The sequence below is a fragment of the Zeugodacus cucurbitae genome, chromosome 6 (assembly GCF_028554725.1).
Source record: "Zeugodacus cucurbitae isolate PBARC_wt_2022May chromosome 6, idZeuCucr1.2, whole genome shotgun sequence".
Taxonomy (NCBI): Eukaryota; Metazoa; Arthropoda; class Insecta; order Diptera; family Tephritidae; genus Zeugodacus; species Zeugodacus cucurbitae.
In genome coordinates, this window is record NC_071671.1 from 65,783,696 (window position 1) to 66,049,722 (window position 266,027).

General features: G+C 33.9%; 6 protein-coding genes and 1 non-coding gene across 15 annotated transcripts; 3 read left to right on the forward strand and 4 right to left on the reverse strand.

Annotated features, from left to right (window-relative positions):
* The first annotated feature begins 768 nt into the window (after positions 1 to 768).
* On the forward strand, positions 769 to 63,552 carry LOC105211671 (protein dead ringer). 2 transcript variants are annotated; one of them, XM_011183230.3, is made up of 11 exons: positions 769 to 2,098; positions 25,188 to 25,492; positions 25,599 to 25,749; positions 26,144 to 26,582; positions 26,702 to 26,802; positions 42,422 to 42,494; positions 52,486 to 52,669; positions 60,831 to 60,978; positions 61,065 to 61,639; positions 61,786 to 62,537; positions 62,664 to 63,552. In XM_011183230.3, the coding sequence occupies exons 1-11, from the start codon at positions 2,021 to 2,023 to the stop codon at positions 63,059 to 63,061; spliced, it is 3,204 nt and encodes a 1,067-aa protein (XP_011181532.2). In that variant the 5' UTR covers positions 769 to 2,020; the 3' UTR covers positions 63,062 to 63,552. The 2 variants fall into 2 exon arrangements, with proteins under 2 accessions (XP_011181532.2, XP_011181533.2); XM_011183231.3 differs by having other exon boundaries at positions 61,789 to 62,537.
* A 20,930-nt stretch (positions 63,553 to 84,482) lies between these two features.
* Positions 84,483 to 241,328, forward strand: Pde8b_0 (high affinity cAMP-specific and IBMX-insensitive 3',5'-cyclic phosphodiesterase 8). 6 transcript variants are annotated; one of them, XM_054235057.1, is made up of 21 exons: positions 84,483 to 84,846; positions 90,303 to 90,597; positions 138,900 to 138,949; positions 168,251 to 169,373; positions 174,872 to 174,956; positions 202,668 to 202,765; positions 228,538 to 228,594; positions 228,719 to 228,918; positions 230,119 to 230,178; positions 233,547 to 233,601; positions 233,987 to 234,085; positions 234,212 to 234,322; positions 234,537 to 234,706; positions 234,796 to 235,006; positions 237,278 to 237,445; positions 237,519 to 237,611; positions 237,674 to 237,922; positions 237,998 to 238,217; positions 238,286 to 238,446; positions 238,509 to 238,776; positions 239,252 to 241,328. In XM_054235057.1, the coding sequence occupies exons 4-21, from the start codon at positions 169,038 to 169,040 to the stop codon at positions 239,392 to 239,394; spliced, it is 2,784 nt and encodes a 927-aa protein (XP_054091032.1). In that variant the 5' UTR covers positions 84,483 to 84,846; positions 90,303 to 90,597; positions 138,900 to 138,949; positions 168,251 to 169,037; the 3' UTR covers positions 239,395 to 241,328. The 6 variants fall into 6 exon arrangements, with proteins under 6 accessions (XP_054091032.1, XP_011181544.2, XP_054091033.1 ...); XM_054235058.1 differs by lacking the exon at positions 84,483 to 84,846 and adding an exon at positions 121,245 to 121,269 and having other exon boundaries at positions 90,384 to 90,597; XM_011183242.3 differs by lacking the exon at positions 90,303 to 90,597.
* On the reverse strand, positions 112,188 to 112,260 carry Trnar-ucg (transfer RNA arginine (anticodon UCG)). Its single transcript has one exon. It is a non-coding gene; the product is annotated as a tRNA-Arg (tRNA).
* A 6,979-nt stretch (positions 241,329 to 248,307) lies between the features above and the next one.
* On the forward strand, positions 248,308 to 250,381 carry Sult1d1_0 (sulfotransferase 1 family member D1). Of its 2 annotated transcripts, none has more exons than XM_011183237.3 (5): positions 248,308 to 248,469; positions 249,102 to 249,436; positions 249,494 to 249,626; positions 249,683 to 250,080; positions 250,144 to 250,381. In XM_011183237.3, the coding sequence occupies exons 2-5, from the start codon at positions 249,102 to 249,104 to the stop codon at positions 250,286 to 250,288; spliced, it is 1,011 nt and encodes a 336-aa protein (XP_011181539.2). In that variant the 5' UTR covers positions 248,308 to 248,469; the 3' UTR covers positions 250,289 to 250,381. The 2 variants fall into 2 exon arrangements, with proteins under 2 accessions (XP_011181539.2, XP_011181540.2); XM_011183238.3 differs by having other exon boundaries at positions 250,147 to 250,381.
* Positions 250,382 to 251,215: 834 nt separating this feature from the next.
* On the reverse strand, positions 251,216 to 253,444 carry LOC105211718 (luciferin sulfotransferase). Its single transcript, XM_029039845.2, has 5 exons — positions 253,042 to 253,444; positions 252,083 to 252,215; positions 251,684 to 252,011; positions 251,555 to 251,630; positions 251,216 to 251,482 (listed from the first exon to the last, which is right to left on the reverse strand). The coding sequence occupies exons 1-5, from the start codon at positions 253,305 to 253,307 to the stop codon at positions 251,332 to 251,334; spliced, it is 954 nt and encodes a 317-aa protein (XP_028895678.2). The 5' UTR covers positions 253,308 to 253,444; the 3' UTR covers positions 251,216 to 251,331.
* Positions 253,445 to 254,748: 1,304 nt separating this feature from the next.
* On the reverse strand, positions 254,749 to 258,120 carry LOC114803932 (amine sulfotransferase-like). The gene is made up of 5 exons (XM_054233313.1): positions 257,727 to 258,120; positions 255,638 to 255,770; positions 255,235 to 255,562; positions 255,096 to 255,171; positions 254,749 to 255,033 (listed from the first exon to the last, which is right to left on the reverse strand). Exons 1-5 carry the CDS (start codon positions 257,990 to 257,992, stop codon positions 254,883 to 254,885), a joined length of 954 nt encoding a protein of 317 aa, XP_054089288.1. The 5' UTR covers positions 257,993 to 258,120; the 3' UTR covers positions 254,749 to 254,882.
* A 1,308-nt stretch (positions 258,121 to 259,428) lies between these two features.
* On the reverse strand, positions 259,429 to 260,723 carry LOC105211673 (protein lethal(2)essential for life). Of its 2 annotated transcripts, none has more exons than XM_011183236.3 (4): positions 260,575 to 260,723; positions 260,231 to 260,331; positions 259,871 to 260,163; positions 259,429 to 259,797 (listed from the first exon to the last, which is right to left on the reverse strand). In XM_011183236.3, the coding sequence occupies exons 2-4, from the start codon at positions 260,329 to 260,331 to the stop codon at positions 259,622 to 259,624; spliced, it is 570 nt and encodes a 189-aa protein (XP_011181538.1). In that variant the 5' UTR covers positions 260,575 to 260,723; the 3' UTR covers positions 259,429 to 259,621. The 2 variants fall into 2 exon arrangements, with proteins under 2 accessions (XP_011181538.1, XP_011181537.1); XM_011183235.3 differs by having other exon boundaries at positions 260,231 to 260,420; positions 260,575 to 260,714.
* Between the last annotated feature and the right edge of the window lie 5,304 nt (positions 260,724 to 266,027).

Below are 266,027 nucleotides of genomic sequence, written 5' to 3' on the forward strand. Positions count from 1 at the left end.
TTATTATTGTTGCTGCAGCTGCTGCGCCGCATATCACACAAATAAAATGAGCAGCGCAGAAATCTAATAAGACATAGAGACAGCGTATGATTGGAAAATGTGAAACGATAATGAAACACTGCGGAGAGCGCCAGAAATGTTGCTGAGCGCCAAGAATGTGTGGAAAGCGCATAGGAACAAAACATGTTTCATGGCTGGACTGATTGGCATTTGGTACACACAGCGCTGGCGTGGCAAATCCATAGGTGAAAATATACAATAAATAAAATGATATGCTGCCTTTGCTTGGTGTTTTTACTATTTGCATGATTAGGCGAGCGCATTGCTCGCTCTCTCTCTCTCTCTCTCGCTCTCTCATGCTATTTCTAAGCGCTTCTCCTTCATGCACATGTGTTTATCACACATTATTTAGCTGGCGGCAATCAACATTTCGATCAATTATTGCAGCCAACCGCGGCCCCCCAGCAATACAGCCGCGTGGCTACGCGCTCTCTAATTCCTTTTTTTTTACTGGGTGGCGTTCGCGCTTATTGCTATCATTTTACCGTCTACAGGGTGTTTACATATATATGTACATATCTCTGCTAGGTTTTGTTGATTTTCGCATTTATTTGACGCGTGTATCCACATTCGGCGCTCTCAATTCCAATTTGAATCGAGTTTTTGGCGCGCTGCTGCCAACGCGTGGTTGTCGACGTCGCCGACGTCATGGATGCTCTGCTCTTGCTGCGCGCCACTTCTGCTTTGCTCCGCTTAGCTGGTTGTTTTGTTGGTCACACTCATTCGTGTCTGGATCGTTGTCGCTCAAACAACACAGTGTGTAGTTTATTTTTTTGCTGCAGCGGGTTATTTGCCAATTGCTGATTACAATTGGAATTCGATTGCGCGGAGGCGTTAAAGTAGCAGGCGATTCAGTGAAAGATTGCGCGAAGAAGTAGGAAAAAAAAAGTTTATATAAAAGTACTAATTACCAGAAATTATTAAATTTACAACAACAATGTTATGTAAACATAACGGTAAAAAGTAAAGGATTATGAAAAGAGAAAATATTAAAGATGACAATGACAACAAACTGTGTGTGAAAACATTTTAAAGAAAAAAAAATAATATAAAAAACAAATAACGGTGCAGTGATTGTTCGTGTGAATTTACGTAGGTGACAAAATAAACAAAATCGAAAAAATAAATGTTTTTATATTGAAATTGTATAAGAAAACTGCAAGTGGATTTCATTAAACGTATTTACGGGGAAAAAAGTGTTGTTCTACGCAAAAAAAAATATTATTGCGAAAAATATAGTTGACTTTCACAACAAACATCAATTGCGTATTTTCAAATCAAGTTCAGAGTACAATTTACAACTACAACAGCAACAAGATTAAAACTCTGTGCTACGCCGCTTACGTAGTAGGTGTTGCAGTTTTATAAGCGTCGGCGATCGTGACGCCCGCGTTGTCAGTCAGCGCAGCTTCATTGTTTTGATTAACGCTGCAAAGCATTTTTAACGGTACACCAGCTGTACACTGGTCATCGTATTGAGTATTGTTATTGTAAATCGACGATCAACAGGCGCTGGACATTGAAACAGGAACACTGCACGGCAATCAAAGATATCTATTATTTTCGTTGTGTGTTTGTTGTTATTGTGTAACGGACGCAAGTGTAAAGATTTTTAAGATTTTACTTATGCAATTTGACAAGACAAATTTATAAATTTTAAGATTTTATAAAAAGCACAAGCCAGTGACAATTGGACCACATTTTTGACAATCACAACAACAGAAGATTTGTAAGCAATTTCGAGTGAGTGCAAAATATTGAACAGCTGCTCAAATTAAGCGTTTTCTCTATTATTCACCTAAAGTTATCCTCGCCAAACTGTGCTCTTGTGTGAGTGAATGTGTGTAAATAAAATAATTGTAATAAAATAAGCGTAATATTATTTTTTGTGACAAATTTGTGTAAAAAGTGTAGCGCGTGGCACAATAAGAAGTGTGGCAAAAAAGTGTTTCTCTTATAAATGCAATTATATAATATGGATTGTACTGGCCGTCGTTCAAATCAAAGTGAACGTGATCCAGATTTAGGCGAAGATTTGGTAAGTGTTGCAAAAAAACTGTGAAAATCTTTACTGTAGTGGCGTCTTCTAATTTTAAAATATGCATACTTTATAGAAAAATAATGGTCGAAGTTAGTCTTAATGTTTGTTGATCTTTTAGCCTTTCTACTTGTCCCAAGTTTCCATAATATCTACTCTGTTTTTCGAAAAAAGGAAAATAGTTCACACTGGAACCAGAATTAAGAAGCGGTGCGTAACCTTTAGGTCTACAACTTTGCTTCCGTAAAAGTTGAAAATTTAACTTTTTTTGTATGAAAAAGCAACATTTCCCGCAAATGTCGAGAATTCGGCTCAAAAAGTGACATTTCAGTTCAAAATAAGTTTGGGATGCAAACAGATCTTTACAAATATTTCGTTGGGTTAATGTTGACACAAATGTCCAAGATCGATATAAAAAAATCGATATAATCGACCAGTTCCTGACCCTAGAGACACCTATTAGAAAACGACGGAAGCAGAGTTGTAGACGTAATACATTTTCAAGTTATCTTTAATTGTTTTCTTCAATTCGTACAAATATCAGTCGAAACGAGGAACAATAGATCGGCAAAGTTGTACTCAAAAAATATTTGCAATATTCTGGTTGTGTTCAAAAAATAACCGGAATTTTCGTTTTTTTTTTATTAATTCGTCTATACTAATATTGTCGCCTTAAAAATATATATTTCCTCAAACTCGATTTTTGAGATAGGCTCTTGACTCTTGTTGGAATTTGACTCTTTCAGCTGTTTCTAGTATGCTCATATAACGACGGGCCTTTAATGTCTCTTTACTTTTGGAAATAGGAAAAGTTACACGGAGTCATGTGTGGCGAATATGGAGATTTGGAAATCCTAACAGTATTGTTTTTGGCCAAGATTTCAAGAATAATCTATAGCATATCAAATTACAAGAAAAAATGTGATAATTGGACTTTTGGACAGTTGGAAGTTTTAAAATAATAGTTGAAAAAATGTTAATAATATGAAATTCATGAAATAATCCATAATTGAAATAGTATTTCTTCAAAACTTACTTACTTTGCAGGTGTTTTGAGTTATTTACAACCTGAAAGTAAAAATAAGTGATTTTTTATATAAATCTTTTTAATTATTTTTATATTAAAATTTTTTTGATATATTATTTTAAGGGAATAATTTATTAAATGCTGTATGTAAATTCTTAGTTCAAAAATAGCTAATATTTTATTCAAAATATGCGACATTAAAAATATATTGTTTTTAACTATTTGTACACATATTTGAATTGCTCTGTCTGAACGCAGTCTAATTCTTATTTTATATAAAAAACACACCCATTCTCACATCTCTCGCAAATACTAATGTTCTTCAAATACTAAATATAAAGGGTGATCCACTAGTGGCACATATGCTTCAAGTCCATGTCGTCCAACCGCCTACCATATGTGTATATATTTTTCGCCAGCTCTTTGGTACACCCTGTATAACGTATTTATTTATTTTATTTTGTTTATATAAAAGCAAAGCTTTATGACCACATTGAATATAACAATTTAATGTTCAAATTAATGAAAAAACGCTTTATAGTCAGCGTGCAATGATTATAATAATCAGCTCACGGGTAATAGATTTGTGTTCGATCATTAATTTGATTAAATGTTAATGCATAAATCAAAATACTTAAGTCATAAAAAATCTATATAAAATTAATGAAATGTGTAAATGTGCTTGAGTGCTGGTTGTTTAACCACTTTTGATTAATTTGAAATGTTTTCGGTAAGATCCTAGTTGTGATTTATGTCATCTATTAATGTATTTCAGAATATATTGGCAAAATAAAAAATATATGGAAAATTAACTGGAATTAACTAAAAGTGATTAATTTGAAAAGAATTTGTTTTATGAACTTTTCGACATTTCTGATTTGAACTGTTCGTTCTCTCAAGATTTTCGCCTCAGCTCAACTGATTATCGAGACGTGATAACATCACGTGTGCGGTGTTGTATTAAATGAGAACAATATGGTAGTTAGAGGCTCTCCCGTTTGTTCTCTATGTCTACAGGTCGTCGGATCAAAAGCCTCTTGACAGCGTTGTATTATATAACCATAAATATGTTTTACAGATGGGCTTTCTGTTTGATTAACGGGTCTGCATCCATTACAGAACATATTGTATTGTAAAATCTCACCAGCTTAGGTTGTATAGAAAACTCTATAAGGAAGAAAGATTATCCAAAATACCTTATATTTTTGGAACAACTAAAAAGAAGTTAAGCATATGCTATTGGAGAAAAGAATTGTCGATTTCGGAGTTTGTCGGGTTTAAGAATCCAATTTATGTCGGCCCAAAGGATGACACCATAACCATGGGTTGGTCTGGCCCGAGAATACAAAGCTTCGCCAGTTGCCTCTATTCTTTGCGAAGTCAAGCTAGTTGTACATCTCAAGTGCAGACAGGTCCCGATGCACTTGATCCTTCCATTGAAGGCGTGGACGCCATTGGTTCAGTTATCCACACATCTTCCTTACGCAGGACATGACATAACGAGTGCATTCGTTGGATTTTTATGCGCTTAACTATATCCATGCCGTTGTAGATGTCATATAGTTCATGGTTCCATCTTCTTCAGTACTCCTCGCTCACGCGGACGGCTCCAAAGATCTTGTGGAGAACAGTCTTCTTCAAGTACCTTCTCATCTCGGGTTGTTATCGTCCATGTTTCGTATATATTTATAGAGTGTAATTTCTTTTCGTCTAGAGAGAGATCTGCTTCTCAATTGCCTACCGCTCTCAAAGGACTAATAAGTTCTAATGATAAATATTCGATGATGTCACTTAAATATACTCTATCTTAAGACAGCTGAGATTCAGTCAATAACAATTCAACTGAAATAAACCTGACTCACTAACTTTTATCGAGAAGCGTACTATAATCAGCAGAAAAGTGAAGTAATAATATCAATAAACTATATATTTATGTGCATAACTGGCATTTTTTGGCGTTGGTGTGAATTATGATGATAAATAAATTCAATTAACTTTACTCATTAATTCCGATTTGCTTGCCTGCCTGCTTTGCTGCCTGTTGTTGTTGTTGCATCAAGTGTTGGGCTATAAAATCGAGAAAACACGTCAATGGATTTTGAATGTACTTAGGTACATATGTGCATATGAATGTAAATAATCAAATGTACTCGTTTATTTGTGTGTGTGTGTGCACTATCAAATGTGTATGTAAATTTGTACACATATTTATATTCAATTAAAAAGCTTGCCAGATGACTAAGTGTGTTCTCTTCGAAGTCATAAAAAAGTCCACAGCAGGTAAATGTGAGAAATCAAAAACTCGTCATATTATTAAGTCAATATCGAAAAATGAAACACACACACACACTAGGCGGGAATGAGTATATTTGTTAGCATGTAAATAAACCGTTTGTGGAATACAATGCCTTCAGTGTGATGCCGACAACAATGAATGATATTTTTTCAGTTGTGATATCAACAACAACAACGTACAGCGTTGATGAGCTGCTTTTTTCGCTCTTTTCTTGGGAGCAAATAAAAGAGTTATAAATACGAAGATGAGAGGGGGTAGCGTTGGAGTCTGTGCCGCAGCTAAGTTCACACAGCGTTGCATGCTGTGGGATCTGATCAGGCTGCCTGGTGGTGTCAATTTGACTAAGCGTTGCTGTCACACGGCAGAGTCTCCAAGTTTCTTGTGTGTTTGGCTGTATGTCCGCACCTTGTTTGCTCTACGTCGTTTTGTCTGTCCAATTTCCAAGATTTCTTTTAATTTAAAATCACACTTGTTTTTTGATCGCATATGTGAATTAATTGTTTAAATATTTACATTATTTGTTAGTGAGCTAAATGAATATTAAATGGCATACCTTTATACCAACCTATTCGTTCGTCACTGTACGCTGAGTGGGTTAACAGCTTTCTTGGTAATATGCTGAAGATATGATTGTTCTTGCTGTGAGAATGTTGTTGTTGTAGTATTTGAGTTGTTTGATAGGCTTCATATTGTTTTTAACTTCGACCAACAACAATAACAACAACAATGAAGTCTTCTGAGCCATCTCTAAGCATTAAAGAAGCTCCGATCAGCAAGCTAGAGAGCTATTGATGTACTATTATTTCTTTTAACAGCGCTAATAAAGCACTTGTTAAGCAGGTGACAACAGCAGTTTACTTAAAAATAAAGTTAGGTGTTTTTTTTTATTGAGAAATTACGGTTTTCAATCTTGGTTGTTGTTGTTATAGTATTATTATCATAGGATACATCTGTATCTATGGAGATACACTTGAAGCTTGACTGTACGACTGAAGTAAAACGCACTTGTTTTCTGATTTATTTACATTAGTTTTATGACAACAACAACACGTAAAATATTTTACGAAAAACCACCAAATAGACAATTGTATTGTTGTTGTAAAATTTTTGTGTAAATATTCGTTATTTTGTAGCTATTTTTTTTTTGTAGATATGTTTCCAAGTATGAATTTCCCACGCCATTTTATTTTAAGCGTTACTTAATAATCAAATAGAGAGTTTTAGCTTTTCTATTCCGAAAAAATATTTTTTTTTTATTTTTTAGATGTAACTGTTAAAAAGTCTTCTATGGAAATTCATTATACGTAAATTTCCTATACTGTTTATTCAATACTGTATTTAATGGTTGTTGAGCAGCTTCAAGTAGTGTTAATTTGATATCTTTGATAAAGCAGTTAAGCTTGGGAACACCGCATTTTTATTTGCTCATTGAGAGAGTGTGAAAATCATATAAAGAAAGTGTTAGAGTGCATTTAACAACTTGTTTAGATTTCCCAGTGGTTTGTGCTGTTTTTTTATATACTCAGATATTGATATATGCATGAATGCAAAGCTCGAAATATAGAGAAATTAGTTGATGGGAAAGAAGAAATAAGTAAGTAAAACGGTGGGAATGAATGGTGAATATTAAGTAGTATGAAAAAACATCCAAATCGGTCTTCAGTTTTTTATATTGAAGATGATCCGAGAGATGTTCAACTAATCTTACTAAAAGTTGAACAAACGAGCTGGATGTGCTGGGGGGGTCTCAAAAAATCAACCTCAACCTTGTTTTTATACTCTCGCAACAAAATTTGCTAAGAGAGTATTATAATTTTGTTCACATAACGGTTGTTTGTAAGTCATAAAACTAAACGAGTTAGATATAGGGTTATGTTACATTTGTACAACTTATCAAAATGATCAGGGTGACGAGACGAGTCAAAATCGGAATGTCTGTCTGTCCGTCCGTCTGTCCGTGCTACGGGTAACTTGAGTAAAAATTGAGATATCTTAACGAAACTTTGAACACGTATTCTTTGGCACCCTGAGGAGGTTGCTTTCGAAAATGGGCAAAATCGGAATTGCCACGCCCACAAAATGGCGAAAACCAAAAACCTATAAAGTGTCATAACTAAGCCTTAAATAAAGTTATAAAAGTAAAATTTGGAATAAAGGATCGCACTATGAAGGGGCATATGTGGATGTAATTTAAGTGGGCGTGGCCCGCCCCCAAATCGGTTATTTGTATATATCTCGCAAACCAATAATGCTATATAAACCAAACTTTCTGCAGTCGGTTCTCCTACGTACCCCACCACACATCATGAAAATAGTTGAAATCGGATAATAACCACGCCCACCTCTCATACAAAGGTTAGGTTGAAAATAACTAAAAGTGAGTTAACTCACCAACGAAAAACGTCAGAAACACTAAATTTCACATAAATAATAGCAGAAGGAAGCTGCACTGAGATTTTTTTACAAAATGGAAAATGGGCGTGGCAACGCCCACTTATGGGTCAAAAACCATATCTCAGGAACTACTCGACCGATTCGAATGAAATTCGGTATGTATTATTTTCTTGACACCCTGATGACACGTGTGGAAAATAGTCGAAATCGGTTCACAACCACAACTACTTTCCATATAACTCATTTTTTAATTCCATCTTATTCCCTCACTTTATAATATATACATAAGGAACCAATGAAGATAGCGAAATAAAACTTTACACAAATACTGTATATGATCTGTGGCATCATTTGTAAAAAAATTGTCGAAATCGGACTATAACTTTTCAATGCCCCGGATATCGAATATGAAGAACTCATTGCCTCAAGGTAACTTTTCACCGAAAATTTCGGTAAATCTCTTAGGTATCTCAATTTAATTCAGAGGAAATATTTTTCTTCTAATAGTGTGCCTCTGTACCAGAAAAGCTTAAAATCGGGTCATAAATTCCCTTAATTTTCAAAAATACTTAATAGCTTATAAATCGGTTAATATGCGAAATATATTTATGCCGAATATATGGGTCAAATTGTGTGTTTTCTTAATAAAGATATAGCAATAAATTGCGAGAGTATAAAATATTCGGGTGCACCCGATCTTAGCCTTTCCTTACTTGTTTAGAGCTAAAATTGTTTTGAGTATCAGGGTGGAAGTAGACGGAGTTGTCAGGAACAAGTAGTTTCACTTCTACTGGTGCCAGAACACAAAGTCATTGAGGGCAACGAAATTGTAGACGGGATTGCCAAAAGGGTTGTACAACTATCAATTGGAAACGTCCAGATCAACATTGACAAATCCATGTACTATCTATACGATGATATCGACAGGAGCATAGCAAGGAAAATAACGCTTTGGAAAAATATACCAGGGTACAAAATCGCTAAAGCCATATGTAATGCGGAAGACCAGAAATACACAAAATTCCTACTGTCGCTACTGACTCTCTCTTAGGTCCACAAAAACCGTTAGCCTTCGTTACAAACAAGTTAGTTGAATGAAGTATTAGATGATACTTATTCTCTCTTTAGGGATTTTAATTATTACAAAATGTGGAGAGTCGTAAACACTTTGAAAAGCCTCGGGACTGTATATGGCTTTCTTGGTAAGGCGGAAATAAATTTAAAGCTTTTAATAAATTTAATTTAAATTACTTTTGTTAGCACGGCCCTCTATAATCTCAAGTATAAAATAATAACTTATAAATCCATAATTAAGTAGGAAGATTTAAGATTTTGATATTTAAAGCACAAAGTTTCTAAAATTAGTACCAAAACTACATAGACCACCCAATAGAGGCATAAACTCATAACATAAGATTAACTTAACGATAATGAGAAGCCTGCAGTGGAAAACTTAAAATGACTTAATCATCGTCGGAATTCTTAATTAAGTACGTTGCTTACACGCACTGCAGGGCTTCTAAAATTATCCCCTCAAGTTCAGATTTAATTCGCCGCTTGATTGATACTATCAATTAAATCTATAGTTATCACATCTCTCACTTAAATATGAGTGCGTTTACCCGCTTATGATTTGCGAAAAATTTCGCTTCAAATTCTCACATACATAATCTAATAAATCCACTGGCCATCCCTCATTAACCACGAAGACCACCAATGTAATTAAAATTTAGCTAGCTAGTGGTTAATAAGAGGGAACCAGTGTAATTTAATTGAATTGGCTGTAAATTGAATGACTTTTCAATTATTGAGAAATCACAGCAAATCAGATTTTGGGGAAATTAAATCATTTTTAATATTAACATATAATGTGGGCACTCGGCGATCGTTTGATTCTAATGTCTTCCTCTACAGCACATATTTGGCGTTAATGAAGTGCCACTAGAAATTGATGATGCCACACAGCTATAATTTAGATTTAATCACATGGGGCAAAGCAAGCGTTGAACGGCGATCGGCGGTTGACGATCAATGCGCGATCATGGCGATCATTGAGTATCGGGAATGCGCATTTAAATGGCTGCTAATTTAATTAAGCGAATGATATGTGGCAAAGTAGGGATACAGACAGGGGCCACACACAAGTGTATTGTATTTAATGCGATGAGAAGTGCCAGCGCAGAGCGGAAGGGGCGCTTAGTAGCGGCATTTGGCAGTTAGCGCAGCGTTTGGCGTTAATGAATGATGTGTTTGTGAACGGTGATAAGTGGTTGCTGCCCTGTGGCAGCATATTAAAATTTATTAATTTAAAAAATATACAGATTTGAATGCATGATTTCGATAATGTGTCGAGAATTCCGGTTGCTTCTAACCATTTTATAAGTATGTTTGTGTATAATTATTGCATTTTTTTTCTCGATGCCTTGTTCATTGACTCTGCCTGTAAACGGTTTATAACGCGTTGATCGCTTAGTTATTTGCAGATTATTCGTTTAGTTGGCCGTTAGACCGTTTATTTCGCTCATTTATCATTCATTTGCTTACATATTTACATTTATTTGAATTTTTGGATATTTTTAGTGCGTTCAACGCTTCATAATAACCCTGTTTATACTTAATTTAATTAGCCACATTTTATATTTATTGTTATTAACTTTTGCTGTTGACCCTTTAGGCTTACAAGTCGTTGGCTAATACATTATTCCTCTATCTAAATTTCTTCAATGGACATACATACATTGTCAATATATCTACGTACGTATCCATGTCTGTGTCCGTTTTTCACTTCCCATTCATGCCGTCCACATTTTCTATGTTCAGCTCAAATTCACCATATTCTTATTTTCGTCATCCGCTTGCTGTTGCCCTCTTCTCGTCACTTCTATTGCCAATTTCGTTAAACGGAAATAGCAACACGTGCTGCGTGTCTGGCGGCACATTTGTGCCACACAACCAACCAACCAATGATCAAATTCTTCGTTCGTCCACTTTTTGCCGTTATTTGACTATTGTACGACTTCGATCGTCAGTATATGTCTGTATGTGTGTTTATGTTGCACTGTGTTGAAGTTTAAGTGTTGCCACATTAAATAAGACAAAGTTGTTGAGATTTTATCGAAAGAAATTTTGACTTTTGAAAATTCATTGATGTTTTGTTGTTTGTATTTTGCGGAGGCGTACTAGAGTATATGTAAGTGTGAAAATAGCAGAAAATAATTAATCTCAAAAGGAACTGCTTCCGAAGGGAAACATATAGGTAATCTTAAAACAATGGCGATGGAGCACTATGATAATTTGGAGAATATTATTAAAACTGTAAGTATGCCCCTACAAGTTTAAGATTGTTTTCACAAAACGCTTGATCACTGTTCGTCAATGACTCATCAGGCGACCGTTATCTACGACATGAAGTATACTTAAAAGATTTTCAGATTATTTCTGGGACCGGTTAGCAATAATCAAAATTTTCTAATTTTGGGAGACCTGAATGAAAAATCTGAATATTTAATACCTATGGATATCTAATATTTTGATCACTTTATATTGAAAGAACTTTGTTCCAAAATTACATCAAATATAGAACATATATTTTGTTTTACTTGAGAAAACCGATCCATATAAATATGTCTACCGGGTATAAACGCTCACAATTTCAACAGCTCTAGCTTTTCTGATTGATGTTTCAAGTAATTATCTATGAATACGTTGTCTATATACTTCAAAAGATCATAATTCTAACAAGATTCTTCACAAAATATGTTTGGAAAATGTCCCATTGTAGTCCATAATGTAAAGACTTTTTTTGGAAACGAACTCTATGGATAATATATCAGACTTGATTTTTAAAACGATTGGCAAAACATATCAATTTCGATAACATTCTACCAATTTGCTACCTTTACGACAAAATCGTATAGACTTACTAGCTATATAAAAGGCAAACTTTTTTCAAAATATGTATTTCAAATTATGACCTATCTAATGTAGCTATTGCCTGCTATGGTGACCCTTTCAATATGCCGCCTCAATAAAAAACCGCCATCGAAGTTACCGTTATGAATGCACATGGTAGTATAACGAAAATGGCGGCAACAGTGATGATAAAAGCCATTACACATTTGTATGTTCATATGTATCTAATTGCATACATACAAACTAATTCACTCATATGTGTATGTATCTACCAACTCGTAAGTTTGGATTAAAAGTAGAGCGCCGCTGTGTGGCGAGTGTCAACACCATCGCCTAGAGCGTTACGCATCGGAGGGGGGCCATATGGATTAGGCTGACCGGTTTCCGCGTTTAAGCGCGTCGAAGTTGCGAGCGGCCTAAGCGGTTTGGTAACTAATTTTTATAAACTCGCGGGCATTTGTGTATTCAAATGAAGGTAAATATGCATATTTATGTATGTGGATGTACAGATACATAGCTATGAGTGTAAAAAATATGTAAATTTTATATTGACTGCACATATTTGCACTATGTATTTTTGTATGCGTATATGATAGCTAGATACATACATACATATGTGTCTTCTTGTGTTTGCTTCGAGTGCCAGCGCACGCCATTGCGGTTTTTGGACGGCTCTTTTTTTGTTTTTTATTTATTTTTTGCCATTCGCAATTGTTTTTTTTATTTTTTCCACTTCATTGCCTTGGGGTTAAACTAATCGCAGGCGCTTATACGCGGAGTTTCGGCGCGCTGTCTTGCATTATGCACATTTGCAGAGCAGCCATTGTTTGATTTTAAAGTATGAGCGTACTTCATGTATTTTGAATATGTGTGTTGTATGCCAATTTATAAATATTTTGTATCATTTTGGATGTATATTTCATAGTTTCGTTTATTCAGAGTATTACTTTGCAGGCAATAAATAGTTATACTCAAAAGAGTATATGAGTATATATAAAGTGAATTTTAAAATTTGAATTTGTAGATTTTTGGTTTGTTTGTGCGTTTGTGTTCCCATTTATTTGCAACATAATTTGTATGTATGTTTGTATGTCTGCGGATGCATATGTATTTCATTAGTGGTTTGCAGGAAGTTTCGCGCACTCACGCTGTCACTTAAAGCAACACTGCGGGGTGCATCCGGAAAACAGCATTCGCATCATCCGCTTCAACCATTTTAATTTATTTATATAAATACGAGCATATGTATATTCGTACTTTTGTTGAAATAATTATCTATATGCAAATCTCAGTACAGTCAGCATTTCCCATTGGATTTTGTAGCACGGAAAGAAATGAATCACTATTTTAGAGCATAGTGATCGTCGAGGAGGCAAAAATTTCGGAGTGGTGGACCATTGGCCCTTCTTTTTGCCACTAGAACCACTATTTATTTTCAGCTATAATGAACGCTAAAGAGAGATGCTAGGAAATTTTATAGGCCGGAATTCGGAATGCCACTCAGTAATTAATGAATATCGTGGAACATAGGGCCTCATTGAAGTATCCAATGTACTCATACCTAAAATGTTAACTGTATTAAAATTGCACCTTCAAAGTCTAAGACAACTGCCGTCTAGAGATCTGAGAAAAACTAGGTAAAGCTGTGTAGTGCCTTTAAGGCGGAGTAGAGTTTAATAATAAAGTATATTTGAAAAAAAATTAAATTTTCATGAAACCTTGAAATCGCTGTACATATAATAAAGACTTGTTATTGTATACACAACTGATAGAAATTGCATTCCCTAGTTCCTTGTATTAAAAACATCTTTACATCTTTAGGTTTTGGGTATTACCCATATTTTATAAACCCAAATAAAGATATAAGTAAATATATACCAACAAATACACATACATATGTATATATGTACATATATATTTAAATATATGTGCAATAATGTGTACACATTTTATTTATTTTTTTTTGTGTTCTCAAATCACCAAAAAATTTCCATACACCACTAACATCCAAAATCTCATAAAATACTTGAGCATATTATTATTGTATTTTTGTGAAAATTTACGACTAATCCAATGCACATTAAACCAACAACAATAAAAACAAAAATATATAACCATAAAATAAGTTGAAGAACTCAATCTGTTTTCGATATGCTTCAAAACAATGCCGCCAAACAAAGGACAATGTGTCAGGCCCAGTTTGCGATATCTGCTGCTTGTTAAACTACGCACACAGACACATACATACACTAACAAACATATGTTTAAGCGTGTAAGCAGTTGATCCTTGCGGCTAAAAGTGGAAAAACACACACAAATTTAATACACTAGTCCAGCTATTATTTTTGTTGTTGTAATTCTTGGAAAATCAAATGATCCTTCACAGTGTAATAATATGCATATAACTAACACAGATTTACAAACATACATACATTGGCTTTATATATGTATGAGTGTGTTTGGTGTTGTTGTCACCGGCGACGAATGCGCATAATCTCTTATCCTTCAAGCATAATGCGATGATCCTGATCCTGTTGGCACGTTGCGCCTGCGTGCACAATCAAACTATATTCATTGACATGTATAATGAAGAGAAATCAGCATTTGATTGTCATTTGTCTGGCTGGCAGGCTGGCGCACAGGCGGGTCGCTGCAAAATGGCGACAAAGCCATGGATGTGTGTATGTGTGTTTTATGAATAAATAAGCATATAAAGTAACATCGTTGCGATGTGGTTGATTCTGCGACTGCCGTTTTGCAAACAGCAACTCTAGAAGACAAAGCGGAAGACATAAGGAAAAATCTGGACACTGAAAGGACATCAACTTTTAGTACCTAAATTGAAAATAAGAATATATATACATATATGAACACTATCTAAATAAGTCGCCTATCTTGTATTAGCGCGCCAACTAGCTGCGTCTGCGCATTGCCCTTGCTGTAACCTACCTTGGTGCGGTCCTTTCATTACACACAAATAAATATTTTGCTGCTATTTTCGGTAGTAAGCGATTTTCCTCGCTTATATTACAGACAATGTCTCAATAGTTTTATATGGAATTTCCTTTTTCTGCATTTATTATCGCCTAAAATGTCGTTGCTCGTACTTTCCTGTGAGTACCGTATTTAATTGCTGTTCTTAGTAAGCAGTGCTATGACAATTATGCATCTACAAATGTTCAGAATTGATTTTCAAAATTTTATGAGCACTTTCTCGATTTTCAATATCGTATTTTGTTCGAAAATTTGTAGTTTTTCGTGGAAAAAGTAATTTATGCTGTGATTAGAGACATATTTATTTAAGTAGTTCGACGAGTAATAAAAGTCACAAATTTTTATTGGTTACATAAGTGAGTATATGTACATACATATATAATATAAGTAAATATTTATCTTTCATAGACATGTTTTAATATATGTATAGGGAAAGGAATATATAGGGCGAGGAACAGGCAGAAAAGCACCCCAAAGTTATTAAAAATGAAGGAACAAAATATATGAGTTGGTATATAATACTTTATAAATTCTTTGGTAGTATAGTTTAAATTGCAGTAACTGTGCAAAGTTTCGCTCCGATATCTTGCTGGTGCTTAATTTTTATACTCTCGCAACAAAGTTAATAAAGAGAGTATTATAGTTGTTTGTGTCACCAAAAACGGAAAGAGTTAGATATGGGATTATATATATATAAATGACCAGGAGGACGAGTGAAGCTGAAATCCAGATGTCTGTCCGTCCGTCTATCTGTGCAAGCGATAGCTTGAGTAAAAATTGAGATATCTTAATGAACACATGTTCCTTGGGACCGTGAGAGGGTTGCTTTCGAAAATTGGCAAAATCGGACCACTGCTGCGCCCACAAAATGGCGAAAACCAAAAACACATAAAGTGTCATAACTAAGCCATAAATAAAGTAATAAAAGTAAAATTTGGAATAAAGGATCGCACTAGGAAGGGGCATATTTATGTGTAATTTTTTTGGTGAAGTGGGCGTGGGGCCCTAAATCGGTTATTTGTATATATCTCGCAAACCAATGAAGCTATATAAACCAAACTTTCTGCAGTCGATTCTCTTACGTACCCCATCACACATCATGAAAATAGTTGAAATCGGATAATATCCACGCCCACCTCCCATACAAAGGTTAGGTTGAAAATTGCTAAAAGTACGTTAACTCACTAACGAAAAACGTCAGACACACTAAATTTTACAGAAGAAATAGCAGAAGGGAGCTGCACACAGATTTTTTTTACAAAATGGGAAATGGGCGTGGCATCGTCCACTTATGGGTCAAAAACCATATCTCAGGAACTACTCGACAGATTTCAATGAAATTCGGTATATAATATTTTCTTGACACCCTGATAACACGGACAAAAAATGGGCAATCGGTTCACAATCACGCCTACTTCCCATATAAATCAATTTAGAATTCCATCTTATTCCTTCACTTTATAATATATACATAAGGAACTAATGAAGATAGCGGAAAACTTATTTGTGTAAAGTATCATCTCATATCATCTCTGGCTTCATTTGTGAAAAATTTGTCGAAAAAGGACTATAACTTTTCAAGGCCCCAGATATCGAACACGTTGAACTCAGCGCCAAAGGGTAAATTTTAACCGAAAGTATGGGTAAATCTCTTGATAATTTTATGTAATTCAGAGAAATTATTTTCTTCTAATAGAGTTCTAGTCCAAAACATCTCCTAGCTCCCATATACCTATAATTAGATTTTTAAAAACTACGGTGGGCTTTATTCCGCATATGTATATGTATTGATTAATATTTAAGCAAAATTAAGTGAGCGTATAGTCTTGGATATTGTGCATCTTGCTGGTGAAAATGAATGAAATCGGTTCTGGAATTACCTATGACCATTTTCGTTATTCTATTAAACTTTATGCCGAATTTATGGGTAAATTTGTGTGTTATCTTAATAAAATTTCTTCAATAAGTTGCGAGAGTTGTACCCGAACTTAACCCTTTTTTACTTGTTTTAGGTATATATTTTAAAGTGAACGAATGAGATGTAATTCACAATTGTGTTATATGGGAAGTAATCGTAGTCGTATAGCATCATTGAGATGCCAAGTATATGGTTCGAACCGAATTTGGTTGAAATTGGTCTAGTAGTTTCTGAGATATGATTTTTTACCAGAAAGTGGGCGACGCCTTGCCTATTTTCCATTTCTTGTAGCGATCTGAGTGCAGCTGCTGCGCAAGTTGGTGCTAGAGTGTAATAAACTTGTATTTATTATGAATAATATTAAAAGGTAAAGAAGGTTATAAAACCTTGTTTCTGTAGAAAACATCTTAATCTTAATATTTTTAATTTGCTAAAAAATTAAGATTCTAAGTTGTAAGTGATATTAAACGTGAGAAATAAAAGTTTTCTGTAGTTAAACAATAGTTATATTATCACAATGAAAGCCAAAAAAAGTCTACAATGTAGTTCAAAGAAAATTCTCAAACAATTAGCAAACAAAATCGCATATAAATTTCAACCGCGTAATGGATTTTCTAATTAAAATAAAATTAAATTAAATGAAGAAAAATGCTACGACATTTCGCGGTACTATTAAATGCTTACGCAACACAATCTTTGTAATTAGTACAAAATAGTAAATTATTTTATTTATGCCGGCGTGCATTTTGGTGATAAAATGTCAACGCGATAAAGTGCAAGCATACACACATGCATAGAAATGCATGAATTTTTATACCGTAATATTACATGTGGGCGATTAGAAGAGACCCAGTAGGAAATTTTTGCTGAAATTACATACTGGTAGGCAATATTGACTTGCATGCAATTGGTGTGCCAACAGGTGCGCTCATTTACATACATACATTCATAGCATATATTTATGTAGATGTATGCACTCACTTGTGTCATGTGCTACGAATATGTCGATAAAATTGAAATAGTAAATTTTCATTAATATTAAAAGTCATTAAAGCGCGTTGCCTGCCTGCCTGCCTGCCTTATCGCCTACATACTCATGAGCGGCGCAACGCCGCCGGCCAACGAATAGCCCCAAAACGAAATGCATTGCACCAATACAAGCGAACGCTAAGTTGTGTGAGCGCCAATCGCTATTGAGGTAGCAATAAATTTGTGTGTGTGTGTTTATCGCATTGCTTTTGGCACAAATGATAATAAAAGTTTCATGTAAATTAAAATTTTCACGTTGCGAGCGACACAAATACACGCACACACACAGAGTGGCGTTCGTACGCGCCAGTGATTGCGAAGCAAATTATTTTTAAGTTTATTTGTTGAAAAAAAAAAATTGTTTCTTAATAAATTAAAATAAAAGGAAGAAATGAATTCATGTCGTCGCAGTGCAATTACTTAGTTGTATACAAACGTACATATGTATGTATATGTATCTATATGTAAGTGTGTGCATTAACATTTGTATGGCTTGTAGCTACAATGCTTTACATTATTGCAATATATACATATGTACATATGTACGAGTATGTAAGTTAGAATTGTTTCACGATGTTAATAATTGAATTGCGATAAAATCAATTATTTATTTCTATGTAGATATGCATAATTATATATGTTTGCACTTTCAATTAAGTGTGTAGGTAAATAAATCAATATAATTTTCCGGCTCCAGTCACACAATCGCATGATTCCGTAGAAAATACTATAAAGGAATTTATTCCATTATAATTATAGTGTGATGAAAAAATAGCGTGATAAATTCCTATTTCTGATTTGTTTGATTTTTAATGTTATTTTTGTGACCATAAAAAATTATTGATTGCAATTACGCACAGTAATTTCTAATAGCTAATAGCTCGGCTATAACCGCGTAAGCGGTTTCTACGCCAGTTAAGAAGTTAAGAATTTCTAATAGCATGTTCGTTCATATCATTTTTAACTCGAAAACAATATTATTAATGCGATATAAACTTCTATGGGAAATATAAATTATAAATTGTTCTCAATATAATATCATCATTATTAATTTTTCTAAGTTTTCAATCTTACATTTTTGGCAATAACATAGAATTTATGCATATATTATAAAGTGAAGGATTCAGATGGAATTCAATATTGAGTAAAAGGGAAAATGGCATGGTTGTAACCCATTTTTTTACTCAACACGTGTCATCAGGGTATCAAGAAAATATTATATACCGAATTTCATTGAATAGTGAGTTAACACACGTTTAGTAATTTTCAACCTAATCTTTGTATGGGAGGTGGGCGTGGTTATTATTCGATTTCTTTCATTTTTGGACTGTATTAAGAAGTGGCTAAGAGAAACGACTGCAGAAAGTTTATATGTTTATATTTTTTGTTGTGCGAGATATATACAAAAAACCTATTTAAGGGCGGGGCAACGCCCACCTCCACAAAAAATACATCTAAATTTGGCCTTTCTAGAACGATCCGGTGTACCAAATTTTACTTTTATAACTTTATTTATGGCTTAGTTATGACACTTTATGTGTTTTCAGTTTTCGCCATTTTGTTGGCCAGGCAGTGGTCCGATTTTGCCCATTTTCGAAAGCCTCTCACAGTCCCAAGAAGCATGTGTGCCAAGTTTCGTCAAGATATCTCAATTTTTACTCAAGTTACAGCGTCCACAGATGGACAGACGGACGGGCGGACAGACATCTGGATTTCAAATCTACTCGTTACCCTGATAACTTTGGTATATATGACTCTATATCTAATCTTTTAGATTTAGGTATTACAAAAAACCGTTATGTGAACAAAACTATTATACTCTCTTAGCAACCTTGTTGCGAGAAAAACAATTAACAAAACATAGAACAAAATTGCCAAAAATAGGACGAGCATTTCAGAATTGGTGATACATTTAAACCTAATGAAACTCATTATCTCACCGCCTTAATATGACATCTCAACATCCTAATTGTCTCTCATGTATTCAAGCTATATAAAGACCTCAAACATAACGAGTGACGAATCGAAGATATAAACCTCAGGTTTCACATAAATATTATGCAACGTGTATGAGATGACTATTAGGTTGATCTAAATATGAACCTATGTAGACATATCCCATTTGCTATATCAATGATTTGGACCGAACCAAATGATCTTGTAAGTAATCAAGTGACAAAAGCTAGTTTAACTTAGTCCCAACACTACACAGTATCCAAACTTCGGTCTTCGGTCAAAACAGATCCATACTACATAGTGCTGAACTGCCTCTGACAAAGCCTCCAAATCAGAATCCTGATTACTGATGGATTTGGAGGATTGATCCGGAACTTTGGAAAAATGGAGATGATTTTTTTTTTTTCAATCATATATTATTGTTTAGTGGTCTTGGTACATTCAGCATGAGTTATATGAGTTTTCATGTGACAAAAAAGTTAACATTTTGTTAACCAGTGTTATTTCATCATTTGATTTTTAAAATTAAAATTAATATTTATTTTAAAAATTGGAAAAAGAAAAAAATACGAAATAATCGTCTTTCTTGTTTGAAATAGTTAAAATATTTTATTGTTATCATATGCAACTCCATTTCAGACTCCACCTGCATTGTTGTTACCAACAACACGACAGTTGTTAAACACCTAATCAGTTAAGCACCGCCCGATTCTGTGCTCGTTTTTAATTTTTTCATAGCAATTCTGCAGCTCAAATGATATATCATATTTTGTTGTTGTTGCAGACTTCATACTTTATTATTTGTTGTTGTTGCTTTTTGAAGGGCAATTCGCCATTGTCGTCACAACACGTCAAGGTGGTTTCGCTCTTGCGTTGTGGCGCGCAGAATTTCTGATAATAATATTACACTAGCACTAGAACTAAGGGCTAACAGCCAGCCACCAACAGTAAGCGAGTGCCAAAAGCCACTAAGCTAGTCGAAATGCAACACACAGCGATCGATGAACAATCAGTCAACCAGTCAACCGGTCAGCTAGACTGCCATTCAGCCGTCACCAAAAGAACGCTGTTGCACTTGTTATTCACGATCGGCGCAACGACTGAACGGTAGTTAACGCTTGGCTGCAGCAGCTACTTTGTCTGCTTTAGTTCGCAATATGTGCGCGAAACTTCAAAGCATTCGTCAACATATTCGAAAAATATTCAAAAGCTGCAGAGTTGCATTGGCAGCGGAGAGCCGGTAAAGCACAGTACGGCACGGCGGAAGGTGTCGATATCGATCGGTTGGTTAGTCAGATGCTCAGTCGTTCGCTTGCTCGCTATTATTGGCATTTAGCACATGTTGAGCCAAAATCAACGCAGCTGCTGCACGATACTGTTGGTATTGTTGTTGTTATTTTCATATTGCTAGCCATGCAGCAAAAGGCGGTGGTTGATCTGCCCAACAGGCTCTAAATGCCAAATGCCATTAATGCGCTAACCGGCATTGTTGTTGCTGTTGTTGGCTTGTTCGCCGAATACTTCTCTTATGCATTTTTCAGTATTTAAATTGAAAATTCCCAATTTGCAATAGTCACAGTTGCGCTTAATTTGCACCTCTCTGCACTTCAAGCATAAATGGGCGAAAATAAAAACATTACAAAACAACAACAACGATGCAAACGACTGCAGCAAGCGCAGCAACATAAAGCGCAATGCCAACAACAACAATGTGAGTAATATAAGCACGGCAACCATGTCGACTGGTCAACTTGTCGACCAACAAGGTATGCACAACACATAGACAGATAGCGCAGGCGCAACAACTTGCAACAAAACCAAGTAAGCCATAGAAAATGGTTAAACAAAGAGTTTCCAAATCGACTTTTCTTAGACGGTAATACGAGATTATTATATACCGAATTTGATTGATATCGGTTAAATAACTTGTGAGTTTCAAAATATCATCTATAGCTGGCAATTACTTCGTCTATAATTTGTAATGTATCCATTTGGAGGTTATCTTTTAACCCGATAGTCGAAGATTATGAAATCAATTCATTTTGACATCCTATTCATGTTGATGCATCACTTACTCTTCAGCAACATGTTGCCAGAGTTCAAATTCATTAAATTATTTTATTAAACAACGGTGAAATTAATATAGCGAAAGCTTTTCACTTTTGGTTTATTGGGTTATAAATTAGGTATCATTGTGCGCGCTCTGATCATTCCAACTTCACACATTTCCATATGGTTCCACTAATATGTCTGTATAGATTTATATATCTAACTATGAATCCATATACGTATGTATACTAGTCTCTGTAGCTCAAAGGATGTGTGGAGCTGCTAAGTGGTTGCGATGTGATCAACAAATTTGAACTATCAACACATTGCAACATTCATACATCCAAAGCAATATTCACACATGTATAGCAACATTTGTAATAAGCAGCGATAGTAGCTGTAGTAGCAAAGGAGCATCTCAGAGCGCAGCGATCGATATTTCGTACATCCAAATCCAAAGCGCATCGTTTATCTTTGCAACGCTTTATATACAACATACATGATATATGTATGTAAAGAACTTGGCTCATCAACCAGCTAACATTGATTAGCAGTAAGTTTATAGCAGCCGCTGCAGACGCAGACGTTGCCGAGGTGAGCATGGAAGGTAGCGGCAATAAGCTAATAAGTTGATTGTTCGCTTTGCTGTCGGCTTGGAGCCGGTTGTTGTGGTTGTTGTCGCTAGTTCATTTGCTGCTCGGAAATTTTCATGCTGTTGCTTGAGCGAAGAGCTGGTGTTGCAAATTATTATTTTTTTTTTGCATAGTACTTGTCTCGCTGCATGGAAATTGAAATAGCGATAATGATTTATATTTCAAATCAATTGATTTAATGGTTTTAAGCAGAAAAAATGCAAATTTTGTAGTCGAGAATATGTGTGATATGAAATGTGTTATTGTTTTTGATAGGAATTCATCATACACACCTTGTTTTTTAGTTGATTGTTAATTAGATTGAATTTTTTGTGCTGCTAACAAATTAATTCTTGACATACTTGCAATTTTTTATTACAATGTTAGTGGTGATTAAAAATTAATTTTATTTTGGAATTTTGGCAAAAAAAAAAAAAAGAATGGTGAATAATTGCATTTAGTGCAAAATCTTGACTACAAATAAACTTAAAAGGAATTTTAATTATTAATTAATTACGTTGTTAATATTTTTCTGCTCTTGTACTTTGTTTGGTACACAGAAATCCACAAACAAATCAATTTTAATGCTTAGAAAAATAAGTTTGCTCAATAGAAGCAACTTTAATAATACAAATAAAATGGAAAAGAAGCTTTGGTCTGATTATGTAGTTTAAAAACAGAGTACTGAAAACACATAATCTTTTAAAATAATATCAAGGAATAAAAGGCACTTCACAAGAAAAAGTAATGCAATGTCTTCTTCCCTGCTCATATACGCTATCAGCCATTTGGATAGATATCCGACAAAACATAATCCCACTTCGGAGAACTAACCTACAAAGATTGTTTTAACGACTCTAGAGACGCGCTGCAGATTGAGATATCATAAACAATAAAGACTTTTTTTAATAGAAAAACGAATTTCGGGCCCTCATATGTACGTTTCTCCTTAACCTATTTCCCAATTTCTATCCATTATTCTCCAAATAAGTCTTATAATTGTTGGATCGGATGTTTTCATCCGTTTCATTCGATATATTTCAAACGAATCCTCAGTTTTGATATGAGAAATCCAAGTGAGTTTTGTTTATTGTGAAGATATTTCAAGAAATATTTCTGCAATTTCAAGTTTCCAGGTTATCAATGCTAGGGTTAGTATTTTCAATTAATATTGACTACGATCTTAGATCATCCAACCCCTCCTATCATCATAATGATTGACTCTAAAGCAAATAAAAGATAAAGGTTGACCTGGCGGTATTATTATATTAAATTATTGGCTTAATTATGAAGGCATTTAGATTTTCAGAGAAAAAAATTGCAACAAATTCTGTCACTTTTATAAATATTGATGCCCCTTGTTAATTAGAAAGAGTTTAATGATTATTTAACCCCCAAATATTCAATAAAGTCATTAAGATATAGAAGTATGTACTAAAATAATTCGTAATTCAAAATTCCATGCATGCATATGATGATTGACGAGAGAAGAGAAACAGTGCGCGTGACATTATACAACATAAGTCCAACTAGTTAGTATCGAGCGGGACACATTTAGCATGTTGTAAGCAAGCATTATTTAGACAGCGTCTGTGCTGAGTTCAATGTACGCTAAATGAATTTGGCACAAGTTCTTGAAATATGAAGCAACTAATAATAAGCAACAGACAGACTTCGCAAAAGAGTCGACGGCGAGTAGAAGGCAAACTCATTAAGCGCCGTTGCTTGTGACGCGGTTCCCCTATTTCAATGGGTAAATATCATAACTAAATATTGCAATGGAAATAAATTCTTCAAGTATTAAGTTGTGATACCGAAACCGATTACTGATCCCGAAACACCGATTTCAAATTTTAAAACAAATTTTATAATTATTTATTTATATTTTGATATGTATACAAAAAATTTAGTTCAAAATTTTCGGGATCCCGAAATTGTTAATACTCAATCCCGAAATTTCGGGATCCCGAAAGTTCAATCACAAATAAAGCACACTCGTTAAATTGTCTCTTACAAACACAAATGCAAAGAGTGCTAGAATGTCACTCATAACTCATTAATGCTTTACCAATCCAACACAACAACGACAGCAACAATAGCAAAACAACGTGCTGCAGACCATTGACCGTTCGCACTCGTTGACGACGCTTGTTGATGATGATGCGGCTGCGCGACAATCTAAAATTGTTGGCAATTTATGCAAAAATCACGTTTGAATTCGATTATGTGAGGCAAATGCCATGTTATTTCATGTAAAAAGAATGCAACAAATTGTGGCAAACAAAATAATTTGCGTTAAAGTGTAATAAGAAATATGCATTTCGCTATAGTGACGCTTGAGCTCCGCACAGAGTTTATAACGCATGTTGCTTGTCGCCTCATAGCTGTGGCCCGTTGTTGTTGCATGTAGAATCAATGCTAAATGGTGTACATAACAACAACACTGCACTCGACTTGTCGCAGTGGGTTGCAAATGTTGATCGATCGTTTGTTGGAATCTATGCGACCTCAGTGCGCCTGGTGCGCTATGCGGACACAAAATCGCGCTCCTTCCCCCTCTCTTCCTGTTTATCCACAGTCTTCAGTTTTCCTCTAGCACTCACTTGGGTAGTGTCGTTCGATTTGTTTGCCATTCTAAGTGCTTCATTTGTTTTGTTGCAAGAAGTGTTCTCTTGCGCGTGTTTCATGTAAGCGCTTCTCGGTCTGAGCGTGTCTATGACTGTGTGTGTGTGTGTGTACTGGGACTTAATGTGTTTTCATGTTGCACCAAATGATTGCAATCAATTTAATAATCACTTTATGCCATTTGTTCTTAACTGCCTCTTCCTTTTCTTCTCAATATTTATTTTATTTAATTTTCCACATTTCTCTTCTCTTTGCAGTCTCGTGACATCGCATCGGACGATGATATACGCGATTGTGATTCGATCGATGGTGATCATCATGTAATTCGTGCAAAAGGCTTAAATGTCGCAACATTGAAACGCCAACACAGCAACAGCAATAACAGCAGCAACAACAAAAATAGAAATATACATAGCAATCATAAAAATAACAACAACAACAACAGCTCTAGTGCATTTGTTGGTGATATGAGTTTTGTTGGCAACGCCAGCAGTGTTAGAGTCGGTGTTGGCAGTGGCATGGGTGTGCGTAGTCCCGATCATCACGCTGATCTACAAATGAGGTAAATTAATTAAGTGCGAATTCTAGCAGTTTTTATCCCTTTGTCTTTACTTAGTTTTGAATATAACATGATTTTCGTTTCTCCCGCTTTGTTGTTGTATTTGCAGTCATCATCACCAATTTCCGACAAATCATCCGCTAAATGCGCTCGGTAATTTCATGGGCATTGGCGGTCTACATGGCATTCCAAATCTACAACACAACGATGTGCTGGAGAAGTTAAAGATGCAAGTTCGTGATATGAAAGTGGGTCTAATGGTGAGTGTGGTCTGAACATATATTGATAAATTTAATAGGTCAAATGTCGTAGATGAACCTGTGTCTTTGTGATCCAAGACATTTGCTAAAGAAGAACTGTTTCCGATACAAAAAGATCTTGTTAGGGTACCTTTCGCTTGGAATACTTGATATAAGAAGGAGGTTTTAAAGCCTTGTGAATTACTTTTTACCGTTTTAAAGACACGAATAAATTTTTCCGCTATATATAGAGTCTAGACCCCCGAAGAACATGTAGTTCTTTCTAGAGATACCATTTTAATCAAAATTAGGAATTCTTCTGACCGCTTTTTCCAAATATCCAATTTGCTTAAAACCCCCACACAAATATTATTACATATTATATTATATTGACTCTCTTCCTTCCATTTCGCAGGAACAAGATTACGCAGCTGCTGCGCATGCGGCTGCCTTTGGGCAAAATCTATTACCCACCAGCTTGAATCCCGCATTCTCAATGCCGCCCACGTCGATGGCTCAGTTCGAGCATCGCGCACAGAGCCTCGCTGCACAAGCGGGCGGTGGCGGCGGCGGCAATGGTGGTGGTGGTGGTGGTGGCGGTGTTATTGGTATCAATGCTGGCGTTGCCAATGGTAATTCACAAAATTCACAACACACCGGTGGCAATAATAATGTGGGCGTGAGCGGCGCGTCATGTTTGACGAATGGTGGCACCGGTTTGCTTGGCGGTGGCGCTAACGGCAGTGGCGGCGGCGGGCCGAGTATGGGCGGTAGTGGTGGTGGTGTTGGCGGTGGTAGCAGTGGTAACGGAGGTTTCTCATTCACCTCACCAACGGCGCCGAGCTCCAAGGATGGTAAGTAGGGGTTTTAAAGATTTTTTTTGTTAAATTTTGTGTAAAAAATAAAGAAATTCCAAGATTTTTATTATTCCCCATTTTTTAAATGTTATTTTTATTTTTTCAATTGATTCTAGTCAACCCTGCATCGAATTCTTCCACATCCAGCGAAGCTTCCAATTCTTCGCAGCAAAATAATGCCTGGAGCTTCGAAGAGCAATACAAGCAAGTTCGACAGGTGAGTTTTTTTTTTTAATAAATAAGAGCATAGCATAAAAATTAAGTATAATCGAAGTAATCTAAAAGTTCCAAGAATAAAGCCACGAACTCTATACTCTGATAGAAAGGTTGAGATTTTTGCAAAATAAGAGATTCAAAAAGTTAAATTCGGTCTGTTTTGCTGTATCAGTTGGATAAAACAATCCGAAAGTAATTTTAGGAATGTTGCTGAGGTGACATAAGTCGATCTATTTCAGTTACAGCGGTCCGACTGTCCTTATAATGAATCTCTCTTCTTTCTATCTCGAAAATTAGGATTGTATTATAGATTATAGGATAGGATAACCTCTATACCGCTATATATATTTTTAATAAATTTTTTGTCAAATATTATTTTATTTCTTATTGGTGGAGAGGGTTCTCTGTAGGAAATATCCTAAAACTAAATTCCAATTAAGAAACCTCCGTTTTTGCCTTTTATTTTCCCAATCTTCAATCACATAATAGACGATATGATGGTAGGTTACTTCGCCTGTCGTTCGTATTTAAGGTTAAAAATCTGAATATATCTTAAATTTTCTTTCATATTCACCAATTCAAAATTATTCCAAGAATTATAAGGTAAAATGCAAATTATTTGCACCTTCTAAAGCAGCTGCTGTCCACTTGCCGTGAACCGTGCAAAATTGCACAGTAGCTTACAACCTTCGGCACAATAAGAACAGATTATGTGAAAGGATAATGGCAAAGGTGAAACCGTTGCTAACTACAACTACTATGTATACTAGATACTAGCGCTTGCACTAATACCACCGACCACAGCGATATAGACGAAAAAGACTAACCGAACTATGTGTAACCGATAATCCACTTAATCCACCTACAAGAACATGAACCACACACACACACAAACACATAAATATAAAGGTATAGTTGAACAATGCCGATAGAGTACAAAAGTGCAACCAAATAAAATACTAACTAATAACTTAAGACCAAATAGCGGCTAACTAAAATGAAATGAATTTGAGGAAAACATAGAGAGAGAGGCTGTCAATATATACAGACATGTGCAAATATATGTTTGTATGTATCTAATAGTGTCCAAAAACTGGTTAGTTGCTCGTATCTCGTAATTCATCGCACTTTAGTATCTTGTATTAGGCTTACGAAGTACGAAAATGCACGAAATGAATGTTGGCGCGGGAGATTTCATATGTGTAGGCTTCTCAGACATACATACATATGTATATAGATACTAGAGGTTGCTCTGTGTAACGAATTTGTGTTTATGGCAAATAAAATATACCATTCGGGCGCAACGGTAATCGCACGAACTAACAAACAAATGAACTAAAAGACAATGCCGTGAGCTACAAATTAACCTCTAACGGCAACAACACATGATTAGTAGTTGGGTTAGTGGAGTTTAAGAAATGCAGTGAGTTAAGATTTCGGGATCCCGAGAGTGATTCATTTGGTTAGTGCAGATGAAGAAAACGAATGAATTCAGATTTCAGGATCTCGAGAATTATTAGTTTGGTTCGTGGAGATTATATATATATATTTGGCGTAGGAACCGCTTTAAGCGATTATAGCCGAATCCACCAGAGCGCGCCACTCATTCCTCCTTTTTGCTTTTTGGCGCCAATTGGAAACACCAAGTGAAGCCAGGTCACTTTGCACTTGGTCTTTCCACCGGAGTGGAGGTCGTCCTCTTCCGCGGCTTCCTCCAGCGGGTACTGCATCGAATACTTTCAGAGCTGGAGTGTTTTCTTCCATCCGTACAACATGACCTAGCCAGCGTAGCCGCTGTCTTTTTATTCGCTGAACTATGTCAATGTCGTCGTATAAATCGTACAGCTCATCGTTCCATCGCCTGCGGTATTCGCCGTTGCCAATGTTTAGAGGACCAAAAATCTTGCGCAAAACCTTTCTCTCGAAAACCCCAAGAGTCGTCTCATCGGATGTTGTCATCGTCCACGCTTCAGCGCCATACATCAGGACGGGAATAATGAGCGACTTATAGAGTTTGATTTTGGTTCGTCGAGAGAGGACTTTACTTTTCAATTGCCTACTCAGTCCAAAGTAGCACCTGTTGGCAAGAGTGATTCTGCGTTGGATTTCAAGGCTGACATTGTTGGTGTTGTTAATGCTGGTTCCCAGATAAACGAAATTATCTACAACTTCAAAGTTATGACTGTCAACAGTGACGTGGGAGCCAAGACGCGAATGCGCCGACTGTTTGTTTGATGACAGGAGATATTTCGTCTTGTCCTCATTCACCACCAGACCCATACGCTTCGCTTCTTTATCTAGTCTGGAAAACGCAGAACAAACGGCGCGGTTGTTGCTTCCGATGATATCAATATCATCGGCATACGCCAGGAGCTGTACACTCTTGTAGAAGATTGTACCCTCTCTATTTAGTTCTGCAGCTCGTATTATTTTTTCCAGCAATAGATTGAAGAAGTCGCACGATAGTGAGTCACCCTGTCTGAAGCCTCGTTTGGTATCGAACGGCTCGGAGAGGTCCTTCCCGATCCTGACGGAGCTTTTGGTGTTGCTCAACGTCAGCTTACATAGCCGTATTAGTTTTGCAGGGATACCAAATTCAGACATCGCGGCATAAAGGCAGCTCCTTTTCGTGCTATCGAAGGCAGCTTTAAAATCGATAAAAAGATGGTGAGTATCGATTCTTCTCTCTCGGGTCTTTTCCAAGATTTGGCGCATGGTGAATATCTGGTCCATTGTGGATTTTCCAGGTCTAAAGCCACACTGATAAGGTCCAATCAGTTCGTTGACGGTGGGCTTTAGTCTTTCACACAATACGCTCGACAAAACCTTATATGCGATATTGAGGAGACTTATACCACGGTAGTTGGCGCAGATTGTGGGGTCTCCCTTCTTATGGATTGGGCAGAGCACACTAAGATTCCAATCGTCAGGCATGCTTTCTTCCGACCATATTCTACAAAGAAGCTGATGCATGCACCTTATCAGTTCTTCGCCGCCGTATTTGAATAGCTCGGCCGGTAATCCATCGGCCCCCGCCGCTTTGTTGTTCTTCAAGCGGGTAATTGCTATTCGAATTTCTTCATGGTCGGGTATTGGAACATCTATTCCATCGTCATCGATTGGGGAATCGGGTTCGCCATCTCCTGGTGTTGTACTTTCACTGCCATTGAGCAGGTCGGAGAAGTGTTCCCTCCATAATCCCAGTGTGCTCTGGACATCCGCTACCAGATTACCTTCTCGGTCCCTACATGATAATGCTCCGGTCTTGAAACCTTCTGTTAATCGCCTCATCTTTTCATAAAATTTTCGAGCATTACCCATGTCGGCCAGCTTTTCAAGCTTTTCATACTCACGCATTTCGGCCTCTTTCTTTTTACGTCTGCAAATGCGTCTCGCTTCCCTCTTCAGTTCTCGATATCTATCCCACCCCGAACGTGTTGTGGTCGATCGCAACGTTGCGAGGTAGGCAGTCTGTTTTCTCTCCACTGCGGAACGACAATTCTCATCGTACCAACTGGTTTTTTGGCGTTGCCGTAGACCAATTGTTTCGGCTGCAGCGGTATGCAATGAGTTTGAGATGCCGTTCCACAGCTCCCTTATATCGAGATGCTGATGAGTGCTCTCAGAGAGCAGGAGTGCAAGTCGAGTAGAAAATCGTTCGGCTGTCGGTTGTGATTGCAGCTTTTCGACGGCGAACCTTCCTTGTGTTTGTTGACGGGCGTTCTTTGCTGCACAGAGGCGAGTGCGTATCTTTGCTGCTACTAGATAATGGTCCGAGTCAATGTTTGGTCCTCGGAGCGTACGCACGTCTAAAACACTGGAGACATGTCTTCCGTCTATCACAACGTGATCGATTTGGTTGCGCGTGTTTCGATCAGGGGACAGCCACGTTGCTTGATGAATTTTTTTATGCTGGAATCTGGTACTACAGACAACCATATTTCGGGCCCCAGCGAAGTCGATCAGCCTCAGGCCGTTTGGCGATGTTTCGTCATGGAGGCTGAATTTTCCGACTGTTGTGCCAAAGACACCTTCTTTACCCACCCTGGCGTTAAAATCGCCAAGCACGATTTTGACATCGTGGCGGGGGCAGCGCTCATAGGTGCGTTCTAGGCGCTCATAGAAAGCGTCTTTGGTCACATCGTCCTTCTCTTCCGTTGGGGCGTGGGCGCAAATCAGCGATATGTTGAAGAACCTCGCTTTTATGCGGATTGTGGCTAGACGTTCATCCACCGGGGTGAATGCCAGGACTCGGCGACGGAGTCTCTCTCCCACCACAAATCCAACACCAAATTTGCGCTCCTTTATATGGCCGCTGTAGTAGATGTCACAAGGACCCACCTTCTTCCGTCCTTGTCCCGTCCATCGCACTTCTTGGACGGCGGTGATGTCAGCCTTTAGTTGTATGAGGACATCAACCAGCTGGGCAGAGGCACCTTCCCAATTAAGAGTCCGGACATTCCAGGTGCATGCCCTCAAATCATGATCCTTAGTACGTTTGCAGGGGTCGTCATCAAAAGGGGGGTTTCTCATCCGAGGCTCGGTGTTTGTTTTCATTGGGGAGATTTTTTTATGTGGTGGGTCCCAAGCCCTACGCACAACCGCACAAGCGGGCTTCGCCTTCTCACTTTAGCTCGCCTCCAAACGGATGTCTGTTAGCTACCCAGGGGATACTTGGTCTAAAACCGGAAGTCGTGAGCTGCTTGAGTCATATGCAAAAGAATCGTTCCTGGCCACTCCCAAGTGAATGGCAATCAGAAACTTTCCTCACTTGCGTGAACTTCTACATATGACCCCATCCCCCAATCGTGGAGATTAGGAAAGATTGTATTCAGATTTCTGGATCCTGAGAATGATTAGTTAGATTTGTGGAGATGAAAAAATGGAATGAATTTCGGGACCCCGAGTATGATTAGTTTGGGTAGTGGAGATTAAGAACTTGCATGAATTTCGGTTTCGGAATCCCGAATATTGGAAATTTTATATCTCAGAAACAAGCTAAATTGTTATCCGACACCTAAAAAGTGTAAACAATTTTAATTTAACGGATTAATGTGAAAATGCAGTACCGAATTTCGGGATCCCGAAAAAAAATTTAGCTTCTTCACTAACATAAATTACTCGTTATGCATCCTTATAAAATCAAGTGTATTAAAAATAGATTTTTTTTTGTAATTCGGGATTCCGAATCAACCAAAAAGTTACATACTAAGATTAAAGCAAGACTTGCTGTTTAATCCAAAAATGTCACTCCCAAAATATGCTTTAAAATATATTTCAAACAAAATAAAAATTTCGGGATTCCGAATACACATTTTCGAAATCCCGAAAAACGGGTTTTATTTATTTTTCCAACTTTACCAGTTTTGCGTATTAAAACATACATTTCGTCATGTGATGTACACATAGATAGCAACTACAGATCCCACTTCTCGTCCCCGCACTATTATCTGACCGCGTATTTATAGGATTTTAATGTTAAAAATCTGTTCAAGTTCTCACACACGGCAATGAGTTGGCGAGTGGTAGTGGAATGGTGTTCAATTAAAAATCAACCGAACGCTTAAAGCAAACCGCATTATCCCCCTCCTCTTTAGTCAGTAAAATTACACTGAAGCCTCAATTGCAAGTCTGTCTAAATGAGTATGTGTGGGTGTAGGTGGTTGGTTGGATGAGCACACGCTACATTGATTACTTAATTAAGCACGGGTGCGAACATTAAACGCATTGGTGATTAATAGCAACTCATCAATTGGCAATTTAATTGAACTTGTGTGGGCTAATGCAGTTTATCAGAGTGTTTGGGTTGTGTGGGTGTGGATGTGGGTTGGTTTAAATTCAAGATTTTGCCGCGAAACGTAGAAATACAGACAGCTTGTAGATTTCATTTAACTTTCTTTCTTCAACGCTCTTCTTCACTCAACTGCTGCAAAACCTGATTGATTTCCCATCATTAATGTGTTGCTGAAAAATGTGCGCTCAATTTATTGCCAACTAAATTAGCTTCGTATCTCCTTCGTCGACACTCTTTTTCGTTAATTAATGTGCGTTTAACATGATTTTCCTTTAGATACTTATGTATATGATCCTTTTGTAGCATCATTTCTCAGCAAATGTCCACTTGAGATGCTGCCCTTTTATTTGGCGTGCAACATATGTTGACACCACCCGGCGTGCATATCCGGTCCCAGTGCAGCATCCCTTTAATGTCGCGCTAGTTAAGTGTACTTACAAGCGAGAATACATACATACACACATATGTAAATATCAACAGGCAGCTGTTTGGGCGCGTAAATAATATGTATGTGCATACTGGACATTGAAGTAGTGCTTAAAAATAAGTGCCTTCAGTTGAACCGGTTAGCAGTTTTTCTATGATTTCTTTAAGATTTCAAGCTATAAAAATTGGGAAGAAATTAGCGTGTGCATTGAGTTGGAATCAGATTTTTATGAAATGCTGTGAGAAAAAACATCTTGTAATATGATGGATTTTATAGAAACTTGTTTTTAATTACGGGTATTATATGATCTTCAAAATTTTTTAACCGCAAATTAGGGTTTTATTAAAAGTTTATTCTTCTTTTCATATTTTACGTAGACCTTACATTATAATTTTTCATATATAACGGTTCAATATTATCGGAAATTTCATAATTTTTCGTTATTTTTGAGTTTATAAAGGAATTTCATAAAATTTATCACAAGTAGTCGCAAGCAATGATACATTTTGAATGATATTGTCATAATGACCTCTATGCGACATGCCTTAACTGTCTTTATTCGGCACTAAAATTCGTATTTAGTATCTTTATACTTATACTATTTTATATCATAGCCTGTGAGACTCTAAAACTAATTTGTGATTTTTTAAGAATCACCCTAATACACATATATTTTCGAAATTATGGAACAGCGCTGATTATATCTTTCGCTTAATTTTTTATAATTTAAAATATGCAGTATATGCATAAGTATCAGACTGCATTAACACATTGCGTCCCAATTTGAACAAAAATTTCCAAAAATATGAATTTCAAGTAGACGAAACTAATTAATTAGTTTCCGAATGTGCACTTCGTGTAGCTATACTATAAAAATATTGAAATATTGCCTATCTGGAGTAATTTGTTTTTGTGAGATTTTGTTTTTTATTAAGTGTTGCAACTTATGTGACACATATGGCAACACTTCACTTTACACGAAATCAAAAAATTGCTAGACTTTCTAACGCCTTAGGTGGTCAGTTGAAGAGAAAGGAGAACACATAGTAATTAAAGTACACTGATGTAGCACATGTGAGCATAATTCGAATAAAAAGTTGTTTTCATTCTTTCAAAATTATTTTTTTTAGTGTTAGAAAATCATATTAAAAATAAATAAGAATTAAAATTTTATTAAAAAAAAAATTTATTTATTTAAATAATTATTATTTTATTAATTAAATTTTGTTTTTTTAAATTTACATTTTTGTTTTAATTAAATTTAAGATTTTCATTTTATATTTTTTGGAATTTAATTTAATTAATTTTTTTTTGTATTAAAATATTAATTTTTATATTTTTTGTAAATTAAATTTTCTAACTGAAGTGCCATTTAAACGCTTTTTACTCATGCTTAAAACTCGTATAAACATAATTATGCGCTGTGGCATGCACTTTTACACACATAAATATGCAATAAAACGTCTGGATGTCAAGACTATTATTAAATATTTTGAAGATGAAATTATTGCAAAAATTTCGCAGAATTTTCGCGTTTGCAATGCAAGTATAATTGAGTTAATTGCCAGCAACTACAAATTTTCGCAAACATTCATATTTTATGTGTTCCGCACGGCAACGCGCAGTCTGCTTGCAACAGTCACAATATACATATGTACATATATACATATGTATCTATGTATGTATGTAAGTATATGTGCATTGCAAACAAATGACTTATCAATCAAACTATTTTTAAGCAAATTATTGTTGGCATTTCCTGCCTTTACCCCAAAAATGTGTCGCTGGTGGCACATGCAACAGCGAAATATGCACCAATGCAATTGCATGCATGTAGATATGTATGTCGGTATGTAAGTGCTCGCTTATAAATATCTATAACGAAATTGCCGCTGTCTGCCACATTGTCTGTTGTCTGCTTTGTTGTATGTGGGCTCTACCGCTGCGCTGCCTCGGCTGTGGTTGCGGCTGCTCACTGTTGCCGAACGCCACGCCGCACATTCACTTCATGTTGCCCGCCATATTTGCCACCATTTTTTCGTATCTCAACAATCCGTATTTTTTTCACCATTTTTTGCAAAAACAATTTTTGCTGCCGCTTCTTCAGCAATCGCGCCTTGGCGAGTTTTCCGCTTCAGCAAGCGCGGTATGAGTGCCTTATTGCTGCTGGTATGTATGTGTGTGTTTGTATGCGCGCGAAAATGTGCTGATGAAGTAGTAACTTATTTTTGGTTGCCGCCTTTTTGAAGCGCGCACATATTTACCGCCAATAAGGGAGGGTATTTTAGTTTTTTATTTCTCATGTTTTATTATTTGTGAGCGATAAGATAAAGGCATGCCGTTGAGGTAGGAGAAATATGTGTGTACTTAGAAATGGAGTGCAAAAATAACAATTTTTAAATAGAATAATTCGAATATAGGTGGTATGATTTTTTTATACAGACAACGTAAACTTAGGTTATGTTTTACGTAGTTTCGAAATATAAATTGTTTCTACGTACTACTGGCAACCTTGAATGTTAGTTATTTATATAACCTTCACTCAATATTAAATACATCGTTGCATATTATAATAAACCGCTATTATAATATACCGCTTAAATCATCTTAACCTTAAAATGTCCTTCGAAAGCGACAAAGATTCATATGACTATTAAGAGTCTGTCCTATTTATTAAGAAATCTTAGACGATGTTTAGAAAAATAATGTTTCAGAAATACGCTGAGTAACGTCAATGATGGCATCTGTTTGTTGCATTGACCTTTAACTCGCTCAAAATAGGGTCCAGTAAGACAACTATCCTAGCAGAATTAACCTGAACGGTCTGTGCCTACTTTAGAACACTATCGGTTGTAAAACATATTCTGTCTATTCTCCTTTTTTTCATTTCGAAACATTTTTCTTCAAGCAGAAAATAATCTGTAAGCTCATGGTCTGCCCCATTGTCTGCTCAATCTGTCAACCCCATTTTCATCAACTTTTGTGCGAATGTTGTTAAGATGTCTTTCTATAGATTATTTAGGGAAGAACAATGTCTACAATTTGTTATAAAGTTCTTTTGAGGATTTTTTTTAGGATAGGATTCTATAAGTTATATACCGGATCCGGACAGCAAGGTCATCCTCCTTACATATCTTGAAATAATGTTTCGAAAATACGCTGAGTAACGCCAATGATGGCATCAGTTTGTAGCATTGACCCTTAACTCGCTCAAAAGGGGGTCTAGTAAGACAACTATCCAAGCAGAATTAACCTGAACGGTCTGTGCCTACTTCAGAACACTATTGGTTGTAACAAATATTCTGACTATTCTCCTTTTTTTAATTTCGAAAATTTTTTCTTCAAGCAGTAAATAATCTGTTAGCTTTTCAATCCCATTTTTATCTACTTTTGTGCGAATGTTGCTAAGAGTTCTTTCTATCGATTATCTTGGGAAGAACAATGTATACAATTTGTTATAAAGTTCTTTTGAGGATTTTTTTTAGGATAGGATTCTATAAGATATATAGGTCATCCTCCTTACATAGCTTGAAGCCGCAAAGATAGTTTTTCTACGACCATAGCAATGCTTTAGCAAATGTCTTATGAAACGCAATGTCAAAACATCAAAAATTAAAATCGTTTGTCAAAATAATATAGATCCGGCAAACAAAATGGCTTACACAATTTTCTTGTAAACTGATCTGATATAATCAAAAACGATAGAAATTTATTTTATTATGTCAAATGTTATGGTTTCTAGTTCTTTGACGATAATGTTAAAAACCCAGTGGAACATTTTAGATTCAAGAGTAGAATAAATAGATATCAAATAACCAATATCAGAGGTCGATAAATACATAACGTTCTCAATTAAATATTTTCCGAAAATTCGATATAATTCTCCATAACCCAAAAGCTCAATATGTGATTCATAGAAAACGACTACCCGGTTTGAAATTTATTTAGAATAACTCACCTAAACCTATGATATGGTAAAAATTAATGATCTTTATCTTAACTGAAATATACACTATATATTCCATTCTTATACACAGAGTATATTTCAGTTCTCATCGATTTAACCTTAATACTTCAATATAAATTTCAATTAAATTTCTTTTAGTCGAAATAACTATATATACATACATATATATCGGTTTCATGCCAGTCGATCCCTATAACTAAGCCTGTCTAAATTTCTTTTGTGTTTATTCACTGACTAAAATAACAACAAAAAGGTTTCATTTTATTTTATAAAATATTCGTGGAATGAAAACAAAAGAGAAAATCAATTTAGAACCCATATTTATATATAAATATATATTACAGTGTGAGTGTGTGAGTGAATACGTCTGTGTTTAACTGTCCTTTTAGCTACGATTTAGTACAAGCATATTTAAATTGCTCGCCAGGCATACATGTATAGATGTCTACAATAACAACAACAACAAAATCAAGTGATTATTTTTACAGACAACAATATCGGCGTCGAAGTTATGAATCTATAGGTTGCCAAAACAATACTAAAGAGAAAATGAAAAACCAGAAGGACCTACAAAGATATAGAAAAAATTGTGAGAATGTTGGGAAAAAAAACTGTGAAATCAGAGATTAGTGGTGACGAGTAGCAATGCAGAACGTACTTAGTTAGTTAGCAGTAAAGATATAGATGTGTGCATAATATGAAACAACAACTACAAGTACTAACTTGTAGTGCAATGCATTTTTGAAGCCTTGAAGGTAGTCGTTACTACTGACATACATATAAATATGTCGGACTTTTATATATACTATATGCATTTTTATGTGCGCATTGTTATTGTAATTGCAATGAAATTGATATTTTTGGCAGACAATTGTTTGCTTGGGCCAAGAAGTAGCCTTGCATTGCACACTGCATATACTTGTAGCCTTAGAGGATCTTTGTGCCTTGGGTCAGCTATAAATTAATCTCAAGTTGAGTTGTGTACTAAGCTGTGCGCGCCGACCCTTGTTGTTGTTGTGCTAAAACCCAAATATATGTATTTATAAGATATGTATGTGGATTAGTATGTGTATGTGTGTCAAAAAGTGCATAGAAATTAAAATTTTTGTGTTACTGCATTTTATGTGCACACGCATGTATATGTGTGTGTGCGCAACTGTGTAGGAGTAATTGTGTTTCCGCCTTGAGAATGTTGTTGTAGATTTGTATGATTGCCACTTCCAGGAATTAAAACATTAAACTTAGAATAAATATAGAATAAATCTGTATGTGCAAATGCTTTTATGTATGTATGTAAATATGTATGAATTTAGAGTTTGTCAGTCGATCGATCGTTTATTTAGCACTATTTCACTCGCACACAGGCTATAACTTTGTCTGGTAGGTAGTTGAGGTATCAAATCTTAAGTTTGTTTGTATAATTTAATAAAATATGAAAGTCGGGAATAACAGAAATGCAATGAAGAATTTGAGCATACTATTGTTTTCCTTCTTCTCACAAAGAGAGAGCACTAAAATTAATACCAATTCATGAGTACAGTACATAGACTAAAATCAATTAAATCAAGATGAAATAATTTGTCCACAGCGGGTTTTATTGCATTATAAAAACATATTTATATGCATACATACATATACATATATATGTACATATGTAGTATGAATATATTCCTATATGCCCATTTCATGCATGTCCCATCATCTAAGCGCATTTTGATTGGTCTATCGCTCGTTTTTATTACCCCTAATTCTCACGAATTGGCTCGCAACTGTATATAAAATGACGAAACACACACACATACTCATGTATGCATTGCACTCGTTCGCATAATTAAAATCGAATCGAATTCGAATTGAAGAGCAGCAGCAGCGGTCGCAGCTCTCACTGTGCGTCTGCGCCGCCTCTCCCGCGGTCATCACGCAGCCACATGCACACACACACGCATTTGCTGGGCGATGCAAACAGGTTTCCGCTGCTTGATTTCTTTATTATGACGTCGCAGTCGTCGCTCGCGTCAGCAGCAGCAGCAGCGACGTAGTGGCCGCCTTCGCCGTGGGCTGCTGCTGGCCTTCCTTCATTTTTATTGCCTCCGCAGTCCGCATTATCAGGTCATTTTCCAGAAGTGTCGCTCTTTACCGTTTCTAAATGCGCTCAGCGTGCATTCGTGTGTGTGTGTGCAACCATTCATCAGCATAATTTTCGGCATTTGATGTCCCTCACTTCGATGAATGGTCTGGTCTGTCTGCTCGCTCGTTCGATCGGCTTGTCTGCCTGCCTTCTTGGCAGCGCCTTTTCGTGTGTGCATACATGCGTTGGTATGTGTGTGTGTGGATTTATTGCTTTCATTGTGTTTGTTGTCTGTCTGCCTGCCTGCCGTCGCCGGTGCGTGCGTGTGTTCGATTGTTATTTTATAATGTGCATCTTGCAGTGCATTCAGTTGATTGACGACCTTTGATATCGTAGCATCGTCAACGCGATCACTCGGGTGATTTCAAATGTGTGCATATCAAAATATCATCTCATCAATTTGTCGCTTTAATTCGATTTGACAATTTTTCCACGGTAGCCACGAACAGTCTTAAAGTGTTAATCAAGGCGAACACATCTCGTGATTTGTGGCTTCTGCGGTGTGGTGCATTTTGTGTATGTGTTTTTAATGTGTTGTTGATTATTAAATGATATTTCTGAATAATATTTATAGAAAATTAAGAACAACATTTTTGATAATCAAGTGCAGTGAATAAACAGTTTTCAAAACATTTAAGTAAAGTGTTAATAAAAAAAAATAAAAATTAAATAAATAAATTTAATTTACCTATTGAATAATAAAATTAATAATTAAATTAACAATTATATTTGACTTAGTGAAAAGTGAGAAACTATAAACACGAAGAAGTTTCAAAGTTAATAAAGAAAAAATAAAATTTATATTTATAAAGCGCATTTAACATTTTATCAAGTGTCAAGTGTGTAACGGCAAAAGCACGTGCGTCTTTGTGTGTATATTTGGCAGTGCAGAGCCAAGTCTCAAGGAAGTTTATTAAATTAATATAAAATTTCAAGCAAAATTGATACAACAATGCTGATTTCAGAGGATCAAATTCAAGAGGTAATATTTGACAATATTTTTAAATATTTCAATAAATGAATTTTTGCTCAAATCTAATTTATATTTCGCAACAACAATATAACGGTTTTTTTCTCAAATTGCTTGTAAACAACTCTCATTTGAGTAAAAGCGAAAAAAATCATGTTGAAGTCTAACTGTTTTCTAATGTTAGACCAACAAAGCTTGCATTCAGATCAAAGCACAGTAGATAGTCGATGGCTTAACCCCTTTATGAAATTTTTAGACTTTTTAATAGACACTTTCGAAAAACTAGTAAATTTCATTGATTTCAAAGGTCAACAAAAGTTATTTAAGTGGAATATAATAAATAATAGTAATACTAGTTTTTTCAAAATTACAATTATGCTTCATATGTATAAAATACGGAAAATTCCATCAGATAAAAAATAATAGATTATTGTAACATATTCCATAAATTTCTGCTAATTTCTTGACTTACCTTACCATCCTGGAATACCAAGCATTCTTAATTTGCCTTAGTACCTGCGTATGAGAAGATAAAAATATGCAAAATAATTATAAAGTCGTCAACATTTTTTTGCTTGTTATAAATACAGAATTGTATATTTACTAAAAATTAATTTAATTAATTACTAATTTACCGAAATTTAGTATAATTAAGATAATTATATCGATAATTTGCAGTTCCTTTTAAACAAGTTGCTTGATAGATAATTCACTTTTTTACTAAAAACTTCAAATAGCAAGTTTTTAGTATTTCTTATATCAGCGATCACAATTATAGGATCATAGCCTGTATAATTTAATAAAATATGAAAGTCGGGAATAACAGAAATGCAATGAAGAATTTGAGCATACTATTGTTTTCCTTCTTCTCACAAAGAGAGAGAACTAAAATTAATACCAATTCATGAGTACAGTACATAGACTAAAATCAATTAAATCAAGATGAAATACCGTCGGCAATTTTAATATTTCACTTTAGTTTCAAATTATAACGCTGGGAAAATTGTATACCGCCGGTATTATGGCATTAAAAAAATATTTTTATGACGTACAAATGAGATTACAACTAATTTCTTAGTTTCATAATTTTTTTTTTCAAAAAACAAGAATTAAATATTTCATTAATTTTTTAAGTATAAAAAATTATTAGTTTTTTTTTTAATTTGATAAATAAATTTTTCTCTTTAATTTCATTTGTTCATCTTCTCCACTTCTTACAAGGTACTTCTCTATCTCCTCCATTCAATGAAGTACTCATTATTTATAGAGCCTCCTTTGCCCCACAAAATGTCAAGCCAATAATGATTACAAGATTATTACTACTTGAATGCTGACAGTAGCTATTACATGTCTATACAACACTGATTTGTCAGTCGTTGCAACCCTCCAATAAAATAAAATGCAACATACTTATGCTAGAGTACAGCAAGCAACAAACTGTTTGTTCACACCATTTTTTTCTGCCACTTCAAATTGTATCATAAAATTTGGCAATCATTGAATGGAATACAAAGAGAAATACACACATAGTATATGAAAAGGTGTTAGGTGATCCTTGACAACCCCAAAGGACATTGAACACGCAAAAAAAAAACACAAAAACAATCAATGAATGAATGAACTCACACATAGGTGAGGGGCGCTTGCGTGTTGCGGTGGAAATTTTCAAAAAAAATTGTACAATCAGTTAACATGGCTTGCGCTACTGCAGGGATGCTAAGGATATATACGGGAGAGAAGCACAATTTCATTTGAGATAAGAAAGGTCACGTGTGTTTTCATGTACCTTTGATTGCATTGTTGTTGTCACATTTTTTCCACTCATTGCACTTTGAATGCTGTCATATACATTTTGGGGTTCACTGATTGGTTGGGCGGTTGTGTGCAACACCTCAGGTGTGGTAGCAACTCAGAAGAGCCCAAGACAATTTTTTTAGTTTTTTGAATGAAAATTCGGTGTTTTGCTGTTAGCACATGCCAAAAAAGGCGTGAATTGTAATGTTGTTGTTGTTTTATATGATTACTTGCAACTTGTGGCAAATCGAATAGGGGTAGCATACAACATACAGTGCTCAGGGGGTACACATATCTCTAAATCTAACGAGCATCAAATTGGTGGTTACTGTGCGCCTCTGCGTTGTTCTGTGGTGCCAAAATTGTGTTCATTGTGCTAATTTTGACCTTTGAGGTCAAGCTCGTGTTTTCGGTTGTGTCTTCATTTGCTAATCGCTGTGGTTTTGTATATATTTTTTACAGCCTTTTTATTATCTTCCCTGAACAATACAAGTCATTTATAATTCATTTTCTTCCTCTTTTTTTTTTTCTATTTTACAGCTTTACGAGATCAACGATGATCCGAAAAGAAAAGAATTTCTGGATGACTTATTTTCATTTATGCAAAAGAGAGGTGAGTACTGATTGCACATATTTTTTGCTGATAATAATCTGGTTTACGTTATTACAATGAAAGTTATGTTAATTAGGTGCTATTGATTTATTTATTTTTGAGGGGACAATGACAGAAAAATATTTTTTAATATTTACATAATACTTTTTTAAATTGACAATCTGATACATTTTATATTTTTCTAATTTATACAAGCTGGTAAAATGTTAATTTTCAAAGAAAAATTAAAAATATTTTTATTTAAATTTCAATATAGCAAACATAATTATTTCATATCCCGTCTGTTATATCATTCATATAATTACATAAAATGTATGCATAAGTAGAAAGGCGCCCACTCTCTGCCAGTGATTGACATATTTCAATTAAAAATCACACACAACAGAGTTGATATTTTTCTATTAATTATTTCTATTTTCCGAAAATATCAAATTGATTTTGTTTCAAGCGATACACACTACATAAAATTCTCGTGTATGTGTACTTATAGCGCATACAGTACACCAGCCATGTAAGGTTGTTGCTGCCTATAAGAACGAGTATATATGTATGTATGTGTGCATTGCGCTTGTTTGTTATTTTAGTGAAATTTTCCTGTGAATTCTCGCGTTCATAATCAATCAACGCAAATTGTAAGGCTATGCGCCATCAACAAACACGCTGATCTTGCTGCTAGTTATGGCATTCCGACCGACTGTCTGGCACTCATTTAGGCGCTTCACGCTCCCCACACACCCGCCTTTCCACTACTTTGCACCCTCCCGCATTTTTAAAGGATTTCTTGTTGTTGTTTTCCACTGCTTAGTGTAGGATGTTGCGTGCGTTCGGTTTCGAATGGCAATCGGCGGCGCAGCAAATTTTCCACGTCACTGCTTTCAACTGTGACTTACTGTGAAAGTATGTCAGATCGACTGATCGCTCCCTAGCGTTCTCTCGAGCGCCAACTATCATCTATTGGCGCGAAAAGTAGTCTTTTCGATTTTCTATTTACCGCTTTGACGGATGGCGGCGCGATCCGCGTACACTTAGTCACTAACTTGGCGTTTCGCTCGTTGCTCTTCTTTGCAGTCGTCACAATAACGTCAAGTTGCCGTCAGTGAACTTTGTGACAGATTAAAATCCATTAAGTTGTCATGTCAAAATGGGGGAAAAAAGTGAAATGAAAAATTTTATTTCGAAGGCATATGTAGACTATGTTTAGGGCAGTAGAGTTAGGGGAAAGGCGAAAGGATGTGATTGAGAAGTCTACAGGGGTGTAGAAAAATCTATTTTTAGTTGAATTTATTTTATAATTTTTATTACGTCATTACGTTATGTAATGTTATATGCTATGCTACGTTATTTTATACTACGATTTATCATATTTAATTTATATTATTAAAAAAAATTAATTTAATTTATTTTAAGTTTTAAATTTTTTCCCCTTAAAAATCACCTTATTATATTACCTAATTAACCTATTCATTAACAACTTTACTGCATTTTGTCACATAAATAAAATTAATTCAATTAAAAAATATCTATGCAACACACACACTCAAATATATGTACACTTATGTAAGTACCTTGCCAACACATGTCACAGCGGCAAGCAACAACCTCACCTCACTCAACTAATTTAATAATGTCTTACAGTCTCGACAGTTCCTCCTTCAATATATAAATTTTGCTGGCATATTTTATCGTTTTTCTCCCCAACATATAAGCGCATATAACACCATGCAAACACCATACAACTGTGTACATTTATAAACATACAAATAATATTAAAATATTATTTTTCACCAGCTACGACGCGACATTCATAGTTTCTTTTGGGTAAAAAGAAAAAGATATCGCACGTCGTATATGAGAAAGCCCACAAGTGCGTCCACTGCACACGGCCAGTGAGCAGGTTTAAGTTTCCGTCATTTAGTCAATGCACTCATGCCAGCAGCAGGGGTGTTAGAAAAAAAAACAATTGGGGGTGCAGTAGTGTGAAAAATTTTAGCATAGTTATATATTTTATTGTTTTTATGAAAAAAATATTTTAATAAAAGAAAATTAATTTAACTTTTTATAAATTTAATTAATTAATTTTTTATTAATTTTTTATTTTTTGTATTTATTTTTATTTTCTTTTATTTTTATTTATTTTGTTTTTTTATTTTTTTTATTTATTATTTTTATTTTATTTATTTTTTTATATATTTTTTATTTTTTTGTTGTAATTTTTAAATTTTTAAATGTTAATATTTTTAATTGTAATTTTTTAATTTTTGTATAATTTTTATTATAATTTTTTTTTTAAAGATTTTTTAAAATAATTTCTGTTATTTTATTTTTTATTCTAATTATTTGTTTCTTTTTTATTAATCTATTTTCTCTTTAAATTTAATCTTTTTTTTTTTTAATTTTTTGTCTTTTGTTATTAATTTTATTGCCGCTTTTATATTTTACAACACTGTACATAAATTATTTGCAAATATAAGCCTACCTTCTACTCATTCAATTGTAAAACGACAAGAAAACATTTAACTTGACACTGCTGTTGGTTGTTGTAGGCAACAGTGAAACAAGAAAAAATAAATTTAAATTGTCTTTATACATATGTATGTATGTATCTATTTCTATATTTAAATGAGTGTGAGTTCATTTAATATTTTAGCATTTCCCTATTTTTGTCTGCACTTTGCTTTTGTCTATGTCTATGCACTTTTTTGCAACGAAATTTTCACGTGCTGGCTCGGAAACATACATACATATGTACATACACACAAACTTATAAAATAACAATTTTGAAGAATGCATTTAATTTGTTTGTGTTTACATTGCAAAAGACAACGACAACGTCGTCAACAAGCACTGCAGTCAGAGAGCAACAACAATAATAATTATAACAACAATACAACTACACTTACTTGAGTAGTGTCTTATAATAAATAATACAACAACAACCATTTTCGCAAACTTACACATACTAACAGTTGTAAATTCGAAAAAGACATGTAAAAGCAGAACAAGACACGAAAAGGGAGACAAAATAAATTATGAACAAACAACAACAAACAAATCGAAGCACAGCAATATTATATTGCTAATGAATTTAGCTGCTTCTATACATAAGTACATATGCACTTACATACATATAATATATAACTGCATATTGACCACTAACTCTTCCCTGTGTGCCCTCCAAAGGCGGCGGCCAACGGTCAGGCCAACGTTGGTACGCGCGCGCCTGGGCATTCATTTCATTAATATCGTAAAAATGGCATTTGGTTACGTTTTACGCTTACGTATTAGTCACACGCACATGCATAGGCACAACAGCAACAACAACAAGCCGCAGAGAAGTACAGGTGTGCTCGCGGCCATCAGCTGCCCAGCGCGTGGTTGTCAGGCTGAGTTAGCTCCACTGTGGGTTGGGAAGTAAAAGTAGAAGGGCAAGTAGCAGCGCTAGACCAAGTTGCCAATAACAATAACAACAACAACAATCAGCGAATAACAACAAGTGCAAATTTGGTCGCCCATCTGCGATGGCAGTGTGCGCCATCTGCTGCTGGCCAAAGGATTACCAGCAAGGCGGTGGCGCATCGTCGCCATGCGTTTCTACAGCAAGTGAGTATGTGTGTGTATTGTTGTTGTTGTGGGGAACAAGGTGGAGCACACGCTGCTGCACGGCGCTGCGCTACTCAACGCCATTCAACGGTGTTTAGCGTTTTAATGTTTGCCATTTAATGTTTCGGCTGTCGTCGCGATTTGTTGGCGATTTTTTGTTGTTGTCGATTTTTGTGTTTTTTTTTTTTTTTTTTGGTTTGACTTCGCTTGAGTTGAGTTGGTTGGCCGGCGACCGGGTGGGTTGGTTTGTTGGTTGATTGGCAACTTGCACAACATCAACAACAACAACATAAGCATAAATGATATGTGTATGATGTGTGTGTGTATGTGTGTCGGCAGCTCACTCACCTGATAAGGAGGCGCAACACTTATGCTTGTGTATGGCTGCGTTGTTGTTGTTATGTGGCACGGCATGTCTGTCAGTCGGGAAATTAAATGCGGAATTTTATGTGTTTGCACACCGTCACAGTCGATAAAAAATCGCATTCGACATTACGTCGACGAACGGACGGACGCACAGTGTCGGACGAGCGATGGTCGTCTGGTGGCTGTTAGCTGAGTGGTTACTTGACTACCTCGCAAGAACGGCTGCGCCGATGGATTGGGTGACTTTTCATCACATTTTTACATACAAAAGTACATATGAGACATTACTCATAAATATATATGTTTGCGTGCAAGTGTATGAGTGTGTCGAGCGTGTCCAAGCGCATGTAAATATGCTCATCGGCATCGGCATTAATCGAAAACGTTAATGTTTTTCGTACGGATATTAAACGGTTTTAAACACAAGAATAACAACAACAAAAACAACAGCGAATACAACAAACATTAATAAGAGTATCAGAATTACATATACATATTGGCCAAAGCTACCTTTGTATGTGTGTGTGTCGCCGTTTTGTAAGCGCACAAAGTGAGAACAAAAGCGATAAAGTTTATTATTAAAACTTAATTACATATTTCACTGTGTTGTTACACATTCTGACGGCACTTGACTCTTTTTTGCAATTATTTTATGAATGTTGCTACACATGTAGCTATTAACAGGACAGGAATTCATGTGGTTAAATCACGAAATTAATTTTGTAAGGATTTCGCTGTGGGGCGAAAATATGGCACAAACAACGAATAAAGCACATAAAAATATTAAAAAAATATATATTAAATAATAATTTAAATAAAAATAAAATAAATTAAAATAAAATAAAAATAATTTAATATAAAATAAAGTAAAATAAAATAAAATAAAATAAAGTAAAATAAAATAAAATAAAATAAAATAAAATAAAATAAAATAAAATAAAATAAAATAAAATAAAATAAAATAAAATAAAATAAAATAAAAAATAAAATTAAATAAAATAAAATAAAATAAAATTAAATAAAGTAAAATAAAATGAAATAAAGTAAAATAAAATAAAATAAAATAAAATAAAATAAAATAAAATAAAATAAAATAAAATAAAATAAAATAAAATAAAGTAAAATAAAATAAAATAAAATAAATTAAAATAAATTAAATTAAATTAAAATAAAATAAAAAATAAAATAAAAAATAAAATAAAATAAAATAAAATAAAATAAAATAAAATAAAATAAAGTAAAATAAAATAAAATAAAATAAAATAAAATAAAATAAAATAAAATAAATTAAAATAAATTAAATTAAATTAAAATAAAATAAAATAAAAAATAAAATAAAAAATAAAATAAAACAACATAAAATAAAAGAAAATAAAATAAAATGAAATAACATAATATAACATAACATAACATAACATAACATAACATAAAATAAAATAAAATAAAATAAAATAAAATAAAATAAAATAAAAAATAAAACAAAATAAAATAAAATAAAATAAAATAGAATGAAATAAAATAAAATAAAATAAAATAAACTAAAATAAAATGAAATAACATAGCATAACATAACATAACATGAAATAAAATAAAAGAAAATAAAATAAAATAAAATAAAATAAAATAAAATAAAATAAAATAAAGTAAAATAAAATAAAATAAAGTAAAATAAAATAAAATAAAGTAAAATAAAATAAAATAAAATAAAAAAAAGTAAAATAAAATAAAATAAAATAAAATAAAATAAAATAAAATAAAATAAAAAATAAAACAAAATAAAATAAAATAAAATAGAATAAAATAAAATAAAATAAAATAAAATAAAATGAAATAACATAGCATAACATAACATAACATGAAATAAAATAAAAGAAAATAAAATAAAATAAAATAAAATAAAGTAAAATAAAATAAAATAAAGTAAAATAAAATAAAATAAAATAAAATAAAATAAAATAAAATAAAATAAAATAAAATAAAATAAAATGAAATAAAATAAATTAAAAAATAAAATAAAATAAACTAAAATAAAATAAAATAAAAAATAAAATAAATAAAATTTTACAAAAGCTTACTTTTTGAGTCTCTCCGCTCTCCTTTCACTAGCTCTATTTTTAATTTTTTTTTTTTTACTTTTTTTAAAATCACATATGCCTCACAATTACTTAGCACAATTTAGCTATCAACTCAATTTCGTTCAACAATTCAATTTCGAGCATCGTTTATACCGAAAATAAACACAGAAAGTAAACGAATGAATTAATTAATTTCTAATTAACATAATTTCGATGATCAATTTGCTAGCAAACAAAGTAAAATAGGGCAATGAAGATGCTTGCCACAACAACATTACACAGCATAAAATGCCATTATAAAGTGATTTTCAATTACTATTATTTTTTGCTCAAGTGTGAATGAATGAGCCTACTTACTGCCACAGACCGACAGACAAAATAATTTAATTGGGAGCAACAACAATAACGCAGTAGGTACCTGAGAGGAGTAGCAAGAATGATTGCAGTATATTTCTTCGTATGATGAACTGGCTAACTTGACTGCATATGTATGTGTGATTGAAAGTTTTGCGGTGGCGACACTTGGCGTCTGTTGATTGTGTTGTTATTAGTGATAATGAGGCTGATGATGGGCAACAATGCATTTGTATATGCCTCCAAATACTGTTAGTCATCATTACCACTTGCGCTTGCGCTACTTACATGCCTCCTTCGCTGCAGTTGTTGTTTTCCTTGTTATTTTGATATGTTGTTGGCACTTTTGTTGTCATTTGATTGCCTGTCGTGTCGCTTTGCCACTCAGTCAGCGCATTTGTCTGTCACTTACTTTTTCCCCATGCTTATTATAATTGTTGTTGCTGTTATTTTTGTGTCGCCTACCGTCTGTGCGCCACTGTCATATTGCTGCACCACTCGCCACACACTGTACTCCATCGTGATTATTTATGTACTCGCTGCTCTTAAATTTTGTTTGTATGTAGGTGTTTTTGTGTTTGACAGTAATTTTTAATGCATTTTCAAATAATTTTATAGCTACATTACATTTATGTTATTTTTGTATATATGTATTTAACCTCCCCACTTTGCCGCATACAAATGCACAATGCCATATAATGATTGAAATGAGGCGTCGGCAATCATTAGCGCGGACCCAGGCGCCAATTGTATTGCTCTGCATTTCTTCTTCTATTTTATTTTAAATTTTTTGACAAATGATGTGTAACAGAAAAAAGTTTATAATTTTTTGTTTTTTTTTTTCAATTTCAATTTTATTTTATTTTTTAATTTTAATTTGTTTTATTTTATTTTTTTTATATATTTTTTAATTTAATTTTTTTTATATTTTTTTAAATTTTTTTTTGTAATTTTTTTTTCGAAAATCACATTCATTAAAATTTTCATTTGGCGCACTTTCTGTTCACCTCTTCAACATGCAATTAATTTTTTCAATAGTCAGCATACCTTTTTTTTGATAAATTCTGCTGTTGGCATCTTTGTAAGCATCATTAAATCGCACTCGCTCATTTGTTTGGCTCGCGTGCTGAGGTAAATGATTTGCAGCAACGTTCACTTGATCGCTGCGATCACTTAGCCTGTGCCTTGTTCTCCTTTAAATTGAGTTGAAGCTATGTATATGCATATATGCAGTTATAATGTTTGTTATTGCAATCATTTGGTAATTCCTCAGTTTTTATTGCAACGATCACTCAGATCACTGCGATCGTTTAACCGCCACGCAACTTCAACCTTGCCTCTACAACTGCAAATCATTTGGTAATTTCTCACTTTTTATTTCTCAACATTACTTTTTTCTTCAATTTTTATTTGATTTCGAATACTACACAAAAGATCTGCACTGATCAATATCCACTGATCGATCCACCGTTCGCTGTTCGTCATAGCCTGCAGGCGCATTTTTTTCGCTCGTGTTTACGCATTAACGCAATATGTATAACAACAACATGGCACAACAACGTTTTCATTCAATCAACATGTCGATCATTTGTAGTTTGATTGATTCCTTTGCGGGCGTAAATCGTAAAAAGTCGATCATCGATCGTTCGTGTATACGAAAATTGTACAAATTACTTTTTTATTAAACTGAATTTTTATGATCATTAACTGTACGCTTTCAATTTCATTTCATTTCATTTGTTGGTGGTGTTTATTTGTTTGCTGTACTGTAATTACATAAATATATGCAGGAGAGTGTAGGTGTTCGAGTGATCTCTAGCAGCGCATGATCGATTGGTAAAACATATGAAGTGTAGAACAATTAGGAAGATGAAGAACAATAATGAAGTGCAATAACAGTTTTAGTCACTTTAGTATCCTCTCTTGTTTTTCTAATTTACATTAAAAACTTATTTAAATACGAAGTGTTCCTAATTATTATTATACAATAAGTTGGCAACACTTCAGCGCATTACGCATCATTGCAACGCCAAACGCTCGCTCTCAACTACACTCGATCGCTGCTAGGGTATCTTCTTCTTCTTCAACTACTATTACTCAGCCCAATAATGATCGTTAATAAAACTATTGCAGCAGCCGCAAATCACTGATTGTGTGTATTGAATTGATTATTTGTGTGAGTCCTCTCTCTCTCTCCAGTTGTCTATCTGTCTGTCAGTCGTCTGTGATTGCCTGTGTTTATAGCCACTTTGTTTTTGCTTTACAGATAAATCTATTTTATTGGTTTTGTTGTTGTTCTGCTTAGTCGAGCATTTAACACTTTCGTTTCCAGCAATTACGCGGCGATAAGTGCCGCTGTGCCTCATCAGCCTGAGCATCAGCATCATCATCATTATCAAGCTTGATCGCTAGCCGATCGATCGTTTTGATTTGTATGTTCATAGATTCAATAGTTTTGCGTTAAAGTGTATTTGTAAGTGTAGTTAAGTTGTTGTAGTTGACGACTATGACGATGGATCGTTTAACGTCAGTCAGCCAGTTTGCGCGATTCACTGCCTGTTGTCCGTCCGTCCGTTCATTTGCTTAAACTTGATCATTTGGTGTTAATTCGATTTTGTTTTATTTTTATTTTTTTCTAGTTTTATGAGATGAGTTGAGTGTGTGTGTGATTCGGAGCATTGCCGTAGCTACTTATTGCTGTTGTTGTTTTTCTTATGATCATTCGTTGATAATTGAACTGTAATTAAATTGATTGCCAGCAATTAAAATTTCGTTTTTCATTCGTCTATTTGAAATTTTTCATTGATTTTTATTATTGTTGTTGTAGGCATGTATTTTCACGTTTTTATATCTGTTTTCATTTCATTAATTGTTTGTGATTCACTGTGTTATTGCTGTTGTTGTTACATTTGTTTGTACTTGCCATTAGCTACGCTACTTATTGTCTATATACAACATACTATTTACGATTACTGTATCCATGTACATCTATGTATATCTGTTTGCTATAAAATTTTTATTGCATTTGTTGCTTTTATTGCAACAACAAAGTCTGCATACTGGCATATTTTTATTTTCTATTATCACTTCTCCCTTATTTCTACCGTAAATACATATATTTGATTTGTAGTCTGTGTTTATATTTGTTTTTAGAAAATTATATCTTAATCACTTAGCAGTGAAATAACAGTAAATATTGTAAGCAAATATTTATTTAAGCACATTTAATATTCGCAATCATAAATATTAATAATAATAATTGAGAAAGTTCAAATTTGCACGACAACATTTTTTTGTTCGTCAATTTAGGGTTGGCTTGGAATTCTCAACGAGTTTATGAAATTATGGAAAATCATTATTAATTCATTTTGATGTTAACTTAATGGGAAAGTGGCCGCAAATATAGTTTTCCAAATAAAATTTGTATTTTTTAAGTTACTTTTATTTGTATGAAAATATTTTCTAAAATAATATAATATCAATGTATCCTTAATAGTAAATTTCTATTGAGGATTTTTTTTAATTTTTAGGCATATTTTTAAATGATAATGAAATTTTATTTATCTAAACCCTTCTCTTCCTCTTCTCATTTCCAGGCACACCCATCAATCGCTTACCGATAATGGCGAAATCGGTTTTGGATTTATACGAGCTATATAATTTGGTTATAGCACGTGGCGGTCTTGTTGATGTTATCAATAAGAAATTATGGCAGGAAATCATTAAGGGTCTACATTTACCCTCAAGCATAACAAGTGCGGCATTCACATTGAGAACACAGTAAGTAGATAATGTTTGGTTTTAATGTTTTAAATGAAATTTATTAAAAAAGAAAAAAACAAATTTTGAATTCGAAGTAATTGAGAACGAGAGTTTTAAGAGCTTGTGATTGATCTGATACCTTGTTGGGGTTTTGGCTTGGGATAATCAGTGATATGTTGTCAACTAATTGATCGAAGCATACTTTTAGGATTAGTCTTAAGAGAGTTTCTCATTCATTATAGGCCGTTACATTGGATATCTTAGAATCGTAACCATAAACGAAAAATATGCCGGATATCTGATCAACATAACCTTAAAAAATGCTCGAATATTCAATTTTTTTGGAAAATAAAAACGAAAAATCGTGTTATCTGGGTCTAAAATGAACGAGATCGAATTCCTCTTGTAAAAGCTTAAGAAGGAAAATATCTAAAAGAGACTAATTTTTGGAAAATTTAATATTTATAAATTGGCAAAGAGAGTAGAATGGTTAGAAAATGTTAAAAAGCTTAGAAAAGACATTTCCAAGTGTCAATACTGCCTTCAGATTTACGACTGATAAATTATCACACTGTGATGAAATATATCCGTGTAAAAAAAGTTAGACACTTAAAAAAAAGTGAACAAAAAATTTATTTAAAAAAAATATGGTTTTTTTTTAATTATATTTTAAATTAATTAATTTTTTTTTCAATTCTTTTTTTTCTTAATTTTTTTTATAATATTTAAAAAAATTTTAATGCCACCAGATTAATGATTAAGAGCTCTAGTTTCAGCTTACAGAGTACAGCTAAGAAACCGTTTCCAGACAAAATAATATTTTTCCGAATATATCTTGAACTTTTTGCGCACTTCCCAGCTAAATTTATTTGAAATGGCTACAAAAATATTCAAAGCAGTAACAAAGCTAACTCTTTCACGGTTTTTTTTTGTTTTCCACAAAAGTGCAATAAACTGGCATAAAAGATTTGCAACGCGTGTGTCTGAATTTAAGCACAAATAAATGTGTGTAAAAAAGTAACAGACGAGTTAAAAACTAACAAACACAAATATTTCTGTCTGTATACTTGAATGTGCATAATGGCCACATTGCCACCAAAGAGCACAGCGTCTTGTTGGCCCGTGTTGTTGCATTAATGTCGAGTTGATGACATATTTTATGTGGCAAACGTTTTGGTTGCGCCCTTTTCCACAACAACAGCAACAACAAACAACAATCAGAAAAACTATTATGCAGTTGCATGCCACAAATGCTTGCAACCGCAAATATACCTACATGTGTATATGGAAAACTAAAGCTTTGCTGCAGCGAGCGATTCTTTTTATTGCATTTTATTTTATTTTAAAATTTTTATTTCACATTTTTTTTTATTGCCACAAAAGACATTTGTGGCTTCTTGCTAACTGGCTAAATAACCAACTAACTAACTAACTGACTGTCTAGCCGTAAGCGGACGTGCAGCAGAGTCAAGTGCTGAACGTCAGTCGTCAGTCGTCTGCAGCGGCATTAACAAATTATAGAATAAGTTATGTCTCGCTTAAAATGACTTACCCCATTGTGGCATGCAACAAAGTGGCTGCGAGTAGCTTATAATTAAAATTTTTGAAATTTAAGCTTTGCTTTAGCAGTAAACACACACACACAAACACTCACATGTGTGGTTGTATTTCTATGCGTGGAAGTCAAGTTGTTCAGTGTATAACGGTTACTTTCAGTCTGGCTGCTTTTTTCACGCAAATAATTCACAGCAAATGTGTCTGGTAGATGTCGGTTTGCTAGAGAAATGCATTTTTAGTGCGATAAAAAAAATTATTTACACCTGATTTGTGCTTTCATACATTTGTCTATGCAATGTATACAAATATACAAACATACAAATCCCAGCTTTATATAAGCCCTCCTTACTACCCCCCAAGCCCTTTTAACTCACTATGTGCCACTACATGCAACAAGCAACTGTTGTTGTTGTTGTTGTACAACCGTCAGATAATGGCTGGCAACTTTTTTTTTTAGTACTCATGCCATAATTTACAATTGCTAATAACAGATCATAAAAATGTTGGCTTTATTTGTTGCCATTCGCATTAATGTCTTTGCGCTGTGTTGCAAGCGAAATAATAATATGTACAATAACATAAGCAACAATTGCATTTCGTCTACGAATGCCAGCGTAAACAGTAAGTGCAAAGAGTATACACACACACATCTTAATACATGAAGACTACGTGAAAGCTTTTGCACAGCCATAAAGCACCCGAGAGTAGTAGCGCATAAAAAGCACACGAAAATGCGCTCGAATATCACTTGTCACACATACACATACAAATAAAATGTGCAAATATATTTGTTGTTGTTGTTTTTGTTTTGTACTATTTTGCTTTTACTACTTTTCGCTACCTTTTCTCCATTTTCTTTTTTTTTCTGTTTTTTTTGCGTCTCTTTTCATATTTAATTTTATTGTTATTTAAGTTTGTTTTTTTTTTTGCCTCCCTGGCAACGCCTCACATAAAATATATATTATATTTGTAATACGTTTACTCATTTATGGCTGCTGCTCTGCGGTTTTTTGGTGTGACTGCCTTTCGTCTTAACGACCACGAGGCTTTAATTAAATTTCAATTTTTACTTAAATTATTGCGTCGCATAAAAAAGGCGTTCATTTAGAGATGCTAATATGTGGGCATGCCATACAAGTATTTAAATGTGTATGGAGCTGTCCATCAAACAGTCGATGGGAAAAAATTGCATACCGAAGATTAAAACAAAAATACATAGAAGTCAGTTTGGACTAAGATAGAGCACTGGAATTGTTTTAAGACCTACCATTTTGATTTATCATTAGTTCTCATGTCCTTCATATATTTTTAGTAATCTTGAGTGAATTTAGAAACTTCTTATATTTTTTCTTTTCAATAATTTTTTTAATTTTTAAAAAACTATTATGACCCTATAAATACATATTTGTAAGTAAAATGATCCACTTCGTGTGCCGCTCATCACAGCAAACGTGCGTGAGAATTAGCACGCCCACTCCATTAATTCACAAACGCCTTGATACTCACAAGCCTTCAAATTGTTATATATTCCGCCAATTTCGAATTTCAATTAGACAAACCATAATAAATAGTATTATTTCACTAATTGAAAAAACTGTAGCGGCAACAAAAACGATTGATTGTAGAAATATGAGCGGGCGGCGGCAAGAAACAAGAAAATCGCGAAATAATGAAAAATTCAATTAACTAAGAGATTTATCGCCTTCAAGCAAAGCAAAAATAAAATAAAAGAAAAAATGGCGGAATTGTTTATGTGTGTTAGTGACTTTGAAGATGACCCAGAATTAGTATTAGTTTATTTATGGAAATAAAATTAATTATGAGGTTTTGCGGAATCGCATGAGTATTGTAATGAAAATGGCATAAGTAGAAAAAAAAATAAAAAAGTTGTTTGATATAAAAACTATTTTCGTTTAATTAAAATTTTTTAAAATAAAAAATTTTAAAAATAAAAAATTAAAAATTTTAAAAATAAAAAATTACAAATTTTTAAAATAAATAAAAAAAATAAAATAAAAAAAATTGTTATGTTTTTTTATTAAAAAATTAAATTTAAAAAATTTTGTTTCATTCAACTTTTAAAATTTTAAGAATTTTTTTAATAAAAAGGTTTAAATTTAAAATTCTTTTTATAAAATTAAAGTTCTTTTTATGAAAAAAATTAAAACTGTTTTAAGAAAAAAATTATATTTAAAAATTTTATTTCATTTAACTTTTTTAAATTTAAAAAATATTTTTTCGAAATTATTATTATTATTTTATTAATTTTTTTAAATGTTTTTATTTATATTTTTTAAATATTTGTTTATTTATTTTTTTTAAATATTTGTTTATTTATTTTTTTTTAAATATTTGTTTATTTATTTTTTTTTAATTCATTTGATTAATTTTTACGCAATTCATGCATTCCAAGTATTTTTTTTCTTCCAAAAAATATTTGCATGCCACACAAAAAGCGACATGGATTAAAAGCGCCACATACCTTATTTCACTAATTTTTGCCATAGAAAAAAAAACGAGTACAATACAAACTCATAATTATAGCATTTAAACGAAATTATTGTGTATTTTTTATAAATTACAGCGCAATTTATGGCACGCATCAAAATTCCCTTTCTCAATAATGGCTGCATAAAAACTGTCATTATTTTTTTTTTTTTTAAGTGGCTGCAGATAAATATTGGCGCAAGCTTCATATTGCATATTTTATCACATTGTTCGTGTGGCCAAACATTTTTTTCTGAATTAAAATTTGTATTTTTTTTATTTTAGTTGGTTAGCTTGTTACGTGATAACTTTCCTTTTAAGCCACATTTTTTGTTGTTATTTTTTTTTGTATTTTTATCGTGCTTTTTTCGTTGTAATTTTATTTATTTTTCACTTTTTTGTGTTTTCTTTCACATTACTTTTTCATTCAATTGATTTATTCAACCAATCATTCCCCTATACTTGTCCATCGGCCTTTATGTTAAACTTTCTTTCAAAATACAGTTCGTTCTATTTCTCTCTCTATTTCTTTTTCTTTCTCCTTTTCTTGTGTTTTTAGTTATTATTTTTAGATTCATGTTTTTAAAATCTTCTTGTTGTTATTACATTAGATTCCCCAAAATTTTTGTTAGAATTCTTACAAGTCCCTCCAAATTTTATTTATGAGCAGAAAAGTTTCCTTCCAAAAGTTCTTTCAATTCCCAATCCCAGATTTTTTATTTTTTTATTCGTATTGAATCGTAGAAAATGAGTTTATCCTGTACGCAGTTCTTAGAAAACCAACTTTTCTGGTCTCTATGGATTTTATAGCGAACACCTTGACTATTTGCTAGCTCAAAAGTCGATGTTATATAAGCATGTTTGATACCATCTCCTCCTATTTGCTCCGCATCGGCCCGAAAGCCAATCTCTCACATGCTGCACTACACACTGAAGTCAAGAGTTCCGGCCGGTGAATGCATTATTTTGCATTTAATTAATAAACACTACAGAAATCAGTCAACAATAAACAATTAAGATGGTTTCTCAAACACGCACGGTTACACACACACACTCACATATACTCTCATTTATATGCAAATGTAACGGACATTGCGTGCCAATGTTACAAGGAAAGATGCGAGTTCTCTGTTTGTTGTAGCAACAAGATGCTGGGAAACTAAAACAAACATGCAAGAGTAAGAGATGTTATACAAAGGCAAAGGAAGGACAAATAAAAGAAATAGAATATTAAGAGCAAAAAGGGTAAAGAGTTAAGGAGGAGGAAAGTCAGATTGAGCGCGTTTAAGCCAACAATTAGCCATGACTCTAGCGTGTTGAGGGCTTTTGGGCTTGTATGATCAATGATCTGTGCGTCGTTGATAGCCAGTAAATAACAGACGACTGCAAAGATCCTTGCGTTGCCGATGATCAACAGCTGTGTGTTGTTGTTTTGTTGTGCACTTTGAGCAGATGGTTGTTTCACTTGAATTGCCGTGTAAATATGAAATCGAAATGCAAAGGAAGCAACAGGCTGCAGTTGAGTTAGCTCCTAGACCTTTATATGCATGTATGTATGTATGTTTGTGTTGCCAAGTGCAAAAAGGGTTCAAGTGAGTGCTCGACTATTTAGTTAGTCTCTACATTTATATGTACTCAGCTGTTGGCTGATATAAAGTAGACAGGAAGATTTCTTATATAAACACCGGAGGCTAGCTGGAGGACGATGGTGCTAGCAACCGTCATAACACTCATTAGTATTTTATGGTACTTCAGCTACATACATTACTAACGCCATTATGATGGTAATCATTACTATTTTAAATGCTAATTATTTTATTATTTTTGTTGTTGTTATTTATTCGCTATTCGCTGTTGAAATTTTAATTTGACTGGCAACTGCTAAAAACAACAAAAGTTCCGCAATAAACAACAAAAGCAACTTAACAACAACAACAACATACATTTATTAGCACCATTGATCAGCCTGCATAGCTGCGTTTTATTTGCATTAAAATGCATCCGTGTGAGTGAGGGATAGATATGTATGTGTGTGAGAGAGCTGATATGCGCATGTATTGCAGTGAACGTGCACATGTTGCTAGTGTCTGGACAGACATTTGATGTGTGTAAACACCTGAATCGGTAATGGTGCAATTACCACCAGTCGATGTCGGCAAATGGAAACACTTACATACATATGTACATATGCAAATAAGCACATACAACCGTATTTACTTTTATTCGAGATATGCCGCTTGAGGTGCCGACAAGCTGAAGATGCCGTCTAGACATGGGCGTCACATATTATTAAGAGTCTACAAAAGAAAGACAGACTCTCTCAGACCCTAAAAATTCAGCAGACTCATGGATTTATTTGGACTCAATTAAAGAAAACCACATTTAATAATAAGAAGAAGTCTTAAATTGCCAAAGAAAAGCTTTATTAAAACTCTCTGAAATCTTTTTAGTACTTAGTTATTGATTTGGGAACCTAACCTCAAAATGTTTGGAACTTAAAACCTGTTTTTAGAATATGTATTAAATATGGCCATGAAAGCTTTAAAGCTCAACTTTAGATTAACTTTTGAATGTATGTTCCTTCTACTTCTTCGTCTCAAAACTTACTTTTTCCCTTGTATGCAGATCCGAAAAATCTATCAGCTTCAAAAATCAACTAAAACATTATCCTTCCTCGAACCAAACTTCGCTGTCACTGTCCTTAAAACAAACACCTGTCAACAGTACCCCTTTCGTCGCCGCTGTTTCTTGCGCATGCGTTGCAGTTATTTATTTCATTTGCATATTGCCCATTTACTACAACATAACACACCGTAGCGCCGCGTTTGCCGTTTGCGTCGTCTCCGGCCTTCTCCAAACATGGCGCGGCAAGCACCATGCCACACGGTTTCTCAACGCTTTGTTTTTCGCTTATGCGCTCATATTTGTGTTGGCTTCCATTAGCGTTCTTTTAATTTAATTAACACAATCAAAGGCTGCACAACTCTGCCTGCAACTGCAACCAACAACAACGCCGAAACCGCCACTCTAAAGTGGCTGCTGCAATTCAAAACGTCAACGACCAACGATCTTCGGATGATGATCAACGTTCACAGCATCCACAAATGATCATTGTAATACCTGACTCAGTCAATTAATGGCGTTGGTACTACACGTACGCTATTATTTAAATATTTAATAAACATTTCTTTTATACAACTACAAGGCTCATACTTTGGCTACGATAGTGTCTCTCTTGTCGTCTCTGCTCTTGCCGGCCGATCGTCATGTTTACTCATTTGGAGATTTCGCATTTGCATTTTGTCACGTCACTCAAGTTTGTGTCTTATTATTTCTAACTCTTCCACTTTGTCTTCTTCTCTTTCCCACACTTCGCTTGCCGCTGCCTATTCTACTTGTATGTGAATCGTCGCGCAGTTGCTGGCTAAGTGCAACAATTGAGTTGTTTTGTTGATTTAGGTCCAACGAAACGCAGAGATGATTATCATTCGCCTCTTAGAGTGATCATTTTGTTGAGGTTTCGAGCCTGAAGTCTGATGACATGGTTCATGCATCAAATATTCGTATATTTTTTATTTATTCATCTCAATTAATACGCCGGTGAAGCGTTTTTTTTTTGTAAAGGTGGCGGCATAAATGAAAGTAATGCAAATTTTTGATTAAGACTCACAATAAAAGGTAGAATACTTGATAAAGGTTTTTATTTTCATTTCATTGACAATTTAGCTGAGTCATTTCGTAGGTGTGGGTTGTCTTTCTAGAAAAGAGACGATTGCAGTATTATATAAAAACTGTACAAAGGAACATAAAAGATGAAAATGTCTTTAACAGTATTTAAATAATATGAATTCATCTTTAAAATGCATATAGAATCATTTATAATTCTCCTATGTAAGATTGAAACTCGATAAAAGAAGCTTAGAATTCAAATGAACGAGAATAGAAAATGAAGTGATCTCAATGATCATTTATAGATCGTTTTTCGACATCATCCTTTAATAAATATTTAATATGTTATGTATTTTCGAATTTGAAGAATACAAAACTTTCAAGCTCAGCTTTGAAAGCTTTTTATACAGCTATTTTTAACACTCAACTAAATTCCATATTTTCCTCTCTCTCTCTTCACTTACAGATACATGAAATACCTTTATCCATACGAATGCGATAAGAAGAATCTGAGCACACCGGCTGAGCTGCAGGCGGCCATTGACGGCAATCGGCGTGAGGGTCGTCGCTCCAGTTACGGGCAATACGAGGCTATGCATACTCAAATGCAAATGGTGAGTAAAGCAAACACAATTTCCATCTACTTTGCAACAAAACTAAACGATCTCCTTTCTTTGTTTCTTCCCTTCCTTCACTGCAGCCGCAAATTGGACGTCCAACATTGCCGGGAAGCATACAGCAAATGTCACCGTTGGCGCTTGTCACACACGCCGCCAATAATCAGCAAGCGCAAGCCGCGGCTGCAGCTGCCGCCGCACACCACAGACTGATGGCGCCCTCCTTCGGTCAAATGCCAAATCTGATGACGCACGAATTTGAGCAGCGCATGATGGAATATATCAAATTGATACAGGTGAAGAAGGAGCAGCAGAACAACGCCGCTGCGGCGGCGGTGGCGGCAGCTGCAGCTGCTAGTGGCAATGTGGGCGGTGTTGTGGGTGCCGATGCAGCGGCTTTGGCGCGTGTCAGTGCAGCTGGCAGCGGTAATGCGGCGCACATGAAACAACAGCAGCATCAACATTCAGCAAGTCCGGAACCTGTCAATCATGAGGCTATGAACGCATTGGATATTTCGCGCGTCGCATTTTGGCAAATGTATCACAACAACACCAGCCCGCCAACATCGATAAACACCTCACCACAGGGAAATGTGGCCGGAGCGGCGAATATCGGTGGAGTAAATGCAATGGGCGTGCCAAGTCTAAACGAACAAAAGTGAGTATCTGAAGTATTTTAGTTGAACAGTTGTGCATTTAATCGCCAGCGCGCCATCTGTTGACTCAACTGTATATCTTTCTCTTAAGTTATTGCGTTTTGCAACCATACTAAACACTATTTTCGCTTTCTTCGCATTTTTCTAGCAGTGAAGCACTCAACCTTTCCGACTCACCGCCAAATATCAACAACATCAAACGCGAGCGTGAACGCGAACAATCGCCGGAGCCATGCGATCGCGACGATTTCCATAACCAATCACCGCCAGCGAAACGTGGTGCACTCAACTTCCCAACTGGTTTTTATCTACCACCCGGCATGGCTGCAGCAGCAGCAGCCGCGGCTGCCGCCAATTTCCATCAACAGAACCACAGCAACAATCATCTGCCACAAGACTCCGATGGTGAGGATGGCGATGATGACGCTGATACGCACAACACCACCAACAACTCAATGGCACAAGACGAAGAGTCCGAACGCCCAGCATTGAATGGTCATCATCTTCAACAACATCATCTCCATCAGCTGCATCACTTGCCACACAATCTACAAATGCCCCACCATCAACATCTCGTCAACAATACGAGCGGCAATCATGACAAGTCTGATGACTCGGCCATCGAAAATTCTCCCTCGACCAGCGCGGTTTCGGCTGGTGGCGGTGGCGTCGACAGCGCCAATGACAATGGTGCTTGTGGTGGCAGTGCGAGCGGTCACATTTCACCGGTGTCTACAAAGAAGATTCACCTGTCGAAGCAACAAAATAATGGTGGCGCATCAGCGATGGATTGCAGCAGTGGTGGTGCTGGACGCGCTCAATCCAATAGCCCCAGTTTAGGTGGCGTGGAAGACGCATTAAATCTGCTTTCGGGCATGCAATTCCGTGTGGCGCGTAATGGTGAGTACAAAATTTAAAATTATAAAAGCTCTCAAGAACGTACATATGTATCTTTAAAGCTTTCGAATTTCTCCGTTATTTTTGAAAACATCGTTAGTAAAACTCCTTTTTCTCTATTCTACACAGGCACCAACGCTAATGGCGAACAACAATTGACTGTAAACCTCGAATTGAATGGCGTTAAGTACTCGGGTGTACTAATCGCCAATACCGCTAACAATACCAACTCCAGAGCTCCTTCAGTAGCGGATCTTCAGCAAAATAAAAGCGAACTCATGGAGAACAACGAATTAACAGATGCGACAGCAGATGAGGCAAAAGATATGAGCGCGGGTGGTACCAGTGGTGCCGACGCTGACATCGAAGATGAGGACATGGCTGATATGGCCAGCACAACCAGCACTGACGAAGCTTCGCCAACAAAATTGAACAAAAATGTTGGCAACGCTTTAACAGCAATCAATAATAACGGTGCGCTAAATGACAGTAACGTTATAAGTGATACCGTTATGTCGGCGTCTTAAAAGAAGCTACATAGTAGTGTAGGGAAGGCGCAAGTGCTAGGGAGAGAATTAAATAGTAACAGAAACAGAAACTGAATAGGGGAACAGAAACAGAAACATACCTAAATGGTACTGTGTATGTGTGTTTGTAGCGCTGCAGCGCACACAACGGAGCAGCTGCTAAGCAAAATGAATTCCAAAATATCCACAATATGCCCTGCGCTTGCCACATAGAGTTGGTGGGGCGGCTAAGCGTGGGAACAACAAAACTATAAAAAATAAACTAGACGCTTAAGTTGTATATTTACGCTAAAATTTAGAAAACGATAAAGACGCATATAATTATTGTATATATAGCAACATGCGCAAGTGAGTGATAAGTTCATTATAAGAAAACAAATACCTAAATATTTTTTGGTTCTGTTGGTGAAAGTGCTGTTGCACCCAAGACTAGAAATCCAAAAAAAGTTGGCATGGAAACGTGAAACCGTAACTGACCCAAAACAAGATATTCGAAGAGCTGACGCTCAAGTGAAAGCGCTAGAAAGCTTTCATTATGCCTAAAGCTTATCGAAGCGCTTCGGTGAAAGCTACTAAACGCAGATCCATTTCAAATCAGCAAATGTATATAGTGACGTCTATAAATGGTTGCAAATCAGACTAGAACATAAAAATAAACACAACTTCTTTATATTAGAATTGTATATATGCATATAGTAGAGAACCGTTAAAAAAGCTTAAATAGTATTTCATTCATACCAAGCGAAGAAATGACGCGCCTATGCGCTTACACTATAAAAAATAATACCAAAGGATATATTTTTTTAATTTATGTATTGTAATATATATTGAAAAGTACTACTGAAGTCTTATAGAGCGCGCGTTGAATTGCTGCAGAAATTAAGCAAAATTAACTAATAGTTTAAGCTTAAATATAATTATTTAATTATAAAACAGAATTTAACTACTCGAAGAAAATCTAGTGTTAATTCAATATTAAAGCATGCTTAAAGTTAAAAAAAAAAATTAATAATTATTATAATTATAATTACAAAAAAAAAATAATTTAGTTTTAAATAATTTTTTGTTATTTTTGTATAACTTTGAAAACGCTTATTTTTATAATTTGATTTTTTCCAATTATTTGTTTTTATTTATATAAAAAAATACTTATAAATGTAATTAAATTCAACTACTACATTTAAATGAACCAACTACCTATTACTATATATATATAAATTTAGTTTAATAATTCACAAGTGCAAGTGCATGAATATTTAATATGTAATCAATAACTATTTCTAAGTTTAAAAGTAAGCTTAAGCCTAGCGATGGTAGTAAATAATAAGAAAAAAAGTAAAAAAAAAATCGTGTAACCGTAAAACATTGTCAGTTATAGTAGTTACACACACATATATACATAATTACACTAAAAGCGACAAAAATACAAAAAAAGTGTTGAATTTCATGACAAGAAAAGGAAAAAAAATAAAAAAAAAAAATTATAAAATTTAATATTTACATTTAATTTATTTTAAATAAGAACATGTTCATTCCCGCTGTGCTAAAAGATGAATTAATATTTATAGATAATTAGAATATACGCATACATTAATAGTTTTAATTATCTATATTATTTAAAAATAAAAAAAAAATATATTCATGCAAAACTCTTGAGTTATTTATTAATTTCACTTTTTTATTATCATTCATAAAGCTTGTACTACTTTTAAACCAATCTATTTGCCTTCATAACGTGAACTGTGCTTTAATAGCTTTCAATCACTCAATCTTCACTTGAGAAGCTTTCAGAGCTCGCGAAAAGTCTTAAAGCTCTTGAAAATCACAAGTGTATCTATTTTCCACAGTTTTTAACTTTTTCAGCGTAAAGCTGATGCTTTTCAAGCAAATATTTCCAGATCCATGTTTTATGTCGAGATATTATCCCATACATTTACAATGACCGTTATTCACTCTCGCCGATTTAAAGGAGATCGTGATCTAAAATATATTTAAATTTTTGGTAGTTTTCCTGTTTCATACAGAATTTACAAAAAAAAAAAATGTTTTTAGGAAGTTTTTTTTTTATTTTTTTTATATTATGAATATACGCTTTATTCTTATTTTTATCATTAATCATTTGTATATATTTAGATATTATAAAGCGATATAGAGCTTTCACCATTTTGATAAACCATAAACTAGCACAGTGGATTATTCTTTTAGTATTTTAATGATCGTTCGAGTTAATTATCAATTATTTTGAGCGTCTACCGAAGAATATGTCACTATACGAAACAATAAACCTATAAAATCCACAAGAAAGACATACTAGAACCAATTGCATGTTTGTAATTGTAAATATATTTTGAAAGCAGGCTAAAATATAATGTTATCATTAGGAAATAATATTAAAAGCAAATAAATAAATGTAAATTTATGCAAATGTAAATAGTAATAAATGATAAATATTTATTTATTTTATGTGCTTTATTTATGTTTTATACTTTAATTGCATTTTTAAAACATTTTTAGAATAATTTTCTCACTATAAATCGTATCTATAGTTCAGATTTTATTGATTGATTGATTAAAAACATTCACGTTTTTGTAAATATTAAATTGCATACCATAATACAAACGCTTTAGGAATAAGTTGTTTAATTGAATTGTTAACTATTAGAATATGCTATTACTAACTAAGGATATCAAAGAGAAATGTGTTTAGATTAATATGTTCGTATTAGCTATAAATTCAATTTCTCTACATATTTCGTAAGTAGTTCATAGACATTAATTAAATAAGATAATAAAAAATAGATGCTGTATTGAATAAACATGAAAAAATGGCAACTCTGTATTATTTATTTCATATTTTTTTAGGTGAAGTATTTAATTAATAGAGAAAATTGCCATCGATGCAAAATTATTACTCCTTAGACATTTTTATGAAGTTTGAGAGAAATAGTTATCTGTTTATTGAACAAAAACAAGAAAAAACGTTAACTTCGGCTATACCGAAGCTAATATACCCTTCACAGGTGCATTTATTTTAGTAACTATGTGTTTAAGCAAATCTAAAGACAGAAGAAAAAGTAAGTAAAAAAAGAAAACATTTTATTAATTCTTTTTAGCGGGTTGTTTGGTAGAAACATTAAGGTTATATAGTTAACCGATCTGAACAATTTCTTCGGAGATTATATTATTACCTTAAGCAGTAATCCATGTCAAATTTCGTGAAGATACCACGTCAAATGCGAAGATTTTCCATAAAAGCCATTGATTCCGATCGTTCGGTTTGTATGGCAGCTATATGCTATAGTGAACCGATCCGAACAATTTTTTCGGAGATTAAATTAATTCTATGAGCAATAACTCACACCAAATTTCGTGAAGATACCACGTCAAATGCGAAGATTTTCCATACAAGCCATTGATTCCGATCGTTCGGTTTGTATGGCAGCTATATGCTATAGTGAACCGATCCGAACAATTTTTTCGGAGATTAAATTAATTCTATGAGCAATAACTCACACCAAATTTCGTGAAGATATGTAGTATAATGCGGAAGCTTTCCATACAAGCCCTTGATTTCGATCGTTCAGTTTGTATGGCAGCTATATGCTATAGTGAACCGATCCGAACAATTTTTTCGTAGATTAAATTATTTCTATGAGCAATAACTCACACCAAATTTCGTGAAGATATGTAGTATAATGCGGAAGTTTTCCATACAAGCCCTTAATTCCGATCGTTAAGTTTGGTACCAATGTAATAATTTATAAACCTTAATTTAAATTTATAAAAATATTGGTGATTATATTAACCTTTTATTCCACCAAAAATTAATCATTTCTCAAAGGAATATATTAAAAGTCATATAACATTATCTTTAATGCATATCTAACATTTTCTATCACTTAACAGCATTTCTGTTAAAAAAATTATAAATTTAACATTTGACTCACCCGTTTTGGCTATTACATGCAATTCGGCCAACAACAAGTATTAACTCGCCAATATGGCTGCACGCGAATTGCTTAACTGCGATTTACACAACTTTTGCTGCGAAACGCACTTAAATTGCTCAGGCGAACGGCCATCTTGAAATGCAAGGGCTTTGCGAAAACACAAAAAGATTTGCACACACGAATTGAACTTTAATTAATTAATACACATTATAGATATAGAGACACACATTTTCCAAGCACTTTTCACATTTCTATCTGAATAAAATTGAACTGTTATTTGCCGCAGCTAGACATTTGCCACCTTCAGCACATTGCTTTCATTGAAATTATATATTTTCCGGCTTTTTGTTTATTTTTCTTTATGAAACAACACCTCACTACTCTTATTCTCATTATTTTACACTTTTTAAAAAACATATTCACATATTTTCTTATTAAAAATGAAATTTTGCTTTTCTTATTGAACACACGCGTCGTCCCAACAAACTCGTCAACTAAATCCGGCCGCAGCTAAAAAACGACTGACCAAACGGAATTTCCGAAATAAGCACAAAGGAAGAGAAAGAATTACAGACAGGTATTTCGCCTAAAGATGGCGCGCCATAATCTATTTCCAGAACCAAAAGGTTTCGTTATTTACTAAATGCCGTAATATGAAAGGATTTGTTGGCAAACGTTTGTATCTGTGATTTGTATAAGATCATTGAATTAATGAAAAATTAAATTATATATATATTTTTTAAATAAAATGTTGATTTATTGTATTATTTTTAAACGCTTTGTATTTCTCATGGGCTAGTTGTTTCCTTGTCCATCCGCTTACAATGTTGGCGCTGTAGTAGGATGTCAGTTAGTGGTTTGTGTCTCTGCTAAGTTAGAAATTCACTAAAGAGGAACTCCTCTTAATGTCCCATACTTTTTCCGCTTGTTTTGCTAACGGCTGTCAGTTGTCTTCCGTTTACTATTGGAATGTCAGTTGTTTCAGTCAATTTTTAGCTGTCGTGCGTGATGAATGAAACATTGCTGCGGTATTAAATAAAATTTGTGACAAAATCAATTTGTATTGCTAAAATAAGCGATTCTTTCAAAAATTGTGTTGTATAGTTAATCAACGGCAGTTGATTAATAATTCGAAGCTTAAATTAAGAAAGTTATATGAACGAGCAGCTGCTTTTCTTACAGCTCTTGTGTTCGTTCTGTGAGATCTTTCATATCAATCTTAGTGCTGATTAGTGAACAAGTGAATATTGTATATACAAATATAATTTTTTCAGTAAGTTAATGAACAAATGCATAGATTTTAATTGCAAGTCAGTATGGCTGCCTATGCTAGCATTACGAGTACTTTGCGTATCAAGAATTGTGGAAAGTCTGCAATAAAATAGAAATGAGCAGCCATCTTCTTCACTCATTGCAGCTGTTGTTGGCCCAATTCAAATGAGGAAGCCATAGGGTGAGTCACATGATTAAAATTTAGTTTTAATGTGGATAATAACAGTCGAATGTTAACAGTTGCATGCATTAACAGAAAATGATAAATATTTTAAGTCAGAGAATGTTAATGCTAACTTTTGTCGACAAATGAACGATGGAACAGCATTCACAGTCAATGGTTCAGCGACTGATCGACACTTACAATAGCACCGGTAGTCGATAATCCCACAGTAGTCGATTAACTATATTATAAATGAGAAACTAATCAAGTCAATCTTAAATACATATAGTAAATTATTTTTTATGACTTTCTCGACTCATTTCCCCTTCACGCAGCGGGTATTTAATGATCAAAAATACGAGTGAGTAACAGCAAGGCAAGCTTCTCTCTTTGCGAACACTATTTGAATCGGATCTTTTGGTACGAAATTCGAGGCAACGAGTTTTATAGCAAAAATAAAAATACTAAAATATGTTAAATCGATCCGTTAGGGAAGAGATTAGTGGATTCAGTTAGCTGTATAATTTAGTTTATATAAATGTCTCTCTGTCTTAATTGATAATTACTGTCAGATGGTCAGTATTACGAAAGCCTTCTACAAAATATTTTTAAGGTATAGCCTAAAAGATATTCTTGCAACAAAATCCACAATTTTCAGCAAGAAGTCTTTTTTCTGCTTAATATTTTTATACTCTCGCAACAAAAGTTGCTAAGAGACTATAAAGTGTCATAGCTAAGCCATAAATAAAGTTATAAAATTTGATATAAAGGATCGCACTAGGAAGGAGCAAATTTGAGTGGAATTTTTTTGGGGAAGTGGGCGTGGCCCCACCGCCAAATCGGTTATTTTTATATATCTCGCAAACCAGTAAAGCTATAGAAACCAAACTTTCTGCAGTCGGTTCCCTTACCCACCACACACCATGAAAATAGTTGAAATCGGATAATAACCACACCTCGCGTACGAAGGTTAGATTGAAAATTACTAAAAGTGCGTCAACTCACTAACGAAAAACATCAGAAACACAAAATTGTACAGAAGAAGTACCAGAGGGAAGCTGCACTCAGACTTTTTTACAAAATGAAAATGGGCGTGGCATCGCCCACTTATGGGTCAAAAACCATATCTCAGGAACTACTGGGCCGATTTCAATGAAATTCGGTACATAATATTTTATTGACACCCTGACAACACGGATAAAAAATTGAAGTAATTTATTTTTTCTACGAATATATACTTAAAAATACTTTATTCATGCTTATATATTTATACTTTTACTAAATTACCTACTTCACTCTCTAAAAACTCCCATGGGTGTACATTTAAAAATAATAAAATACATTTTTCCACTTCAACACTTCCGCAATTTCTTTAAATTTATACTTTGATTATGTCTCCTTTTGCGGCAAACAAACTTAAGCGCTTGTCACTTTGGCCGCACACAACAAAGTTAAAGTTAAAGCCTCAAACTTTCCACTTTTAACCAACCATGCAACCATGAAAACTGCGCTGCACTCATGCGGGTCCACGTAGTGACATACAGTTCCGGTATGCTCCTCACCCGGTGACACTATCATTTAACTGGATGCACATACAACGGACAGACAGCATGTTGCCTATTGGCCTTGTTGCACCTGTCGACAAACAAGCGGAGCTCTGCAATCTGCAATCCCTGTGCACCGGCACCTGCTGGTGTTGCTGGCGAATGTCATGACAACCCAGCAATCTGGCAGAGCCAACCAACCAGACGGGGAGTCTGTCGGCCAGACTGCCAGGCAGCTGGCCTTCCATGAGGACACTGTTTGCAGGTGCTGGTTTTTTGTTTCTTGTTTCTGTATTTCAACGCATCTCTGCTCGACTCGGCTTCGCTTGGCTTGGCAGGCAGGCAGTAAAATTCAATTCAGTCGTGTGAGGCAACAAATTGTTGCAATTTGTAGTTAACTTATTGGCTCTGGTAGAAAAGGAAAAAAAATAAATAAATAGCACGCAAGCGAAGAAAAAGCACAGTGTGTAAAAATATTATCGCATTAAGTTTGTTGCAATGACAGTTTTATGATGTTCACCTCTTGTGGCGCAACAGCAGTGAGCAGCGCAAGGACGACTAATATCCGTTATGTGTGCGTCTGTGGTTGACGACAAGGTCGCTGCTAGCGCTTACTGGCGGCAGACACATGCAGGAGTATACTTAAATAGTTGCCACATACTATGCTATGTGTTTATATGCCACATGGCTCGATTTAAGTGCTACTTGTTATGTTGCATGCATCCTGTTGTCACTCTGTCATTTTAACTTTATTCTTTGATTTATTTATCAGTTGATCGCATTTTGTCTTGGGTTTGTACAAAAATTTGCTCAATTGTCTGTCAACACAGTTGCATGAGTGAACTGATATATTCACAAGTACTTATTAAAATTCATGCGCCATTAGAGAGTCAGTGGTTGCCTTTGGTATCTGCTTGCAGCTTGCAGGTAAATGTCTGGTGATTTTTTCTTCATAGAAAAGGTAGCTGATTATATTTAGAGTGGATTCAATGCATATTTTTTATTATAATTGGCGCTTGTATCTTTGTTACATTATTTTTGAGCATCTGCTACTATTCTTAAAGGGTTAGATGGGTTTCAGATGTTGAAAACAAGGGTATTTTAATTTTTTTTTTTAATTTGTACATTCATATATTTCATTTAAAAAATTTATCATATCAAAGACACATATTTAAACAGTATTTTGTGCAGTTTTCATTTACAAATTCCGAAAACTCAGCCATTGGTACTTCAGGTTCCATGACGTGTCCAAAAAAGCCGTTGCCGTGGATAGCGTAAGTCATTATTGGCTTCATTCAAAATCAAAAAAACGAATGATATTTCGATAGTATACGGATAAATCTAGTTAATGAACGAAGGAAAGGAAGGAACGAGATTTGACAGAATTTTTGCGAAAATTTTCGTCATATATTGGCTAAAAAAAAAAAATAGTTGTACTAAAAATAAAAAATGTTATTTGAAAGATGATCAAGTTCAAAATCGTTTTATAGCTTTTCGAAAAATATTGAAAAATTTTGAGATGAAAGCGCTTATGCGTGGCCATATGGGTGGAACTTCCAAAGGGTCTATCTCTCTTAGAATTTTAATTGGATCGATTTGATATTTTTTGATGATATTTTAAATATGTTATACTTTTTAATAAGACAAACACATTTTTTTTTTAATTTATTTTTTTAATTCATTTGGGTTGGAAAAGAATATAGTACATAACAAGTAAGGAAGGCCTAAGTTCGGGTGTCATCGAACATTTTAGCAAAAAATAAAATAAATTTCAGTTTGATGTCACCGTTAGTGAACAAATTTGAGACATATTAATGGAAAAATACCGAAGAAATGATGTAATGAAGCGTGGAGAGGTATGAAGTATGGTTCAAAAGAAGTTAAAAATAGAAGGAAGAAGAAGGTTTAAATAAATTTTATAATAATTTAAGACCATAGCAACGAAAAAAGAACACATTAAGAATTCTTCAGCTATATATTTCCGCTATATATACCAATACAACAAGTGATTACAATCATACCTACAAATCCACTACCAAATTGCTAACATTTCTATCCCCACGAAACCGCTCAAACTTCCCTTACGGCTTTTAACATAATAAAAAAATTAAATTCTGTTTATTACTTGTTGTCTGTCAGCCCACAAAACATCAAATTTCTCAGCCACATTTAAAATCCGTTTTGCGTTTTATTTCATTTACACTCACTTTCAAGCGCTGCGGGGAGTCTTTCTGTTATGTATTTGTTTCTCATTTATTTGCCAAGAGCAGTTGTTAAATAAAAGCTTTGATCTGTTGATTTCATTAATGTAAAAAGTAGGGATATTAGCAGTGAATAGCATGTGGGAAACATTAATTTGAGATAATCCAAAGTGAGCTTTAGAGACTTGTCTGCGCTGGCTCGGAAGAACAGCGGGGATGAAATGAGTGAGCATTATATGATAGCTTTTATTTAGTTTAAAGAAAAATTTATAAAGTGATTACAGATACAAATGGCATACATTTATGGAGTGACAAGTCGCTTTATAATCGAGCAATCCCGAAAAAATCCTCTTTTAAAATTCCGAGTTGAAAGACTTTTTATTTCAGGTCAAAGTATACAGGGTTGTATTTGAGCTTTTGGTTTATATATGGAACTGAAACCGCAATCGATCCGACATTTCTCTGCTTACAATGTAGTAAAGAATGTGCTGTCATCTGTTTGAATAGTTGGTATAGTTTGTTCGATTCGCTACTCGCTAAAGGAGAATATAAAATAACTGAAATTTTGTTCCATATAAAATATCTAATATCATAATTTTGGAATCTTCTTACTTAATATAATTTCAGCATTCCTAGTTCTCTTATACAGCCAAGAGAGCGAGTGAGACAGAATCTCTTTCGTACTCAAGTAGAAATTCTCTTTTCATGATCTTAATTTTAGTCAAATATAAAGTTAGAAAATTTAAATTTTTTGGTTAGATACATATATTTGACACTTGAGTACAGACAATCTTCATACCTCTCTCAATCAAACCTAACCTTAAAGTCAAGCGTCTGATGACAGACACGATATTTTACTAATAGTCTTCGTCTCGCTTGTTATTAAAGTAACTAAATAAGAGTAATTATAACATAAGTACTTGAAAACAAATAAGTATAGATATTTTAAAAAAGTTTCTCAAATAAGTCTAAATTATGCCTCAATCATGGAGAGCAAAAAGTGCGCAATAAATGAATACTAATTGGCGAATGCAAATTTATTCCTCACTTTTGGCAACCATCCATTCCATAAACATAAACACACACAGAAGAACTTACAATAAAACGTTGTTTTTTTGCTCTCGTTCGTCAATAAATACGAATTTATATGTGCGTGAGGCTTTATTAAACACAATGGCATGAAATGAAGCTCATTTACTTTACGAGCGAAATTAATTTCCTATTATGCGAGTACTTTAATAATTATTTAAAATGTGAAGACCCATTAAACGATGTGAAAGTTCATTAACTTTGTACGACAAGCGACCAAGACGAGCTAATGAGAAATATTGAAGTAGATACTATTGATGCTTGTGTACATAATTTGGTATGTATATACGTTGGTGAATAATATCGTCTCTTTAAGCGGAACAAATTGTATGAGTGCGCCATCAAATGTTCAAAAGGAGAGCAGGAGAATAGGTACATATTTGGGAGACTGAAGACTTACAAATATTGATAAGCTAAACACTTTAATGAAGTTGATGCGGTGTACTGATTTTGTTTAACTTAAAGAGTTGCAATTCGTCGATGAAAAGGTGTAGAAAGATGTAGGGGTAAAGAAAAATACAATTTTTGTTTAGCTTTGCCTTTGTTAATATCAATATGGTGCTAACCAAATATTAGAAGTTTATTTATGCTTCAGTGTTCACCTTTGACCTACAACGTAGTCGTATGATCCATTGCTTCTTTTCTTCTTCAAAGTATATCATCTAATTCCAAACAATTTAAAAAATCTTGAAAGGTGGTTAGACTACGATAAGCCTGTGGTTCCCTATGTGGATACAACGAAAACTTTGCATCTCCTTTCTAGACGTCCTATACCCTTGAAAGGTAAGGGTTCGGGTGACTCTGTCACAAAAAGGTTTCAGGTGGTAACCTCCCAGGATGTTAGATATTCGACAGAATTTTAAAACCATAACATTTCTCTATCCGACCTCTCCTCTTCCTTGAGATGTTCTCTGATGGAAGATTTTGGTTTTATCGACTTATCAAGTATTTCAGTCTCAAGGAGTTTTTGTTGAAACTCAGCAGTCTTATGTTCTGTTTGACTATGACTAAAAGTGACGAAATTTTCTTTGTGATAGTGACAATATTGGTTGACCTCTGCGCAACCTCAACCTTTGATAACCACGAACAAAGAGTAAGTGAAAATGATTTCGTTTGTCTTCCCTGACAGTATTACCAAAGCCTCGCTGATGGGTTTTAACTCCATATTATCATTATCATGCTCGACATTCACTTTAAATCGAATATGGATTGTTCGAAGAAGCAGAATGATGCACTGTTTATAAATCAAAATTGGTTCATATTACCATTCCTGGATTTGGGTCACTAAAGATCCACTACATCAAGCTATTTTATGAAGTGAAATAGTATCAAACCGAATATTAATGTCACATCTGTATGTTATACTATCTTATGCACTCCTTTCTTTCCCCTCTACTTTATGTGCTCATTGTTTTCCATGCACAACAGTCAGCATCTCCACAATCGTTTTGGCTTAGCGACATTCGAAAGCGTACGGACAAAAGAGCATTGTAAGTACCGTTAAAACGGACATGAGCGCGGTGGTTTGACATGCGAGTCAAGTGTGAACTCAAGGTGAGCGGAAGCGGCTGCTTTTGTATGACGCGAAACCAATAACAATGGTAACCATAATGGCGCGCTGCCTCGGCGTGCTGAATAATTCCCTCGAGGTTGCGAGCGCTAAATAAGGATGTTACTTGGTATAGAAGTGAACTTTACTTGCTTAAGCCAGTGAGCAAAATTAAAGTGACAAAGGGTGCAGAAATGTGAACGACATCATTAACTGATGAGGCGGTTTTTGGAATGCAACAAACTTTAGGGAGCTTAAAGCTGTGTAGGAGTATAGAGCTCTATTTTTTCGAGGGAATACGGGTGCTACAGCTCTAAAACGTGAAAAATAACAATGAAATATTCTCGGAACTTAATTATATTTGCTAATTGGAGTTATTAAAAGCCTGAACTGAATGTCTAAAAAGCTTTCAAAGCTCCACCGGGTGGTGGCTTTTATTGTTGAGTTAAGGTCTATTTATTAAGATTAGACCTTTACCGTAGCCAAATCAGAAACTGGAAATCATGTTTTCGAAACCGAAACGAATCTGGCCACAAATACCATGGTCTACAGGTAACCTCATTATTATTTTTAAGACCGTGAGAAGTACAACAACTACAACAAGGTATATAAAATTATTTAAATACTCCCGGAAATTTGTGTCTTCAATTTCCGTCCACCTCTAAATTGCAACTCATTGCTTATTGGGTAAACTACTTGTATTCATGAAGCCTGCAATTGTGCGTCTGCTGAAAGGGGAAACACACTCGCACAAAATGAAACACTAAATGATGGTATTAATGGAGAACGAAGCCACAAGTTCGAATTCATGGCTTTCGAGCTGGACTGTAGTGAGCGCTCCAACAATCATGCAACCCTACAAACATAATGTCCTGCGCTGCTACAAGCCAGCTTAGCAGATGAAAGCAGCTTCTATATATCCCTACAAGCAAATGTACACACAGGTACAACTACATATACATACGTATTGGCCATAACCGGCTATTTAGTACAAGTATATTCAAGGCCATAATGAGGTTGACATTGATGAGGCAGTTGGAATTTCATTACAAGTATAATTAAATAGCAATGTACAGTGTTCATATATGTGTTTAGAAATATTGCTTAGCCAGTCTGCCTGCTGGTCCAAAATTGCAATATTTACAAATGGAAGCAATAACAAGCAGTATTTTATGATATTTACATGTGTTAGTGTAAGGATTTTCGATTACATTTGCTCGAGATATACGTTCGCTTTATATTCTTATAAATATATATGAATATCCTAAATTAATCGCACCATTAAATTACAAATAGCTTTAAAATCTCCAAAGTAACTTTTAAAGTCCGACCTGAGTCTGCAGCCTGCAACAGCTCCCTACAATTTATTGTGCCCTGCAATTTGCCACGCATTAAATATCCTTGATATATCCTTGCTGTAGTCCTTGCAAGCACACTCATACAAGCAGCGCATGTATTGGTAAATAGCTATTGACCAGCAGGCTGGATTTAAAAACATTGTCTATTCTACTAACAATCGGACACACACATAAACACAAACACATACATGCAACATTTATTTATTGTTGCACATGCCCCGGATTATTGTAAAGTGCGCTGCGTATGCATTAGCAATAAAGCAACAAGTGCATAGAAGCGCGAAATATGCCTCCCGGGCTGCTACACATTGCTTAGCTACCGCATTGCAACATTTGCACATGTATACAAAAAGCAACAGTTGGTAGTATGTATATGTGTTGGTGTATGTATATGTGTTTATCCAAGGCTCATGGCTGCCTCTGCACATGTGTTGGTGTTTAGTGAACTTGAATATGCGAGTTGTTGATGCGATATGCCTGCCTCTCCAACATTTTTTTCACTGCTGAGCAATATTGATTTGTTGCGCAATATTTTGGTGGTATGTTGCTGCAACATTTTTCTAAGTGAAACATGTTGCTAAACATTTTTTGAAGATTTCAACTGATTTTTTGAACTTTTTGAAAATAAACAAAGATATTGAAAATATTCCACATAAGCGCTCTATCAGAAATTCCGGAAAATCGCCTGTTGGACACACTATTATGCAAAAGAAACAAATTTGTTGCCAACACTATTTATTTGAAATTTCTGCAATAAAATAGATTGAGATTTGTGAAAATTTTCTTAGAATACTACACTTTTGTGTTGTTATTCAACACATTCATCTAGTCGGCTATAATTTTGTTTCAACATCTGTCCGTGGAAACATTTTAATTTCTGTTTTTAGCATTCAGCTCGTTAAATGAACACAATGAATGTTGCAAAAACAATCACAGGACTTGAAGCACACACAAACGCATTTATTTTGTATTTGCTAAGCGCAAGTCGCTAGTGATTTGCTACATTCTTACTATACTCTTCCATATGTGAGCTGTTGCTGATGTTATTGTAGTTGTTATTATGCCACAAATGCACTGCGAATCGGCTAATTTATGGTTTTATTTGTCCAAATGTTGAACTGAAAACATGAAAAAAATAAACGCAATACATTGTACGCGTAGATTTACGAGCGCGTCGCTTTATTATGTGTTAAAAAATAGTGTGTAACCTCCGGCGTTGAAGGCGTTCGATTGGAGGATTATTGCGTGTAAACAAGTTAGAATTTATGTTGGCTATTGGAGAATTTGAAATTGGTGCAAATATGAAAAAAACATACTAGTAGAGTATTTTTTTTCCTAAACCTCATCAAACGTCCCACTGTGCCGCGTCATCATGCTCATCAAAAAATATTTTCTGGTTTGTTGTTGACAGTTGTGTTTGCCAAATTTCATGTATACAAGCAGACATATACATATTAAATATTAATACTACATAACAGTACATATGCAGCTATATACGTTGGTGTGTATAGCCATCCAGACATTTGTCTAAATTTATTTACAAAAGTATTTTAGCGACTTGTCTTACTTAATGTCTTTCATTTCATGGCTTTCTTAAATTAATTTTGTAGAATACATATTTCTACTGAACTTTTGGCATATTTTTGTTGTTGTTATTTTAAGTTTTCATTGCATTTCTTAGTACTTGAATTGTGACCGCTGAAGTGACGTCACTTGTGGTCGGCGGTTTAGTCACAATATAATAAAGGCTTTACGACTTTTTGAAGATCTTTAAAATAAATACACTTCAACATCGCTATTTTTATACATTGCCACATAGATATATATAGAATTACATATACATAGCTATTTTCCGCTCGAAATTTATTTTTTGCATGTTAGCGAAAATCTTAGACAATAAAGACTCGTTTAAAATAATTTTATGAGATTTTTTATTTCTAATTTTATTGTTATTAAATGAAGTAAATTATGGGTTCAAGGATATATATTTATATACTAGCTCTTTTGAAATGAGGCAATTAGTAAAGTAAATATTCTGAAATTCGTTCGATCATTATAAAAGTAATATATTAAATTTTATGTTATAAAAAAATTGATCCCACAAAATGTTTAATGAGAACATAAAAAACGTATGTCTTTAATCGGCATTAATTAGGTTTCAAACATTGCATCGTGCAATCATTTGCAATAAAGTTTGGGCGGCTATATAAGATGAGCTGCCTGTTTCATGATGTTTCAAAAGTTTTTTTTTTGGTAAATTTCCATTTTATTATTGAACATTGTTGTCATCGAGGACCATTCACAAATTATATCCATTTTCCTTTTTTCGCTACTATTTAGGATTTAGGCTTCGAAAGGCTTATGTTTGGCCGATTATCTCCTAATTGTGACAACATTTCTTTCTATTGAGCATTTTTTTGAGTTTTGAAAAAAGTCGCTGGCAGCCTGAACTAGAAAATACTCGTAACTCGCCTTGCATATAGCTCTCTTAGATTTCATATTTGGACAATACTCATGAAAACATTTTTCTGCAAACTATCTATCTATCAATGATATATCTTCATCAACATTTTTTAACTCTTTAAATTCTTTTTTATCCATGTTTTTCTAAAGATCAAACCCCAAAAGCTGTACTCTATCTCGCGTACCAATTGTTTGGCAACTGTGAGAGATCCGTGACGAATGCCAAATATATGTCTCTGTGATCTGTCTTAACTTGTTTCATGAAACATTGAATGAGTCATGAGAAGTCTGAAAGAGTTACAGAGTAATAAATTAATTATTCAACGCTGAACAGAGGACTGGAATCGAAAAAATTACGCTTAAAGGATATAGAAACGGACAGTAGATCTAACTCACGAACTTCAAGATAAAAACAATGTTATAGCTTAGTAATACTATGTTCGGACCGACATTGAAAACATGTTTTCATAGAAAAAAATGAGTTTTCGTACGAAAACTTGTGTTTTCATCCATGTGAAATCTGTCAAACGAAATCACAGTTTTCACTGAAACCTTACATTCCACTCATTATAATCGGTGCCTGCTCTAGTTTAGTCGATATTATTGGAAGACATATTTTGCCAGCTCTAAATTGTCATTTGATATTGTAAACAAATTCCACTATTTGTCAAAATAATGGAGAAACAGAAGTAAAAATAAGAAAGGAAGGGCTTAGTTCGCGTGTGACCGAACATTTCATACTCTCGCAATTTATTTGTTTAATGTTATTAAGCGCATTTTCTTTTCCTTTCTTTTCTCGACTCGATTTTGACTTTTTATATTTCAACATTATACACATGCTGCATTACCTATTTGAATGTACTCAAGTAATCGCTTGTACGGACAGACGGATTTTAACTCGTCTTGTCATCCTACTTTCTTTGCAACACGTTGCGGGAGTATACAAATGCTCAAATGTAAACAAACAAATAAATTTGTGAACTGTCAATGAAAACGCATCGAAAACACAAAATGTCGGTCAGAACGACTTTGGTTCCACAATCCACAAATTGTGTTTTCAAGATGTTTTCAATGTCGGTCCGAACGTAGTATAACTGTAATGGACTATGGTGAGCAATCAATGAAGCTTAATCTCCTCCAACTATAGTTTTATTACTTGCTGTATTAATTTAGTTTGGGGTTATCATATACTACTTGGTCCAAAATAAGTGCTTCCAGAGCTTAATTTTTTCATTAAAATATTTTGCCACCATGTCCTTGGAAACACTTAAAAACCTTATAACCACCTTGAGCTATTGAACATATAGAGTTCATCATGCAAAAATGAACTTATAAGTCCATTAATATTAATGTATATCTGTAGGCATGTGCCAACAACAGACAAGGCTTTTATTGGTATGACAAAAATATTTATATTTTTTAATTGTTTATTACTAGGCGTTAAATGAATATTAAATTAAATGGTGCTATTTGTTGTTACTACAACAAACATTCAAACAAACAAATAAACGCTTAACCTTTGGCACGCATCTAAATGCAAATCAACGCATTGAATATATGATTATTTTTTCATTATTAATAATTCCAGTGTTGCTCAAAGTCACCATGTGGCTAATAATACGGAGTTGATACAAAGCAATATGATTATACATATGAACACATCTATATATATAAAGTGTTTGCTGATGTTGCATGCGAAAGCTAGTGCCAAACCTACTCTTTAAGCTTAAATATACAAGTTAATATCTATGTATGTAACTATATATATTCATATGTACCCACTCAGTGACGCGCATTCTCATACAAAATTCCAACAATGCTGCTATTGCATGCATGACCAATTAGTTAAGTAGTACGTGCAAAGTATCTCATCAAAAAACAAAATTACAACATTAGCTAAGTACTTGTGCGAGATTTAGCGGTGAATTAACAACAACGATATTGTGCTTACACACACACACTCAGTTAATATGCTACTGCAGGTTTACTGGCCGCATTTACACGACATACTTGTGTTGCTGTTGTAGTTGTAGACAATAGTAGACAACAACAACAGAGACGCTCAACACGCAAAAAACTGTAAAATACCACCGAGATCTTTGCGAAAAACAGCAAATGCATTTATGCATTCACCAACAAAATTTATAATTTGTTATGAACCATGCAGGAAACGCTTTCATCATTGGCAAAGTGACAAGAGTAACATAACCTCAATTTCCTTTATACAGGTATCATTTTCAATATAATTAAGTACTAGTAGTAGACTTTGCCATATTTTTCCTGGCTTATAAATTGAAATATTAATATTTGAAATGTAATAAATTTGTTTAGAATTCAAAAATTCAGAGTTTCATCGAAGTATTCCATTCCAAAATTTGTCTAAAATAATTTTTTCCGAAAATATCTCTCCAAAATCCGCCTTTAAACGCTTTATAATTGGCACAAATTTTCTAATGCTTTGTTTAATTTTACTTTTATCGTTAGGTGGCAACTCTATACTAAAATTTATTTCAATAAAAATCATTCCAACAAACTCTCTTGAAATCTATATATTAGATAATGAATATGTACTTTTTCAAAAAAAAAAATTGAAAGGTGGCAACTCTGTTTTTGAAAAGCTTTTATTTTGACAAAAAATTTAGTTGTTTTGTTGTTCTTATATATAAAATACATAACATTTTAATTTTAAGCGCATGAAATGGAAATTTCTCACGCATATTTTCCTACAGGGTTTGTGTGCGCATAGCAATCGAGCGCATGCCATGCAGTCAGCGAAGTTAATGATGGCAATTAAAGCGATGTGCAAAAAACTCACATATAAACATACTTACTTACATAAACTATGTGAAATGTTTTCACTTGTTTTACGGTAATTAATAGCAATGCACTTTTAGTGAAGTGTGCGGCGAAGAGCTCAGTGGCTTTAAAGAGTGAATTATTTTTGGAAACTATGCAACTATATTTATGTAGTTATTTTGAAAGTGTGAACTAGCTTAATTTAAAATAATTGTTTTGAATTCAACGTTCATAGAAAAATGTGGTAAATTAACAGTTCACTATTAAATAAACGTGACTTTCTATGTTGAGTTGCAAGAGCGAGTTCTAGTGGGAGACATGTATGCTGGCTCTTATATGTTTAGCTGCAATACACAGAGTTAATGCAAATGGTGAGTTCACTGCACCGCATTGAGTTCTGCATGCATATTCAAAAGCTTTGCTTTTTATCTGGTTTTCATTTAAATTGTATTTTTCAATGATTCTACATCGTTCGTTTCGCTGATTGCGTGCCAACTGCACTTGAACACAATGCATTGAAAATGCTTTTTGTTTTTTTTCCTTTTTCTTTTTTCACATTTTTGCAATCAATGCAGTTTATTGGAAGAATTAAAAGAAAGCAATGAACTGTATGAAAATAGTATTAAATAAAAAAACCTTTGGTAGACGATTCAAAATTCAAGGATCTCTTTTTTTAAGATTAAGTTTGATTTTTTAATATTTGATTTGTTTACAAAAAATATTTTTTGTTTGAAAATAAAAAAAAATTTGCTTTATTTGTAAAATATATTTTTTTAAATGTTTCATAAAACGAGGTCAGTGTGAGAAGTCCGTGCATTTTAATTTCGCAGATAATATTTCAAGAAAAATATATCATAAGTTAGCCCTTTTATAACTCAAATACTCTCTTGTTATATTCTCCATATATTTTATTACTTCAGTTTTTCCATTTTACTTCAAAAATTCCACTGACATATCGTACCACTCTCATTTCTTGTCATCATCAACTGCATGCTGCGCTGACCTCAATTTTGTTTATACAAGTTAATGTGACAGTTGGCAATGTTATTATTTTTATCTGCTCCAACTTAATTAATATGTGCTATTCTAATTTTGTCAACATTTCAGCGCGAATCTGTATTCGAAATATTTTTGCAATTATGTCATGATATTTTAAAAATGTCACCACATTATTTGTGTATATATATTTACAAAATTGTTTAAATTTCTTACCAATGTGTGAAATTTAGTGGCAGTGCACGGTGGCGTATGAGTAACATGAAAAAGGTTCTTTTGTAATAAAATGAAAGTAAGGAAATAAAAATGATAAAATAATATTTTTGGGTTCAAAAAATATTTTTCTTAATTATTACAGAACCAGTTACATTTTTAATTAAAATCTTCCTCAGAATAATTTTTATGGAGATAATACTGGCCTTAAGTTTTCATGTTGGCAAAACTTTTTATACAAATGTTCATTCGAAATTTTGATTATATTATTTTTATCTAAATTTGTATGGCAACAACAATTTTAGAAGCTAGTAAGCATCGACAAGTTAAAAAAAATGTTTTTAAATACAAATTTTAGTCATTTATATTAATTTCAAAATATATTTTAACTTAGTTAGAAATTATATCAAAATATTGTGCAATAATATTGATATTTTTTATTTTCTGAATTTTTATAAAAAAATTTCCAAATTAACAAATTCAATTTCAATATTTCATATTTAAAACCGCATCATACAAACAAAAATTCAAACAAATTGTTGCCACACATATGTTGCGAAACATTTGCGCTCAGCAACATTTACCTAAAAAGCAGCGCTGCTCACAAACGACGCGTGAGAGAGTGAAAAATCTAAGTGTTGTTGTTTTTTCTGTTTAGAACAAAGTCTGTTGCTTATTTTGGTGGTGTGGACGAGGTGTGTAAATAGTATATCTTTAAGATACAGCGTCAAGCAACAAGCTGCAGTTGAGTAGCTAAGCACCGGCATTGTGAGAGACACCGCCAGCAAGCAAGCAAATGGTAGCTGGGCGCATGTGTGTGTGCGTGCAAACAACACGGGCTGTTTGTGGGTGAGCGTCCCAGCAAGGTGAGAGCGTAGCGGCAGCATAACCAACAGCAACCTCCAACTCAGCAGTCAGCAGCAACAACTTTACACTCGGCTTTTGGTTGAATAGTGATGTTGCCAGGAAGTTGTTTTTGGGTTTTTTGGTGATAAAATTATTTTTTATTTATGAAACATTTTTATAATTTATTTATGAAATTTCTAAAAGTAAATTATCTGTTTGGATCTGATATATTTTTCGATTTTCTTCGAGTAAATTAATGATTAATTAAATGCTTTACCTTAATGTAAGGGTTCTTATATTGAGGATGATATGGGACCTCTTCGTATCAGCTTTATAAGTCAGCCAGATTCAAAGCCTGCGTTTTGTTATGCAATTTCTGAGCAACAAATTGTATTCAGATTAACTTTTTTCTTCAAAAATATCCCAAAATTTAGGCTTTAATTAGGAAGTGTGGTATTTAAAGCTTTAAGACGAAGTGTGGCAATTTGAAGCCAAGCTTTGGAAATAATATTTTTGTTTATTGAAAACTCCATATAGATAACGCCACTTTTTCACAATAAAATGAAAGCAATGGAATGGGTATTCCAAAAATCATCTTAATGAAATTAATATTTTTAAACGGATATTCTTTTTAATTTAAAAAGAATTTAAAAAAATTGTCAAAAATTTAAATTTTTTTATTTTCTTACTTTTTTTCACCATAAATATTTAATAATAAATTCTTAAATTATTTGGTAAACTCTCAGTATAATTTTAAATTTTTGAATTAATCACAAATTCCATCACTATGGCAACTCCACAGCTGCGCAACGTCGTTCTATGCCAACTAACAATGCGACCATCCACACGGCGTCCAACGTCCGACGTCAGCGCCAGCGTCGGCGAAGAAGAGCACCAAGCAAATAAGCAGAGCTAGCTGCTAATAGCTGCGAACGACTGTGGACACAATCAGCTCCAGCAGTGGCTGTGTGCGAATTATCCGCACACTGTGAATTCAGTTGCGTTCTGACAGAATTTCAAGATACACGTATCGCGGCGAAACGATAACAGATACCACACAACTCATTTCGAACGCTTCGAGAGCGGGCTCGCGCGCGCTACTTTAGCTCGAGAACGCACAAACACGAAACAAAGCAAAGTAAAGCAAAAATACAAAGAATAATAAAAAGCAAAACCAAAGTGAAGTGTAGTGAAGCTAAACTGGCAAGAAACCAGAAGAAGTCAGCCAGTCAGCAAGCAAGTAAAGAAATCAAAGAATGAAGGCATGTAATACAAAGAAAGAACGACGACCCGAAGTGCAAAGACAAAGCTAATTTACTCGCCGCGCAACGGACAAATAACAAAGGTACCAGTTAAAGCGTGCTAATAAATAGGCAGACAGACAGACGGACGGACGGTCATTAAAGACGACGCAACTGCGGCGTTGCTTAACGTGACAAATCGTTTTGAGTTTGCGGATTTGCCGCGGTACGCCGCCGAGTTGCGTGTGGAACCGAGTGGGGTGCGCGCGTTGCACTTGCATATCTAACGCAATATTTGCGCTTAAGTGCGCTGCCAACAACAACAACCGCAGTCAGAGGTTTTGAAACCATGAAACCATGACCATTGCAAAAACAAACACTTTGCGTCTAATTTTTCACGCGTCGCTGACGAGACGCGTACGACATTAGCGGTCCATTAGCTTGTCACGTTTTATCAGCGCGTTCAGCCAAGTCTCACTTGTCCCTTCCACTGATATATAATATTTAGCAAACAAGTACTTATCGGCGATATCCCTTGTTAATGTGCGCCTTGCGAGCTACGAGCGCGCGAGACAAGCTCAGCCAATAAAAGTGCGCTGAAGTTTTCATTTGAGTTACGGTAATTGTGTTAATTTCTGCATGGAAGCTGCCGACCGTGGGTCGATAGTGTCAGTTCTGTTAGTGGCTTAAGCCATAATGAGCATGTTGTTGTTGTTGGGTTGGTTGAGGCTCTTCATGACCTAGGTTAATCTTTAGGTTTGTGGCGAAGTGCGTAAATTACTAGAAGAATAGTGAGCGGAAGGCGTGGGTGTGCTTGTCTAATAAGTTTTAGCTCTTAGTTAATCATTGTACAGACTAATCTCTTTTGTCATGTATTTGTTGTCGCTAATGCATTTAAGTCTCTATGACTTGATAAAAAAATGCAGTGTTATCTGTTTAAGATAATTCTGTCAGTCTTTTGACCTCGACCTTAGAGGAGCATTAAAAGGCATTTGTGAAACAAAAAATTTCGGAAGCTGTTGAATGAACTAACGTAGCTTCAATTTTGTAAAAAAGTAACATATATAGCTCTCAGTTTCTTTATGTTTTGTTATGACTCTGTCCTGTAACCACAGATCGATCATATAATAGGCTTTTAAGTCTATAATTGCAAAAGATAAAGAGTAATTTTTTATAAAAAAATCAAGCTGGTGTAAGCTGAATGAGGACAGTAACAGTATGATCCTGGTCAATGCTGTTGAAAGATCTTAATCCGCTTAATCGTGATAGTTTACAACCGATGCTTAGTGATAAACGTCAAAGATCTTAAAGATCTTAGATATTCTTATTAAATCTTCTTCTGTCATCTGATCAAGTGGAAGAATCGTAGTAATCTTCTCCGTCTGGGTTGTTTTTGCAGATATACTCGTAGTAGTGGGCAGATCTATTTCGGCTATACAGGCTCGAATGTCGTTCGAAACGAAGATTGGAATCTGTTAAGAATGAATTTTGTGCTTCGCGAGTGCTTTCTGGAGTTCGATCATTCGTTTATTTTAAAAGAAACAGTTTTGAGAACCGTCAAGCTCTTAGCGATGATATGTGTCTTAAGTAGTACAGCTCTTCGAGAATAAATAGTCTCAGACACGTGTGTCCAAAAAAATTAATTAACTGTTCGCTGATATAGTTTGTCCAGACTCTGTGAGAGATTTGGTTACTTGGAAACCATATAAGAAATAGCTTTAGATTTGAGGAACTGTGATTATCGAAAGTTTACGTGAAAGTTCTCATGTTTCATGACTTGAAGCAGTTGGATCTCATGATAATATAACACAATCTGCCTTAATATATCGCGCAATGATTCCATATATTAGCTTTCGGAGAAGAACCTTAACTTCTGCGCTACGACCAAAAAACACAATTCTAGAAACCTTCGTGTCAAACTTCAAATTCCTGTAAGGCCTTGCCGAGTAGCTGTTGTTTACACCCAAGTCACGACGTTGGCGCCAGATTCCAGAGTTAAACGTGAGATTTCAAGGAATTCCTAAATATCGCTAGTTTCACCGATATACTCTACTCGCCAAAGGCGCAATGAAAACTCTAAAACACGCTCCTTACCACCCCCTACCCGTTCGCTTTCGATGCACCCACGAACGGCACGAAACAAAAATCACGTACCATCGCAAGTAGCAGCCAAGCAGTCACGGTAATGGGCGGAGACGGAATAACTCAGTAGTCGAAGCAAAAGTAGTCAATGTAATCAACGTTGCATAGCACATTACAAGCGCACAGACAGAGAGACATACATACAAACAGCGTCGCCACCTTTGCATACCTGAGCGTGCCGCTGTCGCGCATACATATATGTACATATGTATATATATTGTATTTGTATGCCAGAGCTTAGCATTCATTGTAACTGAGGTTTTGTAACAAAGCCAATATGCGCGAGCGTCGCCTCACCAAGCGTCCCACCCAGCGCATTGCTGGGCTTCGGAGCCGGTGCAATGGAACGCTAATGGAGCGGAGCTCAGTGTCGCGCCGTCCGCTGAAATTGGCTGTAAAGCGCGGTAAAATGCCGCTAACGCTGCTTTTGTTGTTGTTGTTGGCGCGTTAAACTCGCGCATTTGTTTATTTTGTTAGTAACGTTGTTGTTGTTGCTGTTGCTCTTAGCAAAGCCGCTAGCTGCGCTTGTATCTGTGCATATTTATTTTCTTATTCTTCGATTCTTTGTTGGCTACACTCATGTGTGTTCTACCGCACACACACATACATGCATACATAGATATATATCCAAGCGTTGTGTGCGAGCGCGCGTCAAACTATTGATGTTTCTGCCTACATTTCTATTTCTATTTCTATTTGGTTTTGTGTAATTATTTGCTTTGACAATTTTTTTCACTGTTCCACCTCGTCTGCTCTTTTTCTTCTCCTTCTAATTGTTTTGTTATCTTGTCTACTTTTTTCGGTTTGACTTTCTTAGCAACAACAATATCAAGCGCGTTTAGACATTTTTGGTTGAATAATTCGGAAGTGTTTTTTGAAATGACAAAAATCAAAAAAAAATTTTACCTGCAAAAATAATTGAATATTGTAGAAAATATCTATGTCGATGCATATTTTTCTTGCGCACTGTGCGCTTGTTAGTAATTAATTTTGCTTTGGAAAAATCAACAGAATCCAAAAAAATTCCATCAAATAAAACGCTAAATAACTAAACAAAAATTTCAAAAAAATGTCAGATGCTTTGTTGTACCAAAAGACAACAAAAACACAAACATGTGTATCTACTAAAAAATAAAAAAAAATTTAAGATACTATTTTTTAATCTTTTGTTTGCAAGCCACAATAAGTTCTGTGTTTTGTTTTTTATTTTTCTGAAGAAAGAGAAAAACATTTGCACATACATATACACACTAGACCACTCGCGATCGCGCGCTCTCTCTTCAATTTAGCTGCACAGCCGGCTCTCGTACTCGTGATTTGCTGTGCAATGTGTAGTCGATTGTACAAAAAGTGAATACAAATGTGTTCGCTTGATTGCTGCCAAGCTGAAATAAATCAAAATTCTCAATTAAAGATCAATCTGAATGCAAGTGGAGATTTATTGAAAAAATGAAAATAAAAAATTTAATAAAAAATAAAATTTTTAATTTTAATTTTTAATTTTAATTTTTTAAATGTTACAATTTTTAAAAAATATAGAATTTTATATAAAATGTTCTTAATATTAAAAAAAAATTAAAATAAAATAATATATGAATTTTATATAAATTAAAAATTATAAAAAACGAATTAAATAAAAAATCCAGATACTTGTACACAGTAAATATTTAAAATAAAAACTATAAAAATAAAAAAATATTGAAACTAAAAAAAATTTTAATTCAAAATTATTAATTAAAAATTTTATATATAATGTTCTTAATATTAAAAAAAATATAATATAATACGAATTTTATATAAATTAAAAATTATAAAAAATTAAATTAATTAAAAATAGGAATGTATGTATGTGATTGGCGTTGCAACCGTTTAGCCGGTTATAGCCGAATCGACGATAGTGCGCCACCTGTCTCTCTCCTTCGCAGTTCGGCGCCAGTTGGAGATCCCAAGTGTAACCAGGTCGCTCTCCACCTGGTCCCTCCAACGGAGTGGAGGCCTTCCCTTTCCTCGGCTTCCTCCGGCGGGTACTGCATCGAACACTTTCAGGGCTGGAGTGTTTTCGTCCATTCGGACAACATGACCTAGCCAGCGTAGCCGCTGTCTTTTTATTCGCTGAACTATGTCAATGTCGTCGTATAACTCGTACAGCTCATCGTTCCATCGTCTGCGGTATTCACCGTTGCCAATGTTCTGAGGACCATAAATCTTGCGCAAAATTTTCCTCTCGAAAACTCCTAGTGTCGTCTCATCTGATGTTGACATCGTCCAAGCTTCTGCACCGTAAAGCAGGACGGGAATGATAAGCGACTTGTAGAGCTTGATTTTGGTTCGTCGAGAGAGGACTTTACTGTTCAATTGCCTACTCAGTCCAAAGTAGCACCTGTTGGCAAGAGTTATTCTGCGCTGGATTTCGAGGCTGACATTGTTCGTGTTGTTGATGCTGGTTCCCAGGTATACGAAATTATCTACGACCTCGAAGTTATGACTGTCAACAGTGACGTGGGAGCCAAGACGCGAATGCGCCGACTGTTTGTTTGATGACAGGAGATATTTCGTCTTGTCCTCATTCACCTCCAGACCCATTCGCTTCGCCTCCTTATCCATGCGGGAAAAATCAGAACAAACGGCGCGGGATAGGAATACTTAAATAAAATAAAAAATTAAAAATAAAAACTATAATGCTGACGAAATTTTAAATTTAAAATTACAAAAAAATTTAATTTTAATCGCATTTTTTTAAATAAAAAATTTTCTTACTATTAAAAAAAATAAAATAAAATAATTTATGAATTTTATAAAAATTAATAATTATAAAAAATCTAATTAAGTAAAAAAACCAAATACTTAAATAAAATAAATATTAAAAATAAAACCTATAATAATAAAAAATATTGAAACAAAAAAATTAAAAATTAAAATAAATAATTTAAAAAATAATATATAAATTTTAGATTTAGATCGGCATTTTTTTATTTTTATATTTGAATTTTTTGTAATAAAAAATATTCACAATAATTTAAAAATTAAAAAAAAAAAACAATAAATTAAAAACTATAAATTTTTTTTGAAGACATTTTAAAAACTTTGTTATAACTGTAAAAAAAATAAATATAAATAAAATTAACACTTCAATGTTTTTAAAAAATCTGCAACCAATTTCCATATATTTTCTATTTAAACAAATAAAAATTACACCATTAGTATATGCACATTTTTGCAAAAAAAAAAATAAAATAAAAATAATTTACCCGAAACAAAATTTTTCAGTGTTTAAAAATAGTGCGTAATACTCACTTAATATTTTCCAAATTTAGAAGAAAGTTTAACTAAAAATTGTAAAGAAAAATAGTGAAGAACAAAATATCAAGCTAAATATTTGGCTAAATTCTAATATAATTGTTCTAATATAATTATAAAGTGTCACCACAACCATCTTAAAAAAAAATAAATGTAAAAATAAAAAAATTGTGTAATCATCATATACAAAAATACAAATCATTGTGCTAAAAAAAAATATATATATTATATAAGTGAAAATACAAAACAAATCAAATAAAAAAAGTTATAATCTATAAAAGATTATACATATATTAACATTTATCTATCGAGTTAAGTGTATTCTTCGAATTTATAGTGGAAATTAATCACAATTCATTATTAATATTGCACAATTTTGTATTAAATGCACACAGTTATTGTTGCTGTTCAAGCAGGTGAGTGGAAAAATGTTGAAATATTGAATAATATATGAAATGATATAATTTTTGTTGAAGCACTGTGTTGTTGTGCCATAACGAATGATCTATTGCGCTTTATAGCACATAAGAATTATATCAGTATTTATGAGTATGAGGAAAATTACAGGAAAGACACCCGGTAAACATACCATATGATTGAACAGCGTGGCTTTGACAATTCATAATCGTCCACAAACATAACGATCTTGTATCAAACTTTGAGCTTCTAAATTTGACTTAAAAAAATGCCTTAAACTCGGGTTTGATGTGCAATGTTAATGTACTATAATCAATAACAGTAATATGTGTTTGGTAGTCTGACAATTTCATATGATATCTACCAAACTCATTTAATCTTAATGCTGAACCTGTGAATCAAATGCTTGTCTTTGAATTTTGACGTCAATAATAATGCGTAGGGTTGGTTGTTGAGGAATCTTAGAATCCATTGTGCCGCTGACGGAAACAAAAAATTGTAAAATCCAAGAGAGCTTATGATTGTTTGTATTTAAATGCCTAAGTACTAAGTACCCTGTAGGAAGTTATTCAGTTATCTTAAAAATTAAAATCTTCCAATCTTAAGTCTTATAGAAGACTTTAGAAGTTCAAAACGTGATAATGAATATAGGTAAATATGGCAGAAAATAAATACTTCGATAATTGCAAAATTTTTGGAGAAAACTAGTTGTCTTTTCACTATGTCTATCTAATTTTCTAGTCTAGAAAAAAAAAAACAAATTGTTTTCTTTCCTAATTATTTATTTATAGAAAAATATGCAATAAAACAATTTTCTAAATTTCCCATTTTCCCTACAGGGTACCTACTGGTCTACGATATGAATGCTTGTGTTAAAAGTTACAAAAGCTGAAAAGTTATTTAGGAAGCAGTTGGTTTGAAAAGTTAGAAATGATACTTCATTATTCAAAAGTGAAAACAATAAAATTATTGTTGAATGTGCAATTAGTAAGGCTGAGGATATTGTACGACGCGGGCTTGCCTATTAAGATAAAATATTATATTTTGTTATGGTTGAAATACTTCTGCATATTAAGATTTTTTCATTATAATACTTAAAGCAAAAATAGAACGTTTTTTTAACTAAATAAACTGACTCATTAGATGCCTCTCTATCAAAACTTTAGTATAACAAAGATTAAATTAAAATAAAAAAAAAGCTCACCAGATCTCTGAGGCTTGCAGAAAATTGTCGAAGAACTTTTTCAAAGATCCCCTTTGAACTATAACAGAGCATTCTTTAGTTTCAATGAGATACAGTAAATGGTTCTAACTTTACTAACCTCAAAAATCCTGACGTAAAATAGTCTATATGCTATCATAACTCTAAAACAACTCATCTTTATGTAAGCTTTTGTGACTAATCAGCATCTTTCTTAAGAAAAAAAAAAACAAAATATTTAAATTTAAATACGACGATCTCATATAATCTTTATTACAGCAGGTGGTCTTCAATGCTAAAACTCATTCATAAAATCGCAAATTAAGATACATATATGTATGTACGAACATATGCACCAATATAGCACAGTTAGTCAACCGGCAAGCAGCCATTTATCACACAAGTCACACAAATTCTAAACGCCTTTTTGAGCGCACATTCTACGACGCGACTTCAGCGAAGCACACATGAAACGGGCGAAATGGGGGTCATATGATGCGAGTTGAAAGAAACTCAGTTTGCACTTATGTAAGTTTATACGTACACAACACGCTCGTATGCAATTATTCAACGGTGAAGCAATGAATGAAAATAAAAAATACAAAAATAAAACAAATAGAAAAAACAACAACGAGTAGAATAGAAAAAGTAAGACATGAAAAAAGTTGGAAATCAGGTTAATGCAATAACTGAGAAATGTTAAACACAAAACAGCTGTATGAAACCCGCCGAGTGTTGCACAGTTTGAGAAGTGCTTTGCAAAGGCTTCATATTGTTTGAAAGAGTGCTCTGTGGGTTAGAAAATATGAAGAAGACATTAAAATATTAAATATACCAGGAAAAAGTAGTTGCGGAAGAACGGATTTATTTGAAAGAGATGTTTTAGTATCTAGATCGAGATATTCTTCTAACTAAAAGGCCTAAGTTCTAAAAACCTATGCTGATTAAATGTATAATATTATATGCGGTCGATGACGGGTAGAAGGTACATTTCGTAAAAAATTTCGATTTTTTAGGGTCTGGTGTCTTGCCAGACAGTTGCTTTTTGACTGTGACTCCACCGTTTTTTGTTGGAAAATACAATCCTTGATTCGTATATAGTATTTCAGAATATATATGGAAGATCGTGAACTCGATATATGAAGTTTCCGAATTATCTTTCCTTCTCGAAATCGCATATAGTAAATTTTTGTATCGAGTGGATATTGAACCCTTGGTCAGGTTCTCGAGTGTTTTAGAAACATTTGACTTCGACCATGTTCATTTCGACCTTAACCCTCGTACCAAATGAAGTATTTTCGCTGTATAATTGAATATTTTTGAGGTGATGGCCATAAAGCAACGTACATCCTCCAGGAAAATTTTTTCAAGATATCAGGTCTTCCATCTTATTAATTCAAAGTCATAGCCAACTCACTTAGGATATCTAACTGAATACTTAGACAACTTTACATAAGAAAATCTCGTGAGATTGGCTGAAGGTTTTATATTTAGTCCCACATGCTTTGAACTATCCACAATTTCTCAACTAATCTACCACAATTTAGTGAAATATTTCCCCACCATTAACAAGAGTAGCAAAGACGCTCGAGGCGTGTTCGTTTGCCAATTGTTGGCGCTGCTTGATTACTAAAATTTTATTTATTTTAATTTTTTTTTTGGTTTTAAATTTTCTTCTTCTAGTTGTTCATGTTGCTTCGGTTGTTGTCGTCGTATATAGTAGTTGTCAGCCTTTGGTGGACTTACGAAATTGATGCGTGCGTAATCTGTGCAAGCAATTTCAGCGCGGCCGCGTTGAAAAAATAATAAAAAAAATCGAAAAAAATCAACCGTGAGTGGTGTATAAATATTTAAGTACGTGTATCTCGTAGATACAATCAGCGCGAACAATTGACATGAACACATGCACACGAACGCATACATATATATGTATATGTGTTTATATGCAGTGAATGTGTGTGTGTATGTCTACGAAGTAGCACAGTTCTGTCGTCACTATTGCCGACGACATTGTCATTGTTGTTGTTGTATCATTTAGTAGCATCGCAGCACTTTTGATTGGGTGCTGTTTGGTTTGTTGTTTTGATTTTTTCAAAAAATACTGTTCTGTTTCTGTTTCTGTTGTCGCCTTCATTTCAATTTTCTTTTTCGACTAACGTTGTCACATGCGCTCGGCACTTTTAAAGCGTCGCATATGCTATTTAGAATGAATTATCAAAAATAGTACTAATTACTAGGCAACATGTTCTCTAGCAACGATTACTTTTCATTTCGCAAGCGTCAGCTGCTTTCGTAATTATTACACATGTGTTTTTGTTGCCCTTTCCCCGCCTGGCTTGCATTTATTTTCACCTGTATCGCTTGTGTAGCGGTCTATCTGTGTCTTACTTTTATCTGATATCTGCTCGTATCCGGCTTTCTTGCAGTTCAGTTGTGTTCTCGCGCTCATGTTGATGACATTGCTCATATGTTTTTTGATTGTTGTGATTCTGAGTTCATTTGCGCTTACTGTCTCAATCGTTTTTCGTTCTTTCACAGCTTTTCACTTTTTCATTGCTTCACTTCATGCTTGCAGTTAAGCTTTTGTTCGCTTTTTGTGCGATTTATTTTTGCTGCCGTTTTAGTTCGCACTTCATTACTTCACTGCTACTGCCATGCACTGTCGCGCACACACACATTCAAATATCGTATATATAAAAACAGATTTCATTTATGTTGCTAATTTCGTTTGCGTTGCGCTTGTTGTATTTGTTCTTGTCAGCGATTTTGCAATTGTTGCTATTGCTGTTGATCTGTGCAATGCGTTCGTGTTTTTTTGGTTTTACATTAAATGCTTGTTTTTTTTTCGGAAAATAAAATACCAAAAAAAATTAAAATAAAGCAAAAAATCACATATTTTTTTTTCGCCGTTTGCAATAAATGTTTCAAACTATTTTTTGTTGTTTTTTGCTTTATTTGTCATGTTCTGAATTGCTGTGATTTTTGTGTTTTGCACTACATTTTGTTGAAACAAACATGCGAATGAGCTTGTTCTTCTTTCAATTTGGCTTGTAGTTTCTTTATTTCTTTATTTTTTTATTTTCATAATTTTTGTTTTTTATTTTTTTATGTTTTTCCTTTTATTATACTCTCGCAACAATAGTTGCTAAGAGAGTGTTATAGTATTGTTCACATAACGGTTGGTTGTAAGTCATAAAACTAAACGAGTTAGATATAGGGTTATATATATATCAAAATGATCAGGTTGACGAGACGAGTAAAAATCCGAATGTCTGCCCGTCTGTCCGTGCAACGGATAACTTGTGCAAAAATTGAGATATCTAAACGAAACTTGGAACATGTATTCCTTGGCACCCTGAGGAGGTTGCTTTCGAAAATGGCCCATTGCCACGCCCACAAAATGTCGGACTAAGTCATAAATAAAGGTATAAAAGTAAAATTTGGAATAGAAGGTCGCACTAAGAAGGGGCATATTTGGATGTAATTTTTTTTTGGGGAAGTGGGCGTGACCACGCCCCCAAATCGGTTATTTGTATGTATCGCGCAAACCAATAAAGCTATATAAACCAAACTTTCTGCAGTCTGTTCTCTTAAGTACCCCACCACACACCATGAAAATAGTTGAAATCGAATAATAACCACGCCCACCTCCCATACAAAGGTTAGGTTGAAAATTACTAAAACTGGGTTAACCCACTAACGAAAAACGTCAGAAACACTAAATTTCACAGAAATAATAGCAGAAGGAAGCTGCACTCAGATTTTTTTACAAAGTGGAAAATGGGCGTGGCATCCCCGTTATGGGTCAAAAACCATATCTCAGGAAGTATTCGACAGATTTCAATGAAATCCGGTATATAATATTTTCTTGACCCCTGATAACACGGATAAAAAATGGGCGAAATCGGTTCACAACCACGACTACTTTCCTTATAACTCAAATTTGAATTTCATCTGATTCTTTCACTTTATCATGTATACATAAGGAAGCAATGAAGATTGTGGAATAAAACTTTACACAAATAGTACATATCATCTCTAACTTCACTTGTGAAAAAATTGTCGAAAACGGACTATAACTTTTCAAGGCCCCAGATATCGAACATGTGGAACTCAGTGCCTAAGGGTAAATTTTAACCGAAAATTTGGGTAAATCTCTCAGATAATGTAATTCAGAGGAAATTGTTTTCTTCTAATAGTGTTCTGTTAAAAAATTATTAAAATCGGGTCTTAACATATCCTAGCTCTCATATACCTAATTATAGGTTTTTCAAAAATACGGTGGTTCCGCATATATAATAAGTTTCTTCAATAAATTGCGAGAGTATAAAATGTTCGGTTGCACCCGAACTTAGCCTTTCCTTACTTGTTTTTTATAGTTTTTTTATGTTTTTATTCTTATTAAAGCTTTTAAAGTTGTTCTCACGCAAGCTGTTTTTAAAATTTTTTTTTATTTGATAAATTTTAATTTTAATTGAATTCTTTAGTGATGTTTTACTGTTAAGGTTTCATAATTACAGTTGTTTCCTTTTTTCTAACTAGAGAACACATCTATTAACTTTAATAATCACCTCTGACTCTTCATCTACACTAAATACTGTTTCATACTACAATAATATGTGTTAGAGAGAATTGAGTAATATTTGCCAGTGGAGGATATACAGCTTAAGGCAATAAAGATATATTTTTAGTGCAGAACTTAGACTGAAGTAATGTTATTTTTTTTGTTGTCTTTTATTAACAAAAAGTTAAATGATTCAACCAAGTGTACAATATACATATTTACATATTTACAAAAAAATTATAAAAGATAATATACCTTAGCTCGGGTGAGTAACAAGTAAAATTAATCAAAAATATATTTTTTAAATTTATTACGTTTATTTGAATCAACTCAATTAATACAAAATATTTCAAATAAATTATTTTATACCAGTCTAATTCTCTATTATGTGGCAACTCTCCTCTAAAGTTGTTTAACTCAATTCCTTTCACTTCCCAGTTCGAAGACAATTATCTATTTATTATTTTATCATTAACTGATAATTGTTTTTATAATTTTTAATTAAATGGCAACCCTGTTTCAAAATTTTTTCTTCAATGTATTATTTCAATCACCAATCTTGTATTATAAACTTATAAACTTTAGAAAAATTTTCTTATAATTTCCTTTGTCAAATAAGTATATGTAGTTGGCAGCACTGCAAAATTAAGCCTCTATAGTATTTAAAACCTAACTTGGTATAAAAACTAGTAACCCTTCTAGAGATTTGTTGATACTATCCTAGGAATTATTTGAAGATTTCGTTTGGGGGATGGGGTCATATGTAGAAGTTCACGCAAGTGAGGAAAGTTTCTGATTGCCATTCACTTGGGAGTGTCCAGGAACGATTCTTTTGCATATGACTCAAGCAGCTCACGACTTCCGGTTTTAGACCAAGTATCCTCTGGGTAGCTAACAGACATCCGTTTGGAGGCGAGCTAAAGTGAGAAAGCGAAGCCCGCTTCTGCGGTTGTGCGTAGGGCTTGGGACCCACCACATAAAAAAAATCTCCCCAATGAAAACAAACACCGAGCCTCGGATGAGAAACCCCCCTTTTGATGACGACCCCTGCAAACGTACTAAGGATCATTTGAGGGCATGCACCTGGAATGTCCGGACTCTTAATTGGGAAGGTGCCTCTGCCCAGCTGGTTGATGTCCTCATACAACTAAAGGCTGACATCACTGCAATCCAAGAAGTGCGATGGACGGGACAAGGACGGAAGAAGGTGGGTCCTTGTGACATCTACTACAGCGGCCATATAAAGGAGCGCAAATTCGGTGTTGGATTTGTGGTGGGAGAGAGACTACGTCGCCGAGTCCTGGCATTCACCCCGGTGGATGAACGTCTTGCCACAATCCGCATCAAAGCGAGGTTCTTCAACATATCGCTGATTTGCGCCCACGCCCCAACGGAAGAGAAGGACGATGTGACCAAAGATGCTTTCTATGAGCGCCTAGAACGCACCTATGAGCGTTGCCCCCGCCACGATGTCAAAATCGTGCTTGGCGATTTTAACGCCAGTGTGGGTAAAGAAGGTGTCTTTGGCAAAACAGTCGGAAAATTCAGCCTCCATGACGAAACATCGCCAAACGGCCTGAGGCTGATCGACTTCGCTGGGGCCCGAAATATGGTTGTCTGTAGTGCCAGATTCCAGCATAAAAAAATTCATCAAGCAAAGTGGCTGTCCCCTGATCGAAACACGCGCAATCAAATCGATCACGTTGTGATAGACGGAAGACACTCGCCTCTGTGCAGCAAAGAACGCCCGTCAACAAACACAAGGAAGGTTCGACGTCGAAAAGCTGCAATCACAACCGACAGCCGAACGATTTTCTACTCGACTTGCACTCCTGCTCTCTGAGAGCACTCATCAGCATCTCGATATAAGGGAGCTGCGGAACGGCATCTCAAACTCATTGCATACCGCTGCAGCCGAAACAATTGGTCTCCGGCAACGCCAAAAAACCAGTTGGTACGATGAGAATTGTCGTTCCGCAGTGGAGAGAAAACAGACTGTCTACCTCGCAACGTTGCGATCGACCACAACACGTTCGGGGTGGATAGATATCGAGAACTGAAGAGGGAAGCGAGACGCATTTGCAGACACAAAAAGAAAGAGGCCGAAATGCGTGAGTATGAAAAGCTTGAAAAGCTGGCCGACATGGGTAATGCTCGAAAATTTTATGAAAAGATGAGGCGATTTACAGAAGGTTTCAAGACCGGAGCGTTATCATGTAGGGACCGAGGAGGTAATCTGGTAACGGATGCCCAGAGCACACTGGGATTATGGAGGGAACACTTCTCCGACCTGCTCAATGGCAGTGAAAGTACAACACCAGGAGATGGCGAACCCGATTCCCCAATCGATGACGATGGAATAGATGTTCCATTACCCGACCATGAAGAAATTCGAATAGCAATTACCCGCTTGAAGAACAACAAAGCGGCGGGGGCCGATGGATTACCGGCCGAGCTATTCAAATACGGCGGCGAAGAACTGATAAGGTGCATGCAACAGCTTCTTTGTAGAATATGGTCGGAAGAAAGCATGCTGACGATTGAAATCTTAGTGTTCTCTGCCCAATCCATAAGAAGGGAGACCCCACAATCTGCGCCAACTACCGTGGTATAAGTCTCCTCAATATCGCATATAAGGTTTTGTCGAGCGTATTGTGTGAAAGACTAAAGCCTACCGTCAACGAACTGATTGGACCTTATCAGTGTGGCTTTAGACCTGGAAAATCGACAACTGACCAGATATTCACAATGCGCCAAATCTTGGAAAAGACCCGAGAGAGAAGAATCGATACTCACCATCTTTTTATCGATTTTAAAGCTGCCTTCGATAACACGAAAAGGAACTGCCTTTATGCCGCGATGTCTGAATTTGGTATCCCTGCAAAACTAATACGGCTATGTAAGCTGACGTTGAGCAACACCAAAAGCTCCGTCAGGATCGGGAAGGACCTCTCCGAGCCGTTTGATACCACACGAGGCTTCAGACAGGGTGACTCACTATCGTGCGACTTCTTCAATCTATTGCTGGAAAAAATAATACGAGCTGCAGAACTAAATAGAGAGGGTACAATCTTCTACAAGAGTGTACAGCTCCTGGCGTATGCCGATGATATTGATATCATCGGAAGCAACAACCGCGCCGTTTGTTCTGCGTTTTCCAGACTAGATAAAGAAGCGAAGCGTATGGGTCTGGTGGTGAATGAGGACAAGACGAAATATCTCCTGTCATCAAACAAACAGTCAGCGCACTCGCGTCTTGGCTCCCACGTCACTGTTGACAGTCATAACTTTGAAGTTGTAGATAATTTCGTTTATCTGGGAACCAGCATTAACAACACCAACAATGTCAGCCTTGAAATCCAACGCAGAATCACTCTTGTCAACAGGTGCTACTTTGGACTGAGTAGGCAATTGAAAAGTAAAGTCCTCTCTCGACGAACCAAAATCAAACTCTATAAGTCGCTCATTATTCCCGTCCTGATGTATGGCGCTGAAGCGTGGACGATGACAACATCCGATGAGACGACTCTTGGGGTTTTCGAGAGAAAGGTTTTGCGCAAGATTTATGGTCCCTTAAACATTGGCAACGGCGAATACCGCAGACGATGGAACGATGAGCTGTACGAGTTATACGACGACATTGACATAGTTCAGCGAATAAAAAGACAGCGGCTACGCTGGCTAGGTCATGTTGTACGGATGGAAGAAAACACTCCAGCTCTGAAAGTATTCGATGCAGTACCCGCTGGAGGAAGCCGCGGAAGAGGACGACCTCCACTCCGGTGGAAAGACCAAGTGCAAAGTGACCTGGCTTCACTTGGTGTTTCCAGTTGGCGCCAAAAAGCAAAAAGGAGGAATGAGTGGCGCGCTCTGGTGGATTCGGCTATAATCGCTTAAAGCGGTTCCTACGCCAAATATATATATATATAATGGAGTTGCCATATAAAATATTTATTTCTGAAATAACTTTACAAAGGAAAGAAGAAACGGTGAAATACGCAAAATAAATATTTTCATTCATTCGATTAATTTTCGGGCTATGTTTGGTGAAATCGAAAATAAAAATAATTATTTAAAACTGGTGACAACTCTTTCAAAAAATTATGGAAAATAAATGTGAACAACTTTCATTTTCATTTCATATATAGGAATTTATAAATTAAAAAATTTTAAAATTTTAGTAGAAGAGAGTTGCCACCAAAAAAAAATATTTGGTCGAAAATTTTTAATTTTTATACAATTTTCTCTTTAATTTAGTTTTTGCTCCTGAATTTAAAATTAGCTTAATTTATTTTTACATTGGCTTCTTCAAACGATATTAAGCGTCTAAAAAATTCTCTCGAGATATTTTAAATGCCAAGTATGTCTTAAATGCACTGTCTTAATGTTTGTTTGCTAAGTACTAGAGGCTTTAAAAATAAAATAAAAACTTTTTAAAACTAATTAAAGTAAGCTACAATAAGCATTCGAATAGTGCTTACCAGCCAACCAACCAGTCTTCTTATTTAAAGCTACTGAGCGCCACAATAAATACGCACAAATTCTTTTATTTACAAACTAAATGCGGCTTAAATGGGAATTTTTGCATTATTAAGTGGTGTCTAAATTATGCGCAAAACAAATATGAATATATTAGAAAGTAGCTAACTACGCATAAAGTGAGTTTCATTTCATTAAATTTTTTTTTTCGTTTAATTTAAACTCTCTTTACATAACAAATTAACAATTTACTCATTATTGACTATTAAATGGCTACCCCTTATGCGAGTGTTTGTTTGTTTGTATGTGTAATTTGTAAAGTATATTTATTTTTTTATCTAATTTTAGGCTTTAGTCATAATCGAGCGACTACACTTCACGCTCAATTTACTTGATAAACGTTTAAAGCTAATAAAGTCCGAGTGCCTAAGCGCTAAGCGATAAGAAAAACTTTTAGTGAATTCCGTAATATACTCGTAGTATATTTTTAAGTGGAGCAAAAATAAATTAAATTGATAAAATTTTGTTTGCATTTAGATAATAATACCATAATATTTGATTGGGGTGAGCAACCACATGGTGTAGATATGTATTTATGTAAATATTTGCTATTGAAATACATAATTTTTTAATGTCGTTAACAGACTTTTGATATTAAAAATTTAAAGGTAAACATTTTTGATATTAAATTTTATTATATCAATTTGGGATATTTAAGGAAAATGGTTCAATTATTGGAAATCAATGCATGGTTGATATTTGGTTCTTATAATTTAAAGAATCTGTTTCTGGATTCATTACATTTCTAATTACATTCTTATAATGAAACATCGCCACTAAAGATGGTTTAGAATGATTCATTGAGAGAACTTTCACCCAAGCAAATCCCATACTAAAACCTTATTAAAACTTTAGAATCGCTCATATAAAAATATAGCATTTTTATCTCCAACCTATAGCAACTACCTACCGTATGACTTACTGTTGAATCATTTAATCTTTATTTTCTTTTTCTCGTTATCTGTTTTAGCGCCACAATTGCGCGCCAAAGGTCAATGTTTGGCTTTTTTATACGCTCGCCGCGATTTCTTCAATTTTTCATTATTTATTTTCCTGTCATTACATCAATGGCATAAATGATGACCCATTCAGTGGAAGTGTAAAATATTTAGCGTCAAGGCATTACATTTGCATAACGATTTTTTTTAGTTCCCGGCGCCAATATGTTGCGTTTATCACGAAACTCCCAGCTGTGAATGTATGAGGTTTCTATAGTAGTGAGAGTAGAATTTATATATGTAAGTGGTTTCATACCAATAGCAGAGTAATGAGGTTTTTACTAGTATCAAGGAGGAGAATGTATAATATATTAAAGCTCATTTTGGAATTTATCTTCATCTTCGCTTTCTTGAAATTTTAAGCGATTTTCATATTTTAATTTAATTTTATCTCTGTAAACACAAAACTATTTCATTGTAGAATATTCAAAATCTCAAATAAGAAAGTTTAAAAAGTAATTAAAAAAAATGGTAACTAGTTTTTTCGTAACTAGCCTATTACTAATACCCTTTATAACTAGTTAGCCTATAACCCATTTAAAAACAATTTCAAAACTCATTTAAAGCATGAAACCAGTATATTTTCGAATTTTTAGTTATAAACTAGTTACATAGTAACCAGTTTGCAACTAGTTTCAAGTTAACGCTTTGTCAGAAAATGTAAATTTCGAATGTATTAACGAAATTTTCAGCTCAAAATCATTTTTCCAATCATTCCAAACAGCAAATTAGTCGTATTTTTTTCAAAAGAGACTTCTTCTTGCACCTTTGACGAGAAGATTCCAAGTTAACTAGTTACAAACTAGTTCAAAACTAATTCAGTTCAGCTTTCCCACAATATTTTCAGTTTCTGCAAATCAGTACCAGACATTTGTATACATAATACACACATGTATCAGATATTTTATGTATAAACTATACATATAGCTTGTTAGCCAGTGCTCTACAAAATTTGCACTTTGTTGCTATCCAACAATTTGCTCTGCCAGCAGTCTATGATAACATTTTTTAAGGCAATACATATCATCCACATTGTTGTTGTTGTTGTTATAAGAATTTATAATTTTTGTTGTTGCCATTATACACGTTGCTGGGTTGTAGCCAGTGATTGCTATTGTGCTGTTAAACGTTTATTTTCAATTTTAATTTATTATTTCTTTTTATTGTTGTTATTTTCTTCAATAATTCGCCAATCATTGATTTATGCTTATTGTTTTTTTATGTCTCACGATGTGACGTCACAATGACGGGAAACGCGTCAAGAGTCATCGCGACACTTTATTGTTGTTGTTGTTATTGTTGTCAGCGTCACACGACTACTGGCTGCGACTAACAACAACAATGTACAACAATTTATTAGTGTTGTTGTTGCTTTTTCTTTATTATTTGTTTTTGGCTTTTCTCCTTATTTGTTTTTATTTTTTTTTTCATTTTTGTATTTTTTGGATTTATTTTCTTATTTGTTTTTGTTTTCACTGTCATTGTTGCTTTTGTACGCATATTATTTGTTTTATTGTTTTTTATTGTTCTTGTCACCGGGGTCGCGCTGCGCATTTAACAGCTCAATTATTTTGTTATAAAAAATAAATAAACATTAAAACAAAAACAAAAACAAAAATTAATTTTTCAAGCAAAAGTCAGGCATGACCTTAAATGATTTTTTGTTGCTCAATAAATCTTTTTGTTTTTCTTAACTGCTTTGTTGTTGAGACTGTTGTATTGCAACACTCGATTTATTTTATTTGTTTTTGGTTTTTTGTTGTTGCATTTCATTACTAAAGTTTACACACCATTTTATTAGCTAAATATTAATTATTATTTGCCATTTTGCGGTTATTTGCTTCGTTACGCGATACTCACCAGTGTGCTTGTGTGTTTGTTACTGTGTTTGTTTGTTCGCCTGAAATCAATGCTGAATGCTCAATTATGGCGCGTGGTCGCGTTTGATGGCTGAATTTTTGTGGTTTTCATGTGAATTATGCAATTTATTAATAAATTTATTGTCGCACATTTAAAAACTGCTCAACTTCACTCATCACATCTCGTTATTGACTTTTGCACATAAAAATACACACACACACAGTTGTTGTTGTCCATATTGACTCACACAATCATTCTCAGTTTTTGCTTTTTACATTTCTGTTTTACTGTTTTTGTTGTTATTATTGGTATTTTTGTTGTTGCCTTTGATATTCAAGTAATTAGTGTTTTGCTGTGTTGTTGCTAATAATTTTCTGTTTCTGTTTTGGCATTTCTGCTCATCAATATGCAAATTCGACATCTGTCAAGCAATTTAGACACATTTAAGCACATGTATATGTATGTGTGCTGATATGTGTATATATGTAGGCATATTATAAATTGCTTATGTAAACAAATCGCCTCTTTATTTTACTCGCTTCATATATTTAAGTAGTTTCAATTAATTTGTTGCATGCAAATTAACATACTCAATGAGTGGGGGAGTACGTACTGAATATGGCATAATATCAGTAGAAATAGAAAAAAACAAAAACAAATACAAAGAAGCACATATTTGTTTTTTAATATTCAATTAATTAATGAGCTCATGTATTTCTAACCATGCTGCTGCTCGTTGTTTAAATGAGTTTCACTTAGGTAAAAGTGGTAGCTGATAGAACAATGAGAAATGTTAATAAGCGATAATGATGAAATTTCAATTAGTTATAAGAATTGCTCTATTGCTCTATAACCAGTTATTGTTGACTAAATCTGAATATATGTTAACTCCACGTCTGCTTTTGATCAGTTAGCGCATGTCCGGTAAGTCTTGGCAACCCTGTAAGCTCTCAGAAGGACATGGCATTTTCTGAAAGAATCTAAAATCATCTCTGAACAATATTTCTTCCCGAAGAACACACCTAGAAATCTTCTTATATGTATGTAGTCTAAGAGAAAAGGTCGGGACCTCATTTCTTTTACGGACCAACTAATTTTATACACATTTACATGTATCGCAGATCAGACTTCTTTATACATCTATATTAAAAGAATTTAGAACATTCGAAAACTGGAGAGCGAGAGAAATCAAAATCTTTCTCAATTCTTACTAGAGTAAAACCTTCTTTTCTGAAAGCATTTCGAGCCACAGTTCGTCTGAAGATCTTCGCATGCAATAAATCAGCGTACAGTCTTTCAGGAGAATCTTTGGAATACCTTTTATTAATCTGCCTCAGCAGATCCAGTGCAGTACTTTTTCTGAATTTTTTAAGAGCGATTTCTTCGAAAACACCAATTAAATGTATTGAGATAATGAAGTCCATGTAATGAATCCATAATATTACCTTAAGTCCGTTCTGTAGTTCTCTCTACAGATTTGTAATATTTAGACGTTGTAATTGTGGAATCTACAATTTTAGATAGAGTTCTAAGAGTTCCTAATTTAATTGTTCCTAAATTTTTAGTTCCACCTAGGGAGAAATTGGCATCTCGAGCTTGGATTACTAGTACATTGTGCAGGGATTTGATAAGGATAAATCTGTATTTTTTTATTTGAGAACTGGTATTATTTTTTTAAGATCTAATACGCCCGATATTAATCTTAGCATTTTTCAAGATCACCCTCCAAAATCTGTGGTTGAAAAGTATAATACATAACTTACGAGTAACATTTTCAGACTCATTTTCAGCTTAACGAACAAGGGAAAATATAAGTTTGGGCGCCTCACAGTGGGCCAGAAGGTAGGCAAAAGCGGCCAAAACTAAAAAATTGATCAAATTCGTTCGAAAATTCTTACTCGGGAGTTTTCGGGGTCGCTGATTACGAATCTGAAGTTAGTTTTTAAAAATTCAAAATGGCGGATCCAATATGGCGGACGACTTTTTTAAAAAATCATCGAGTTCACTTGCAAATGGTAACTCGGGATTTTTTGGGGTCGCTGATTACGAATCTGAAGTTAGTTTTTGAAAATTCAAAATGGCGGATCCAATATGGCGGACGAAAAATTAAAAATTCATTGGATTCGCTCGAAAATCGTTAGTCGGGGGTTTTTGGGGTCGCTGAACACGAATCCGTGTTTTTCAAAATTCAAAATGGCGGATCCAATATGGCGGATGACTTTTGAAAAAACTTAACGTATTCGTCTGAAAATAGTTACAAGGGGGTTTTCGGGGTCGCTGATTACTAATCTGAAGTTAGTTTCTAAAAATTCAAAATGGCGGATCCAATATGGCGTATCAAACAATAATAATTTGTAAAAGAATGTAATTGGAACACATATATATATGGGGTGCTTTTTGGTGTGAGTCCCCTTGCCTCTCACAAACAATGATAATTTGTAAAATAATATAATTGAAACATTTATTTACATGGGGTGCTTTTTGGTGAGTCCCCTTGCCTCTCACAAAATAAATACGATTTTTAAAAACGAAATTTTAAAATTCACTTTGAATATTCTCATATTCTTCATCCGTCAATTCAATTTCGTCTAATATTGAATAATCTTCGAACACACTTCTATTAATATGGTCTTCGCCATCATTATCATCATCATCATCGCTGTCTTGAGTGGTGGACACTGATTGTAATTCTTCGTCCTTGTTTGATTCTGGCGTTGCAAACAACGCTCTAACTTCTGCTGGAATAGTTAATACCTTCTTTTGATTATGTCGCATTTGAAGACTCATGCTAGATATAATTACATCTGAAGTATCCATTACTCTATTAAATACATCAGTTAGATTCGATATTCTATCGTGTTTTCTACTGTGGCATTTTCTAAAATTTTTGTAATCCTTATTTCTAGCTTCAGATGCTTCTTCACCAAGAATTCCAATAGGTAATATACTTGTATTAATAACTTCAGCTCCGTGGACAACTATTTTATGTAGTTCAAGTTCAAGACACTCAGCCAATAATTCTGGGTTTTCGAAAGCTCTACGATCTTTCTTTGTAAACTCCGCCATTTTAAGTATTACAGTTTTACCTTTTTTTAAATGATTAAATTTGAATATAAGTATTTTAGATTTTATTTTTTCAAACAACATAAGCAGAATATATGATTAGTATATTCGACATGTTTTTCAAGTAAATTCAACTGGAAACCGACGGTGGCGCCATCTATCTGTTTGTAGCATATAAATATTATGAACACAATGCATCGAAAGACCAAATATTAATTTTGTCAGTCGAAAATTGACTATACGTAAATATATGTTACCACAAGCCAGTATCGAGCTTATATATGAGTGTCGAAAAATGTTAAGTGCGCGCACGCGAGTGTTTTGCAATATTTCTAATTGAAAAGTGAAAACGGGCAAAAGTGGGCAGGATAAACTTAAAGTATATGAAAAAATGAATCGATTAAAACCTCGGACTTTTTTATATACAGGGGAATCTCGGGGAATCTGCATTCGGCAGCGAGCATAGTCGAAAAATAATATGCACCGGTGAATAACAATCTTGTGTACTATGCTTTATATACAATTTTTTTAAATATTTTTTTCTTGCAACTTACTTCTTTTGCCATACAGACTAAGAAACTAATTCGAATTTTTATGAAATATTTATCAATTTTAAACTATATTCATTATTTTGCGCAAAAAACGTAATCAAATTTTACTGTCGAATTGAAATTCAAAGTACTGCGGAGTTAAAAATATTTTATTAAATGTAACAGAAATTGGCTAAAATCTACTTTGATATGTGTAGATTACTATAAACAAAACAAAAATTTAAAAAAAGATAGTCGAGTTTTGGCCGCTTTTGCCTACCTTCTGGCCCACAGTGCGCCTGAGAGAACGGTGAGGTGATTTGGTTCTCTCTTAAAACCAATCAGTGAATTTATGTTCAGTCTTATTAAACAAAACACAGGAGATTTAAAAATTAAATGATAAGATCGAACGCTTCCCAGTCCCCCTTTTTCAATATTATACTTTTCTACCCTTAGCTTAAGCTTAAGTCCAGCTCTACTTAATCCGCATTACCCTTTCCTCTATACACCAACATTTTCTTTTGATTCACACTACCAGTGAGTAAATAATAGTATGCATTCTTGCACGATTTGCTTATCACCTGTAACCTAAGCTGACCAAATGGATTAATTGCTTCCGCGCCTAAATGTAGGCATTAATTTTTTTAATAACACTTTCTCTCTTCTATATCACTCCCACTTACGCACACATAAAGAGCACGCCCAACAACATTTCAAAATTTGTAGCTTGAAAAGAGTATATAAAAAATAAAATAACCATAAAACCGCATAACAAAATGACCAGCGAAAAAGCACACGACCAGCAAAGAAAAGAATTAACAATAATAAAAGGCAAACATTCATCAAGCGCGCCAAAGTTTTCCACCAAACTGTTGAATTGTTGAACTTTATGAAATTCTTTAGTGTCGTTCATTATCTACCGTCCGTCTTAGCCGCGCCTTACTTTCGCTTTTTGGCAGAGAGACAAACCCTTTTGTAACCTTTTTAGGCTTATATCTGTATATATTGAGTTGTATTTGTATGTGTGTGTAAGAGAGTTCGGTCGACATCAAGTTGAAGTCGGTTTAATTAGATAAAGGCCATAAATTCAAATTAAAGTTGAGTGGGGAAAATTTTTGGCGCTTCATTCATTTCGGCTGCTTAAGGGCAAATGCATGCCACAAGCACGGGTAGCTATGTAGTATGTCCACAAGTATGCAGCTCTCATTTTTGGTATGCATGAAGAGTGGTGGAGGGTTGAAGGCCGCATAACCTATTTTATGTTTTATTGCACTACCAAGAACACACATTCAAACATTTGTACCTCAGTGTTAGTATATAAATCAAATACATATATATACATATATGTAAGCCCCTAATACCGTGCTCAAGAGATTGCTCTACTTTGTTGCTGCTTCGGTATCCAGCAAAGCTGCGACAAATCCGTTCGTTTCACTTGCGGAAATGCTTGCTTTCCGGTTTTATGGCCAAACAAAATCAATAACACCAAATACTTGCCACAAATAGCGTTCACACAAATCGATGCTCGGTTTTAGGCTGCGGAAAGTTTTACGCTGCGAGAGTGGCAGCTTATAGGCTGCTGTGTGTTGATAACAGTTAGGGCAAAGTTTGTTGTTGTAAAACATACATATTTTTGGCTGCTGATTAAAGCTTTCGCGCGTATTTCTGTACTTTTTCTTGTTGTTGCTTTGTTGCTGATTATAATTTATTGCTGGATTTCCTATTTTTGAGCTATTTTTAGGTGTTGATTGTCGGGTTTTTCTCTAATTTTTCTCTAATTTTCCATGGAATTTTTCTCTATGCTTCACGTACTTAAAGCGTATAATAGTAGTGAAATGCGAGCTTTTCTGTCCTCTTTATTCTTAAACATAGCATCTTCAGCTTAAGAAGAATTTTTCACTCAAAAATTCTAACCTATCAAGCAGTTTTCATGCACTCAACACTTGGCAGTGTGGCTATGAATATTGATTGTTTTGTACCATAAATATTCAGATGACAGCAGTGAAAATAAAAGCTCATTTGTACGCATGTGTGTGCGTGCGTTTATCATATTTATGAGTATGTGAAAGTGCTTTTATGAATCATAAAGCGACTAGCGCTGCGTTGGCAGTGTGGCTGTGTGACTTTAATGGATAGCGGAAATTATATTTTATCGATATTAAAGATATGATGGCATGCCACAGTATGTGGTTATAGACATACATACCTACCCTATGAGAAAATATTAGAGAAAAGCAAAATATTCCAAGCTCCATGCCAAGGACTTGCTTTGAAACTGAACTAAATAGAAATAGAATTTGGACTTTTTAATATTTTTTAAACAATATTCTCGAGATAAGTCGTGGAAATTCGGTATTTTCTATATTGTATATATATCCAAGTTTAAAAAATCCTGAATCTAAAACACTTAAGGCTCCATATTTTTTCCTACTGTGCACATTATATGCAGGCTCATATCATATTTCTAAATCCATATAAAATTATGTACTTGTTTCCGTGTGTCGGTTTATAGACGATAAAAATCGTGAAAGAAATAATTGGAAAATTATTAACAGCTTCCCATTGTGCGAGGTGATTGCCTATAAAAGTTATGCTCGTATTAACTGGCGTGACACGAGCGAGCTTTTGAAGCTTAAATACACTAATGCATATTTATTACTTCTTGGCTCACTAGAAAAGTTTATGCTGCAATTTTTGTCGAAGAAAACTGGCTTTAAGACTCATCTTTAATGCATTAAAACACTTATCCTGCCCTTTTTTCGAAATGTTTCTAAAAATAATTAAAATAGCTGTAATTTTGAAGTTCTGGACACTTTTGTTTAACGGAGAACAAACGGACAAACCCAATTTACTACCAAAGGACTTTTATCTCCACCAAATCTTACCCATCATAACTAGCCATTCATATATATTACTAAAAGCTTTGACTTTACATTTCGGAAGGTTCACGATAGTTTCCTGTATTTTTTGCCGACTATCTCTGTCTTCAATCGTCATGAGATTTGACGCTTTTTGAAGAATGGATAGTCATGGAACCTACAGATGGAAGTCATTTAACATTTTCAGTTCTTCAGTTGTACGATTCGAAGCAGACGCTATATGCCTGAATAGCGGAAAAGGTATCTATTTTCTCTTGATATTGCCACTATATAACGAAAAGGGAATCATCATATGGCATACCTCCTGAAATATTTTAAATTTGTGATTTGCCATTAAATTACCGTTATTTATTGTCATATTTTAAAATCAACAAATTAATCTTTCTAACATGCCACGTTTTCATAACATAAGTCCGCACTTACCAAAATGACTAACCATAAATAATAGCGGGTCATTTGACACTGCACTGTACACTTCCTTCCTTCCTACGCAACTGCGGACCACAAGCACAACACCGCAAATGTGCGAACAGAACGGAGCTTACAGCGACGCCAAAGGTTTTGAATAATGAAGGTAGAAACAACGCCAAAAAATGGGGTACCAACAGCTGGCAGATGGTGCCGAGCAAAGGCTTCCTGTGCATTTTTTTGTTTTTCCTCCAACAGTTAACCAGCCATTTGTCGTTCCACGATTTTTGGTTGCCAACAGCGTATTTTTTCAACTGGTCGCCGCAGACCAGCCCCCACCCTTGTCTTCATACTCAGCGAACACTTGTTGAATGAATTCTGCGCACGTTTGCCAAATAAAAATTTGTTTTCGTTAAATTTCATGGGCAGCCCTGACTAGTCCATTGACCAGACAATTTGTACGTTCGGTTACAATAAGTATTGTTTTTAAATTGTATGTTTATAATGTTAAATAAATAAGTTGCGGCAGCCATTGTTTTTGACTGAAATGACCGAGTAATTAAATTAATAAATGCAAATTGAATGTAGGTACAAGTGTTAATAGTTTTTTGGACGTGTGGTCTACGGAATAATAATGCTGAGGTAATATTTTACAATGCCAGCTTCTGTCGTTGAACCAGGTTATGACGTAAGTCGAGGTCATATTTACTAAAAATAGCTTATTGGATGCTAATTCCATTTGTATTAAAGCATAGATCAATTGAGGTCCTGAAATAGATTCTTGGATAACCCGAGAAAATTTGCCTTCTAAGAAAAACCTCGGAAATCTCTATAAGTCGCCCTTGCTAGAATCAGAACTCGCTAACAAATTTTGTGTGAGGTATTATCATCTTAAGTTTCCATATCTCTCTCTTCAGAATGTCTTTCTATTAATTGTTCTATGTCGTTAATCAAAGATCCTCTCCTACCCTCCAAAAGTTTGATCGAATTAGTAACTTTTTCTGCTCGCAAATCTAAGGTCGTGACGGATGGAATCATGAAATCAAGCAAGAAGAAGTGTTGAAGCTAAATTGAATGAGAAATTCAGAATCTGTTTCTAAGTCATGGCCTGTGTTTTAAAGGCTGTCCCATGATCTGTAAAAGGCTTTTTTCATTTCTTTAGGAGAAAGTTAAAATAAATAGATATAGTGAGGAGTTGTTCAGATATGTCAATTAGGTGGATGCCATTAAATATAGTCTGTCCCAAGAGGTTGAGGTTTATTCTTGCTTAAGCTTGAGTTTAAGATATTATTTGATATGAATATAGTTTTGAAAATAATTGGCATTCGTCAAGTTCTGGCGAATCGAACAAACAACTGGTATAAAACAAAAATACTGGTATAATCAAAATATGAAATCAAATATGGAATAGCATTTACATTCATTCTTGCCAAGCGAAAATAGTTTATATAACAAAGTTTAAGCTTCAGTTTTCCACTTTGTTAACTTTTTTTTTAACAAATTTCTAAAACTATAAATGAAAAAATAATAAAAAATGTATTTCCTTTCGACCGTGACAGGACTCGAACCTGCAATCTTCGGATCCGAAGTCCGACGCCTTATCCATTAGGCCACACGGCCCCATATCTAACGCTTGACTAATGCCACACTTGAACGCTCACGTTTATGTTTGAACAGCAGGCAGACACACTTTTTTCGACATATTTGGGGTAGATAGAAGATATTTGGCGCGTTAGAAGAACGAAAGAGTGAAAAATTTGTTGTTTGCGAATCTGTGTTTACATACTTATAAATAAACTTATGTATGTACTTGGCTTATACATTATGTATGTACATAGTTATTTATAGGCGTATCTATGTTTTTAGGATGGCTGAAAGTGGTCTTTTAAATCTTTTAAGCTTTTAGCATGCGGACTAAGTCATATTTATTAATAATCATAAATTTGAGTGTGTGTGTGTGTATTAAGCTGTCTTCGCAGAAAAAGAGTTCGCCGGTAATTATTAGCGGATTAGTTATGCTTTAATCTATTGTGTTGATGTCAAGTCTAAGTCTTGAATGAATTTATGATAAAAGATGACATTAGCAATAACAGTTTTATGATTTTCTATATTTTTTGAAGATCAGTTGGCACATTATTCTTAATTTTAACATTCTATATAATTTTAGCCAATTTCGGGTTTCGTTGTTCCGATCTCATTTTGTTCCACATACATCGGTTTCACTTAACATACTTATTTTTTGAATTTATAGTCTACTGCTTTAATTTAGTTTATAATCTGCATCAGTTGTTTAAATTTAACGTTTCGTTTCCATTTCATTCCACATCAATTTTAAATCAGTTTTCAATGTTAGTCTCTGCACTTAAAATTAAATATACTTCATATTTAATTATTAAACGTATTACAAACCATTTCTCCATTTCGTTCCGTTCCCAGCATGTCATCAAATTAACTTAATTATTAATGGAACTTAATTATTTTAAATTGAAATTATTGTCCTTCATTTCATTATTGTGTTTGCTCTGTAGTTTTCGTTGAAAAGTATTCCATTTCCAATCCGTTCCACTTCGCTTGTGTTCTAAATTTTTATTCTATAAATTAAGCTTAATGCTAAACTTTATAACACAAAACTCTCTTGATTTTCATTATGTTCCATTTTGAATTTATTTCATTCTAAAGTGGTCCATTACCAGTTATTTAAATATCAATTGAATTTTGCAGAAATTAGATATTCATTTTCTCTTTCCTTCACTTCACTTATTGTACCTTAGTCATTTAGTAATTGTTTTTACTTTTCCACAATCTTCGTGTTCCGTTTTCATTTTGTTCCGTTGCATTTCCAATTATAATAATAACAAGTAAAGAAAGGCAACGTTGGGGTGCAACCGAACATTTTATACTCACGCAATTTATTGAGGAAATTTTATTAAGATGACACACAAATTTACCCATAAATTCGGCATAAAGTTTAATAGAATAACGAAAATCGTCATATATAGATATGAGGGCTGAGGTAATTCCTGAACCGATTTCTTTAAATTTCACCAGCAAGGTACACTATATTTAACACTATACGCTCACTTAATTTTGCCAAGATATATCACATATTAACCAATACATATATGCGGAATAAATCCAATGAATTTTTGAAAAACCTTTAATTAGGTATATGGGAGCTAGGAGATGTTATGACCCGATTTTAATAATTTTTGGAACAGAGACACACTATTGGAAGAAAACAATTTCCTCTGAATTACATTAAATTATCTGAGAGATTTACCCATATATTCGGTTAAAATTACTTTAGGCCCTGAGTTGAACATGTTCGATATCTGTGGCCTTGAAAAGTTATAGTCCGTTTTCGAAAATTTTTTCACAAGTTATGCCACAGATCATATACAGCATTTGTGTAAAGTTTTATTTCGCTATCTTCATTGGTTCCTTATGTTTACATTAAAAAGTGAAGGATTCAGATGGAATTCAAAATTTAGTTATAAGGAAAGTAGTCGTGGTTGTGAACCGATTTCATTTTTTAAGGGTGTCAAGAAAATATTATATACCGATATTCAATGAAATCTGTCGAGTAGTTCCTGAGATATGGGTTTTGACCCATAAGTGGGCGATGCCACGCCCATTTTTCATTTTGTAAACAAATCTGAGTGAAGTATTTAACGTTTTTCGTTAGTTATTTAACTCACTTTTACTCATTTTCAAGCTAACCTTTGTATGGGAGGTGGGCGTGGTTATTATCCGATTTCTTTCATTTTTGGACTCTATAAGGAAATGGCTAAAAAATCGACTGTAGAAAGTTTGGTTTATATATCTTTATTGGTTTGCGAGTTATATATAAAAAAAACTATTTGGGGGCGGGGTCACGCCCAATTTTCAAAAACAATTGCATCCAAATGTGCCCCTCCCTAATGCTATCCTATGTTTCAAATTTCATTTTCATAACTTTATTTATGGCTTAGTTATGATACTGTATAGGTTTTCGGTTTCCGCCATTTTGTGGGCGTAGCAGTGGACCGATTTTGCCCATTTTCGAAAGCAACCTCCACAGGGTGCCAAGGAACATGTGTTCCAAGTTTCATTAAGATATCTTAATTTTTACTCCAGTTATCGCTTGCACGGACAGACGGACAGACGGACGGACAGACATCCGGATTTCAAATCCACTCGCCATCCTGATCATTTATATATATATAACCCCATATCTAGCTCTTTTATTTCTTGGTGACACAAATAACCGTTATGTGAACAAAACTATAATACTCTCTTAGCAACTTTTGTTGCGAGAGTATAAAAATTACCAAAGAAGAGAGCATATTCGTGTTATTTCATTACAAATTGTTTAACTTCGTGTTCCACATTAATTCCATTTCGTGCCTTCACATGTTCCGTAAGGTTCCTTGCTTTATATGAAGCATCAGTAGAGCCATTCAGACTTCAACACCCTTTCTCGTTCTTCATTTTTACAACACCTGAGCCAATAAATCCACTTTTTTTAAATAGTAATCAGCTCTTCTATTGTTGTTCTTGCTGTTGTTTTATTGCTTTTGCTGATTGCTGTTCCGCTGTTCTGCCGCTGCTGGCTTATTTCCGCTGACTTTGCTTATCTCACAATCAACTGCTATGTGTGTTGGTGTGCGAGTATGTAAACATGTATTTATGAATGTAGGGCTTTCCGCTTTTTTTGTTTATTTAACTGTTTTTTTATATTTTTTATGTTTACATAAAAGCGCGAATGTCTGACTGTCTATATGTATAAGTATATATGTAAATGATTTATTATTTTACCATTTTTTGTTTTTGTTATTTTTTATACATTTTGCATTGCAATTGCGCTTCCACGCCGTGCCACCGCTGTTAACTGTCGCTCATTGCTCCCACCGAGCGTCGGCCAAAATTCACATTAAACATGCAGACTCGGTTCGTGAGTCAATCAGACCGGGAGCAATCGCGTTTTAGCGGCCTTTAAGGGCATAACAGCGCCCGTGCCCGCCGGGTCACGTACGTGGCGCGCATTTCGCTACTTGGCCTTCTCGGTCATTAAGGCCACAAGGTGTGCGAGCGTGCGCGTCATCATTGAAGCATACGACTTACCACAGCCACAGTGACCATTATGGCTGAACTGCGCTGCGCTGTGTTGAACGCTGTAGTCCGTCCATTTTATTAGCATTTTGGCCGCACCTCCGAGTGTCGAGCACTCATCGTTCGCGCCGTAATTTCCAGTACGCGTATTAAGGAAGCAATTTGTTAGGAAATACCCAGCCAATTGCCGACAGTCTGCAGTCAACAGTCAACAGCTAACAAGTAATTGTTGTGCATGTTGTTGTTGTTATTCTGTTGTTGTACGCCATTGGTGGTCGCATTGTTGGCGCATTTGTTAAGCGTCGTTTAGTCATTCCGTCATATGCCTCATATATTTACACACACACACAAACAAATATCCCCGCCATATTTACCAACTCGTAAATTGAATTCGAAATTGCTGCTGTTGTTGTTGCTGTTGCACAATTTGTTGTCTGTACGCCCATTAAGCATTTTAATGTTGGCATAAAGTAGCTTCTATTGTTATTGTTATTGTTCTGCATATTATTGTTCCGATCGGAAATTGAGTTAGAAAATTGCTTCGAAGTTGAGTGGTTCACTGTCTCTTAAAAATAGCGAAAGTTAGCGAGTTTAATGAGAAAATCTACATTAAAAGTTTTATTTTCCATTTATCCAACGTATAATGGAGTTAATGTGATTAAATTAGTAAGAACTTAACTCAGTGTTGTTGTTGTGCTGCCAAGTCTGTTGGATTTATGCAGAAGAAGAAAATAATATCTGTTATATAGACATATTTGTTCTTGTTGTAATATAAGATAATAATATTACTTTAATAGTTCGAACATTGCTGCTGAGGTGTTCGTCTAATATCTAATATTAATCCGATGACCCACCTTCTTCTTCTCTTGACTGGCGTTGAAACCGCTTACGCGGTTATAGCCGAGTCCACAACAGCGCGCCACGCATCTCTCCTTTTGGCAGTTTGGCGCCAATTGGTAATACCAAGTGAAGACAGGTCCTTCTCCACCGGGTCCTTCCATCGGAGTGGAGGTCTCCCTCTTCCTCTGCTTCCACCAGCGGGTACTGCATCGAAAAATTTCAGAGCTGGGGCACTTTCGTCCATTCGAACAGCATACTTAGCCGCTGTCTTTTTATTCGCTGGACTAACTCTATGTCGTCGAACAACACATCATTCCATTTTCTGCGGTATTCGCCGTTGCCAATGTTTAAGGGACCATAAATCTTCCGCAAAACCTTTCTCTCGAAAACTCCTAGTGCCGTCTCATCGGATGTTGACACCGTCCACGCTTCTGTACCATAAAGTAGGACGGGAATGATGAGGGACTTGTAGAGTTTCGTTTTCGTTCGTCGAGAGAGGACTTTACTTTTCAATTGCCTACTCAGTCCATAGTAGCACCTGTTGGCAAGAGTGATTCTGCGTTGGATGTCCAGGCTGACATTGTTATTGCTGTTAATGCTGGTTCCCAGGTAGACGAAATTATCTACAACTTCAAAGTTATGACTGTCAACAGTGACGTGGGAGCCAAGACGCGAATGCGCTGACTGTTTGTTTGACGACAGGATATATTTCGTCTTGTCCTCGTTCACCACCAGACCCATTCGCTTCGCTTCCTTATCCATGCAGGAAAAAGCAGAACTAACGGCGCGAGTGTTGTTTCCAATGATATCGATATCATCGGCGTACGCCAGTAGCTGTACACTTTTATAAAAAATTGTACCTTCTCTGTTTAGCTCTGCGGCTCGAACAATTTTTTCCTGCATCAGGTTAAAGAAGTCACACGATAGCGAGTCAGCTTGTCTGAAGCCTCGTTTGGTATCGAACGGCTCGGAGAGGTCCTTCCCGATCCTGACGGAGCTTTTGGTGTTGCTCAACGTCAGCTTACATAGCCGTATTACTTTTGCAGGGATACCAAATTCAGACATCGCGGCATAAAGGCAGCTCCTTTTCGTGTTGCCGAAAGCAGCTTTAAAGTCGACAAATACATGGTGTGTGTCGATCCTCTTTTCAAGTGTCTTCTCCAAGATTTGGCGCATGGTGAATATCTGGTTAGTTGTTGATTTTCCCGGTCTAAAGCCACACTGATAAGGTCCAATCAGTTTGTTGACCGTGGGCTTTAGGGCACACAGTACGCTCGATAGAACCTTATAAGCGATGTTAAGGAGACTTATCCCACGATAGTTGGTGCAGATTGTGGGGTCTCCCTTTTTGTGGATTGGGCAGAGTACACTGAGTCATCGGGCATGCTTTCTACCGACCATATTGCGCAAAACCCAGTAAAGTAAAATCGACACTCGTGAAACTTATTTGACCATTAGTTCGTTTACAGGGTTAGGTTACATATATAGGTTCACTGTGATTTGTTGTTGTTTTTAAAATTGTGTGCAAGATATTTATGAAGAGATCTATCCATCCATTTAAGCGAGTAGACCAGATATTTGATTATAACTAGGATGACGCCCAAAACTAAGCTATTTAGAATCAAGAGATTTAACATTGTTCAAGCTTACTTAAACTTCTTCAAACGAACAAATCACTCGCAAAGTTACTTTTCTGCACTCTGAAGCACTTACCTCTAGCTGTCTTCAACTCGCTTGGAGAGTGGTGAGTCGAACTAAAAAATGGTATAAACACAGTAAATAGCATATAAAAGAATTACACTAGCTATATTTTTTGTTTTTTTTTTTTCACGGGGAAGATTTTCTACAAGAGATACCAAATAATACCAAATTCCATCGAGGAACAGTTTAGGAACTAAAACATAACGGAGAACTTGACCAAAGCCCAGATAAAGAAAAACTGAATGAAACTGAAAACCAGCCTCTATAAACTAGGTTTCTATGGAGACTTCAGGTGGGAAAGCTTGGGATCGCAGTTATAAAGGTCTCAATTTTGAAAAAATACATCTCTTGGAAATTATTTTGCGAGATCGCAAGCAGTACAAACCCATATGATTCCCAAAGTCAAAAAACACAAGCAAAGAAAAAATCTATCTTTATAAAATGAGAACCTGGACCGCACCACTCAATTTTAAACATTAAATTTTACACATTACAACAAAAACCGTGTAACCAATTAGGAATTCCCAAATTAACTGCCAAAGTAAAAAAATATATATTTCTAACAAAGTCATTTCTCAAAATCATCAATCCAATTTCCTAAAAAATCTCTCCCTCCTTCAGTTTTAATCTTTCCAAAAATTACGAAGCAAAATTATTGGGAAGAAGTGTACGAGTATATGCAATTCATGGCACGTGTTGTAACCAAAACAACGTGTCACCAAGATTTATGCACACAGCTCAGTGAACAAGAGCACAGAAACCAATATAGGGGGTTACAAATATTAAAATATAAGCTTGTGAAAGGACACTCCTTAGGAGTGGTATATATGTGCATATGTATAATATACAAGCCAATAGGATTAAGAAAAATCCGCTTAGCACTCACATAACGGTTCACTGGAAAATATAACATAAAACACAACTAAAGATATGAATTTCAAAAAGTCTTTGTTGTAACAAGAATAACACTTAATGAATTGAGTAAGGCAAAATTAAGCATAAAAGCGAAGTGATAAGGAAGACAGAGGTAGTCGTGATGGCTTCATGATAAAATTAAATGTCAAAAAATGTCAAGCGAAAGTGGCACAATCGAGCGAAAAGAATATAAAAATAAAAATATTATAAAAAGTGTGTTACATTCACAGCAACACTTGCTATCTACGCTTGAAGATTTTGTAGAGCGCATTGCACTCAGCCGCCATTGCACTGAGTGTAAATTAACTAAAAGCTTTTTGTTGTAACTAAAGCGACCGACTTGTTGCTAAGAATACTAGCGTAAGACGAACGACTAGATAAAAATGTGTCTAGAGTTGGAAATTTTATTATTGGAATGAAGTCAGTGAAGCCAAAGAGACTGAATGGCATTTAGTTCAGTCAACTCGATTAGTTCTTGACATCTCTATATATATATGCCATTTTCTTTATTTTAGACCAGTTGTTTATTCGATTCACCACTTTCTCGAAATTTCTCGAAGCTTTCCAGCTCCCAGAAAATTGAGCACAATGGAATTTCATTATGGATTTTTTATACAATCCATTACCTTTATTCTAAGAAATTACAGTGGAGATTTCAGATCAATCTTATCAGCACTGGTCCTTTTAGTTCAATTAGATGAGATTAGCGACTGTTAGATTTTTGGCAGAGCGTTGGTTCTAAAACAAAGCCGTTAGCTTAATAAATAGATAGAAAATAATATGATGAAGGCTATCTTTTAAAATCTCAACTTAGTTGTTCCAAGAATCCTAGTACCACATTTTTTCATAAATAGAATGTAGATACTTAAATAAAACCTTGAACCCGCACCACAATCCCACCTTTGATGTAATTAAGAGCCACAAGTGGTTACCTTGACAACCAACAAAGCGACGCCAACCAATTAAATACAGAAAAAAATTAAAAAAAAGAGAAACATTGAAAAATAATGAAGTCCACAGGGCGCAGTGGCATAAATGAAACACAAATAATATTTTGCCATAATAACAGTGTCTTTTTATTGCGGCAATAATAACGAATTAAAGGTGCGAATTGGCTGCGGCATGCCAACCAGCGTCGGTAGCGGCTGCCTGACTGCCGGTCAATGTCGCAGCGCACACCCATATTTCGTGGGCGTTACGGTAGAAATGTCAACATCGCATTGTTGTTGCTGTTCTCCTGTTGGAGGACTGTTGACAGTAGTCAGTTTTATTGCTTACAAATAGACATAGTATCGAATATTACGCTTGTGTTGCCCTATTGTTTTTGTTTTTTTTTTTTTTGTAATTTGAAGTGAATGGAATATTTTGTATACAAATATTAATATCTCTATTTGTATGTGAATGTGTGTGTACATTTATGGAGTTGCTTATTGAAATTGCTTCTTAGATAATAAAATTTGATTTTGTTTGGCTTAAATATCAGATAATAAAAAAATAAATTTCTTTATTTTTGCGTAAAACTACGCGCAACAGTAGTGGAAGTTCCCAGACTGTGTCGTAAACATTGAATTCAAGAGACAATAGTATAATTATTGGACGTAATTCTGATGTAATTTTGTTTTAAGATTTCAGAAATTTTATTATTTCAATTATCATATTAAAAAAATGTGGAAATATTTCTCTGTTTGTCAATAAATTTTTCTCTGTATTTCTTATTCGCCAACAATTTAATGCCAATTTTGAAATATAGACATTATTTGACCAATTATTTAGCATAAAAAATTTCAAACAGGTGGCAACCCAGAGCAAAATAATCTCTTCGAAAGTAATTTGTTTCTTAAATCTGCTTAGTTTGATATCCATATTGCTATATTTACTTCTTTTATGATATTATTTGGATTTCATTTTTATGTGGCAATCCTTTTCCAAAAAATATTTATATACATATAACCATATTTCTATCTCTCTTGGGAGGTTGTACATATTATAACATTGAAGTATTTTTTTAGCAAATTTATTGTAATTAAAAATTTAATACAGGTGGCAACTCAATAAAGAAACAATTTGCGACACAAAATTATGGTAAGTTTCCAAGATCTATAAAATGGTTTCGCTAACCTTGTTTTCAAAAATTATTTCCATTAATCTACTTAGCAAACGATAAACTTTTAAAATAACATGAATTTTTATATTTGTACAACTTTATCATTTGAAGTGTCATATCTTATCACTTAAATATTCAATTACATTTTCGAAGCTAAAATTGGAGGGAAATTCCGAGTTCAGTGATCTCTGTGAGCTACGAAACAGGGTATGATATGACTTCTGATTTTGAAATGTAGGGCTAGTTAGAATTTATTATTGGAAAATTATACCTACAAAAAGTCACCTATATAAATACATACTTATTTATTCAAAGTTATGTGCTCATTAACCCCAAAGAGTAGTCTTTCTTCATAACCAAAGCATTGAACTGCACTTAACTCATATTTATACTTATGCCTACTTATCATTGTCAAAATAAATGTCAGCAATAAAATGAATTCATTAATTATTATTTATATATATTTTTTTTCTTAGTTTATCGGTTTATCTTGTTATTGTTTACGCTAATATTTTGATTAATATCACACAAAAAAAGGTATTTATATAAATTTACACATACATTTTTTTGGCTTGTCATAGTACTTGTCGTATTTACTTAGCCGAAAGTGAAAAAATGTAGATGCGACCATTGATTAAGCGATTTCATTCATTAATGGTGAAATCGTATTTTTGTAACTTAAACATAACTTAATAAATTATTAAACTAATGTGATATTAAATAGCTTAATTCGACGTAGCATAACATAGCTTGACATGACATAACTTAACTTATCATGACATGACATTATTTAACTTAACACAACTTGACATAACTTAACATAACTTAACTTAACATAACTTAACGTAACATAATTTAACGTAATAACTTAACTCAAAATATCTTATCTTAACTTAACTCAACTGAACACAACTTAACTTCACATAGCACAACTTAACGTAACGTAACAAAATGTAGTCTTAAAATATATATCCTAAATAAATACGAATACTTTTATTTTACCAAAAATATGTTTAAAAGCATTTTTGATACAAAATAATTGTAAATGGCAACCCTTCTCGAAACTTGCATAATTTATATTTTTTCTGCTGAAAAAAAATTAACGATAATGTAAGAGTATTCTTTGAAAAGTGCCACCTGGTTTATTTTAGAATTTGTCTAGCAGCTATTTTGAGTTGTTGCTGCTATTCACGAAACAAATTTAGAATTTCAAAACCATTTTATTTCAAGGTTGGTTAGCCGTCAAAATTATGTAGACAATAAAAATAAAAATGAGGAGAGGACATTTTTAAAAGCAAGAGAAATTGCAGTCAAAGAAATCCAGACAAATTTATATGGATCTATTTTTAATGTTGAGATATTTTTGATTTTTTATTGGAGATAATTTTTAAATAATTAATAACAATACAAAATGAAAGAGACGATGAAATAATTATACTATAAAATAATTTTATGAAGGATTTGGTGAGGGAATAGAATATAAGCTTTGCTATACATAAATCTGGATATAAGTTAATACTGTATATAAAGGATATATAAATCTGATTAAGTACCCTACACATACTGATATACATCTGTCTATCTATATATAATTAGAATTTGAATTTCCAAGAAAACAAAGCCTGAAGAAAGTGAACGCGTTCTCCGATTTGTCTATAAATATTTTTTGGCAAAATTGTAGGTGGAAAATTTTTTGAGAAAAAGAGCACAAAAAAGCTCAGAATTGAGCAATAAGAATACACAAAGAACAATCCATGTAGTAAATATGTTTAGACAAGCGCCTCAAATAAAAAATAACAAAGAAATAAAAACAAAAGTTATTCACAGCAGATAAACAAAAAAGTGTGTGTGATAAACATTTCGAAGATAATTACCGAAGAGCGGATACTGATTTGAGTTGATTGAACATCTGGACGATAATTGTGATATTTGTTTGCCATTGAATTCGAGGCCTCTTTAACACTAATCATACCAAGACTTAATATATACCTATTTCTACCATAGCGGGTCAAATGACCCGACTGTATGTTTCATGCTTGAATGTTTGAAATATGGATGTTAGGAAGGAAATAAAAATACAAATTAAATTTATTATGATTAAACAAAATAGTATGTTGAGCATTTCTATTACAAAAGCAAAAAATACAAATTTTTAATTCATAGTTCATCGCATTTTTTACATATAAGTGTACATTTGTACATTTTCCGCAAACATATTTTTTACATTTAGATTTTGTTGGTTTTATTTTCTTTACAGTATCCTATTTGACATCTCATACGTTTATAAGTATCGGTAGTAGACTTAGGCAACGATCCTATTTTTTTCTTTTTTGGTTGTTCACGGGCTTCTCGAAAATCGGCGCCAAGTTCTTCTGATAGCTTGAGTAAAAACCTTGTCTCGAGATATTTTCTCCTGTCGTTTGCTTGTACAAAACCAGGCATATATGCCAGCCTTGGAGAGGCCAACTGCAGGTGTGCCACCTATTTTTATTTCTTCCCAAACAGATCCATCAATTGTAACATTTTGTTCTTTATTTCTACTTCACTTTCTTCCGAACTTGAGAGTAATCTTATTCTTTTTCGGTCACTACATACATTCACAATATTTTCCTCTTCATCGTCAGTATCTGTAGAATCAAACTCATATTTATTTGCAACCAATATATCTTCATTATCAGAAAATTTATCTTCACTAATTTCTGAAAACTCTTCGCCAATATTATTTATGTCTTCTAAGAACTTGTACTGTCTTGTTTGCTTCGACATTTTTCTGGATAAAAAATTATCTGTATTCCTATAGCTATCAAAATAAAATATAAGTTAGGTACTTATCAAGACTTTCAATTTTTGCCACTTTTTATTACACTAAAAAGCTATTTTCAATCTAAAATTTGATATTTTCTTGAAATTATTTTGAGCTATTTTCGTTGAACTACTTTACGCAACAGTCTTTAGAAGAATGTGCAACTTGCTGACTACAAATATGACTCGATAATCTCATAAAACAGAAAAATTCTCTCCGGGTCAAATGAAACGTTGTGGTAGATATCGGTATACAACAAGGACTACTCAGAATAAACAAAACAAAAACACAACAAAAATGTTTTTAGAACTGCACATTAATTACTTATAAAAAGTCATGAAGTCAAACTTGCAAACGCAATAAAATTATACGTGCATTTTCAATGCAAAAGTTCAAAATGGGTCATTTGACCCGTCATGGTATGTTTAGTGTTAAGTGTTGTACTATAGAAATGTGAGCAACAGGAATTTTATGAAATAAAATGTTAAAACTTTCCATTTCACCTGTTTTGTAAAAATATCAAATGAGTTGTTGTTCTAAAGCAGAGAACACATTTTTTTTATTCGAACTGATCTGAGGTTAGATCTTTCCGTGTATAATCATCATAAATCGATGAATATTTCATTCTTCAGCAACCTTGTGTCGGTCGAATCTTTATATAAATGCGTTTATTTATTATGCCTTTCGGATAAATCTTTTCAGAAGAAATCGGCTGAGCTCTAAAAACGTATCATTAATATTCACGAATCGTAGGGTTTAAAAATCAGTACAAAAATCTTTTCCGTGTGAGTTTAAAAATTCTTAATTTATGATAATTAATTACCTTAATTCTTTCTTACTTGTTATACATTTCAGTCGGCGTACTTGTACTACTGCAGCGCGCTCTGACAAGCTTAATTACTTTGAACTCGTGGCTGTGTGTGGCTTTCGACGATATTTATTTTCTTGGCTGCTGCCATGGAAATTTTTAACTGTCCTTTAATTAAATCTGTTACACGTTGTTAACAAATTACCGAAATTTACGAAGAAATATTAAAAGCGGTAAATTTGACTGTCGGAAGGAGCGCTGATGATTACTTGAATGGGATCTTTTTTGGGGAATTTGTTGAGTTGAATGCTTGGAAAGCTTAGTGCATCCACGACAAATTTTTTGTGTTCGTAAAAAAGGTGATAATACAGAAGTATTGGGTCTCTAAAAATCGCGCTATTTTCGATGAATTTTATAAATATTACTAGCAGGCAGCGGCTACACGTTGTTGTTGTTACGCAGCATGATGACAACTCACACTACTTTTAATTGCAAAGTGAGTGGTAATAGTACAGGCAATTTTAAATAGTTTGGGATAATTGACTACGTCATCCTGGTTTGTAGCTGTGTCAACTCTCCTGGACCGAAATTCTAAATTGTCGCATTAAGATCATCGATATCTTTGTTTTTTTTTACCACCAATATAGGTCATTCAATCAGTCATTATGGTTATCATTTTGAGGTTTCATATCAGGAAAACTTCTCTTTCGAGTCAATGAAGTGAAAGAAATCTGTTGGAAATGCTATTAATCCATCGAGGTGTCAACTGTGACCCTACCATTTCCAACTGATTCTACAATCGTAATTTGATATTGTTGCAAAAACACTCATATGTTTGTTGTTAATTGGCGATTCTTTATGTGTTGCCACAAATTAAATGACTTTGAGCATGCGATTAGCCCGTCAGTAACAGTTGATCCAGGAATAATTGGAAGAGTCTGGCGTAAATCACCTGTTAACAGAATCCTGGCTCCACCAAAAACGTTTATCGACAATCAAGATCTTTTAAAGTCCTGTGCAGTACCTCCAGCGACTTCTTGAATATTTGGAAAATCTTCGTATTAGCGCTATTTTTGGCGATTTTGCCGACTGGTGTTTCGTTCATTTGCAATTTAGGAGTAATTTCAAAGCCGAATGTGTCGTTTGTTTGCCTGCTAACAGGTGCCTATTCCCGTTAACCTTGGAACCTTGGTGAAAATGAGTGAAATTGGTTCTGGAATTACATCAGCCCTCATATACTATAAATGATGATTTTCTATTGGACTTTATGCCCGAATAAATTGCGAGAGTGTAACAATAACAATAACAAAAATATTTTAACAAAGCAACAATGACAACCTTCAAAATATTATTTTTTTGTTTTCTCTTTTTATATTTTTCTTGTCAACTCGAATAAAATTCTCCTATTGATAACTTCCTCGCAATTTTTCAATATTTACTCACTTTCTAATCTTTTTCTGGCCTTCCACGAATATTTCAAGACTATAAGCATATACAAAATTTTACGGTTTCTTAAGCTCTCATTTATAACAGCTTTCATACGTATAAAATTTTCAAAAAAAAAAATTAAATATTTTAACTTCTTCCTTCGCTAAGCCAACCACCGAGGAAACCGCGAAAATAAATTTTAAAATTACTTACTCGGTCGGCAATTAAATGGGGATAATCAGCAAGCGGTGAATGGCGAACGGTAATTAAGGCAACGCGTACAAATTAAAAAACTTTTCAACATTTCGCTTTTAATCTATGTATGGGCAGGGTGAATTAAGCGAAAACCAAGGAAAAAGCAAAGAAACAAAAAAAAATGTAATGAAATGAGCAAATGAGGAAACAGTTTTGCATAAGAGAATAAGAAAGAGAGCAAGAGAAAGTGAGACAGAAAGAGAGCGCAACGATATATCACACCGCAGGATCAACACCCAGCAACCGAAGCTGGTGCGGCAAGGTGGCAACCATGAAAGGCAAAAGAAACAAAGAACTTTTTATTGAACACATTGAAAAAGCAATCAAAGTTCTCGGCGGCAAAAGTAGGAACAAAATAAAAGCAAAATGAAAGTTAAGCGGTTGCTGCTGCTGTGTGTGTGTGTGTGTGTGTGCGCGTCTGTATAAAATGAGAAAATTGACAGCTGCCAAAGGTGGTTGTTGTGGTGTTGATGTGTTGGTGTTTGGGTGTGTGCGCATGTTGACTTGCCGTCACCATCCAAATATTGGGGTAACCATAAATCTTTGTGCGTTGTTATGTCGAGATAAAATTTTGGCAAGCACACATACACATCCGCACAGACATGAATATGCATAAAAACAAAAGCACATAAAAATTCATCCGAATTCGACACATTCACTCACATTTCGCTTGCTCGCTTTATGGCTCGGTGCGTGTTTGCACGCATTTTACTCACTCGCTCCGCTGCAAATGCGTGAGTGTGTTGCATGCAACTTGATGGGAAAATCAATACAAACATTGTGATGCGATGAAAGCACATCACCTCATCGCTGCGATATTTTCCATGCATATGGATCTGTAAACAAATGTCTGTCTCTCTGTCTGTATGGGTGTGTGTGCGTGCGTAGTTTTATTGCGGTGTTCTACATATGTATGTATGTTTGTTGGTGTGTTAGTTCGTGTGGCATGGTTGTATAATATAGCTGCCGACACGTTTTTAGAAACAAATAAGCATGCCATCAAAATTGAATTTTTTTCACCAACAAACACACACACTCAAACTCTTTTATGCACGCCTGTCATGTGTGTGTGCCACTGACATCGACCGCAAATTGACGTTTGCGGCGCTTGTGCCGTTGACAGCAATTGCTGTTTGTCATGTCAGTATGAGCGCGTGCAACCGTTTTGTTGGTTTTTATATTAAAAGGAAAATATCAGAACATATTTGAATTGTGTGACAAAGCTGTCTGAAGTTGTGGTTTTCGCCTGAATTTGGCTGTTTTGGTAAATATCTTATTAAAAGCTGCTCAGTGGTGCGATTATGACTCAGAAAGAATTATAACTCAGAAAGAAATAATTAAGACTATGTAGCCCGCTTTACTTGGCCAGGGAAAAGAGACGAAAAGGGACTTGGAAGATTCCGTATGAGCTCAATTCCATCTTTTTCAAAGGAAGTCAATGCTGAAAGTTGAAAGTGAAGTTGAAAGATAGTGAAGGCTATTTTAAGACTTTTTCAGACGTGTCTGCTATCTATTGCTAATTAGTTGATTTCTGAACATCAGCAGTGTCTAAATAACATTTATTCGAGACCCATTGTCGAATTTCAAAGATAGCTTCACAAAGAGATAAGAAGAAACGTGAGCAGTTATAAATGTTGTAGATGACTAAAGATAAACACCTTGGACTAACGTTGTCCCTTTATTACCTCGGAAATATTTGATTTCTTCACAAAACTTGCCAAACTCCTGTTTTTGTTGTTGTAAAATTGAAAATTGTTTAACATATTTTGTGCTCCTAGAACCGAGTGCTTATATCTGGACGGAATTTCTTTCCCTTTGTGATAACTTCTTAGTGCGAGATTTGATGACAGGAATATAAAGACTCTCTTTTCTTCAAATTTAAGCCAGATACTTGATTTTTAGTATGGAGTTTACTGGAGCGAATTTCACGCTTAAATACTTAATATTTATATTCTTCGGATCAGTCGTTTTTAACAAATTTCGGGTTCATGGTTACTTCATCACTCTTAGTATGCATTAAGAGACACTTCACCGTTTTTGGACTCACAAGACTACCACAAATTCTACAAAAGATTAATGTTTGAAAGCTTTAAATACTAATCTGTCGGCAGAATAGAAAGCTTGCTCATTGTATATTCGTTTTCTGGGGTTGGGAGTCGACTTAAGGATTTTTCCATATCTTCAAACTGTAAGGTGTATAGAAACATACATATGTATATGAGCTAAATTCTGTGAGAAATGTGTCTCAAGCATTAAATGAAAATTTAAGCCAATTACTGCAAGAACATAAAAATTATTAGAAACAAAAACAAATGATTACATACCAACAAATGAGTACAAAATATACACCGAATTATAGCACAGCCCCAAAATGTCTCAATTACTTTGATTGTCCTTGCGCATAAGTGCTTCTTGTTATCTAGATACTTACAGATTTTATTAACCTTCTGCTAAATGGAACACACCCACACATACATACAAGTGGACACACGCATTGTAATATGAGAGAGAAAAAATAGGATTATTTATTTCCACTAAGACCATCTGGCACATTTCGTGCGCATAAACACAAATCTTATTACATCCTTAGCGACGCATAAGATATTTAGCACGAAACAAATAACGAACGAAACACTGCCGACAGACAGCAACAACAACAAAATTAGCCAATTTTAATGCGTGTATATTATCTGGCCAGGCAACAGAGGTGAGGTGGTGTGACCATAAACATCCTGTAGATACTTCACCGAAATGATTACATCTGAATGAGTATGTGAGATTGTAGGAGAGTGCGTAGGGTCTGTAGGAAATAAAATAAAATAAAATAAAATATAATAAAATAAAAGAAAATAAAATAAAATAAAATAAAAAAATAAAATAAAATAAAATAAAATAAAATAAAATAAAACAAAACAAAATAAAATAAAATAAAATAAAATATTATAAAATAAAACAAAACAAAATAAAATAAAATAAAATAAAATAAAATAAAATAAAATAAAAAAATAAAAAATAAAAAAAAAAAAATAAAATAAAATAAAATAAAATAAAATATAAAATAAAATAAAATAAAATAAAATAAAATAAAATAAAATAAAATAAAATCGACCACCAAATTATACATAGTTCTCCCTAACTCCTAACATTTACCATTAATCAAAGATTTCACACCTTCTACTATTTCCTACTGGGTCTATTTGCTTTCCTATTAACAAGAAAATATCATTTAAGTATGTATGAAAAACAGTGCGGCATGTTATTACATTATTAGTGGACTCTTATCGCTGACGCGCACATGCCAACCAAAGATTATTCATGACATTACACACACATGCACGCATACAAACGATATCATTTACATATCTGCAACGCATTACCACCGCTGTCGTGTGATTGAAAATGTGTGAGCGAGCTACTGAGAATTCGATGATTGATGGTGTGACATTACCTGCAGGCAGCCCGTGACAGACACGCTGTCGACTGCTGAGCTAATTGCGAGCCGGTAATCTCATGCGATATAACTTCATTTTGGGATTTGCGCTTAAAGCGTGATACTTCTACTTACATTTAACATTATATTTGGTGGAAATATTAAACATTTTTCAATGACACACTAGCTACTCATTTATTGTGCAATAATTGCATAAGCAGTACGAAAATCATATTATTCGCCTTTTTTTGTAACATTTAAAATCCAATTTGAGGTATGTCTGTATCATTTGCAAAATTTTAACGTTTTAACCTTCGCAGACGCTTCATGCCTTAACTCATGAATCCATAAAATTCCACACGCGTTCTAAGGTTGCGTATACGCCCAGGTCGCGTAGGCGTTTTGTTGGCACGGCAATGCGTCGCTCTTGAACTGTAAAAGAGATGTCAGTGTGCCAAACACGAAAAATATATAACAATGAAATTATTCAATTTGCTTCAACATTGCCGTCGGTTGTTGTTGTTATTATTGTTGTTGTTGTATATATGAATTTATATTTGTATTACAGAGTGACAAGCTGTTTATTTGGAAATGTGTACAAACGAAGGATATTCGTGATGTCTGTGCGGCCGCCAATATGAGGCCTTGCTTACACACTCGCATATTATTTTATTTGCGAATATGAATAAATAAATAAATTTGGGCATATTTGAAATTCTGATAATGCACGTTTAAGGTCGTTTGTGTTTTTGTATTGTGTCTCTCTTTCGATTTTGGCATTACATATATAACTAGTATATATTCAGACAGTTATATCCACAACTTTATTAAAGTATATATGGACGTGTGTGCCATGGCACCTTGCTTTAATTTCTCACATTATCATTGTTGCATATTGTTTTGAAAATTTGTTCATAAATTATTTATAATTTTATTCGTATAATTTTATGTTAAATTAAAATCGTTTATATTTTTTTCATAAGCAATTATACACATTTTTATTAGCGTTTATCTTGGCATCCAATCAAAGCATTTCTTTGTTTTTGTTTTAACTAGACATATTTGTGCTAATATTTTATTTACATATGTATATGTATATAAATGCATTGTCATATTTATATAGGAGCCTTATATTATTGCCTCGCATTATTTGTTTGCAATCCACTCGACTGCGCTAGTCACCACAATTAATTTTTGTTAAAGAAAATTTGTTGAAGTATTTGAAGAGCTTTAAGCCTCCAGTGAATATTTGGATAATCCAAAAGGTAATGTGAATCTATATTGAATTTTCAATAATAAAGTTCATAAGTTCGTCGTAATATTTTTTCTTCAAATTGCCGAAATTTTTTTGGGGGAAAAAAATTTGTTTTTGAATGTTTTTGTTTTGAATTAATAATTCGGCAGCTCCTCGTACCATTTAGTTTACGAAAAACTATCTAAAGGAATTTTTTTGATCTAACGGAGTCTAATCTCAAAAGGAACCATCTTAAAACCGGTCAGGAATCCTTTACACGATCGCGGTATTTCTTAGAGCAGCACTGTAATGGAGGACTTTTCAGAGATCGGTCCTAATTTTTATTCTGTTTGATTCGTATCTTTATGATCGGTATCCTAAACATTCCACTGTCCCCATTGTCTAGAATCTTCCCAAGGCTTTAGAAGACTTTCCATCGTGTAAAAAAGCAGCTCCCTCGGACCGTTTAATTTACGAAAAGGTCTTGTGTGCAGAGAACTTATCTATAGGAGTTTTTGTGATCTAACAGATTTCATTCTCGAAACGAACCGTCTACAGACTTCGGCAATCTGATACAGTCTCATACACGATGGCGGTCTTTCTTAGAGCAGCATAGTAATGAAAGAATTTTCAGAGAGTCTCAATCTTTGTGCTGTTTGACCCGTATCTTAAGAATGGGTTGTGTACATATTCCACTGAACCTGTAAGAAAAAAGGCAGGTGCTTGAGTCGAGATATAGAATCTTGTACACAGCTTCTCGGCGGAGTTAATGCTAGACGAAAGACATTGTTCTGCACGGGTTCTAGAACAAAGTTTAAGACGAACCCACTCGTAGACGCTCTTAGGATAATATTGAAGAGAACACTGTTCCGTTGCTTCTCTGAAATACCAAAGTTGATACTCGAAAAAAATCTTCATTAGAGCCGCGATCTACCGGTGTTTCAAGTTCGGTCCTCAGGCTCATCTTACTATTGATAGGACTTACTGCTTAATTAGCGAGTTTCTTTAATCGAATGAAAGAGTTTTGTGGGTTTCAAAGACTAGTCGGTAATTTGGAATTACTTATGTGCATATTTAAGTGTTTTTTCATAAACGGAATTACTAACTACTTGTCGGCTCTTTAGATACAAATGTTTGAGAATATTAACATTTTTATCATTATTTAAAAAAAATATTTGTTATGTTTAGAAGGATTTGGTACTTGCAGAATATACGTGTTTGACATAGTCAATACCACCTGCAGTGATTATGTTAGCATTATTACATTCGTTCAACCATTATATCTGTAGATGAAGAATCTCACCCCAAGGACTATTCTCTTTATTCTCTCATTTCTGCAGATATTTAATGTTAACCATTTTAGATATCCTCTTCATTTTACAGACTTTCCCGGGAACATTCAAAGTATAATTAACGGTACTGTAATCATTATTTCATTCCTCTCCTCTTATGTAAAATTTCCTTGCAAGCATTTCACCTTTTTCTCACCTTTTTCTCAGAATAACGATTTCTTTCACTTCACTAGTGTCGTCTCAACCTTGAGTTACAAAATTCACACTAACGCAAATTGTACACTTAAGTTCATAAATTCATTATCTGAGTAGTTTTTCGCACACCATTAGTTGTGGCAGTAATGAAAATGTAAGTGCCGTTAAACCAAAACTAAATTATAAAATCTTCACGCTGCACTCAGTGTTGCCAACAAGAGAGCTATTGAATATGCATTTACACCACTGGAACCTTGCTGCACCTGCTTACACTCATTATACCGAACTCAACTCGTACTAACTCCGGCGAATGATTACAATTTTCGCTTTAATAAACGTAAATATGTACATTAGAACTATGAGTTTTCGCATAAGTGTAATGAAATGAAAGTGAATTTGACTTGCTAATGCGTTTGGCCAAATGAGTGCTGGGGTTCTAAAGGATACCGGTATATTCATATATACATATATATATATACTGTATACCAGTATGCATTTTAAGATTAAGTTGAACGCTTCAACTCACTTTTGGCGCGTGGGTAAGCGTTAACTTAGCGCGCATTTTCACTCTCAGCGCTTTTCTAGTGAAAAATGCTGCGATGTGTGGGATTGAAGAAGAAGCTGCGTCGCGTATTCCGACGCTTTTACACTTCGTTGCTGTGAAGTTTGCGCGTAATTTCTTGAATCAACTTGCGCACACAACTACAACAACAACGAGTAATCATAAAATTTATGCATGAATGCGTCAGAGCATTTGCGAATGTTGACAGAAAAGCGCAAAAATTCAAAACATATTGCTCAACCACGCGTGCGGAAGTTGAATTTAAGTGGTTGGCAGCACTCATCCACATATTTCTCTCACACAAATCCCGCTTCGAGTTTTCAGCGACTTTCTTCAATCGAAAAGTCTCAAAAACATTGCAACTTTTCGAAATGCTAACAGTTCGAAGCAAAAGTAAACATTTTGAAAAATAAATTTTTATTATAAAAATAATTTTTATTATTTTTTTCCTTCAGAGAACCTTATACAAAGTATGATATTTCTTCCGCTCCACTATATTTCCAGCGCATTGAAAACGCTTTTATAACTCCACAGGGAGTTGTTTTGTGTCACATTTTGTATGAATGCATGCGCGCAAACTTAACGGTCTGTTAAGGCACCATGACTTTATGAGAAAACGTAGCAAATCGAAGTGAGGTGTATAACGAAGAAATGCGGCAAGCAGAAGGAATATAAATGTGCAAATCTAGAAGACTTACTTCAAATGTCATTTGCATGACAAACAAGCGTGAGATATAAATATGCGTTCAAGAATATAGACGTATAATATAGATGGGTGTTTACATACTACATTACATCAGAGAGAACAAGGACTGTTTGATAAGACGATAAGAGTTCATGTTTCCTTATATTCTCAGAACAGTTCCCTCAATCTATCTATTCTAACTATATTTTTTCATAAACTCTCAAACTCAGTTATCTAACACTTCTTACCCTGTTGTCAATCCCGTCGACCTATTGACGTTCCAAAATCATGTGTATTTGACTTCACAATAACCTCTTAATTCGGCACGAATTTATTCCATTTTGAATATTGTTTGATACATGAAGGGTCATATGAAACCGTATCCATTTTGAAAAGCTTTACTTTGTCAGAGTGTTGTCATTGTCTTCCGAGGAACGGCCGCCGATTCGTGTCCTTTTTAAAATATATCTCATTTCGATATATCTACTGAAAGGTTCCTAGAATTAACATTTCTTGTAACTTCCTTGGATTGTGGCCAGAATTCCAGATCTCCAGTGCTAAAAGTACCTTCCTTCGAATTAAATCAACCTAAACTAAATATGCTTGACCGAATTTATTTGAGACCGTCTTTTATAAAGTGGTGTTAAAAAATCGCATCTGAGACCTTGTTGGTCTGGTTAGTTTTGGTATTACAAAGAAATGTAAGAAAACATAAAGTATAAAAATATTCTGATTTATCAACAAATCCTCGTATACATATCGTTGTATGCATAAATATATATAGGGTGTTTTTTTAAGACGTGTGGTTTTCAATTCTCCAATACTTAGTTCAGGGTTGGTCTTTTTGACTGCTGTTACTTGATTTCAACTGAGTTCGATTTGTCATTTCATAAATGAACGTTCTTACTTTGGAACAATGTTTATAGCTTGCTACAATAAGTGTTTGAAAATCGGATCGCTCGGCTGGAATATTTTTTGAGACAGTCTTATCCAAAATCATTTTTGAAAAAGAATAGCAAACCTTTATCTTTATGATAACGCAAAATTGTTGGCCATAACATTACATGAAAGCGTTTTATTTCTTCTTGAAAATCGTATCTCTAAAATAAACACCCTTTATATAAACTTTAACATCTGTGAATTGCTGCAAGAATAAATGACGGTAAACATTTTAGGATAATGTACTTGCCCAAAAGTTTGCTCTCTTCATATAGCCAAAACTTTAAGGCTTACGCAAAAGTTAGATTGAGCCAGTGAATTGACTTTCAGTTTCTATGACATGCAAGAAGGGTTGCCCAAAATACATGAGTAAATGGATGCTTTTATGCGCAAATATTCGCACAAATTTATGTACGGGTAAACTAATTTGACAAACAGTGGGACCTAGACCTAATCTACTTTATAGCAAACGTGACCTTCAATAATATATTTATTTTGAAACTATAAAATAAAAGGTAAAATTGCAATTCTTATTTATATATCGTTTTATTGAGTTGTGCTGACAATTTAAGAGCAGTCCAAGTTAGTGCATATTCTTTAAAATTATAAAATATTATTTGAAATATGCATCCTAGCATGTGATTAATAGTTGCAAACACCAACAAAAATTATTTTTTTTAATGAAAATTTTATATTTTTTATTTTCAAATTAACCTAATTGAAATATTTATACCAATGCTGATTGCTATGCTGATATAAAGAGTCATCAGCTAATGAATTTTGAATAAATACAAATATAAACAAAGTATTTCACGTCGAAAAGAGAAAAAAGCTAAATTACGTGCAACATAAGCAGCGAGCAGCAAATCGAAATCAAAGCACACCACACACACTATCACACATTGATACTTCTACGTAATTACTACTAAGCAATTAACCGAGAGTGAGTCGTATACACATACAAACAGAAGTCTGTATAAACATGTGTATGTATGTATTAAATAGTCGGGCAAAGGTCGCGGTCGGTATATTCGCAGAAAATTGGCAGCAAACATTCCAGCATTCACGGCTACATAAATTGCGAGACACACACCTACACGTACATATTCATACTTGTGTAAGAATGTGTGTTTGTGCTACCTGCTTGTGGTGTGCTCAGACCACTACAAAGACTTGTATGTAGTACAATGTATTTATTCTAGCTAATTGCCTGTGAATTTATTTAGTTTCCCGGACATTTATACAAACGCACACACACATCTGCACGCAAGTATGTTGGTTGTTGGTGTGCCGTTGTTTACAAACATATAAATTAAACAAGAGTTGGTCGTTCCATTGTGCATAAATTAATTGTGAAACACTTTCCACTTGGCAACAGCAGTGTACACCTACTAATTAGTGTTTATTTATGCATATTTACATATACACTTTCATGTTTATGCAACTGTATGTGTGTATTTGTTGTGATTGAGATTCACTCTTGCGTGCATACATCTGAGTGCTACCATGTAAATATGAAGTATGCGCATAATATTTACATTTTCACACATTTTCTTCCACGAATCAGAGCTAATTTCTTTCTTTATTACAAATAGAGGTATTTTGATGGACTCCAAAATAATTTTCGGGAAATCTTCCAAGAAGTAAAACTTAAATTTCGAATTTGAAATTTTGTACAGTTCGGAAATTTTCCAATTTTGAAATTTTGCGTTTCAAAGTTCACAAATTTTTTAAAATTTCGAATTTTCATTTTTTTTTTTAAAGCAAACAATAATATTATCAATTTCTAATTTTAATATTTTTGAATATACATATAAATTAGGGCTCTTAAAATTATTCGATTAACCTGAAAACCGATTATTCGAATATCGAATATTAACCGGTTAGTACTTTTCGATTAGTCGCAATGTTACGACTATTCGAATAATCGTTTTACTACGGTTATTCGAATAGTTGTTCTGCTGCGACTATTCGAATAGTTGCTCCGCTGGGAGCATTTGAATAAATGAAAATTGTTTGAAATCCAAGCAGACTTTGATTTTTGTTTGTTTTTATTTGTGAAAATGTCAATTGTTCACACATTTCATGAGTTTCATATTTTTCAATAAACATAGAAATTTAATGAACTTTCACTATTCGAACAGTCGACAACGAACGGTTAACCGAATAGTCGAAAATGAGCGGTTAATCGAATAGTCGATGACTGACGATTATCCGACTAGTGCAAACCGAATATTATTATTCGAATAATGCCCTATTCGGTTAATTCGGTTAGACGATTAGTCGAATAACAAGAGCTCTAATGTAAATATACTTTTTTAAGCCTGAGTATCTTGGAAGTTTTTCGATTTTTTGAATTTTTTGACAGTTTCAACTTTTTTCAAATCTGTCATAAAATAAAAAAATTAAGCATTGCAATTTCGAAATTTTGAAGTAAGTAATATTCGAACATCAACTTTTAACAGTTTGTGCCTTTTCTCAGAGATTTTTTTTTTAATTTGTTTCCATGTTTTGAGAAGTTTAATTTCGAATTGTGTAATATCTAATTTTCGAAATTAAACTTTTTGGTGTTGAAGTATTTTTATATTACTTTTTTAGAATCGATATTTATCGGTTGGTTCTCTACAAGGTTAGTCCTCTATGTTAATAATGATTACTCTGTTTTAGTAGATCGGATATAAGAAATGATTTTTCTTAAGAAATTTTTTGTTTAGGCTTTGGCTTAAGCTTTGTTCTGAGTAGTAAGCACTTTGATACAAATTGAAGTTCTGATGAAAATACTTCAAAAATGTTATAATTAAGTTATAAAGCATACCTTTAGGCGTACAACTGTCTTCGTTAAGAATGTGCGCATTCATAACATAATATTTTTGTTGTTTGAGAATATATTTCGCATTTATATCGATTACCTTGCTTTTCTGGGAATATTTCTGATTAAAGTTCTCCTTCTTCAATAGTCTAACTTACTTCCGTCATAATTTGTATTCTTCGCCAATACTTGTCAATACTCTGATTGTACTTCAAATTTACGTTTTTCATTTTCCTGCTCTTCGTACGCTTCAATTGCACGCTACCAGCGCTTGCGGTGATTTAATTTGGTCGCTCTTTCCCCTACAACCTGTTGACATATTTCCTGTAATTTACCATTTTCGCATTTGTCGGTTGTCGATTATTGATTGCTCTCGTCGTTGTCGTTGTCCTTTGTAATTTTGTGGTTACAAGTGTCTACAAAATTTACTTTTTCTCATTTTCTTTAGAAATATTCTACTTGTGGTAGAGCACATATTACAAGGAAATATTAAATTTTTGATTGAAATTGTGAAAAAATTTAAATAATTCTCATAGGGACACAATGCAAACATGCCATTGGACTATTGTTACAGCAAATAAAAGCATAAAATGTTAAATTCAATAACATTTTCTATGATTGCAAATGAATTTTGTGTCCATTGAATGGTATAATAAATGAAATTCATTCTAAGTGTATGCTTGAGAAATATGATATGAGCAGTGCTCGAGCTCTAACTCAATTGCAATAAATAGTATGTATTTTAAGGGTTTACGATTTCAATAAATGCTAAAAATATATATTAATATTATGACATATGCTCATTCTGATTCTGAGAAGTACTTTTATTTGTAATATTTGTATGTATCTCTTTTGAAATTTTAGCCCTCAAAGTGTTATTTATTTATTTTTTGTTTTATTTTTGTATTTAATATTTATTTTGGTATTTATGTATTTATTAATGCATGATTCTTCAAATGTGTATTCAAAAATAAATAAAATTTGACTGCTTATCGCAATTTTCATTAATTTTCTTCGAGCGCCTAAAGGTAGGCAACGCAATATGAACTTTTGAATAATACCAGATTTACACATATGTCTTCTAGTCATTATTTAAAGACATTTTTTACTTTTAAAATTTATTTATTTAAAATTAATATTTACATTTTAATTTTTTTTCTCTTTACAGTACAACATGAATATAATATCCTGAATTGGCTTTAAACACAAACTTTTATGGTGAGTACTTTTTGGCGCAAATTATTTTTGACAAAGCAATGACATACAATTTCTAATCATTGCATGCAATCAAGCTTAGTACCCTGTAAATTTTACATTATTTTAAAAATGATGGCTGATATGACATTATTTGTCGATTTTAAAAAAATATTAAATATATTGAAGCAGTAATTCTACTGTTTTGCAACTCATTCTCTCGTAAAGCAACTCAATCAAGGCATTCAGCTATTTGGTGGACGAAAACTGTCGAGTCACCTAAAGTTTTTAAAATTGCTTTAATCGATTGACAAATTATGCCGGACGCAACACTAAATTTTACACCCCCTTAGCTTTCAATTTTTCTCTCTTTAAACTCAGCAATTTTGCTTTGAATTAGATTTGCTTTTAAATCAATTTTTTCTTTTTCAAGAATTTCAACCAAAATATTGCAGATGCTTGATATTGCTTCGTTTAATTTTCACTTTGCCAATTGGAAGTACAAAAAGTTTGCTATAAGCAGCACATACAGGCAGCTACACGCTTACAACAATATATGTGTGCAAGTACAAGTTTTTGTAATCAGCAGCATACTTTCAGGCGTTCGCACGTAAACGCCAACAGACACACTCATACACACATATTTACATTGGAATTTTGACTTGTGTGAAGTTTGTCGTCTCGCCTTTCATGCACACATTCGCTTTTTAAACAGTTGGCTTGGGTTCGACGCGTCAATATGTATGTAATTTAACGCCTGTTCTGCTTTAAAGTCATAACTTTCTTATATTCTTAAATTTCGCGTTGTTACTCTCGCTGTTTTTTCCTCTAATTTCTTTTATTTTAATTTGTTTTCTCCCTTGTTGCTATTCAATTTTATACGTTTGGCGCATTTTAAAACATTTTTTATATTTTTCATGAGGGATACATAAACATAGCATACAACCACTCAAAGCTTTTGTAAATTTGGCGGGATTCCCATATTGACTTCAAAATATGTTATATAATTCGCTTTTATTTTCATTTTATTTTCTTTGCACCTTTACCTCATACTCTTTGTATACTCAATTGCCTAACGGCCGTATTTATTTAACTTTCTTTGAAATTTTTGAAGTGACCCTATTTTAATTACTGTTGACACGTTCTGCCGCAGGCTTCTGCTGAAAGTTAACAAGGTTGTTGCAATTTTATTTTCCGGCAAATTGATTCTGCTCTAACACAATAACCACAAAAATATGTATATTTTTATAGCATTTTCCGGATTAATTATTTTTTGAAAAATCTGTGTGTGGGAAAATTATTTTATTAAAAAAGTCCAATCAAGTGGCAACACTAAAAAACATATTCCATGAAAATCTTTATTAAATATTCAAAATTTATTTCAATAGAAGATTTCAAATAGTTGACAGCACTCTTAAACGATCATCCACAATGAAAACCAATAAATGAATATTTTCTTTTAAATAATTATATTGCAATAATTTATTCATATCTTAAATTTTTTGGCCAACGACCTTAAAAAAATATTTTCGATTTTTGTCTTTTATGATTTTGTAATTTATTAATGATCTCATCAAAAAACAAGTAAGGAAAGGCTAAGTACGGGTGCAACCGAACATTTTATACTCTCGCAATTTATTGAAGAAACATACAAACATACAAAATTTACCCATAAATTCGGCATAAAGCTTAACAAAATAACGAAAATCGTAATATATACTATATGAGGGCTGAGGTAATTCTTTTATTTTGACCAGCAGCATACACTATATTCAAGACTATACGCTCACTTAATTTTGCTAAGATATCTCACATATTAACCAATACATATATGCGGAATAAGCACCGTATTTTTGAAAAACCTATAATTAGATATATGGGAGATAGGAGATGTTATGACCCGATTTTAATAATTTTTTCAACAGAAAACTATTAGAAGAAAATAATTTCCTCTGAATTACATTAAATTATCAGAGAGATTTACCCAAATTTTCGGTTAAAATTTACCCTTAGGCGCTGAGTTCAACATGTTCGATATCTGGCGCCTTGAACAGTTATAGTCCGTTTTCGACAATTTTTTCACAAGCGAAGTCAGAGATGATGTGTACTATTTGTGCAAAGTTTTATTCCGCTATCTTCATTGGTTTCTTATGTATACATGATAAAGTGAAGGATTCAGATGGAATTAAAAATTGAGTTATATGGGAAGTAGGCGTGGTTGTGAACCGATTTCGCCCATATTTCACCCGTGTCATCAAGGTGTCAAGAAAGTGTTATATATCAAATTTCATTGAAATCTGTCGAGTAGTTCCTGAGATATGGTTTTTGACCCATAAGTGGGCGATGCCACGCCCATTTTTCATTTTGTAAAAAAGTCTGAGAGCAGCTTCCTTCTACTATTATTTATGTGAAATTTTGTGTTTCTGTCGTTTTTCGTTAGTGAGTTAACCCACTTTTAGTAATTTTCAACCTAACATTTCTATGGGGGGTGCCACGCCCACCAATCCAATTCAAAATATTTTCATGGTGTGTGGTGGGGTACGTAAGAGAACCGACTGCAGAAAGTTTGGTTTATATAGCTTTATTGGTTTGCGAGTTATATATAACTAACCGATTTGTGGACGGGACCACGTCCACTTCCCCAAAGAAACTACACCCAAATATGCCCCTTCCTAGTGCGATTCCTTGTTCCAAATTTTACTTTTATAACTTAATTTATGGCTTAGTTATGATACTTTATGTGTTTTTGGTTTTCGCCATTTTGTGGGCGTGGCAATGGTCCGATTTCGCCCATTTTCGAAAGCCCTCTCACTGCCCCAAGGAACATGTGTTCCAAGTTTCATTAAGATATCTCAATTTTTACTCAAGTTACAGCTTGCACAGACGGACAGACATCTGTATTTCAAAGCTACTTGTCACCCTGATCACTTTGGTATATATGATTCTATATCTAACTCGTCTAGTTTTAGGTGTTACAAACAAACGTTATGTGAACAAAACTATTATACTCTCGTAGCAACTTTGTTGCTAGCAACTTTTTTGCGAGAGTATAAAAATTGTACGTAAAATTTTCGAACAGGTGGCAATATTATATATTTTTTTGAAACTACCGAAGTATTTGACGCCTATTCCAAAAAAATCTTCTCTCTCTTTCCATATCTGCCTCATTTCTAGATATATATCATATTTTTCAAAAATCTTTATACCTTCCAATCTCACCAAAAAAATCTCAAAATTAATAGCATATCAAATAACTACCAACCTCAGTACAGCGTAATTAGAAAACGCACTCACTTAATTACAATCGAAGCATAAATTTAGGCTGACAGTATCGCTCGTCTGTGCTGCTGACTGATGAGCGCGATAAACAAATGTGATGAATGTAATGAAAGATTGAGTGAAACGGGGAACTCAACTGATGCGCCATTTACACCAATTTACTGTAAGCAACACAAGCAGCAACAACAACAAGAACAGCAAATAGTTATCAGTTGATTTAGTGTGTAAGGGTGCTTAACGTAGCTGGTTAATTACAGAATGTTGTAGACAATTAAGATAAATAATAGTTAAATGCAGAAAACGTGGCGTTAAACTCATCTTTCATATTTATACGTAGCGCTCGAGCACACAAGCGAAGATAGAAAAGCGAAATCAATCATACGCCATGGTGGGTCGGCTATTTGCATATAGTCTAATAGAGCATATCATTAGTTGGAAAGGGTGTGCATTTTAATTAAGGAGTGTAAACAATTAATTTTAGTGCAATTTAAAGATTTTTAGCGTTTAATTAATACACAAAAAATTCTCAAATTAATTTAAATTGACTTTGCATAATAAAATTTGAGTATTTCTTCAGTTTAAGTTGAAAAAATATATCCAACTCACCTAATGAATAACTTATGCTAAATGCTGGGCATTAATAATGCAAAATCATTAAAGTGAACAGTTATCTCATTTGATCAGCTCCCTTACTCACACAGCCTCGCTGTCCGTCACGTCGCTGCTGTCAACAACAGACTGTTTGTCGGTCAATCATGTAGTCATCGCATTTAACAGACGGAATTATGCGAGTGGCACGTGCGTGCGTGCAAATGGAGCAACGGAGATTTCAGATAAATTATGTGCTGTGATGACTTACAAATTTGTATAATAACGCTATGATATATTAAAGCAGGGTAGAAAATGAGTGTTGTAGTTGGGCTATACTTGTAGATTACAAGAACAAAAAATTTGTGAATTTAAATATGAATTAAATGAAAACAGCTGAATGATATTTTTTAAATATAAATAGTAAAAGCAATTTTTATAAATTCTCTAAATGTAAATAAATATAATACTTTTTAAACGTGGTGGCAACACTTTGAATAATTTTATCTTAGTTATAATAATTTCTATTACATTATCTATCTTGTTTCATACCATATTATACAGAGACTATGCTAGATTAAGCAAATGTAATTTAGTTAAGTGGCAACCCTATTCAAAATTACTTAATTATATTTAAAAAATATTTATAAATAGGTAAAAAGATTAATATCATTAATTCACCTATTGAAATTTCAGAATGGTTTTTAATATTTTTATATATGGCAACCCTAAATATTACATCAATTAAAAATAATTTTTTTATTCGAAGCTAAATTAGTTTTTCTGCGCTCATTTGAAACGGTAAATTTCATTTTCACAGTCGTTAATTGTTAAATGTTTGAGGGTGGCAACTCTATGAGAAATCAATTTTTAAACGAAGTTGGTAAAACTAAAAGAGTTATATATACCAAAGGGATCAGGGTTAAGAATGGAGTTCAAATCCGGATGTCTGTCCGTCCGTCCGTCTGTGCAAGCTGTAACTTGGGTAAAAATTAAGATATCTTGATGAAACTTGGTACAAATATGGTAGTAAAATTTGGTACAAAGGATCGTGAAGGGGCATATTTGGATGTAATTTTTTTAGAAGTGGGTGTGGCCCCGCCCCCTACTAAGTTTTTTGTACATATCTCGTAAACTTATAAACCTATATCAAGCATATATCAACTTTCCAGAGTCGTTTCTTTTAGGTGCTACCTTATACAGACCAAAAATGGAGGAAATCGGATTACAACCACGTCCATACAAAGGTTATTTTGAAAACTACTAAAAATGCTGTAATTAAGTAAGGGAAAACACTAGATACCTGAAATTTCACTATAAAGAAGTTAGGGAAGAGCTGCACTCAAATTGGTGTATAAAATTGTAAATAGGTGTGGCTCCGCCCACTTATGGGTCAAAAACCATATCTCCGAAACTACTCGACCAATTTCATTTTCCTTGCATCCCATTCACATATTGTGAAAGTCCAAATCGGTTCGTAACCACGTCTACTTCCCATATACCAGAACTTTAAAGTCGATCTGAGGACCTCAATGCTTCTAATTTTATTTTACCAAAAAAGGTAGGTCTCTAAGATATTTTGAAAAAATTCTGAGGGAATATCTTTCTTTTAATAATATGTCTACATGCCCAAAATACGTTAAATCGGGTCATTACTTCACTTAACTCCCATATACATAACATTTGGGTTTCCAACTTTCAATGGACTTTATACAATATATATATGACGAATATGTGGGACAAATTGTGTGTTATATAATATTAATAAAGTTAAATAAATAAATTGCGAGAGTATAAAATGTTCGGTTACATCCGAACTTAGCCCTTCCATACTTGTTAATAATAAGTTTGAAGAAAATTCATACTCTGATACACTGTTTTAATAATACTATCTCCATATGTATAGAACAGGTGGCAACTCCATTAAAGAATATTTATAGCTGACCCAAAACAGAAAAAGAAATATATAGCTTAAGATGTTTCTGTAATTATCCACATCAATCCTCCAGTACAACCGCATAGAATATTTATAGCTGACCCAAAACAGAAAAAGAAATATATAGCTTAAGATGTTTCTGTAATTATCCACATCAATCCTCCGCTATGAGTAGCGCAGAAGAATTGGAGTCACTTAGCTTTGATATCCAGCAGACAAAATGCGAGGAAAAAATTAAGAAAAAATGCGGAAAAAAGGACCAGGCAAAATCAGTTTAATCACATAAATTAACGCCGAAAAGGCAGACGTAAAATGAAACGCCGTTAAAACAGCAACAACAAATTAGAACTCAAGCCACAAAAAAGAATTTGAGTATTTTCCGAGTTAACAAATTATAGCATTTTCAGCCAACTGCCAACCCCCTTAATGTCTGCCCATTTTTTCTACGCCCTTTTTGTTTCGCTTTTCATCACATATTTGCCACATTTCCAACTTTCCATTTCACTTGGCGTGCTGTAAATTTGTATTTTCTTGCTTTCGTTACCACAAAATTTAATCAATTAAATTTCTCTCTTGAATGCACAGCCAACCAACCGACAGCTATGACAGCTACGACGCCAACCGACAGCATCCGAACCGTCGTTTGTGTGTGTGTGGTTGTTTTTAAGTTGTATTGCTTTCTAAATTGATGGGTTGTGTTGAAAATCATAGCCACATTACCACACTAAAGCCACTGAATGACTGAAAACAAAACTCAAAACGGCAAAACTTTCAGCACACCAAAACACGCACACACATATATACTTTATAATTCTATCCTTACATATATAGTGAACACGCAGCGTTACTTGCACGCAATTACACAACGCCAACTTAACGAGCAGCGCCACAGCTGGCAATCAATGCTAAAAAGTTTTTTTTATGGAGGCGTGTTACTCGCTCAGCTTACTGCTCGGCTGCTGGTGTGGCTGTCTGACTGTTGAGCCTTCTTGCCAGTTAGCTTAGTTCAGTTATGGCATTTTTTCGGCGTGGAGTCGTTAAAAGCCTCTATTTTCGAGGTTTTGATAGTGAGTTATACTGTGACTTTGTGTTTGTGGTAGTTAACCTGCAATTTATATGGTGTGCCATATTGTTTGAAATTCCAAGCATTGCTTGTGGCGGTGCTTTTCAAGTGAAATAAGTGGTTTTGGGTAGTTTTAAAGTGTTTAAAGAGTATTTTTATGCATATAGACAAGCTTACTTGAATAATCCTGATGCTTGTTTTATCAAAAAAAGTATACTAGTAAATAAAGCATACTTTTAGGCGGTATATATTTTTCTACTTTTGCATTGACTCTGATTGTGCTTGCACTTCTCAACACGTTCATAGAACATCAAATTATCATAGCTTTTCAGTTGACTGTTTCTGATGCGGGCACAGATTTAAATATAAACAGCTAAGGATAGGTCTCGTTAATGGTATATGAAATTTTTTTGGGAATATTGTAGGCTGCTACAACAACAATAAGCAACGATTTGTCAAAGGTTAGGTTAGGTTAATCTGGCAGGCAGTGTGCCACACATAGACCGATTTTAGTACTTTGCGGTACCATATTAAGTGCTGTCACGTAGTCAATGTAGGGTAGTCAGAATTAGAAGAATTTCAAAAGTTGATGTGGCTTCACTATCAATCTCAATCCAGATTATCGTACTGTGAAGCCCCCAAGTGCTAATGCCGTTGTCTTAACACTGCCGGGCAAGTTCCATTGTCTCTCTGGTACCAGTGAGTATACCGACCATGTTCCTAAATTTCCTTCTATCGAGCGTCAGTAAGAACTACGGGTATTTCTGATCTACCGCTTTACACATAACTTTTGCAGTTTTGCATCCCGGTAGATCCTTTGAACTTTCTTAAAAAGTTCCTGTCGTGATCATTGTATAGGTCATATATACGATCTGTCAAAACTCCTGGAAAACCTATTCCGTTATTCTAAAATTCTATCAGAGAATTTTGCATTATTGCTTAATTGCAGTCTTAAATTCTTATCTACTGACGTAGTAAAAACGAAAGATCCACTTTAACAACTTTCATTCAACAAAAATGCTTAAGAACATCAATTCAATTAACATTTCAAGCACTTTTGTTTATCAGAGATTAAATCGAAATTCTATTAAGCAACAGTTGCTTATCACTTCACGTCGCTGACGAAGTCAATGACAATGACTTTCATAGCAAAAAGCGTTAACACAAGCATTTGACAGCTGCAAGTGCATAGCAGCTATCTACTTATATATAACTAAAGCAGTGATGCCATGCTAGATAAAAATGCCTAGCAAAGGCGCTACGTAACGCTTTATCCCGCACAAATAAGTTATGAAAATACTTTATAAATGACTTATCAAACACTTACTCGGGCACACAATTCTATATTATGGCTGAAGAGCTATAGAACATGTGTGTGTTACATATAAGCCGGAGGGGCTTTCTAGGAATAGTATTATAGAGTTATTGAAACTAATTTTTGGTGAGATTTTAAGGTGAAAGGAAGTAGAAAAAATGAAATTTAGGAATCAAGGAATTAAGGAAGGGAAATATTTAATTTTTATTTTTTCCTATTTTTTCATAGATTTTTTTCTCAGTTGTATAAAAAAAATTATTTAAATAATTTATTGGCCGCCATTTTTCATAGTCTCATCACCTCTGCTACTCTAAAATTTCCCTACAGGGTCTCTATTATATGTATGAATGCTCGAGTATTTAAATTAATTTATTCTAAACGCTCTCAAGCGTCCGTTCAAAAATATTAAAACACAAACAAGCAACAACAGTAATAAAGTAATGAATGAAAATGTCATACTAAAATGCTTAAGAGCGTTTAAATATGTATATGAACTCATTTAGAAAGCATATTTGTTGACTATGCCTGCCTAATGTCAGCTAATTTAAGCGCAAGAAAAGCGAAGAAGACACTTTAAACTCCCCAACAGCCACAGCGTTTAGCGAGTGAGCGTCGGTAGGTGGCTGTCGGGGCGTATGAGTAATGAAAGTGTGTAGCAACAAAGCAAATTTTGTTTTAAAACAGAATAAAAGCAAAAACAAACACATGAAGCTGACATTTTTATATAGAGCAAAGAATTAAATCAATGGAGGAAGCAGTAGATAAAAAGCGTCGCACACTCAAACACACTTCTTGCGTTTTCGCTGTGAAATTCCTTATTTATTTGACAAGCGTACAAACAAAGAGCCGCCGGATGTGTGTAGTTGGTAATAAACGGCGCTGATGAAAGGCTGTGAAAAATAAACAAAGTGCGAGCATAAGGAAAAGCATATAAATTTAAATTTGGGGAAATTTTGCATATATATGTATAAGTGTTTTTGGATGTATGAATATAAATTTATGAATATATATATGTATATATGTGACTTTAGCATGTTTTTCTGCCGTTATAAGCCACATTTTCACATTCCTTCACTGCAAATAACCCACAGCCGTGCCAGAGGGCTCCATAAAAGGGATCATAGGCGAAAATATTTGACATTCCTAGCAACCTTGTGGCTTCTTTTCACATTTCGGTTAACTGAGATGGCAGTAATCATATAATGAAAATTCCACAAATTCCTTAAAAATTTAGAAACTCGATTAAACTTCAATGTTATGCTCCTAGGAAGCTAATATTCATTCTTTGTTTAATTATTAAAAACTGAAGTATTTAAATTTTATTTCTGACAACGTATTTATAAATACATATATTGATATAGCCCTAGACACCCAATTTACCGCTTAATATTTTTTTGAAATAGGTGGCAACTCTGTTCAAAAATATTTTTGGTTCAACACCTAGATTTCTTTTTAGAAGCCATATATTATTATTTTATGCGAATTAGTTAATTTATTGGCTTGTTTTGATTTTTTAAGATGCTGGCAACCCTATTCATACGAATTTGTTTATAAATAAATATAAAAAATTATGCATAACTGTATTCTCAGTTAACGCTCTCTTTTATCATTTTCTATTTTGAAGTTAATTTTATTTTTCGGGCAGGTGGCAACTCTTTTTTTCACTAATTTTGTTTCAATATTTGATTTAGATACACATTTTGTATTTTGTGTGGAAAAAAATATTTTTTTAGTGATTTTTATTATACTCTCGCAACCTGTTGCACAGAGTATTATAGTTTTGTTCACATAACGGTTGTTTGTGTCACCAAGAAATAAAAGAGTTAGATATGGGGTCATATATATATAAATGATTAGGATGACGAGTGGATTTGAAATCCGGATGTCTGTCCGTCCGTCTGTCCGTCTGTCCGTGCAAGCGATAACTTGAGAGGATTGCTTTGGAAAATGAGCAAAATCGATCCACGGCCACGCCCACAAAATGGCGAAAACCAAAAACACATAAAGTGTAATAACTAAGCCATAAATAAAGTTATAACAGTAAAATTTGAAATAAAGGATCGCACTAGGAAGGGGCATATTTGGATGTATTTTTTATTTTAAGTGGGCGTGACCCCGCCCCCAAATAGGTTTTTTGTATATAACTCGCAAACCACTAAAGCTATATAAACCAAACTTTATGTAGTCGATTCTCTTACGTACCCCACCACACTTCATGAAAATAGTTGAAATCGGATAATAACCACGCCCACCTCCCATACAAAGGTTAGGTTGAAAATTACTAAAAGTGGGTTAACTCACTAACGAAAAACGTCGGAAACACTAAATTTCACATAAGAAATGGCAGATGAAAGCTGCACTCAGATTTTTTTACAAACTGGAAAATGGGCGTGGCGTCGCCCACTTATGGGTCAAAAACCATATCTCAGGAACTACTTGACCGATTTCAATAAAACTTGGTTTGTAATAGTTTCCTTACCTCCCAATAATATGTTGTGAAAATTGGCCAAATCGCTTCACAACCACGCCAACTTCCTATATACCAGAATTTTGAAGACGATCTGGATCGTTTACCTTATAATATATAAAGTAAGCACTAGTGAAGATATCGATGCTGAACTTTGCACAAATACTATGTTTATAGTGTGGCAGCCCCATTCTAAAAATCGGATCATAGGTTTTCGAGGACCCATATATCGAACATGAGGACCTCGGTGCTTCTAACCTAATATTATGGTTTCCAACTTTCAATGGACTTTATACAATATATATGACGAATATGTGGGTCAAATTGTGTGTTATATAATATTAATAAAGTTAAATAAATAAATTGCGAGAGTATAAAATGTTCGGTTACACCCGAACTTAGCCCTTCCTTCTTGTTTTTATAACAATTCATACATCAATACCTAAATCTTTCCTCCAGTGCTTTCAAAATGTCCACATTTTACCAAATATATGTGGCACATCATTTATTCATTCGTAGATAAATACACATATGTTTATCGCTAAACATCCAAACCCAGTATCCTGCAGCTCAGAAATACCTTTCTCCGGTAATAACCAACAACAATTTTAATACTTTGAAAGCAGCAAATGTGCACAGTTAATGCTTAAAAAGCACCAAAGTGCTGTCTAAGAGTCTTAAAGCAACGCTGTCTGCACATTAACAGCTGCCGAAGTGATCGATATTGGTATACATATATACGATATAAAGCAGATAGATAAGCATATATGGGCACTTATAAATAAATAAAAGCGTCATGTATGTGCCTAAGTATGTCGGCTAACGGCGTGTCACGTTCTAACGGAATTGATTTTCATAACGGCCAGCAGGCAGAGCAGGTCGCCGAAGCAAATTTATTATAACTTGCCTACAATAAAATAAAAAAAGAGAAGGACTAACCAATATACGGTGGCTGCGCGCGGTGAGAGAAAGCTTATATGGATGTGTGTGAATATGTATAAACTTGTGGTCCATGCGCTGATTGACCTCCTTTTTTATGACCACATGTCTGTATATCCAACCATATATACTTTTATAATGTACCACATTTGTGGTGGCTTATCCTTTGGCCGTGACGTTCATTTGTTTGTACGAGGTTTGTAAAGCAGTCACGTGCTGTGTGCTAATGCTCATAGATCTCACACATACAAGCTCCACCTTAGATACTTATATATATTTATATACAATAGATACTTACATACGTTCACACTCCCTCTGTTAATCAATAATTATCAAGTGACTTGGAAGTTTATGCGCGCGCATCCGCACCGACTACTCTGTGGTCTATGGCAGTTTAATCACGTCCCCCAGCCAAGGGCCAGGGCCAACAATGCCTTCAGCTTGTTTACAAATACTTAAATACATATATGTATGCTTATATACAAGCGCGCACATAATTTATGCCTACAAATGTGTGTCTGTATGTATATCTCTACTAAGCAATAGCCGTCTGACGTTAGCACCTTGTGCTTATATAGAGACTCTTTAGTCATATGTTATGTGCTTTAACACACACTTTTTTATCGCTTTTGTCTCGGAACTCTTGCGTTTAGTGCTTTAAACAGTTTTTATCTTTTTTTTCTATATTTTTTAAATTTATTTTTATTTATTTATATTTTTTTTACTTTTTCAATTCTTTATATTTTTTCCTTTTTGCTGATAAACTTTATCTATCCGCCTTGTCTATTACGTAGATACTTTATGTTCCTAATAAGTCTGCACTCGTTTTGGCTTTTATTAACTCGCCTTGTGTTGTTGTTGCTGTTGTTATTTTCAACTTGGCCTCTGCTGTCCGCGCACATCGTCTATGGGATATCTTGTCGTCGTCATCAGCGTCAAGGGGAAATTCCTTATTTGCGCACCATACTCAGAGGGGCGGTTGGGGTTTATTCTGTGGTAGCTTATGCTTAAAATCCCGTTGCGTGCAGTTCCACACAAAAACCGTTGGGGAGTTTTTAGCAAGTAAAATTGCCAGAAAAGTGTTGTTGTTGTCTATTTTATTTTTGTTTATGTGCGTCTGTCTCACGTGAGTTAGTGCTTGGCATGAAGTGCAATTATTTATTCGGTATGGAAGATGTGTTTGTGTGTGCGTGTGTGTCTTGGCGTGAATTTGCGTAAGTCGCTTTAACTTTTTCGCTGGCACTTGAATCTGCAAATGTCTAGCGAGACGATTTGTTGCTGGCAAATGATTATGTGGCAATTTCGTTGAAGTGCACAGCGTATAAGCGTATAAACAGCAATTGCATTTGTTTTCTGCTGTGCTCATGTCAGCAGATCTCATAAAAATGTGAGATGATTTTACTTTTTTTTTGTATTTGTTTTCTAATTTTAGTATTGTAGCATTTGCATTGTTAAATTAGACAAATTGCTCGTATTAAAATAAGATTGGACTTTATTTTAATTGGCTATCCTCATCTTGCTATCATTGCCTTTCAAAGGAGTTTAACTTCCCAAGACCATGAAAGAACGTTAACATTCTAGACAGACTAAGCCTTCAAGTGAATAATATAAAGTAATAAGATGGCATTTAGAGTATGCCAACCCCAATACCGAATCAATAATTTCAGTCTTTTAAGAGATAATTCAACACTTTAATATTCGAGGAGTGTTAAAAAATACCGGGCATTTTCCTTTGAGAAAAAAAAATTATTAATTCGACATTAATTGTTAACGCCTTCAAAATAGTCCCCATTCGATATTATGTACTTATGTCAGTGCTTCTTCCAGTCGTCGAAGGACTTCTCAAACTGGATTTTTGGGATATCCTTCGACTCTTTCAGCGCTTTCTAGTATGCTTGTAAAACGGCCCTTTAAGGTTCTCTTTAGTTTTGGAAATAGGAAAAAGTCAAACAAGGAGACATGAATCTGGCGAATATGAAGGCTTCTTTTTCTTGACTGGCGTAGACACCGCTTACGCGGTTATAGCCGAGTCCACAACAGCGCGCCCCGTATCCCTCCTTCTGGCAATTTGGCGTTAATTGGTTATACCAAGCGAAGCCAGGTCCCTCTCCACCTGGTAGACCTTTCATCGGAGTGGTGGTCTCCCTCTTCCTCAGCTTCCTCCAGCGTGTACTGCATCGAATACTTTCAGAGCTAGAGCACTTTCATCCATTGGAACAACATGTCCGAGCCAGCGTAGCCGTTGCCTTTTTATTCGCTGGACTATGTTTATGTCGTCGAATAACACATACAGCTCATCGTTCCATCGTCTGCGGTATTCGCTGTTGCCAATGTTAAAGGGACCATAAATCATCCGCAAAACCTTTCTCTCGAAAACTCCTAGTGCCGTCTCATCGGATGTTGACATTGTCTACGCTTCTGCACCGTAAAGTAGGACGGGAATGATGAGAGACTTGTACAGTTTGGTTTTTGTTCATCGAGAGAGGAGTTTACTTTTCAATTGCCTACTTGGTCCATAGTAGCACCTGTTGGCAAGAGTGATTCTGCGTTGGATTTCCAGGCTGACATTGTTATTGCTGTTAATGCTGGTTCCTAGGTATACGAAATTATCTACAACTTCAAAGTTGTGACAGTCAACAGGGACGTGGGAGCCAAGACTCGAATGCGCTGACTGTTTGTTTGACGACAGGAGATATTTCGTCTTGTCCTCGTTCACCACCAGACCCATACGCTTCGCTTCCTTATCCAGTCTGGAAAAAACAAAACTAACGGCGCGGGTGTTGTTTCCAATGATATCGATAACATCGGCGTACGCCAGTAGCTGTACACTCTTATAGAAGATTGTACCTTCTCTACTTAGATCTGCAGTTCGTATTAGTTTCTCCAGCATCACGTCAAAGAAATCACACGAGAGTGAGAATATGAAGTCTAGAGCGAGCGACTATAAAGTAATGTTTTTGATCAAGAATTTACGAAAAAGCTGCCAAGTGTAAGTTTTTAACAAACGAAAATCGCCACGCTCATAATCTTAGTCTACAAACAAGTAAGCAATTGGACATTTAAAAATTCCCGTTATTTTTTGAACACAACTTCTTACTATATCATCTCACTAATAATCTCTAAAGGAAATAATATATTTATTTTGTACCACATGAATCATAATTCAGCACTCATATGACTTTCTCTTCCACAATAAATATCGAAAAATTATTTAAAATCCATGAACAGTAATAAACAGCTGTCACATCATATGATTGATGATGTTGCCATATTAACTCGAAAACAAGTTTCGATTGCAAGTAAAGTTTAGTAAAATATTAAATCTGTATTTTTTGAAAGCTAATACCTCTAAACTCTTAAAAAATAGTATACTTTTAGGAACGAATTCTGTTAAGAGTTAATGAGCTTCAACAAATTTCAAATGACTGATTGAAACTAAAATACAATTGGAGTTCTTATAATGTCATATAAAGAGAAATTATTATACTCATAGAGTAAACGAGAGAGTAACGAACGAACGGAAGTAAAATGAATTAAGCAATGATCAACGATACCAATGCTGTCTTCAGTAGCGCAATCTTTAATGAATTTATTTCTACAACAGTAGAGACACGCCATTCACTAGATACAATAAAGGTATTAACAAATGAAGAAAATTTTTGTAGAATTTTATTTCTAGAATACTTCTTAGAAATATTGAATTCACGATTTCTTTGAAAAATATCGAAACTTTAGTCTACATAACTTTGGACTCCGATACTACCTGGAAATAATAAACCATATGATTTTTCGGATGAATATATGTAAGTTTCGATAGGTCTTTTATTGGATATGATTCACTTTTGTATATACCCCTAGTCAGACATTACATTACTCAATATTATTACACACGAATTGCGGGAAAAATTTAATATACTTCATTCTTGGCGGAAGCAACCGAAAAAGCAAATTAATAAATCTCAGCAACTAGCCTAACAAAAAAATAAAAAAAAACAACAAACCATTTCCTTTATGCGAAATATCGAAATTTATGACTTGCACTTAAATATTTAAGTGATTACGTAGACAAATTACATTTTCTGGTATATTTGGGCAATATATCTTCGACGCCTTTGTTTAGCTAATTACTTCATTCATGCCATTTAAATTCACTCACTTGTGTGTGTGCGGTTATTGTTTTTATTATTGTTTCAATATTAGCGCACGAGCAGTCAAGAAGCAATTTTTCAAGTGACTTTCTCAGAAAGCAAATGAGCTACCGTTTTTGCGGTTTGATTGATGAGCCATCGCTGCCGTTATTTTCGATGGTTAATACGTTGAATAATTCATATTTCATCAAGTCGTTATTTTCACGCGTTTGCTTTCGGTTTGGCAGGTGAAGTACCTGCTTGCGCTCTGTAATCCACAGAACAAGCAAGTGAAATATTAAAATATTAATGCATACTGCGCTGTGAGCCATAACTTTCGCGAAAACATTTATTCAATTTGTTAAACGGTTTGTTTTTGCAACGCTTTGTTAAGTTAAAGGTGTTTTTATGAGAAAATAAAAATTAAAAATAATTACTCAATAATTTGCCTGGCTAAAATACTTATGTTTAGTTTAGAAAAGTAATTAGTAATTTCACGACCGTAAATTTTGATCAATTCAACCGTATGCATTTGCAAAAGTATACAAATTTGGAGAATGAGCAAAAATCAAAGAAGGGATAAATTTTAAATGCATGCCACGTGTTATGAAGCGGGGAGATTATTAATGAATTATAGTGCGCAGGAAAGTGAATTAATTTTGGATATGAATCGTTGGAATTCAAATTTTCTAAAATTTCATTTCATCTTAATATTGATTTGATTTTCTTATTTTTTCTTTTAGTATTTTTTTTGAACAGGTGGCAACCTCATTAAAATAAATCAAACAGAAGATGTTTTCAAATTCTGTTAATTTCATGTCCATATGGCATTCATTCATTTAATTAAATTATGTGCATAAAAATTTTAAACAGGTGGCAACTCGTTTAAATCTATATTTAGCACTTTAAATGATTTTAGTTTACCAAGATTCTCAAAATAGCTCGCTTATTTTCGTAACTTTTTTGAATTAATTTTTTGCATAGGTGGCAACATTCTTGAACATTTTTTGTCTCTCAAATTTCATTTTCGTATTTCATATACTAATGACTGAATTCTTCTGGGAGCGTAATTAAAATACTTACACTAAAATTTCCTTACAGTATTTGAGCTGAGACGAAGCGAGTCAACCACTTTACGAACTTTTTTACCACACATTTTGGAATAATAAAATTGTTCATGCTTTTCCAGACATAGCTCATATCAGCTATCAGTCATATGGCTTGTACTAACCCTTTCCTAAACTCTTCTATTAATCAGACTTTAACTCAAGGCATTTCGTTTACTTTAACTAAAATTAGCAACTCCACTCTCAACACTGTCTGACTTTCACCATCCAAATAATTTTACATTAATTAATTAATTGGCTAAAAATTGTGCAAAATGTTCCTAATTCAGTGAAGTGCAAAATGCTAGCCAATTGCAATTACCTTCCAGTCTAGCGAATTCTTTTATGCGTCAAAGAACATAGAGACCCATACTCCGGCTGCTGTTAACTACCAAATTACTTTATATTTTATTATTAGTTCATAATGGAGTAAGTTTAAATAAATAATAATCTTAACTTCAATATATTTAATCAGTGAGAAAACGGAGTGAAAATTGTGCTAGAAATAGCTACGCTGAAGACAGGTTTGTTAAGTGCAAACTCTTTTCGGTGTTGCCTTTAAACAACTTAGAGGATGTATAAAATAATAATAAATAAACGAAATAAATGATAGAACACGAAGAAAACATTCATTCAACTGCTAAAGAAGCCCGAAGTTTAGGTTATGTTTGAACAGGGTTGCCAATTATTAAAAAAAATATATTAAATTTTATACAGTTAAGTTTACTCAAGGAAATTGAAAATGGTATCTTACAAGCTTAAGCTTACAATATAACAAGAAAAAACGTTAACTTCGGCTATACCGAAGCTAATATACCCTTCACAGGTGCATTTATTTTAGTAACTATGTGTTTAAGCAAATCTAAAGACGGAAGAAAAGGTAAGTAAAAAAAAAAGAAAACATTTTATCAATTCTTTTTAGCGGGTTGTTTGCTAGAAACATTGAGGTTATATAGTTAACCGATCTGAACAATTTCTTCGGAGATTATATTATTACCTTAAGTAGTAATCCATGTCAAATTTCGTGAAGATACCACGTCAAATGCGAAAATTTTCCATACAAGCCATTGATTCCGATCGTTCGGTTTGTATGGTAGCACTAGTGAACCGATCCGAACAATTTTTTCGGAGATTAAATTAATTCTATGAGCAATAACTCACATAAAATTTCGTGAAGAAATTTCCATACAAGCCCTTGATTCCGATCGTTCAGTTTGTGTGACAGCTATATGATATAGTGGTCCGATATCGGCAGTTCCGACAAATGAGCAGCTTCTTGAAGAGAAAATAACATCTGCAAAATTTCAAAACGATATCTTAAAAACTGAAGGACTAGTTCGTATATGTACAGACAGACGGACATGGCTAAATCGACTCATTTCAACATACTGATCATTTATATATATACTTTATAGGGTCTCCGACGCTTCCTTCTGGATAGAGTTGCCAACTCGAAATTATACGAAATGTATAAAGTATAATTAAATATTTATTAGAAAAAAATTGATAGCTCGGAAGCTTTAAGTCACTTTAAAAACTTCTGTAATGTGATAGGAGCTTCAGCTAATGCATATCGACTTTGGCTCACTTCAATAAATACGTTCATATGGCACTTCCTCTTTTCAAACAGTAACAACTTACTCTAAAATTAGTTTATGCCACACCTTCATACCTACATACTACCTAGTTTATTTTAATACACAACACAAATATATATATCTAAATTCATTGCAAACAACTTTTCTATAATCACATTATTGCTGAACAAAATCACTGAGTCTCCAACCAAATCCACTACGCTCCCCCCTCCACTCTTGTCCACTGGCCTAACACATCAAAGCCACTAACTTTTGCATACTTTATGCTTCTTCTTCTGCTGCTTCTTCTTCTTCTTGTTTTCGTTAACTTTCGTCTAACAAATGTAAGCATATGCACATTCATATTCAGTGAGCGTGAGTTATGCGTGCCATGGCAAGTCGGAGGAAAATATTTCACTTTGATTAATTTTCGCTTTCCGCCGTAAACGCTGAGTGTTGTTGTACAACAACACACACAGTATAGATAAGTAGATATAGTTCCGCAGGAATTTTGTATTTGCTATCATTGTTGTTGTTGTTGTTGTCAACGTGACACGCACCCAGCATTATATTGGGGGAAATTTCCATTCGTGCGTGATTAATTTGCGTATAACGGCGCATGAAGCGCACTGACTTATGTCCAACAACGCCACACAGCCACCACTAAGCGACCAGCAATCGCTGAGTATCAACTTTGTATGCACGCGTGCGTGTGTGCTGTCATTTAAATATGCTTCGTAAAGTGTGTGTCCTGTTTGCCCGAAATGCTTTGGGGTACTGGCACATTCCTGTTGAAAATATATACTACTTATGCTTACATACAGCAACGGCAATAATAATAAACAAATGGGTATTTTCAATTAAATCTCTCGCCACTACATTGTGTGTGACGGTCAATTTGAGAAGCTGCGTGCCGGTATGTTGATCTACACTCACCAAGGACTTGACCACTTGGTCAGCTTAAGAAGTCACAAATCAATTTGCCAACAAAAACACACACGTGCAGAGATATTTGTATAATATATGCTTACAAATAATGCCTGACATGCCATCACTATTAAATAAAATGTCCTTCCCAGCATTGATGTCCTTATTGTAATTTTTTCATGCGCGTGTTCTCCAAAAAGGGTTTAACATACCCATCTTTAGGCTAATATGTTAGCGCATATTTAACAGTATTCATATATTTCGAGTGCTTATGCTAAATAAAATGTGAAAAATGTCTGCTCTGTGGGTAGTGATATTAAAGGACTTATCATCCTTTTTGTGGATTATATTCACATTAGGTGACATAATGGCAAATTGCTCGGGGTAATATTTTTTATTTATTTTATAAGCGTTGGGAATTGCTTTCAAAGTGATTTAAATGTGGGAAAGTGCATGTGTAGGCGTTTGAAAAATTTTGAAATATTGAAAAATCCACAAAATATTTGCATAAATAAAATTTAATTTTTCCTTAAAGAAATATTTTATATTTAAAGAAAAATTGAAGACCTATTTCAGATATTAGTACCTATCTTAAAAAATACTTTCAGTATTACTATTATGACCTGTTTTCCCCAGGTATTACCAATTAGCGCCAAATTGCCGAAAGGAAAGATACTTGGCGCGCTGTTGTGGACTCGGCTATAACCGCGTAAGCGGTGTCTACGCCAATCAAGCAGAAGAAGAAGTAATCTTATGAATTTTGAACTTTACAGCCCTCTCCGTCAGCTATACACTGCTCGCTTGTTCCCTAGTTGTCTATGACTGACAGTTCCCTTTTAAGATTTTTTTCAAGTATTGATCCCATTCTAACTGATGATTTTACTAAAGAGTTGCTCATGGAAGGACAGTAATTCTTTTGATAATCATTCGATTTTGCCTTGGTTGATGTCAAACGAGGAGAGACCTCGCTCAATTATAAGGGTCGTAATTCATGTTATCAAAGTATGATATATTTCGAATGCTTTGCAGTTTCAAAGGAGCAAATCTTGGTAAATTAGTTTCTTTTTGCTGCAAATTACTACTTTATCATTTGATTAGATTTCTTCCAAATCGGTCTTTTTAGTTCTATAAATGAAGACTCAAACTCTCGACGATCATCGAGCTTTGTTTTTGATTTTGAGGGTAGACACTCGTCAGATATCGTTTGCTCAGAGAAGTGAGATTTATGTGACAATGCCATCACATTTCGAATTCTTTTTAGTTTCGACATAAACTCAGCTTTTGAATATACCAAAACTACATATTCTTCAGAATCAGAAGTATTTCCAATTTCAACTAGAGATCTCATTGAAAACTCTAATGTTTTCTAGTTTACAAAATAATGAGTCTCTTCGGAACAAATTCTGGTCATGAATATCTCTTTCAAAAAATCTCTTTTGAAAAATTTCGACTCAGTTCTCGAGCGCTCCTTAGTCCTTAGAAGTTCTCAGAAGTTATGCGGAGGTATTTGCGCCGAAAGGTATGCTATATGAAATACAAAAATTTTGCTCCAAAAGGTATGCTATAAGAAGTCAAACATATTTAATTATTATAAATAAAGAAAAATTCCCATCAAAATATGCTAATGTCTGTCATCTCTGGATTATGCGGCTGTACAATAAAAGTGTCTCTCCAAATATTTTATTAACACACTAAATTAAATATATTATTTCCATTATTTCCCTGCAAAACTTTGAACAATATTTGAATCAATATTGCGCAGCTTCAAACTGTTGACCATCATTAAAAGGAAAATAATGAAAGTGTGTGCACCAAATTTAACCGTTTTCAACTTCTAGTGCTTGTGTTCTTTTGTTTTTGCATTTTGAAAATAACTTTCCTGACATGACACAAACAAACCACTTGTGCCACCAATTTCCTCCAATTCCCGGCAATTCAATGTTTTAACTATTTTACACATATTTCTGAAAAGTTGCCAAACTGTCGGATGCGGTCAAATAGTTTGTCGCACAGTTTCATGCTGCCGCCAACAGCCAACAAACTGTCTCGTACAGCTGAGAAGGGCATAGCGCGCAGCGTCTATTGTCAGTTGGTACAATAACAAAATCTAATAAGAGGACGCTGAGAGAGGTTAGAAGTGTGCTGCAGGCGACGCTATTCCATAAGTGTGTGGCAAAAGTTCTGCCATTTTCTTGCACACGTGTGTATGTGTTACTACTGTGTACATATCTACAAATGTGTAGTTTATTCATTGCAGTTAAGTGTTTTTCGATACTTTTTGTGCGGCACTTGAGCGCGTTTGTGTGGAAAGTGTAGAAATTAAATAAAATAGAAGAATAATGGACTCAGCATAAATGTGTGCGCGCACAAAAGTATGCTAGCTTATATGTATATGAGCGATAAATTGAAGGGGGTAAGAGTGCAGTAGATAAATGTATACTCGTGACAGCTCATTGCTCATTACTTTGTAAGTCCCGAACTATTTAGTTGAAAAGCAATATTTAAATTTTTGTGGCACGTATTTTTCGCGTGGGATGAGAAACATAACCACAAACTATGTAATACTTGGTATTAAAATGAATAAGGAGAGCTAATATGAATATGAAAGTACGATTTGCTGCTACCAGAGTTACATAATGGACTTTACGCCTAAATGTAGGCATCGTTATTTTACAACATTGCTTGTACTACATAGACATGTTGCCTACTTCCAGGGTTATATAGAAAAAGTTAAAAGATAAGATAGGAATTCTGGTTTCTTATTATCTAGAATAGTAATAGTTGACTGGTTTCTTATTATCTAGAATAGTTACAAAGAATGCATTTCATAAATTTTCACTTAAAAAATTATTAAAAACAATTCTCCCGCAAACCCGTTTTATTTGCTTATTAAATCAATTATAAACTATAAAGCTTTATTTTTCAACAGTAGCTCTTTGTGCCTTTGACTCTATCGAAAGTTATTAATTTGAAATATTCTTTTATGCTTTATTTACTCAGCTCGTCTATTGTTTGATTGTCAGCTTTTTATAATCAATTTTTATATCCACCATTCGCTACTGATTATATTTTCGCTTTTTAATAAACTCATAAAAGTCGCTTTAATGCAATTAAATGCAGTCACTTCCAATCGCCACTTTGCCTCCGGTGAAATTCGCTGCGTCGCTTAAATTGCTTTCAGTAAAATTTTATTATTTTGTTATTGAATTGTGGAACAAAAGCGAATGAAGTGCACGCAAATTACATTATAAAAAATATTTATTCAATTTATTAGTTATGTGAAAATAATATGACATATTTCTATGGGAAAGAATTCATTTGAATGAAATGAAGGAATAAAGTCGCTGAAATATGGACTCAAATAAGAATGAGATTTTCTCTTCATACAATAAATTTCATCAGTTTAGTTAATTGGCTGTACTTTTGTTCACAATTAATTAACCATTTGATGTTCTTTAGTAGAAGCAACGATTAACATGTTGACCTTGAAGAAGAAAGTGCGCTTAATAAATTGCCGCAAAATTAATTACCAATTCATTTTAGCCATAAAAATCGTCAATTGACAGTTTAAATGTACAGTTAATTGATTGAACGCTTACAAATTGCTCTTCATTAAGGCGTAATATGAGTTTATGCGCCTTAATGTATGCTATATTTTTTCTTTTACCCAGAGTACGGTGTAAATTGATTATAAATAAGTTGTTGTTGTTGTTCATAAAAATGTATAAATTTATACCTGATGAATTTCATCACACAAAGTCTCACCACTTCCAAAGCTCACATATTACACGTGTCCACCCATCCATATTCGGTTCAAAACCACCTGTTGTTGCCTGAAGTGCGCTTATTATGCCACTAAAACCTTTTGTATGCCATTAACTTTGTCACTTGATATACATATAGATGTCACTTACATGATTCATATTATTCATCAAGTGGACCCTTTTGTCCATTTGTACAGCAAACATTGCAGCCATCTTGAGATTTATACAACTTTATGGTTGTTTGCTGGAGATACTTAAGTACTTTCATACAATAAATGTCTACAGAGACGACACTACACACTACTTAAACCATCATATGAGTCAACACAGACTCAAATAAATATTATAGAATTCACACTACCTTTTATACACGTGTTCCACTCCACTCCACTGAAACAAAAGGATACTATGTTTGCATGAATTCATAAATCCTGCAAAAATCTAGATGAAAGTGTGTGCATGCGTTATAAATCCCCTTTATACTTTTCAATTGAATTCATATTTGTTGTGTTATTTTGCTTTCCCTCAAATAAAAAAGAATAAATTCTGGGAATGCATAAACAAAGTTATGCCTTTGCTGATTTTGTTTTGAGTATGATGAATACAGTGGACATTTTTTCAATTTGGCATACCATGTAACATATCCTGCAGCACTTTTGTATGGGTCAGCATAACTCTCAACTTAATTGGCGCTTTGTCTTTGTCCAAAACACTTTTTAATGAATTTATATAAGCGCATGTGTAAGTGCTTGGCCAACAATTTGTAAAGTTATGAAAGGCTTGTGTAAAGTTTCTGATTTGATTTTGCAATTTCTGACTAACAAGGGGTAGATTTTTACTAATTCTAAATTTCGCAATACTTGACAGTTTAAAAAAGTTATATAATGAGAATTATGGATTAATTAACGATTAAATATTCGAAGTTTAAAGACTATTGTCTAGAATTCAAACTACAAAGACTAAGAACTAAAGATTAATAACGATTAATTAAATATAAACAAGTAAGGAAGGGCTAAGTTCGGGTGTAACCGAACATTTTATACTCTCGCAATTTATTTATTTAACTTTATTTATATTATATAATACACAATTTGACCCACATATTCGTCATATATATTGTATAAAGTCCATTGAAAGTTGGAAACCATAATATTAGGTTAGAAGCACCGAGGTCCTCGTGTTCGATAGATGGGGCCTTAAAAACCTATGGTCCGATTTCGGCGATTTTTAGAATAGGGCTGCCACACTATTAACATAGTATTTGTGCAAAGTTCTGCACCGATTCCTTAGATATGGTTTTTGACCCATAAGTGGGCGTCGACACGCCTATTTTCCACTTTGTAAAAAAATCTGAGTGCTGCTTCCATCTGCCATTTCTTATGTGCAATTTAGTGTTTCTGACGTTTTTCGTTAGTGAGTTAACTCACTTTTAGTAGTTTTCAACATAACATTTGTATGGGAGGTGGGCGTGGTTACAATCCGATTTCCCCCATTTTTGCACTGTATAAGGTAGTACCTAAAAGAAAAGACTCTAGAAAGTTTCCTTGATATACCTTTAGTAGTTTGCGAGATATGTACAAAAAACTTAGTAAGGGGCGGGGTCACGCCCACTTCCACAAAAAAAACATACATCCACATATGTCCCTTCATAGTGCGATCCTTCATAATTGGAGCTAAATGATGTATTATTAGAGACAAAATTCTAAAAGTTATTGATTAATTAAATGCGACTAAACAAAAAATTTAAAATACTAAAAGATAAACAAAGGTAAAACATAAACGTTAAAGCAACAAATTTAGCGATTTTAATGTAGTTCAAGTAGAAAAGATAAAAATAAATCTTGAAATATATTATAGATATCTTCCTGGGTCACTAAGCATATGAATATACACATATGTATGTATGCCTTTGCTGTGTTAATGTGTATTGTTTGCCTTTTTTTGTGAGAGACCAATTTCTTCTGCCCCACCCATGAATTCGTATAACTATTTCTGTACAACTTTTTGCGCCCTTATTTACTTTTTTACTAATTTTATATGCCTCCCTATCTCTGCTGCCCATTTAGGCATAACATATGTTTTTACATTTCATGCATAGTCAGTCCTTTAAGTTTTTCTTTTTTTTTTGCTTATTCTACTGACCTACGAATTTGTAGCACCGCCCATTATAACATGTACAATTTGTGCCTTCTGTTTGGGTTACTACATAGTTCACGCCTCACAACGTTTAATGTCTTCATATATCCTAGTCGTTGTTTGTTGTTTTCTCTTGCCTTCCTTTCTTGGTTTTGAAGGAACCTTTCTGTATAACGCTTGATTAATAAAATTGTCACGTTTCCTTGTTGTTAAGTAAGTTAATCAAATAAGAAAAGGAAAAGGTAGTTTAGAGGCGAGTAGAGACAAGATAATTTAAGCTGGGCATACATTCTTAAAGAGTACATTGTAGGGCTTTCACAGTCATTCGCTTTTGAAGTTGTGTGGAATTTTTGAGATGACATTAGTATTCAACTTGCAGATTTAAGTGTGAAATGTCTTACTAAATTTCAAACATATTTGAAATTGTTTTTTTTCCTGGATTTCCGTGTTGATTTTCAGAGTTTCTGAGTACGTATGACATTTGTCACCGCCTGTATTAGTTCAAAGGCTGCTGTAAAAAATATTTTTAGCTACTAAAATGTTTTGTCTCTCTTCAAAAGTAAGTCTAAGGCACTATTTTCAACATTATTCTTAGTATATATTAGACCTTCTTCCATATTGCGACCATTTGTTTCTAATACAAATTAGTATCTGTTTCTCCTTCTAGCGTAAATCATACAATTTAAAGTGAATAACTGTATGCATACCACCAATTACATTTAATTCAAAATAACTGTATTTAAGCATTACACATTTATTAGTTTAACATTATTTTATTAGTCCAGCACGTTAACAAATCAATTAGCACTTTGTGCATTTACAAGCAGTTATTCATAATTAAATGTTACGTATACGCCCCGCCCACTCTGCTGCTATTATAGGTAGAGCTAATGCGCAGTGTACCACATGTTTTGCTATTTAATTAAAGGTATGCACAATATGTAGAAATTATATTTGCCATTTATATGAATGTTGCAGACATCAAAATAATTACTGTAATTGCAAACGGTACATATTTAAATACAACTATTTTGCTCAGCTGCAGTTGTAAATAATATGAATGATACCTTTGCAACAAAGGCGTAGGATAAATGGAGTTAAATTCATACAGATGTTCATAGAGAAGAAACTGGAAATAATTATGAAGAGAAATAAAAAGTTATAAGAAAAATCATTAAAAAATTATTAAAATAAATGATTATTGAAAAATATAATAATATCGAAAATATTTAGTACTAGCAGACCCAGCCACACGTTTTTGTGGCTAAGATATACATTACATTAGTAATTTTTTCAATATAGCTATATATATTTGAAATTAATCATAATAATTTGTTAAAATTTGAATTTTTTTGTCGTATATTTAAGTGTAACAAATTAGCAAACTTGCAAGTTGGCCAAGCCAAGATTGCTTCGATGACGATATTGATTACCGTCTTCATAGCCAGTTTTGTTCAATTGCAAAGTCGAGGTTGATTTAGGTTACGCAGCATGATGACAACTTACTCTAATTTTAATTGCAAAGTGAGAGGTGATAGTCAAATCAATTTTAAATATTCTGTGAGATAATTGACTACGTCATCCTGGTTTGTAGCTGTGTCAACTGTCCTGGAACAGAATCCTAAATTGTCGCATTGAGATCATTGACATCTTTGGTTTTTAATACCACATAGGTCGTTCAATCAGCCATTTATGTTAATTATATTGTGGTTTCATGTCAGGAAAAACATGATCAATAAGCTCCTCTTTCGAGGCCATGAAGTGACAGAAACCCTTTAAAAATGTTATTAATCCATCGAGGTGTCAACTTCGTCGCTACCATTTCCAACTATTTCTACAATCGTAATTTGATATTGTTGGAAAAACTCTCGTATGTTATTTGTTAATTGGTGATACTTTATGTGTCGTCACAAATTAGATGATTTTAGGAAAGTGATTAGTTCGTCAGCAATAGTTGATCCAGGAATTGTCTGGCGAAAATCACCTGCCAACAGAATCATGGCTTCACCAAAAATATTTTCGTTGTCGCGTAAATCTTTTAAAGTCCTGTGCAGTACCTCCAGCGACTTGAATATCTGGAAAATCTTCTTTATAGCTATTTTTTTGGCGATTTTGCAGACTGGTGTTTCGTTGATTTGCAATTTAGGAGTAATTTCAAGGCCGAATTGCCGTTTGTCTGCCTACTAACAGGTGCCAAGTTGCCCCTATTCCCATTATAACTGGGTGTTGAAAATAAGTGAAATCAGTTCAGGAATTACCTCAACCCTCATGTACTATATATGCTGAATTTCGTTATTCTATTGGACTTTATTTCAAATTGTGTGTAATAAAATCACATCAATAAATTGCGAGAGTATAAAATCGTCCCCTCAATATAACAATATCGTATGTGCTCATACGCCATTATTTTTTTATTGCATATTTAGAATCTCCATCATTGTTTCTATGACTGGTCAAAATTTCGTAAAATTCTACTTCCACAAAGTGGGTCAAAATGTCATTGGAAAAAATGGTGTATAATTTCATGTTCAAAAATTTAATAGACATCTGATTTGACAAAAACTTTAAACTCGTTTTTCTCAAAACCCAAAAAAAAATTATACACTATTGTTATATTGAGGGGACGAAATGTTCGGTTCCCTTTCCCTACTTGTTAGAAATTGTTTTGGGCTATCGACACAGCCTTATACAATTGAACAATGATAAAAATATTTTAACAAAACAACAATGACAACTTTCAAAATATTATTATTTTTTGTTTTTTTTTTTTTTATTTTATTGTCAATTAAAATTAAATCATCTTCTTGTTATCTTCCTCACAATTTTTCGATATATACTTACTTTCTAATACTTCCCTAACCTTCCATAAATATTTCAAAACTAAAATTAGCCAGATCGATTTGGCCTTTCTCGACTTTTTTTGAGGCTAACGACACAAATTGTTTGTATGGGTGATTAGAAAATTGTGGATTTAAGACTTTCTCAGGCAATTTTAAATTAAATAAATAAAAATTCTTCTTAATCTGATAATCGGTATATTAACATGATACAAGAAAACCACACATAGTACTTTTGAATTTTTGAGAACCTTCGAGAGATTATTTCTTCATTGGAGCAACTCTTTAAATTGGCTTATGGAAATATATTTCAAATAACTCGAGATGACGCAGAGTAAGACCTGCCTACAGACATAGTTTAGACCACAACTTACTACTATTTTCTACTACTCTATGACTCATTTTATATAAAAAATAAATAATTTCTAAGTAGTTGGTAGTAGTAGTACAAGCATAAATGAAACATTTGCCAAAAAACTTGCCTACCTTCAGGCGCATTGTATAATAAATACTATTCAAGACACCCACTTTTGGTTTATCAATGGAAAATTTCACTTTGTTAGTCCTCCTCCTTTTAATATCCCGATGACTAGATATTTTAAAGAAAGGTTGATACTTTTTTCTACTTAAAGCCTGTATATAAAGTATTTTTTTAATGTTACTTCATACTAACTGTAAAATTGTTAGGGGGAAACATTTCAAGTAATTCTAACCAAAAGAAAGAATATTGCTGTTAATCAACTATAAAGACAATTTATACTACTGAAGCAATCGTTTGCTACTCGCACTCGCAAAAACTAACATTTTATCATTTTTAGTCAAATAAACTTTTAATTGATTGAATAAGAGAACATGTAAAACGGTTAATTATGATTTTAAATATTAATGCTTCAGACTACTGGAGACTATTTCTCTAGCTTTAATAGTACTTAGAAATACAAGTACAAGTGCATACATTTCCGAAAGTAATCGCAAGCTGCCATCCTTGAATGACTTTAAGCACTCGCATATTAAAATAAATGTGTATTTTTTACAAAGTATTATTTACATAATATTCCCATAAGCCTCATTTAACTTATTGTCCTTTTGGCCTTTACAAGCTTATGTGCGGCACACTCACATTGCAGAGGGCGCTGTGGAGCTTAGCAAACCGCCAGCCAACCGCACCGCAGTGCAAACAATAAACCGCAATCATTTTACATTTCCGCAATGACAATTTCGCATAATAATGGGATTTTCCTATTTTTTCCATTTTATATTTCAGCTCAGCAACGACAGCATGACAGCGACATACAGTTTGGAGCAAATCAAAAGCGCAAAAAGCATGAAGTGGAATGACCACTGAAAAAAGCATACAAAATTGAACAAATGGAGTGCGAGGGAAAGTTAAATTGAAAATGCAAACAAGCGCGGAGAGTGAAGAAAAAAATATTGGAAAAAACGTAGTATGCAAAATAGTAGTGCAGAAAAAATAAAAAAGGTAGTAGAAAAAGAAAAAAGTAGTAGAAAATGAAAAAAGTAGTAGAAATAAAAAAATAGTAGATAAATAAAAAACAATAGAGAAGGTGACAAAATACTGAAGGAATACAAAAACAACATAACGGAAATAGAAAAATGATGTTAGAAGAAAATCCAAGGATGTGATACGCTCGGCGATTGCATGCGATTTCTGACAAAAAAAACTACAAGGATAATAAGAACTTCCTGCAACCGAAGAATAGAGAGAGAAAATAATGCAACTCATTTGACTGATTAATTTGTAAGCAACAACAAAGCGAGAGCCAACCAACAAGCAGCGCACAGAAGCACATCAAAGTGGAAAATATTGCAAAAAAATATGAGCACACAAACAAACACATGGAAGATTGCATTTAACTAGCACATGCAGCGGAATAAATGCCACACCAGAAACACACACACACACATACATAAATCAATAAACACACACACACATCAAGCATCAGATTAGTCACTTTAAAAAAGTGCAGCAGAAAGAGTGTGTTTACCGCCGCGTCGCTTGGCTTTAAGTTCGCAGCTTCACCGGCGTGAAAATGGGCTGCTCACCAAGCACCTTGCTGTCGCACAATAATCCCGATGCGGATGATGCGCATCCGGCGGCTGACACGCAGCTCAGCGGTGCAGGCACCGCACTGGCTGCGTCTGGTGGCAACGGTGAGAAGGATAGTAGTCTCTTTTTCTGCATAAAATTGCGACGCTCGCGGCCACTGCGTCGTTGTAGCCAGCAGAATGGTGGTGGTGATGGCAGCGCGGGCAGCGGTGGCACCGGTAGTGCCATCAATGGCGACGAACTGCTCGGACATGGCAATATGTGTAATCAGGCATTACTCAATCCGGCGCAGACCAAGAACGAGGCGGATTATGATAAGGTGAGTTAAATGACTGCTACTAAATGCGTATTTAAAATATAAATATATATTAGCGGGCAGTATTTACAGTTAAGAAGCTTATAGACTTAAATAATAGTGATGAATTTCTCTATCTTAATATACTCATTTGCCTAAATGGATGTATAGCCTAAATATAGGCCACGTTCAGTTGCAATACTATTGACCAAGAAAAAACGTTGCCTACCTTTAGGCAGACTATTAAAATGCTTGCAGTTTAGGGAACATATAATTTGTGGGTGTTTAAAATACTAGAAGTAGATCATTAAGGGATCGTATATTATTTTTTGTTAACTTCCAAACTTCAACTGATCTAGAGTCGTTTGTAATCAAATTTATATTAATAATTGTTGGAAAATATTGGCAATTTTTTAATTCCTTACTATTTCTTGAGGCTCTGATTATATCGGTCCGAACTCGTTTCAAATAAGTGACTGTTATAAGGTTGATGGATGCTGAATATTTCGAAGCATATTCGTTCCAAATCCTGAAATACATCCTCTCTTTTCTTGTCACGTTTCTTCCAGAGAGTGGTTTGAGCAAAAGTATACAACTTGATATAACTTTTATTCAATCATAACACAATATCACATATCCTGCCACTCAAGAAGAGATGTTATGAAATGAAATACCATTATACCATATACATATAATCAACACTTCCAATGAAAATACCCACAAACAACAAATACACTCAGTGAAGAAACTTTGACACACATCACTTCGGTGCATTTGTGTTACGTTGAGCGTTGATTCCACAAATATTCAATTAACTCAACTTCAATAAGAATAACTGGCATACAGCAGCCATTCAACAGGACCAGGAGAAACCACTGAAGTGGATTGACACAAATAATACACTTGAAATGTAGCAGAGTGGCAATGTGGCAGAGTGGATTGAAAGCTAAATGAAACAAATTTAAATAGCACAGTGTTGCATTGTGTGCGCATATAACGGTTGATAGCGGTAACTCTGAGTTCTGTAGTGACATTTTGTGTGTGCGTGTATTACGTCTTATTGTGCTAACAACAATTGATAGGTATCAACTGTCAAATGCAGAAATAGACAAGTCAGTGCTTATAAAGGAAACAGAAATGACAGCACACGATTGCTACGAAAGCCTTTAACTGTCAGTTTCGTTCCTTGAAATGTCACACTTACACATACACGCCGTTAAAAGAAGACGGAAATAACACCTTTCTTCTTTTAAAAAAATCTTTCTGTGGTAACATATTTATGTACTGTCATGTCAGTTGTGAATATTCGTGGATAGAAGGGTTGTACTTCTCAAACAAGTGCTTGTGTGGCAATTTTGTTGAGTTGTCAGTGTTAAAAAAAGTACTGTAACTGTCAAGGATTTCATAACTTTTGAGCTGTCCGTCTTTCATATTATTAGAGTTTCTGAGTTTCGCAACAAGTGGTTCCTGATTGTATGTATTGCATGTATGTATATATATTTGCCAAAGAATGGCTCAATATTTTTCATAAAAAGAAGGAAAATTTGTTATCACAGTATATGATGCTGGCTCTGAATATCTCAAAAAATTAAGAAATGCACACTTTTCAAACAAAAAATGGATTCCAATTACTCGCACTATAAGACCGAGTGGGTACACTAAATCTGAAAACTCGAAAAATGTTTGCTGTAGCACTACATAACGCCAACTTCCTTTTCTCTCCACTGCTTTACAGCTCGATCCCTATTTTCTTGCACTCACACTGTACTACAGCACATAGTGAGTTTTAACTTTATAACAAGCGCTTGTATAGTCATCTGTGGTTTCATAGCTTACATACACTTGCACACAACAATCTCTTACTAACACATGATTGCATACATTGTTTGCATAAATGTGACACTATTTCCATATACCTTCTTTTGTGTGCCTCTGTGTGCATATGTGTGGGTGTAGCAGTTTCATATAATGCCATTTAACTTGGCTATTGTTTTGCATCCTTCAGTCACATTGCAAGCTACTCTGCAACGGATATGACTATTACTGCAAGTCATTACTGCAAGTCAGTCTCCACTATCCCTCATCAATCCTTGAGCGTTGTTGTGACAAAGTTGTATACATGAACATTACGCAACAACGCATGGGAACACATGTTGTTGACGCACTCGTTGAATGAAAATAATAATGAGAAATTCGGTAGAAGGAATTTGTGTTAGTGCTTTAAATATATATGAAGATTATATTTAGTGGACCAGGGGTCATATGGTATTTGTTAACTTTATAAAAAAATATGAGTAATTGCTGCTTATTTGCTAGGAGAGAGAGAAGATCAATCTTCCTGCAAAATAAAAATAATGAACATTTTTTAAAATGCTTTCTTCACTTTACTATTTTTATATAAATAAATTTCATGAAATTTAAAAATAAATTAATTTCATAAAAATTCAAATGAATTTAAATTTGTAAATAAAAAAAATATTTTCTCCATACCCTATACCCGGCTATCTAAAATCTTCTAAAATTATTACTCTCATTAAAATTCATTCACATATACTTCTTCACTTCTAATAGTGCGCCACAACAGTGAAGCACCCATTTATGCTTGCATTGTCAATGTCACAAGTTTGCCCATTAAGCGCCTGTGTGTATGCAAAGTTTTTGCTGATCATATGCAAAGCTGCTATTATATATGATAGTTAGCTTCTGTTATTGTTGTTGTTGTTGATTTTAACTTCAGTGTTCATGTATCATGCATAATGCAGTCAATTGCACTTTGACTTTATGCTTATCCTTGTCATCCATTGTTTTCACTTAGTGCGAACAGGGACTTATGCGGCAGAAAGTTTTGCTTATAGTGATGCCTTTGGGATGTGATGCAACAAAAACTGCGTGCTAAAAGATGTGGTAAATTGTTGTAAGCATGTTGCATTAATGTGTGGAATGCAACGCGAGGAAATGGTAAAGTCCTTGTTGCATTTTTTCACAAACTTGTACCGGAACTTCTTTATTCATAAATACCACAGAAGTATCATTTTTAGAATCCAAGCTCTCTCTCCGTTTAGTCAAATATTTTGTTGTCATTCTGCATTAGATTGACTGTGAACTAATGTCAGCCTAAATGTAGAATTTGTTTTTTTTCTTTGTAAAACTATAACTACTAAATATTGCCTACATTTAGGCGCTATGCCTAATCATCAATATTGCTTAACAAGCTCTTTAAGGCGTATGCGTCTTCTTCGTCACGAAGTTAAATGCAATAATAAACCCGAACATTTATAATCAATATTTTATATACCTATTGACATCTATCAGTAAATTCAAGAGTTGACTTGGCAGTCCAATAAGCAACCAAGGATAAAGGAGTAAAACATTATATGCGGTCTTCTGTTCGTGTTGATCGATAAGGTGTATTTATATTAACCCTCCACAGACATATACAACACATCTGCTATCGATATACGAGGTGCGTTTAGAAAATCGGTGAAAACTCGTAAGAATTGATTGTTGTTGAAGGAAAGTTGATTTTAAAAAATTGCATAGCTTAAGGCTTCAGAATCTCTTGCTGATAATATTATTTTTTTCATTTTTAGAGCAATATTTAAGATATAATTACATCATAGACATTTCTCTTGTTCTTTAAATTTCCTGGTTTAGCAATTGTGCGTGATTGAATAGACATGTGGAACAGAACCACAAAATTTTGAAAACTTCGAGAGAACTTAGAAAGTTTTTTATGGAGGCAACATATCTTTGAACCCAAAAAAGACCATGATATATGACTCTGTCCTCGTTCTTACAGCTTTCAGCTCACATATACACATTCAACTAGAAAAACAAATACGCTTTCACATTTGTAGTTTTTGTTATTATTGTAGGGTTCTTTTCATCCTCGCATGTTTATGTTCACTTTCGCTCTGTTGTTCACGAGAAAAGCAATTCGCTTGTATGTATATCTTTATATATCACTATATATGTACGTATGGCTGCTTTAGTGTTTATTATTTTCTCATTATGTTGTGTTTACGTTTACGTTTACGTCGTAAACAACTCAAGGTGACTCACACGCTTACGCATAAAACTGTCCAATCACCTTGGTGGATATTTAAAACCAATACGAACACACACTTGCCACTCGTAAATCTTGACTGCCCACGGTACTAACATAGAAAAGCCCCCAAAAAAAAGTAAGCGAACAAAAGTTTATTAGTTTCCTCCAGTTGAGTAGGGAGCTGAGGGCACCTTCCATGTGTGTTTATTATTTTTATATGTGTGAGTGTTTGTGCTTCAGGAGGACGTAAAATTCGCTCAAGACTCAACACACTCATCGGGACCGTACTTATTCCATATGAACTGAGAAGGTCATAAATGACGCCGTACTTAAATTAAGTAGGAAATGAGCGTCCACACAGGACGTCGAGGAGTTTTCAAGCAATTTGAAATCAATATTTCGAATTTGAAGTGAAATGAACAATGATATTTGAGACATTTTTGGAAATACATATTTAGATACAGAATGTCCTTTTCTGTTAAGGATCCTAAAATTTCTTCTTCCTTTTAACATTGCTACAATCCCAAAATTTCGGGGTACCGAAAAATTAAGAAAAAAAAAAACAAAATTCGCCGAGATACGGGCCGGTGGAGCGGGGCTTCAAAAAAGAAGGTGCGTCCTGGTTGACATGATTTCAATCCTTGTAGAGACCTAAAACACAAAAAAATAAGAAGATTCTTCATTAGTAGGGTTGTCGTTATCGGGTTGACCATTTTCAAAAAAAAAAAAACAAAATAAATAAATAACAAAATGGCGACGACTTGAAAATTTTTTTTACTCAATTTTTTCGACCTTTTCGATTTTTTTAAAAATACTTCAAATCAAAATTTTTGGAAAACCAAGGCAGACACGATAGAGCATTGTATAAAGAAGATATATACCAAATTAATAATATAATTCAAAGGAATCGGTTCAGTAGAACTTGAGACCACCTCAAAAAACTTTCGAGTAATTTCGAGAAAACCCCGTTTAAAGTTTAGGAAACGCCACGTAACAAAATCATCTGTATCTCTGAAAATAAGTCGAAGATAAGTTATCTAAATACCGAAATTTGGGGTTCACGAAAAATCATATTTTTTTAGTATTCCAGTAAAATTAAGACGACTGCATTACAAGTGTAAATATCTTTCTAATACCATTATGTGTATTTAATACCAATATGTGTAGATGTTGTAACCTACTATGTTGTAGCTGCGTACAATCCCTCAGCTTTAAAGTGCAACCTCCCCTTTTACAAGGTTTAAGCGAATACCGCGTATAATTTGTTTTACTTTGACATTTTAATACACAAAGTGTTGCATTTATGGTCAGATACACAGGCACACACACGTCTATGGAATATACAAGGTTGAATTTTTCGCTCCACCGAAGTTGTGGCGCACAGTGTTTACGCGCAAATTGTGCTATAAACAAGTGTATTAGGGTGATATATATTTTTTTAAGAATTTTTTTTTTCCTTTTCATCTAATTGCAGATATGCAGCGGCAAAAAGGATTCCATCGTCACCGTTGCGGCATTGGGCAACTTCACGCACACGGTGGTGCGGCGTGCCACAGGCAGTGAGTACACACACATAACTATATATTGTATTTTCCATTATTTTTCGATCTATAAATTGACTTTATGGTTGAAATTCAATTAAAAATATATACAACATAAGTGCTTGTTTGAATACAGGATATTTTGTATGCGCTGCTCTACGGTCGCTTTTGTGAGTGTTCCATTTTGCCTTCACTTTACCACTTTTGGCGTCAATTAAAATGAAAATTGTATGCTACAAAAATTATTACGCTGTAGAGGAAATTGAATTCATTTTCAATGTCGTCAAGAAATAATAAAAATAATTAAAGTGAGTTAATAAATTGAATGATACAAAGAATATAGGTTGTGGTATGGATTTGGTTGATAGGGAGAGAAATATTTTTTATAAGAGTGACAAAATAATACACAATTCAGAAAAATTTCACTATTTTAAATATTTTTCAAAAAATTTCGGTTTGTCTAAGATAACTCTGATCCTTTAAGCCCATATTTCAAAACATCAATAAAGTTTTCCGCGTCATCTTAAACTTCTGGATAATATCTGTATTGGATCTATAGTGTTGTATCTGAAAATTGTCAAAAAAATGTGTTTTTATGAACACTTTGACTCGAGCGCCATCTATCAGATGATACACCCGATCAGATCAGACAGATTTTGATCATAAATTTAGATGATCCATTTAGTATGTTAAAAGTTAGTTTAAACTAGATAAGAATGCTGAATAAAGGCACTCAATTAAGGCAGTAACCTGCTTTAGAAGCCGAAAAAAAAGCTTTTTTGCAATTTTTTTTTTTTTGAAAGGGAAGGAAATGATTGCGGTAAACGGAATTTTAAGACGATACTTAAGACTATATTTAAGGCTTAAAAATTTATGTTAAATATTATTAAAAAATATTGAAATTTTTGTAAGTATTTTTCTGGAGCGCCTGGAGTTTGCACTTGCAAATCGGTGCCGGTGATGGAGGTCGTGCGATGCATCTGAAACAGTCGAACCAATTTTTTTCTTCTTCTTTCTTTTATTTATGAACTAAAAAAATACCGAAGGAGTTATAAAATTTCAAATTTTTTCGAAGTTTGAAAAAAAAAATTCACTTTTTTAAGAAAAAAATTGACTTTAAGTTGCAAAACAAGTAGTTCAAATAATACTTTTGTCCAACTTTTTTAGTTCAAATAGGAGATAATTTAATACTGAAGCTAGATCACTTTGGTTTTTTTTCGATCGGACATATATTATTTTTGCTATCGCCGGCACCGTTTTCTAACACTTGTGAAATAGAAAACTCGAGAAAACGCGCTTTAAAGGTCTGCCTGAGCATTCGCACCTGCTCGACGCTCGGCCACTAAAACAGCTCCAGCTTCGAAAATACGTCGAATTGGCCTCTGGAATTATAAAGACCTATTCTTGGATAGTTTTGGAAGAGATTTAAAACAAAACAAAAAAATCGATTTTTTGAAGCCTGTAAAGCAGACTACTGCCTTAAGATTTATTGACTTCCTTATTGTTAAAAACAGCGTAAACATCCTTTAAGTATATATACACTGTAGTAAAAATCTCTCTTCAACCCTCACATACTACTGACAGCTGCTTAAAAAGTATTCAAAAGGTTATTGAACTGTTTTTATAACAATTGTTGTTGCACTGAATCAACAGTTGTTCCTTACGTGTAAGAAATTCGACCTGTTGTCGACAACCCTTTTATTTCGTGAACTCTCTGACCTGCCACTCAAGCTTACTTGTTGTTGTTTGTTGCTGGTTTGTTGTTGGCGGAGTATAACTGACGGTGGAGCACACCTCACTGCCAAAACATAATTGGCGAGCAGCTGTTTTTTGCTGCCGAAGCGAAATGAAAACAATGCCAGGCAAAATTTTTAGGAAACAGCTGCTGCCTGCATTCCAAGGAACTGGAAACACAAGACTGCCGGCCTGCAAGGGGATCAGTTGAGGCATATTTATGCGATGCATTGCTTGTGTGTCTATATGTAGACTTGATATGGATACGACGAACAGCCAGCAAACTGGCGAGTAAAGCAACAAATCGACGGAAAGGCAACTGAACTCTGGACATATGTTTGTATGTATATATTTTGTAGACCCCAAAAAGTTGCCTGCGACAAAAATTGTTCACTCATATGCAACGGTTCATTATAGTCGAAACATACATGTAAACATACATACAGACTCCCTTCTTTATTACAATATTTATTGAACATTTCCTGAACGAACTCGATGACTCATAGACTAAGCCAGATATCATTTAACTGGACACACAACTCGCTTATGCGAAACCGTGTAACCTGAACCCTTCTACAAAAAGAACGAAGAATCATACAATAAACATAAATGCCAAAGAGTCGCTTCATAAGCTAATGGGAGAACGGGCTTCAGTGCGCGCTGAAGGAAATCAATGGAACGCGTGAAACAGATGCCAATGTTTAGCAAAAGCAGAAATACAATAAAAAACTATAACAAAATAAAATCAAAAACAACAACAATAAAAACTCATTACAACAACAACAGAATTGAGTAAGTTGACAACCCGTCATTGGCAACAGCTGTTATCGCCAAAGTGAAAATGATGCCGGCAACAATAACAGCAATAACAAAAGAAGCTACAACAACAACCAACTCAAAAGCATGTTAAACAACAACAAGAACAACAAGTGAACAACACAAGTCATCAACAAGCGAAACAGAACATAGCACATGTAAAACACATAATTAGTAAAGTATAACAATAATAACAACAACAAAAACAGTTGCTCACATTTCACTCTCTTCGCAACACACACGCTCCAATATCACTGATTAGGGCTCACCTAACAAGTAAGCGACAGGTAAAAAATAAAAATTTAAAAATCAAAATCAAATGCAATGAAACGAAATATTTAAGCACAAAACTGGCTGGCAAAACAAGTTCACTTAGCTTGCATGTGTGTGTGAGTGTGTTTGAAGCTTGTCGAATAATAAAAGCAAAACAGAACACAACAACACCGGAGTAGTTGTAGCTTCGTCTTGCCGCCAGCGTTTGACTTCCACTGATCATCATCACATCTGTGCGCTCTTTTCGGAGAGCTTCGCTCACAACGTGGAGCCTTCCTTGCTGTCGTCACCGCTCCGCGACTAACGGCCTTCACTGGTCGCAGATTAAACTGATAGCTCAGCGACTTTAGATAGCAAACCGGTAGCACTGGTGTGGTGGAGTTAGGTGTGTGTGGTTGGTAGCCACAGTGGTTTGAAATTGATGAATATGGGAGTAATACAGAATTTACAGTTATTTAACACTCGGTTGGGTATTGCACCAAACTAATTTTTCACGGCAGATTAAGATTATATGCATATTCTGTAGTTAATAATTTTTTTTAAGTATTGTTTCGAAGCCAAAAATATTTGGATTTTGGAGGTTAACTTCGAACTTTTTTTTTACTTATGTCTCAATCTCTCGAAGAAAATAGTTTGGACCAACACACAGAAAATAGTCGATTCAAAATATGGAACTTTACACCATTTTTTTTATTTCTTGACAAATCTTTCTATTTTGGAAAGGCCTCCGAAGAAAGGGCTTATTTTAGATATCTTCTATAAGTTCCATATATCAGTTTTTCCGTTCGTAAAACTTGAACCATCTGTTTGATATTTAAGCACCTTTCATCTACGAGAACATCCATGATATTTTCTGACAAATGTGTAATATCCAAGTTCCTTATGCGTTGCATTATAGATACGCTATAACTGGGAGTCGCGCTCGAAGGTTTACTATCAAGTATGGCCCTTCATACCTCTCTTTGGTACTCCATTTTTGAAATAATAGTTGGGGTTGTTGTTGTTATCTCTGTTCGGAATTTTCTTTTTAAAAATAGTCTATTTAGCATCGAAGTCATATAACGGCAACAACAGCCAGATCCAGCTTACAGTAGTTGAATTTTACCCGGCCGTGGTCTGTTATTTCGACGACCTAACTCTGTCGTAATAACGAAGTTCGTGAAAGTAACCGGAAGTCACAGAGGAAGTCACATAAAGCAGTGTCAGGAAGGTTCCAAGGTTCTTAAGCACTTTTTTTTCACAATCACCTCCAAGAAACCTGTTAAATTTTCTGAAAAGCTTAAAGGCTCAACAGCTGTCATTAAACAAATATTTATTTAAAATCTAAAGGTCTTTATTATTGAGTTCCGAAAACTAGATATAGAGTTCGAAGATCTCAAAAAAGTCATTACGGACTGTAATTTTTTTCGTCCACCTATTTTATTGTCTCTTTCAAATTTTTATCAACGGAACATTTTAGTTAAACTTTTCACGCCTTCCACACCACTGTGCCTAATATTCAGCGCTTCAAATCTCCACTCGTCAGAGTCAGTCAGAGCTTTTTGTTACCGGAGCTTCTTACTGCGCGCACTAACGGGGGCTTGTGCCAGTGTCGCAGCTGCTGTGCACGATCAGTTACCTCGTGTCTAGCATAGTTGGCGGTTGTTGCTTTGTGGCGCTCCTTTGTGTCGGTGTTTTGTTTGCACTTTTAGTGGCTAAATACTACATCAATAAAATTCTATATTATTTGTGCACCGATCTATATAAATACATACCTACAAGAGTGTAAATATATACGCACGCTACTGTTTTTTCTGAATAAATTTTTCCTTGTGACGATTGCTCCGAGTGTTGCCAGTCATACACGCTGTCAGTCAGACGTTTGGCTTGTGCGCCTCTGTGTTATTATTATTATTATTATTATTGTGTTCGGTTCTTCAGCATTCTGTTTGCTGCTCTTGTGCTCGGTGCGGTTACTCGTTTTATTTCGTATATTCACATTCATTCACTTAAGTGCCTGCGCCTGTTTGCACTTATATTTTTTTTATTTTTTGCTGTTTGTGCGCGCTTTGAATGCGCTTTGTCCAACGTGTTTTGTTGTTGGGCGCTTCTTGTGGTGTTGTTCTTGTTGTTGTGGCCGCCAGTTGGTGCTAATGGTGTTGGCGTGTTGTTGCTGCCGTGGCGCGCAAAAGGTGTGAGTGGCTTTACTCGAGTTGTCTGGCTCACAGTTGATTGAACGCACACAGTGGCGAGCGAAGCGTAGCTTGAATTTTTTAAAAGAAAAGAAATTTCTGAAAAAAGAATTCTTGTGTTTATAAATACATGTGCACATGCGTGGTGACGTATAACGTAAGCGCCGTTATTCAATAAAAATAAAAGAAGTTGAAAAAGTATTATTAATTCTGAACGCTGCGAACGAAGGCGAAGTTTTGAAGCCGCGTTGCCCTATCTCACTGCGTCCGCGTGTTGTGTTTGTGCAATCAAAATCGTTTCAATCAAACAAACAACCAAACAAATAAGTGAATGTTTTAAATAAATTTCAAGAATTTGTGATTTGAAGCAACACACCCACACACAGCCGCGCGTGGCAATTAAGTGTACGCGCATTGGAAGTGCGCGCGTGATTACGAAAGTGTGCGCGTTGCGGCGGCGTCGTTGCTCCAGTTAACGTGATTTCAAGCCAAATCGCTGCATTGTGCAAGAATTGATTGTGTTTGCGTCTCAAAAAAAAGAGTTATTTCTGTGATTTTTTGTTCGCATCGCATGCTGCACGCGGCTTCAGCGCCGGCAAAGTCAGTCCTTATACAAATATACACTTTCCGTAGAAGATTTGTACGCATTCCGCGTGGAGCTGTTGCTTTTGGCGGCGTGAAACCTAAATTGGCGTTCCTTTTTGGCATTTAAGGTAAATACAATTTTGGACTGAATTCTTTCTGCTTTCGATTCAATTTTTTATATGCGGGCGGTGTGACGTATTATGTTTGCACAGAAGTGTCTTTAAAAATCAATTTCAAGCAACGTCTTTCACAATAGATATGCAATAAAAAGTTCGAAAACGAAAAATACTCCGGTAACCCCTTCAAAGTAACCCTCATAAAGTGTCTAATGACTTCCTCAATTCCAATTAAGCTATTCTTTCATAAGACCGGGTTGCCATAATAATTTTGGTTTAAAGAAATTAGTTTTAAAATCAATTTGGAGTAACCAAATCCATATAAGATTTAAAAAAATCGAAGATCGGAGTTAATTATGAATTTTTAGGTGGAAAGTGTTATAGTTAAAAATATTATTAAAAAAATATTGAAAACACGGTACAACGGTCGCCTGGGTATTGGACCAAACTAATTTTTTCCGGCAAATTGAGACATAAGTAAAAAAAAGTGCATTCTCCGATTTTCGAAATTAGCTCTCAAAATCTAAATATTTTTTATTCTTAGATGAAGCAAAAGCAATGATTTCTCATTTTAATTCTGTTCGAAAAGCATAAATTTACCTAAATCATAAGTGTATTTTATTAAACCGATGCCATTATGTCAGCACAGATTTGTCAATTTCGAACAATATTTAATCTAAGTAGCCAATTATTCTAAAATTAAAAGTTCTTTAACCGAAAATAAAATTTTCAATTTTTCGAACTTCTTCGAAATTTGAAAATTTTTACTTTATGTACAGTGCAATATTACTCATTTCCAAAATATCACAACTTTATTTTAAAAAACTTAGAAATTTAAATTTTTACGCAGATTTTTTTCGAAGATGAACTATATGTTTTCAAAATTTTTAATTCTAATTTAAATAATTTTCGAAAAAAAAACATTTTTTGGTCATTCAACTCTCTTCAAATATGTATAAATATGCCACTAAAAAGCTAGTTTTCGAAAACCCTCCATATCTCAAATTCTCCAAATTATTTTGCTTTATTTGTCGGAAAAATACTTAAACCAAACAAAGCAAAGTAAATCAAATATTAGACGAGACGCTTTGCCTAAATCTGTCAAGGTTATAACCATATTAGATTTGTACATAGAAATAAGAGAATGGCCACAAAAAATAGTTACACAAATAACTTATTCTAAACTAAAACAATTCAAAGCACTTCAGAGTGTACAACAAACACAACAATTTCGTTATCAACTATTTATTAAAGTGAGCGAGCGTATTATCAAAGTGTCACAACAAAGAATGCATATGACGGTGTTACTGAGACGAGATAATGCCCACGACATGTACTAGTATATATTCAACGTAGAATAAAAAATAATAATGAAAATATGAATTCAAAGTGATGGAAAAAAAAATCCAATTGTTATGTCATCTTGTTTGAAATGCGCGCGTTTTGCAAAGTGCTTTTAATTTATTTCAATGGTGTTTGAGATAGACAAAAGATAAAGGAAAGCAATTGATTCTCAGAATTCTTCCATTTATAATAGTTGATAAAAAAAAGTATAGTCGTTCTTGTAGATCTTTTCGGTGTTTAATACACATTTTTTGAAACTATCTTGCCACTCTTACAGAAATAAACTTATAATCACATCACAATTCCCTCCTATCCGTTACTCTTTCGAGCGCCATTCCAGCAAATCAATTTTATGTCTCTGAATTTTATTGATCGCTCGAAATTGACATTAATCATAATTACAGTTACTTCGTTATGTAAATAATTAAGTACTTTGAGTAATTAAGAGTCAAACAGGCGTAGAAATTAATCATAAAGAAATTTATTATAATATTTGATGAATCGGATTTCTGATTAAAATGATGAATCGCATATAAATAACTGTAAATTAAAGTAGGTACATATATAAGAAAATCATATATGCTCTATCTTGACAGTAAGCGCCACTCTATCAAGAAATTTCAATTGAGTGACAATTTACTTTACATGCATAATGGTCTTCAAGGTATATCGAAGAGAATTCTGACTTCAAATTAATTTATGTAGAGCGATGGGCGAATTTTTTCATTCCAATTCGTACACAAACAGCACATTTATTTTTATAATTAAAGTTTCATTTAATTACTTTTTATAATTACCTCAATTACTTCTAAATACTCAGACACAATTTCTTTGATCCAGATTTTATTGCCCATTTTTTAATAATTATCTTCTAATTAACCCATAACAGAGCTTTCATTTAGTAATCTTAGCCACAGTATTGTAATTAAAAGAGTAGTCTTAATTACAAAATAATGTTAAAAATTAAAAAAAATGTGATTATTTGATTATTATGTTACTGTTATTCAGTAATCCCAACCTAGCAGACTAATTAAAAGTGTAATCACAATTACAAAATATTTTTAAGCCTTTCTGAGTAATTATGATAAAACTATTGATTCAGTAATCTATGTGTTTAACAGTAATTAAAAAAGTAATCATAATTACAAAATATTTTTTAAATACTTAGTAATCTCAGCCTTTCAGAGTAATTATGATAAAATTATTGATTCAGTAATCTATGTTAACAGTAATTAAAAATGTAATCTTAATTACAATTACATTTCAATTACATGGATTTTTTTATTTTATATAACATTTTATATAACATTGGCTTAGTAATTTCATTCAGTCAGAGTAATTAAAAAAGTAATCATAATTACTAACTATTGTCTAAATATTTAAAATATAATTTTTATATATTCTCTAACATCACTTTGATTATTTAGTGCTCTTTATGAAGAAGTTACACAAATCACAATGAAGCATCGCTAAAATTATAACAACAACAACAGCAACAGCTTTTATCAGCCAAACTCGTTGGAGGAGATAACCGACCAACATTTACCAAGCGCTCACAATTATTTACTAGCTAATACCTATGCTCTTATATATTGCTTATGTACTACAATACATATATACTCGACAATGTGATAAACCTATAGGGCAACGTGCCCACTAGGGTTATTATGTGTATGTATGTACCTACTAGTTTTTTTTAATCTTTTCATTTTTTTATCTCTGAAGAGCAAGAAAATCGAGCAGAGAGTGGGCAGCTAATCCACCGCATTGTCATGTGCAAGCGAGCGACTCTTATCTCGTGCGCATTCAATGATTACAATATTTTTTTTACCACTGTTTGTTGTTGTTTTGTTTTCATTGTATTCCCTTTATACACAAAAAAGCTCGCACTCAATTCCATTAAGAGCGTAGAAAATGAAATTGAAATGGAAATTATAATTAAAATGGCAGTGAAAATTTATAAAATTTTATGGGAGATTACGCGCTGAAAACTCAAGAAAAAAGCTTTGATAAGCCAGCAATAGTTGATTTTTGTGATTTTGCATAGCCAATTAATTTGCTTTGCTTATTAACAGTGATTCAAAGCATTTAAAATATTTAAGAGCATGAAAAAAAAAAGCGAAATTAGAATCATAAAGAAACCGCGTAAAATCGTTGAAATATGAAATAATCTCAAGCTATTAATGAGTGTTATTGTGGTATGATTGATTGTGGCAAGAAATCACAACAACATTTCGCTTTGGCATAGCGCCTACACACCTCTTAACGTACACTGCTCTGCAGACTCTAGAAACTGAATATATTTCATTGTTGCTTTTGTTGTTGTGCTTCATAAAAATGTAGTTTTGGCAAAATTCAGCTACTGGGCTTGAATTTTATTATTTTGTTTTTGTTTTATTATTTTTTTATTATTTGTTTGTCTTCCTGTACTACGTGGGTTGTGTGTTCTTTAGTGCTTACCATGCAGCTTCGTAGCGGGTTGGGGGTTGTCGTTGCTCCGATCACGACGTCTATTTCGCACCTCTCAAGTGCCATTCATGCATATTTAGTACATCTATAGAAATATTTTTTTCTATTTTTTCGCTTCGTATTACGTTTCTGGCACTAGTTTATTGGTTAACACTTCGTAATGAATTTTTTTTGCGGTCAAATGAGTGCTAAATTGTTTGAGATAACTTTGTTTGAACGTCTAAAAATAAGTGTACATATCTTGATATAAGAATATATTTATTTATAGGTGCATTTGTACTTATTTATGGACAGTATTAATTTCTAAAGATCTAATGGTCAAGGAAATATAATGCTCACACATTGAATGTTCACGCTTGGAGCACCTTTTAAAACTTTCTTGACTATAATTTTAATAGAAATCTCAAAACTTATAAAATTACACCCTCGAAAATCCCTTGGTAATGATTATTTTTGCATTACTTTCCATTAATAGTCTAAAAGGTGGTAATGTTTACTTATGCTATACATTGCTGGAAAAGAGTTTTAAAAGTGGTAATGATTACTTTTACATGACATTGCTGGAAAATAGTTTTAAAAGTGATAATGATTACTTTTGCATTATATTACTGGAAATTAGTCTAAAAAGTAGTAATGATTACTTTTACATTACATTACTTGAAAATAGTCTAAAAAGTAGTAATGATTAATTTTGCATTACATTGCTGGAAAATAGTTTTAAAAGTGGTAATGATTACTTTTGCATTATATTACTGGAAATTAGTCTAAAAAGTGGTAATTATTATTTTGGCATTACATTTTAGAAAATAGTCTGAAAAGTGATAACGATTACTTTTGCATTACATTGTTGGAAAGTAGTCTAAAAAGTGGTAATGATTACTTTTGCGTTACATTAAATGGAAAATAGTCTAAAACGTTGTTCAAAGACTTAAAATACTGGATAAATTTTTTTTTTACATTCATTGCAAAAAAATATTCTAATCTTACATCAAAAATGCTTTTAATTTCCATTGCCTAACTGCATTTAATAAATTACCATTTTTATCGGCAATCCTTTGCGTTGATAAGGCTAAAAAGGTTTAAAAGCTGTCAAATGCATCGCACAATCAACTATTGGTACCTGCCATTTACTATTACAACTCTACTATATTTTTCCTAAATGCAGCCTATATGAACACATTTTCACACACACACATACACAACAGCTTTTTCGCTTATCATTCGCTGCAATCACGGTCGAAAATCACTTAACACCTTTTATGGCCAATTCGATTAGGCGACTTTAAACGCATTCACTCTGCTATGTTTTTTCTCTTTATTTGCCAACAATTTTTTCGCTGAATTTATTCTCCTTTTTACGCCGACATTTAGCAGCTCTAAACAGCAATTTCGTAAAATATTCCATTAGTTGTGGCCTGTTTTGGGGTTAAGTTTCAGTTAATTGCATGTAAACATATTATTTTTTATAGTTCTCCGGTGGTGCATTAGGGTGGGGCTAAAGGTTTTGGGTTAAAAAATATTAATGTTGGAAAAATTTAAAATATAAAATGTTAATGATTGAACCAAGTGGATTTCTGACTGAAATTTATATCATTAAAAGATGTTTGCTTCGTCCATTGAACGGTTTTATGGTAATTTCTCTAGAAAAAAATGACCTTATGAACCTAATTTTCAGAGCTAAAAATTAAAATAATAAACTAGTTTTTCTCTAAACATCTTAAGCTCTCAATGATCTTGATAATTCTGTTATCTAATAGCTTGTAAAGTGTTTTGCAATTTATGGCAAAACCCAAAAGAAAGATAGGAACTTGTCAAGAAAAAATAATAATTTTTGACTTATAATATTTTTGACTATTAAAAATGTTCTACACTAATGTTCAACTTAGTATAATAATTTTATTGTTTGAGGCTTAAGATTTTAAGTCAGTTATATAATTGATTAAGCTACTTAGGCATACACATTATCACCTAATTAGGAGATTTGCGATAATTATTTTTTATACTTTAACACTTTAGAGTTCTGAGGGAGCAATGAGTAGTAATCTCATAAACAGTGAGGATTTTAAAATAATTGAATAAACTAAAACAAGAAAATTTTAAGTTATGAGAGCTTATTTACACCTTTGGGAAAGTTGTATCTACTAGTTTTGGAGAGGACATCTAATTCGTCTTCGACCTTAACTCTTATTTGACGATGAACCTTAAGATACAGACTAGGTTTTCTTGAGTACGAATATTTCTTAAATATGTTTTCAGACTCCGGAGGGCAGACCATGGTACTTCGTTTGAAACAACTTAGAGCAGAACGAAATATGGTCTCCATATGGACTTCCATCTGGTATTCAGCGACTAGAACGAAACATATGAAGATCTCTGGTATTCAGAGATCAGCAGATCACCAACAGATCACTGAGATTATGTAGCTACATATCTATAATGTTGAAATAGTTCTTTTTACTTCATAGGATCCCAACCATTTTTTTATAGTAAAACTAACAGCCGCACGCTTAAATTTATAATTTTAATCAAGTAAATTCATGTAGAGAGTTCAGAAGCAACAACACAAAATCTAGAGCACATTATTTTGAATTTCAATTATTCCAGAAGCGTTTAATTAACATTAACACACGGAAATTATTTAGCAGCAAATTCCAAAGTGAAAACTCCAAAATTCATACATACACAACAGAAGCACGCACACCTACAAGTACGAACGAACACAGTGGCATATCCAGTGCGCTCGTATGTGGTTCACACAAAAATGCAACTGTAATTAGCGTATGGTGAATTATTCGCAAAAGTTAATTAGTGAATTTTTGTGCAAGTAAATAGTAAAAACAAATGGCAACAACAACAAGGAGAGTAATGAAAAACTGATATGTATTACAATATGGTTGTTGTTTCTATATATTTACATATGTACATATAAACAAGTATGTGTGTGCGTGTCTGTGGTTGCTTGCATAATAAAATCAACAACGTCAGCAACAAATTAGCTTTGGACTTTTAATATTATTACACCTGTCAACTAATAACTGTCGACGGCGGTTAACCTACAAAACCAGCAAAGTGCGGTCCAAACTGGTTGATGTCCAGTGGAAAATGTGTTCGGCATTCCAGTTTGTTTATTTCGTTAGGGTTTTGTTGTTCTTTTCGCAATTTTTGTGTTTTGTTCTTATTTTGGTAGCCCGCCATGTCACACGAATTTTATAATGAATGAGGATGGAACTATAATTAATTTAAAATTCATATTCTCTAATTTTTATCTAACTGTAATTAGAGTTGTTGTTTTAGTTTAATCTACTTTGCATGAAGAAATAATTAATTGAAATATTGGAAAAAATTTGATAATTTGAGGTTGATAGTTGGTGCAAAAAACGTGTAAATCCTAATTCATCTATAACTTGGGATCTTCTTCTTGTATATGTGATGAGTTACATCTTCCTTGATACTCTTTATATAGACTACATTTTATAATTTTCTATGAAATGAAGTGATCTGCAGTGTAATCTACAGCTTAAATTCTAATAAACTCTTGAAAAAAATATTAAATATTACAAAGGAGAAAATTTCTTGCCTCAAGACTACATATGTACGTCCAGTGCGGGTGTTGTGACTAGAGCTGAGTGTGAACCATTTTTATAAAAAATGGCAGAACACTTAAATAATGTTATTGTCTAAAGCAAAAGATAGATCATAAAATGACTGCAGATGACTCCTTTTGATAATATCACCGCAGCTGTGCTGTACCCCATTTTCAGAAAAACGATATTCGGCACAATAACCAAATTTGTCAAAATAAATGGTATAAAAATCAACCAATTCATTCATTGATGTCTCATATTCACTCACTTTCGTTCAGACATATCACACTCATTTAGTATTGGCTTGTAAATGTAAACAAAGTGTGTTCAAACAAGTAAGGAAAGGCTAAGTTCGGGTGCAACCGAACATTTTATACTCTCGCAATTTATTTAGAGATTTACCTATATTTTCGGTGAAAAATTACCCTTAGGCACTGAGTTCTTCATGTTTGATATCAGGGGCCTTGAAAAGTCATGGTTCGATTTTGACAATTTTTTCACAAGTGATGTCACAGCTCAAATACAGTATTTGTGCAAAGTTTTATTTCGCTAACCTTATGTATACATTAAAAAGTGAATGAATCAGATGGAATTCAAAATTGAGTTATATGGGAAGTAGGCGTAGTTGTGAACCGATTCGCCCATATTCCACCAGTGTCTTGAGGGTGTCAAGAAAATCTTATATACCGAATTTCATTGAAATCTGTCGAGTAGTTCTTGAGATATGGTTTTTGACCCATAAGTGGGCGACGCCACGCCCATTTTCCATTTTGTAAAAAAATCTCAGTGCAACTTCCTTCTGCCATTTCTTATGTAAAATTTGGTGTTTCTAACGTTTCTCGTTAGTGAGTTAGCGCACTTTTAGTCATTTTCAACCTAACCTTTGTATGGGTGGTGGGCGTGGTTATTATCCGATTTCTTTCATTTTTGGACTGTATAAGGAAACGGCTAAAGGAAACGACTGCAGAAAGTTTGGTTTATATATCTTTATTGGTTTGCAAGATATATACAAAAAAACCTATTTGGGGGCGGGGTCACGCCCACTTTTCCAAAAAAATTGCATTCAAATGTGCCCCTCCCTAATGCGATCGTATGTTCCAAATTTTATTTTCATAACTATTTATGGCTTAGTTATAGCTCTTTATGTGTTTTTGGTTATCGCCATTTTGTGGGCGTGGCAGTGGTCCGATTCCGCCCATCGAACTTAACCTTCTTATGGTGCCAAGGAACACGTGTTCCAAGCTTCATTAAGATATCTCAATTTTTACTCAAGTTACAGCTTGCACGGATGGACAGACGAACGGACAGACAGACAGACATCCGGATTTGAACTCGTCACCCTGATCACTTTGGTATATATAACCTTATATCTAACTCGTTCAGTTTTAGGACTTACAAACAACTGTTATGTGGACAAAACTATAATACTCTCTTAGCCACTTTTGTTGCGAGAGTATAAAAATAACGGGAATTTCAAAATTTAATATATCGCGAATTTAGAGAGTCCAATTGTCAAAATTATATAAGTTATAATTTTTTTTATTATGAAATCGCTGAAAGAACCAAAGTCTATCCAAAAAATCGAGTTTGAAAAGTGTTTCGACAATTGGAAGAAGCACTGGTATAAGTTCATTATATCGAATGAGTACTATTTTGAAGGCGACAACATTAATGTAGACAAATGAAAAAATATTTTTTTTTTTCAAAAAAACGAAAATTCCTGTTATTTTTGAACACACATCACGTTGTAGTAAACATAGTGTATTTTATGTTAGATAAGTCCGGTAGGATAATAAGCCACACATAGACCAGTTTTTGTCATTATCGACACCAGATGGTGTGCCGTCACGTAGTTCATAAGGAGTTGTCATCCTTTAGGACGATTATGTAATGATTGTGAGGTTATAAGGCCTCGCTAACTAATACTTCTTCCGTTTTCTGATACTGTAGGGCATCCAAATGCTTGAGAGATGTACCATTGTTTCACTAGTTCTCTGTCTTTGACATTTCCTGCAGTATTCACGATGGTTTTAGTTGAAGAATTGTTTCTAGTAATCATTTCTGAAGTTCTTGCTTAAGAATTATGTTTCTTTTCTAGAAAAATTAAACACAAATATTCTCAAATTGAGCAAAAATAATATAACTGGTGATATATATATATATATATCCTACTTACTTAAAAACTTTTATTTTGCTAATTATTCAAATGTATACTCTTTGCTACACATACATTTCTGTCATCCTTTTAATGCCTCACTTAGATCAAAGTCATAATTCATAATTGTTGTCAAGGCTTTTATTATTTGCTTACGCTACACATTTGTTAATTTCTATTTTAGACTTAAGTGAAACTAAAAATAGTCAGCAAAGGGTACTTAGATCTGAGCTATAACCCACAATGAACTAAAAATAAACCGCAAAGAAATTAGTAAGCAAAAATTGACTATCATTATACATAAATATATATATGAGTATATGTACACACATGGTATGTTTTTAATGATATGATGGATATGCTATGCGTTGTAAAATATCTTGCATTTTGTAGCATAGCAATTTGCCATTGAGGCTTTTTAAATATATACAACAGCCTTTACCACAAGCTCACTTTGCATGCCGAAATACTCGTACACACTTACTTACTTACAAACGCCCTCAGTTTTGGCTGCTAAGGAATTTAACCTATAATTATTTCATCCCACCATAGTCATAGTTACATACAGACGCCATTAATAACGCATTCACTTACACATTTATTAAGCGCTACAGATAGTTTGATTATTATTGTTATTGTTATTATTATTATTGGCGCCGCAATCTCTGAACAAAACGGCCTACACAGACAGACGTCTGCGCTTTTAACGCGCCAGCAAATTCGAGCATTTTGCATACGCACACACACACACACATACTTACTTACAGTTGGGAGCGCTCGCATGTTAATAAACATAAATAAATTGTATAAATAATATACATTTACCTATACTCGTAGTTACTTAAATATCACAAATTTATCACATACGCACACACATGCATGCTCCTATACATGTGTGTGTGTGTGTGTGTCTGTAGATATATTTATTTTTGTTTATTTGTATGAACACAATTTGAAATGAGATGACGTCAATTAAACGCACATAAACGCATGCTGTGCTATATATATCACATACACACATAACCGTACATGAATATTGTACAATTAGTGACCTATGGCTACGTGCCTACGTATGTAATTGGGCAGGCGAGACCCTGTCGGAAATTTTTGGAAACTTTATATGGGGCAGTACGTACATATACGAGGCCTCTTTATTATTCTTTCTTTGGAGTCCTTCGTTAGCTCTATGATATCCAAAGGCGCTCAACTAAAATCGTGTAACATTTCTACATTTCTTTACCCTAAATTTATCCAACACATTCTAATGTATCTTTTACTATGTTTACGTATAACGAGATTGTCTCCATTTACGAGCTTAACTCGATAATCTGTAATTAAGAAACGAGATTTCCCAGACAAAATTCCTCTCTGGATAATCCGAGATTATAAAATTATCTACATTTTCAGTGTTATTCCTAGATTTATCGATAATTTTGCGAAGAAGAGGAGAAATGTCAAATGAAAATGTAAACAAAAATGGCCGAAAGCGAGAGAAATATGTGTAATACAACAACAAATGCAACACATTTTACAACTGATAATCTCATTTGGCTATATGTAAACGGAGATTATTGATATTATTATTAGATTATTGAACGAGCTTAGAACGAGATTATTTTCATATGTAAACATACTTATTATTCTATTATCTCGACCTATATGTTAAAACTTCTTCGTGAACAGCAGATGATACAATTAAGAGAGTATAACTTATTATAGCAGTTGTTTGATCGACTTGCCAGTCTTCATGTTCGAAAAAGTAAAACATACAGTCAACCTTGCCTTTTTGACATCAAAATGCTCTCTTAACATTTGGTTAAACTAAAATCCTCTAAGAGCAAGAAAGTCTAGTAATTATTGTTAGGCGTATTCAGTAAAATCAATCTTTAATTTGTTATGTATCTCGACTAAATCAATGTCAAATTTCAAATATGATATCTTGGATGAATCAGTAATACGTACTAAAAACTTTTCAAATATATATAAAATATATAGATTAAAACCAAATTCCTCTCTTAGAAATTTGTATATTCTTTAACACTAATTAAACCACTGCTCGTAGTTGTTTCAGCTCCACTTCTTTATAGGCCTTTAAATACATGCCACATTTCCGACAGGGTCGCAGGCGTACGTAGCGTTTTACTTATTTGCTCGTATCTACTCGTTGCTTAATAAACAGAATAGAACAAAAAAAGTATTTATTAATAAAATAAATGAGATTGCTTACCTTGGAGATTTGTTGATATCAAATATTGTACTAAATTTTTTTTTGATTTGTCCACAAACACAGTGTGCTCGTATTTGTTGAGGCGCAATGTTAAAATTTCCAGGAAAATTTTGTACACCAGCTTTTAAGACTTTGTTGTTGGTATTTTTTACTAGAAAGTTTAAGATAAATCATACCACTGATATTGAATTTCGAAAGCACAGTGGAGTGATAAGAGAACACTTGAGAGGAAGTTGATTATTTTCGAAAAAAAAAATATTAATGCAGATAGTTAAGTGTCTCTGATTTAATATAAACGATAATACATTCCAGGGATTCATGCTCTGAATAAGGTTGATTTTCAATGGTAATGTACCATTTCTTGTTAGATTAGACATAATATCTCTCGTTGCGTCATTTTAATACCAAATGTCAATCTTAAAATCTAATATAAAATCACTGTGGCAAATCTCACTTTAGAAAAGTTCTTTATAAATTTTATTTTTAAAATTTCAAACTCCTTTTTTCGAGGGTAAGAAGGGCTTTGCCAACAGGCAATTGAAAAGTAAAGTCCTCTCTCGACGAACCAAAATCAAACTCTACTAGTCGCTTATTGTTCCCGTCCTGATATATGGCGCTGAAACTTGGACGATGACAACATCCGATGCGATGACGCTTTGGGTTTTCGTGGGAAAGGTTCTGCGCAAGATGTAAGGTCATCTTAACATTGGCAACGGCGAATACCGCAGGCGATGAAACGATGAGCTGTACGATGTATACGACGACATTGACATAGTTCAGCGAATAAAAAAACAGCGGCTACGTCATGTCGTACGAATGGATGAAAACGCTCCAGCTCTGAAAGTGTTCGATGCAGTACCCGCTGTAGGAAGCCGCGGGAGAGGACGACCTCCACTCCGATGGAGTGCAAAGTGACCTGGCGTCACTTGGTGCTTCCAGTTGGCGCCAAAAAGAAGAAGGAGAAATGAGTAGCGCGTTCTGGTGGATTCGGCTATAATCGCTTAAAGCGGTATGTACGCCAAATATATATATAAGAGATCCTTAAAGGCCAAGATATCGTAAAAGATGGAACAATGAGATGTATATAATGATATTAACAGATTTCAGTTATTTATTAGAAGATAAAGATGAACATGTAGATACTCTCGCCGTGGGCTTCTGCTCTATTTTTGTCGGACGATATTATTTTTCTACACATACCTTTATTAAGATGCCTTGACTAAGTAAAAATGAACATTTTATTACCAATGTGTGAACGTTCTCTCCAACATTTATGCCAGTTGTAGATACCAGATAACGAATTGCTATACTATATTATGACCTTCTACCAACTAGAACTCCAACTGCATTCGCATAAAATTTACATTTTCCATATTTTTAATAGCGCGCTTCGTATGACTGTATATCGACAGTATTGAATTTAAGATTTATCTCAGCAGCCATCGCTTACCGTTACAGCAAACATAAATCACTGCTCATTCCAGGCGCTTTCGAAACCATCGATTAAGACACAAGATAGTTTTAAGGAGTGTGAGTTTTGTTGTTGTTTTTGCATGCATATATAATATGCATGGGTTATGCCAAGAGATAATTGAATAAAATAAATTTGCATAATTGCGCAAAAACTTTTCTATGAATTCTGTAAAATTTGCGCCAAAGAACACACAAACAAACAAACACATGCGAGTGCCGCACTCGGCACAGCAAGATTACGTTGCGATTGCCAAGAAAGATATGCAAATTTAATTGAGCCATATTTGGCTGTGCAGCGCAAACAAAATTATGCGGCATATTAGCAAATGCAATAAGCAAACAGCAACAACAACAAATATGTAACGAGTGCACGTAAGAAGTGAGTAAGCGAGCTGCAACAACAACAACAGCAATGATGGTGTGTGTGGCAATCAGCAGACAGCAAGCCAGAGCTGTTGAAAAGCATGTACCGTTGTACAACAACAACATTAACACTAACAACATTAGTGATAAATGTAGCGTGCAGCACGTGCATACCTTCGGTTCGGTACGTTCGTCTCGGCTGTGTGTTGGTGTATGTGTGTGTGTGTGGGTGTCAGAGGTAGGAGCGGCAGATAAACCGCACTTTTGCAACGATTCAATAAGCATCATTAAACAAATTTGCATTGTCACTGCATCGCTGTCGCTGTCACTGTCGCTGTCGACGCCAACATCAACACCAGCGCGGCGTGGCTTTGCCTGTTAAGTTGCGTTAAATTGTACCATTAAAAACATTTGCACTGCAGTGAATATTAAATGCAGACATGCACAGACATACATACATCTATATTATAATACCCAAGCAACCAAAATGTTTTGACTGACTTTTTTAATAAATATTCCAAAATATATACAATTCTAAAATTAACTTCGAAAAAATTTAATCTCGTAAAAATAGTTTTAAAAAAGGTTTAATTTGAAAGAAAATAATTTCGAAAAAAACTTAATTTCGAAAAAGATTTGAGTTCGAAAAAATTTAATCTCGAAAAAATTAGTTTAAAAAAGGTTTAATTCGAAAGAAAATAATTTCGAATAAAACTTAACTTCGAAAAAGATTTGAGTTCGAAAAAATTTATTTATTTAATTATCTTCGAAACAATTTAATCTCGAAAAAAATTTAACTTCGAAAAAACATTTAACTTCGAGAAAATGTTTAACTTCGAAACTAGCCTCAAAAACTCCTTCCACGTACCTTCAACACAAGCTGATCCAACTTTTTGGCTCACCGGGCAATCACTCTTAAGCGTAGTAGCGCCAGCAATTGCATTATGGCAACCAACTCTCGCACAAGTGGCAATAAAATTGATTTCCAATTGAAAATCACGAATTCGTTGAAATCACAAGTGACTATAAAATATTGTAGCACACGGGGGAAGAGAGTGCAGGCCTGCTGCTGTGGATTGGTGTGGCAAGTAGACGACATGCAACATTGCCGCTCATGCTACCCACACAGCATAATACATAAACTAAATATGAGTGCGCTGTGCAGCGGGGCGTATACGTAACACGCGATTAAATCGAATTAACTGATTTGTGTACACTCTGCGCGTTGCGGCGATAGTTGCAACATCTCTATGCAACCAATCAAATTTGATTCACTGGAATAAAGAAATATTTTCCATTTTGTACCGCAAATATTTGGAAAAATCACTAACGATTGCGGCTGTTGGCCACAATTGACAGCTGTCAGTTGTGTGCGATTTGTGCATGCGCAGCAGGCAGCGAGAAATGTAACCGTTGTGGATGCCAACTGGCTGTGCTTATATGCACTAGTATGCCTTTAAACGGCTTTTAACGTTATCTTTTGGTTAGCTTGAGGCTGGTGACTTGTGTTGTCTGGTCTGTTGCTTTGATATACATAGGTATGTATACTGCTACTTTGAAGCTGTCATTGCAAATGATTCTGCTACTTCAAGTATTGCCCCTGGCGGCTTTGCTTTGATATGCTTGAGTTTGCTTTGCGGGCTCTGGTTGGTTGTAACAAGTGCAGTCAGTGCAATAATCACAGTGACAAATTCAGTGAATAATATCGAAAGGTGTTAAGACAACTTTGAAGTAATGTATTGAAATGTTGAAAAATAATGGTGTTGTTAGAAATACATAATTATAATTATTATTTAATTTTTATACGTTAACAGAGAGACTATAGAAAATATATATGAATGAGCTTAAAGATAATGATTTTTACAAATTTTCATAGAAAGATTTTTAAATATGAAAAATATTTTTTTTTTTTAATTTTATTTTAAATTATTTAAGGATTGCGCTACTGTTTTTAAATTTACATTTCATGAACAAAAATGCAATATTAAATAAAAAAAATATAAAATTTGTTTTTCAAAATTTAAGGCTCACCCTAATATGTAAGAAATAAATATATAGAATGATGAAAACTACATATACAATAATTTCAGGAACACCCTAATACGGGTAAAATTTATATTTTTATAAGGTTTTCATTTTCATTAAATTAAGGACCACCCTAATATAATATAACAAATATTTTTCTAAAATTTTTTGTTTAATTTTTTGTTTTTTATTTAAATGTGTGGATTTTATGCATTAAATTTGTTGATCGCATCAAGTGTTAAACATTTCTAATTTTTGTTTTTTTTTTTTGAAACAATCGAAATAATCAGGCCTTTTTTTCCTCGAACTATGGTGTTCGTGCATTACTAACCACTCCTTTCAACAACATTTCCACCGGCATTATTTAATATTTATCGCTGTTCACCAAAAAACTATAATTGCATAGTAAACACTAGAATAACAGCAACAACAACAACAACAACAACAATAAAAGCACAAAAAAGTCCATGATAACCTTCGGCGGATAAGAGCGAACATGAAAAAAATGTGCCATAATGTGTTATAAAGCGAGAAAAAATATCTACGAAAAAGATAGTAAACTAAAACAGCAAACATGGAGATAGAAATTACACGAGAATATACTAACATCGAAAAACGGCGAACAGACACGGATGTTATCTTATCAGATGTTAATTGGTTCTCACATTGGCAAAAACACACGCTTTCATATAAAATATAGACAAATAATGCTTAGTAAGTAATGCACCGGCGTGAGTATGGGTGTGTGTGTTGTGGGCCTGTAGGAAAGTGAAATTGCAAATACTCGACGCACTTAAATTTTGTGATATATTGGGGCTGATGCTGGGGGCGGAGTAGAGTAGGAAGCGAGTCAGTGAATAAGGAGAAAAATATGGAAGGAGAATGTTGTTTCAAATCTGTTTATTTTTTTCTTTCTTTTTCTCTACTTTCCTAAGCTTAATTTTCAACCAGACCTAATAAAGCATGCTTTATTTAAAACTCTCTAGATTTGTCCAATAAAAAATACAAAATTCTCTAGTAAATACTACCCTAATATACATTGATATCCCACATATTTTTTCCAGAATTTGTCATTGTTATTACTCTTACTAACTACGAGTACAATCTGTCCATCTACATATTGCGTCCTTTTATTTATTGCTGCCGCTTTATATCGATACTGTTCAATATTTGCTATTATTTATATTGCGTGGCGTTGCGTTTTTTTTCGAGAATCCGTGCGACTCTATTCAGCTGACACCCTTTCATAACCATTTACACTTCACTCCATCAGCAGCTGCGGAATACGCGCGCTAAATTTTATCTCGAAAACTATAAGAGCGAACAGACAGACAGTATGGGTAAATGGCAGCAAAATGTTTTTTTCATATTCAGTTTACAAAAAGGTGGCCAAGACAGTGCGCGGCGCGGCATAGAGTTCATTTGTTTGACATTTAAGCGCAAAGATTTTATTTGTGAATATTTATAATTGATGGATAATATAATTAAAACAAAGAGTTTGCAAAACAAAAAAATAAAAATAAATAAATAAATAAAGCTTTAATGTTCTGTTAAGCAAGGTGTCAGCGCTCTAGTTCGTTGTTTTAGTTTCGTTTGTAACTGTTATTTAATTAACATATGGCGTCTGAGTGATAAAGCATAAGCGAATGTATTAGCTCAAATTTCGTGTGGTAAACAATATAATTGTGAGGAAAAATGAGAAGCAACAAAATAAAATAATAAAAATATGTTAAATAAAAATCCATATAAAATGTAAAAAATTTAATTTAATTCAATTAAAATAATGTAAAATAAGAAAGGAAGGGCTAAGTTCGGATGTAGCCTAACATTTTATACTCTCGCAATTTACTAATGCAATTTTATAAAGATAACAAACAATTTTGAACTTATATTCGGCATAAAGTCCATTAGAATAATGTAATAATCCCAATATATAATATGTGGGGTTTGGAGTAATTCCTGAGCCGATTTCATACATTTTTACCACCAAGTTACATTATTTCTATACGCTCACTTATTTTCGCTAAGATATCTAAAATATCAACCGATTTATATGACATAAAGTTTAACAGAGGTCTGAAAGCCCTTATATTAGGTATGGGAGCTGCTGGAAGTTATGACCCGATTTCATCCATTCTTGGTATAGAGACACATTATTGGATGGAAAATATTCTGTCAGAATTTCTTTAAAATATCAAGGAGATTTATCGCTATTTTCTCACAGAAAAAAGTATCCATTGGCACCGAGGTTTTCATGGTGTTTTCATTTCGACCATAAAGTGGGTGATGCCACTGCCATTTTTAACCTTTTTAAACCAATATCAGCGCAGCTTTTCCGTACCCTCTTTTCTTTGATTTCTCTTCTAGTTTGATTTTTTCTAATCAAATAGGTTAGATTCACACTTCCGAGTTTAACTACGAAGTATCGAACGGATGGCTTTCTTCATAATAAGATGTATTAAATAAAGGTTCAAACGAGTAGAAGTCTTCATCTGAATATTGGACTAGAAAATGTGTAGAGTTTCGCGGAGTGACTAATATTTTACTTTAAATTTCATTTAATAAACATATACAGGAAAAAAGATTTAAGAAGCTTGAAAATATTTTTCCAATACTGGGCGTTCTCGGCCAAAATCATAATTAAGATGAAAAAAAATTAGTGAATTTGTAGAATTTTATACTAAATTTTACCGAACATTTTTTGCTAAATAAAAACTCAGTTTGTAATGGGAAAAATGTAAAAGCAACGTATGCTGATAATCCGCAGTGAAAGTTTTTGATCCAAATATATACAAATACATAGAGCAGACTAAAGCTCAATATTTTTTTAATCACAATTATAAATTGATAGCATAAAAAATTAGCGATAAAAAATTAGCGAATCATGAAAGTATGATGCAAACAATTATATGGATCAAGATAATATCAAATAGCAACCCAAAATTTACCAGAATATTGATATAAAAAACTAAAAAATAAAAAAAATAGAAAACAATAAAAAACTTAATAGACGAAGAGCAATAAATAATCGACAAAAAATATATATATGTATTAAAAAATAAAATTAACATTTTATTATTAATTCATAATTTTTTAACATAAAATAAATCACCAACAACAAAATTAAAAAAAAAAATGTTCGAATTCAAATTGTGAAAAATTAATCATTTTACATAAAAAATATACAAAATCAAATTACTGCAAATAAAATAAGAAAATTATAATGTTTAACCTCTGAAGAAAAAGTAAAATTAAAAATCGCTTTAAACATGCATCAGCCAGAGGTAATATTTATTTCATAAAAAAATTAACAAACATCTCGAATCTTGGTTATAAACAACGCGCGCCATTATTGCCATCCATACTTGAGAGAGCGCAAAGTAGATCAACTTCATTGTGCGCGCACTGTAGAGACGTTGCGAAATGTACTTGAAACGGCACAATAAGCTCTGCTGCCGACGTAACAGTGAGTACTGCTGATTCTTCCACACAATTTACTCATTTCATTCTTTCGCTTTCAATTAGCTGGAGAGCACTCGATTGCAACTGACACGCGGCGCTTCGTGCTTTCTGCTGCTTCCGATCTCTTTGTGATTGTGGCACTTCCTTTCAGCATTCCTTTAAAATCAAATCTATTTTTTTGTGTTCAATTTACGGGCGTACTTTTTTCTGTTGCCTTATCGTAGTAAAATATCTATGATTATGTGTACCATATACATTCGTGTGTTTATGTGTGGGACCCTATCTGATTTTCGGTACAATATTTAGTTTTTATCTAAATAAGTTATTGATTTTTTTCGTGTTTAGATTACAATGACTGGGGTGCTGATAAGCACATGCCGTTATCTACGCACTCTTTGTATGTCGAATAAAAAGTACCTTCAAATAATATTAGGTGACTGTCTACTTAATCAAGCCATTATTATTGTGAGTTGTTTATATAATTAGCGATAATCTCCTTTAATTTTAAATATTCGAAACTATTGGGAACTTTGTTCGAAAATTGACAGATTTTGTCAAAAAATTTACCGTCCGAAAAATGATTGAAAAAGTTATTTAAAACTAAGTTAAGTGCACTGCTGCAACCATTGGGAGCTTAACGAATTAAGGTCTATTAGTTTGTAGGCAATTTTAGTATAATTTAGTTGCTAGTACACTGAGGCACCACTATTTACACAAAGTTCCTTCCGCCGTTTTTTGTAAATTTAAGGTTTTTTTGTATAAAAACGGCTCCAAAAATGTTATTGAAAATATTGGCCGTCGCTAGCTACTACTTTTGACCATCTTTCTGGCAGCATGCGTATTCCAAATGTCGAGAATTCGGCTCAAAAAGTGACATTTATCATTTGAGAATAAGTTTGGGATGCAAACAGATCTCTACAAATATTTTTTGGGTTATTGTTGACACAAATGTCCAAGATCGATATAAAACGATTTAATCGACCAGTGCTTGACCCTAGAGACATCTATTGGCGGCGGAAGCAAAGTTGTAGACCTAATAATAAGATAACTCAAACTTTAAATACTTTCTAAAAGAAAATAGAATTTCTGAAATTACTACACTTTGAAGTTTACTGGAGATCAATAAAAAATATCTAACTAGCATTCTGATTTAAACGGTCTCGAAGATTCGAAGAAGCGTCGGAAGTTGAGAACTATATATTTTCAAATTTGTCTTATATCGGCATCAACAATGTTAATACCTCAGCATCATTGAGATTATGATGAAAGGAATCTACTTCATCATGTATTCAGTGTGGGATCGACGTCCTTTACCCTTTTGGAAAATATAGCTGACTTGACAGCATTAGATCTAGATCAATTCGTTGGAAAACAACCTTTTGCATCGTCTCCAACTACTGAAGTTTTCGGTTTGCGTAAGGTCGACAATGACAGAGAATGTAGACGGTCAAAACAGAATATTTGTCAGTGAAATAGATTTATATTCCAGTAACTCAAATATCGCTTCTGAGGAAAATGCTGTAAGTCCATGGAGCCCATAAAAATAAACGCGCTGGGAAAACTAATTGGAACTCATGCGGATCAAGATCTGAAGAGTTGGATAAATCATTGAGTTGTCGATTTCGCCTTAAAATGAAGCTGTTATTAAAAATGTCGTTTCTTACCACTTCCGTTACACAAAAAAAAATTAAATAATCAAATAATATACTACCTTTTTTGACAAACAAATTGCATACGCATTCGAACACCCTTAAGTTTTTCATACAAATATTTTGTGTAACGTGTGACAACCATATGTTCGCTTTACACACGTCAAATGAGAGAAAAATGAAAAAATAAATAATAAAAAGAAATTTATTACAAAACGAAATCGAGAACATTTTGTAAGGAACTAAAGTCAAAATGACAATTATGAGCGAAAATATTGTCAGGAAAAGCTTGGCGAGAGGTGAACGCGAAATCGAAGAGCAAATTTTCACCGAAAAAGTTAGAACAAAGACAAGACTGGTGAAAAGTCAAGCCGTTGGCCGAACAGATAGCGCCGACACAGGACGACTGTCGGTCGAGTCAACGGAATCAAATTACACACGCGCATCTGAGCAGCTAGTTAGAATACAGCAGTTGCGCACCAGCACCAGTTCCGCCGGCTTCGAGTACTCGCGTCCCAGCACACCCTTCGCCAAGCGCAAAAGTTCAGTTGGTCCAATAGTTTGCAAAACGAGGCTGACCCAGGCCATTGAGCGGCTTTCTTCATACAATGATCGTACCATACGTTGTACCCTCGACCGTTGGCGTTTTCAATCACGCCCAAATCCCGACCCGCATTTAAACCAAGTTGATGATACCGATACGGTCAGTTTAATATCACCAACATATCCAGGAGTACCACAGCCTGCGGAGACAATACGAGAGCCTTCCTTCACTCATACATTGTATCAGCAGAGTAGAACCTTCAATTCCAGCTATCACGGCATTACCGGCAGTAGTCAAGTTATAGGTACAAACTTTTGTGAGTCTTTGTCTGATTGTGTCTGCGACTCGAGCGCAATGGAAAAGTAACGGCAGTTATTTGAGTGTTGAGTGAGCGCCGTTGCTGGCAAATTCTGCTGTATGCAAGTGTGTATTTTTTGTGGTGTTTGGCTGTGTAGTGAGTGGGAGAGTGCCAAAAGTGTTATTGTGCAAAAGTAGTGTGCGCTTTTAGGCGCTCATTTATAGGCGACTCTGCTTAATTGAGTGAATATTTAGTTGCATGACTATTGAGTGATTTCAGAAATATTGAAAATATATGTATGGCGCTATCGCAAAATATTTAAAGTAATATAATTACAAAAAAAATAATTTATAATTAAAAAAATGTTAGAAAATATTTAATATATATATATTTTTAAAAATTAAATATTATAATAATTTTATTCCTATTGTTTACTCGTAGGCACTGGTACATCGGGCACTACATCATCGGGTGGTGCTTCCAAGCCAGAGAAACGAAAATCATCCATTGCATTGACACCTGAAGATGAATCAATAGAGGTAAGTTGATAACAAAAACAAATGATTATAATTCAAGACATGGGTGTGTAAATAAAATAGAATCTACGGTATTCTAATTAAAAACGATAGTAAATAGGAGAGTGAAGGTTAGGTTAGGTCGAGGGGTAGTAGAATCTCAATTAGAGAGCATCGACAGTGCTTTGTGACACCCAAATACTTCTAACGGATCGCCAAGACACTCATGATTAGACATAACGCTTGGACTCTGTTATAAGGTTATTAAATTGGTAAATTGATTGCGGCGAGATGAGCCTTCCTAAGCTCTAGCAGCTGGAAGAACCGTTTTCGGTCCGCCGCGGGCCTGAAGGGCCTCGCTAATGCACTGGTGCTGATTGTTGTACAGCATTTGGCGAGCTCATTCGAAGTCAGTGTGCCCAGTTCACCACGGACTACCCACCCTCTACCACTCCGATGTCAATGTTGCTACGGTAGAGTGAAGAGTATTTTTAGTTAAAATCTACAAAAAAGTTGTTATGATTCAATTTTTAGATAAGCAAGTAAGGCAAATGAAGCCATTCTTTCTACAAAATTCGGTATATTGTCGTTAGTGTTCAAAGAAATACTTTCTGGGGGTTTTAGTTTTAAAATTCAAAACTTCAAAAGTAACCGAAAACAAAAGAAACATGATTTATACGGTTGTTCTTATAAAAATATGGCAACCTGTACCCAAAGAATATAGAAATAAAATCTAAAGTGGTTTTATCTTTGTTTGGTTTTAATATTATTTGGTTTATATATTTATCTATAAAACATACATAATTATAGACTTTTTTGAATAATACAACTTAATTTTTTTTTACAATAAGTGGCAACACTAAGGTCTTAAGTTGTTGTTGAGTTAAAGGAAGAAAATATTATACGGTTTATATATTATTTAACAAAGCCATATTTACATATTTTGATTTTGTAATAATTCCATTTCCCGATTCGGCTATAACCGGCTAAACGGTTGCAACGCCAATCACAATAATTCCATTTATATTTTTTTAAATAAGTGGCAACGCTTTCGCCAATTTTTTTCATAAATTTTTTTTTCCTAATTTTTATTTGTTAATTTATTTTATAAAATAAATGATAAAATTTTCAGTTTTTAAATTTCAATTGTGTGGCAACTCTACCCACAGGTATTTCTATTATTTTTATAAAATACATATATGAAAATAGTGATAGTTAGTATTTAGTGTATGTGGTATAGTAATTAAAAAACAAGTAAGGAAGGGCTAAGTTCGGGTGTAACCGAACATTTTATACTCTCGCAATTTATTTATTTAACTTTATTTATATTATATAATACACAATTTGACCCACATATTCGTCATATATATTGTATAAAGTCCATTGAAAGTTGGAAACCATAATACTAGGTTAGAAGCACCGAGGTCCTCGTGTTCGATATATGGGGCCTTAAAAACCTATGGTCCGATTTCGGCGATTTTTAGAATGGGACTGCCACACTATTAACATATTATTTGTGCAAAGTTCTGCACCGATATTTTCACTAGTACTTACTTTATATATTGTAAAGTAAACGATTCAGATCGTCTTCAAAGTTCAGGTATATAGGAAGTAGGGGTGGTTGTGAAGCGATTTGGCCTATTTTCACAACATATCATTGGGATGTAAGGAAACTATTACAAACCAAGTTTCATTGAAATCGGTCGAGTAGTTCCTGAGATATGGTTTTTGACCCATAAGTGGGCGACGCCACGCCTATTTTCCATTTTGTAAAAAAATCTGAGTGCAGCTTCCATCTGCCATTTCTTATGAGAAATTTAGTGTTTCTGACGTTTTTTGTTAGTGAGTTAACCCACTTTTAGTAATTTCCAACCTAACTTTTGTATGGGAGGTGGGCGTGGTTATGATTCGATTTCTTTCATTTTTGGACTGTATTAGAAAGTGGCTAAAAAACGACTTCAGAAAGTTTGGTTTATATAGCCCTATTGGTTTGCGAGATATGTATAAAAAACTTAGTAGGGGGCGGGGCCACGCCCACTTCCCCAAAAAATTTACATCCAAATATGTCCCTTCATAGTGCGATCCTTCATACCAAATTTTATTTCCATAGCTTTATTTATGGCTTAGTTATGGCACTTTATGTGTTTTCGGTTTTCGCCATTTTGTGGGCGAGTGGTCCGATTTTGCTCATTTTCGAAAGCAACCTTCCTATGGTGCCAAGAAATAAGTGTGCCAAGTTTCATCAAGATATCTTAATTTTTTACTCAAGTTACAGCTTGCACAGACGGACGGACGGACAGACAGACATTCGGATTTGAACTCCACTCTTCACCCTGATCACTTTGGTATATATAACCCTATATCTAACTCGTTTCGTTTTATGACTTACAAACTCTCTTAGCAACTTTTGTTGCGAGAGTATAAAAATTATTTGTGATAGCTTTTATATACAAGTATATATATATATATACTATATATTATGTATATTATCTTTGTAAAAATGTTTAGACCAGCTTTATATGTATGTATTTTATCAAGATTTGCATTACTTTATTTTACCAAAATCTATACTATAACCAACAACAATAAATCTACACATTTGCCTATGAAATATTTTCCTACGTCAAATATAAATAAATTATGATTAAAATTTTTAAAATTAAAAAAAATACCCACATTACGATTGATAATATTTGCGAAAATGTGATTGAGTGGGTGATTCATCAATGCTGCATGCGATTTCTCAATTTTCTGCCAGTTGTTATAGTTTACACACAGACAAAGAGATAAAAGTCTACTGACTTTTATCAACATTTATATATTTCAACAACAACATATACTATTATTCTGTGTGTCAAAATGTATGAAAAAGTAAAGGAAAATAAAATGAAAATTGTAAAACTCATTGAACTCGTACGCGCTTGCTCGCCGCCTAACTGCCTGACTAACTGACAGCGCACGGCTGACCAGTTGCAAGCCTAATAAATATCAGACGAGTACGCGTACATGTTGACACAATTCCGAATTGCCATTTTCGGCAGCGCATTGACGGAGTTGCTGGCGTGATTTTCTTGCTGCATTACTATTTTTGAGAGATTTTTTTGTTTTCTAATTTTTTATAATTTCAATTTTTTTTTCGCTTTGTGAGTTGTTACTGCTTAAGGCAAAATTGCCGACTACTTCACCAATTTTGTGCATTTAGTTTAAGTTTTTTTAATTTATCACTTTATTTTATCTATTTTCGAACTCTTTTGTAAATTATCCAACATTAACGAGAACGCTTTCAGCACTGTTTTTTTTATATTTTTGTTTTTTTTTTTTTTGTGTTTCGAGTTTAGTCTAGCTTAGTTACTAGGTGTGAGTTTGTTTCTAGCTGGCGCTATTTTGTAACGTTTAAGTTCATTTGCGAGCTAGTTTTGCTGTATTAAGCATAGTTAATCAATTAATTTGTGTGCATTTTTTCACAGTTAATCGAGTGGTTTTGCGCAATTAAGCTTTTGTTCAATTCTGAAGGTGATTTACACCCCAAAATTGTCAGTTGTACAGTTGGAAATTGCATTCAGTACACGCCTTAATTAAGCGTGCTACTCATTTGGTATTTAAGTTGTATTGATTAAGTGATTTTAATGGTTGTGAAAGACATGAATTCCAAAGTAACTTAAAATTTGTCACACATCTGTCGTTTGTGTAACACCTTGTCACTTTAATGAACGTGATTTCTTAAACTCTGCTGCACTGAAATCACAGACACCTGGATCACTTGTTAAAGCGATTCTGTAAATAATATGCTTCAAACGTCTTTAAAGTAATTTGAAAACTGTACTTAGTTTTTGTTTTTGTTAGTTTTATATCTTCTATGTATGCCCGACTAACCAATGTTCTTATGGATTTCTCCAGACTTCGTAGTAGTGACCATTTGTTTTGACATTTAGAGCCTTATACTTGCTCGGTACGGAGTGTTCCGTTTCGCTAAATATTTAAACTGAGGATTCAACTTTTTATTCTGAAATATTTGAATCTTTAATATGTCCGTGATCTTGAGAATCCTAGTATATTAATAATACAAATTCAAGGTCTCAGCTCAGAACATAATTTTAAACCATCTATAAACCAACGTCCATTTTAAATTATCGTGAGAAACTGTAATTAAATTTAATGATTGTGAAATTTCTCAAAAATATACCACAAAGTAAAGGTCCACATAAATGCGAGGTGTGTTCAGAAAATAACGGGAATGTTAAAATTTTCAAAAAAAAAAATGTTTTTTTATTACGTTTCAGCTGTATTCATTGCTTAGTTTGTCTGTAACAGCCGCTAAGAATTAACGAGCTTGGCGATTTTCGTTTGTTAAAAGCTCACACTTCCTTGCTTTTACGTGTTTTCTTGTATTCGCTAAAAACAATAATGTCATTATTCCCCAGTCTTCATATTCCCCAGACATGACTCCGTGTTTACAATTTCCAAAAATAAAGAGAATCTTAAAATGCCCTCGTTTTACAAGCATACGATAAATCGCTAAAAGAGAAAAATCTTTCCCAAAAATGGAGTTTGTGAACTATTTCGAAGATTGGTAGAAGCGCTGGCATAAATGCATAATATCAAATGAGGGCTATTTTAAAGACGACAACACTCATGTAGACGAATTAAGAAATATTTTTTTTTTTCGAAAAAAGCGAAAATTCCCGTTATTTTTTGAACACACCTCGTAGATCGTTTAGGTTAATTAATTAAATTAGCAAATACCAACAGGTAATAAGACAAAATAAATATTCCTATGGGAAGTTAAAGCAAATTATATATAGATCTTTATGAAATTCACCTATATGAAGCCCAAGTTTTAGAAATAAATATCCAATCTCACAATCTCAACTAGGCTAGTCTTCAGAGGAAGTTGCTCTAATATATACATTATTAAATTGACATATCTTTAACTACTATAACTTACATCAGATAGCTTCATATAAACGGAATATGATTGACCTAAGTGAGATTTAATTTGACTTCATTTTACATAATTTGGAATTAAAGTTTTACAAAATCCAAACTAATCATAAATCTCCATTTATGACCTCTACAAACTCAAAACACACGTACTTTATATCCTACTGGGTACATCACCGCAAATGTAGTTAAATATGTGTAAATTAGTATCAAATACTTTGCGACACACATATCAACTTTTCTATAAATAAAAATTGGCGCGCATAAGATTTTTCACACCTTTAACCAAAATTGAGCCGTCGAAATTTTCCAAAACAGCGAATACTGGAAAATCAGCTGGCCGAAAAAGAACGTTAATTGGAATGTGACATCAATAACTGTAGTATATATGTACACTCACTGGCATACATACTAAACCCAGTACATTTACTTTTCGCATACAATGTGTGTCTATGCGAAATGCCGCTGGACTTCCACATACATACATATGCAAATCTATACGTATAATACGAGCGCAAATGGTCACCATATAAAGAGCAAAAATCTCATCATTCTTATATTTTTATTGACTCAAGCACTTCACGGCGATCAATTTGTTAGCGCGTTGTTATGACATTTGATTCCACGACACATTCCGTGCAACACCCAATACAAATTGCCTCCATCACATCCCCCCTCAAGTCCAACGCTTGCAAAGTTATTCTCATCTTAGACGATAGGTGAGGGGTGTGGAGCTGATCGAAGGCTTGAACGTTGGCCGGTAAATTGATGAGAGCTTGGCACTTTCTTGTCTAAGCTTGTATGGCGATCGGTTGTGTAGCAGTTTTCGGTACGCGAAAGTCTTTCGCGTGAATTTTTACTAAAACTTTTTTTTAAGACAAATTTAAGAATTTTTCCAGAAGTGCGATTTGTGAAAGAAAAAAATGTTGCGACGAATTTTCTCGAAATATCCCAGAGCTTTTAAGCGAGTAAGTTTGGTGTGAAAAGAACAGCAAAGATTCAATATGATAAAGTTGATAATGAAAGTTATTGAAGTAATTGAATTTAATTCGAAAATAATAATATTTTTTTATTAGAGTTGCCAACTTTTTTTTTATATAAGAGTGTTTTCCGTGCTATAAATTCACTAAAATATCTATATAAACAAGTGTCTGAGGATTTGATTTGAAATATTTTTGATTATATTTAAATAGTTCTTTTCCGCAAATATAGCCTTATTTTGATGAAATAAAAAAGTGTTGTAAAAAAAAGTTTATGAACGTTTTGAATTGGAGAATGACGCAGCGTTGGCACCTATATGAAATTAAAATTAAAAATAACTGTATTTAATATTCGCTAAATACGTTTAGTACTATTATTTATTACATTCAAATAACATGTAGATTCGAACAGGGTTGCCAGGTAATTAAATTTCTAATATTTTTTTTGTAAATAAGGGAATTTATTCAAATTGAAGAAAATTTGAGGTTCGAAGCCAGATAAAAACAAGCTTCCATTGTCTACTTAAGCCCTTCTTCAAGATATTGTTACCATGTTTTTGCGCTTAGTGTTATTTGCTTCCGCCTTTGAAAAGCCGGTTAGTTTCTATGCAACATTTTTTAATATTTTTGTTTTTGTTTTTCATTTTCATATTTTTTTATCATTGTATATAACTGCTTATATGTAAATTTTAATTGCATATTTGCATATAATCGAATCATCGCTGCAAATGAAAAACGTGCGTGGCAAACGTGGCTTTCATACAAATTGTGAATAAATTTACAGGGTGCTTTGGTATGGCAGAATATTAGACTAGTGTTTGCTTATAAACAACAAAAACGAGATATTCTATGGCTCTAAGTTGGGACTGCCCTTATATCATACACTGAAAAATTTTCAGAATTGCAAATTTTAAAATTTTTCAAATATTATTAAATTACAAAAAAACTATTAAAATTGAAAAAAAGCATTTAAGAATTTTTAATTTTTTTAAATATATATATATACATAAATTAATTAAATTTTTTGACCCCCCACAACTCTATCTTAAATTTTCAAAATATTTTATTAAAATTCGCCATTTAAGGGGCACACCAAGTGTAATGGCCTAAAAAAAGGTGATTTTTGGGAATTTTTATTAAAAAAATACTTTATCAATTATTTCAAAATTTTAAGAATATATATATTTATACAAGTTTCAAGAATATACAGTGAAAGTTTTGAAGAAAAAAATTAAATATTTTTTAAGTTATAATCGATCTCCAACGGCGCGAAAATAAAGGTCCTTCGCTGCTGCAGTGATTCCGGCTTTTTCCGTGGATGAAATCTAAAAAAAAATTCTCGTTAAACTAGATAATATTGTCTGTACAATGACCTACGATAAAGAAAAAATCAAAAATTGGCAATATGGCGGCGTTTTAAAAAAAAATAGTCGAATTTTACCGAAAATTTTTGTCGTTTTTGGACTGCCGAAATTCGATTTTTTGATCAGATCAAAAATCAATAGGTCATTGTACGGAGAACTATATATAGAACATGTAAAAAAATCGATAGTGATCGGATCATTTAAATCGGCGTTTTAAAAAAAAAATAGTCGAATTTTACCGAAAATTTTTGTCGTTTTTGGCCTGCCAAAATTCGATTTTTTGATCAGATCAAAAATCGATAGATCATTGTACGGAGAACTACATATAGAACATGTAAAAAAATCGATAGTGATCGGATCATTTGTTTTGAGTATTCACTGCAGCAAATACGGAAAATGCTGTTTCGAGAAAAACGCGTTTAAAGATAAAATGATCGTTTTCACTGTTACCGAGCGGCTGCTCTTTAAATTGCTGTAACTCAAAAACTATTTGAGATATCGATTTGAAATTTTAATATGTTATTTTAAAAGGTACAATCTATCGAAATAAGAAAAACTTGATATTTTTGAAATTTCACACTAGGTGTGCGCCTTAAATTTATAAACACAAGTTCAACCAAATTTATATTTGTTTATGCATACATATATAAATATCTATAAAAAATTATGTACATATAGATTTATGAAGGTCCCAAATTGTAGTACATTTCCATGTTAACAATGGTATGATAACTGCTTTAGAAATGCATACACACACAGACACGAATCTACAATTGTTGTTTATGTAAGATTACAAAGTGTGGCACAATATTATTGCACAATTACATTTACTGTGATCTTTCTGTGTTCTGTTTATACACTTACCTGTATATTTCTTTTATTTTTATTACCAAGCAGACTCACCTGCTCTGTGCCTACACCTCCAAAGCGCGCACACATACATACTCATGCGCTGCTTTCTCAATTTTATTGCTGCTTTGTCACGTAAACGACATTAAGCGATAACTAATAATCACTGGCAGCCACCCACCGTAAAAATGAAAACAACTTTGTAGTTAAAACATTTTAGCCGCACAAAATGACCAGTATGTGCAAAAACAACAACAACAAAATTAAGTAATTAAACATGCCAAAAGCATAGTGCAATAATCTGGTGACACTCAGACATACTTATTATATAAATGAGTTTTCGAAAAATATACCGAAAGTATGCATACCATAACCTACGGCAATTAAAGCAACTACGCGTCCATTGGATGAGTCCCAGTAGGGGGCTGCAACAGTTCAGCGACAGCTGTTTGAGGCTTCATATTCTTCGACTATATAAGTATACATATAATTGTATATAGATATATAATAGATATAGCAACTGTAGGTCTCTTAGTCATTTGTAGCACCTCAACTTTCTAAAGCAACAAAGAACTCTGTAACTGCTTAGATAAGCGCTGACCATGAAAGCTTTTCTTTATCGCCAACTTATTGTTGATAATACAACAACGAATTTGTATAGTAAATATTAATTGAAAACATATATACTTGTAGTAAGTACAAAACGAGAGTCACACGACTATTTGACGTCAAAATGTTGCTTTCGTATGACAAAATTAATCCTTTGCTGAGTAGCTGTATTAGAGTGATTTTAAAGTGTGTACGTATGTATTTCAAGAGTCACAAATATTAAATATATGCATATCTACCAGAGTATAGATACCAGTAATAACAAAAATATGAAAAATATTTCGTTACACAAACAAAGAATTTTAAAAAGTTTTTGATAACGGTATTCAATTGGCAACAACTTCTTGTTTTCTAATAAATTTTTTATAGCAGTATTTATCTGAAAATTTTTATACAAAATACATATATATTCTTAGAAAATAATTTGTACAACTGTCAATATTTAGCTAGATCGCGTACTAGTTCGCTAGTAACTACAATTTATAGCCAAAACAGCAGCGTATGCTACTTTCTTGCATGCAGTTTAAACAGCACATACATCATTTGACCGCAAAGAAAGTGAGCGTAAAAGTTCAATACAATTAAAGTTGGGTACATTTAAAATATGCCTCATAGGAAATAGTTGAATTTCTAGTTTTTGTTTTTATTTAACATAAAGCATCTATAAGCATAAGGATTTATAGTTAAAATTTTTATAATACCTAAACCAATATTGAGAGGTCGGCAAAAATGAAAAAAGTTGGCAACTCTGCGTGAAAAAATATATTTCTTAGCTCGTACATTAATCATTTAAATAAAAATAATCTCGAATTTGATGACATTGAGATAATCTTTTAAATATTTAAGTTAGTGGCAACCCTATTATACATTATATTATTCTTGATCTACATTATATTATACAAAATAATTTTACATTTAATGTATTTTTTCTTTGGTACATTTAAAATAATTGGGTGGCAACCCTATTCAATATTTTGTTTTTATTACTTCAAAGTTATCCTAAAGTCTATTTCCTTCTTTAAAAAAATTTTTGAATATCTTCAACAGCGTTTTTACTTAAATTTTCTCTAAACCTTCATCAAAAATATACATATCCGGCCAGAGATATGACGTATTCTGTCACCACGTACACAAGTTCTGTTATGACTAAAAAATTTATATTATATTTTATTAATTTTTTTTTCAATAACGCTACACTTCAGTAGTAATTCTTACTGAAATGGAGCGGCACACTAATAAAACACAGGAAGAACCAAGCCATTAATAAAACAATTACGCCGACATTGTGCTTATAGCGTCTACTTAATCGGCCCACTTTTAATTGTGTAGAATTTTAAAATCGTTGCAAAAATGTTTATTACCGTCATTACTAATAAATACTGTCTGATGAGTCGAGTATATGATCACGCTGCACACTTTCGAGTAAAGCTAAGTAAACACTGTTAGTTGAGTAGAGTTGGATGTGCCTCTGATGTGGATAATATTTGTAGAAAATGACTGAAAGTTATTAAATTATGTAAAAATAAGTGAAAAATAAGTTATTGGTCAAATAGTAAAAGCAATTTTGAACTTTTGAAACGGAGAGCTTTCCGAAGCTTTAACAACTGCTTTAAGCTTCGATAATATAATATAAAAAAATTGTCAAAGATATGTATTTTATCTTCAATATGGTTTTGGAATAAAGTGTCTTAAAGCCTACATATTAATGTAGTGAACTCTAAACTTTCGGGGCCCTCATAAGTATAGAAAAGAGTACAGCTTGAAAGCTTGACATTGAATTTAGTAAATGTAGCTTTTTCGAATTCTGCTTATGATCTAGAAATATGAAAGCAACACTGATGATTACAAAGTCGAGATCAGAATCATTTGATTATTGGATGCTTCTTAGACACCGAAACCAGTCCCACACCACTGCGTCGTTGATTTCCTCATTCCAGGAAAAAAATTTCGATATTTTTTGTTTCAAAATATTTGACAGTGAAAAAGCGACCCACTCTAATGCTTCAAATGTGTGTGTCGATGTCGCTTTCTTACAACACAAATGCACACTAAGCAAGCGGACATGTAGACGCGATGATAACAAGTCTTAACATTGTCAATCAAAATGTATCAAAGAACATACTACAAATAAATAACAAAAACAAAAGCAATATTATATAGAAAATTTAGTGAAAAGCAAAGCTTACTGAGCGCAAAGAGTAGCGCTGAGAGAGCAATTGATTGTTAATTGCAATGTGAAATTATTTTCAAAAAATGTTTTAGCAACGTGCCAATAACAATAAAAAGAACTATAATAAAACAACCACACCTCAGTTGGTTATGCACACAAACAAACACATATGTACACAGCACCAACACTAACGAGAAATTCAAAAGTCACACACACACACACACACCTACACCGCAAAGTCGCTTAAATCAATTGGCATAACAATTAGAGCGGCGACGACAGTGGCGGCGGCGGCAAACCGCTATAATACGCCGCACCACTTGCCGGCGGTCGTCTGTGTGCGGTAGAAAAGTTGCAAAAGTTGAAATTTCAGTCAAGAAGTGCTGCTCGCGCTGATAGCAGAGATGGTGGCCAAGATTTGTGTGAACAAATGCGAACAATCGACGAAAAGTGTGCGACAATGAAAATCACTAGTGCGGTACCAAGTGATGACATTGTTATTGCTGTTGTTATTGTTGTATATTAATAATTAATACATAATTAAAAGTAGAAGCAAAGTTATTTCAATCGGTGAATGATTGAAAATATCAAGTGATAAGGATCAAGTGCCATTGGAGCAACTACTAAATGTGCCAACAAATTTTATTTTATTGGAAAATCCGCTAGTAAATTGTGTCAAAAGTAACGGCAAATATAAAGTGCTGCTAAACAGTTAAAAATAATGCAAGTAAAATTGTTGTTTATTTTAATGAGCTCATCATAGTCACGCCTGCAGCTGTTGATAAAATGAGAAAAAGTGACAAAAATGGAAAAAAAATAAAATAGGAAAAGACAAAATATTATTTAAACAAATTAAAATGAAATAAAAAAAATAAAAAAAAAATTCAAAAATAAAATAATAATAAAAATAAATTTAATCAACAAAAAATATTAAAATAATAATAATAAATATAAAATAAAATAACAAAAAAAATTTAAAAAAATAATAAAAACTAAATTGAAAAAATAAAAATTTTATTAAAAAATTTAAAAAAAATTAAAAAAAAATTAAAAAAAAAATTAAAAAAAATAATAAAAACTAAATTGAAAAAATAAAAATTTAATTAAAAAAATTAAAAAAAAATAAAATAATAATAAAAATAAATTTGCTCACTTTTAATTGGGAAATTTTGCATGTTCGTTCGCAAGGCTGCGCAAGAAAAGTGAAAGCGTTGTAAAGTGTGCTAAGCAAATAATGTTACAGCGTGATAAGCGTGAAAATTGTGTGATTTTTTTTATTTATTTATTACTTTTTTGTGTTTTTTTTTGCATTACTTCATGCTTGCCAAATGTGGGACGCAAATAAGTGATTTCGTTGATTTCTTTAATTTTCAGTGTATTTTACTGTCTGTAGGGCGAAAATTCGTGATTTTTTTCTGAAATGTAATTGTTGTTTTTTTTCAATTTGAGGTTACTTAATTCTTTTTTTTTTAATATATATATATTATATATATGAAATAACATAATATATATGGCATTTCATGTTCAACGCTTTTATATACATTTATTGTATTTTTTTTTTAAATTTATTCTTTGCTTTAATCAGAAATTATTTTATAAAAAAAATTTTTTCACAGCATGACTTTCTAAATTCATAATTCTAAATAACACTCTTAACTCTATATGATATATATTATTTTTTTTTTGTTTTGTTTTTCTTTTTTTATTTTAACGGTATTTTTCAAAAATCTTACTCTTTTGAATTTAAAAATTTAAAATGTTTATTTTTAAATTTTTTTTCGCTTGAAAATATGGGTTTCTAAGGTTGTGTTTCTTTTATTTTATTTTGTATTAAATTTATCTGAATTTAAATTATTTTTTCCGAATTTTTGCTGTTTTTTTATTCCATATTCTTCTAGTGTTTTTATTTCTTCGATTTGTTTTTATGGGAATTTTTTGTTTTTATTTTTTCTGACGTTTTCTCACTCTTCTATGAAATCCCCCGCAATGCCTGCCACTCATACACAAATAAACTTAAATCCAACTATTAATCACCTCAAGCGTAAAACCTCACACTGTGCATAAATGTAACCGAAAAACAGATTTCATTTAATAGATACAAATTCATTTTGATTCACTTCTTGTTTTTGTTTTTATTTAGGTTTCATTTACTTTTTTTCCACGCTGCGCTTATTTGTAAACCATAAAAATGTGTTGTGACGTGAGACAGTGTTTAAACAACAAATAATTTGCGCCCAATAAACACACTGTTTCCGTGTGATAAAGCGTAAAGCATTCTAAGCTCTTTAGTTATGTGGCGGATTATGCATGGATTTTCATTTGTATATTTCTCTTTCGTGGGAATAATGAGATAATAATTTTTTTTATATTTTGTCGACTTCTCGAGAATCTATAATTATTTACATATATGTATGTATACTAGTGTATTTGGGGAATTATAGTAAAATGTTATAAGCATATAAATATAATGCAAGTTAGGTTAGTTTGAAAGTGGATTTCCCAAAATAAATACTTAGTCATAAAACACTTAAGATTCCTTGAGTTGCTTTGAGTCTTATGCAATATATATATATAATTAGTGAGTAGCCAAAGAAATATAACGGTACATTTTTTGAATTAGAATCGAGGTGTTCCTAAGCAGACTTTTAGCAAACAAAAGCCGTTATGTTTTTGAGCAGAAAAAGAAGAAAACATCGCAGTTAGAACTTCAAATAAAAACAAATAACGAAGCGCTAAGTTCTGGTGTAACCGAACATTTTATACTCTCGCAATTTATTGATATATTTTTATTACTATTACACACAATTTGACCCACATATTCGTCATATATATTGTATAAAGTCCATTGAAAGTTGAAAACCCTAATATCAGGTTAGAAGCACTGAGGTCCTCATGTTCGATATATGGGGCCTTGAAAACCTATGGTCCGATTTCGACGATTTTTAGAATGGGGCTGCCACACTATAAACATAGTATTTGTGCAAAGTTCTGCACAGATATCTTCACTAGTGCTTACTTTATATATTGTAAAATAAACGATTCAGATCGTCTTCAAAGTTCTGGTTTATAGGAAGTAGGCGTGGTTGTGAAGCGATTTGGCCAATTTTCACACTATATTATTGGGAGGCGAGGAAACTATAACAAACCAAATTTCATTGAAATTGGTCGAGTAGTTCCTGAGATATGGTTTTTGACCCATAAGTGGGCGACGCCACGCCCATTTTCCATTTTGTAAAAAAATCTGAGTGCAGCTTCCATCTCCCATTTCTTATGTGAAATTTAGTGTTTCTGACGTTTTTCGTTAGTGAGTTAACCCACTTTTAGTAATTTTCAACCTAACTTTTGTATGGGAGGTGGGCGTGGTTATTATCCGATTTCTTTCATTTTTGGACTGTATTAGGACGAGGCTAAAAAAGCGACTGCAGAAAGTTTGGTTTATATAGCTCTATTCGTTTGCGAGATATATACAAAAAACTTAGTAGGGGGCGCGTCCCCGCCCACTTCCCCAAAAAAATTACATCCAAATATGCCCCTTCATAGTGCGATCCTTCATACCAAATTTTATTTCCATAGCTTTATTTATGGCTTAGTTATGGCACTTTATGTGTTGTTTTCGGTTTTCGCCATTTTGTGGGCGTGGCAGTGGTCCGATTTTGCTCATTTTCGAAAGCAACCTTCCTATGGTGCCAAGAAATAATTGTGCCAAGTTTCACCAAGATATCTTAATTTTTTACTCAAGTTACAGCTTGCACAGACGGACGGTTGGACGGACGGACAGACAGACATTCGGATTTGAACTCCACTCTTCACCCTGATCACTTTGGTATATATAACCCTATATCTAACTCGTTTAGTTTTGGGTGTTACAAACAACCGTTATGTGAACAAAACTATAATACTCTCTTTAGCAACATTTGTTGCGAGAGTATAATAACTGCATATAGCAGTTAATATTTTCAAGCCTTATAACGGGTGATTTTTTTGAGGTTAGGATTTTCATGCATTAGTATTTGACAGATCACGTGGGATTTCAGACATGGTGTCAAAGAGAAAGATGCTCAGTATGCTTTGACATTTCATCATGAATAGACTTACTAACGAGCAACGCTTGCAAATCATTGAATTTTATTACCAAAATCAGTGTTCGGTTCGAAATGTTTTTTATCGACAAATTTTGTTCAGCGATGAGGCTCATTTCTGGTTGAATGGCTACGTAAATAAGCAAAATTGCCGCATTTGGGGTGAAGAGCAACCAGAAGCCGTTCAAGAACTGCCCATGCATCCCGAAAAATGCACTGTTTGGTGTGGTTTGTACGCTGGTGGAATCATTGGACCGTATTTTTTCAAAGATGCTGTTGGACGCAACGTTACGGTGAATGGCGATCGCTATCGTTCGATGCTAACAAACTTTTTGTTGCCAAAAATGGAAGAACTGAACTTGGTTGACATGTGGTTTCAACAAGATGGCGCTACATGCCACACAGCTCGCGATTCTATGGCCATTTTGAGGGAAAACTTCGGAGAACAATTCATCTCAAGAAATGGACCCGTAAGTTGGCCACCAAGATCATGCGATTTAACGCCTTTAGACTATTTTTTGTGGGGCTACGTCAAGTCTAAAGTCTACAGAAATAAGCCAGCAACTATTCCAGCTTTGGAAGACAACATTTCCGAAGAAATTCGGGCTATTCCGGCCGAAATGCTCGAAAAAGTTGCCCAAAATTGGACTTTCCGAATGGACCACCTAAGACGCAGCCGCGGTCAACATTTAAATGAAATTATCTTCAAAAAGTAAATGTCATGAACCAATCTAACGTTTCAAATAAAGAACCGATGAGATTTTGCAAATTTTATGCGTTTTTGTTTTAAAAAAAGTTATCAAGCTCTTAAAAAATCACCCTTTATTATTCAAAAGCTCTCACTGCCAAACACTTGCCTGTAGCAGCTGTTGACAGTCACAAGTGGTTTCACCTTAGGCAATATTTATTTTATAATTTATAAATTGCCTGAACAAAGTCGTATATTTGAAATAATATTTCACTAGCCGCTAATAAATAATAATTATCAAGGTTTTTTTGTAGTAATACAAAGAGATTTGCTGGTTTAACAGAAAAATCAAGCGCAAGTCATTTTTTTAAGAGAATAATGACGGTTAATTTATGCTTATATAACGGTAAAATGCTCCAAAAGTAGTGAGGAGTAGATTATAATGCTATGGAATATATATAAATCAGCTCCAGCTATAGTCCTTCACTCCGAAATATAGAAATTGTATAAAATTCTATTTAAAATACATTTTGTTAATCATTACTTAACCGTTAAATGAATTAAATATTTCACGTTCACACAAAAATCACGCGTAATCTTGCAGTCAGCAGTGCTTCACACATTACTCACCTCGTAGCACTTTAGCATGCTTATCACATCACTGCCCACAGCTTACTTGAAAAAGAACATTCATTTGAATTATCTGCATATCAGATGTTTACATACTATATTTCTAGTTAAGTGTGTGTATGTTGTTGGGTTGCTAAGAAAAAGCATGACGCAAACACAAAAAAATTGCAATTCTTCCACCACCAATTGGCCAATATATGTATTTTAATTGCCTGCTATTTTAGGAGTATTTTCTTCAAGTACTTCTACCGCTTTTTAAGAGCAAAACAAACAGAGACACACATACATACATACTTACATACAAACATATATACATACATATGTACATATGATAGTACTCACATCTGTTTGTATTTGGAAATGTGCAACAGTTAAAATATTGCGCTCATTATGTATGTAGCAACATTTAATTAGATTGATTGATAATGCTCATGCATAGCTGGCAATGTTTTGTTATGAATTTCAGCGTTAAAATTAGAAATATACGTAACTGCATATTGACAGCAAAAATTACAAATAAAAGCAACAAAGTCAGCAATCCATCAAAGAAATGTGCAAACAAGCGAACGCAAATACAGTTAATATCGAACAAAAACAATTTACAGTCAAAAGTTGCTTCCATACATACTCGCATTTATTCATATATATATATATATATATATATATATATACAGTTAAGTTTGTAGAAGTTGTATGCATACAGTTTTTATAACTGTTCTAGCGATAAAGCCTATAAACACGTTCACGCCAATATTTTTTAACCCGATTTTGTGCTGATTGCGAAGACACACCCGAGAGGAAATAGTTTAGTGAAATTCCACTTTTGTTTACTAATTTTGATCAAACTGATAGCTATAAAGTATTCTTCTACTCTAGAACCGTCTCTAGTTTTTTTTTCACAGTGACTTACTTATGTGAAAAAAAAATTTCTTGTGATTATTACTCCATCTTCCAGAAATGTTTCTCTATGCATTGACTTTAAATTAGGATCATTGAATATAGGAAATATGTTATAGCATTCCATTTATCAGACTTCTATAGTACATCAATACAGGCAATGTCTAATTCTCCGTACACATTTTGTAGATCATCGACGCAGCGGTTGTAGATTTCTTAGCTTCCTTGAATACCTTTTAAGAATTATACGGACTTCAGAGTGGGCCCAAGGACTAAACTTCTATAGTGTATCAATACAGTCAATATCTAAACCTAATTCTCCGTACACTTTTTATAGATCATTGACGCTACGGCCTTTCTTAGCTTCCTTTAAAATCTTTATAAGAATTCAACAATGTCATGGCCCAACTCTATCTATCGATTTTCAATAGTCTGGTGGTAAATATTAAGATATTTTGGGAAAAAAATCGGGACGGCCCAACTTTCGATCAGAATATTTAGGAGCAGCTTGTCCATTAAGAACTACTGAATATTTCAGGTAGGTCTATAAATACTTGTTGGTTAGATACTTTTAAATTTCCTATCAAGTCTTTCTCTTGGAAGAAGATAGTGATTTACTACTGCCTGCTTTAGTCTGAACCTTGCTATAGACAACAAAACCTTTAATTGACTTGTTTGTTTTTAGAACCTAGGGTCTATATTCAATAATGTATTTGATTAAGAAGTCATAGTATTATATATAGTATTACAACTTTGCTTCTGCCGTTTTACAATAGATGCCACTAGGGTCAAGCACCGGTCGATTAAATCGATTTTTTTATATCGATCTTAGACATTTGTGTCAACATTAACCAAACAAAATATTTGTAGAGATCTGTTTGCATCCCAAACTTATTCTCAACTGAAAATGTCACTTTTTGAGCCGAATTCTCGACATTTGCGGGAAATTTTGCTTTTATTTTTTAATTCCAAGAAAAGTGCGGCTGAGGCTCATCGAATGCTTTCGGATAGGTTCGGATACGGTGAGGCTAAGTAAAAAAAGCCTTAAATTTACAAAAAAACGGCGAAAGCAAAGTTGTGGACCTAATATTACTGTGCTTTTACCCTACGAGGACACAAGATCCATATTCTGAACAATCTCATCTTAGTGTCGGCTTAGTTCAATTAAAATTCTTAATTTTCTTCAGTAATTATTAAGAATTATATCTTTGTCAACATCTATCCTTCTCAACCCTACAGGGCCATTAGAACACACGCACACATTGTTAACAATTTGTGGACATTTTGGTGATTGAAGGCTTGTTCTTGATTGTGTTTACATGCTATTTAAATTATTAAATTATTGTTTGGTAAGCGATTGCGTATTTGAAGTGCATAGAACTCGTGGAATAACGTTTTTTTACTGCTCTTTAAGCTTGCTGTTAGTTACTTTTTCAAAAGCGTTGCGAACGCAACATGCGTGAGAACCGAAAAGAAATGAGCAAAGGTGAATTTGAATAGTGACTCAGTGAAAATTAAGATAAATCATGGAAATATAAAATAAAAAAATTATTAAAAAGTAATGAAAGTGTAGTGAAATTGTATAAAACGGTTTTTGAAAAATTAAAAATTATTATTATTATTATTTTCAAAAACAGAAAATAGTTTCAAAACACCAAAATTTTTAAATTTATGATTTCTCTTGCCAAACAGCGCGTTTTATTTGTAAAGAGTATTAAACAAACAAAACTAATATGTGACTAACCTTAAACAATTCAAAAACGAAGTTTTATAGTGTGCTTTTCTAAAACTTCTTAACAAATTTTTATTTAAAACAAAAATTAAAGTCAAAATTCCTAAAATCAAGTGCTGCATAGGCTTTCCATGTGAAAATGCGTAAGTGTTTTGTGAAAATCTCGAATGCCTTTCGCCACAAGCCCGTGTACGCACCACCAGAGCCAGAGCACCACAACGACGCGGCGGAAGTAGAGGAGCATGTGCGTCACAGCAACGCGTATGCGGACGTTGAAGGTGCCCTGTGCGGCAAAGGGCGAGAGGCGAGCGCCGCCAGCAGCGACAAAACGACGACCGTCAAAGCCAAGCACAGCAATAATCTAGCGAGTGATAAGCTTAAGGAGTGCAATGATAAGAGCACTGATAGTGCCGATAAGGCCAGCAACAGTACTAACACCACCACAACGAAAACCACAAAGCCGATTGCGAAAGCAAATCGCGTCGATGGTAACGTCAATGAAGTGTACGTCGGACGTGCGGTGCAGGCGCGCGAACGTGAGAAGGTGGTGGAGAAGAAGAAAAAGAAAGATAAGTCCAAGTATTTCATACGCAGCGCAACGTCGCCGAGTCTGGAGGAGAAAACGCCAGACAAGCACACGTGCGTCGGCAACGCGGCGCTGTTGAGCACCAGCGATATGGGTGATATTGCGGTCTATCGGAGCAGCCAAGAGTGCGGCGGTATGGGTGATAATAGAAACAGTGCCCGCAGCAGTACGCGAAGCAGTGGACGGAGTAGTGGCATTTTTCGGCTATTTTTGGGGAGCAGCAAGAAGAAGAAAAAGGAAAAGGATGATGACAGCGAAAATGAGCAGGAAGGAAAACGTGAAAAGAAGCAGGAGAAGGTGCAGGAACGTTATAAAGTGAGTGCAGAGAAAGCGCCGCTGGCGGTGATGGAGCAGCAGCAGTTGGGTTTCGATGAGGATGAGTTGAAAGCATTGCCGAAAGTCAGCAAGACTTCAGGCAACGCAGCGGCTGTCAGACCGCGTGGTGGTGGTGGTGACACCGACAACATTAAAACGCAGCTGCTGGACAAACCGGATGATAAAAGTGCGTATAATAAAAGCAATACTTACACCTACGCCAGCGCTAAGGGCGACTTGGGCGACGCCGCTGATAATGAAACTCATCGTTATCGCCCTAACGGAAATGTGGACACTAAGACCGAGTCGAAAGTGGATACCAAGAGTACTGCTAGCGTTGCGCTTACCAAAACAGTTAAGTCGCACGACGAACGCAGCTACATTTCCGAGTACAAGTCCTTTGTTGAGGATGAAAAGCCAAATTTAATTGGCACTCCATTCCCCGAAACGGAAGCCTTCAATTTCGAGCAAGCACTTAATCGCAAAACCAGCGAGCGACACTCCCGCGTACACACCGTCGAGGCGCGCACCGACACAGCAAAGTGTCACACCGAAACACCCAAAACGCCTGAGGAGATCGAATACGAAGCCAATATGGCGGCGGAGAGTGCTGACATTATGACACCACTACCGCACAATATCACCTTCACGTCGGGCCGCAAATCTCTAACCACGGCACGTCCACTCGCCTCCGATATCGCCGAGATGATACGCAATTTGGATGCAAACACTTTGCGCATCAACAATATGAGTGTTGAGGAGAAGATTGAGCTGATGCGCCGCTTCGAGCAGCCGTCTCAACAAGAAAAAGAAATGGATCTAAAATCTGCACATCACCCGCATCATCAGAATCATCATGCTCACTCCAGCCAACAACAGCAACCAACAAACAATTCGTTGCGTCGTTCATCAGGTTCGCGCAATGCGTTGAATCCGTTGCGCTTGGCGATGGAAAATCGCATCGTGTTGCAGGCGTCAACTGTCGGCGTAACGCAGCAATTGCAGGGAGTAGATATTGATGGTGTAGGTGAATCCACTTGCGATTCGGATGATGATGTGGAGGTGGTGTTACGTCGTAAATATATTGATTATCCCGACGGTGAGAAAGTGATTATTTCCTCGTGTCTCTACGAGCGTCGCCAGCCGGAAGGTCCCAAATTGAAGTTATTGGTACGATCGCAGCAAGGCGATAATCGCGACGAGGGCAGTGGAGAGGTAGGAAATATTCTGGAATATGGGGAATGTGTGGGTAGTTAAAGCGTGAATTTTAAGCATACTTCTATTTGAGGAAAATGTCTTAACACAGTTTTTATTGGTACCAAAAGTAATAATTTTTGATGTAGTAAGATTATAATAATTAATAAGCTTAGCAAGAAGATATATATTTTATCATCTAATACTATTAAGGAAGGACCTGTAGTTTCAAAACCACGAACTAAAATCGATAATACTTAAATTTTCTATTATTAAAAAAAAAAATTGTTGACAACTTAAACCCGAAGTTGATCCCAAAATGGATCAACTATTCGAGAAATACTTATAATTGATTAAAATTAGTATTGTCATGTTTTCAGAAAAGTAGTTAATATGTATGTTTGGTATTATTCAAATTTGGTGGTATTAAAGTTTTATTCTTCACAGAAAAAGTTAACAATCGAAAATCCGTTTTATTTTATTACGCCCGCAAACCAAAAATGCCATGCCAACTCAAACAATCGATTCCACTTGTGCAACAATAAAATTCGCATAATAGCCACACATTAATTTCCAAAATTATCGAAAAATTATTAAATTTGCACTTAAAAAAATTCGCACACCGAAAAGTTTTGGCGAAAAAATTCGCTTAGAAATACAAATCAAAATTCAACGCATGCCATGAGGCGCCCTCAAGAGTGTACAATTCAATGATTTCAATGTAAAAAGTGAAATATTGTGAAATTATTGTTCGATAAATGTAAACAAATATTAGTAATTGCGTAAACAAAAATCGCGCACTCGCCGCCGGAGCATACAATCCTTGGGTAAACATGCAAATGATTACCGGAATTTCGAATACTTAAATTTGCAAATATTAAAATTTAAGGTGCTCGTTATGCTTCTGTTGAACTACCTATAAACCACAGACTTTGAAATGAAATTCATTTCGGATTATTAACTCATAAAAAATGCGCGCAGAGTTGTATTCAAATGCGTTGGACGCTATTTATAGGCGCTGACTTGACGATGGGAAATCACGCACTCTCATAGAAGTATGTCGTCAATTAACAACTCATGTCGTATATATATGTGCGCGTAACGGTTATTTCGCACCTATGTAATTGTGTACTCCACTGACATTGTTTGCAGTTGTCATTCGAATGTGAAATTTGAAGAAAAATTTAAATTAGAACGCATTTGTTGTGAGCTATAATATGATTTTACAATCATTAGAGTTACTGATCGGCCACAAATACGATTCTTTATTTTTTTAAATCAATTACAAAATTAACTCAATATTTTAAGTGTAAGAATTTAATGTCTTCGCTTCTCTCCCGCGCTTCTTCTTTTTATTGTCGGCTTTGTTTGTCATTTTCTTACCTTGTCATTCTATACTCTTTGAAGGCATCAAATGAAAGTATTCTGTTATACCTTTTTCTTGCTGCGCTTTTGTTTGACAGCATAAAAGCCTCAAATTGTAACGAAAAGCGCAAATAAAATGGAAATAATGAAATCCTTTAAGAATACCATTTCCTTGAAATTCGACGCGTTTAAGTCAAAAATAAATGGGGCCACAAAGGGTAGCAACAGCGCACCAAAGTAGTGTTGTCATGTAGAGAGATTGAGAGAAAGAAAGATTGAAAGTGAAACATTAAAAAGGTGAAATTTTATTGTTTAAAATATGAAGGTACCTGAATGTACAAACACATATGCATTTATACAATAAAAATATCCCAGCAAACAATAAGTTTGGTTGGAAATTCAAAATGTTTACTCATTTCTAAATTTACAGGCGATAAAAGGAGTGGAATGAAGTTTGTTGGCCACCAAGTTACTCTTGAAATAAACACGATTTCCATTATACCTCTACTTGACTTCCGGTAGGCATTGGAAAACAAATCGAAAATTTTTTTAAAATGCAGCTGAACTTCTATAACTCGAACTTCTATAAATCAAAGATCTCCATAACTCGAACTCTTGAATTGTCAATAGCGTTCAGTAGTGAAATTTCATAAAAATTTACTTTCAGAACTCAAACTTCCCTAAATCGACCTCGTACTCTTGAATTGGAAATATAAGTCTATAACTCGAAGTCTCTTTAACTAGGAATTTTTTCATGGAATATGGTTATTCGAGTTTGGGAACTTGAACTGTACTTCGTTCTCAGTTTCTTCGCGAACTCTTTTTTGCTCTCTATTCGGTACTGATTGCCAAAGTTCTTTATCGAAACTTCACCACAAATGTTTACTGGGTTACGATAAGAGCACATGCATGTGTGCTTAAAGCTTATAAGCTGGGATTGCTATTGGGGGCGTAATAATTTGTTGTAATAGGATTTGGTGTTTTGCATTTCTAGATTAGGGTGGTACGTTTTGAATTCAAGGCCTAAAGTTAGTTTGAACAAAGATTTACAAATTCAAATATTCATCTTAATTATTTAATTTCTCAGCAAAACAAAACAGTAAAAAATATTTTTTATTTAATTTTCGTTATCTGAATTGGATTTGTTAGGTTTAAAATCTATAAAACCTCCATAGACCTTAATGTAATGAGATATAAAAATAATTAAATAAATTATAGTCAAAAAAAATTCTTTGAAAAATAAAAAATAACTGTGAGGGTGAGTTATATTTTTTTTTCAATAAATTTATTTTCACTAAATATATTTTATTTATTAAATTTATATAAATCAAGTTGAAGAAAAATATTGGTACTTCATCTCTCACCTTTCTGTATCAAAACATCGAACGGCTTACATTAACCCCCGATTCAATTCAACCTGCCTTAATAACCATAACATGAGCTTATGCTTATGCACACTGAAGCATATATCATACCTCCCCCCTTAGTTGAAGTCGTAAAAGTATTAACACTAAATTGAAAATGCTCACTAAAGTCACCAAAATTGAAGCCTTAAAATTTCACTTGTTCGTTGAATTTACAATTGGCAGCTTTTGTTGGGATTTACTCAAGGGTGTCTCTATCATTTTTGATGCGCACAAACATTAAAATGTCGTGTAAGAGAGATTAATAGAACTTTAAGGTGTTTTATTATCACGCCGAAATAATAATACCAGATTTTATTATGAAACTGTATAGATAATAAAGTAAAAGTAATAAAATCTTAAAGGGAATGTAGTGGCAGATATTTTGGAGAAAGTGTGTAGACAGAAAAAGGGCATGGGGAATTCTTAAGAAAGAATTGACCAACTAAGTAATTTTCAGTCTATTTTTTCAATATTTTGATATATATATTCTTTATTCTTCATTATATTCTTCGTTACTTCGAAGCTATTCCTTTCTATGGTAGTCTTTCTGATTTTAAGCATACCACTTATTCAATTTGTTACTCATACGACATGTCTGACAGCACACTTACTCCAGTTTAAGTTACTCATACGCCCCGACATCCTAAATTACGATATAATTTAACAGGAGAATTGAAAGGTACTGAATAATAAAACAACTTTGTGACACGTGCCAATAATTTCGTGAGCTGATATACTATCCTCCCATAATTTATATCCATAAAGATATAAATATGGAAAAACTTACTTATTTGAAAATTCTAAAAATACTTCAAAACTTTATAATCAATCTTAAAAAAGCTGTTTATAATAATTTATTTTTTTATTTTTGGATACATGTGACACACATCAAAAACACATTACACAAAAGCATACTACAAGCAAGCCCAAATACAAGGAAACTGTGAGATTAAAAAAGCTTTACACGCTTCGCTTCCAAAAAATATGCCCAAATCGATTTTTTATAACTTTCACAATGTAAGTTGCTCACTTCTTTTAGTGAGACTGCTATTAACGCAAGATTTCCAAGATTTGAGTGAAGTATATTAAGTAATGGAGGGTTGTTGAAACGAAAGTGAAATGGAAATCAAAAATTTTGGAAGTATAAATACACTAAAATTCAGAGAATTGTGGAAATAAAGTTAATGAATATTGACAAAGTTAGTATAGATTTTGTTAACTTAAGAAATGGATCATATTTTTATAATCGAATGTTATGTCAGCTTTTTTATTTACAAAGAAAAAACTATTAAACTCAATATTTTCACATTCTACAATACTCGTATCGACCTACAGATACCTTGCCTCACGCTCTGCTATCAAAATTCAACATCAAGAATCAAGCTCTAAACTCTTCCAAGTAGTAAAAGGTAGTAATAAAAGCAGAACGATACTTTAATGCGCTCACTGTTTTTGAACAATTTTAAATCACTTAGTCACCATTGAGTGACCATACCCCCGGCAGCGAAACTGCTTGCTGAACTTATAATTTATCTTCGTATAAAATGTCAGCATGACAACAAATACAATAATTTATGCGCTGACTAGCGTATAAAGCACATCCTTTTCAAGCAAACAACACGCACACACACACACACAAACATATAAAATTTGTTTGTATTGGTAGCTGTGAAGTCTCACTTTGCTCTCAATGTCTCAATGCTAAAAGCATTTTTAATGCGTAACTTAAGCTACAAGCATTGAGTACTAAATGGATTTGACATGACACCGAATTCAATTTGTGTGGTATTTAGCTGACAAAGTGAGCTTTAGAGCATTGTACACACAATGTGTGTGTGTGATGAAAAATAGCCCTTTACTTAATAAAAGCTTCATTTGTTAAAAAGAAAAAAAATATTTTTGTAAAAAAAAACAATAAAAATATTTTTATATCAAATTCAAATATCATTTTCTAAATAATATTTTTCTCCTTTTCTTATTTATCTTTGCAGCGATCTCTCATGGACGTGAAATTTCCAACCGTATTACCACCGAATCCCCAACTCAAGGTGAGTCTAAAAAAAATACAATAAATTTGCTTCGAACTATTTAACACTATTACAAGAACTATAAGAAAAAAGTATTTACTATATTATTCTCTCTCTCCTTTTATGCTTTTTATCATTCATCCAGGCTTTATTGGTTTTCCACAAGTCGGACAATATCTGCGAAGTGGTAACGGAGGCATGCCATCGACAGCAGCTCGATGTGACGGTGGCGCGCACCAAAGAGGGCGCCCTCGATACCTTGACCAACACAAATGAGGAATTCTATCATTTGATTATAATTGATGCACGCTCGACAAAGCATTTGGATGCTGAATATATAGCCAGGTGCGTGATAAATGATGGTGAACTAATAGTTATATAAAGGGTGATTTTTTAAGAGCTTGATAACTTTTTAAAAAAAAAAAACGCATAAAATTTGCAAAATCTCATCGGTTCTTTATTTGAAACGTTAGATTGGTTCATGACATTTACTTTTCGAAGATAATTTCATTTAAATGTTGACCGCGGCTGCGTCTTAGGTGGTCCATTCGGAAAGTCCAATTTTGGGCAACTTTTTCGAGCATTTCGGCCGGAATAGCCCGAATTTCTTCGGAAATGTTGTCTTCCAAAGCTGGAATAGTTGCTGGCTTATTTCTGTAGACTTTAGACTTGACGTAGCCCCACAAAAAATAGTCTAAAGGCGTTAAATCGCATGATCTTGGTGGCCAACTTACGGGTCCATTTCTTGAGATGAATTGTTCTCCGAAGTTTTCCCTCAAAATGGCCATAGAATCGCGAGCTGTGTGGCATGTAGCGCCATCTTGTTGAAACCACATGTCAACCAAGTTCAGTTCTTCCATTTTTGGCAACAAAAAGTTTGTTAGCATCGAACGATAGCGATCGCCATTCACCGTAACGTTGCGTCCAACAGCATCTTTGAAAAAATACGGTCCAATGATTCCACCAGCGTACAAACCACACCAAACAGTGCATTTTTCGGGATGCATGGGCAGTTCTTGAACGGCTTCTGGTTGCTCTTCACCCCAAATGCGGCAATTTTGCTTATTTACGTAGCCATTCAACCAGAAATGAGCCTCATCGCTGAACAAAATTTGTCGATAAAAAAGCGGATTTCACATTTCGAACCGAACACTGATTTTGGTAATAAAATTCAATGATTTGCAAGCGTTGCTCGTTAGTAAGTCTATTCATGATGAAATGTCAAAGCATACTGAGCATCTTTCTCTTTGACACCATGTCTGAAATCCCACGTGATCTGTCAAATACTAATGCATGAAAATCCTAACCTCAAAAAAATCACCCGTTATAATAGTAAATGCTATTCTAACTAAAATCCGCAATATAGTTGAATTAATGGATGTAGCTCTCTGGCGGCAAAAGCTCTTTCTTATTATGGAGCAACCTTGACTTTTGCACTCCAGCCATTGTGCGCAACTTTGAATAGACTCTCATATTTTTCCTTTTTTTTATTTCGCTTGATTAATGCTGACTTGTCGTCTGTTCTTTCATTTCTTTATTCTTTAGATCAATACGTCATACAAATGGTCATCATTTTACGACAATAATTGCTGTGGTTAAAAAGAGGTAAGTAGCTTGCCACATTGCGAACCAATTAAGCTAAAAGATTTTCTATAATTTATTTAAAATATATCTTTTAAGAAATTTGAATTGTTTATAATTATAAGTTTTTAAGTATCTGCTTGTAATTTAGCATATATCTGAGTATGCTTGTAATCATTAAGGTGGCACTGAAAAAGTAACGTGAATTTTTTTTGGTAACTTCCCCACTTTAGGTAATAAACTATATAAAAATATGAGCAATACATTTTAGAACATATTTCACAAAGGTCAAAGGTCAGATTTTCAGTAAGAAAAATATACAATATTTTCAAATCTAACGATATTGGGTAAAAAAATGGCCAACCTCATTCAATCCTCTTTAAATAAGTCAAAAACAATTTAAAAATTTAATTTTTATATTTAAGGACAACCTTAATATTCATTACAACATAAAATTGTAGAACATAGCTACGCTTGAATCAACAGTTACGTTCTCACATTTATTTCTTTTCAATATTTACCCAACACCTTTTCCGAGTTCAAAGTAAAAGAAAGTGAAAGAAAAACAAGATTATTTCCACAAGTTGGCTTAACAAATTAAAAGTTTGGATTTATGCTATGTGCGTTAGGTGAATTACTACCTGGCAACGTGTGAATTGGTAGCCACATACATATGCGTGAGCGCTTACATGACTACACAGAAGAAAATATAGCAAAAGGCAAAAACAAGTTGAAGACATATCACTTTAAGACGTTTTCATTAAAACTTTTAATCAAGTTGCAGTGAAATGAGCAACAAATCACACTAGTTGCCAACGGCAACAACCACGGAAGCCACGGGCTGCCAAGAAAAGTACACAAACAACAATAAGAAATGCAGAAAAAATAAAATATATATATATATATATGAAGAGCGCAAGATAGCGCACGGGCGTATTTAACGCCAGCTTAATTAATTAAGTAACGCAATAAGCGATTTCCTATCTTCAACAGCGGCGCTTGTTTCTATATTTTACTTACATCCTCGTACACAGCTGTGTCCTTTGAAGGGCTGCGCAAGTTAATCACTGGCAGCCACACTAAGTGGCAGCTATGAGTGCAGGTTTTCGAAGAAAAAAAAAAAAACATAAATAAAAGTGAGATAAACAAGCGAGTTGCAGATTAATATTTTATTGCGCATCGTTAAGCGGAGTGCACAACTTATTTAGCGTGGAAGCTAATAAGTGAAGCGTTCGTGCTCTAATTGTGGCTGACAACTTGTTGATGCTCACTGCAAGTTAATTTCACTGGGTGTTGGAGAAAGAATTACGGCTAATTATAAACAACGATTTCCGCGCACAATTAAGAGTTAATCCTGCTTTGAAAAGAAATTGATTAAGCGAGCTGAATTAATATCGAAACGATTACTTTACCTATTTTTATTTATGAAGCGTAGAGCAAGAATAGTTTCTGTTGAAAATGGACAAAGTCATACTTTACTTTACATTCGCCAAAAAGTATACTAGATAGCTCATTAAGAGCGCCTAATTGAAGACTTCTTTCAATCATACTCCTACTAACTAAACCAGGGTCGAAATCGAAGATTATACTCGAGTTCTGGGATTCTATTAATTAAAAATTGATTGGTAACACACTAAATTTGTTTTCAAAAGAAAGTAATTTCTGAGTAACTATTTTCCATTGCGCCGAGATGTAGGCAACATGTGATCAACAGTTTTCCAAATACGGAAAATAAGTTAAAATTTCGAGTTTGAATATATTTTTATAATATTTTTGAAATTTCCTTTACCTTTTCACACAGTCAGTTTCAACACATAAACTTTCTTTTTAACTTTCTGCTAGACTTATCACAATAAAAATTTAAAATTGGCTTCTAAATATAATATTTAAAAATTAAGATATACATATTGTATATCTATATATATTGATTCTGCACCTCAATCCACCATCTCCTAAGGACCTTAAATTATGTGAACTCCCTCTTGCAAAACTCATATATTTAATTCTCTCCTTTTGCTTTATTGTAAGCTTACAACTATACCACTTTCTAATTCCCTTCTACTCGTCCGTAAAGTGACACCTTTAATTAAATCTCTTACAGCGTAAACTACATCCTGATATGTCAATTTTAAACTTCTGCTCCTTGTTAGCCAGCGACTACACTCAGTTCATTTCCTCCCATCCGCTTTGACCTTTTATGTGCTCTGTGAAAGTCTTAAGCTTTTTCGGTACAATAAACGAGTCCATCGAAGCGTTGAAATTAATTTCCAACCAACTTGTAACGGAAACATAGAACACAAGAGAACATACACTACGATTGTTTGTCATTTTGTTGACTCTCGTTGCACTCCGAACCAATTACGTTGCAATAGTGAGTGTATCCGGTGTTTTGATGATAAGGGACTGCCACTTTGCTTAATTCGCATTTAAAAGGGGTGATTTGTAATTAAGATGATGTTGGAAGTAAGTAAAGTGATGATTTTAGTTGCAGTGAATTGAGGTTAAGGGTCAAAGTGTATAATAATTAGTGCTAGGGTAATTCTTAAAATCAAAGTTAATATTTTTATGACCTTTGACACCGAAATATACAGTTTAACCATATCGATAACAGTTTAAAAAACGATTCTTAAACAAATTGTTGTATGTTCTTTTTCCTACCTTTGAGAACCACCCTAATCCAAAGTTATTTGTATAAAGTGTATATATTTATTGTGAGCGCGAATTCCATGTATGACTTGAAGACCAAATTGGTATGAAAATAAATATGATTTTTAAAATTCCGTATACAATTTAAAGCACCAATATATACGTATCCGTGTTTATGTGTGAATGTATTAGTGCGCTAAGAAAATATGTAAAACCTTATGCCATCAGTATGAATTGTTGTAATGGAAAATCGTAAAACTTTAACGACCAAGTTTGCCACAAAATACACACTTTCTTACTTAAAATGTTGTTCGATGCATTTGTATGCGTCTCTGTGTGAGCATAAATTTAAGTGCAAAATGCTGCAAAGTGGTCATTAAAGTGTTCAACTGACTTTTACTGCATTTTCTGTGTTGTAAATAAAATGGAAGTTTAATAAATTCAAGAAATCCTCTAAATAAAACAAAAAATAAAAAAAAACAATTAGAATTCAAAAATAATTTTAAAACTAAAAAAAAAGAAATTTTAAATTAGAAAAATTTAATTTAAAAAAATTAAAAAAATATTTAAAATAAAATAAAAAAATTTAAAAAAGATTAAATCAAAAAAATTAAAAAATAAACTAATTTTTGTTATTATATTAGAAAGCCCATTGATAGCATTTAAGTTTTTGAATTAGTACTGCAACTTCTTCCACTATATCAATCACTCTCTTATCTCTCCCTTCACACTCACTCTCTTTTCAGTTTCTTTGAAAAGGATGATGTACTAATCGCACTATTAGACGCTGGCGTTAATAGGGTAAGTCGCAAGTCAAAAGACCCACTTTTGTAGTAGTTGTAATGCAACAAATGTGCATTGTTGTTGTTGACCACGTTTGACATGTGTTGCGGTTTATACAACAGCGTCTGTGTTTGTTCATGTGTGCGCGCTGGCAACATTTCAAAATGTTAATTAACTATTTTCTTTCTCTCCCTTTTCCATATTCGCATTTCCACACATACACATGCGCTGCTTTGTGCTGTTTGAAAATACACTCGACCTGCTGGACGCTCAACAAATCGCTGCAACTCTTTGCAAACTGCAACCACAAAATTCAATTCACCAACAACTACACCTGTTGCGGATGCTGTTGGTGCTGGTGCGATTACGGATGTGATTGTTGCTGTTGTTTGTGCGTGTATAGTGCGTTCCAGAGACCACAAATCTTTCGATGTGCAACATTGAGCTAAAGCAAATCCTGCATTCAATTGTGCGACCACACAATGTTATGTCAACGCAGCAAGTGAGTAAGAAGAAGCAGAAGAAGTTGAAGAGTAGAGTAGATGATTAAATCACTTAAATATATGCCATAAATGCAATAAAATTTATAAAAAAAACTATATAAAATAAATGTCTTCCATTTCTTCAGGCCCTCTACACAGCGTTGCATCGGCTTAAGGAAGTCATTCTTATCACAGACAACCACCTGCGCATTCAATATGCCAATCGGGCAGCAGAACGTTTGCTCAATATGCGTATGGTAAGTATTAACCGTTATCTACAAGTTTCTTCAAGACACTAGTGAGAAGCAAATGAACTTTTATGAACTCGAAAATACACTAAATAAATCATTTCAGTGATCTCGTCTTAGCCAAGTCACATACCTTTTTTTAATGAATTTAACTGCATAACTTCGTTGTTGTTTTTAATTGTAAAGTTAATTCATTAATTTCATTTCTCTGCACTTTAATTAGGATGAAATAATTAGCAAACCATTGGCCGATATTTTCATCTCGGATGTCTCGACGATTATGATACACGGCCGCAAGAATAAAGAATTCGATGAGATCTTGACGGTGCGGCGCAAGGGGCAGGAAGACGTGGCAATGCATGTGCGCGTCATACCAGTCGCCTGTATCGGACGGTAAGTGATCCTCTCTCTTATTTGTCGAAAAAATGCTTTCGGTTTCATAAAACTTGAATAACTAAAAACCCTTTGTTTTCACTCCACAGCACTCCCACACATTATGTCTTCAATCTCGATGTACCTGGTTCACATGGTGACTTTGTTGCCACACTACCACAAGCGCGTGAGGCACCGCGCGGCTCACAGCACTCCATACGTCGGGGCAGTGTCGATGTGCGTTCGGTGGCATCGGATGGCCTGCGGCGTACCAGTCTGGCCAAGTTGACATCACTGCCATTGGAGGCGCCCATTACAAAAGTAGGATTTATTACTAACAAAAAAAACCAATAATAATAACAACAATGTAGATAAAACTAGCAATAACAATGCAGCGCACAAGTCAAACACTAACTGTAGTAGTATTTAAGCGTAGTAAAGTAACCCGAGTAGTAGATTTTGTTGTGCTGTCAAACTCAAAACAAAAAACTCCCATCCGCTCGCCCGCCAACGTACCAAGTCAAGTGTGTGTTTGTATGCGTGCGTGTGTGTCATGCTTTACTGTCTTGCAAATCTTTGATGAAATTTGCACTTTTAGCATTTTATGTGAATTTAATAATGAATTGCATTTTGGCTTTAAGAGTTCTTGCGGTTGCTTTGAAGAAAGCATTGAAACTAAAATTGTACTAACTAATTAGCTTATAGTTAACATGTTGCTCTTCAGGCATTAACTTACACATACACACGCACACAAATAGACACTAGTTAGTAGTCGCACAAAAATATGCTTTAAAAAAATGCGCTGTAAACGCAAGCATCGAACTTTTACACTGAGAAAAATTAGTTAGATGAAAATGGAATTTTTTTTTTTCAAATCTTTCTTAAAAACTAATATTGTAGATAGACTCTCGAACTAGAATATTATTAGGAAAATTGCTCAAAGAACTTATTTAAAAAAAATCAAGTCTACTTGGATGAAGTTGTTGACCTATCAGTCTCTTTACTGCCATCTGATTTCTAAATTTCTAAATGCAGTTATTGTAACCGGATACACTTTTCAAAGCATAAAATGCTGCTAAAATGAGAGATCTTTACCTAAAATATGTCTCCATTCTTATGGGTAAGAAGTTGAAATCATTAATTATACTATTACTAAGAGTCTCAACTCTTTATACTACAAGAGTAATTGTTGGAAATTCCTACATTAATTCTAGCCATCAAAGTCTAGAAATTGGAATATTTAATATTTTCCAAAAAAAAAAAGCAGTCTCTACAGCTGTTAATCAAGAGACCCAGGTATCTAAAAACAGACCTATAGAATTTTTTAATTTCTAAATTATTTTCTAAAACAACTTAATTTATTAGTGAACATTTTTTCGATCATTAATTAATATACAGAGTTGCATTTGTGTCGAGAAGCAATTGTAAATAAAGTAGAATCTCCATGACCTTTCAAAACTTTCCCTCCCATTCAACCTTTTCCTTCTAAATGCACAATCAGTAAGGTATATTTTGAGGTTTTAGATGCGTGGAAACTAGAAGAAAACTTTACTCACTGAGAACGCTGAGAATTTTCTAAGAGTTCTCATTATATTTTAAGTAGTTGATACAGGAAAAATGTAGACAAAATTGAAACATGGCTTTTTAGATTAGATTTTGCGCCAGCAAATACTTATCGGCAGCAGCATTAAATTAATCCATTTGACATTTGTTAATTCTCAGTAACAACGATAGATAGAGCTTACTTTCACACTAATTTAATTAAATACACAAAAGCAACATAATAGATACCAATATTCATAAATCTCAAGAAAAGATTCAACAAAATAATTTTAAAATTTTTCAAAACAGAAACAAAAGTTTTTAAAAAATGTAGAAACAGAAATTTATTCGACTGCATAAAAAATTTCTTACAGTGTAGAACAGTATTCTCTTGAGAAATATCACTGAGAGCTGCCTTAAGCATTCATATTAGTAACTGTATTATTGAAAAAAAAAACTACCTTAGAATACACACGTAATTGCACTGAGAAAAATACTCACACAATTTGAAAAATTATAAATTTAAAAAACATTTCAAAATTAGCTTCTCAAATTCGGCCACACCACACCAACAGACATTAATATGTTATTTCGCAATTTTTCTCAGTGCATATATTAACAAATTCAAATTGATTGAACTAACTTACAAAAAAAAAAACTGTGTATGCCAATTATTAATTTCTAATGCACTCTAAAACTTTGTTTTTTCTCTTTTTCTCTCTTTTTTATTACATTTTTTACGTTATATGTGTTTTTCTTGGTTTTATGTTTGAAAAAAAAAAATATATATATATATTATATATGATCAAATTCATACATATGAACCAAACAACTATTTTGCTCTCTCGCTGCTCGCTCGCTCGCTCGTTCGTTCGTTCGTTTTGTTTTCGTTTGGTTTCGTTTTATATCGTTAAATGCTCTCACAACCAAATCAATCAACCAAAAATGAACCAACCAAACAAACAATCAATCAATCAATCAATCAACCAACCAACCAACCACCAACCAAAATCAATCAATCAAATCAAAACAACTACGCTCGCTATTTAGATAATCAATTTACTCTCCCAAGTACAGGAGAATTGTTCGCCGGACGAGGCACGGCTAATTGATAAGGTGATGGAATTCTTGAAACGTGAAGGACTTTATAGTCCACAAATGAAAGAAATACGCACAGATGATCCCATAGCGACCGATTTGATTGGTGCCCTATTAACGGTAAGTGCCATGAAGAGAGGGAGAGAATTATAATATTTATAAAGAATCGTAATTTTTTGTGCTCTTCGTTTAGGGTCCCAGTCTATATTCGTCACGCCGCAGCTCAAATGACTCCATCATACGCGTGGGTGGTCGTCAATCCACTTGCATGCCCGCCAAAATGAAGGTAAGCCGATGAATTTATATATATCTATTTACTTAATTTTCACTTCGTTTTAAACTCGCCAGGCCACGCCACACATTATGGAATTACTGGAAGAATCTCTAAGTTGGGAATTTGATATTTTCAAACTTGAAGAAATCACTGAAAAGCGACCACTGCTCTATTTGGGCATGGAAATGTTCCGACGTTTCAATGTCTTCGCAACGCTGAATATCGATGAAAATGTCTGCAAGAGTTGGCTGGCCGTAATCGAAGCGAATTATCATGCGAATAATTCATATCATAACAGCACACATGCTGCTGACGTCATGCAGGTGCGTACTCACATACATCACTGAGAGAAATCGTTATTTTTTACTCAAAATATAAATATTTCTCTTTCTCGCCAGGCCACGGGCTGTTTCCTCACTCAGCTCGCCGCCAAGGATATGGGCATGGACCGCACAGATGAGGCCATCGCGCTGATTGCGGCCGCCGCACACGATGTCGACCATCCGGGACGCTCTTCCGCGTTCCTCTGCAACTCGCGCAATACTTTGGCGCTACTCTACAATGATCTGTGCGTCTTAGAATCGCATCATGCTTCAATTACCTTTAGGCTTACTTTAAGTAAGTAGCAAACTCGTAGCTCACTGAGTATAATATGAAGTAACACTACAATTCCCACTCCAAACTAGGTGATGATAAAGTCAACATCTTCAAGAATTTAGACACTGAGAGTTACAAATCAGTACGCAGCGTTGTAATCGATATGATTCTCGCCACAGAAATGACGCGGCATTTCGAACATTTAGCCAAGTTCGTCAGCATCTTCGGCTCGGATGAGGAACCAAAGGATGTGAGTTTCACTTATTATTTTATCCATCTCAAATGATACTCACACATTTCGCTCTCTTACAGATCGTGCAATCTGAGGAGGAGAGTTCGATTCTCATTCGTCGCATGATGATCAAAGTGGCCGATGTGAGCAATCCTTCGCGTCAGCCTTCGTATTGCATTGAATGGGCGCGTCGCATTGCCGAGGAGTACTTCACGCAAACTGATGAGGAGAAGGCAAAGACTTTACCCATTGTTATGCCTATGTTCGATAGGAATACGTGCAGCATACCGAAGAGTCAAATCGGCTTCATTGAGTACATTATACAGGATATGATGCATGCGTGGGATAGTAAGTATCAACTGACGATTCGTTTTGTTTTGGGAGTAGGAAAAACATTCAGTATGACATCGAAACTATTTTCGAATATGTATTCGACAAACTTCGAAAAAAAAATTCCAATAATAATATACACAATAATCTTCAAAAAAATTTCGAATATGTGTTCGACAAACTTCGAAAAAAATATTTTCGACTAATAAAATAGACAATAATGTTCAAAATCTGTTCGAAAAAAATGTTAGCTAAGGAAACACACAATAATCTTCGAAATTCTCTCGAATATGTGTTGGACAAATTTCGAAAAAAAAGTTCGACTTATAAAATACCACGATAATGTTCGAAACCTTTTCGTGGTCAAAAACTTAAAAAAAACTTTTCGACTACTAAAATGTTCAACAATGCTCGAAATATTTTCGAATATACATATGTTCGACAAACTTCGAAAAAATATTTTCGACTAATGAAATACACCGTTACTTTGCAGGTTTCATCGACATGCCACAACTGGTCACCTACATGCAGATCAACTACTCACAGTGGAAGAAATTCGAAGATCAAGGTGTACACACACTGGCAGATGTCAAGAGCAAACAACACAGTTTGAGTGTGAAGAAGAGTGCCAAATAGCATTTGGCATTCAAGAGGTTGTTCTCAGGGCTATTGAAGCCGCAGCCGGTCCAGCCTCCATGTGCGTTGACAATTGGTGAAAATGAAATGGAATATTGCTTGCAAAAATAAATACAGTGAGACACAGCAGAAATGTGAGGATAATGGGACAACAGCGAAGAAACATGAATATGCAAGAGAAATTTAAAGGAAATTGATGTGGCAAAGTTCATATGAAATTATGTGAGAGAGAGAGAGAGTGAGTAAAAGCTGGAACACAAAGCATATTTATTTTCGAAAGCGAATTATTGACAAGTCGGTTGAGGTTATGTATGTGATTGACAAAAAGTGACTATACTGTTTGCTACAGCACCGAATGCGAAGCGTGAGGCATGCAATTGACTTGCACTGCCATGTGACGACCCCAACTGGCGCATGAAAGCTCAACACTGGCGAACTCTCTCAAGCAACTGGCGGCAACTCGTGCCGATTGTGGCCGGCACCGGCTGTTTACAGCACACATACATACAAACATACATTATACAAGTATAATACTAAATGTTCATTTTTCTTGGGCTGGACTCAAAATTGAAAATTTCACAAAACAAGCAAAAAAAAAAATCACAAAATGACCAAAAGAAAAAAATATGTATACAAAAACAAAACAAAAAAAGATGTTTTCTACACTTTTAACACGCAAACAAATATTTTAAGATGATTTCTTGAAATTATAAATGAAAAAGTTATTGTTAAATATAATACTTATATTGTAATAAATGTTGTTGAACGTTATGGATTGAACGGTTTTAAGCGAAATTCGGAGACTTTTTAGCAAAATTTCACTATTTTCTCCACTGGACAAACTCGTTGAGGCAAATATTTTTTATAAAAAAAAAACTATTAGGTTTATTCGAAAAATAATAAATTTTCGACACAAAACTATTAGTAAATTTTACTATATATTTCAACAACAACAACCACAAAGTAATGCTAAGTAATATTAGTAATATAATATAACTTTATAACTGTAACTATACAAGTGTTTTTCTTGAACCATTTTTTAACCCAAATGACTGATCTAACTACAGAAAATGCAACAAAACTGCAAAAAACTAATAGAACTGCATGTTTTTGAACTCTTTTTTAAAACAACTTTTTAGTAATATATATGTATGTACAATACTGCAGTAAACTGAATAAATAGTCTATTAAATTAAACAAAACCTTAAAAGAAATATATTGAAAAACTAGCAAAATTAATGAATACACTATTTCAAAATTGATTTCGAAAACTTACAATTACAAAAATTATTTACAAAAATTTTGAAAAACAAAATAAATATTTGCAAAAATTTTGTAAAACAAAATAAATATTTGCAAAAATTTTGAAAAACATAAAATCAATATTTACAAAAGTTTTGAAAAATTTTAAAAGAAATAACATTTCGCATAAAATCAAATACAATTTACAAATTAGTTAAATACAAACAATAACAAAAAAACGAAATTAAATCAAATATTAATTTTTAAGCTACGCAAAATTTTCTTATTGGTGTGCAACTGACTAAAAATTAAACTAGTTATAAAAAAAAGAACTAATAATTATATATATATAACGGTTTAATTAAATTAAAATTTAAAATTTAACTTATAAAGAAATTAAAAAAAATCTAACGGATTTAGTTAATTGTTTGCTGGTGCCAAAAATATAGTTTTTTTTCTTACTACATAATGTTTGTGGTGCACACACGAAAATTTCTAGCAGAAAACACCCGGACTGAAATTTGCAAAAAGCTTTTGTGTTTTGTGCAGAGTCTCTTGGCACTTTAGTATGTATGCATGTGCGCGGCAAACTTTTCAAAAACGCCGTTGTTGTTTACAAAACAAATTAGTTAAGAAATATATTGTATTTTCAAAAATTGTCACCCTTTATTTTTAGCTTAGTAACTACTTAAGTGTGTAAAAAAAAACGCAAAATTTTCAATTAACACTTTTAAAAAATTTAAGTTTCATTGTACTAAACGTAATAACAAATAACAAGTGAAAAATTGAAAATGAAAAACAAATAAGAAACAAAAGAAAATATTTGTTTGCTCCTTGCAGGTTAAGGATAAAAAAAGAAAATGTATGTTAAGCATTAGTGAATTTTATTGTAAGAAATAAAAGAAACTACAAAAAAATATAATTTTTGTTTGAAATTTTTATTTTTTTATATATTTAGTTTTTCATCATTTTACTTTACAACTGTTAGTTAGTTTGATACATTACTACTGCATTGAGATTTCCCACTACTTTTTTTATAAATTTAAAAATATATTTTTCGAAACAACTCTAGCAACGCTTCACAAAAATATCTTCCAACATTTGATTGTTGTTGTTATAATAGAATATAATAATAATCATATATTTTAACAAATTGATAGGAAAAAATGTTAAATAGGTGGCAACTCTGCTGATTATTCCAAACATTGAACCATCTAAGATTATTCTATTGTTATTTATATTACAATTTTTCTTTAATATTTTTTTATACTCTCGCAAGAAAAGTTGTTAAGAAAGTATTATAGTTTTGTCCACATAACGGTTGTTTGTAAGTCCTAAAACTAAACGAGTTAGATATAGGGTTATATATACCAAAGCGATCAGGGTGTCGAGTAAATTTCAAATCCGGATGTCTGTTCGTCTGTCCGTCCGGGCAAGCTGTAACTTGAGTAAAAATTGAAATATCTTAATGAAACTTGGAACACGTGTTCCTTGGCACCATAAGAAGGTTAAGTTCGAAGATGGGCGGAATCGGACCACTGCCACGCCCACAAAATGGCGATAACCAAAAACACATAACGAGCTATAACTTAGCCATAAATAAAGTTATGAAAATAAAATTTGGAACATAAAATCGCATTAGGGAGGGGCACATTTGAATGTAATTTTTTTGGAAAAGTGGGGGTGGCCCCGCCCCCAAATCGAGTATTTGTATATATCTTACAAATCTTGCCAATAAAGCTATATAAACCAAACTTTCTGCAGTCGTTTCTTTTAGCCGTTTCCTTATACAGTCCAAAAATTAAAGAAATCGGATAATAACCACGCCCACCTCCCATACAAAGGTTAGGTTGAAAATGACTAAAAGTGCGTTAACTCACTAACGAGAAACGTCAGAAACAAAACAAAATTTTACATTAGAAATGGCAGAAGGAACCTGCAGTGAGATTTTTTACAAAATGGAAAATGGGCGTGGCGTCGCCCACTTATGGGTCAAAAACCATATCTCCAGAACTACTCGACAGATTTCAATGAAATTCGGTATATAATATTTTCTTGACACCCTGATGACACTGATGGAATATCGAAATCGGTTCACAACTAAGTCTACTTCCCATATAACTCAATTTTGAATACTTTTGATTCGTTCACTTTATAATGTATACATAAGGAACCGATAAAGATAGCGAAATAAAACTTTACACAAATACTGTATTTGAGCTGTGACATCACTTGTGGAAAAATTGTCAAAATCGAACCATGACTTTTCAAGGCCCCTGATATCAAACATGAAGAACTCTGTGCCTAAGGGTAATTTTTCACCGAAAATAAAGGTAAATCTCTAAATAAATTGCGAGAGTATAAAATGTTTGGTTGCACCCGAACTTAGCCTTTACTTACTTGTTTTTTTAATTCTTGAACAGTTGCCAACCATATTAAAAAAATACATTAATTTTAAGCTTTCCTAAAACTTTTACATTGCTAGTCGTTTTTTTTTTTTTTGTTATTTTAACAAAAGCTTCCCTTGAAAACCTAAGGTCTTCACTGACCCTCCAACAACCCACACAAACATTAAAATCATATTTAGATATCTAGAAGTAACATATTGTCTTTGCTTTAACAGAATATTCCTTGTTTTAAAAATCTCAGATCTTACCAAACCCTCCAAATATCCATTGGAACTTTAAAATCATGTTTCCTGGATATTGATAATGCTGGATATGAAAATTTTCCGATATAGAATGTCAAAGGGATTGCTATGAGAAGCTTTGAGGCGTTAGATTTTACAAGACAAGTTTTGATATAGAAGAAAGACGGAGTAGTAGTATTGAGTACTTTGATCCCTCCTCCAAATATGGAGTACCTACTTCTCAAGTTCTATGACATAAGAGCGTACCACTGAAGTTTTCAAAGTTCTGGAAAGGCTCATTCCTCTTTGATTTTAGGTTTACTGCATCATAAAGGTATACTTTTTCTCACTGGTTTATTCGTGGTATCTACATTTCAAAATCACGATCGTTTTCCAAAATTTAATGATTTTTTCTATAATTTCGTTACTTGAAAACAAAAATATTTTAAATAAAACAAAAAACAAAAAAAAAAGGTGTAAATAAATTAGTACACAACTCAAAACTATATTTGACCTTATTTATATCAAATTCGTGTATATTTGATCACTAGAATAACCGTAAACACCCACTATATGATGTGCATTTAAAACTAATATTGAACAAGTAACTGAAACATACTCTAAAATCCTGCATATATCTAAGAGGTAAGATTAAACTATTTATAAAATTGTTAGTGGAAGCAACTAAAGGTTTATATGTATGTGTATATTTAAGTGTAGAACCCTTTTCTATCGGTGTATTATATTAATATTTAATATTATAAAACAAAAATCCCTCTAAATACTAAACTGGTGACTATGCTGGTCATGGTACGAGTACACTTATTCATACATACATACATATACTTTGATAAATTATATAAAAAAAAAAATTAATAAATTAAAATATATTGGCATTTTGCTCTGAAATTGTATGAAATTCATTTATTGTGCAATACATACGTATATTAACACTTACATATATGATTACAAAGAATATTGTATTATATTATATATTAATGGACTTCTCAAAGTGTACATTGCAAAAGAAACCTACCTTCTATAGAATGTTACATTGAATGTAAAATGCATATTATACTTATGTCTACTAAATGTTACTGAATACAGACAAATCTACAAAATACAATAAAAATATGTTTAAAAAAATATAAAAACAAATTTATTTTCTCACTTCGAAAAACATATTTATGCATATGAATCGGTTGTAAAGGGTGATTTTTTAAGAGCTTGATAACTTTTTAAAAAAAAAAAACGCATATTTGAAACGTTAGATTGGTTCATGACATTTACTTTTTGAAGATAATTTCATTTAAATGTTGACCGCGGCTGCGTCTTAGGTGGTCCATTCGGAAAGTCCAATTTTGGGCAACTTTTTCGAGCATTTCGGCCGGAATAGCCCGAATTTCTTCGGAAATGTTGTCTTCCAAAGCTGGAATAGTTGCTGGCTTATTTCTGTAGACTTTAGACTTGACGTAGCCCCACAAAAAATAGTCTAAAGGCGTTAAATCGCATGATCTTGGTGGCCAACTTACGGGTCCATTTCTTGAGATGAATTGTTCTCCGAAGTTTTCCCTCAAAATGGCCATAGAATCGCGAGCTGTGTGGCATGTAGCGCCATCTTGTTGAAACCACATGTCAACCAAGTTCAGTTCTTCCATTTTTGGCAACAAAAAGTTTGTTAGCATCGAACGATAGCGATCGCCATTCACCGTAACGTTGCGTCCAACAGCATCTTTGAAAAAATACGGTCCAATGATTCCACCAGCGTACAAACCACACCAAACAGTGCATTTTTCGGGATGCATGGGCAGTTCTTGAACGGCTTCTGGTTGCTCTTCACCCCAAATGCGGCAATTTTGCTTATTTACGTAGCCATTCAACCAGAAATGAGCCTCATCGCTGAACAAAATTTGTCGATAAAAACATTTCGAACCGAACACTGATTTTGGTAATAAAATTCAATGATTTGCAAGCGTTGCTCGTTAGTAAGTCTATTCATGATGAAATGTCAAAGCATACTGAGCATCTTTCTCTTTGACACCATGTCTGAAATCCCACGTGATCTGTCAAATACTAATGCATGAAAATCCTAACCTCAAAAAAATCACCCGTTATATAGCACTGATCACTGTGTTTCTGCATTGATCATTATCGATTACTCTTGGTTAAAATGCATTGGCTTAAATCTTAGCTGTATCTGTCACAAGGTATGGACTTGTTCTTAGCAAATTACTTACAATTAAGGCAGCTTCTTCAAACAGTCATGACGTCAAGACAAAGTGGTGACAAATATCTCGGACTGTTAAACTCAATAACTTATAGTATTAACACTTAATTGATTAACAATTCAGCGATTCTCCTAATAGCCTTTTCGTACAGCCAAATAAATTTTGTTCAATAAAATTAAAATAGAGAAACCAGTTCTTGCATTTCGCACAGCCGGCTACCCCATTAACGATCAGCTGTTATACATTTTTATTGATGATGTTCATAAGAAGTTGGTAAGTTCCATCAGCTAAATCTATTATATTTATAATAATCCGTACATTTGCTCTCCAGTTTCTACTCGATTTGTATTCGATTAAAAATTAAAGTAGTAAAATAAGATTTTTCTTTTGTATTTAAAATAGATAGATAGACACTTTAATCAAGCAAAAGCAGTTGAATAAGTATTTAAAAACAAAGTATAAAGTCGACATTTTGCCCCTAAACCCCTTTTGCAAATAAACATTATCTGCCATTTCAACTAATTAAGCTATATATATAAGTAAATAGTATTAAAGCAAAACTTCCCGCCAAGTAACTGTTGAGTTGTAATTATCATCATTCAGTTTATAAAAATGACTTATCTCGTACAAAGTAACGTTCACTAATTGCAAATAAATGATCGCTTACGTTTAAAAACCGTAATTTATGCCGTTACACACAATTACAAATATTTGTTTACTGAAAGTAATTAACTTTACAGATGATCGAGTGAAATGTTTATTTATGAAATCATAATCATAATGACTAGTAATAAAAGCAAAGTTGTCAGTCTAGTGTCTTCGTTCGAAATGAAGGTTGCAGCTTTTTGTTATTAAGTATAAAGTATATAGTCGTTCAGAACTTTTATAATATATAGTATCATATAATGCTTCTATTTTCACTAATTTCCTCTCTCTTACGCATTCTATTTTTTTGAGCTATCCCAAAACCAACCTTGACAACGAGTATTTTAAGAAAAAATCGTTCAGGCTCTTAGCCAGAGATCTTCTCCGAATCAACCATAAATAGAAAACAGATTACAACCGTTTCGTACTGTTAATTTTATTTGGCAGAAATGACATCGAGAACTAATAGGGAAGGTGTGGTTTACAATTACTCTGAACAGTTTGATAGTTCAGTTTCAGTGACGATTCATAATCTCGTTTGGACAGATTGAAGATGAAAACCAATTTAAACTCAATTACAGTATTGAATTAAAAATTTGTTGTATTTTCTGTGAGCTTAGTTTAACTTAACCTCCTCTTTATTCCAATAATCAATTCTCACACAATCTTTTTTAAATTATACTAAAATTAATTCACAGAAATTTTATTTAAAAAAAAAACTACCGATTATAGGGTGAATGAGTGTCCATTAACCTATCCAACACCTTTCTTCAAAGCTAAGCGTCATCAATAGCTGAGTCAATAAACCATATTACTGTAAAATATGAAACGCTGCTCGCTACATAAGCTGAGACCGCTAAATACAAGTCGTTTGACGAGTTCGAGTTATGCGCCCATCTCTTTAGTTGACCAACAAAACACAGCAAAATAAAGAAAGTCTTCGCCAATGCAATTTGCACATAACTACAGATATTTCTCTCAATTAAGAAAAAAAGTAGACACAACAAAATGCCGAAAAATAAAGAAAAAGTAGAATAACCAAACAAAAGGTGTTTTGTTCGAACGCTGCCGAAAGCGTTAGCCGGAGAAACTTTCGTTTTTTATTGACCCAAAAATATTGATTTTAAATAAACAAACAAAAGAAATAAAAGAGAGTAGTGCGATGAAACTGATTTAAGTGGTGTACGATTACGTATTTCTTGTTGCTATCTGAGCTCTGTGAATATTTAATAACTCTGCATTTACATAATAATAATGTAATGTAAAATATCTGGAACAAGAAAACAGCAAATAAATGAAACGGGTTAACAAGAATCAAGTATTTTAAAGACACCTGTAGAATTATTTGCAAAAATGTATATTTGCGCTATTCTTTTTAAATTATTTTATGAGAACCGCTGCCGAACTGAAAATACTACGAAATGTTTATTAGAATTGATGATTTTATTAAACTTTTTTCTATATGAAATAGATTTGACATATTTAGCTATTTTAACTCAACCGAAATTTGTAACTATGATCTGTATCGCACTTAAGATTGAATACCTAAAAATGTTGAGAAATTCCTAAGATCGCTCTTATCGATGGTCTTAACATAGACATGGTAGATGTTTTGTAGACGATTTTATGCCACAACGAACATCGAGTAGAATACTTAAAAGTATACTAGGCAATGAAACACAGATAGAATGGATTTTCCTCGACGTTTGCTGCTAATTATAGTGCATCTTGGAAGTCTTTTTGATTAAAAAGAGGCCATAATAAGACATTTTTCGGAGAATGAAAAGAACACTCCGAGCAGGTCCTATAAAAGGTGTATGAATAAGCCGCATTATTCTACTGACTTATAAGAAACATATTGACTTAAAAGATATATATGTATTTTGAACAACAAATGGATGATATATAAACGTTATTAAGTTCATAAATGAATCTTAAGAAACATAATTTTGTATGCCTTTAACGTATCTCAGATTTTTATTGGTGTCTCAGAGTCTCAAATATATAATATATTCGCTGACAACGCTTTGTGTCGCTTAACACAGATTTATTTGCGCTATTTATTACTTGTATTTATTTATTTTATTTTTATTTATTTATATCTTCTGCATTAGCTTACGCTTTCAGTTGGTCACTCGAGTATACTCGTACTAGTGCCACTGCGCTTCGGACAAAACTTCGAGTTCAGTTTGTATTTTCTGCCCTCGCGTGCAGTTCGATCGCAAACGAGCGCTGCAGTCGCATAAATAACATTTCAGAAAAACAATTTATTTATTTGCATTTTGATTTTACGGTTTTAGTGCTGTGTGGAAAAAACGAATTAAAGCAGAAGTAAGGGAATGTGCATGAAATTTAAAAATGGAGCCAAAAAACTGCTTGTGGATTCTCGATAGTGTTATAGTGTTGTTGTTTCTTATCATATAAGTGTTTCTTAGTTTTTCTTTCAACTCAAAAGTCGGCCACTCATACCACTGCGATTAAAAACAAAAATAATAACTTTGTTGACAGTTCATGTGGTTGTTGCAAAGTGCTTGAAATCAGTTGCATTAGGGGTCTCTCTGTCTCTTTAGAAAATAAAAATATTTGTTTATTAAATCTAAGACCAAAATATAAAAAAATCACATAATATAGAATGGGTGCTTATTAAGATATCACTCTCCCCTCGTAGAAGTACGTCAATGGCACTTACATCCTCGCTGAATATTTGACGGCGCTTATCTCATTTCATTTCCATTTCTTGTGAGCGCCTTGATGTTATCCCGATCGTGGAAATTTTTTACTATTTCTAAATCATCCTATCACCCACAAAAATTGTACGACCTTAGCTCACGAACTCTAGGATCTCACCAACTCAAAAAAGTCCATATTGGAAGACGAAAATTAATACTTTACTAGGTTTTACCTCGAGGAAATAATTTAATACATAATAAAACCACATCTCTCCCTCTCCCCCTCAACTACAGATGCCGAGTGCCACATTTTACGCCGAAAGCGTACCTTTCGATCAAATCGAAAAGCTCGCCATTAGCGGCGGTTACTCCGCCATCTATGCCTCAACAAAGCCCAGCGTTGATATTGTCGGAGACTGGCAACAACGGTATTGCTCACTTGCTGACACATTCCAGCCCGTTTTGGATCGTGTGCATAATTTCGAGGTGCGTGAGGATGATGTTTGGATTGTAACAAGCACCAAATGTGGCACAACATGGGCGCAGGAAATGACTTGGCTGATTTTGAACAATTTCGATTTTGAAAAGGCAAGAACGGAAGACCTTACCATACGTTCGCCATTCTTGGAGTGAGTAAAAAGAGATTCTTTCGTATAATCTCCATTTAATTAAAAACAATATTTAAGATTCAACGGCGTTGTACCGAATGTGCCACATGATACAATAGAGGCCGCTATTAACTTGCCCTCACCACGTTTGATAAAATCTCATCTGCCCGCTTGGCTGTTGCCGAAACAAGTGTGGACCAAGAAGCCAAAGGTGTGTATGCGAGTGATTATAAATAAATATACTGAAGAATACTCTCCACATTGCAGATCATCTATGTGTTCCGTAATCCGAAAGACGCGGCCATTTCGTATTTCCATCATTGGCGTGGCATGGTCGGCTATAAGGGTACCAAAGAGGACTTCATGCATTCCTACATCGATGGCCATGTCAACTTCAACCCATTTTGGCCGCATGTGCTCGACTTCTGGCAGTTGCGGCATGAACCACAAATCTTCTTCACCAGCTATGAGCGTATGAAATGTGATTTGGGGGATGTCATCAAAGATGTCTGCAAATTCTTAGAGCGCGATATTCAGCAGGAGCAGCTGACACAGCTCGTGGATCATCTTTCTTTCGACAAAATGAAGGATAACCCCGCCTGCAATCACGTCAAAGAGTTTGAGAGTATGAAAGCGGCAGCTGGCAGGGAGGTCGATGAGTTTAGGTAAAAGAGTTAATATTTATATATTTTTGCCTGGTATAACGGTTTATTTTTGTCATTCTAAAGCAGCTTTGTACGACGCGGTATAGTTGGCAGCCATAAGGATGAAATGCCTCAGTCAGCTATACAAGAGTTCGACGACTGGACCGAGGATAATTTAAAGGATTATCAACTGACTGTTGAAGATTTCATAAATTATTCTAAATATTGAGTTTACTCATCTTACATTTAAGTTTTATACACTTTTATACGTATTTTGTAAATACTTTTTTTTATTAATTAAATAAAGTTAAATATAATTAAAGCTTTTTGTTAATTCTCCACAAAAAATTTTCAGAAAGCCTATAGAACAAAACTTTTATTTTAGTAAACTTCAAACATTTTCATTCTTCAACAGTGATAGAGAGAGCTAAATATGGAGTTGGTCTCAAACGATCTACATTAAATCGTTCCTTTCCAGCTTCAACGAACTTGAGTTCGATTCTAATAATCTAATAACGGTAGTCTCTCTGCATGCCGCAGCAACACTTTGTATACATCAAATACATCAATTGTGCCGAGAAGTGGACTTATAGATCTCCTTCTTTATTGGATAATCTTAATGATCTCTCCATAACTAGTAGAAGAAGTGAGGTGTAAGCCAATCATTTCCGTTAATTGCAGCCAGATTATGTTAATGGAATTACATATTATAAATCATGTTAAATTAACAGTCTCTGTACATGCACATTACTATGTAACAGAGCTTTTATGTTATGCTGTTAAAAAGCTTCTCAGCAGATTTTAGCTACTAACAGTGTTCGCTTAAAGGTTTTACAGATTTATAACAGACTGGCCTTTTCATATTATGCTAAACAATTTTTTTTCATATGGACCATTGAGGGCTATCCTCTAAGTTTTTCGAAAGTATTTTTGTGGAACGATTATTCTAGTCGTTAGTCTCGACGATTTCTTTCCAAAAAAATTATCTCGAAATCTGAGGACAGAGTCTCGGGGTCCAGATTCGGAGAATATAGTGTATGCGGAAACAGTTGTACCCTAGTTCATACAAAGCAGTGAAGAGCTTTCGCGTACCCAAGTATTGACAAAAACACATTATGTTTATTCAATATTAAAATTATTGATTTATATTCATTGTTTTAAGATTTTGGTAAAAAAAACACTATATTTGAAAAATAGGTACGAAATTGGAAAAAATAACAACGCTTCCTCGATTTAAATGCATGTTTTTATAGGTTAGGTCTGGAATTTTTTTCACAGCACCGCTTTATCATCCAACAAAAGCAGTTCATTTAAACTGAGATCACAATGATCGAGATTACGTTGTATCATGTCATCCAACTTGGCGATAATATCTGCTGATAACTCGTCCTTATAGCCACCGGCCTTACCGCGTCGCACGAAACTATAAAAAATATGTATTTTTTTAAATTTTTTTTGGAAAAATAAACAATAACATTAAATATATATTTCATACTTATTATCCTCATATTCGGTTTTAAACTTGGCACGCAGTTGCTCGAACTCCCAATGGTGATTTAATTTGGGGTTTTCTGAAAGATAAAAGTTAAAGTAAAACATAATTTGATATTACTCTTCTACTCACTTTTCATCTGTTCAAAGGACAGATGTAGCAACATTTGTTGCATTTGCGCTTCGCTAATTGTTTTATTGAGAAATTTGCAAATATCTTCGATTACTTGACGCAAATTCAATTTCATACGCTCGAAGCTGGTGTAGTAGATCCAAGGTTCATTGCGTAGCTCATAAAACTCTGTTACATGTTCGAAATCCTCCGATGGCACAGCGCGATCTTCCTCTATGAACTCCAATGCGAATTCCGCCAGCGTAGTATTCATACAAAAGCCGAGACTGCGAACATGATAATATTGCGAAACGATGTAGTCTTTCGGATTGCGATAGACGTAGATTAGCTATAAAGGTGAAGAGCGATTCATAATAATATTAAGAAGAAATAATTAATAAATGAAACAAAGCAATATACCTTTGGTTTCTTGGTCCACAGCTGTTGCGGTAGTAACGGCAATGACATATGCGATTTGATAAGACGCGGTGATTTGAGTGCCTCAACTGGTGCGAGCGCAAGATCCAAGTCATTATTTATCACATAATCAAATCTTTGGAATTAATATTGGTATATTTTATAAATATTTGTAATTGTATATATAAAGTGGTGTGTTCATAAAACAACCGGAATTGTAAAATTTAAAATTTCAAGGCTTTGAAGAGTCTAAGTTTTTTATTATGCTGATACATATATATGCCCCTGAAGGTCCGGTTATTTTTTGAACACAACTCGTATATGTATATGCATAGGTATAAGAGGTATAGGGCTCAAAGTAGTAGTAGATTATACTTTGTGTGATAAATCCACTATATTTTCACAAATCAATCAGAAACCGGAATTCAACACTTCTAGTATCCAGGTTCTAAAGTATGGTAAGGTATGCCATATATCAGAGGATAGTTATATATATGCTACATTTTGTTCTGAAATCTCCATTTTTGCTTCAATTACATGTGGATACAATTCAAAATTACATTCTATGGGTAGTATAATATACCTATATATGTATGTATAAACATTAGGAATACCACTCGAATAAAGCATTGATATCAAATTGTTTTATTATATGCCTAGTAAATATGTAAAACACACTTGTAAGATATAGCTAATATACAAATGCATAAGATAGCAAAATATATATATGACGATATTATCACACTACATTTGGACGAAATTGACACATGATCCACCGACTTAAATTCTTGAAGAATAGGGGTATAAAGATATCTACTATATACACATGAATGTACCTGAATATACGAATAAATACTGTCAGTGTAGAAAGCTAACAATAAGTAGTTAAAAACAATTTCATATCCACACATAAATATATTTTAATTTTGATTTTGAATCCCTCTTTTCTCCCCCCAACTTACTCCAAAAACGGCGTTCTCACTTCCAAGTGCTCATTGCGTGCCGCCTCAAAGTCAAAGTCGTTCATAACCAACCACAATAGCTCTTGCATCCAAGTTGTGCCACATTTCGGCAGCGTCACAATCCACACATCGTCGTCTCGCACCTCCATATCGTGCACCCTATCCACGAACGCTTGACCGCAACGCTCCGTTAACTTTCTCTTGCTCCAATCTTTTTGAAGCAAATTGGTGGGATACGATTTTGGTTGTACTAATACTTGATCCATTTTTGTTTTTGTTTTATTACTTTGTGTGTTTGTTTGTAAATGCAAAAATCACTGAGTTAATAAATTTCTTTGAATACTGTTTGACTATTTGGTGTGTTGTCTCCATAAAAGTTGGCCTACTACTATCGTGTTTGAATTTGAGTAAGATCGCAGTGGTCGCAGTGTGGTAGGCCACTCTAGGTTATCAACGTGTAAGCATTTGTACACACATATCTATATGTACATATGTATGTATGTGTGTATGCTTGTTGATTGTTAACAAATTATGCATTGCATTAGGGTGTGTCAAGCTTTTAAGAACGATTAAAATCATAAATTGCCAAAAATTAAAATGTTTGCCATTTTTAATCACGATTGGATATAATTAAAAATATTTTATTATTTTTTAATTATAACTAAATTTTTATTTTTTTAATTATAGCATAAGTATTTTTTTAATTAAGCAAAAAAAAAAAATTTTGTTGAACAATTTTGTGATTATTTTCATTTCATACAGTTTTTTATATAAACATTTAATTTACATAATTGTTGTCCCACCCTAATGCTTATTTTTCGAGTACCTTTTCACTCAATTAACATAAATTATAAACACTCATATGCACATATATATTAGATAACAATGTTTGGCTCATTATGTCATTAGAAATACATACATACATATGCTTCGCTTCAAATCAAATGCGCTCAATTATATGAGTGTATGAATATGTATTTCAGAGAATACATGCATCAACATTTGGGTTTGATTTGAATGTGTTTTGACTTTTTTATATTTTTTTGTTATTGTATTGTTGAGATTATGCTTGATATATCACCTGCAATAAGTCAAAGGTAGCCTTAACAATCATACTCGCTTTTAAGTGTATGTTGGTAAACATGACGAATGACGCCGAGTACAAACGAAGTATTATCAACAGCATTAATATTTAAAACCACAAATGAATATTGGTACAAGAGTGTATATAGTCAGCTGGGATCTACGTATGAGATAGAGGTATTTTCCAATCGGATTATCTGCATGAACTTTTAGACCTAGAGAGGCACCGAAATACAAGGAGAGCCTTTAGGAACCCAGTCCTATAATAATATATCCCATCACTAACAAACCCAGTCCTATAATAATATATCCCATCACTAACAAAACAGTCGGAAATTTTAGACTTAGGAGCCTAAATAAATTCATGGTGGACTTGTACTACAAGCAGTGGGCCGAAATTAGTAAAGAGTTTTTATGAAACAGTCCTATAAAGCCAACCACTAAGCTCGCAACAATTGGTCTTTTGCTTCATAATAATGTCCTCAAACATTAACTGAGGTCATAGTGCCGATTCCCCAGTCCATATTCGAAGAATATATCTAGTGAAACCGGAAACAGTTGTAGCCAATTTTAGGCAAAGCAGTTCGAGCTTTCGCGTTCGAAAATATTGACGAAAGATAACCATTATGTTGATACAATTTTAAAATAAAAATATTAATTTCTATTCAATGTTAATAAATTTCGGTACAAAAAAAAATATTTGAAAATTATATACGAAATTGGAAGTTCGCTTCCTCGATTTAAATGTAAAATCTTTTTCACAGCGCCGCTTTATCATCCAGCAAAAGCAATTGATTTAAACTCAGATCATAATGATCGAGATTACGTTGTATCATGTCCTCCAACTTGGCGATAATATCTGCTGATAACTCATCTTTATAGCCACCGGCCTTACCACGACGCATGAAACTACAAAAATAATATATATTTTTTAGAAAAATAAAGAATTACTTAAGACATATATTGCATACTTATTATCCTCATATTCGCTTTTCAACTTGGCACGCACTTGCTCGAATTCCCAATGGTGATTTAATTTGGGATTTTCTGAAAGGTAAAAGTTAAACTAAAAGGAAGTAAAACATAATTTGATATTACTCTTCTACTCACTTTTCATCTGTTCAAAGGACAGATGTTGCAACATTTGTTCTATTTGCGCTTCGCTAATTGTTTTATTGAGAAATTTGCAAATATCTTCGATTACTTGATGCAAATTCAATTTCATGCGCTCGAAGCTGGTGTAGTAGATCCAAGGTTCATTGCGTAGCTCATAAAACTCCGTTACATGTTCGAAATCCTTCGATGGCGCAGCGCGATCTTCCTCTATACACTTCAAAGCGAATTCCGCCAGCGTTGTGCTCATAAAATAGCCGAGGCTGCGATATTGATAATATCGCGAAACGATATAGTCTTTCGGATTGCGATAGACGTAAATTAGCTAATTAAATAAAAACAAAAACAAATATATTTCTTTAATTTAAAGAAAAATTTGCTGTATATGAGAATGTTTAACCTTTGGTTTCTTCATCCACAGCTGCTGCGGTAGTAATGGCAATGGCATATGCGATTTAATAAGACGCGGTGATTTGAGTGCTTCAACTGGTGCGAATGCATGATCCAAGTCATTGTGTATCTCATAATTGAACCTATTGAAAGAAAATATTAATATTACATAAATATTTATAACTAGCTGATCCCACAGACGTTGCCCTTTGTGAAATTATTTGTTTTGAAAAGGAAAGAAAGTTGAATTTAGATTGTATTGAAAAGCATTTATTTTCGATTTTTCTACATTTTTTTGTTCAATGCAACGCAGCTTGATAAACAACATTTTTTGTTTTCTGTTCCGGAGCGTAAATGTACATAGAGAGAGGAGGTTTTTCAACCCGTAAACACTCCACATATAGCTGACCGTATGAAAAACATGCCATTTCCAGATTTATGCCACACATTTCCACACATTTCTCGTCTGTGTGACCTGTTGATTGACATCCCAAATGCAAGTCTCATTGGAAACTGAATACGTTTGAACTGAAATGGCAAATCGTTGTAACTCAGAGGAATTAGTGGAATCAAGCATTTTGCCCCTTGTAAGTCCCTTTCAAAATTGTTGCAACTATCACATTATTCGATAGCTGCGTCACAATCAGGGTTCAATTACACAGTTTCGACATAATTACAGAATAATGAATAATGAATCCAACTTTAAGATGTAAATGATACGGCGGCATGTCAAGAAAATCCAAAAAATTTAGAAATTCAACACATAAATCTCCCTAAATTTGACTTGAATCGTATAGATTAAGTCATCAACGTCGGTATTTTTGACAGCTAAAATTGCGCGTGCACTCAACCAATCGTAGTTACTTATAATTTTGGCCATTGTATTCAGATATACATTCGTCTTTCGTTGAAGAGAATTGACAAATGCCAGGTGGAATTGATATCAAACCATTGAAAAAATCAACCGGAATTTGTCAATTTACAATTTTTAACAGTTCTTCTGTGGTTTTATCCTGTTGCTGGAACATTCGCATATTAATGGTTAATCATATGGTTTTCACGTACCGCCACAAATACTATGACTTGAGACATTCAATTCATCCGCCGCTGTTGATTTTGGAATAACAGGAAGTATTTGTCGAAAATCGCCAGCTAACGGTATCATTGCGCAATCAAAGCGACGATTATTATTCCACAGATCTTTCAATGTTCTGTCTAGAGAATTGCACTTATCTCATATTGTTGCCAAAATCAATATTATCTGTTCCGCCGTTGTTGTCAACTTAAATATAATTCTTTTATTATTATCTTTCTAGCAAATGTTCAATATTTGTTTACTTTTTCCCTGTACTTCCACAGATATTTCAATACTAAAAAAAAATAAGGAAAGGCTAAGTTTGGGTGCAACAGAGCATTTTATACTCTCGTAATTTATTCCTATAGTTTTATTAAGATATCACACAATTTGACCCATATATTCGGCATACAATCCAATAGAATAACGAAAATCATCATATATAGTATATAGTACAACTCTAACAAATAATTTCGACCAAATTAATTATCACAAAAACGGTAGTCACATACTTTTTTTTAGATCATTAAAAGAGAAATAATTCTTTCATACATAACTTTTGTGTATCTTGAACCGCTTTCGCAGCGCAACGAACGGAAGCCCTCAAAGATAAATAATTTCCCCCGTTTTTAACACATTTACCACTGTTTCTTCGCTCTATCGTTATTATAGCCTATAGCCTTCCTCTATAAATGGACTATCCAACACAAAAAGAATTATTGAATTCGAACCAGTAGTTTCGGAGATTAGCGCGTTCAAACAAACAAACAAATAAACTTTTCAGTTTTATAATATTAGTATAGATTGTAAATATAAGATGAAACTGACACTAATTTTTCAAGAATATGGGTGAAACAATATCTACTATATACATACACACATATGTTAGATATGATTAAACCGAGGAAAGGTTATATGAATAAATACAGTCACTGTAAAAAAGCTAACAACAAGTAGTTAATAACATTTTGATATCCACAAATATTTTAAATGATTTTGAATTCCCTTCCTCCCCTCCACTTACTCTAAATACGGCGTTCTCACTTCCAAGTGCTCACTGCGTGCCGCCTCAAAGTCAAAGTCGTTCATAACCAACCACAATAGCTCTTGCATCCAAGTTGTGCCACATTTCGGCAGCGTCACAATCCACACATCGTCGTCTCGCACCTCCATATCGTGCACCTTATCCACGAACGCCTGACCGCAACGATGCGTTAACTTTCTTTTGCTCCAATCTTTTTGCAGCAAATTGGTGGGATATGCTTTCGGTTGCACTAATACTTGATTCATGTTTGTTTGGGTAAATATATGTGTCTGTGTGTTTATAAATGCAAAAATCACTGAGTAAATAAATTTCTTTGAATACTGTTTGACTATTTGGTGTATTGTCTCTTTAAAAGTTGGCCTACTACTATCGTGTTTGAATTTGAGTAAGATCGCAGTGGTCGCAGTGTGATACGCCACTATAGGTTATCAACGTGTGTGCATTTGTACATACACGTATCTCGTATATGTATGTATGTGTGTAGGCGTGCTGATTGTAAACAAATTACGCGTAGCATTAGGGTGTGTCACTTGAATTCATTACTACTTTCTTTAGCTGAAAATCGAGGTCATACAAATCTATAGCTTGGATGTGAAGAACAAATAAAATCTTAAATAACCAAAAATTAAAATTTTCACAATTTTTTAAACAAAATTGTATATAAATAAAAAAATAGTCATTCTTATTTAAAAAAGTTTTTTTAATATAAGATTATTTTCATTTGAGCGAATATTTAGCTATTTTATTACAGAAAATCGTACAACAACCACAATATAGTGCTCATTTTCATTTTATACAAATTTTTCATATAGAAATTTAATTCGCATAATTATTGTTCACCCTAATGCTAATTTTTTGAGTACCTCTTCACTCGTATTACCATAGATTATATACACGCATAAGCACATATGTTTATGTATATTAGATAAGCCCTAAGAAAGTACATAGTGTACTTGAACGATTAGTGGAAGTATTCCAAAATGCGAAGGTAGTCTTTAGGAACCCATTACAAACCAAACAGTCGGAAATTTGAAGCTCGGAGCCTTAGTAAGTACCTGGTTGCCCTGAACTTTAATTAGAGAACATTTAGGAACTCGGACCGTTCAAAAAGTTAACCGACCGAGCTCGGTACTTTTTCCTTAGGAATATCTTATCATATATTTTATATGATTAGACAGTCTTTATCTCATTTATCTACTTATCTTTCTCGACAAACAAAAGTTGCACTTTCTAAATCTTTCAGCCACCTGGTTACCTGGTTGCCCTGAACTTTAATTAGAGAACATTTAGGAACTCGGACCGTTCAAAAAGTTAACCGACCGAGCTCGGTGCTTTTTCCTTAGGAATATCTTATCATATATTTCATATGATTAGACAGTCTTTATCTCATTTATCTACTTATCTTTCTCGACAAACAACAGTTACACTTTCTAAATCTTTCCGCCCACTCTGCATTCATTTAAATAATATGTTTGAGTAGGCCAACGGCCAACGTCCCAAAGATTGGAAAACATATGAGTAGCTAATGTCGTCTAAGTGATAGAAAAAAAAATATACTACAGCCAGGAAGTAGATGAAGGTAACTCCAAGTTCGATGCATTAAATGTTTACAGAACTTCCATGTTTTCCCCGTAATATAACTAAATGCTCCATAACCCACACATTTAAAAATGTCAAGTAGTAGTTTTTCGTTATTTTTTACTTTTTCTCTTTAGTATAAAAATAAATTACAAAATTATAAATGATTATTAATTTATGCTAAATAACAGAAAATGGATTTTTAATGCATGACTAACAATGAAGAGCCATTTGAGTAAGCATGAGTATTAGAAAATGGAAAAACAGTCTGTTTCTGACGAAGTCGTACGGGTGACTTAGGCGGTGGTGGTCTCGATTTTCTTGGCATTATCTTCCTTGGAGGATGGACCGGTTTGTGAGATGGGCACCACACGTTCAGTGGCAGGAGGTGGCAGCTTCTTCATGGGAGCGGTGATGGTCAACAGACCATCGGATGACAGGGATGAGCTCACGTTGTCGGGATTCACGTCACCTGGAAGATGGGCAGAAAAAGGTAATTTAAAACCATAAATACCTTAAATAAAACAAAAATATCTAACACTTACTTGGCAACAGGTAACGTCTGGAGAACTGTCTCGAAACAAAACCGTGTTCATCCTGGCGCTCCTCGTGTTTGCCCTCGACGAGTACAAACTTGTCGGTCACCTTTACGGTGATCTCATTGGGTGTGAATTGTTGTACATCCAAAATGACTTCGAATTTCTCGTTGTCAATGTTCAATGTGGAACCGGATTCTTGCTTCTGCAAGCTGGTGGGTGAACGCTGCCATGGGCGCAGATAACCGGAACGCAACATTGTTGGGCGGGAGTTCCAAACGGATGACATCAAGTCATCGCGTCTGCAAAGAATTACAGAATTTACTTTAAACACCGATTACATTGTGGACCCTTTTATTCTCTTGCTACCTGAGTCCTGTGCCGAAGTGTTGGTCCAAGAGGCGCGATGTGCGCGTTGGAAATTCTAAATCATCCCACCAGTCACGGAACATTAGGGGCACTACTGACATCTACGGCAGCGACAGCAAAATTCAAAATCGGTGGTGTACCGTTACACAAGGACGAACACAGGCAGTGAAATGGAAAGTAGAGAAGAACACTAATGGTAATTAATAAAATCACCACCAAAAGTTCATTATTATTTATGAATTCAAGCCGAAAATAAGCACTTTTTGAAATAAATTTAAATTTTGTTGTTTTTGTTATTAATTTTTTTTCTTAAATATTTTCAGTAAATTTCCACAATGATTCACCTTTTATTTGAACTTAATGAAAATAATATTTATTCACACTGTTTGTTGTTGTACTTCCGCGCTTTTTCGCGATTTTCCGCTAGTTCTCGGTTCTTTACTACTACGCGTTCGTTGCGTTTTTGAACTGAAAACATTCGGCGCTCGCTCATTTTATATGCCGGCGGTATTGTTTGTGTTTTCGTTCTAGATGAATTTCGTTTAAAAATATTAAATGAAAAATTTTGTATCTATTTTTAGGGAAGCGTCATTTCATGTTGTTGGCTTTTTTCACGCCAATCCAAATGGATGTCGTTGTTTTGGGGCGAAAAAGCGGCGTGCGTGGGGCGTAAGATGGGCGGAGTAGATATTTTTTATTAGTTAGGAAAAGGTGTTTGCAAATATTTGTAATGGATTTTATTAAATTTATAGATTTCATGGGTTGAAGGCACTTTTTTGCTATAAATTTTTGGACGCTGAGGAATTTCGATTTTTTTTTTTTTTTGATAATGGAATTGAAAAAGGGAGAATTTCGAATGTATCGTGCTATGAAAACATTTCGAAAATATATATTTTTAAATTATTTCTTTATCGAAAACCACATCATTATGTTAAGTTCTTCAAATTTAAGGGCTTTGGAGCCATCTTTATCAAACACTATTTCGGTTGAAATTCTTCGCAAGACCTTTTTATTGTTTTCATGCGATGATTATGGATTAATGTGACAGACAATATTATTTTCTACACTTTCAGAACTTTTTTGCTGACTCTAGGAAAGATATTCCTAGCTCGGCATCAATAATCGGGTATGAGATTATAAAGAGTAATAATTGAATTTTTATGGTATCGTACTGAGGTTATATATGTTAAGGTCTCATTCCTAATCCTGATTCTTGTCTGAAGTTTAAGCGAGTATAGTAGAATATTTTAATGATTGGGTGTTTGGTTGAAAATGTGTGAAATATTTTCGAATGTTTCTTATATAGGTACTCATTTGTTTAGTCCATTCTCACCCAGAATACAATTCTAACAAAATATTAGGTATACAACTTTGCTTCCGCCGTTTTTTTGTATATTTAATTCAAAAAGTGACATTTTGACAGTTGAGAATAATTTTGGGATGCAAACAGATCTCTACAAATATTTTATTGGGTTAATGTTGACACAAATGTCCAAGATCGATATAAAACGATTTAATCGACCAGTGCTTGACCCTAGAGATATCTATTGGAAAACGGCGGAAGCAAAGTTGTAGACTAATACTTCGTACATTTCTGTACCTAATTGCTAATTCTACAGCTACTTTGCTAGTTTTACCATCGGATTTTAGTAGGTTTAAGATTTTTTGTTCATTAAGTATGAGGAATCCTATACAATTAACGATTATTACATTCTAGTCCCTCTCCGATTCTATTGTATAACTTATTTGAAGAGTTCAGAGTTTAATGCTCTGATGAAATAAATTTAGTTTGAAAACAGAAATCAAAAAAATATTTTTTTCGAAATTGTTAAATTTGTTGTATAAATAAATATTTACTTAATATTGGTTAGTTTAAAATTAACACAGTCCATTTGTTTACAAACACGCACATGCTACATAAAAAAGCAAATTTTAGATAAATATGAGCAACAAACAATCTTCCGCAAATAAACAGTTGTGCTACTTTATGAGGTAACTTGAGTTTACCGTGACACCTATGAGAATACAGTGAACAAGTGTCTCATACATACTAGAGGTGGAGGATTTTGAATCATATGGAATGAACTAGAAGCGGAAGAGAGGCTAAAAACAATTTTACTATTTCTTTGTTTTCCAGAAATTAGTTATTTTTAGCGGGACTTCAATGTTTTATGTTTTTACGTCTACATTATTCAACTTTTAAAAATATCTTACATGCCCACCTATAAATTCCAATTAGTTGTTCGGAGCACAAGCGTAGCAATAACCTATGCTAACGTCTGAAATATACCTACAAATTTGTAGGTATATAAGTGTGAAAATATTTTTTCCTTAAACATTTCTAGAATATTTTTGTGCCATTTTAGAAAAATTTCACGTCAAAATGACTAATAATGAAACAATTAACTTATGAATACAACAATGAGTTCACAATGTGAGCAATTCAAAGAGGTAGGCGAAATAAAAAGAAAATGAAATAAGTATTTCTCATAAAGTATTGTATAGTTTTTCTTGCACAATTCGAAAAGTGCTGCTTAAGCAGACCAAATGGCAGAAGTAAACATAAATTACGCGTTGAGCAAATAAAATACTAAGCAGATGTGTCAAATAGAAGAGTACATACATATACAGGGTGGATACTCAAATATATATATACTCGTATATATATTTGTTTATTAAAAAAACTCGAAAATATTAACCCAAAGATATAGAGTCGGAGAAGAGCAAAACTCTCCCCAATCTACTATACATTTGCCACTGAATAACTATTTGGAAACATTCAAATCATAATACAGCAAAATAAGCGTCTGTTTCTGAAAAGTTAGTATCTTAATTCTCAGAAGCAGATACTGAAGCGTGAGAATACTGGTGTTATTTGCCCAAAGTATGAACAAAAATCTGTTAGTTTTGAGATAAAATTGGTCTTCATACCGCTGTCACCGATTTGTCAATCTTTTTCAAGTAGCGAATCGAACAAACAACTGGTATAAGTCGCATAAACTGGTATAATTAAATAAAAATAGAGTAGTGAGCGGTTAATTGACTAGATTTTGACTACAGAGCAGAGATCAACAACAGCGTGCAGAAAAGCGGCGAGAAAGAGACTGCTATTTCAAATCAAAATACTCTCTTGAGACACCCTTTACATACACAGCGGTTAGTAGCAAGAGAACGTGCGCACCTAATAACGGAAAAAATATCAATCTATTTAAATATATGTTCGTATATATGTCGCCAACAGATGCTGATTCATTTGCCAGCATGACGTTGTGGGAATAAAAATATTTGGTTTTATTTTAATTTTAAATTTTATTTGTGTTTTTGCTTTTATTTTAAGTTTTGCAGATAAATTTTAGTTTTTCATTAAAAAAATAAATTTCCTTTGACTACCCATTCGCTTGATGATTTTTCCAATTTTTCACCTTTGTTGGTTCAGCGGGTTGATTCAAATGCTTCAATATCACTTTGTTTGTGTCTCTAATTTATCTGCTTGTTGTCTTCGTTGTGGGAAACTAATTCACATTAAATGCTTAATCGAAATAAATTGCTTGTAAAATGTGCGGAACAATTTTTATGGGCGTTAAATGAAATGAAAGTGCTTCTTACACATTTAAATACATATATGTATGTACGTATGTACTTGGACTTGGCCAAAAGCGTTGCGTTGGAAGAAAGGCATGCATATATACTTGCATCTGTTTGTTTATTCGCTTGTACATAGTTTCAAATGTTGCGTCGCGCTTGTGTTAGTAGGTGTGAATGAAAGATAAACATGCATTTGATGTGGAATTTCAAATTCCGAAATAAAAACCTAAACATTTGTGCATTTGTTTGCAATTTTATTAGCTAAACTGTGACGCACAACTATTTTTACAGCAAAAGTTTTTCATTTTCAAAATTTCTTTTTTTTGCCAGAAATTGAAGATAGTCCAGAGGTTGGGAATATTCGGTACTCATGATGGTATTAATACGTTTAGAATAATTTTTAGTCTCAACTTGTGTCAATAAGAATATTATAACTTCGAACACCGATCTACCAAGTTCTTTCTAAATTTCGTTAAAATGGAATCATTGCATTTCTTCTAGTTTCAAATGTCAATGAACCCTTCAAATAAGATTTTTTTACATTCTGTTAAAAAAAGATCAAATACCTCCAGGAAAAATATATGAAAGGTGGGATTTGTCATGAATAAAAAAATGTTGCGTATACGACATGTTGCCCAAAAAAATTTTTATTTGAATATATGTACATACATCTTGGCTCCCACGTCACTGTTAACAGTCCTAACTTCGAAGTTGTTGATAATTTCGTATACCTAGGAACCAGCATCAGCTCCGATAATAATGTCAGCCTTGAAATCCAACGCAGAATCACTCTTGCCAACAGGTGCTATTATGGACTGAGTAGGCAATTGAAAAGTAAAGTCCTCTCTCGACGAACAAAAACTAAACTCTACTAGTCCCTCATCATTCCCGTCCTACTTTATGGTGCAGAAGCGTGGACGGTGTCAACATCCGATGAGACGGCACTAGGAGTTTTCGAGAGAAAGGTTTTGCGGAAGATTTACGGTCCCTTAAACATTGGCAACGGCGAATACCGCAGAAGATGGAATGATGAGCTGTATGTGTTATTCGACGACATATACATAGTCCACGCTGGCTAGGTCATGTTGTTCGAATGGACGAAAGTCCATTCCCCAGCTCTGAAAGTTTTCGATGCAGTTCCCGCTGGTGGAAGCCGAGGAAGAGGGAGGCCTCTACTCCGATGGAAGGACCAGGTGGAGAAGGACCTGTCTTCACTTGGTATTACCAATTGGCGCCAAACTGCCAAAAGGAGAGATGTGTGGCGCGCTGTTGAGGTCTCGGCTATAACCGCGTAAGCGGTGTCTACGCCAGTCAAGAAGAGGAAGAATAGGACAACGCAAGACTAATTCAATATCCATCAACAAATATACGGCCCTCTCTTATTGTAGCGCCCATTTTACTGTTATATAGTTAAGATGTTGAAAACTATTTTTCGATCTTCAAATCGTTGTTGAAATCTTAAGATCCAACCAGTAAAACTTTGAAATGTTATGTGGAGGCAGTTTTGCGAATATAATAAGAGCTATGTTGAACTGAATAGTCTATCGAGAAGTAAAATTTTCTCTCGACCAATAGTAAGTCTCTTATCATTTTATCCAATTATGCCTTGAAGAACCTTCCTGCTAATTGCTGGTATAAGAGTAAGATCCGGTCCCATTACAGTCAGGGCTATGCAACCGGGATGAAGACGGATTTATATTCTGCCAAAAGCTGGCAAATCTCCATTGCGATATTTCAACGCCAATATTTTCAAAATATTTCGTCACAAATTATGCATTTACCTTTATACAAACTGCATGCCTCACATTTACTCTCTCGCTCTGACACTCACAGCCACAGCTTATGCACGAAAGAGCAGAGAGCGCAAGCAAGTGACAACTCAAGGCTATGTGAGCAATGAATGACAGCTGATTGTGCGAAAGGCTGCATTGCGTCACAACAACAGCGCCATGCACTCAATTGCCGACAGGTCAAACGACAAAAACATATTACACTTGACATTTTGACACGCTGAGTGCAGCATCACCAATCCAACTTGAAGTTGAGTTTATGTGACGTGACGGCGCTGACGTGTATGAAGAGGCAGTGGAAAATAAATAACAAAAAAAAATCAACACGGTGAATGCAGGCCACAGAGTACAAAGGAGACAAAGTGGTGGTGGCACAGCAAAGGCGCACAAAAGAGGAACTGAAATAATATGCAAATGAAGGC

Excerpts from the sequence above, each read along its gene's own strand:
- LOC114803932 (XM_054233313.1), bottom strand. The coding sequence starts at position 257,992 with ATGAATCAAGTATTAGTGCAACCGAAAGCATATCCCACCAATTTGCTG. Across the intron at positions 255,172-255,234 it reads GTCCTTTGAACAGATGAAAA|AAAATCCCAAATTAAATCAC; the intron begins GTGAGTAGAAGA and ends TTTACCTTTCAG. Across the intron at positions 255,034-255,095 it reads AGCGAATATGAGGATAATAA|TTTCATGCGTCGTGGTAAGG; the intron begins GTATGCAATATA and ends TTATTTTTGTAG.
- LOC105211718 (XM_029039845.2), bottom strand. The coding sequence starts at position 253,307 with ATGGATCAAGTATTAGTACAACCAAAATCGTATCCCACCAATTTGCTT. Across the intron at positions 252,216-253,041 it reads GTGAGAACGCCGTTTTTGGA|ATTTGATTATGTGATAAATA; the intron begins GTAAGTTGGGGG and ends TTAATTCCAAAG. Across the intron at positions 251,483-251,554 it reads ACCGAATATGAGGATAATAA|TTTCGTGCGACGCGGTAAGG; the intron begins GTATGAAATATA and ends TATTTTTTATAG.
- Sult1d1_0 (XM_011183237.3), top strand. The coding sequence starts at position 249,102 with ATGCCGAGTGCCACATTTTACGCCGAAAGCGTACCTTTCGATCAAATC. Across the intron at positions 249,437-249,493 it reads ATACGTTCGCCATTCTTGGA|ATTCAACGGCGTTGTACCGA; the intron begins GTGAGTAAAAAG and ends ACAATATTTAAG. Across the intron at positions 250,081-250,143 it reads AGGGAGGTCGATGAGTTTAG|CAGCTTTGTACGACGCGGTA; the intron begins GTAAAAGAGTTA and ends GTCATTCTAAAG.
- LOC105211673 (XM_011183236.3), bottom strand. The coding sequence starts at position 260,331 with ATGTCAGTAGTGCCCCTAATGTTCCGTGACTGGTGGGATGATTTAGAA. Across the intron at positions 260,164-260,230 it reads CACTTCGGCACAGGACTCAG|ACGCGATGACTTGATGTCAT; the intron begins GTAGCAAGAGAA and ends AATTCTTTGCAG. Across the intron at positions 259,798-259,870 it reads CAGACGTTACCTGTTGCCAA|GTGACGTGAATCCCGACAAC; the intron begins GTAAGTGTTAGA and ends CCCATCTTCCAG.
- Pde8b_0 (XM_011183240.3), top strand. The coding sequence starts at position 222,357 with ATGGGTGATATTGCGGTCTATCGGAGCAGCCAAGAGTGCGGCGGTATG. Across the intron at positions 230,179-233,546 it reads ATTGCTGTGGTTAAAAAGAG|TTTCTTTGAAAAGGATGATG; the intron begins GTAAGTAGCTTG and ends CTCTCTTTTCAG. Across the intron at positions 237,446-237,518 it reads TGATTGGTGCCCTATTAACG|GGTCCCAGTCTATATTCGTC; the intron begins GTAAGTGCCATG and ends CTCTTCGTTTAG.
- LOC105211671 (XM_011183230.3), top strand. The coding sequence starts at position 2,021 with ATGCAATTATATAATATGGATTGTACTGGCCGTCGTTCAAATCAAAGT. Across the intron at positions 25,493-25,598 it reads CACGCTGATCTACAAATGAG|TCATCATCACCAATTTCCGA; the intron begins GTAAATTAATTA and ends TTGTATTTGCAG. Across the intron at positions 62,538-62,663 it reads ATTCCGTGTGGCGCGTAATG|GCACCAACGCTAATGGCGAA; the intron begins GTGAGTACAAAA and ends TATTCTACACAG.